This window comes from Vipera berus (genome assembly GCF_964194415.1).
Source record: "Vipera berus genome assembly, chromosome: 2".
Lineage (NCBI taxonomy): Eukaryota > Metazoa > Chordata > Lepidosauria > Squamata > Viperidae > Vipera > Vipera berus.
The window spans coordinates 35,859,845-36,071,372 of NC_138203.1; the positions used below are offsets into that span (position 1 = coordinate 35,859,845).

At 39.3% G+C, this 211,528-nt stretch overlaps 2 protein-coding genes across 2 annotated transcripts; both read left to right on the forward strand.

Annotated features, from left to right (window-relative positions):
• Positions 1 to 36,955: 36,955 nt before the first annotated feature.
• Positions 36,956 to 169,742, forward strand: RASGRF2 (Ras protein specific guanine nucleotide releasing factor 2; the record flags this gene model as incomplete). Its single annotated transcript, XM_081316573.1, has 27 exons — positions 36,956 to 37,240; positions 77,448 to 77,554; positions 80,245 to 80,392; positions 81,354 to 81,443; positions 82,641 to 82,894; positions 83,918 to 83,997; positions 84,580 to 84,773; positions 86,095 to 86,204; positions 90,256 to 90,374; positions 96,653 to 96,813; positions 98,698 to 98,764; positions 99,703 to 99,839; positions 105,839 to 105,921; positions 107,820 to 108,068; positions 110,640 to 111,022; positions 124,929 to 125,054; positions 126,774 to 126,863; positions 134,446 to 134,552; positions 157,417 to 157,529; positions 159,063 to 159,123; positions 162,473 to 162,576; positions 163,747 to 163,831; positions 164,410 to 164,607; positions 165,086 to 165,165; positions 166,942 to 167,059; positions 167,757 to 167,825; positions 169,608 to 169,742. The coding sequence occupies 27 exons, from the start codon at positions 36,956 to 36,958 to the stop codon at positions 169,698 to 169,700; spliced, it is 3,711 nt and encodes a 1,236-aa protein (XP_081172699.1). The 3' UTR covers positions 169,701 to 169,742.
• A 7,840-nt stretch (positions 169,743 to 177,582) lies between these two features.
• CKMT2 (creatine kinase, mitochondrial 2) lies at positions 177,583 to 211,300 on the forward strand. The gene is made up of 11 exons (XM_081319774.1): positions 177,583 to 177,620; positions 184,121 to 184,195; positions 185,797 to 185,981; positions 187,233 to 187,431; positions 194,481 to 194,576; positions 196,277 to 196,498; positions 197,733 to 197,818; positions 205,004 to 205,127; positions 207,451 to 207,585; positions 207,782 to 207,907; positions 210,062 to 211,300. The coding sequence occupies exons 3-11, from the start codon at positions 185,830 to 185,832 to the stop codon at positions 210,179 to 210,181; spliced, it is 1,260 nt and encodes a 419-aa protein (XP_081175900.1). The 5' UTR covers positions 177,583 to 177,620; positions 184,121 to 184,195; positions 185,797 to 185,829; the 3' UTR covers positions 210,182 to 211,300.
• Positions 211,301 to 211,528: the final 228 nt, after the last annotated feature.

Consider the following 211,528-nt stretch of genomic DNA (forward strand, 5'->3'; position numbering starts at 1 on the left):
CCTGTCCACCCTAGATGAGTTCAAATCACCAGGACCAGATGCATTACACCCCAAGGTTCTCAAGGAACTGGCAGATCTGATCTCAGAACCACTGAACTATATCTTTCAAAGATCCTGGAGCACTGGGGGATTGGAAAAGAACTGATGTAGTTTCCATCTTCAAAAAAGGGAAAAAAATGGATCCAGGAAACTACAGAACTATCAACCTGCCTTATCACCCAGCCTAGGGTTCATCCAGAGAGATAATACAAAGACAAAGCCAGGAAGTCCTGCCATAAACTATGAAGCTCCACCCACTTAAAAGCACCAAAACCTGGTTCAATGACCGTGGGATTACTGTGCCTGATTGGCCAGCGAACTCACCTGACCTGAACCCCATAGAGAATCTATGGGGCATTGCCAAGAGAAAGATGAGAGACATGAGACCGAACAATGCAGAAGAGCTGAAGGCTGCTATTGAAGCATCCTGGTCTTCCATAACACCTCAGCAGTGCCACAGGCTGATAGCTTCCATGCCTCATTGAGGCAGTAATTGCTGCAAAAGGGGCCCAAACCAAGTACTGAGTACATATGCATGCTTATACTTTTCAGAGGTATGATATTGTTCTATGTACACTCCTTGTTTTATTGATTGCATGTAATATTCTAATTTTCTGAGATTGTGGATTTGGGGTTTTCATGAGCTGTATGTCATAATCATCACAATTATGACAAATCATGGCTTGAACTATCTTGCTTTGCATGTAATGAGTCTATCTCATATATTAGTTTCCCCTTTTAAGTTGCATTACTGAAATAAATGAACTTTTGCATGATATTCTAATTTTTCGAGTTTCACCTGTATATGACGTGGGACTACAAGTCAGTTACAAAATGCCTTTCCTTCTGTGTAGGTTATATTTGTATCACAGGGGAAGCAATGAATGTTAGAAAGGGAGCCATATTTCTCCTGCCTTTGCTATGCCATTTTGCCATACTGATTCCTGCCTCGAGTCTCTCCCTCATTCTGTTTGTCATGCTTGTCATCCATTTCCCCTAGCTTTGGATGCACCCTTTATTGATTCCCTCCACTTTTACCTTGTAGCACTGGTTCCTCCTATGGTCTGTAATATTCTAGTAACCATAAGTCTGGAAACATCAATGACCAACTCAGCCATGCTTGACGAGACATTCATAATAAAGTCTGCATCTTTCAGTCATGACCCTCATAGGGAAAATAGACTGCCTGTCATGTGCATATATCCATGAGATCAAAATTATAATACAGATTACCATCTGAGGTTCGTTTCAACCCTTTCTTGCTAGCATTTCAGAAAGGTACAAAACCAATGTTGTTTTGACAGGATGTAGTCACTGAGAAGAATGACAAGCTGTTTTTTTTACTTCAGTTTGCATTTAATTCTGGCGATAATTTTTAATTCAAGAGATGCTCATTTTATGGAGGCAGTGGGATGCTTGGATTGTACTTTGTGATTTGTGTGTGTGTGTGTGTGTGTGTGTGTGTCAGCTACACTCATTGTGATCAAACAGTATATAAATCTATGTACTAAATAAGAATGGATCTTTTTGCACCTTGTATTCATCAGTGCTTAGGTTCATGCAGCAGGTAAAGACAGAATTCCAATTTTTAAGCTATGCGTTCCTATCTTTTTGGAATGGAGTCTACAATAATCCTTTTGATAGGAATCTTCTGAGACTCCATCAGGACAGTTGCATTCTCATCATAGAATGGCCTCGACAAAAATAATTTATTCCTCTAGTACATCTTGCTCTAGAATTTTGAATTGGCCTGACCTACTATACTGATTACTACTCTGAGTCTCTCCCTCATTCTGTTCATGTTGATGTCAAGTCTTTCAGACTTCTGGCTACTATTCCTAGTCATTTTATGTCCTGGCAGATGACAAATTTAATAGCAGTGATGTTGATTTGTCAAGTGGAAGATTTATACAAATTGAAATGTTCTATACGTTTCAAAGAGATAAAGTAGGTGTAATGTATTGGGCCTAGTTTGACTAAGTTGTACCACGTGGGTTTGGTTGCTGTGAGACTGCTTAAGCAGGGAGCTGGGTAATGGTCGCCAGCTCCTCAGACAGTCAGTCTCCAGGACTACCATTGGTTGGTTGCTTTAAACCTATTGGCCGCCACCTAGTGGCCAGAGTATAAATAGCTGCATTGCAGCCCTGGTTCTCAGTTCAGTTCCAGCCTTTCAATAAAAGCATGTTCCTGCCTGAACTCTCTCGCCTCATCTCCTGCTTTCCAGCAAGAACACAGTGCACAACAGTAGGCTTCTCAAGCATATCTTTTGTCTCCATTTTCCCAGTTTCTTGGTAAAGAAACCACTCCATTATTTTAAAACAGCGATTGTCTTCTGCTTGGAGATTACAATAAAACAATGGTTAATTTAAGTAGTTATCTGTAAATTCACACAATCCACCCTGCCACCTGTTTCAAGTGATCTCTGTTCCTTCTTTGTTCCATTGTATCAGCCTTAGAAACTGAAGGTGTGTGCTGTGGACAGCACCAAATTATGCATAGTATGCACACAGAGCAGGAGTCTGCGAAGAATTTTGTAAGCTTCCAAAGGTCAGAATGGGTTCTTTGGAGATGCATGACATCAGTGCAGTTGTGTAGAATTTTCATACTACTATTAAAAGTAGAGGAAGTCATAACCTTATATTACAATGACCATCTATATGTGATCAAATGTATGTTTCAGAGTCCTAATCTCTCATAACATTTTCTCTAGAGCAGGGGTGTCAAACTGCTGGCCCGTGGGCCGGATGCGTCATCTGGAAGCCACGCCCACTCCATTGCTGGCAATGGCAAAACTGTTCTGATACGTTGCATGACGTCACGTGATGTTGCGAGTTTGACATGTCTGCTAGAGTATCAGATTTGGTGGGAACGCCAAATTACCTGTGTCTCAAGCAATTAATTTTCTATCAATGCATTGCAACAACAAGCTATTAGTAGCAGAGCAGTTTAGCATAAGGGATTTGGGCCATTTCAGATCCAACTGCAGTCCTGCATGGACATATCTTGTTTCCAAGTTTTGAGATTGAATTAATTCCTTTCTCAAATTGGCTTTTGTTTTATCTGAGACTGGAAAAAATCTGGTTTTGCCTTTGAAGCCCACTGTTCTGTGGAGTATGTAGGCTGTCCATCCCCCTACACAGATTTTGGGCTTTCCACTATCCACCACCACTTTCATTACCTCTTTTTGGTCTCTGTCTGCAGAGACAGAGGACAGAGACAGAGGACTTCACACTCTACCACATCTGGCTGCAAAACTCAGATATGCTTATCATGTTATCTGCAGATGCTTTTGACCACAGCACACAATGTAGCAAGATGGCTTCAATATAGAATATAGGGATAGAATCAAGATCAAGTGAAGTACTAATACCACTTTACAATGCTTTGGTAAGGCCACACCTGGAATACTGCATCCAGTTTTGGTCACCACGATGTAAAAAAAGATGTCGAGACTCTGGAAAGGGTACAGAGAAGAGCAACAAAGATGATTAGGGGGCTGGAGGCTAAAACATATAGGGAACGGTTGCTGGAATTGGGTATGTGTAGTTTAATGAAGAGAAGGGTGAGGGGTGACATGATAGCAGTGTTCCAATATCTCAGGGGCTACCACAAAGAAGAGGGAGTCAAGCTATTCTCCAAAGCACCTGAAAGCAGGACAAGAAGCAACGGATGGAAACTAGTCAAGGAGAGAAGCAACCTAGAACTATGGAGAAACTTCCTGACAGTTAGAACAATTAACCAGTGGAACAACCTGCCTCCAGAGGTGGTGAATGCTCCAACACTGGAGGTTTTTAAGAAGAGACTGGACAGCCATTTGCCTGAAATGGCATAAGGTTTCCTGCCTGAGCAGGGGGTTGGACTAGATGACCTCCAAGGTCCCTTCCAACATTATTATTATTATTATTATTATTATTATTATTATTATTATTATTATTATTATTATTATTATTATTATTATTATTTGTTTTCTTGTTTACTGTTGTGGCATCTGTCCTGTGGAATGAGGTCCCCTCTGAGAACTAAACGGCTGTTCTCCCAGACCTTATAGCCATGCTGATAGAGCCCCCTTATTGGGTGTGTTTTGTACAGTACATGATTTTTGAGTCAAGTGGCCAGATGCCCATCACGTTTGGATGTTTTGTGTTTAGTTCTATTGACAGAAAGAAGACTCAAGAAAAAGTGCTCTGTTTATCCTCATAATTCAATTTATGGAAAGGAGTTGTCAGAATAACAGTATGCAGTCTTCCCTGTTTTATGCCCAGTTTGAAGACAGCAGTATCATATTTATGTAGGAAAAGCTATGACATTCATATGATTTAATTATGCAATTCCCAAATTAATTAGTGTTTGATACACAGTTGAATGAGTGTAAATGCTGAAAAAAATAATACTGGGGACAATTTAGCTATCTTTTCATTATACTTATTCACTGATAGGTAACCCTAATTCCCGTTTATAGAAATATTACCAGTAAAGACAAAACAATGTACATTGAATAGTAATACCCAATTAATAGTAATATCTAATAGGTAATAAAACCATATAATTCAAATGAATTCTGTAAATAATGTAATTAAAATTCAGCTATGTTCTATTTAATTCTGAATGTTCAATGCTTGCAAAAAACTTCACCCTTCTACAAAGATTTTTAGATATTTATATCTTCTGCACTTATGTAACATAGAATTTAGTATGGGGCTAGTAGAAAGGCTTTCATACAGCCTACACACTGAAGTTCATTTTTGTTCTCTTTGTAAGAAAATTGAGAATTCAGCTATTGTACAAGAGTTCTACAAAGTTCTTGCATCCTAAAAAGTGTTTATTTATAGCACTATACTATTACTTCACCAAATTCTAAAAATGAAGATTATTGGTAATGTCATATGCATATACTGTACTTTCAGCAGAGTCACATGTTAATTATTTTCTGAAGAAAATCCTTTTAATTTCAAAGTACATTCTTAGTAATTTTTAGTTACTCTGCATATAAATTAGGTTAATACCATAATGTCAGTTAAGCGAGTTGTTAACTTGTCAAAAAAATCAATCTTTTTGTCTCACTCAAATAGTCCTTTAATTCCAGGATAGAAGCCTTTCTGTTGAAACCTACGTAGTTGGTTAATCATGGAGCTGCCTCTTCTCAATGATTTTTGCCAGCCTCACCAGCTCAGGTAGGGTATCACTTTCTGGGACCGGTGTCATTTAGTGGGCTTGAGGAAGTGTGTCTTCTTTGTCATGACCCTGTCTTGGGGAACATCCTCCCCTCTGAAATATGGACAGCATCTAGCCATAGGCCTTCTGGAAGACTATGAATACCTGACTATTCCCCCAGACATTGGGGCCAGAATGATAATGGAGCTCTGGCATGGGTTTGGGTATGCCCAATAAATTGATTTTGTGATTTTTTTTATTTTTTTTTATTTTAAATTCCATTTATATCCCGCCCTTCTCCGAAGACTCAGGGCGGCTTACAAGCTTAGCAGTAGCCTTCATTCTATGTATATGCCTGCTTATTAGGGCTTTCACACACACACCCCCAAGCGGCATTATTACAAAGTCAGCTTATTTGCCCTCAACAATCTGGGTCCTCATTTTACCTACCTGGGAAGGATGGAAGGCTGAGTCAACCTTGAGCCTGGTGGGATGCGAACCTGCACTAATTGCAGGCAGCTGGTGTTACTTAAGGAGGCATTAGCCCACTGCTCCACCAAGGCTCTGAGACACATTGATTTATTTGTGAATTTAAGTATTTGTGAATTTGGGTTTTGTTTCTATCTTTGTTCACCACCCATAATAAACATCTGGAGTCATCTAAAAGTAATTTAAAAAGTGAAGGCCCTTTACCCCTGTACTACCCACCTTTTTAGAAGTCAAAATAGCTTCCAGTTCTTGACTTTTCCTTCCCCAAAGTAGTTACTATGTTGTATGGTTTCTTTTTTAACATCCATGAATAGGAAGACAGAGTTTGGGTAGAAGAATGGCAGACACAAAGTTTGCTTAGACAAGAAAGAGGGAGAGCAGCCTCATAAAATCTCATGATAGTTTATTTATTTATTTGTTTGTTTATATCCTGCCTTTCTTATTTTTATAAGCAACTCAAGGTGGCAAACATACCTAATACTCCTTTCTCCTCCTATTTTCCCAACAGCAACCCTTTGAAGTGAGTTGGGCCAAGAGCGAGTGACTGGCCCAAAGGCCCTTTCATGCCTAGGGCAGGACCAGAAGTCACAATCACAATCACTTGTAGATATGAAATCCGGAGGAAAAATACTGTTGTGTACTGGGTTCGTTGTGCAGGAATGAAGATGAGGCGAGTGAGTTCAGCAAAGAACATGGTTTATTTCTTGCAGGATCTGAACTAGAGAACAGGGCTGCAGCTGCAGCAATTTATACCTTGGCCCCTAGGCGGCAGCCAATAGGTTTGAAGCAACCTATTGCTGCCTAGGGGCAACCAATAGCAGCGCTGGAGACGGGTTGTCTGAGATGCTGGGAGCCGTTAGCTAGCTCCCTGCTCTAGCAACCTATCAGCTGTTATCACGTGGTGTTCACAAACAAGCCCAATACATAACACCCCTCCCCTCTTAGAATGAACAACACTATAGCAACAATAGAAAATAGCAGTACACTTACAAAGACTTAACACTGGTGTGAATAGGTTCCTCTTAGCAGCTCAATAAAGTACTTACAACATTATAGCTCCATTGTCCATTACAATCTTGTAGGTCAGCATTAAATACAAGGTACATACAACATTATAGCTTTATTATTACAGAACAAAATCTTTCAGATAAGCAGAAGGTTTGCGTGGCCTTGTGGAACGCCTGGGGGACCCAGGCACGTCCTGGCCTACCAGCTTGCCCGCTGGGCTGGGTAGACCAGTGTCTCTTAGTTCAAGTGATTCTGAGTGGCTTGGTGCTCTCTGGCTGGCCTTTCCAGGTTGGCCCACCCCAGAGTCAGTTTGTTCAGCAGAGTAAGCACAGTGGCTGTAGCCATCGGGTTGGCTTTCTCCGTCAGGGGACCCATGTTGCACTTCCGGGGGGCCCTCCTGTACGGCCAACTCCTTGTTGCTTGGGCTGTGTGAGCCTTCATAGTCTATGCATGGGCTGGCTTGGCTGCCAGTTTGTGGACCTGAGTAAGGACTTATGATGAAGTCCTCATTTTGTGGCTGTTCAGGAAAACACTTCCTAAGCTGATCTATGTGGTGCCAGACAACTCGCCCGCCTTCCAGCCCCACTTCATAAGAGAGGGGGCCTGATGTTTTAGTAATTTTTCCAGGCACCCACAAATTTCCATGCCCATAGTTCCTGGCCCACACCCCATCGCCCACTTGCAATCCCCTTGGGCACGGGTTGGCAACCCGCGGCTCCGGAGCCGCATGCGGCTCTTTGAGCCGTCTCCTGCAGCTCCCAGTTGCCCGGTGCGCGCGCACCTCTCCGAACGGTCGGAGGTGCACGTGCACCATTCCGAACGGGAGGAGGTGCGCACGCACCACTCCAAAGGTTTGGAGAGCTGCACGTGCACCTCTTGGAACAGGCGGAGGTGCGCGCGCACCACTCCAAATGGGAGGAGGTGCACGCGCACCACTCCAAAGGTTTGGAGAGCTGCGCGCGCACCTCTCGGAATGGGCAGTGGTGGTACCCGTTTGGAGACCTGCTGGTGCTGGTTTGGAAAGCTGCCATGGCCCGCAGCAGCTTTCTAAACCGGCACCAGCAGGTCTCCAAACGGGTGTTCGGGCAAAGGTGCGCGCGCACCTCCGCCCAAACACCCGTTTGGAGACCTGCTGGTGTTTGGGCGGAGGTGCGGTTTGGAGACCTGCTGGTGCCGGTTTAAAAAGCTGCTGCGGCCGCAGCAGCTTTCTAAACCGGCACCAGCAGGTCTCCACATGGGTGTTCGGGTGGAGGTGCGTGCGCACCTCTCCAAAGGTTTGGAGAGCTACACGCTCAGGAGAGGTGCGCGCGCACCTCCACCCAAACACCCGTTTGGAGACCTGCTGGTGTTCGGGCAGAGGTGCGGTTTGGAGACCTGCTGGTGGCGGTTTAGAAAGCTGACGCGGACGCAGCAGCTTTCTAAACTGGCACCAGCAGGTCTCCAAACGGGTGTTCGGGCGGCAGTTTGGAGGTCCCGGGGGTGGCTCCGGCAGCGCCCGGGCTGAAGGCGGTGCCACAACACAGCGCCCGTCACCACGGAGACCCGTCACCGCTGGCGTGCAGGTGTGTCCACATAAAAAAAGTGGAACCGTGAGCATGTATCCACGCACGCGCATGCACAAAAAACAAAACATTTTGCACATGCGCAAAACATTTTCTTTTATGTGCATGCGCATGCGTGGATGCACGCGCACGGCTCCCACTTTTTTTATGTGTGATGGAACCGGTTCCCAGTGGCTCTTTTGCTTTTTCAGGTTGCTGACCCCTGCCCTTGGGGGTTGTATGCATGAAGCTTCTGCTGCCACCCTATCTGGATGCAACCTGTCCAGCTTTGTGATCAGTCGCCTCCCCCAGCGCAGCTCTGCTGGGCTTTTCCCTGTAGCCGTGCATGGCGTGGAATGCTGGCAAAGTAAAAAATCTGCCAATCTGTGATGCCAGTCCCCAGTCACTATACGCTTCAGTGACTCCTTTGTGGTCCGGACCATTTGTTTGGCTTGACCATTAGAAGAAGGGTGAAATGGGGCCAACGTTGCATGCCTGATGAGGTTTGCTCTCAGGAATGCCTGAAATTCTGCTGCTGTAAATTGGGCTCCATTGTCAGATACTATGACGTCTGGCAGCCCATGTGTGGCAAAGAGTTTCCTAAGCACCTGGATGGTCCTAGCAGAAGTCATGTTAGCAACTGGAATTACTTCAAGCCATTTAGAGTGGCTGTTGACCACTCTAGGAAGAGCTGACCCTGAAAGGGCCCAGCGAAGTCTATATGAATTCTAGACCAGGTAGTGTGAGTCTCCTTCCACCTGTGAATTGGAGCATGCGGCATTTCAGACCTTTATTGCTGGCATGTGTAACATTCATGCACCTGGGCTTCAATGGCCTTGTCTAACCCTGGCCACCATAAGTAGCTTCTAGCTAAAGCTTTCATACGGACAATACCCGGATGACCTTCATGTAGTGATTGAAGACCTGTCTCTTAGTGTGGTGGGGACTATGACCCTGTTCCCCCATAGGATACAACCCTTGTGAGCTGATAGCTTGTGTCTTCTAGTAAAATAACTCTGGAATTCAGGGCCTGGGCTTTTATCCAGCCATCCTGTGTGTACCCAAGAAAGTACTCTACTTAATGTCTTACAGCTGCTGTTTTTGCAGCTGTGTCCCCTGCGTGGAGAGGAATTCTGGCAAGTCCTGGATGGACAATACGCAGGCTGCTGGGGCCAGGTCAGGTTCGATTTGTGGCAGTGGAAGCCTGCTCAGGTCATCTGCATGGCCCATTTCTTTGCCGGGTTTGCGAATCAGCTTAAACGTGTAAGCTGATAAAAAAATAGACCATCTCAGCATTCTGGGGGATAATATGTGGGGTGTCTGTTTGTCTGTGGTGAATAACCCCAATAATGGTTTGTGGTCTGTGAAGACCGTGAAATCCCTGCCATATAAGTAGTCATGGAATTTTTTAACTCCAGCTACTATAGCCAATGCCTCTTTGTCAATTTGAGCATAGTTACACTCAGCAGAGGACAGTGTCCTTGAATAAAATGCAATGGGAACTTGGGTTCCATCTTTCTCTAAGTGACTCAAGACTGCACCCACTTTGTATGGGGATGCATCACACACTAAACAGACTGGTTTAGACTCCCTGAAATGAGTGATAGTGGAACTGACCAACAGAAGTGCCTTCAGTCCTGAAAACTTTTTTCGTGAATGCTGGTCCACTTCCAAGAAGTTTTTTATCTAAGAGCCTGTGAAGCGGCTCTGCCACTGTGGCCTTGTTAGGAAGGAACGCGTGGTAGAGGTTGAGGAGGCCCAAGAATGCTTGTAGCTCTCCTTTTGTTTTAGGGCTAGGTGCCATCTTAATGGCCTTTACTTTGGACTCAGCTGGGTGGATGCCATTAGCATCAATGCAAAACCCCAAAAATTCAGTCAAGGAAACCCCAATACTGCATTTGCTCTTTTTTAGTTTGAGGCCTGCTTCACACAGCCTCTGCAGGATGGCTCTGAGCCTCCTTGCTAGCACTTCTGTGGATTTTCTGGCAATCAGCACATTGTCAAAATAGGGGCAAACCCCTGGGATGCCTTTGAGTGTGCATTCCATGATTCCCTGAAAAATGCCCGGGGCTACACTGACCCCAAATTGCAAGCGTTTTACCTTGAAAGCCCCCCTGTGGGTCACAATTGTCTGAGCTGTGGCTGTGGCCTCATCAACAGGTAGTTGCTGATAGGCCTGCACCAAATCTAATTTTGTAAATTTGGTACCACCCTGCAAAGATGCCAGGATGTGGCTCACCATTGGGACTGGGTATGCGTGCTGTTTAAGGGCCCTGTTAATTGTGCATTTATAGTCTACACATATTCTGACTTCCCTGTTGACTTTAAGCGGTGTTACAATAGGAGTTTCCCACTCCCCACTATCTACTGGTTGCAACACGCCCTGTTCCACAAGCTTGTCTAGTTCTGTGTCAATTTTGTGCTTGAGTGCAAAGGGGACCCTGCAAGGCTTAATTTTGATGGGAACCACGTTTGGGTCTAGTTTAAATGCTATTGGCGGCCCGGTGTAAGTTCCTAGAGCTGAATCAAATATGTCTGTGAAGTCCTCGCAAACTGATGCTAGACTCGTGACTTGTGTCCGGTTGATACCGGTTACTTGGATGCCTAGTGCATCAAACCAATTGAGCCCAATTAGGCTCATTCTCTGACCCCCTACTACAACAACATCTGGGTGCCCTGAAAACCCTTTAAATTTAACAGGTGGCTTCACCCTTGACTACAACCTTTGCGTTCTGGAAATCTGTTAAAAGTATGTCAGAGGGCCTCAGCTTGGCCCATTTCCTACTGCGACTGCACACGTAGTTAAATGTGTCCAGAGAAATAATGGAAACGGCTGAGGCTGTATCCAGCTCCATCTTACAGGGGACCCCTTGCAGCTCCATCTGGAGTCTATACTTGGGTTTAAGGGGTGTCAGGCCCCGGTACGACAGACACTTCTACGGCTTGAGCAAAACCCCACGCTGAATGGCCCCGGTGCCCTGGTACCTTTCCTGGTCAGATCTTCCGACTGGCGATTCGATGGCCGGTCCCTCTGGTGACCTCTGCAAACTGATGCAATGTGGCCGGTTTTTCTGCAGGCCAGGCATGTGGCTATCCATAACCTGCAGTCTGAGCATTGGTGGCGGCCGCCACAACCTGGACATCTAGGCAAGGGATCTGCTTTGTGAGTAGTCTCTTGTTGCTTGCTGCTGCGGTGCTGTTGGCTGGCCTGTCTGTGCAGTTTGTCAACTTTAGCATCTTCTTCTGTGTCCTCCGTGAGCTCTGCATCCTCATGGTGGACAGCTTCTTCTCGTTGCATCATTTTGGTGGGCCGGATAGCTCGGACGGCTCCTCCGGCAGCTTTATCTGCCATGACTTCTTGCTGGGCATCCGCAAATGATAGGAACTCTTTGGCAAATAGTTTCTGTTGCAGCTCTCGGTTGTGAAGGCCACAGACAAGCCGGTCTCACAGTCGCTCTTCGAGGTTTGAAAATTGGCAGGCGTGCGGCCTGCCTCAAGGCCGCAATGTACTCAGATACGGTCTCTCCCGGTCGCTGTATTCATTGTTTGAAGGTGTAGCACCATGCAATCACCGACATCTTTGGTTGGAAGTGTTATGTATTGAGCTTTTGGGAATACCTTACCATGTGTACGCTGGAAAGCTAACGGTTCTCCAGCAACGCAGATAGGACTTTCCAGTCCTGGCTGCAGTCAACTTGGTGGGAATGATGGGTTCAATCTGATTGGTTGTTTAGACTACAGGAGACTATATAAAGACTGCATGGTTACCCTTAATCCTCAGTACAGTTATAGTTATGGATAAAGCAACTATTCTGTACTCATCTGCCTGGCATCTTTTCTGCTCGTCCGAACCTAAAACATAACAGTGGCGACAAGGATGGGATTCTGCTTCGCATAGAGCTGAAGCCACGAGGGGTTGGCTTACATGCTGGTGGAAAGAGGCATCTCCCCCCCTCTCTTTTGGCCGGCTAGTATTAATACGCTAGACTGCTGCAGCTGTTCGAGCACCCTCCCAACCTGGCTGCTCCCCGGCTGTTCCTCTCGGCCTCCAGATGGAGACGGAGGCCTTGCCAGAGAGGAGGGCCCCGGATAGGGAGGCCTTGCCAGTTCCTCCCCATCATCCTCAGAGTCCTCTTCCTCAGTTAGGACAGGCGCGGGGGTTGGGGCCACAACACAGGATCTCACCCTTGTCGCCAGTGGTGTGTACTGGGTTCATTGCACAGGAATGAAGACGAGGTGAGTGAGTTCAGCAAAGAACATGGTTTATTTCTTGCAGCATCTGAACTAGAGAACAGGGCTGCAGCTGCAGCAATTTATACCTTGGCCCCTAGGCGGCGGCCAATAGGTTTTAAGCAACCTATTGCTGCCTAGGGGCAACCAATAGCAGCACTGGAGTCGGGTTGTCTGAGATGCTGGGAGCCGTTAGCTAGCTCCGTGCTCTAGCAACCTACCAGCTGTTACCACATGGTGTTCACAAGCAAGCCCAATACATAACAAATACCTTGAGTTTTCAAGAAGGAAATCAGTAATTTTTTTTAGCAGATGTTAAATTATTGGAACAAGAATTGATGAACTTTGGAACCACCTGACTTCTAATTGCATTATCTTAGAAAACAGTTCTGGTTCAAATTCTTTGTCATGTTTGATGGTTTCTTAAAATGCGTAATTATTCTGAATCTTATGGGTAGTCAATCCCTTAGATGCTAAAGAAACCAGTTCAGGAACAATTGGAGATGCACAGATTCCCTCTCAACACAGCAGATAAATTGGAGTGCTTGAGATGGGTGGGTCAAAACAGTCACAATACCAGCTGCATGCATTGTGATAATTAAAAAAGGCATAGGGCTTTAAAATCACATGGTTGCAGAGGACACTTTGACTTTTTTGACCCCCTACCTCCTCTCCCTATGGATGCCTCTGCATACACATATTGATTTCAAGTCTTTCTGATGCACCAAATCACAGCATAGCAGCAGTAGTGTGCTATTTCCTAGCCCCTTCATTGCAAATGAAAAATGCCAGTTCAATTGATCATACCATATTCAATAGATACCTTTGGAGTCCTTTCAGGTCTGTAATGCCAATTATAAAAGGCATTTTAGCATGCATATTCTGTAGTATTTAGTATGTAGATTTAGATTTAGTGTGCAGATTTAGATACTGTGGAATGTTAGATGCTGATTACTAAAGCAGGAGATATATTTAATCCATTCCTGCCTTTTTTATTCAGCCTCTTGCAGTAATAACTGTGATGCAAAAGATTCCTTGAGTACCATGCCTTGAGTAGGTCACCAAACTGTCAAAGTAACTTTGCTCCTGACTACTTATTCTTAAAAAAAAGCACATTTTTTTAAAAAAAAAAGAAACCCAAGGCTGCCAGTTTGAATTGCTGCGGTGGGCAAAATCTTCTCCTAAGCCAAGGTTTCTGCTGTGTTTTCTATGGAACTAATAATCATACCCACAAAGAGGTCGTTCATTTGTTTTGCTGCCAAGGCTGTATTTTTCTTCTTTCATTCATTCATCAGAAATCTCATCTGTGCTATATGCCAAATGTATTTCATTAATATTCTGTTCTAAACGGTTAGTAGTCTGTTGCTAAGCTCTCAAGAAAGTTATTTATGGGGGCATTGTGAAATGTAACCTTTGTCAAAATATAAAAGGAAATTCATTTGAAATGGAAGAGAAATGTTGCCTAAGTAGGATGTAGCTTTATGAAAGGAAGGCAGAATCTTTCACTTTGTTGGTATGTGACAAATCAGCCTCTATTAGTTATATTCTAAAACAGAAGTACATTGTGCTGCAATGGCAAACAGTGATAAGAATGAACGTTTATCAATATTCTTGCAATCTTTTCAGATACATGCATACTTTTTAGATCAGATTATCATGGATATTCAGACATATGACTGTTCTTGTATAGGCTCTTTTCTAGTTGCCCTTTTCTCTAAAATGGATTTATCAGGCTATGGTTAGAGAATAGGCAATCAAAGCTAAAATGGGGTCTATAACTTCCACAGATGGAGTTCCACTATCTTCATTCTTGAACCAACTGCATTGGCCTGGAGTAGTTTATAAATGCTGATTTTGATTTATAAAGCTGTAATTGCTCTGGGCTAGAATACTTGAAATATTAGCTTCTCCTGAATATCTCTAACTATAACCAGCTTCATCATTTTCTGTTATATGGTTCAGTACTGAAAAAAAAAATCTTAGCAATAGCATCCGAACAATATATTTTTGCAGAATTTTGATAAAATTTAGTATACTATCTTTGAATATTGTTTTGTTGTTACAGTATTATTGCTTTCTTTAAAGTTTATATTACTTTATATAGCCCCTTGGAGAGTTTTTTAAAATAAACATAAATATGATATAAATATGATATAAAATGAAAATATCTGAACCTTATTGCAAAGCATGTAATAATGTGGCTATTATTATTTGTAAATGTTTATATACAGCATAAACATGCTTCTATGAGTAAATTACAGTCATTTTATTAAATTATTAAAATATGAATAGTAGACTTGTTTTGGTTACCATAGCGATGATTTTATCTTTGATGGTATATTAGTGTACCATATATTTGTTGTGGTTCTATCATTACAGATTGATTATACTGTATACTAATATATACAATCAATCTGTAATGATAGAACCACAACAAATATTTTATTTGTTGTGGTTCTATTATATTATTTCAATACTAAAAAGCAGCAGCACCTACATTTTAGCTGTTAAGTTACTTGTTGACAAAGTGTTCAACATGAATCTTGGAAACCCAGATTCAGATCCCTTCTGACAAACAAAGCGAACTGGAAGGCTGAAGTAGGGCAATGTTGCCCAACCTAATCTGTTTCACAGAGGTCTGGCAAGGATAAAATGTGGGAATGCCATCTGTTGGTCTGTGTATTTTAGAAGAAACTTGAGATAAATATGTAATACATGTTTATTTAGTACTTACTGATGATGATTATAAAATTTATTATTAATAACAGTTACAAAACTTGCAGAGTTCACTGCAATTTTTTCACCTCTTTATTTAAACTGAACAAATTTTTTATTCTGAGAGAACCTCTAACAAGATAAGGACATACTAGTGTTATGGCTCTACCTGTCTCTGTTAGACTAAGGATATTTCTTTTATTTACCCTTGCTGGTAGTTTTGCTTTCACCTTAGCTGTGTTTTGGTTGTTGGCAGTCAATTGCTAATTAACCTTTTTATATCTGGCTCATTCAGGTTCAGGCTACATGACCAGCCTTGCCACATGTACAAATTTTCTCCTATTCAAATCCTCATCTTAGCTTTCTGCTGCCCCTTTTAAATTACCCTGCGTTCTTCTAAAATAGTTTCTTGTGTTCCTCAAACTCCTCTTCATTATGTGATTTTTTCTCTAGCCCTTTTTTAATAACTAACCAGCTTTTCTTAGCTTCTTCTGTTCTGCAGGCAAATAAATAAATAAATAAATAATCCTCAGCCAGTTCTACTGTACAATGGTCTCTCTCTGGGAGGTGCCTGTAATGTATTGGCCTTTTGTATATGTTGTAAGTGTTTGCTCTTGTTGCACTGCTTGCTAATTGCTTGCATTCAATTGCTAAGTGCTAGTTCACCTGTATGTTGTAACGGTTGCTAGGCTGCTAGGCGGCCCAGACTGGTTGTCTCCAGCCAGCTAAGTAGGTCTTTGGGTGGGAAACCTATGCTTCAAACCTATTGGTCACCGCCTATCGGCCAACCGTATAAATAGCTGCACAGCAGCTCCCTTGTTGCTTCTGTTCTGTTTGACTTTCAATAAAGTATGTTGCTGTTTTGAACCTTCCGTCTCACTCAATGCCTGCAAAGAACCGGCTACACAACAGTGACATTCTCTATAGAAGCACAGAAGTCCTAATGGAGCATGTAGAAACTATTGTAGTACAGGGGTCTTCAAACTTGGTCCTTTTATGACTTGAGAATTCCTGAGTCAGGCATGCTGGCTGAGGAATTCTGGGAGTTGAAGTCCACAAGTCATAAAAGGGCCAAGTTTGAAGATCCGTTCTAGTACTTCCTATTCAACAAAACCACTGGTTCCAGTGATCGACCCAGATTGGATTCTACAACATTATCCTGGGACACATATATTTGCCTTCATTCATGAGAATATCTGTAGCTCAGGATTGAATTGTGGAATCCTTGGTGTTCTCTAGCTTGGTTGTTTGCTTGCAGACATTTCATTATCCAACTAGGTAACATCAACAGTGCAACGTCTACAAGCAAGCAACAAGCTCAGAGAGCACCAAGGACTCCACTATTGCAACACTGCTTGTTTCACTAATTTTCTCTGAGTCCTCTTCTCTGGTTGTAGCTATTTGCTACCTAGGCATGCCAACTGAGTTTACAGTTCTCTGACTCCTTCCTCAGATACATACAGACATCCTTAAATTTCTGCTTCTATATTATTTTGTTTCATTTTAGTGCTTTAAGGTTGTCCCTTTCACTGTCATAATCTACATGATTTTTCCTGCAAGTGTGGATGCCCTTGTGATTATGCCATTCAATTGCCATCCTTCCAAACAGTATAGAAAAAGATTCTAATTCTACCCTTCTCCTGATCTGAGAATTTTAATATCCTTAGGGTTTTCTTTTTTATGGTATGGAAAGAAAATCTCAATCCCATACCTAAAGATGGTGCTCGCATGCCATTAAGTGCTGCTAATATCACCTTAAATTTCTCTGAACAAATTTCCCTTTCTAATCTCTCACATTTCTCATCTTTAGTCCAGGACCTATTTTGTGTCTGTTTTTGGTATAGGTATAGGCAATATCCATGTCAGCTCCTAATGTTCTACCAATTTCTTGAACAGATTTTTGAGTTCTGGATCCAAGTTCTTTTTTTCATCGCAGCAAATTAGTGCCCTTCCTCATGCACTAAGAACTTATTGTGTGTCTGGATTATTTCCAAATCCTACCTCCTACCTTCTTGGAGTTACTTGCTCCTGTGGGGTCTGTAGTAAATCATCCGCCTTGGTACAAAGTAAGGCCAGTCCATGCAGTACCAAAAGGATGGTAAGAATTCCTAAGTTTCTCCTTCTCTTTTACTTAATATTTTTGTTCTTTTGTAGATTTGCAGCTAGACGGCAGGTGTTTTAATTAAAACTTTTCAGTGTCTATTTGACATTTTCCCTGATTTTGACCCACCAAAAAAGTCTTTAACCTTGAGACCAGTGCATCATCAACTCTCTCTAGGCCAGTGTTTTTCAACCTTTTTTGGGCAAAGGCACACTTGTTTCATGAAAAAAATCACGAGGCACTCCACCGTTTTCCGCACCGTTGGACCTCCCCACAGTCGCTACACAAACGGTCGTAAGTCGAGGATGGCCTGTGTTCTCAAGGGGTTGGACTAGATGACCTCCAAGGTCCCTTCCAACTTCTTCTTCTTCTTCTTCTTCTTCTTCTTCTTCTTCTTCTTCTTCTTCTTCTTCTTCTTCTTCTTCTTATTATTATTATTATTATTATTATTAGCCTCTTTATTTTATTTTATTTTATTTTGGGGCTTTTGTTTGTTTGTTTTTGCTGTGAAGGAAAAGGAAAGCTTGCATTTCTTTTTAATTTATCTTTCTGTATTTTCTTTTTTCTCTTCTCTTCTTCCTTCCTTCCTTCCTTCCCTCTCTTCCCTCCCTCTCTTTTCTTTCTTTATCTTCCTTCCTTTCTCTCTCCCACTTTCTTTCCCTCCCTCTCTCAATTTCTTGCTTTCTACTTGTTGTGGAAATTGGAAGCTACTTGCATTTCTTTTTATTTTTTCTTTCTGCATTTTTATCCTTCATTTATTTTTATTTTTATTTCTTTCTTTCTTTTCTCTTTTTCTTTCTTTCTTTCTTTCTCTCTTTCTATCTTCCTTCCTTTCTTTCCTGCCTTTCTCTCTCCCACTTTCTTTCCCTCCCTCTCTCAATTTCTTGCTTTCTACTTGTTGTGGAAACTGGAAGCTACTTGCATTTCTTTTTAATTTTTCTTCCTGCTTTTTTTCCTTCCTTCCTTCCTCCCTTCCTCTCTCTCTCTCTTTTCTATTCTCCTTTTTTTCTTTCTCCCTCCCTTTTCCCCTTCCCCCTTTCTCCTTTTTTCCCTTCCTTTTTTCTTTCTTTCTCACCTTTACCATCAAAAGCACTTCACTCCAGAGGGGGGGGGAAACCCCAAAGGTTTTTAATTGCTTTGGTCCAAAGGACATTTTATTATGCAACGTATCAAAAGGACAGGTTAAAAAAAATATCAGCCATGTAATTTTTCAGACGCAAGCGAAGCCTCCAAGAGCGAAGCGGTCAGATCCCTCTATTTCGGGCTGGGGCGAGGGGTCGCGGCGAGCAAAGAAAGCGGAGCCAGGCAGCCGACCAGGCGGGAGTCTCGCATCCTCAGCCGCGCGGGGAGTAAGGAGTAAACGGCGCGTGCTGGGGAAGAAGAGCTTTTTCGAACGTTGCAGGCAACCAACCACGCGACAGCTCAGGCGAGCCGGGCTGGCCGCCCGTCCGTCCTCTTCCAATAAGCGAGCCAGTCGCCTCTCCCCAGCTTCTCTCTCTTCAGCAAGAGACCCTCCGAAGCCAGAGAAGGGGGCGGAGCTACGCTGCCGTGGAGCCCTGGTGCCTAGAGAGGTCGAGCCCACTTCTTTTCCCGGGCTTTTGCTTCCAGCGAAGTAGGGCCGTCAGCTTAGCCAAGGCTCTGGTGCCCAGCGCTCCCCGCCAGAGAGTCTTGCAGCGCCACTCTGCTCGTGGCTGTTGCTCCTCCTCCTCCTCCTCCTCCTCCTCTCACCGCTGTCTCCTAGGTCAGTGTTTTTTCAATTTTTCCCACGGCACACCAGGCAACATCTCGCGGCACACTAGTGTGCCACGGAACAGTGGTTGAAAAACACTGCTCTAGGCAATGCACATACCACTTTTAGCACAATTCTACAGTTGCATAGAAATCCAAGCAAAATTCTAGGCCTTCCATAAACTCTTAATTTTTTTTCACCTAAGCTTTTTTAGCTGTTTCTGTTAATAAAATTAAATTTAAATTAGTATGATTATAATGTTAAAGATTACAATTTTATAGAATCTATGCCAGGCTGGTAAGTTACACTAAGCATTATCAGAAATCTGGTGTTGATATTCCTGCCAAGATCTAGACAAAAATAAAGCAACATTTCCCTCCCTTATAATTAAGAAATGGATATGGCACTGTGCAGTATGGAGACACATTGTCCCTTTTGCTTATGTGAACAAAGGAATTCCACTCTGACTAAAATGGTAAATGTTATTTCTTCTCTCTTCCATTTATTGTTTAATATTTCTTTACTCTTGAATGATAATACTGTGCGTCACTCTGCATTAATAATAGCTCTTCAGCTTTGTAAGTGATGACATCACAAATGGCCATATATAATAATATCATGAAGGGTGTGTTATAAAATTTATGATGGGGGTCATGACTACACAGTTGGAGCCCTTTCCCATTTTTACTTATTTTGTATGTAAAAAGGGACAGGGTGTTAATCAGGTATCCACAGACACCATGTCGACTTTTCTTTTTACACCCCCTCCCTCCATGAAGACACTCCTGTCTACATGGCCAAACTAGCGATCCACTCAACTAGTACTGGTTCTTCAAAATTCAGGACATTTTTCTCTCTTTTAGCTGCAAATGTACTTGCAAAAGATGTTTTACCACTCTTTGATTATTACTGTTTTTGTTTAATTGGATATACTGTATCTATGACCTGAAAGGGTGTTGTCATTCAGATTATTGTCTCATCCATGACTGATAATGTTATTATTAGAATGTGTCATCTTAACTGAAGTTATTCTAGCATGCAGAAAATGCTGGCATTACAACACTTATTTACAGTACAAATTTATGTGAATTTGGGTGTGATTCAAACGCTCCACTATTTTTTGTAGTTCTTCTGCTTCATGGGATAGTGTGGTTCAAAAAGTATTCTATTTTGGCCCAGTTACCATTGTAAGCCAAGAACTACTGGCACTTTACAGTGAGAAACATGATTACAGAACTAATGGCTCTTGGTGCATATTACATAGCACATATTTTTTTCATAGTTATACAGACAAGCTCTCACAAAGGAAAAACATATAACACAGAAGATTAATACTGATCTGAATTATTTATTGTAATTGCAGATGCCTAACATAAAAAGAAAAACAAGTATTCCTTTAAAGCTCACATATTTGTGACATTACTAGCATATTATGCAATGTTATAATATACTGTATGTTTGTTTGGGTTTTCACTTAATTTAACCAGCTCTATGATAAGGCTTGGCCTCTCAACAATGCAGATTAGCACCTGAATATATAGTCAGTGTCTTGTCCTCTTTCCTTGTTATTCAAGTTATTTAATTTAGACAACACCTGATTCCAGATTGACTCTATATTGCTCAAAATAAAACAACATTAAACAATCTTAAAAATACAATAACTGGTGAACTCATTTTTTTCAATTAAATTGTTTTGATTTTGCCTTTCAAATATTTTTATCTCATCTAAATAGGGAGCTGAAGGGGGGCAGAATTTCTACAACAAGAGTTGTATGCAACATCTTTCAACTGAGATGTTGTATACTTGAACACAATGTTTTTTGATATTTTGGTGAGATCTCACATATATTTTGACTCTTTTCACATGTGATTTTAAAATCTTTTGGAATGAAATGTTGATATTCTTGCACAAGTTTAATGAAGAAGAAGAAGAAATCCATTCAGTTTCCATTATAGGATCTTGAATATATACCCACCATATTTCCATTGAACATCAGGAATTGCTTTGAAGACCTGAATCTCATTGATAGAGAACCAGAGAAATGATGGAATGAATGTAAAAGAAATTGTTAATGATAAACATAAAAACAGACTGCAGAAAGAAACAGAAAAAAAGCAAAGTGAATGTCAGAACAAATTATAAATTGCCAGATAGAGAAGGCAAAGTCAAGAAAGACAAAAATCTCAGAAAATTTCAGAAACTTCTTAGAAAAGACAAGTATTACAATAACATCTGTAAAGACACTGAAACAGGCATGGAAAACAAGAAAAATCTTTCAAAACAGGTAATGAGTGAGAAATGTACTGTTAAAGAGTTGCAAGATTCTGTTAATGTAACCTTATAATAAAGATAGAGCTAGTACTCCTGGCTGTGCTGCTTATTTGTATTATTTTGTAATACTTAACAAAAAAATAGAAGGAAAGAGAAGAGGATGACCAAGAGCAATATGGACTCGGTTGCATTGGTGATGAGTATACCTTTGGAAGATGTGCAAGACCAGATTATCATGGAGAAAATCTATATGGTTGCTAAGAGTTGACAAGGATTTGATAGCACATATTCAATTTCTATGAATAAAGTTGAATTCTGAATACAATTTTAGCTTTCCTTGGAAAAGAAGCCTAAAGTATCATCAAAATGCTAAAAAGATTGGAGTTCTTAGCAAAATATTTCATAAACTTATATATGGTGTGGGAATTATTTTTCCATTTTTAAAAGATTATAAGTTATCCTGGCCAGCTTTGTATAACACACTAATCTTAAACCAAACCACATTGTAATTCAAAGAATGAACCAAACCTTTTCCTTTCAGCACAGATATATTTGAAATTATAGATAATGCTAAATACCACAGTTTGTGGCAGACTCAACACAAATACACACACACACACACACACACACACACACAATTCTATACATAGATATTGGAACTGCATATTTTTTCATTGTTTTTTACAACTTTTCTTTTTAATTATAATTAAATGCACAAACATAACATTCACGATTTTAAACACCTTTTCATTTTTAAATTTTTATGCCATCAAATTGTTGCTGTAGTAACATAAATGTGATCCTCTTGATTTTTAAATGTTTTAATCTAATTTCTCCATTTGTTTGCTCCATATGAAGTTATGCTAACTCACACAATGTATGATTAAATACCATTAATATAGTTCTACTTTAAAAAGTTAGTTATTAGCCATTTTCAATATGAAATACATGTCAATTTACATATTACATTAGTCATCAAAGTTTAAAGTGCAACAAAGTAAAGAAAACATGTGACTGGAATTTTTTCAAATAACTTTATTACTTTATGAATTAATTTATGTGAATCATATGTCCAATTTGTAAACAGCCCATTTTTTATTACTATGTTTCTCTCCCAAAAAGATTTCTACTGACCTTTCTTTTCTTGTAAAACTTCGCTCTGCATAATACAGTACATTCTCTAATCCAGATCACTTATTTTTCTTCTTCTCAGTTATAGTGCTTGTCTTTGAATGATGTTAACTTGCTCAGGTTCTGGCAATGCACTGAATAGGTCAATCAACATTTCCTCTGGCACATCCTCAGCAGTTCCTGCAGCTGTGGGTAACACAGTTCGTATATTGCTTCTTTGCTTTCTCAGGGTCAGTTCAGTTGCAGCAGCCTCAGGCTTAGTAGTGTGAGGGCTGTTGCAGCCTAGATTTAAAGCGACAGTTCCCTCTTGGTGATGCTGTTTCAGGAGTGAGCACACTTTTTCTGAGCAAAAGACTTATTGCCCATCCTTATTGGAAATATTGAGAAAAAGCTCAGAAAGGGCTTCATTCTGAAGAGCATGGAGGGAATTGTGGGCTGCTTGAATGATAGGAGAATTCTCATACATTGTGTTCTTGCATAGTGCTTGTCAACTTGCATTACAGCTGAATAAGAGAGAAATACAAAGGCATACCCTTGGGTGGAAAAGTGGTGCAACTTTGCAGGATGGGCAAGCTTAATCATATAAAATAATTACAATAGGGACTAATAATAAATATAACCATAAAGGTTATGACCTTGACTGAGTATCACTGAGATTGATTTTAATAAACAAAACTGAACAAAAGGGAACATGATTAGATTAGTTTAGATTAGACATGGACATTTTTTATCTTTTCAAGTAAAGGCCACCTACTGTCATTCTAAAAATACCTTACTGTACATATAAGATCAACATATCTATTTAATCTTCAAATCCAGTTGTTCCTGAGGAAGTGGTTTTCTAGCACTTCTTGATTGGTGAAAACCTCCAAGGAGATAACAAAAGGTTTAGTCAAAATGGTGGTGAATTATCTTTAACATACAACATAATGCTGTTGGCCTGGAAAAAAATGCACCTCTTCAAAAAAGGATATCCCAGATTTTGACCAGGAATTTTGGAGAACTATTGCCAGTCTTCAACTTCCCTTTTGGCCTTAGATTGGTCAAGAAAGTGATGGACTTGCAATTGTGGACATACCTGGATGAGATGTATGATTTTAACTCTTTTTTAGTTGAATTTCAAGGTGATAAGAACTGAGATAACATCGATTATACTTGTGATGGGACCAGGACAGGAGAGCACAGACCTTTTGATTCTGCTTGATGTTTCAAGTTCCTCTGATACCTTTTATTACAGTATCCTTCTGATGGCTGGGAACAGGGGCACTGCTCTCCACTCTTAAGGTGTTAAATTGAGCCCCACATTATGAATTAGGATTCATCTCTCTTATTCCTGCAATCATCAGATCAGGCAGGCAGAATCTATAGAGGATAGTGGTCTCAAAGACACCAATTCCTAACCCATATAAGTTATCATTGTATAGATAACCAGTACCTTGCACTTAGAAATATACTAGTAACAAGTGAAGCTTCTGCAGCAATGGTATTACATGGTAGTAACTTGATTGTCCAGTAACCATAAATATAAAACTAGTAACGGAAATCTCTTGAGCAGATGTCAAGGCTGTGATAACACCTTGATGCAAACAAAGTCATCACTAAAAGTCAACATGGGTTTGTCAAAAACAGATCATGCCAGACAAATCTTATTACATTCTTTGACCAAGTGACAAAATTAGTGGACCAGAGGAACGCTGTAGATATAATTTACTTGGACTTCAGTAAGGCATTTGATAAAGTAGATCACAACCTACTACTTGATAAGATAGAAAAATATGGGTTAGCTAGCATTACCACCAGATGGATTCGTAGCTGGCTGACAGGCCGTACTCAGTGTGTGGTCCTCAATGGAACAGCATCTACATGGAAGGAAGTGTGTAGTGGGGTGCCCCAGGGCTCTGTTCTGGGCCCAGTGCTCTTCAATATCTTCATTAATGATTTGGATGAGGGGATAGATGGGGAACTCATCAAATTTGCAGACGACACCAAGCTGGCAGGAATAGCCAATACTCCAGAAGATAGGCTTAAGATACAGAAGGATCTGGACAGACTTGAACACTGGGCACTATCTAACAAAATGAAATTCAATGGTGAAAAAAGTAAGGTTCTACACTTAGGCAGGAAAAATCAAATGCATAGGTATAGTATAGGTTGTACCTTGCTCAATAGTAGTAACTGTGAGAGGGATCTCGGAGTCTTAGTAGACAATCACTTCAATATGAGCCAGCAGTGTGCTGCAGCTGCCAAAAAAGCCAACACAGTGCTAGGCTGCATTAACAGAGGGATAGAATCAAGATCAAGTGAAGTACTAATACCACTTTACAATGCTTTGGTAAGGCCACACCTGGAATACTGCATCCAGTTTTGGTCACCACGATGTAAAAAAGATGTCGAGACTCTAGAAAGGGTACAGAGAAGAGCAACCAAGATGATTAGGGGGCTGGAGGCTAAAACATATAGGGAACGGTTGCTGGAATTGGGTATGTGTAGTTTAATGAAGAGAAGGGTGAGGGGTGACATGATAGCAGTGTTCCAATATCTCAGGGGCTACCACAAAGAAGAGGGAGTCAAGCTATTCTCCAAAGCACCTGAAAGCAGGACAAGAAGCAACGGATGGAAACTAGTCAAGGAGAGAAGCAACCTAGAACTATGGAGAAACTTCCTGACAGTTAGAACAATTAACCAGTGGAACAACCTGCCTCCAGAGGTGGTGAATGCTCCAACACTGGAGGTTTTTAAGAAGAGACTGGACAGCCATTTGCCTGAAATGGCATAAGGTTTCCTGCCTGAGCAGGGGGTTGGACTAGATGACCTCCAAGGTCCCTTCCAACTTTATATTATTATTATTATTATTATTATTATTATTATTATTATTATTATTATTATTATTATTATTATTATTATTATTATTATTAAAGACTGCAGTTGTAACATAGTATAACCTGGGCAAAGGCTCTATTTTCATTCTGCCTCCAACATATAGACACTATAGCAATAATAAGTTTTGAAATTAATATCATTATGGAGAAATTTGAAATTGCCATCCCTTAATTTATTTTAAAATTGCTTTTTGAATGACATAACTGATCTAAATTAAAAATGTGATATAGTTTTCCAGAGCTTCATTTTCAAGGAACATAACTGAAAATCAGAAACGTAAAATTTATACGTTCATATTTCAGTCTATACTGTATATCAAAGCTTTACAATGTCCTTGGCATTCTCCTTAATGTGATGATTAACTGAAGAAATTATTTACTGCTAGTGTCATAATTTTAGTTTGTTTAAAGATCATTTAGGATATAAAGTATAATACATGAAGTACATTTTTGATTTATAATGACTATCTGAAGATAACTACTTGTTGAACCACCTATTCTTCAGAGGTAACCTAATTATGCTGGAATCTCGAATACTACTTAAAGTTCAATATTGCTATCTGAAAGATGCTTCAGATTTTCACTTATTCAATAGTGACCCACAATTCTTGCTTGGCAAATGGAAAGGGAGAGCAATTCAAATATTATTGCTATCATTTAAAAAAAAATAACTGCATGATGAAATGGAGTATTAATGGTTCCTGTCTTGTGGGATGAACCATTCATATATATCCATCAGTGACAAAATTGTGGAGTAATTTACCTGCAAACTAAAATTTTGCTTAGCTTTTCCAATTAGACTTTTCTGAACTAATATAGAAACTAATACCTAGGTCTTATTTCAAAACATACTTTTTTTTTAATCCCATTTATATCCCGCCCTTCTCCGAAGACTCAGGGCGGCTTACAATTTTAAGCACAAACTTAATGTGTTGTTGTTGTTGTTAGCTGCGAAGTCGTGTCCGACCCATAGCGACCCTATGGACAACGTTCCTCCAGGCCTTCCTGTCCTCTACCATCTTCTGGAGTCCATTTAAGCACACACCTACTGCTTCAGTGACTCCATCCAGCCACCTCATTCTCTGTCGACCCCTTCTTCTCTTGCCCTCAATCTTTCCCAGCATTAGGCTCTTCTCCAGTGAGTCCTTCCTTCTCATTAGGTGGCCAAAGTATTTGAGTTTTAGCTTTAGGATCTGGCCTTCTAAAGAGCAGTCAGGGTTGATCTCCTCTAGGACTGACCGGTTTGATCACCTTGCAGTCCAAGGGACTCGCAGGAGTCTTCTCCAGCACCATAGTTCAAAGGCCTCAATTCTTTGGCGCTCAGCCTTTTTTATGGTCCAACTTTCACTGCCAAACATTGCAACTGGGAAGACCATAGCCTTGACTATACGCACTTTTGTTGACAGGGTGATGTCTCTGCTTTTTAGTGTGCTGTCTAGATTTGCCATGGCTTTCCTCCCGAAGAGCAAGCGTCTTTTAATTTCTTGGCTACAGTCCCCATCTGCAGTGATCTTGGAGCCCAGGAAAATAAAATCTGTCACTACCTCCATTTCTTCCCCATCTATTTGCCAGGAATTGAGAGGGCCGGATGCCATGATCTTGGTTTTTTTAATGTTAAGTTTCAACCCAAGTTTTGCACTCTCCTTCTTCACCCACAAAAAGAGGCTTAGTTCCTCTTCACTTTCTGCCATTAGAGTGGTATCATCTGCATATCTTAGGTTGTTGATATTTCTTCCGGCAATCTTAATTCCAACTTTTGATTCATCTAGCCCTGTCTTTCTCATGATGTGCTCTGCATATAAGTTTAATAGGCAGGGCGACAGTATACAGCCTTGCCGGACTCCTTTCCCAATTTTGAACCAATCAGTGGTTCCATGTCCAGTTCTCACTGTTGCTTCTTGGCCCACATATAGGTTTCTGAAGAGACAAATAAGATGGTCTGGTACGCCCATCTCTTTATGCACTTGCCACAGTTTGTTGTGATCCACACAATCAAAAGCTTTAGCATAGTCAATGAAGCAGAAGTAGATGTTTTTCTGGAACTCCCTAGCTTTCTCCATGATCCAGCGTATGTTGGCAATTTGATCTCTAGTTCCTCTGCCTCTTCGAAATCCTGCCTGTACTTCTGGTAGTTCTCGATCCACATACTGCTGGAGTCTAGCTTGTAGGATTTTAAGCATAACTTTACTAGCATGAGAAATGAATGCAATGGTGCGATAATAATAATCATCATCATCATCATCATCATCATCATCATCATCATCATCATCAAGTTGGAAGGGACCTTGGAGGTCTAGTCCATCTAGTCCAACCCCCTGCTCAGGCAGGAAACCTTATACCATTTCAGGCAAATGGCTGTCCAGTCTCTTCTTAAAAACCTCCAGTGTTGGAGCATTCACCACCTCTGGAGGCAGGTTGTTCCACTGGTTAATTGTTCTAACTGTCAGGAAGTTTCTCCTTAGTTCTAGGTTGCTTCTCTCCTTGAATAGTTTCCATCCGTTGCATCTTGTCCTGCTTTCAGGTGCTTTGGAGAATAGCTTGACTCCCTCTTCTTTGTGGTAGCCCCTGAGATATTGGAACACTGCTATCATGTCATCCCTCACCCTTCTCTTCATTAAACTACACATACCCAATTCCAGCAACCGTTCCCTATATGTTTTAGCCTCCAGCCCCCTAATCATCTTTGTTGCTCTTCTCTGTACCGTTTCCAGAGTCTCGACATCTTTTTTACATCGTGGTGACCAAAACTGGATGCAGTATTCCAGGTGTGGCCTTACCAAGGCATTGTAAAGTGGTATTAGTACTTCACTTGATCTTGATTCTATCCCTCTGTTAATGCAGCCTAGCACTGTGTTGGCTTTTTTGGCAGCTGCAGCACACTGCTGGCTCATATCGAAGTGATTGTCTACTAAGACTCCGAGATCCCTCTCACAGTTACTATTATTGAGCAAGGTACCACCTATACTATACCTATGCATTTGATTTTTCCTGCCTAAATGTAGAACCTTACTTTTTTCACCATTGAATTTCATTTTGTTAGATAGTGCCCAGTGTTCGAGTCTGTCCAGATCCTCCTGTATTTTAAGCCTATCTTCTGGAGTATTGGCTATTCCTGCCAGCTTGGTGTCGTCTGCAAATTTGATGAGTTCCCCATCTATCCCCTCATCCAAATCATTAATGAAGATATTGAAGAGCACTGGGCCCAGAACAGAGCCCTGGGGCACCCCACTACAAACTTCCTTCCATGTAGATGCGGTTCCATTGAGGACCACACGCTGAGTACGGCCTGTCAGCCAGCTACGAATCCATCTGGTGGTAATGCTATCTAACCCACATTTTTCTATCTTATCAAGTAGTAGGTTGTGATCTACTTTATCAAATGCCTTACTGAAGTCCAAGTAAATTATATCTACAGCATTTCTCTGGTCCACTAGTTTTGTCACTTGGTCAAAGAATGTAATAAGATTTGTCTGGCATGATCTGTTTTTGACAAACCCATGTTGACTTTTAGTGATGACTTTGTTTGCATCAAGGTGTTCGCTGATTTGTTGTTTGATTATCTTTTCCAGAATCTTCCCAGGTATTGAGGTCAGGCTGATAGGTCTGTAGTTTCCTGGATCTATTTTTCCCCTCTTTTGAAGATGGGAACTACATCAGCTCTCTTCCAGTCCTCTGGTAATTCCCCAGTGCTCCAGGATCTTTGAAAAATATAGTTCAGTGGTTCTGAGATCACGTCTGCCAGTTCCTTGAGAACCTTGGGGTGTAATCCATCTGGTCCTGGTGATTTGAACTCGTCTAGGCTGGACAGGTACTCACTTACCATTTTCTTGCCTATCTTAACTTGCGTTTCTATTCTGTTTTTTATGGCACTGGTTTGGGTAGGTTGGACTGTTTTTTCCCTTTGTATAAAGACAGATGCAAAAAATGAATTAAATAGTTCTGCTTTCTCCCTATTGCTTGTCACCTTCTTGCCACTTTCACCCACTAATGGACCAATCATTTCCTTAACTTTTTTCTTGTTTTTTATATGTTGAAAGAAGCATTTTTTTGTTATTTTTGACTTTGGTCGCAAGCCTTAGTTCATTTTGAGCCTTAGCTTTCCTCACTTCATCTTTGCAGGCACGGGCTATTTGCTGATATTCTGACTTAGTTATGTGCCCCTCTTTCCAATTCTTATACTTGTCCTTTTTATCTTTCAATTTATCAGAGAGTTCTTTATGCAGCCATGCTGGTTTCTTTTGAGAGCTGTTATTTTTCTTCTTTGTTGGTATTGTACTAGACTGGGCCTTTGTTATCTCACTTTTCAAAATTTCCCAAGCTTCTTGAGTTGTTTTCCCCTTTAGGATTCTCATCCATGGAATTCTTCCCATGGTCTCTCTAAGTTTATTGAAATTAGCTCTTTTAAAGTCCAAGACTCTAGTTTGGCTGTGTTCTATTGCTTGTGCCTCCAGAATGTTGAATTCCAATATTGCATGATCACTTCCCCCCAAGGTTCCTGTGGCTTTGACACCTTCTATCATTTCATCTCTGTTTGTGAGAATTAAATCCAATATGGCTAATCCCCTAGTTCCCTTCTCTACTTTTTGGGAGAGAAAGTTGTCTGCTAGGTTTGACAGGAATCTGTTTGATCTTCCACTTGGTGCAGAGTTTGTCTCCCAGTTGATATCAGGGTAATTAAAGTCCCCCATTACTATTGTGATGTGCTTCTTACATACCTTAGTTAGCTGACTAGAAAAAAGTTCATTCTTTCTGGCGCTACTAGTACTAGCCCTCTGCTCTTCCCCAGTAGCATATTGGACGCCTTCCGACCTGAGGGGCTCATCTTCCAGCGTCATATCGTTTTGCCTTTTGGTACTGTCCATAGGGTTTTCATGGCAAAGATACTGGAGTAGGTTGCCATTTCCTTCTCCAGTGGATCACGTTTTGTCAGAACTCTCTGCTATGACCTTTCCGTCTTGGGTGTCCCTGCACGGCATAGCTCATAACTTCATTGAATTACGCAAGCCCCTTCGCCACGACAAGGCAGTAATCCATGAAGGGGATATTATACCTAGCAGCATCTTAGGGAGGCAAGGGAATTGAAAATGATATAAGCAGGGTCATATTGACATTACACAAGCTGTCATGTCACTTGCACATACAAAAGAGACGGTATTTGTGGAGTGGCAGTGATACACATTCATCATTTTGACAAAAGCAATGGATCCTCTGGATATGTTCAGTTATATTACATTACACATTATCTTTTTTAAATGCAGAGAACAGGATTTGCAAGAATCAAAGTTTCCCTTTCCCATCAGTGTTTGTTATCTCCAGAAAAAGGGGTTTCTGAGTAATTAATAATTAGAAGTGAACAGCTTAGCTATCAGAAATTCACCTTCCGTATCTGAGTACTATAGCATTTGTTCCTTCTTTAGGTTACAGTATAGCCATGGTACAAGAAATGGCAGCAATATGTAGAGATCTTACTCAGCCAATCACATTTGCTGTAAGAGCTGATTTGGTTTGTCGGTCAATATCTGAACTTCTGTGGTTACTGCAGCAATCAGACAGGTATGATTTGCACTAACTGAATATTGTAATAATACATAAAAGATTTTAGAAATGATTGGAAATTGACAAATACATATTTCCAATTAATGTCCAAAAAGCAGATGTAAGGTAACAATAGCACTTAGACTTATATACCACTTCATAGTCTTTATAGCCCTCTCTAAGCGGCTTACAGAGTCAGCCTATTGTCCCCAACAATCTGGGTCCTCATTTTACCAATCTTGGAAGGATGGAAGGCTGAGTCAACCTTGAGCCATTCAGAATCGAACTCCTGGAGTGAGCAGTGAGTTAGCCTGCAATACTGCATTCTAATCACTGCGCCACCACCAGATGATCCATTGGTCAACGTTTGCTTCAACAAAGCTAACGCAGGAGTATTCAATTTTCGTTTAGTGTTCTCTGCTATGACCTTTCAGTCTTGGGTGTCCCTGCACGGCATAGCTCATAGCTTCACTGAATTACGCAAACCGCTTCGCCACGACAAGGCAGTAATCCATGTAATGTAGCTTTGCAGTATTAATGTAGCTTTGCAGTATTGTTTATCAATAAAAAATGAATATTAGTCTTTACAGAAATACACAATTGAGAGGGAAGTGGAGTTATAAAGATAGAGGAAGATTAATTTGATAGGTCCAAAACAAACTGAAAATAGTAAAGTGCATCCAGTGGCTTGCTCAGGAATTCTGGGAGTTGAAGTCCACAAGTCATAAAAGAGCCAAGGTTGCCTACCCCTGCACTAGTGCAACTCCCACACGGTTATTTCCTTGCTGGTGAATTTGCACAGGTAGAGATGTGGTAACTTATCCTTCTTTTTGTGACTGATTAGAAAAGCAGAGATGTTTACCTTCACCTCTGCAATAACAGCAAGGTCAGTTGGCAGTTATTCTTTCTAAAAGGGAGGAAGTTCCATGCAGTCACTTAATAAATGCATCTCAGCTGCATTTGTTCTAGGAAGGGCCTTTAATTCCTCACTAGTAGCAGAAGGCAGAGTGTATTCCACTCTTGCTTGATACCCTCGGATGCTCTATTGTTATTTCTGAAGATAAACATTCCCTCATATACAGGCCAACCTCCATAGGACTTGAATTTTAATGCATCAACATTTTTTAACATAATTGATAAGAAAATAGCAAGCAATTATGATTGCTGATCAATGAGGAAAAGAAATCCAACACTGGATATTTTTATTAGAATGAACTAAATATCAAACGCATCCTCAAATTCTGGATTCCTGTAGATATCTTCATAAAGCAAAATGCTACGAAACACTAGGAATGAAAAAGAAGAAACTGTCAAGAATAGAATAATAGAATAGAATAATAACTTGTCACTTTGAATGTACACTAATTGGCATACATTAAAATGAAATTTCATTGCATACAGCTCTCAAACGGTCACCACTTCCGATATATTGTACACTACATAAATATGACAAAAATAAATACAAAATTATGCATATAATATGTGACACAGAGAAAAAACAGTCTAGTTCGGGTTATGTATACATGTGCAGGGCGAGAAAAACAAGTCTTTTGAGTATACCAGATGGATGGCATAGGGAATAAAGCTATTACAGAATCGGATAGTCCTGCTAGAAACGCTCCTCTCCCAGACGGGAGCAACAGAAACAGACCATAAAGTGGGTGCGTGGGGTATCTAACAATGCTTTGAGCTCTAAGTATATAGTGCTTATAAGCGAGCTTCCTATGATCTTCTCGGCTGTCCTTACCATTCTCTGTATGGACTTTCTATCTGAGGCACTGCTATAAGATATCTGCAGATTAGTCTTATGGTAATAGTTGTAAATTCCTCCATGTGAATTCTGTGCCAGTTTTGGACCTCCGTGTTCCCATTACATTGACTATGTATGAGAAATATATATTGGGCTCAGCTGTTGTATGACTGATGCCACAAAAAATATTTTCTTTAAGATGCTATGCTGGAACTATTGCCTCAGCCTATTTGCTACTGGTGGGTTCAACTACCCTGGCTAACCTTACAGGAAGAAAATTGCTTGAGGGCTTCACCTTTTCTTCTTATAGGAACCACTGATTTTTATCTATCTAGATCAGACATGTCAAACTCAAGACGTCACATGATGTTGCGAGACGTATCGGGACTATTTTGCCATTGCCGGCAATGGGGTGGGCATGGCTTCCGGATGATGCGTCTGGCCCATGGGCCAGCAGTTTCACACCCCTGATCTAGATGGAATCTATGCACAGAAGAATTTATACAAGTATTGTCTGTTTCCATTCAACTTAAACATTATGTAGCACCATAGAATTTGGCATTGACAAATTAATTTTATCTATATGCATTATCTATGTCTATAAAACTCCATCCGCCCTAATTGCCAAAAATGGCATTTCCCAAGAAACATAAAATGGAATATTTTTCATGACAAAAGTTCCCAATTTCAGAGTTAGGTAATATTTTTATAAGGACCAACTAAAATGACATTAAAAAGTTTGTACATCCCCACATTCTCCAGAACATAATAAAAAATTGAAAATATATTTTTAGGATTTTGAATTAAAGCCAAGAATTGTTCTAATATTAAACACCGATTGAGAATAAATACTTATCAATCAAGCATCAATTTAACAGTGGCCTAAAGGTAAAGATGCTCACCTCCCATTCAGAAGGTTGAGGGTTCAATCCTAGACAGTGGCAAATATTTCTCTAACAGGGCACAAAGAGAAAATATCTGCTGTGAACGCCGCATAGGTGTCAGTAATGCTCAGCTCCATTCAGCTGCCCCAACTCCATCCTGAATAAAGAGATTAAAGAGTCGTAAAAAATAAAAAAAATAAAACTTCAATTATTTTGATTGATTCTTACCAGAACCTAATCTAAAACTATATGGTATGACTTACTTAAGGTAACACTCAATGTATACACTTTCACATGCCATTTGAACTCAAGAGTTTCTAAATATTACTGATGCTTTCAGTTAAATAATAAATAATTTACTTGAGATGTCTATAGGGAATGATAGTTATGAACTTTGTTCCAATGAAATGAATTAAAAACCTTTATACAGATTAATAAGGTTTGTATTTGCATAATCAATTATTTAACATTAGCAGTATATATTCGTGCTTGCTATTTTTGTCGACAAATGTTGAACCTTGGTGGAGCAGTGGGCTAATGCCTCCTTAAGTAACACCAGCTGCCTGCAATTAGTGCAGGTTCGCGTCCCACCAGGCTCAAGGTTGACTCAGCCTTCCATCCTTCCGAGGTAGGTAAAATGAGGACCCAGATTGTTGGGGGCAATTAAGCTGACTTTGTAATAATGCCGCTTGGGGTGTGTGTGAAAGCCCTAATAAGCAGGCATATACATAGAATGAAGGCTACTGCTAAGTTTGTAAAGCCGCCCTGAGTCTTCGGAGAAGGGCGGGATATAAATGGAATTAAAATAAAAAAAAATAAATAAAAAAAGACCTATGGGGCTTTTTCCCCATATGTTGAAAGTACCTTTTGATTCATATTTTAAAAAGGAAGTTCTTCTAAATTTTTAAATTGTTTTTTAGAGGTAGAGTTGCTGGAATACCTGCTCTAGGGCAACATTCAAGCCGAATATAGGCTATTAGTAGTGAAATTTACCCTGTTATAACACGTTGCCTTAGTGTTAATTTTGTTGCCATAGTTACCATGTTCTTTTTGATACATTTAGCATTACCAAACATTTCCCTTTTCGAATTCTGTTGTCAGACCATCTCTTTTTATTCATACTGGAGAATGCTGATGTTTGAAGAATTATGCAAGCTTTTCATGAAGAAAAAGAAATCTGGCTTTGACGTATGCATTGATTGAGAATCAGGGGAATATGGCAATGGTCTAATACATTAATGATCAGTTTTCCTACTCCTGGTTACTTTCAGTAATATTAAACTCAATTTCTAACATGTATCTGGAAATTATGAGACCAGTGATCCAAAAGATCTAGAGAACAACAGGTTAGGGAAAATTGATTTTACAGTACACTAATTAGTAGCAGCACTCCATGGCTTTTCCTACAATAATCATTCTCACTGACATTTTAACCAAATGCTATTTATAAAGCAAATGCTTTACCTTTGAATTTTCAGCCACTACACATTGGCTGCAGTCACATATCATGTCAACCATAATGTGGAATATTTGGTCTTTTATTAATTACATGTGAACTACAGTATGGCTTGTTCAATAAAATAAAATTTAAACAAAGTATAGTTAAGAATATTTGACATCTGATTTTGGATTTCCTAGATGCATCCCATTATTGTTGCAACAGAGCTTTTTTAGGATAAGGGAAGATTTTTATTTTTTAAATATAGTGGAAGAATAAATACTCCACACATGTTGACACATATGTGTCCTTCTTTCCAAATAACAATTCCATTTTCTGTACAATACCAAAGGAATGTATTAATATGAAATCAGTAGATGATTTTGATTTTTCCAAAATGTGGGGGCCTATCTAAGAATGTTTGGAAGTAAATGAGCACCATTCATACATCTCTACTGATATATTCACCACCCCATATCCCCATTGATTTGCATGTTATCTTGAACTGTAGCATTCAAGACATAAGTCACAGTTGATTATCTAAATTAATGTTAATTGAAAACTGTTTATGTCTGGCATTATATAAATCAGGAAGCAAATAAAAGAAGCCTTAGAAATGAATCTTAACCAATACTTCAGCATGTATGCAAAATAACTTATCCTTGTTTTATTACATTGACAATATTAATGAATAAAATCTGGCAAAAATTCAATGTGTTTATCAGGATCAACTAGCAGTTCATTTGATGTAGATATAAAATAGGAATTACTCAACTGTTTACTCAACAAATAACTTACACTATGCTGCAAGCTACAAAATAGCCCCTTGAACTTGGGCATGTTTGCAGACATAAAAGAAAACCCTAAATGATGTTAAGAATATCCCCAAAGTACAGAAGAAGGCTGTGTCCTTTCAGATTTTGCGACTAGCACCTGTTCTTTGAACTCAGTAAACATCCAACCTGTAGAGCAGATTCTGTGTCTTCAACAGCCTTGCAGACGACATGAGGGAAGAGGTGTTGGTGAAGGAAAATGCTCTCTCCGTCTATGGGAGTTATAAACACTCAGGAATGAACGCTTGCGCTAGAACAACTCCTCCACTAAACTGGCGTGTCGTGAGAGAATCTGAAGATACTTTATTCTCCTTCCCTCCAACTAATCCCGCAGCCGCGAAAGCACACCCAGGAGTGGATTAAGCGCTCTGCTTAACTTTGCAGGTCTTCATTCTAAAGCTTCGTGGGCCCTCCCGCATCGACGTTTCCCCGCAGAAAAAGCAGGCGCTGCAACGCGCCTCGAGCATTTTGTCGGATGAATCCTCGCCTCTCCCCCTCCCCCCCTCCCTTCCCTTGGCTCGACCGGCTGGAGATAACGCCCCCGATCCCGGAGGCGGGCGGCAAAAAAAAAAAAAAAAAGGAGGAGGGAGGTTTAAGCTCTCTAGAGGCGGGAACGCGCGCCCACTCCGAGGGAGGGTTGTTATTCCGCGCTCTCGCACCGGCGGCGACTTTGTGCTTTAAATTGGTCTCAAAGCCGATTACGGCTCATCTCTCAAGTGATTATTTTCCTTTCTGGCTCCCGGTGGAAGAGAAGGCTGGGGTCGGGGTAGAGAGGTGAATGGGCATCAGCTGCTAGGAGGAGGAGGAGGAGGACCGGTCTGGAAGCCCCACGAGCGCGGCGAGGCTGCACTCGGGGAAAGCGCGGCTCGCAGAACTTTCCTGGGCGAAAAGAAGCATGAGGCAACCAGAACGAAGATACCACCGGCGCCCCTGGGCGGGCTGAAGCCCTCGGAGCAGCCGCCGGCCGAAGCCCAGAAGCTCACTTACAGCCCCGGACTCCAATAGCGCCCAAGGTGGCGACCCCCCCCTCCTTTTCCCCCCCAACCAGGACGGAGGAGCGCGCCGGCGCGAGGCTTTGCAGTGGTGCGCCACAGCGGAAGGCGGATGGCTCTGGGTTCCGTCTGGCTTCGCCTCGCCTGTCCGGAGAAGCCGAGCTGTCCTTCGACGACGGGCTAGTGACGGCGGGGCTTGCCGTGCTCTGAGCGGTTCGCCGTCGGCGCTGGAGGCACCATGCAGAAAAGCGTGCGCTACAACGAGGGTCACGCCTTGTACCTCGCCGTGCTGGCTCGCAAGGAGGGCACCAGGCGCGGCTACCTGAGCAAGAAGACGGCTGAGACGAGCCGCTGGCACGACAAATGGTTCGCCTTGTACCAGAACATGCTCTTCTATTTCGAAAGCGAGCAGAGCACCCGGCCCGCCGGCGTGTACATGTTGGAAGGCTGCAGCTGCGAGAGGGCGCTCGCTCCAAAGGGCGCATCCGCCGTCAGTGTTAAGGAGTCGGCGCTGGACAAGCAGGTAGCGGCCCTGCCCTCGCTAGGGCTCCCCCTTCCAAAGCGCAGCTCTCCGCCTCCTCCTTTGCGTAGGCTCCCTGCCCGCTATGGGACGGTGTCAAAGAAGGGGCTCAACTTTAACACGGGGCGCCTTGGCGCTAGGTCGACCGCCAGGTCTTCTCTGCTGAAGTTCTTGGCGTAGCCGCGTCGCGCTTTGTGTAAGGAGGAGGAGGGGAACGTAAGGCAGGTGGAGATCTGTGCTGTTCTGCTCGCGGAGGTTTGGCTCTCCCTGAGCTTACAAGTTTGAACTCTCGTCTAAGCTTTTCTCAATTTTCTAGATAAGTTAACAATACAAACCCCTCCGACTTCCCCATCTGGCATCGGAAAGGCTGTCGAATTAGTTAGGGTCTGCTTGAAGCAGAAAACGCCTTTTAATTTTTGAGAAAATCGCAAACGGCTCAACTTGAAACATTCGATCCAAAAGTTTAGAGCTCTCTTTACCTTCAGCCCCACCGAATTTTGAAATGGCTTGACTCATCTCAGAGAAGTAAGAGTAACTAGAATGTTAGCATATGTTAAACCTTACTCCTCACCCAGTGAGGATGAGGTTTATCAAGTGCATGATTTTCAACACCTTTTGGAAAAAGTCCCCAAGAGAATAAATAATAGGAATATTTCTCTTACTTGACAAATGTAGTTAGATTAACATGTCTTTAAAAAGCTGTCAGCAGAATTGAAGGTATTTTTAGTTTCTTGAAATAAATCCTCTATATTTTTCAGCCCATAGAATACAGGATGAAGACAGCAGCTAAACTCTTTAACGTTCCCTTGAACAGGGATCAATGTTAATGTTTGGTTTTTAAATTTTTTGTAGACGCTGTTGTTTTTTTCAGGCTGCCTGCCAGGTGCAAATTACGTTTTGTTTCCTGATGTCTTTGCTGGCATATAGCAGTTACTGCTGGCTGAAAAAAAATGGTCTCCTGATTCTTCTTAACTGTTTAATAACATTAACTTTACAAAGAGACATGAGAGAATGCATACAGTGTATTTGCCCATCAAAATTCAAGGCAATACAGGTAATCCTTGTCATAGAACCACAATTAAGCCCAAAAGTTATGTTGCTAAGTGAGAAATTTGTTACATTTTGCTCCAATTTAAAACTTATCTTGCTACATTTGTTAAGTGAATCTGGCTTCCCCATTGACTTTACATGTCAGAAAGCTGCAAAAGATGATCACATGTCCCCGGGAGACTGCAACCATCATAAATATGAATCAGTTGTCTAACATCCTAATGTAAATCACTTGAGTGTGGAGATGCTGCATTGGTCATAAATGTGAAAAATGATCATGAGTCACTTTTTTCAGTGTTGTAACTTTGAATGGTCACTAAATGAATTGTTGTAAGTCAAGGACTACGTGTATAGTTCAGTACTACAGTTCTAGTCTTTATATTTATGTAACCTTAGAATATTATGAAGGAGATTAGGGAACAAACCAGTGTATGCATACTTTTGACTAGCACTGATGATTTTACCTAGTTTGTGTAATGAAACATCTGTAAGAAAACAAGCAAGCTCAGAGAACACCAGGGGTTCATCATACATTTGTATGGCCTTTCTGCAAATGAAATACAGCACAATAATCGGAACACTCACTTTAACTCCAGCTTCCATTTAGAAAGTTTTTGTTGTTATTTTGAAACAGCAATCATTTAGCAGACATACAGCTTTGACCAACTTTCTTCTTGCGTCTAACTCTGTGTTTAAGACAATTCTAGCTGCTGTATTGACTAAACAGGAAAACATTTTGGAAAAAAAAGCCCTGTTGTTCTTGGAAAGCCCAGACATTCAAAAATAAAGCTTCTTGAAACAATCAGGTATTATTTCAATCTTGGAAAAAAATGTGCTCTGCAAATCAGTTTGATACAAAACATATGAGTTTTAATTCAAGATTGGAACACTCAGGTATTTTGAGGTGAGAATATTTTTGAAGTTGTTTTGAGGTTATAGTCCAACTCATCAGAAGGCAAGATTGGTCTAAAGCATGCTGACTGGAAATTTGTGAGATGTAATCCAATTTATCTGAAATACACCAGACTGGGTCTAGAATAAGGCTTTTAAATATTGAGGTCTCTTTTTGAACTATATCCCCTGGGGATACTGAGGAGTTCTCAGTGTGGAACAAGGAATTAGATGGTTTTCCATGGAAAAAATGGTGTGATAACCTGATGGTACGCTGCCGCTTTTGAAGAGTGATCAGTTTTCCATGAGCTATCATGAAATATAATGGTAAAGATGTTGGCCAGAGATAAAGGAGATCCTCAGCCATAGAAACTGATGTGGTGGCTTTGAGGTAGTCTATCTTAATTTAATCTGCCTGGTAGGATTGTTTTTGTGAGAAAAAGTGGAGGAGGAGGCAGAGTTGTTTTGCCATCCTAAGGAAAAGATATGATATAAATTTGATTAATAAATGGATTTAATCTATTTAGAAACTAGTTGTGGAGCTTTTAATGTGAAATGCTTCAAGTATTTGAAATGTGTAAACCTTCAAGTGTTTAAATACATATATTTCTGAACTTTTTCTTATAAAAGCAGATTGTAAACTGATTTGTATAATTTATTAAACTTTACTGAATTAATTTTAATTTTGTGATCATATATTTTTTGTTTCTTGAAACATAATTCTGGCATTTCTTTAAATATAATAGGTCCAATTATCCTGATGGTGAATCAAAAGAGCTTAGTGGTGTTTATAAGATGAATATATTTGAATTTGAATACCACTACAGTTGTTCACTACAGTTGTGTAGATCCACAAGTAGGAAGCAATTAGCAATAATAGTTTTTAAAAATTGGAAATATTATTGGAAAATTGAAAGTTTAGTAAAGGATGCATTTTTAACTGCTATTTTGATTCAATACAGGACTATTCTAAACTACTAAAAACTACTAATACAATAAGTGGTTGTTGGATCAAATTGTTTATACATGTAGTTTGCTTAAAATGAGGAAAAAATATTTTACGCATTCAGAAGTGGTAAATGATGCAAAGTAACAGAATACTCAGTGAATGATAATACAATGTAAATTCTTATAGTCTAATCATTTAAAAGTCTACTCGAAAAAAAATTTCATCATATTCAATAGGTATTTCTAGAATAAGGGCTACTTTTAGTCATATGCTACATCAGACTTCAGCACTGGCATTTTTATTGCCAGTGCATTGTTCCTATGTGAATACAAATTTGCATTTAATTTAATTTAATTTTAATTTAATAATATTTATATACCGCCCTTCTCCCTGAGGACTCAGGGCGGTTCACAGGGCAAAAGTCAAATACAAAATACAAACATTAAAAAGAGATTAAATAATTGCCCAAGTTAAAAACAATTAATACAATTATAAAACCCCAAAAATAAAATTAAGAATACAAAAAAAATAAAAACCCTACCAATCCCCATCAGGCTAGGCCGGCTTGTACAAACAAAAACGTCTTAAGATCGCGACGAAAGGAGCGAAGATCGGGCGCCATCCGGAGCTCTACCGGCAACTGATTCCACAGCTCCGGAGCGCCCACAGAGAAGGATCTCCCCCTGGGCGCCACCAATCGACATTCTCTGATCGGTGGCACCCTGAGGAGGCCCTCTCTGTGGGAACGCACAGGGCGCAGGGAGCTTGATGCCGGCAGCAGATGTTCCCTAAGGTACTCCGGCCCCATGCCATGAAGGGCTTTGAACACCATTACCAGTACCTTGAATCTCACCCGGAAGGCAACTGGCAACCAATGCAGCTCACGGAGCAAAGGTGTAACGTGGGAGTATCGGGAGACTCCCAACACAACTCTCGCGGCTGCATTCTGTACCAGTTGGAGCTTCCGGGTGGTCCTCAAGGGCAGCCCCATGTAGAGAGCGTTGCAGTAGTCCAGACGAGAGGCCACGAGCGCATGAGTGACCGTGCATAAATCATCCCGGCTAAGATAGGGCCGCAACTGGCGCACCAGGCGAACCTGGGCGAAAGCCCCCCTAGTCACAGCTCCTATATGGTCTTCCAGGGTGAGCCGTGAATCTAGGAGGACTCCCAAGTTGCGAGCCCTATCTACGGGGGGTAATAGTTCACCCCCCATAGCAAGAGGTGGAATGTCCGAATAGACCCGGGATGAAGATATGCAAAGCCACTCAGTCTTGTCGGGGTTGAGTTGAAGTCTGTTCCTCCCCATCCAGACCCGAACCGCCTCCAGGCAACGGGACATCACGTTGAGGGCATCACTGGGGTGGTTTGGGGTCGAAAGGAAAAGTTGGGTATCATCCGCGTACTGATGATACCCAACTCCAAAACCACGAATGATCTCACCCAGCGGTTTCATGTAGATGTTGAACAGGAGAGGCGAGAGGACCGACCCCTGAGGAACTCCACAAACGAGAGACCTCGCGGTCGACCTCTGCCCTCCTGCCAACACCGACTGCGAACGTCCCTGGAGATAGGAGGAGAACCACTGTAAGACTGTGCCTCCCACTCCCAGTCCCCTGAGATGCCGCAGCAAGATACCATGGTCGATGGTATCGAAAGCCGCCGAGAGGTCTAATAGGACTAGAACAGAGGAATATCCCCTGTCCCGAGCCCTCCAGAGATCATTTGATGATAGTCATTCATTTCTCTTGATTTATAGAATCAAACAGGTGTCAGTTTCTTTGGAAGCTCTGGAATTTTATCTTTAAAGGAATGCATTTTTGACATTTAAAAAAATAGGAAATAAATTCTTCATAGCTTCAAAAAAAATCCATCAATTTAACTATATAAAAAAGCCTAACCATGCCAGAAAACAAATGTTCATCTGTTCCAGTGACAGACAGTTAACATTTTTAGATATATTTAGAGAAATCAAGAGGATTTTAAAAAATATTTTTAAAATAGGACTATTTGTTTTTCTACTTTTGTGACAGGTTTAAGCATAAATGGTTTCATGCTTGATTGGCATGAACTACACACACACGCACACTTGGCCAGTTCATTTTCCCTCTAGCCTTGACCCCAGCCCCCAAAATATTAACTTTATTAAATTATATCAATTGCTAAATTGAATGCTAATTTTGGCTAAGGAGATACAAATGCTTAAAATTGTGATAAAATAAACATAACATATTTAATAGCAAATAAGTTTTATTGATTAAGCCTGAATTTATTTCACATGTATTTACTGTATTTCACTGCAATGCAATCTTTGGTGATCTGGGGTGGTGATATGGTGATATAGGTGGCACGGATCAAATTATGAGTTCATTAGAGTATGCAGAGTGGAGGATGATTGACTTCTTTGGTCAAAGTAACAAGCAAGCCTTCTGTTATTCTACATGTAACTACAGGGATTTTTTAAAATTCTGTGCTGCCATTCTCTAACATGAATTACCCTATTCATGTTGTTAGCTATAACCATTAATTCACTGCCATATAGACCCTAAAAATTCTGTTGTTTGGCTAAACCTGAGTGCAACCTAAGTAAAAGAAAACTCAGAGTTTCCAACAAGGAGTAAATGCTGCAAATCTACCATTGAATGATGTGATTGTCAGGCATTAGCTGGCTTTTGAGTAGCTAACAATCACAATTCTTTTTATCCCATGATTTCATCATTCTGTGCAATAAATATCTATCCTGAAATGAAAAAGGTTTTCATTTACCGTATATACTTGAGTATAAGCCGACTCGAGTATAAGCCGAGACCCCCATTTTCACCCCCAAAAACTGGAAAAAGTTCGTGACTCGAGTATAAGCCGATCCGCCGTTCTGCAAGCCTCCGCCGCCAGCAGAGGCTCGATCCGCCATTTTGCAAGCCTGAATACACAGGAATACCCTGTGTGGCCGCGGCTCTCGGGGAAGCCCTGGCTGTCCGCTTCCTTGCTCCACGCTGCCATTCAGGGCCCGCGCGTTCCCCGGGCAAATCGCGGCGCCCAGCAGGCGAGGAAACACGCCCGCTCCAGTCGCCCCCCCTTCCCTCAGGAGACGCGAAGCAAGTGACCGCCCGGAGCTTACCGAGGACTTGCGCGCGGCCGAGGCTTCGGTGCTTCCAGGATCGCGCGCACCTCTCCCAAGCCGCCGCCGTCCGGAGACCTGCCGAAGTTTGGGGAGATTTGGGGAGGTGCGCGCGCACCTCCCCAAACCTCCCCAAACGTCAGCAGGTCTCCGGATCTCCGTGCCTTGCCTGCCTGCTTCTTTCCGCTGCGGAAAGAAGCAGGCAGGCAGGTCACGGAGATCCGGAGACCTGCTGACGTTTGGGGAGGTTTGGGCACCTCCCCAAACCTCCCCAAACGTCGGCAGGTCTCCGGATCTCCGTGCCTTGCCTGCCTGCTTCTTTCTGCTGCGGAAAGAAGCAGGCAGGCAAGGCACGGAGATCCGAAGACCTGCTGATGATTGGGGAGGTTTGGGCACCTCCCCAAACGTCGGCAGGTCTCCGGATCTCCGTGACCTGCCTGCCTGCTTCTTTCCGCAGCGGAAAGAAGCAGGCAGGCAAGGCACGGAGATCCGGAGACCTGCCGACGTTTGGGGAGGTTTGGGGAGGAGATCCGGAGACCTGCTGACGTTTGGGGAGGTTTGGGCACCTCCCCAAACCTCCCCAAACGTCGGCAGGTCTCCGGATCTCCGTGCCTTGCCTGCCTGCTTCTTTCCGCTGCGGAAAGAAGCAGGCAGGCAAGGCACGGAGATCCGGAGACCTGCTGATGATTGGGGAGGTTTGGGCACCTCCCCTAACCTCCCCAAACATCGGCAGGTCTCCGGATCTCCGTGCCTTGCCTGCCTGCTTCTTTTGGGGAGGTTTGGGGAGGCAGGCTGCTTCGTTCCGCTGCGGAAAGAAGCAGGCAGGCTGCTTCGTTCCGCGGCGGAAAGAAGCAGGCAGGCTGCTTCGTTCCGCGGCGGAAAGAAGCAGGCAGGCCTCTGTCACCGGCGGCTGGATCCGCGCCCTGCCGCCGGCAGAGGCTTGCGGAGCGCGGATCCAGTGGGGGGGGGGGAAAGCCCTTTAGCAGGATTTGCCTGCATGCCGGCGGAGGCTGGATCCGTGCTCCGCAAGCCTCTGCCGCCGGCTGGATCCGCGCCCTGCCGCCGGCAGAGGCTTGCGGAGCGCGGATCCAGTGTGGGGGGGGGAAAGCCCTTTAGCAGGATTTGCCTGCATGCCGGCGGAGGCTGGATACGTGCTCCACAAGCCTCTGCCGCCGGCTGGATCCACGCCCTGCCGCTGCGGAGCGCGGATCCAGCCTCCGGCGGCGGCGGAGGTCTAGGGGTAGTGGGGGGGGGGGCTCGCGGACATAGATGGGCTCAAGTGGAAGCCAAGCAGCCCTCCCGAATCTGGGCTTCTGGACGGAGCAGCCGGTGGTGCGTTTCAAAAAGCCAGATAAGGCAGACAGGGAGATGAAGAGTTCAACCGAGTTTCCTCTTTTGTTCAGGCTCCCCGATCAGACAAAGAACTAGCCAGCGGCAGGTTTCTCCCCTTTTCCCTCCCATCTCTCTTCCCCCAACCCTTGGGTCCCACAGCAACTCACGAACTCCAGCCGCCCCTTCTCCTTCGAAAGGTCTAGATCCCGAGATAAGATATATACAGAAATATACATAAAGAGAGACGGACGCAGGCTGTTGGTTTCTCGCCTCATCCCACGCACGCACAAGGGGGAGAAACAACGCTCTGGGCGGCAGAGGCCTGGAGAAGGAAAAATCGGCCGCAGCCTCGGGGTAGGCTTCTCCGGGGGCGCCGCCGCGATTCTGCAGGGGCCAGGTAGGGGAAACTCGCCGGGGAAAACGGGTGCCGTTGCAGCGCCCGGCGAGTTTAAAAGCAGCGGGTGCAGATGCCTGAACAAAAGAGGAAACTCGGTTGAACTCTTCATCTCCCTGTCTGCCTTATCTGGTCTTTCAAGAGGAGGGTATTCCTTTCACTTCTTGAACTTTCCCAAAGACTTGCAAACTTTTCCAACCATTACTTCCAAGGATCTTTGATTTTTATTTTTCCCCTTGCGACCTAGAGGAAATGAAGGTGAGCTGTTGATCTAAGTTTCTCTCTTCTTCCTTTGTAATTAAACTGGAAGTTTTACGTGTGGAAGGGGTAATCTGATTTTTCCTTCTCCAGGCCTCTGCCGCCCAGAGCGTTGTTTCTCCCCCTCGTGCGTGCGTGTGTGTGTGTGTGTGTGTGTGTGTGTCAGACAGAAACGGGCGGCAGAGGCCTGGAGAAGGAAAAATCGGCCGCAGCCTCGGGGTAGGCTTCTCCGGGGGCGCCGCCGCTGCCGTTCTTTCTTTCTCGTTCGCGGGAGCGCGAGGCGGCGTGCGCATACAGAGGGAGCCGCCGAGCCTTCCCCCACCCGGAGAGAGAAGCGTTTCTGTGTCGGCGCAGGCACAGATACCCCTCGCTCGCGAGCAGCCTTGCCCTAGCCCGCCGGTCGCGCCCCCCCAGATGTTGCGAGCCTCGCCAGCTGCGGCGTTCCTCGGTGTGGGCGTGCCTGCGTCTTTGGGTGTGAGGCTTTCGGAGAGGCTGCCTTTGGCTCCTGGTACTTGCAGCCGGTGTAAAAGAACAAGTCTGTGAAAGCGGGCGAGAATTCATTTCTTTTAAACCGGCTGCAAGTACCAGGAGCCAAAGGCAGCCTCTCCGAAAGCCTCACACCCAAAGACGCAGGCACGCCCACACCGAGGAACGCCGCCGCTGGCGAGGCTCACAGACGCTGCCGTTCTTTCTTTCTCGTTCGCGGGAGCGCGAGGCGGCGTGCGCATACAGAGGCGTATATAGACCCAGGGAGCCGCCGAGCCTTCCCCCACCCGGAGAGAGAAGCGTTTCTGTGTCGGTGCAGGCACAGATACCCCTCGCTCGCAAGCAGCCTTGCCCTAGCCCGCTGGTCGCGCCCCCCCAGATGTTGCGCCCGGTGCGGCCGGCCCCCCCCTGCACCCCCCACGCTACGCCACTGCACTACAGTCCTCGTGTTTCCCAGGGTTGCCCGTCATGCCAGACATTCCCTATAGCCCGATTCTTTAGCTCCCCACGTTCCTTAATTCGAGCGAATTTTGTCGGTGCTCCGTGGAGAAACAATATGCAAATGCTGTTTATTTAACCGCGCAAAACTTTTTTAAGACTTTTCATTTCTGTTTTATGCATGGGCTGGGTGGGTCACGAAGTTTACCTCTGGGGACAGCCCGGCCACGCCCGCGCCCATCAGCTGTTCGGCGGATGGACGCCGAATGCCGGTGGAAGGCGCCCGGCTCTGGGGACAGCCCGGCCACGCCCGCGCCCGTCAGCTGTTCGGCGGGCGAACGCTGAACGCCGGTGGAAGGCGCCCGGCTCCGGGGACAGCCCGGCCACGTCCGCGCCCGTCAGCTGTTCGGCGGGCGAACACCCAATGCCGGTGGATCCCGCCCGGCTCCGGGGACAGCCCGGCCACGCCCGCGCCCGTCAGCTGTTCGGCGGGCGAACGCTGAACGCCGGTGGAAGGCGCCCGGCTCCGGGGACAGCCCGGCCACACCCGCGCCCGTCAGCTGTTCGGCGGGTGAACACCCAATGCCGGTGGATCCCGCCCAGCTCTGGGGACAGCCCGGCCACGCCCGCCGGACCCGCGGCCGCGCCAACTGCTGAGGCAGCCGTGGGGAGCCCAGCCGGTGGAACCCGCCCGGCTCCGGAGACAGCCCGGCCACGCCCGCGCCCATCAGCTGTTTGGCGGGCGAACGCTGAACGCCGGTGGAACCCGGCTCTGGAGACAGCCCGGCCACGCCCGCGCCCATCAGCTGTTCGGCGGGCGAACGCCGGACCCACGGCCCGTGCGGAGCCCAGCCCTCCCTTCTCTCAGCAGCCTGTTCCGAACGAAGGGACAGTTCTTTTTTTTTTGTTGACTGGAGTATAAGCCGAAGTGGAGTTTTCAGCCCAAAAAAGTGGACTGAAAAATTCGGCTTATACTCAAGTATATACGGTACCTTTGCACTGCACTTCAGTTTATTCTATGTATAAAGCAATAAACATATATTGGGCTAGAGAAGAAATTCTAGAATGATATATTAAATAGGATTCAAATTTCTGGAGGGAACAGTGTAACCAATCTAGCATTCTTCAGACATGTTAAGACTGAATCTTCCATTTTTTCCAAACATTGGAATTATCAAGCTAAATACCTAATATCAAAGTTATCCATGTCAGCTGTCATAGCTTCTATATATTAGGATTCTGGGGTTCGTGATCATTCATGAAGCTTATTTCATTTCAGTAAAGTATTGAAACATCTGATTGATTTTAAATATAGGAAGAAATGTTGCATCAACAGGTATAAAACAGCCATTGCAAGTATGTCTAAGATTTCATATCTCAGTCTTATATCTCAAGTATCATTAAAACATTTAAAGGTTAAAAAAGGTAAAGGTAAAGGTTCCCCCGCACATGCGTGCTAGTCGTTTCCGACTCTAGGGGCCGGTGCTCATCTCCGTTTCAAAGCTGAAGAGCCAGCGCTTGTCCGAGGACGTCTCCGTGGTCATGTGGCCGGCATGACTAGACGCCAAAGGCGCACGGAACGCTGTTACCTTCCCACCGGAGTGGTCCCTATTTTTCTACTTGCATTTTTACGTGCTTTCGAACTGCTAGGTTGGCAGAAGCTGGGACGAGTAACAGGCGCTCACTCTGCTACGCGGCACTCGGGATTCAACCCGCCAAACTGCCGACCTTCTGATCGACAAGCTCAGCGTCCTAACCCACTGAGAAAAATATTTGATAGGCAGAAACAACACCAAATTGACTGCAAATACAGTCAGTCAAAAAAAACCAAATCCTTGTAATTTCCAAAAGTGGTATAATTTCATATAACTACAGAGAGCAAATTTTACAGCAATTCTTTTGAGCACAATATATTATGTAATGCATTCTGTGCTTTATACGCCAATCCTAAATGCTATTAATTAGAAGTAAAATCATTTACTATAGCCTAATTTTAAGTCAAATTTCAGGCAAAACTGAATACAGAAGGTTTTGCTTTGTATTCTAGTAAAACATAGTGAAATGTCAGAACTTAACAAAAGTGCAGTATATATTATTTACTTCAATTAAATCAGTGAAAACAGATTTCCTTAGAAGTAGGTTTGGAAGCATATATGCACGAACACACACATGCATCCCATTTTAATCTTGTAAGAGTTTAAGATAAAAAATGCAAAATTGTTTGCTGAGCTACAGGTAGTCCTCAACTTACAACAGTTCATTTAGGGACTGTTAAAAGTTATAACGGCACTGAAAAAAGTGATTGTAGGGTCATGCAACCTGACAAGCAAAGTCAATGGGGAAGAAGCCAGATACAGTTAACAACCAGGTTACTAACTTATCAACTGCCTGATTCACTTAACAACTGTGGCAAGAAATATCATAAAATGGGGCAAAACTCAACAAATGTCTCATTTAGCAACAGAAATGTTGGGCTCAGTTGTGGTCGTAAGTCAAGGACTACCTGTATAAGGTTTCATTTTCAAAGAATTCGATGAATCTGAATGTGGAATTCAATGTCCAGTATATAAATGTCAAAAACACCACAAAATTTGTGTTATCGGTTACTAGACTACCCTAACAATTTACACCAGCGCTTTCCTGATTGATGTTATTAAATATCCTAAATAGATAATGAAGAGTTAATTGCTTTCTTCTTTGAAGTACATTTTACTCATTTAATTAAATCATTTATATACTGGCAGCTGTCAAATCTAAAAATCAAACTCTGGTTATCTTATAACCCAGCAGTTGAAACAATGTATACAGCTATACTTAAAAATAAATAAAACCAAACCCAGAAAAACTTAGTACCACAATCACACTTCTTTGATTTAACCCACCAGATTTTTATCATATTCTGACTTCATCCTCATGCTCAAGCCGAAAGAGTGAGGGCCCATCAGATCAAGGGGAAGAATATCCCACAGGGCAAGGGCTGCAATGGAAAAGCATGCTTCCAAGGACTACAAGAGGCAATATTCAAGAGAAAGGATCTGGAGCATGGCTGCCCTATCAGCTTTTGTAAGATGGGAAGATATCTTCAGGGATGGGAAATCCCACAGACAACCTGGTCCTATGCCAGGTAGGGCTTTAAAGGTGATACCCATCACTTTGAATTGCACCCAGAAGAAACTAGGAACCAGTGCAGCTCATGCCTCAGGGATGTAATAGGGGTAAATCCAGGAGTGCCCAACATAGCATGCGCTCCTGCAGTGTGGACCAGGTAGTCTTCAAGAGCAGCCCTGTGTACAGAACATTGCAGCAATCAAATAGGAGTGATGAAGGCATGACTGCTGGAGAGCAAGGCTTCCCAGTCTAGGATAGGATGCAATTAATACACAAGACAATCTATACAAAGGCCCCTCTAGCCACAGCTGCCAGCTGCTCATTGAGCAGTAGCTGCTAGTCTATAGTCACGCCCCCCCGACCCAAATTGCTTATTAGCTCCATGCAAGGGAATGAAACCCTGTCCAGGGTCAGAGATGGCATATCATCAGACCAGGTAATATTGAGGGGGGGGGGGAGAGGAGGAAAAGCTACTCCATCTTGCCAGGATTGAATCAAATTTGGTTCTTCCTGATCCTGACCCTCTTAGCTTCCAGGCATTTGGTGAGTGTTGTGATAGCATTACTTGCTTGGGTTGGAGATCTGTAATATAATTGGGTATCATCAGCACAGTGATGATAACTACACGTTGCCAGCAAATGACTTCACCCAGTGGTTTCATTTAAATGTTAACGGGACAGGACACAGACCTGAGCCCTGAGCAGTCCTGCATTTCAGGGTCATAGGGCTCGACTTCTCCCCTCTTACCAACATTGAGTAGCTGCAGAGAAAGGAGGAAAATAACTGCAAACTGTACCTCCCCCCCCAAAAAAAAATTGTGAAAGCTGACTCAGAAGGATATCAAAGATCCAAGAGAACAAGGACAGTTGCATCCTCCACCACCACCCTTGTGTCAAGTCTTCTAGAGGTTATCTGCAGACTAATGCAATCTTGGCAGTGGCCTGGCCTGAAAAGGGTCCAACTGCAGGGCTCTCTGTAGCTAAATTCCAGCAACCTCTCAGCAACTTCCCTAAAATGGGGAAGTCTGGGAGACTGTTGGGTCCAAGGATAGCCTCTTAAGAAGGGGGCATAATAGCTTATGACCTTCCATTTTATTACTTCTATGGCCCATAGAAGCAATTTGTGCTAAGAGACAGGAGAAGACCTAGCTAAAACCAGGGAGCAGAGTCAAAAGAAGAATCAGCTTAGAGTCTCCACATAGCCACAAACAGACGAAGTCCAACTCCTCTTGAATTCTCTTAACCCCTATTCAGAGCCAAAATGGTTTTAATGGTTAACTGAGTAGATTTCTGTGCATAGGCATGAATAGTAATAAAGCATTTTAAGTAGAACTTCATGTGTAGTTCTGATTTTTATGCCTTTTTAAGTTCTACTTAAAATTAACTTAAAGGAAATGGGAAGTCAGTAAATGTACGTTTATGATTTTTATAATATATTTATATTTATTTTGAAAACAACATAAAAGTCAAGTTTGATACAGGAAATAAGATCTACTATATATTGTCTTCTTCCTTTAAAGGAGTTACGTAACACATTCCATTGCCAGACTGCTTTATGCTGATCTCAGAAGGCAGTCAGGTTTTGGGTCCTGGATTTTTGGCCATTAAAAAACCCATAATTTGTGGACTTGTGGCAACAAGTCATATATTAAGATAAAACTTGATATATAAAATAAATGTCAAGCACCTGGCTGCATCCCATTTACTCGTTTCCCTCTTTGCTCCATATAATTGCAATAACTGCAATTTATCAGCATTTTCTGGTCTAGGTAGAATGGAAAGTTATGATTAATGCTTTCTAAAAAAGGATATGAAGCTATGGTTTAACTTCTGTTTCTGAATCCTAATTAATCTGGAAACAATTGCCCATATTTCACTGGTTTTGAGTTCTTGGGATTTTAATTTAAGGCACTGCAGATCAGTACCACTTTTGTATTTTTTTCCCCTTTTCATTTAGCAAATTCTATCCTGATTACTACTTAAAGGCAAGTAAGAAATAGTTACTCTAGCTGGCATTCTTTCTCTCTCTTGAACTGCATTTGTTCTTCCATTTCTGGCAGAATGTGACCTGTTTTTCTTCAGCTTAGATAGAAACATTTTCCAAAAGATTCTTTCCTTTAATATTCTTCTCCAGATTTTACCCTGCCTCTACCCAAGAACAAATCTTTAACAACAAAATTCTGTGTTTGGTTTGCTAACATTGTACCGCCATCTTTCTTCCCTTTTTTTAAGGCTCCTTCTTCAGCAATGGTCTTTTCCCAATGAAGAATATGCTGTCTAATAAGCATATTAGACAGTTACAGAGAAGGATATGTCTATTTGTGTATATGTGACAGAATGTTGGAGAGCTATGGGTGACTGGAGATTGTCACATCGTAGTGCCTTGTCGGCTACAATTTATAGTCTGTATAGTTTGTTCAGCCTGATCATAGAAAGAGTGTGTTAAAGGCCTGCATATTACTGCATGAAACACACATATCCTGGTTTATTAAACCAGGCTAAGGCATTAAAACTGGAGGTTAATGCTTATACACGTAGTCCTTGGCTTATGACAATCCATTCAGTTACTGTTCAAAGTTCCAACAGCAGTAAACGAATGATACTTTGTAGTTCTGACCATCACAATATTCCTGGGGTCTCATGATCAAAATTTCTGATGTTCCTTGCTGGCTTCTTATAAACAAAGTCAATGGGGAAAGCAGGAGTTTGAAGTCATGATCACATACAAGATCCTCTCTTAACATCCTCTATGGTCCTTGTTTAAAAACTGAGATTGCCACAATTGCCATTGCCAGGTGACTTGGTCACATAATGTCATGTCTTATGACCATGTCAGTTAGCAATAACAATTCTGAGTCCAATTACCATCGTTAAGACAAAGACTAGGACTACATGTAGCTAGATATGTAACACTGTATATAAAGTGTATATACAGTATATACTTATACTGTATACTTATACTATATATATAAAGATGAGTACAGTGTAAGAAAGAGGAAAAATAAAAACATGAAATGAAAAGTAATAAAAGATACCATATTTCCTTGGAATACAGTAAATGGAATGAGAGGATGGTTTAATGTAGGTTTGCCAACATTCAATCAATCTTTATTCGGTCATAGACCATCAGAGATTTGCAGACAAATCCTGTAATGTTTCGCAACATCCTTGATTGGATTTAATGTTACATGGAGCAAAATGTTAGAAACTGGAATATTTGTTCTTAAAGGTGGAATGATGAGATGGTCCTTGCTCATCATTTTCTCCTTGCTCATCATTTTCTTGGGTGTCCCCTATGTTCTTGAAGTCTGCCTTGGAAAAATTGAGACAGCTTTTTAAGAGTTGCAGAGGAAAAGATTCGTAAGAAAAGAATAATCCTCTTCTTCCTCAAAGATACACCGTAATTTAAAGAGGAACAGAAATTTAGACAACAGTGCCTTTTCTCTAATACTAAAAAAAAGAAATGAAATGCACAGTTTGGAATTAAAAAGTAAAATATAATTGTTCTAAATACTCTCAGAATTATTTTAAAATATTCTTACATATAGCAAGAGAAGAAATTATACAAATGTTTGTTATTTAAAGGTAATGAACAGTTTAAGAATATGCTACTAGAGAAACCATTTTTATTGTTTATTTCTGTTTAACTATAGTATCAAAATCAGTTGGGGCCTAATGTAGGTGTACCATAAATGGGTTGCAAAGATATGGATGATCACAAGAGGTTATCAAAAAGTTAATGCTTTTTATATCACTTTGCTACTATCTAATGACATACTGGATTTTTGAAGCCGAAATATATGCCTATCTTAATATATATTGTAGACATATTATATTTGAGAAAAAATTGTTCGTGCTGCTGGAGCATTACAAATGGAAATTGGAGATCATGAAAGAAGGAAAGCATTTCTCAAACTGGTTTCAGTATTATGGTCCAATATGTACAGGCAGACTAGCAGAGGTTTCTTTGATAAATGCTCTTAGAATTGTTACTAAACACAGAGAATGTAAGACCCAAAGGTGCTTTTTCATGAGGCAATTGGACTTTATGCTCTTTGAAGATGTTTCACTTCTCATCCAAGAAGCTTCTTCAGCTCTGACTGGATGGTGGGGATTGGAAGGATTTATACTACTTGAGGACAGCTGATTTTTTGCATTCTTTCAGAGAGTTGTTGAGGCCACCTGGAGGCTTATTTGTGTCATCAGGGTCACCTGAATAGTGCAAATGAATGTGGAGTCTTCTTGAAACTGCTGAAAGGTCTGTGTTGTAGACTGGAGATAGATGATGTTTCATCCATTTCCCTTTGTTGAGAGAGGGGTGTGCAATTTTGACATAGATGGCCTCTTTGACCCCTCTTTCAAACCAGCGGTCCTTTCTGTCCAAAATGTGCACTTTGCTGTCTTCAAAAGAGTGGCCTTTGTCTTTTAAATGCAGATGGACTGCTGAATCTTGTCCTGAATCTTGTCAGTGACTCTCTAAAAGAATGCAAATGACCAGCTGTCTGCAAGGAGTACATTCCCCACCATCCAGTCAGAGCTGAAGAAGCTTCTTGGATGAAAAGCGAAATGTCTTTCAAAGAGAAAAAAGAAAGTCTAGTTACCTTGTGAAAAAGCACCTTCAGGACAACCATGACCTGGGTGACTGACAATCTCCATAGACAGAGAATGTAAGAGTTAATTAATAATAATAATAATATAAAGTTGGAAGGGACCTTGGAGGTCATCTAGTCCAACCCCCTGCTCAGGCAGGAAACCCTATACCAATTACACTTACCGGTAGTAATATTAAAACATTTGCAGTGAAACATTCTTTTGCTAATGCTCTTGACTTTAGAATTGGCTTTAGATTTTAGAATTGGCTATAGGCTGAAAAAATTAATAGGGAAAAATTATATTTTTAAAATAATTTAAAGGAAGAGTAGCTGAATTAAAATGTTAAGAAAAACAGAACAGAACACTTTAGTAATACTGTAGTTTGTAATATAATTTGAAATTTTAATCAGACTCAGTTATAATAGCTACTATGAAGAATTTTTTTTTCTTAAACAGAACAATAATGATATTTCCTTGGTGGCTATAGTCATCTCTGTAATTTTTTTGTTATTGTTTTTGTTATTGTTAGTAATGGTCTTTTGTCATATTGATTTTCCTATTTTAATATTATTATTTTAAGTAGGGAATATAAGCTGGTCAAAGTCCTGATGCATTGAAGTGTCATGTAAACTCCAGGAAATAATAAATATTAGTGTTGTCATGTTTAGATGTAAAAGATACATTGGAGTTCATTCAAGGATGTGTAGGACTTGTGATATAGGTGAAGAATAGATAGACTTGGAATTTGTGTGGGTACTCTAAAGATACGTTACTATTGGAGATTGTAGAGACGCAGAAAGATGAGTGAATCTCTATAGAATTGTTCTTGGGCACATTGGTTGATTAATTATTGACTGATGGTTTACTGATTATATGCCATCGTCAATGTTGATTTGATTACATACAGATTTTGTGGAGACTCTGTCCCCAACTACTGGCCCTTCAGGTATTCTAACAGTGTATTCAATGACAACACATTGAGACTACTGTACCTGTGTCCAAGCATATCAGCTTAAGGTGTTAAAAGACACTTTAAAGCACTGGAAAAAAAATTGTGTCTATGATAAATACTGTATGATAGATCTAAGCCAATATTTTTCAACCCTTGCAACTTTTAGACATGTAGACCTCAAGTCCCAAAATTTGTCAGCTAGCATGCAAATTTGAAAAACATTTATCTAAATCTACCTTTCAACAGTACAATGGAATGCTTAGATATCAAAGCCCCTCCTGAACAGAGAAAACATTATTTAATTGTGGTGAACTAGGGAACAATTTATAAACAGTAGCTGTTTTGTTTATTATCTGTCATCCAGTCTATTAACTGCTCATACATCAGTTTGGAGTGTCAACTGTTTCACTTGTGTTAGTTGAAAAAGGAAGACAGGACTAACTGTAATCTTGATATTGATGGCAACAGTGCATATTCTCAGATAGCCTCTTCAAGTAGTTTCATAGAAATATTTAAAAGTATTAGGGATAAAATAGAATCCTGATGAACCTGATAAGATAACTAGCTGCCAAGGAGCAGTGAAGTAATTCCCCAATATCAACTTCTGAATCCATTATTTATTTGGAATGGCACCATTGTAATACATTGCCTTAATATTTCACTTCTAATAACTAGTCTAGAAGGACATTATAGTTAATGGTACTGAATATTGCTGAGAACTAAGAAAACAGACTGGATCAATTTCCCCTAAGAGAGTAAGCAAACAGTTTTTTGTTCTATCATCATCATCATCATCATCATCATCATCATCATCATCATCATCATCATCAATATATAATATTATAAATAATATTCCTGGAGGTTCAAAAAATAATAAAATCACAGGGTTGGAAGGAACCTCTTCTAGCCCAGACAGGAGCTCTCAGATCATTCCAGACAAATGGTTCTCCAACCTTTGTTTGAAAATCTCCAGTGATGGAGCACCTACAACTTTAGCATGAAGACTGTTCCACTACTTAATAACTTTCACAATATGTTTGGATTCCTTTCTATAAAGCTATCATATTCATTCATTTGCATTGGCTTGCAAGCTATCCAAGGTGGCTTACTTTATCTGTATGCCACCCATTCCTGAAGGCTTTAAATTAAAGAAATCAAGATGATAAAATAGCAGTTCCAGAACTAGACAGAATAACATCCTGTCAGGGTCACAGTAATCCCATTCTAGTGCCTAAATGAAGAACCAGGTTTTCAAAGGATTCCTAAAGGATGGCAGAGTTGAGACCATACAGATCTTGGAAGTGATGCTGTACCAAAGGCAAGTGCAATGATAGAAAAGATACTTCTCTGATCCCATAAGATGACATTGTTTTATTGATAGAACTTGGATAAATGGGAATTTATCATCTGCTTATCATATTGTTGTGTGTTTCTTGTTTGAACATACTATTAAGTTGATCTTACTGGAATAGTGTGGCACTGACTATAAGATGCAGGGAAATGTCTGCAGATATTATCCTGTTTTGAAATTTTATTTTTCCTGTGTTGTTTTGGCAAAGTGTAACCTTCATTTGTGTCTTTTTCTGAAGTTTTATTGGCAATTAAGATAAATTGTGTGCTGAGATTGCTAGATTACTTGACAAAGGACACAGCTCATTTGTAAACTAATTCATATATAAATTTATTATGTCTTAGCTGTAGGACCTTAGTTTTGAACTACCTAGTTATTCAAATATTGCTCTTTTTTATAACTGGCTCCTAATTGCTTATCTGCTCAGGAAGCTGAGGACAAAGTGGAATTGTGTTATAATTGGAATTTTGGGTGGGGTTTTTATTTTATTTTTCATAAGGAAAGCTTGATTAAATAATCTTCAGAGTGATTCCACTTTCTGCATATTTTCAGCTAATCACTCCTTTTCCTGGGGCTAACTACATTGTGACATTTTTGTGCCTGGGGAATAAATGCCATCCTGATGGCATGTTGAAGGGGCTTTATTCTTACAGAGTTTTAAAACACTTTTGTCTGTTCTCCACCCTTTCTTTTGGGGAAGGATTTGTTGAGAAGGTGGTCAGTCTGGAATTTCAGAATTCTGTGGAGGAAACAGATGAGTTTCAGGTACAGCAGTACTTGTTGATGACCCCAGTGGAGTTCTCCCAACAGTTTGGATACCATCAATTGTGATATTCTTCTGGATCGACTATATGCTATGTGGGGTGGTGGTAATGATTCTCCTTTTTTGTGTGTGTATGGTTACAGTTAGTGATGGTGGGAAGGGGGTAATCAAGTCCACAGCCATTAATCTACCAGGGGCCACAGAATCTAATGCTGTCATCTCTTGTGGTAATATCTATAAGCAGCTGCTAAGTGAAGTTATGCATTGGCATAAGGTCAGGTGTCATCAGGACGCTGGTAGTGTATGCTACCAGGATTCTGTCCTTGAAAGTTAGAGGGAACTGAATGGGAGGCATAGACTTAAGTTCAACCCTATCAAGACTAAGTAGCTATCAGGATTTGGACTTTTAAAAACCAGAGACTTTCCATCTGTAGTTCTGAATGGGGTTGCACTTCCCCAGATGGTACTGGTACCCAGTTTGGGAGTTTTGCTGGACTGTCGGTTCCTGTTCAAAAAAGCAAGTGGCTATCTTATGTGCCAGTTCCATTTACCGTATTTTCCGGTGTATAAGACGACTGGGCGTATAAGATGACCCCCAACTTTTGAGATGATTTTCATGGGTTAAAGTCTTATACGCCGGAAAATACGGGTAAGTAGGAAGTCAGGGCTGCTTCTCAATTAGGTGAAGGTTTATCAAGAGCTTTTGGCCTTGAGATCAGCTTTGCTCTGCCTCGCCTAAACCTCGTCTCCTCTCGCCTTGGCACCCCCTTCTACTTCAGCCACATGTGCTGGCTGTTTCAGCCAGGAGCGACGAGCATTGTGGCCCAACACTTCAGGAAGGCACCAGGTCTGAAAGAAGGTGGTTCTTTCCATAGGTTAGTTAATGAACAGGGCGGCGGAGGAGTGTGTGTGGGGGAAGAAACAGGCTCAGCCCTGCGTCGCAAGTTTAAGATTCACACACACCCCCTCCCCAAGGCCGCCTTCTACTTCAGGGCGGAGGGGCGACCCCGGGCTGCTGAAGCCCCAGCGCCAGCTTTCCGCTGCGGTCTGCCTGTCACAATTCCTGAGCTGCGCCTTCCCGGGCGGGTGTGCTGTAGGTTTGCCACAGCACCACACCCTGAAGTCAAACTCCCAGGGTCAGGTGAAGCTTAGCTCTGCACGAACATGTCAGGTCGGCCTCCGCCTGGCTTCCCGCGCTCCCTTGAGCTGTCGTGCCCGCGGAGCGCCAGCAGCTCGGCACACGCTTAACTCCCGCTCCCTTCCAAAAAAAAAGGGCTGCTGCCGTAGGATGCCGGTAAGCTGGAGCCTCAGCCTCGGTTGGGCTGGTCGGTTTATTTATGAGGAGGCCGTCTTTCGCCATTCTCGAGCGCTGGATTTGTCCATTTCCACTAATGTCTCTGCTCCCGAGGATTTACTGTTTTCCGGCGTATAAGGCGACTGGGCGTATAAGACGACCCCCGACTTTTGAGAAGATTTTCATGCATTAAAAAGTCATCTTATATGCCGGAAAATACGGTATTATAGTGTCAGGCACAATCAACCAAAGCAACTCATGAATGGTGTCAAGCAGAAGCTTTACTGTTACTTACATTACAAGAATTTCACCACACTGATTGAATTTCCTTGGAAACAATCAAGTTCAAATTCAGGGATTCTGGGGGAAGTCAAGCCTGTGCTGCTTTTTGCACTGCAAGGAGTTTAAGTTTGCCCCCTTCTTAACACTTCCCTCCATTCTATCTGGAGATTCCACCACATCTAGTCTCTCATTTCTGAGGGGGTTTATGTCTGTTTTACCAGGATGACCATCTTCCTTTTTTATTGCCCTAGTCATTTTAGAATTGAAAAACAAATAATACTTGAAGGAATGTAAAACATTAAAATGTATGCCCTTATTTATTTGATACTCTTTACATGGAAATGATTTAAAATTTGGGTGATGTGTCTGGAAGGCAAAATGTAATAAGCTTTGTCAATAAGAGAATTTTAAATTGATACGCAGCTTGAATTTTCTTTTCTACTTTTAAAATACCAAATTGAATAAAATACAATATTCTTTTATTTTGTTTCTTATGATTCTAGTAAGATTGCTAACTATCCCTAGTCTGCAATACTTATTTTATCAACTGCTTCTGACAAAAACTTAATGTGCAAATAAAAGGTAATGAAAGCATAGGATACATGGCACTTAGACTGCAATCAGAAATTATTTTCTGGGAAATAAATGCCTCTGAACCTAGTTGTATTTTTCTTTCTATTCATGTACTTAGACTGCAGAAATAGGGTTTTCTGTCATTTTTGTATTCATATACTAAAACCTTAATTCATTGTAAGATTACTTTTAAATGGTCCAGAGCAGGAAGGATATAGATAGGGTGGGGTATGGTGGGAAACTTTGCATTTAAATGGAAAAATGGTTGTGATATCATTAACACAGTCCAAAAACAACTTTCTGAGAGTAACATTTTGGAAGCCTTCCCAAAAAATTTCAGTTGACTTAACTGTACATTTTAAAGCAATAGATGATAAGATGAAGTACATAATTTCAACAGGAAAATACCCTTCTTAAACAAAATAAAACTTTTATGTGTGCCTTCTGAACCTGATGCCATCTCAGAACCATCAGAAGGATGCCCGGTTAGGGAAAATTTATATACAATAAAGTCCCCCCCCCCTATCAAGAGTCATTGACTCAGAGGGATAGAAAAACAAAGAATGTAAACTCAGACAGCACGTTAGTTGAAAAATTATTACTGAATGTGGCGGTAGTTATAAGGGAGACCTTATGTCCGTGGGAGTCCACTGTTTTACAGATAGGCGGGAGTGAGTCCTTCCTCCTGAGGTGCGGCCCTAGGGCTCAGTTGGGCTTGTTGCTCACATACCTGGTGCCCAGCTGTGTGGCAACGGCCCTGCCTGAGCTTCTTGACGCCCTCTCAGGGTTGTCGGTTGAGTTTCCCAGACTTATAGTTCTGGGCGACTTTAACCTGCCTTTTCTGGAAGGGTCGTCTGAGTTAGCCTGGGAGTTCTTGGCCTCCATGATGGCCATGGACCTGACCCAAGTAATTCAGGGTCCGACCCATGAGGGGGGACACACTCTCAACCTAGTTTTCTTATCTGGGCAGTGGCTTGATGATCTGGGAGGGGGCTCGCCAACTATTGTCCCCCTGTCATGGTCCGATCATCATCTCCTGTGGTTGGTCTTCCGTTATGCCACCCCCCGCTGCTGGGCTGCGGAACCGACCAGGTGGTTCCACCCCAGGCGCCTAATGGACCCGGAACGGTTCCAGATGGTGCTATCCCCCTCACTCACAGCCCGGTCGATGCCTTGGTGGATGCCTGGGAAAGGGCTGCCACCGAGGCGCTTGACCGTGTTGTACCCTTGCAACCCCTGACCTGGCGCAGATCCTGGTGGGCTCCATGATTTTCTATGGAGCTCCGGGAGATGAAGCATAGGAGACAGGGTCTAGAGAGCTGTTGGAGATCCAGCCAATCCGAATCTGACCGATTGCAGTTAAGAATCTTTATAAGGTCTTACCTTGCAGCGATGAGGACAGCAAAGGCTAATTACTTTGCTGACCTCATCGCGTCCGCAGATAATCACCCAGCTGCCCTGTTTAGGGTGACTCACTCCCTTCTCAACCGGGAGGTGAGGGAGGATCCCTTACAGGGGCGGGCCGAGGAGTTTAGTCATCATCTGACAGACAAAATCGCTCAGATCCGGACTGGTTTGGACTCTGACTGGGCAGAGTCTGATGTGGAGGAATCGGACGGTCTTGAGCATGTTATCTGGACTGAGTTCGATCCTGTTTCCCCTGATGATTGGACAGGATGATGAGGAGGCTGAGCTCCACCACCTGTTTGTTGGACCTGTGCCCCTCCTGGCTGCTTTATGCGGCTCGGGAGGAGACACGAGGCTGGTTCCAGGCAGTAATAACTGCTTTCTTGAAGGAGGGTATCTTCCCCGCCGCCTTGAAGGAGGCGGTGGTGAGACCCCTCCTCAAGAAGCCTGCCCTCGACCCGGCTGTTTTAAATAACTATCGTCCGGTCTCCAACCTTCGCTTTTTGGCGAAGGTTGTTGAGAATGTGGTGGCGCATCAGCTTCCTCTGTTCCTGGATGAAGCTGATTATCTGGACCAGTACCAATCGGGTTTCAGGCCCGGGCACAGTATGGAGACGGCATTGGTCACGCTGGTGAATGATCTCTGGCGGGCTCGGGACGGGTTGTTCCTCTGTCCTAGTCCTATTAGATCTCTCAGCGGCTTTCGATACCATCGACCATGGTATCCTACTGCGGCGTCTCGGGGTTGGGAGTGGGAGGCACTGTTTTGTAGTGGTTCTCCTCCTATCTCCTGGGCCGTTCACAGTCGGTGTTGACGGGAGGGCAGAGGTCCGCCCCAAGGCCTCTCGCTTGTGGAGTTCCTCAGGGGTCGGTTCTCTCTCCCCTCCTGTTCAACATCTATATGAAGCCGCTGGGCGAGATCATTCATGGTTTCGGGGTGGGGTATCATCAGTATGCTGATGATACCCAACTTTTTTTCTCCACCCGAACCAACCCAGTGATGCCCTCGCCGTGATGTCCCGTTGCCTGGAGGCGGTCCGGGTCTGGATGGGGAGAAACAGGCTTCGTCTCAATCCTGCCAAGACTGAGTGGCTGTGCATACTGGCATCTCGGGTCACCCAGACTATTCCATCTTTAACGATGGGGGGTGAGGGGGGTTACCCACCATTGATAGGGCTCGCAACTTGGGCATCCTCCTGGATTCACAGCTCAATTTGACCAGGGGGTCTTTTGCCCAGGTTCACCTGGTGTGCCAGTTGCGACCCTATCTGGACCGAGATGCCCTACGCACAGTCACTCATGCGCTCGTGACCTCCTGTTTAGACTACTGCAACGCTCTCTACATGGGGCTGCCCTTGAGGACCACTTGGAGGCTTCAACTGGTGCAGAATGCGGCCGCGCGAGTTGTGATGGGGGCTTCCCGATACTCCCATGTAACACCTCTACTCCACGAGCTGCATTGGCTTCCGGTTGCCCTTCGGGTGAGATTCAAGGTGCTGGTGATGACCTATAAAGCCCTAAATGGTTTGGGTCCGGGTTATCTGAGGGAACACCTGCTGCCGGCATCAAGCTCCCTTTGTCCGGTGCGCTCCCACAGGGAGGGCCTTCTCAGGATACCGCCGGTTAAGGAGTGCCGGCGGGTTATTCCCAGGGGAAGAGCGTTCTCTGTGGGCACGCCGGCCCTATGGAACCAACTCCCCATGGAACTTAGGACTGCCCCCGACCTTCACTCATTCCGCAGGGACCTGAAAACTTGGCTCTTTGAGCTATCTGGCCCAGGCTGAGGGGTTATAATTTTTATTGGGTTTTAGTTTTAAATTTCGGGGACCTCATTTAATTAATTGTTTTAATCTGATTTTAATTTTTGTATGTTTGTTTTAATCCTCCCTGTACACCGCCCTGAGTCCTCCGGGAATAGGGCGGTATATAAATTTAATAAAATAAATAAAATAAATAAAAATAATAAAAACTTGAAAAAAAGAAAAGAAAAACAGAGCATTGATTAAAAGGGTAGAAAAACATTGTATACATTGAATAAAATAGAGCTAGAAGGGACCTTGGAGGTCTTCTAGTCCAGCCCCCTGCTCAAGCAGGAGAACCTATACATCTCAGACAAGTAACTAGCCTCTTTTTAAAAATCTCCGGTGATGGAGCACTCATGATTTCTGGGGGCAAGCTATTCCACTGGTTAATTGTCCTCACTGTCAGGAAGTTTCTCCTTAATTCCAGGTTGCTTCTCTCTTTGATCAGTTTCCAACCATTGTTTCTTCTCCTGCCCTCTGGTGCTTTGGTAAATAATGTGACCCCCTCTTGTGACAGCCCCTCAAATACTGGAATACCGCTATCATGTCTCCCCTGTTTCTTCTTTTCTTTAGACTTGCCAAACCCAAGTCCTGCAGCCGTTTTTTGTATGTTTTAGTCTCCAGGCGTTTGATCATCTTAGTTGCTCTTCTCTGAATTTTTTCCAAACTCTCAACATCTTTTTTGTGATATGGTGACCAAAATTGGCTGCAGTATTCTAGGTGTGGTCTTACTAGGGTTTTATAAAGCAGTACTAATACCTCGCGTGAACTTGATTCTATGCCTCTGTTTATACAACCCAGGACTGTATTAACTTTTTTGGCTGCTGCTGCACGCTGCTGGCTCATGGCGTCCACTAGGACGCCAAGGTCCCTCTCACAGTTACTGTTTATAAGCCATGTCTTGCCTAATCTGTACTTATACCTTTGATTTTTCCTGCCTAAATGTAAAACTTTGCTTTTCTCCACATTGAAACTTATTTTGTTGGATAGGGCCCATTGTTCAAGTTTGTCAAGATCTTTTTGGATCCTTAGTTGGTCTTCTGGGGTGTTGGCTACTCCTGCCAGTTCAGTGTCATCTGCAAATTTGATGAGTTCCACTTCAATTCCCTCATCTAAGTCATTGATGAAGATATTGAAGAGTACTGGGCCTAGGATGGAACCTTGTGGTACTGCTTACTTCTATCCATGTGGATGCAGTGCCATTGAGGACTACTCGTTGAGTACGGTTTGCTAGCCATATCTGGTGGTGATGTTGTCTATTCCACCTTTTTCTAGTTTACCAAGGAGTAGCTTGTGGTCTACATTATCAAATGGCTTACTGCGGTCTAAGTATACTACATCCACAGTATTTCGCTGGTCTATTAGTTTAGTCACTTTGTCAAAGAATGAAATAAGTTTGGTTTGGCATGATTTGTTTTTAAGAAACCTGTGCTGGCTACTAGCTATAACTTTGCTGCTAGTTGTTCGCAGACCTGTACTTAATAGTAATATTAATTAATTACACAATACATATAATTATTTCATTGTATTAATTTTAACAATATTGCAAGATCTAGGAAGTTAATCTTGAGTGAAGATTTGTCTGTTCAGATGGGAATACATTGACTAAAGCCTTCAAAATTAAGCTTTTATTTCTCAGTAGCTGTTTCTTTCAAGAGGATATCCTTTCTTACAAAGGATATAGATACAACCTTTATTTTACAGTCATCTGTATTACCTCAAGAATCTTCTGTATTTTTGTCGTACCAAAAATAATTTCTTTTAAAGAGGGATCATGGAATAGTTAGTGACTGAAGTGAAACCCTCTCTGGAAGCAATTTGAAAGATACAGTAGCGTGCAAACATTTAACTCCTCCTACCTGGAATATTTTTACCCTAGAGTAGAATGGAAGAATGGGAGAAATTTAGATGCAGCTATTAATGAGGGGTTTGAGTTGTCTTTCTATAGTAATATGCAACTACCTAGTGTGTGTCAGTTTTTCCTTTGTCCCTGGGGCTCGATGAGTATAAGGCCAGGGTAGCATTCAGTCCTTGCACAGAAATGTTCTATCTTTTCCTTAGACTGATATGTTGAGGAAATAGAAACTCATTTTTTAAAAATATTGTTTCAAATTGGCTCCATTAAAGGGAATTGGACATGTAAACAGTTTTCTCCAGTTGAATGCTGATTAATATATTACAACATTAGTTTCCCATCACTTGTGAAACAGGCCCAAAGAATTTTAAACTACTAAACTACTAATTCTATTTGCAACTTGTTAACCTGTCATTTACTGTATATACTATATTAATGATAAAATAGTTAACAGAAATTATAACAGTAACAACAACAACAACATGCAAACCAGTTCTATGAAAGCAAAAATTCAATATGTCAGCAACAACAGCAAATATTGCTTATGCAATGAGAAAGATGAAACAGTGGATCACCTATCACTGGCTGCAGCAAAAACTCACAGACTGATTATCTAGAGCAGGGTTGTTTTAACTTGGCAACTTTAAGACTGTGGACTTCAATTCCTGGCTGAGGAATTCTGGGAGTTGAAGTCCACAAGTCTTAAAGTTGCCAAGTTTGAAGAGTCCTGATCTATGGTGTTGTGAGCGAGTTGCCAAAATGATGCATTGGAAGCTTTGCCAGAAGTTTGGGTTCGAATACAACAAAAATTACTGGGAACACCAAATGGACAAAGTTCTTGCAAATGAGCAAGTCAAGATCCTGTGGGACTTTCAGATCCAAACAAACAGACATCTGGCGCACAACATGCCTGACTTCACTATTGTGGAAAAAAAAAGTCTGGTTCATTGATATTGCAATACCAGGTGATGCACAAATTGAAGAGAAACAGCTAGAAAAAATAATGAATTATGATTTGCTAATTAAAGTTGAGTGACTTTGGAGAAAGAAATCAATATTGTACCAATAGTAAATAGGAGCCTTTGGAGCAATACCCAAAAGGCTGCCTAGAAAATGAAAAATTTGAACTTATTAGTCCTGAATACACTGACTTTGCAAAAAACCACCCTACTCAGAACTGCCTATACTGTATACTCAGCTATCTTAACCGCTCTTAGATCAATGGTTAGGACTTGACAGTCCCAGACTGTGAATCAAATTGAGGATTAACCATAATAATCATAATAAACAAGATTAAAATTCTGAAACTCTCTGTTAACAAACTGTTATTGTAATTAACTCGTAGAAAATCTACCACGGCTTCTTAATTATCTCAATTCATCCCAACAATTAACACTGATTGGTCCTGGATCAAATATCCATATTTGTTTCTAAATATTATCTCTTATCAATTGTTGTCTCATTAAATACAACAACTCCAATCTCCAAAGCCAATCTATCTTCCCCAAAAAATCCAGATGAAATTGTTCCCCAGTTAAATGTGATAAATCCTTTCCCTAATCTTCAATCCATTTTTAAAAAAACAACTTATCACTTAGTCACTCAACAGTTTTTTGCTATGAAAAAATAACGTTGTGACCTGTCCTTGCATTTACAGCCTTTGCAGATGTGTATAGCAAAGGAAAGCACATTCATAGAATCATAGAATTAACAGAGTTGGAAGGGACCTTGGAGGTCTTTTAGTCCAAACCCTCCACCCCACTCAAGCGGGAGACTCTTATCCATTCCAGACAAATGGTTGCCCAATTTCTTCTTGAAAACCTCCACTGATGGAGCACCCACAACATCTGAAGGCAAGTTATTCCACTGTTTGTTCTGTCAGGAAATTTCTCCTTAATTCTAGGTTGGATCTCTCTTTAATAATCTTCCACCCATTACTTCTTGTCCTGCTCGCAGATACTTTGGAGAATAGGTTTTCTGTGACGGTTCAGGTATTAGATGATTACTATCATGTCACCCCTTTCCTTGTCTTCGCTAAACTACACATACCTGGTTTTGACAACTATTCATCATTGTCTAGATCTCTAATCACCTTTATTGCTTTTCTCTACACTTTCTAGAGCCTCAACATCTTTGTATCATGGTGACCAGAAATGGATTCCAAATATTCTCTTGGTAGTATAGTATCAAGTAGAACTATCACTTTGTGTGATTGTGATACTATTCCTCTGTTGATGCAGTCTACAACTATGTTGGCTTTTTTGGCAACTGCAACCCACTGTTAGTTAAAAATCAAATGGTTGTCCACTAAGATATCTAGATCCCTCTCAGAGTTACTGCTTTTGAGCCAGGTACCATCTATTCTGTACCTGTGCATTTGGTTTTTCTTGCTTAGGTGTAAGACTTTAGTTTTCTCAGCATTGAATTGAATTTTGTTAGATAGGGCTTAGTGTTCAAGTCTCCAAAGTGTTAGCTATTCCCTTCAACTTGGTGTCACCTGCAAAATTCATGAGTTCCTCTTCTATCCCCTCATCTAAATTGTTTATGAAGATGTTGAAGAGTATTAGGCCTAAGGCAGAACCTTGAGGTACTTTACTACAGAGGTCATCAAACTTTTCATTCTGGTGGCCCGGAGGGAAAGGAAGCAACTGGGAAATTTGTGCGCATGTGCACCGGCACACGTGGATAGGGCCGGGCTCACCCGCACAGTGCTACTGGCCCATTTGCTCAGGCATGCAGGCGCTAGCTGCCGCCACTGCTAGCACCCATGCGCATGCGCAAAGAGCCACGTGCACCCACACGGCACTAGCGGCCCCCTTTGTACAGGCGCACAGGCATTAGCTGCCACCGCTAGACCCCCCACGCATGCACACATGGGCTGTGTAACGCACACATGTGTTAGCGGTCCTGCATAGGTGCTAGCCACTGCTGCTAGCCTTGCATGCATGTGCAAATGGGTCTGCAGGTGCTAATGTGAATGGGGGTGAGTACATGTGCATGCACTGGCCCACCTTTCCCGTGGCCAGCAGGCCATGGTCCGGTAGTGGGCCACAGCCCATAGGTTGGAGACCCCTGCTCTACTTCATGCTTCTCTTCATATCCAGTAGATGTAGTTTCATTAAAGACTACTTTAGTGCAGTTCGTTAGCTAATTATGAATGCATCTGATGTTTTTGCTGTTTATCCATATTTTTCAATTTTATCCAGAAGTAGGGTATGGTCTTTGTCACATGCCTTTACTGAAGTTAAACCTGTGACAGCTTCACTTAACAAATGAGTTGCTGTCCCACTGTGATAGCTAAATGAGGATTACTTATAGCCATTTTTCAGAATTAGTGTATATCTAACCTGTGGTAACTAATTTGTAATATGGGGTAAAATAAAATCCATTAAATGTTAGCTGATTTCTTCCTTTGCTTTTTTATAGGGCCTTTGGCCAGGACCTGAGATTTCATATAGCCGTGCTTGCATACGTACCAAGTATATGACTTCACCATAAAACTAGGAATCCTTGCTCTTCTGCACAGCTTGCCTGGAGTAGGAACAGGAGAGCAGTGTCAGCAGGGTGCTGGGTCACGCAGAAGCTCCTAGGCAACAGATTGGCACTTAGAGCACAGAAGGTCTTTTTAGATACTAGGAAAACTATGTTCTTGTGCAGAACTATTATTATTGGTAGGCAGATAATTAACTAGATAACATGTATATGAAATATGATTTGACATTTTTGGATTCTCAGTTTTCAAATTTATTTGATTTTTTTTTAAAAAATAGGTTACTTACTAATCTTGAGATGTGTAACAAGGTTTTCCTAGCTGTAGATGTTCCTAAGTAAGCTAATGATCAAAAACAGCAGCAGTACATTCAGGGCAAGTGCGTCTGAGATTCCTTTTATCTCAGAATGTCTGGCTTAGTTAAGTGCAACACTTGTTTTGCAGCTGTCTTTCGCAGTACTCTTTTCAAACTTGGAAACTGTCCTATCTGTAAACAAATCACTAGTCTACAAGGACAGATTATTTATCTAGGGTCTGTAATCTGTGCTCTTCAGGCAGAAATTAGGTGTCCAGTTCAGCCCTTCTACTCTATTAAGCCTCCACACTATCAGCTCCCTCTACCACAAAGATCCTGCAGGAGAAGGGCAGTGTGGACAACCATGGGATCTGGCAGGGTGAGAGCTGTGAACCATAAACACAAAGCTTTCTCTGTATCTCTGCATAACAGATACAGTGCCCTTGCTGACCTTAATAGGGACATTAAGGAGACAGGTCAAAGTAGTTGTGATGATAACTCAAATAAGCAGGGATCGTAATCCGAGATGAAGAACTTGTTTTTGATAGGGAGAAGTGCAAATCAGGTATTACACATCAGTCATGCAAGAAGAGAAAGGTATCCAAAAAGAGAAGCCACCTTCTGGTTAGTGATTCAATTATAAGGGATGTAAATTTAGGAAAGGACACAGAGGTTTCAAAAGAGGTCAGGTGTCTTCCAGGTGCTATTGCCAGTAGGGACAAGAAATGTATTTTTAAAATAGTCAAGAATGCCAGCAAGGACTGTGATGTGGAGGCTATTGTACATCTTGGCAATAACCCAATCTGTCCTCAAAAGATGTACTCTCTCTGCAGAATGATTTCCAGAGCTTAGGGCAGGAACCTAGCAGGATAGGCTGTAGGCTTACTTTTTCAAAAGTTTTACCAGTGTGTAAGGAGCAAAATGGAAAGGCCAGTGTATAGCAGAATTCAATATGTGGCTAAAGGAGTGGTGTAAAAGGGAAGGTTTTGGTTATATTAGTCACAATGTCTGTAGCTGGTCCAATGAAAAAATGTACAAAAGAGATGGTTTGCATCCATCAAAGAAAGGGACTGAGTTACTTGGCAATAAATTCACAAATTTTCTGGAGGAATATTTAAATTAAACAATGGGGACAGTGAGAACATCCCTGTCCCTGGCAATCTAAAAATTATAGGGCTATCAGTGCATGTAACATAGATGTGTGTGTGGACAAGAATATCAACCTTGCTGTCAAGCAAAATCAAGCTTTTAATAGCGAGTGCCACACAAAGTGCACTAACCAAACAGGTGGTAAGAAAATAGGGGAACTCAGGCCCCACACAGGTTATGTAGAAAGTAAACACGGTCAGTCATAGAGGACTCAAATATCTATACACCAATGCACAGAGTATGAACAGTAAACAGGGTGAACTAGAAATTCAGGTTAATGAGGGCAGATATGATATTATTGCCATTACGGAAACATGGTGGGATGAAACCAACAAATGGAACACACAGCTTGACGGATTTAAATTATTTAAAAGAAACAGACCAAATAAAAGAGGAGGTGGAGTTGCTCTCTATATAGGAAATAACTACAGTACATCTCTATAAAAATAGTGCACAACAATGATGAAAACTGTTTTGAATGCATTTGGGTCAATATAAAAGGGGGGAAAATGACATTACCATAGGGGGATACTATAGGCCACCCAACCAAACAGAAGAAATAGGTGAACCTTTTGCTAGTTAGCTAACTAAGGTATGTAGGAAGCACATCACAATAGTAATGGGGGACTTTAATTACCCTGACCTCAACTGGGAGACAAACTCTGCACCAAGTGGAAGATCAAACAGGTTCCTGACAAACCTAGCAGACAACTTTGTCTCCCAAATGTAGAGAAGGGAACTAGGGGATTAGCCATATTGGATCTAATTCTCACTAACAGAGATGAAATGATAGAAGGTGTTGAAGCCACAGGAACCTTGGGGGGCTCATACGATATTGTAATTCAACATTATGGAAGCACAAGCAATAGAACACAGTCAAACTAGAGTCTTGGACTATAAGAGAGCTAATTTCAATAAACTTGGAGAGGGCTTGGGAAGGATTCCATGGATGAGAATCCTCAAGGGGAAAACAACTCAAGAAGCTTGGGAAATTTTGAAAAGTGAGATAATAAAAGCTCAGTCTAGCACAATACCAACAAAGAAGAAAAATAACAGCTTTCAAAAGAAGCCAGCATGGCTGCATAAAGAACTCTCTGATAAATTGAAAGATAAAAAGGACAAGTATAAGAAGTAGAAAGAGGGGCACATAACTAAGGCAGAACATCAGCAAATAGCCCGTGCCTGCAAAGATGAAGTGAGGGAAGCTAAGGTTCAAAATGAACTAAGGCTTGCATCCGAAGTAAAAAATAACAAAAAAAGCTTCTTTCAACATGTAAAAAACAAGAAAAAAGTGAAGGAAATGATTGGTCCATTAGTGGGTGAAAGTGGCAAGAAGGTGACAAGCAACAGGGAGAAAGCAGAACTCGTTTTTTGCATCTGTCTTTATACAAAGGGAAAAAACATGCCAACCTACCAAAACCAGTGCCATAAAAAACAGAATAGAAACACAAGTTAATATAGGCAAGAAAATGGTAAGTGAGCACCTTTCCAGTCTAGATGAGTTCAAATCACCAGGACCAGATGGATTACACCCGAAGATTCTCAAGGAACTGGCAGATGTGATCTCAGAACCACTGAACTATATTTTTCAAATATCCTGGAGCACTGGGGAACTACCAGAGGACTGGAAGAGAGCTGATGTAGTTCCCATCTTCAAAAAGGCAAAAAACAGATCCAGGAAACTATAGACCTATCAGCCTGACCACAATACCTGGGAAGATTCTGGAAAAGATAAACAACAAATCAGCAAACACCTTGATGCAAACAATGTCATCACTAAAAGTCAACATGGGTTTGTCAAAAACAGATCATGCCAGACAAATCTTATTGGATTCTTTGACCAAGTGACAAAACTAGTGGACCAGAGGAATGCTGTAGATATAATTTACTTGGACTTCAGTAAGGCATTCGATAAAGTAGATCACAACCTACTACTTGATAAGATAGAAAAATGTGGGTTAGATAGCATCACCACCAGATGGACTTGTAGCTGGCTGACAGGCCGTACTCAGCGTGTGGTCCTCAATGGAACTGCATCTACATGGAAGGAAGTGTGTAGTGGGGTGCAGGGCTCTGTTCTGGGCCCAGTGCTCTTCAACATCTTCATCAACGATTTGGATGAGGGGATAGATGGGGAACTCATCAAATTTGCAGATGACACCAAGCTGGCAGGAATAGCCAATACTCCAGAAGATAGGCTTAAAATACAGGAGGATCTGGACAGACTCGAATACTGGGTGGTATCTAACAAAATGAAATTCAATGGTGAAAAAAGTAAGGTTCTACACTTAGGCAGGAAAAATCAAATGCACAGGTATAGTATAGGTGTTACCTTGCTCAATAGTAGTAACTGTGAGAGGGATCTCAGAGTCCTAGTAGACAATCACTTCAATATGAGCCAGCAGTGTGCTGCAGCTGCCAAAAAAGCCAACACAGTGCTAGGCTGCATTAACAGGGATAGAATCAAGATCATGTGAAGTACTAATACCATTTTACAATGCCTTGGTAAGGCCACACCTGGAATACTGCATCCAGTTTTGGTCACCACGATGTAAAAAAGACGTCGAGACTCTAGAAAGAGTACAGAGAAGAGCAACAAAGATGATTGGGGGACTGGAGGCTAAAACATACAGGGAATGGTTGCTGGAATTGGGTATGTGTAGTTTAACGAAGAGAAGGGTGAGGGGTGACATGATAGCAGTGTTCCAATATCTCAGGGGCTGCCACAAAGAAGAGGGAGTCAAGCTATTCTCCAAAGCACCTGAAAGCAGGACAAGAAGCAACAGATGGAAACTAGTCAAGGAGAGAAGCAACCTAGAACTAAGGAAAAACTTCCTGACAGTTAGAACAACTAACCAGTGGAACAACCTGCCTCCAGAAGTGGTGAATGCTCCAACACTGGACGTTTTTAAGAGGAGACTTGACGCCATTTGTCTGAAATGGTATAGGGTTTCCTGCCTGAGGAGGGGGTTGGACTAGATGACCTCCAAGGTCCCTTCCAACTACTACTTCTTCTTCTTCTTCTTCTTCTTCTTCTTCTTCTTCTTCTTCTTCTTCTTCTTCTTCTTCTTCTTCTTATTATTATTATTATTATTATTATTATTATTATTATTATTATTATTATTATTATTATTATTATTATAGTTTAATCCACTTGCACTGTTTTATGTTTACATGTTTGATGACAAACAGCCTTATGTTTATAAGTGACAGTTTTCCTACTAAGCACCTCCTCCTCCTCCTTCTTCTTCTTCTTCTTCTTCTTCTTCTTCTTCTTCTTCTTCTTCTTCTTCTTCTTCTTCTTCATCATCATCATCATCATCATCATCATCATTATTATTATTATTATTATTATTATTATTATTATTATTATTATTATTATCTCTGCTACATATAAATGTTTCCAATATAGGGTTTATTTCACATTAAAAAAAACACTTGAGAAGGCATTTTGCAGCATTTGCTTTATTTTAAGATATACAGGTGAAATACTTTAGGACTGTCAGAAAGAGATTGGCCAAGCTGGGGGGAGGAGTCAAGGTGGAATTAGTCTGGAATCATTACATAGGCCCAAGAAGGCAAAGTCTCTCTCTCTCTCTCTCTCACACACACACACACACACCTACACCTGAATGCCATTGAACCTTATCAGGTCTGGCCCAGGAGCAAACTGCCAGTCTGGGAAGATTCCTGTGAAAAAGGCATTAGCAATGAAGTAACTAATTGAACTGTTCATGTGTGGATCTGGTGGTTCATTCCTGTGAAAAGGGAACAGATTTATAGAGCAAGTTATACAACTGCTAATACCGTAGGTTCCGGCGTATAAGACTAATTATTATTATTATTATTATTATTATTATTATTATTATTATTATTATTATTATTATTATTATTATTATTATTATTATTATTATTATTATTATATTATAGTTTAATCCACTTGCACTGTTTTATGTTTACATGTTTGATGACAAACAGCCTTATGTTTATAAGTGACAGTTTTCCTACTAAGCACCTGCATGTCATAAGCATTTGAATTAAAATTACCATATTAAAATCAAATCTGATGTTTTTTAATTTTTATTTGGTGTGCGTTGGAAGAGGGGTAGTCTTATATGGCGAGTATAGCCCAAACCTTATAATTTAACAGGAAATGTAGGGGGTCATCTTATACGCCCAGTCGTCTTATACGCCCAGTCGTCTTATACGTCCAGTCGTCTTATACGCCGGAAAATACGGTAATACAATAAGTCAAATAATATATCAAATTTTCCAAAGAAAGCCATTATATGACAAAATATATTATTTCTAACTGAGTTTTTTTATGGTGTGAACAAAGTTGCACAACGCCTTATTTCTGAATTTTTGATTATATATAGCTTTTGAAAGTTCTAATAATTAATTCTCACTGAAGGAGATCAACTAATGATTGCTGTTGTCATAAAGGAGATTAGATCAACAGAATGTGTATTTTAGCAGTATTTGGGTCATTCTGGGTCAAATCTGGTAGCCAGAGGTTGGACTCAGTATTTGTTTTTCATCTTTTCTTAATCATTCCTTAACTCACTCCAAGCATCTTTTAGCCCAATTTAGGAGACAATAATTTCACATACATGCTGAAAGATTCATTGTAATTCAGTACAATGAAGGTATAACTGATAACGTCAAGTAATGTGTTGTTGTTAGCTGCGAAGTCATGTCCGACCCAATGCGACCCTATGGACAACGTTCCTCCAGGCCTTCCTGTCCTTTACCATTTTCTGGAGTCCATTTAAACTCATGCCTACTGCTTCAGTGACTCCATCCAGCCACCTCATTCTCTGTCGTCCCCTTCTTCTATTGCCCTCAATCTTTCTCAGCATTAGGCTCTTCTCCAGTGAGTCCTTCCTTCTCATTAGGTGGCCAAAGTATTTGAGTTTTAGCTTCAGGATCTGGCCTTCTAAAGAGCAGTCTGGGTTGATCTCCTCTAGGACTGACCGGTTTGATCGCCTTGCAGTCCAAGGGACTCGCAGGAGTCTTCTCCAGCACCACAGTTCAAAGACCTCAATTCTTTGGCGCTCAGCCTTTTTTATGGTCCAACTTTCACTGCCATACATTGCAACTGGGAAGACCATAGCCTTGACTATATGCAAGGCAGGGTGATGTCTCTGCTTTTTAGTGTGCTGTCTAGATTTGCCATGGCTTTCCTCCCGAGGAGCAAGCATCTTTTAATTTCTTGGCTACAGTCCCCATCTGCAGTGATCTTGGAGCCCAGGAAAATAAAATCTGTCACTACCTCCATTTCTTCCCCATCTATTTGCCAGGATTTGAGAGGGCCAGATGCCATGATCTTGGTTTTCTTAATGTTAAGTTTCAACCCAACTTTTGCACTCTCCTTCTTCACCCGCAACAAGAGGCTCTTTAGTTCTTCTTCACTTTCTGCCATTAGAGTGGTATCATCTGCATATTTTAGGTTGTTGATATTTCTTCTGGCAATCTTAATTCTAACTTTTGATTTATCTAGCCCTGCCTTTCTCATGATGTGCTCTGCATATAAGTTAAATAGGCAGGGTGACAGTATACAGCCTTGCCGGACTCCTTTTCCAATTTTGAACCAATCAGTGGTTCCGTGTCCAGTTCTCACTGTTGCTTCTTGGCCCACATATAGGTTTCTCAAGAGACAAATAAGATGGTCTGGTACTCCCATCTCTTTAAGAACTTGCCACAGTTTGTTATGATCCACACAATCAAAGGCTTTAGCATAGTCAATGAAGCAGAAGTAGATGTTTTTCTGGAACTCTCTAGCTTTCTCCATGATCCAGCATATGTTGGCAATTTAATCTCTAGTTCTCTGCCTCTTCAAAATCCTGCCTGTACTTCTGGTAGTTCTCGATCCACATACTGCTGGAGTCTAGCTTGTAAGATTTTAAGCATAACTTTACTAGCATGAGAAATGAGTGCAATGGTGTGATAGTTTGAACATTTTTTGGCACTGCCTTTCTTTGGAATTGGAATGTAAACTAAACTTTTCCAGTCCTGTGGCCACTGTTGAGTTTTCCAAATTTGCTGGCAAATTGAGTGTAGCACTTTTACTGCATCGTCTTTTAAGATTTTGAATAGCTCAGCTGGAATACTGTCACCTCCACTAGCTTTGTTGTTGCTCAGCTTTTCTAAGGCCCACTTCACTTCACATTCTAGGAGGTCTGGCTCGAGTTCAGTGACCACCTCACTGTGATTATCAGGGACGTTAAGCTCATTCTTGTATAGTTCTGCTGTGTAATTTTGCCACCTCTTCTTAATCTCTTCTGCCTCTGTTAGGTCCCTGCCATTTTGGTCCTTTATCATGCCCATTTTTGCATTAAACATTCCCTTCCTCTCTCCAATTTTCTTGAAAAGATCTCTGGTCCTCCCTATTCTATTGTTTTCTTTTATTTCTTTGCACTGTTCATTTAAGAAGGCATTCTTATCTCTTCTAGCTATTCTCTGGAATCCTGCATTCAATTGGGCATATCTTTCTTTTTCTCCCTTGCCTTTCGCTTCCCTCCTTTCCTCAACTATTTGCAAAGCTTCCTCAGACAACCATTTTGCTTTCTTGCATTTCTTTTTCTTTGGGATGGTTTTGGTTGCTACCTGTTCTACAATGTTGCGAACCTCTGTCCATAGTTCTTTAGGCACTCTGTCTATCAGATCTAATTCCTTAAATCTGTTTGTCACCTCTACTGTATATTCAACAGGGATATGATTTAATTCATACCTGACTGGCCTAGCGCTTTCCCCTACTTTCTTTAATTTAAGCCTAAACTTTGCAACAAGAAGCTCATGGTCTGAGCCACAGTCAGCTCCTGGTCTTGTTTTTACTGACTGTATAGAGCTTCTCCATCTTTGACTGCAGAGCATATAGTCAATCTGATTTCTGTGTTGACCGTCTGGTAATGTCCATGTGTAAAGCCGTCTCTTGGGTTGTTGGAAAAGAGTGTTTGCTATGACCATCGTATTCTCTTGACAAAATTCTATCAGCCTGTGTCCTGCTTCATTTTGTACTCCAAGGCCAAACTTGCCTGTTATTCCCGTTATCTTTTGGCTTCCTACTTTAGCATTCCAATCCCCCATGATGATAAGGTCATCATTTTTTGGTGTTAGTTCTATAAGGTGCTGTAGGGCTTCATAGAACAGGTCAATTTCATCCTCTTCAGCACTGGTGGTTGGGGCATAGACTTGGACTACTGTGATATTGCATGGTTTGCCTTCAGGGGCTCATCTTCCAGCGTCATATCATTTTGCCTTTTGGTACTGTCCATAAGGTTTTCATGGCAAAGATACTGGAGTGGGTTGCCATTTCCTTCTCCAGTGGATCACGTTTTGTCAGAACTCTCTGCTTTGACCTGTCCATCTTGGGTGGCCCTGCACAGCATAGCTCATAGCTTTGTTGAATCATGCAAGCCCCTTCGCCACAACAAGGCAGTAATCCATGAAGGGGGAAATTTGGGTAGACCAGAAATAATTTTCCTTGCTGTCTATAATTAAATCATGCTATTTGTATAGCCAGTGTTGCAAGAGTAATAGACAGAATTATGAGACGTAAGAAGCTTGTGTAAGTTTTTGTTTGTTCTTACATTGTTTTTAGTTGCTGTAATACACACAGAGTTACGTGTTTGAAATGGATGGCCATATAAATAAGGGTAGGTAAGTAAGTAGGTAGATAGACAGACAAGCTACCAGTCATGATACCTGTATGATTCATTCACCATTAGAAACAGTAATGGTGGCAGCCATTGCTAGAATATCTTCAGACAGCTTTAAGCTGTGCATCAGTTGTGCCTGTTCCTTGATTAGGAAGGTCTGCTCAGTCACTCATGCCTTAGTCCCTTCCCTATTGAATTATTGCCATGTGCTCTACATGGGATACAAATCCACCAGAAAACTATTATTTCTCTCTCTCATTTATTCAGGTGATATAAGAAGCTTGAGGAGTGGCTCAAAAGCTATGTTTAGTTATAAAAGGAGTCAGGAGGTACAAGCTAGCTAAGCCATAATGCTAGGCTGCTGAGATATCAAAGATGGTTTGGCTTAAAACACCTTTTCTGATGATGACATACAGGTGACTGCAGCATTGTGGTAATTTTAGTGCTGAAGCCTAAGAATGGCAATGCAATGTGTTTAGAATAGATGTGAAGAGAGTGTTCTACAAACTTGAGGTGTGTTTCTGAAGCCAAATTCTTTTCCTGAATAGAGGATCTGATTTCAGAAATCTGTTTCACCAAGAAAAAACTCTATAAATTGTGACAAAGCAGGGGTTCATTGTATGTCCTGATTGTACTATTTAGTCAATATTTACATTTTATTTTATTGAATTTATTATATGACATTACATTACTACATTTAAACCTTTTAAAAACTATTTGCAGTATTATTTCACAGTCCTCTTTGGCCATGAAGGGCAGAAGCCTCTTGAGCTCCGTTGTGAGGAAGAAGTAGATGGAGAAGAGTGGGTGGAGGCTATTCAGCAAGCCAGGTATGAAATTCCAATGCTAGCTACTAATAATTTGGTTTTTGCTAAGAGGCAATGTCTTCCTTCCTTCCTTCCTTTTCTTTCTCCCTCCCTCCTGGAGATTTCTTTACCATTACCAGCTCCTGCTTTGCCTGCTTCTCTTATAATGCAGAACATGAAAAGTTTAGGCCATTATGTTCATTTCTACATCATTCATAACTCTCCAAAATCCCCCTTTACCTTGTTTTGTCACATTTGTCCACTATACCTGATACGCAGGTCTGTAGGACTAACCTAGCATGAGTCATCTATTTTGTCTGTATGGATAGTCATATCTTCTGAGATAGGAGCAGCAGCTTGAGTCACTTCTATATTATGTATTCATGTTACAGTAAAGCAGGGGTGTCAAACTGCCGGCCTGTAGGCCGGACGCATCACTGGGAAACCATGCCCACCCCATTGCCGGCAATGGTGAAAAAGCTCCGATATGTTGTGCGATGTCACGTGACATTGCGAGTTTGACATGTCTGCAGTAAAGTAACATGAAGAATTATTGCTGAATGCACATATGTAGACCATTTTTTAATGGTATCAAGTAACCTCGAACTGTGATATTGGTGGAAAATACAATAAACAAACAAACAAGAAAAAATAACTTCTGGGCCGAATGTGGCCTTGCAGCATTCATTTTGTAGTTCCCCCTAGTACCCCTGGAATTTTCCACCCTTTAAAATATACATATAATTCCCCCCCCACCCCTTTATGGCTGGATTTTCTTATTGAGAAAAGGACAAAATGGATGCCTTAAGGCATTTTTTTAATCCACTAAAGCTCTAGATATTTTGAAAAACAGTCTGAAATAAGTTACCAACCCACTCTGATAACACCATGACATTAAAATACATTCTCTAAAAGAAGATGTTTACTTATAGTTTTATCTCTGCCTCAGTGGCATCATGATAGAAATCTGATGTAACTGGAAGAAGTTGCTTTGGTTCCCTTTCTAAGGAGTTAAGAGGAGGACCTTACATTGGATATCAGAGAAGCAGCTAGAAACAGCCCTTCTGGGGGGCATTTGGTAGGGTTTATAAATTGGCTTTGCTATATATTTTGCATTCTGTGTTTTACTTTTATTCTGTGGTAGATATTTTGTGTATTTTATCACAAAAGCCCTTTAGGATTGCACCTGTCTATAAATTTGGTAAATTATTAGCTAATGCTGAATTTAGAATTTATGGTTTTTCAGATAATATGAGAAGATTGAGAGGGAATTTCTTCAACATTACATTTTTAATGAAGGAGTTGACTAGAAAAGACACATTTGTACTTTCTCCTGTGAAACTTTCAGTAATCACCCAGTTGAAAATCTTGTTAAGTTCTAGTACTGGCTCTTCATGGTTGTAAATATTTCTCTGAATTCTCAGACATATGTCTGGCTAGAGTCCTTTATTATCCTCATTTTTTATTGTAACTTTTTGCTTTTATTTGTGGGGTTTTACAAAAGGTATTTCTTTCTTGGAACAAAATAAGACATATGGTATAAATTTAAAAAAAAACATTACCGTATTCTGTTTGTGATTGTAATCAGAGACAGCTAAAGGAATTTAGGTGTATCTAATTCATGACAAAATGCAAAATACATAGTTTTTTTTTATTTTTATTTTAATTCCATTTATATCCCGCCCTTCTCCGAAGACTCAGGGCGGCTTACAAGCTTAGCAGTAGCCTTCATTCTATGTATATGCCTGCTTATTAGGGCTTTCACACACACCCCAAGCGGCATTATTACAAAGTCAGCTTAATTGCCCCCAACAATCTGGGTCCTCATTTTACCTACCTCGGAAGGATAGAAGGCTGAGTCAACCTTGAGCCTGGTGGGATGCGAACCTGCACTAATTGCAGGTTCGCATCCCACCAGTTATTAATTGAGAGTTATTAATTAATTAATTAATTAATTAATTAATTATATATTAATTGAGAGTTATTCCTTTCCTGATGCAACCCTATAGAATATGGTTTCTGTCTTGCTTTCCCATATAAAATAGAGAGCCTTCCTGGTTGCTTAGGCTGAAGACTGTTAGAGTTGTAGCCTTCTCCTTGTTCCATTGCCTGTCTTTCTGCTTGTGACTAGACAGGATAAATAGGCTTCACAGAAGGGGCATCTGGAATTAAAAATAGCTGCTTTCCTATAAAAATGAAGGTGCCTCATCCCAGCGTAGTTTTAGAAAAAGCATTAATTGAAGAGGGAACTGGCTGTACATGTAAGTTATAGCTTACATGAATTGACAAATCTTATCCTTCAGAGATCATTGCTATTCAGTAGCAGTGGAGTAGAAGGAGACTTTATGTGTCCCTAAATTAAATAATGATTTTATACTAGAGAAACCAATGTAGAATCCCTGTGAGTAGCTACAATTTATATAAAATAATAGGAAGTTTACTGGTTGAAAACCACCTAATGAAATAATTTGTTTTGATAAACATAAAGAGTATCTTAACATCAATATTACCAATAAAGCTCTTTTTCTCAGCCTTGCACATTTAAATATTCCTGAAAAGATTTATGTCTAAGTTGTAAAACATAAAAATATGTGGGAATATACTTACTAATTTATTTACTAAGAATAATGGAAGCTAGTATTTTAAACCTTGTTTAAATATGTTGCCTATATAATTTCTAACATAAACATTTTCATTATTTTTTCAACTTGTAGCTATTCAGATATCCTAATTGAGAGGGAAGTATTAATGCAAAAATATATCCATATAGTTCAAATTGTAGAGACAGAAAAGATTTCAGCAAATCAGCTACGTCATCAGCTTGAAGATCAAGAAACAGAAATTGAAAGGCTTAAATCAGAGGTATAGTTCAAAATTCATTCTTATTGTGCTGCTAAAAAAGGTAAAGGTTCCCCCGCACATGCGTGCTAGTCGTTTCCAACTCTAGGGGCTGGTGCTCATTCTGTTTCAAAGCCGAAGAGCCAGCGCTTGTCCGAGGATGTCTCCGTGGTCATGTGGCCAGCATGACTAGACACCAAAGGCGCACGGAATGCTGTTACCTTCCCACCGTAGTGGTCCCTATTTTTCTACTTGCATTTTTACGTGCTTTTGAACTGCTAGGTTGGCAGAAGTTGGGACGAGTAACAGGTGCTCACTCTGTTACATGGCACTCGACCTGATCGACAAGCTCAGCGTCTGCTGTCTAATTCATAGTCTGGCTTCCTTTTCAATCATTGGCAAAAGTCTCATTAATTATAATTATAATGAAACTCTGGCAAGGAGTAATATCTGAATATGAAATGTATTACCTTTCCATTTTGTTGTTTTAAGTTTATTAATCATTTTATTAGTTTTGCAAGGTTGGTTGTGAATGTTATTTGGAATGGTTGTCTTTTTTTCTACAATGGATTATTTTGCTTGTTATTCTAACCTGGGCAATCTAAAACCAAACTCTGACAATCTGCTTTAATAAAAATCCTGCTTTTTTAGGTTCAAATACGAGAACATTTATGACTTTAAGATCAAACAGTTGTTGGACCTTATATGTTTTATATAATGCATGTTACATGGCCTTAACCTGAAATAATTCTCATGGGAGTAATGTAATTGAAAGATTCTGCTATGGGTCATTATATCTTTCAGCTAATGGAACATAAAAGAGTGAGTGTTAATTTATATAGTCCTTTTTCAGACATTGAAAGTTTATAAAACCAGTGAGATGTTACTATTCAAAGTACCAGGGGCTTGAAATTACATCTTCAAAATGTGATGTGATATTCTGAAATCTATCAAAAACTACATTTTTGTTTGTTGGTTTTACCAGATTGTAGCTCTCAATAAAACAAAAGAACGAATGAGACCATATCAAGGCAATCAAGAAGAAGAAGATCCAGATATTAAAAAGATTAAAAAGGTACTTTTCCACTTTTCCACTCTATTTAGATTGTGAAGTGATAACATTTCCTATTTTTTTCTTTCAATTAAGGAGAATATATATTCATTTGAACTGAGCAGCATAACATTTAGTAAGTGTTCCAGAACAGCTAATTATCTTGCTGAACTGTTTGGTGACAGAGACAGTGATGTTAATAAGGTCCACATGACAAAAAGTCATGTATCAAAGTACTCTGTGAAAACAATTATAAAGAAAAAAATTCTGACTATTGCATTTTTAAGCTTTTGAACGTAAGCTATTACTGAAAAAAATAAGTTTGAGATGGGGTAGGACAGTGATGGCGAATCTTTTAGAGACCGAGTGCCCAAACTGCAACCCAAAACCCACTTATGTATCATTGGGTGCTGGGTGGCTGTGGCCCATTGGGTGGGTGTGGCCCATTGGGTGGGCATGGCCCATTGAGTGGGCATGGCTGCAGTGGTAACGGCAGACTGGGTGGGACTAAAAAGTTCAATCAATCAATTCCAACTTCGCAAGATCTTTTTTCCCCCGCGAGAAATTGAAATTGATTGATTGAACCTTTTTTCCCCACACAGCAGCAAAGGCCTAAAGCGAAAAGGTTTTATAAAACCCAGCTGAAGGCCTAGGACTGGGGCAACGGCACGCGTGCCTGCAGAGAAGGCTCTGTGTGCCACCTGTAGCACGCATGCTATAGGTTCGCCACCACAGCCCTATACCATTTCAGACAAATGGTTGTCCAGTCTCTTCTTAAAAACTTCCAGTGTTGGAGCATTCACCGCTTCTGGAGGCATGTTTCCACTGGTTAATTGTTCTAACTGTCAGGGAGTTTCTCATTAGTTCTAGGTTGCTTCTCTCCTTGATTAGTTTCCATCCATTGCTTATTGTCGTGCCTTCAGGCGCTTTGGAGAATAGCTTGACTCTCTCTTCCTTGTGGCATTTCAAATACCATTAAAAAGGTGTTTTTTTAATCAGATCAGTATGAAGTAGTTTCTCTGAAGGTGGCCAAATTCTGTTATGCTGCATGTAAAATTAGGCAAACTTGTAACTGCCCACTGTTAATCCACTACCCATCACAATATATTATTCTGTCTTTATTTTTATTTTTTACTATTACTGTTGTTTTTAATGCTTTTATTTGTAATGATGGTCTGTGACCATAGTAAATTTTGATTTTCTTTTAAATTCACTCTTTAGGTACAGAGCTTTATGCGTGGTTGGTTGTGTAGAAGAAAATGGAAGACAATTGTCCAAGATTATATTTGTTCTCCACATGCAGAAAGTATGCGAAAAAGAAACCAGATAGCTTTCAGCATGGTTGAGGCAGAATCTGAATATGTGCATCAACTTTATATCCTTGTGAATTGTTTTCTAAGGCCCTTAAGAATGGCTGCAAGTTCAAAGAAACCACCTATTAGTCATGATGATGTTAGCAGCATCTTCCTTAACAGGTATTATTGGATACATTTTTAAAAACTCATTCCAATATGATTGCATGAAATTGTTTTCTATCTGTCTGCCTGACTTTGATTTATAGTACTAAAAATCTGTACAATGTGTAGCACATGATTGCATTTAATTTTTAGAATTTTGACATTGAAAACTCTTACTTCCTTTCTCTTTTGGGTTGCAGGGGAAGACTAGATGAATTCCAGTTTTTCACCCCTAATTGCAGTAGCTTCATTGGAACAAAATGGAAAACTGATTTATGTTGATATTTTCAAGATTAAATTGAATAACATATGGCCTTGAATATTATAAAACTAGTGGACAGATAATCCAAATGGCTGAATCAAAGTCAAATGGTGCATCTGTGGACTCTTTGATATCCTTGCCAATCATACCAATTAGGATAGAAGCTGCAAGAAGATAAACTTCTGCTGGGCTTCTCAGCCTAGCAAATTTAGGTGTTTTAGTTTCACTTTCAGCTCTTTAAATAACAAGTTTGGGAGTTTTGTGTAGCTGATGTGCATGTATTTGCAACATTTAACTGATCAGATTGGCTTAGAATTTAGTGGTTCCAAAATTGTCACTCCCCATTCACAGAATGCCCAATCTGGGGATATTCTGCCTACCGCTATTAAAAGAGGTACAGATGCTACTTGATAATCATCCTCATTTTGTGCCTAAATTAGAACTCTGTACAGGTTTCTTCTTGTTGATTCTGTTTATTATGTATTTAATCTTTTTTCTTTTGTAAACCGTCCAGAGATAATGTCCAAGTTGGGCAGCTGTATAAATTCTTTAAGTAAATATAGTTAAATAAAAATATTGTTTATTATTTCAAAACTATGGACAAATACTCGGTAATTTTATATATTTTTAAAGTTCTAACTCACTGCATCCCAAAGGTTTTGGGGTGGCAATAGCCTGTTTGATAGTCATTTCATGATATGTGCTGATAATTTCAAATAATATATTTTACACAGATTTTTAATTTTTGTTTTATTTTGTCAACTCTTATTTCTCTCCAGTGAAACTATAATGTTCCTTCATGAAATATTTCATCAAGGATTAAAAGCAAGAATAGCAAACTGGCCTACCTTAATTTTAGGTAACATTGTGTGTTGGTTTCTGTGTTTAAAGAGTAGTGTTATATTGTTTTATTTGAAAGTTAAGCTTTTTTTTAAGTTTTCTTTCAGTAAGTTTTTTTTATTTGCCCTGTGAGATAAATTTAGAAACTTGCAGTGTCCACCTGTGTATTCTTTGTTCCAAAAGGTGTAACAATGTTAGGAAGATGCACTGTATTTCATTACTTTGATATAAAGTTTACAGCTTTTTTTCTTCAGTCAGAAATTTGGTTTTTTTAAAAAATAATAATTATATTACAGGCAGAAATAAGACAAATGTGATTTTCCTGTCAATTTAAGTTCTGTCCTAGCATGAGATATACTTATAAAGAGGCTTCATGTTAAATTTATTAATATAGATAAAACTGTATCAAATCACTTAAAGTTCTCAGAAGAACTCCTGAGCTGTCAAATTGTGACAGTATTGGAGGCAAGTTTAATAAAGTTTTTGCCTTCCTTTTTAACACCTGTAATTATACAATGCTACAAATAGAATTAATTTGGTTTAAACTTTTTATTTCTGTGAAGGAAAAGGAATGACTGCAAAAATCTTTTTGTCTTTGTAGCTGATTTATTTGATATTCTTTTACCAATGCTGAATATATATCAAGAATTTGTTAGAAACCACCAGTATAGCCTACAGGTGCTGGCAAACTGCAAGCAGAACAGAGATTTTGACAAACTCTTAAAGCAATATGAATCCAACACTGCATGTGAAGGCAGAATGCTTGAAACATTCCTCACCTACCCTATGTTTCAGGTAATTTTACTGCTTGCATTATTTTTATTATCATCCTAATGACTTTTGCTGTCAAATAATCTTTCCCAAATGATGTTGTTAGAAAGAGTAGCTAACCTGGACTCACTAAACTGAAGAAAATTGCTATAGTATAAATTTTTGTATTTTATTCAATCACGAGAGATACTGTATTACAGTCTTTTGTAAGATTGGTCAGATATTTCATAGGCATTAGTATTTTGTTGTTTATTATTTTTCAATCATAAATTTGCAGTGATGTATTTTTACATTATAGTTAATTTTTATCTATGAAAATTAAAATATTTGGGAGGATACCCAAATGGCACTGTAAAACTGCAGGAATGCACATCTAAGCCCATCTAAGTATGCATAGAAGTCACAATCCACTTAGGAAATGAAGACTGCATCAGCCATGTATGCTGTTGATGCCATGGTACTCTGGTTAAAAAGGATTGTTAAGCCCAAATAAGAGAAATATGTAAACTGGTCCTGGAAAGCACCCTGGCTGGAAGAAAAGCTTTCAAAATACTTCTGCTGATATGCTGTGCCCATTGCAGCATGCTTTCAGAACTTGCTGTGGCTTTCTGCAGCTACAGATTATTCCACTTCAAATAATTATATGGCAGCTACTGTTATTAGCTCATGAAAAATCTGCTACCAAAGTCCTAGCTCGGACATTAAGACTAACAGTGACAGCTGTCAAATAATCACTTAGGAGGAGAAAAATAAAGGTTCATTTTGGTGAAAACAGCTGGGATGGAGGGAGTTCATCCCTATCAAGAAAACCTGTCACTATAATTTCATTGGAAAATAGCCTTCCCTCCCCCTCCAGCAATTTAAGTGAAGCAACTTTTATTTTTCTATGTGACAGCTGCCCTCAGCATAGTTAATGAAAGCAGCAACTCCCCTAAAGCAGCTTATTAGAGCTTTAATAGCTGCCCTGATACTCCACACATATCTGAAGCCAGGTCAAAGATTAAAGATTAATCTGTTTCACTTTGGATGACTTTGGGGGAAAAACTGATTCAATTTAAGATTTAGAAACAAATGCATGCTATGTTCATATTACTCTCACTGAATTAGAATTGCTATTTTAAAGTAATTTTTTGGACTCTGAAGACTCCTGTGCTGAGCCAAGGATTCAGTGGCCTCAACGACCTCTTCCTACTCTATAATTCTATTTTCTGATTTCTGAAATAGTAAATGCTATTTTTTTAGATTGTATTGTATTGTACTGTAAGAAAATCCAAGATAGAAAACATATGTTATAATTAATTATACATTTAAAAAGCATTACTGATCAATATTTTCAATCCTTTAGATTCCTAGATATATTATCACCCTTCATGAACTTCTAGCTCATACACCACATGAACATGTGGAAAGGAAGAGCCTTGAGTTTGCTAAATCGAAACTGGAAGAACTTTCAAGGTTTGACTGCTTTTTGTTCTCAATATATACATCTAGAACAGAAGTTATAATATGTAAAATCAGATATATATTTTTTAAATTGGACTTGTATATTTTATTTATTATGTTTTTATAAGGCCAGGCTCCAAAAGACTAGTAGCTCAAAGTAACGTCTATAAAGACACAACAATCAAAACAAATTCAACAATATATCTAAACAATTTCCACTGGTGCTGAATCCCATTAGAGACTATTCCAGGTCAAAGATTCTACAAAACAGCACTCTTAATAGCTCTCCATTGGAGAAATATACCAACTGACTTTCTGGGAGGAGAATATTTGAAATTGAAAGAACTGCAGTAGAGAAACCCTGTTCCCATTCCCTTTAAAACGTCAAGTAGGAGGAACTTTAAATATTAGCTTATGGCATGAACTTATAGGGCAGGTTGGTTTTTCTTCAAAGAGGCAGTTCTGGAGAGACCTGGGAGCCAAGTCATGAAAGCTTTATAGATTAAATTAGCATTTGAAATGTACCCAAATCCTATCAGAAGCCAATGCAGGCCTACAGACTTAGTGAAGTATAGTTATATGATTGTTACCCATTGAGAAGTGGACTGTCACATCTTTCACTAATTATAGTTTCCAAGTAGTCCTTAAAAGCTCATGTCACATGTAAAGAACATTGTAGTAATCCAGTTTACAGCCTTCAGTAATTAAAATCAGATAGTTTTTGAAAAAAAGAACTTAGTCTTCCCAGTGTTCAATTTAAATTAATTTTATCACATCCATATTCACACAGGTCAATATCTCCATCTCAGCTTGGAACAGTGTAATTGAATGTCTTCAATATACTTAAGATATATTGGTTCATCCTAACCAATGGATAATCTTTCCTAGCAATTTCAGATAAACAATGAAAAGCAGGGGGATATCATAACAGAAAATTCACTGATTTGACCTCTCTTTCATCCCTGTCTGGAATGGCCCACTTAGGAAGGGGTAGAAACATGGCAAATCAGAGTCTGTCCAGTTTCTTCTTAAAAACTTCCAGTGTTGGAGCATTCACCGTTGGAGGCAGGTTGTTCCACTGGTTAATTGTTCTAATTGTCAGGAAGTTTCTCCTTAGTTCTAGGTTGCTTCTCTCCTTGACTTGTTTCCATCCATTGCTTCTTGTCCTGCTTTCAGGTGCTTTGGAGAATAGCATGGCTCCCTCTTCTTTGTGGCAGCCCCTGAGATATTGGAACACTAGTCCTGTCATGTCACCCCCTAGTCCTTCTTTTCATTAAACTAGACATACCCAATGTCAGCAACCGTTCTCTATACGTTTTAGCCTCCAGTCCCCTAATCATCTTTGTTGCTCTTCTCTGTACACTTTCTAGAGTCTCAACATCTTTTTTACATCATGGTGACCAAAACTGGATGTAATATTCTAAGTGTGGCCTTACCAAGGCATTGTAAAGTGGTATTAATACTTCACGTGATCTTGATTCTATCCCTCTGTTAATGCAGCCTAGCACTGTGTTGGCTTTTTGGCAGCTGCAGCACACTGCTGGCTCATTTTTAAGTGATTGTCCACTAGAACTCCAAGATCCCTCTCACAGTTACTACTATTGAGCAAGGAACCACATATACTATACCTGCACATTTGGTTTTTCTTGCCTAAATGTAGAACCTGATGGAGGGTATTGCATACCACCAAGAAAAAGTAACAAGAGAGGGCTGCATTCCTATCTAGGCCATGACAAAAAGCTCTATAAGATGGATAAGTTCAAGTTTCATCCTGTGCCCACATCTGAACCAAACTGAAAGGGATTCAAACAATTTGCTTCTTTGGGGATACATTGCAGCTTACATGCCACTTCCTTGCCAATTACTTTACCCCAAAATAGAAAGATGGGCACAAGATGAAGGTTGAACAACAGCTTGGGGGCCAAATCATTTTGTCTGCTTTTCCCCAACTAGAAGCAGGTAACTTTAAAGTAGATCATGATGGTGTATCCCATCAATGCAGTAAGAGCAGAGGTTACTAAAGCTTTGAAGCTTTTACTGCCAATGTGTAGAGTTGAATGTGAGCTCTTACAGGTATTCATTCAGATTTATTGGGATCTTCTTCCACTGGCATGCTAGGCATTTATCCTGCCATTTCATCTCCTGGACCTTTTCAGTAAAATGAAGAGCTCCACAGGAGTGGCAGATAGTAAGAGGCTGCTGAGGACAAATACATGTATGACCCTGGTTGTCTCTGAATTCCAGATTTAAAAGTAGCATTTCATGGAACTATCTGTCAGATTGCTGGGAAAATCGATACGTTCCTATTGGAATCCATCTGGATCCAAAAGGTATCTGGATGTGCTGCCTCAATCAGGCCTCTGACTTGTGGAGGTCACAGGATATGATTGGGAGGAGCTATACAGAAAGTGATCTGACTATGACAAAATTAGAATGTCATCTTTTTTTCAAATAAGCCAAGTGCTTTGAGTTGGATAGAAAATGTAATGTTTGATTTAAGCTTAACATTGCCTGGTATGTGCCCATAGTTGCAAAAGAGGTCATGAACTAAACTTTCCCAGACTGTCCTGCCCCTAGATGTGGACACTGAAATCCACTAGAATCAGAATTTCCAATTAATTATTGTATATCAGCCCTACAAGGTAGACCAGATCAAGAAACAGATGCCATGTAAAATTACTTTTATTAAAAGGGACGCGGTGGCTCAGTGGGTTAGGACGCTGAGCTTGTCGATCAGAAGGTCGGCAGTTTGGCGGGTCGAATCCCGAGTGCCGCGTAGCAGAGTGAGCGCCTGTTACTCGTCCCAGCTTCTGCCAACCTAGCAGTTTGAAAGCACGTAAAAATGCAAGTAGAAAAATAGGGACCACTACGGTGGGAAGGTAACAGCGCTCCGTGCGCCTTTGGCGTCTAGTCATGCCGGCCACATGACCACGGAGACGTCCTCGGACAAGCGCTGGCTCTTCGGCTTTGAAACGGAGATGAGCACCGGCCCCTAGAGTCGGAAACGACTAGCACGCATGTGCGGGGGAACCTTTACCTTTACCTTTAGCAACAGAAACTAGCAAGTTTCTGAATGTGCATTCTCTTCTCCCTCTTTTATCTTCATGTGAATTGCTGGGGGGGGCACCTTCTTTAGGCATTTTCATAAATCTTTTATCTTTGTATGGGCTTAAGCCATATGTATCTGTTTGTTGCCATGGTAACAGATCTTCCCTGCCTCTGTCAAAGCCATTCTGTATGGTCTTTATATTATCATTCTTGTACTGCTTTTTAAAATTTATTGGTTACTTGTTTGTTGATTGTATGCTATCCAGGGTTGCAATTTTTAGTCTAGGTGGTGAAATGCAAAAGGGGGGGTGTGCTTTTACCAGAGTTTGCCTTACACCAAGATTATTAGCAGTTTGCCCAGGGTCAAGGCTGAAGATTCTGAAGAAATTATTGGTTATCCCTACTTCCCTATGATTCCTGTCATATATTTTTTGATCTCTCACACTTGGGACCTGTCTATCCATCTTTCCAAAAGAACTCTTGCCCTCAAATTCCCCATGGCTTAAAGCATGATCTGGAGAGCATAAGAATCTAAAAAAACATGCATTTCCAACTACCCAAGTGAATTGCAATCTTAGCCAGCAATGGGATAGATATCTGACCAAAACTATTCTTATAAGACTAGTGAACAATTTAGTGGGGCTGTTGTGAGAGACAGTCCTCTCCCCATGTTGGTATAATAAATGAAAAATATGTTTTAAATTGTTCCCCAGTTGGGGAAATTTGTTAAGGGAAGTTCCAAAGTAAAATAGCTTGAAAAACAGGAACAGCAATTGCTAACGAAAGAGGCAATTAACTGTTCAGTGTGCTGGTATGGAGGAGATCTTGATGTGATTGATTGTCAGGGGAGATAATAGACAAACTTTGTCAAGGATAGCAGTCCACTTCGACCAAACAAATTTCAGTTATGATACACATAGACAGTCTTATGCTGGCCATATAGTTCATCCAAGCTGTTCTTTCTTTACAAATTTATAACTAGATAACTGATTTTTTGCCCTCTCATTTACAATAGAATAATGCACGATGAAGTGAGTGATACAGAAAATATACGGAAAAATCTTGCAATAGAAAGAATGATAGTAGAAGGTTGTGACATATTATTGGACACCAGCCAGACTTTTATACGACAAGGTAAGACCAATGAATTTAACATGCATGTATTGATTATGCAGTTATAGAATATGAAGGGAAAATGAAATTGAAAACAATAGAGTTTATGTTGGCATCACTGGGAAGTATAAGATGCAAAATACCTGTTTTTGACATCTGCACATCTATATATTTGTAATTTCCGGGCTGCTGTTGAGCCCTACCTCTGTGCTGTTTTTTTTCCAGGAGACATGAAAAACAGCACTATAATAATAAAGCACCCATGGGAAAGTCACATACACAGTGACCGGACTATCATCTTCAATGGACCAGAAATTATCTCCAGCACCATGGAAAATAGTTCTGTCTGGCCGATAGATGTTGCAATCCCAAATGATGCCAACATTCGGGCAAAAGCACAGGAGAAACTTGAAGTACTTGAAGCTTTGTCAAATGGCGGAGCGATTGTGAGGAATGAAAAAAGTTGTTTGTTATTCCCATTTTTCATTTGTACTTCTAGAACAGCTCAGACAGATATAATTTGATTTCTTTTTAAATTAAAATCATTTACAGTGTCAGAGTTTTAAAACCATAGTGTGAAATATCTTCTGATTTGCCTCAGTTCTGCCAATTGGAAGATCTCTCTGTAGTCCTTGTGGAAGCTTACCAAATGTTCTAAAACATTATTTATATAACTGTGGTGGGAACTGCTATCATATATGCTAATTGTGTACTTAATTCTCTGAATTCTCCTTATTATGAGATTCTAATACTGTTCGTATAAAGAAGTGGTAGCAGAAGTATAAAGAATGGGTAGAACCCTTCAAGGAATTAAGAGACAACTTTAAGCAGATAATAACAGAAATACTAGAGGAAGACATATCTGGCTGGCTGAAATCATGGAGAGGAGCAATCACTGTAACCTATTTATTGCACATTTGTGCTACAGAAAATGCTGAAGCAATGTATGGTTGCTTTGTGTTTGTACTTTATAGAATGAAATGACGGCCACAATCTAATGGTTTGCCTTAAGAGACCCCAAAGCCATTTGCCCATCTCTAATGGAATGTTTTCTTTGAAAAACAGATTCCAACATCGGATATAAGCTGTTGATTTAATGTCTCTATGTTCCTAAGGAGTTCATTGTTTGTAACGTTGGCAGTGGAGATGGAGAAAATGTTTAAATTACCCAGTGGGAAATGCATTGCAGAATTTCCTCAAACAGGAAATTTTATAGATATATTTGATTGGATTCTTTTTTTTCCAAAGAGAATTTCTACAGAAAGCTAACGCAGATTTCCAAATTTATATAAAAATTCCAGATTATTGTAGTAGAAAACAATTCTCCAAATAATATAGAAAATAGATTTAGATTAATGCGGTATGTTCTGCTAGGGAATGTAGGAAAGGAGAAAAATAAATACAAGAAAAGAACAGATTTTTTTATGGATACTATGAATGACTGGAAGAATTTTAGATGTCTATAATTTGATGTTAAGGTGCCGGTGTTTTAAATAATCTTGTTTCCATCCACACAACTTCTAAATGTTGGTATTAAAGCAAATCCTTCAAATCAGTGTTTTCCTTGTATTTTCTGTCCATGATTTGAAAATGAAATAGCTATAAAACAGAAAAGTTTGAGTCATGGCAGTGGTATAAAAGAGTATATTTTAGTATTAGGATTCATTCACTTATACTTAATATTTTTATGATGAGTACTTTCTTTTATGAAGTGTGGAAAAGGACTTATTCTACAAGATGAACAAATAATATAAATAAAACAATTCTAATTAAATGCCAATACTGCAGGTTTTATCTGGTCATATTATCAAGATTTCCCTGTGGTTCTTGGCAGAGTTTTTTAGTGTTTGTCAGTAAATCTATATGAATTACTTAAAAAAAACCTTCCAAGGTTTTATTACAAAGCATCTGTATCATATGTGTGCCTACTCAGTTTTGGATAACTGTATTCTTGGGAAATGATTCTGACAGCGTGGAATTAAATAAATTTATTAATGATGTCTTGATCTTTTTTATGTTTGTGAGGGGATTATGCTTGAAATATTGAAAACTAAAAATGGTTTTGTTGTATGTAGACTTCAAAAAGGCAAGTGAATTTTATTAATGTTAAACCACTACATGGGTAAACCTTATAGAAGTATGCTAATATATATGACTCTAAATGCTGTGTATTATATTATATTTTGGTGTATTAATATGTATTCACTGCCTGTTTACATTTGTGCCTACACACACACACACACCCTATAAACTTCATCACACAGACAGCTAAATCTTCAGATTAGATTTGGTATTTTTGTCCGCCTATTGGGTCCTTCCAGAGGATCTGGGATAGGCAGATATGGAGGGAATGGGACAACTTGCCACAGCCAACTTGCCGTGGGATAACTCACTGCGGGACAATTTAACAATTCTATTTAATTATTTAAAATAAATTAAAAATTATTTTAATTTTTACCATTCACATTTCATTCTGTCCTTCCTTTTGCATCCTTTCTTTAATGATTCTTTTTCATCATTTCTTTGATATTAGTGTAACTTTTGTCTTGCAATGAGTTGTCCCACTGCGAGTTGGCCATGGCAAATAGTCTGGCAGCGAGTTGGCCATGGTGAGTTGGCTATGGCGAGTTGGCTGTGGTGAGTTGGCCATGGCGAGTTGGCTGCAATGAGTTGGCTGTGGCAACTTGTCATAGACCCAATATGGATGTTTGATGGTGTTACAGATATCATCACAGAATGTAAGCTGTTCCAAATAAAGCTGCCTTTTGCAATTGACTAATGGTGAATGATGTTTAAGTGGTGCTGATGGTATTTAAGTGGTGCTCCATTTGTTTTGGGATTGCACCCATGGCGCCTAATACTACTATTTCTACCTTTTTTGCCATAGTCATTCTATTTCTACTTACACATGTTTGTATGTTGTTATTTTCTCCAATTCTTTCTCTTCAATTCTGTTGTTTCCAGGTATTGCCACATCCACTAGCCAGACTTTTTTGTCTTTCTCATCAACAATTGTTAAGTCTGTGGTGTTATATAGCTGGTGCCTGTCTGTCTGAATTATAAAGTCTCAGAGCACTTTAGCTTATTCATTTTCTATTACTTTCTCTATTTTATAGACCCACCAGTTCTTTGTTGTAGGCAGATAGTATTTCTTGCAAATCTTCCAATGCACCATTGTTACTACTTTGTCGTGCCATTGTTTGTAGTCAGTCTGGGCAATCTAGTTACAGCAGCTAGCCAGGTGATCCACTGTTTCTTCAGCTTCTTTGTAAAGGTGGCACTTGCTGTCTGTTGCTGTCTTCTCACTTCTGGCTTTATATGCATTTGTTCTTAAGGCTTGGTCTTGTGCAACCAGAATTAACTCCTGTGTCTCTTTATTCAACTTTCCTGCTCTTAGCCATTGCCAGTTCTTGCTATTATCTGTTTCCCCTGCTATTTTTTTTAAATGTACTGGCCATATAATGCTTTGTCTTCCCACAAAGCATTATATGGCCAGTTCTTGTAGGCCAGTTTAGTCTCTCCTGTACTCAGTAGGCCTTCCTGGTATACTAGCTTCAGTGCATCTTCTTCATTATCCTTCAGTTATTCTTCTAATGCCCCTTTTTCTTCTTCAACCATCTGATGTATTTGCAACATTCCATACCCACCTATTTTCCTTGGTAAGTAGAGTCTATCAACATTGTTGCATGGATGAAGTACATGATTCATTGTCATTATTTTAAAAACTTTTCCAGGGTTTTATTACAAAGCATCCTTATCAGATGCTTTGGATAACTGGGTTCTTGGGAAATATTTCTGACAGCATGGAATTAAATAAGTTTATTGATGATGTCTTGATCTTTTTTATGTTTGTGAGGGGATTATGCTTGAAATATTTAAAGCTAAAAAAGCTCTGTTGTACATAGACTACAAAAAGGCAAGTGAATTTTATTAATATCTTTATTATCTAATATTATTTAATATCTTTATTAAATCACTAATCATGGGTAATCTTTATAGAACTATGCTAATATGTATGACTCTTAATGTTGTGTGTTAATTGTATTATATTTTGGTATATTAATATGTATTCACTGCATGTTTACTTTTGTGCCTATGCATATACACACAATATGTTATAATTATTATCGCTGTAATCCCGAATCAATCATTAAAGGTTATGGAGTAGAATCTACTACATTCATCCAGTGTGGGTTGGTAAATAGATTTGTTTGACTTCCTAGTCTGGGGCTGAGAGACTGACTGACACTAAGTCACCCAGGTGGTTTCTGTGACTAAAGGAAAACTGGAATCTGGGTCTCCCAACTGCTAGTCCAGCACCTTAAGTATTAAATCACACTGGTAACCTCTGTTATTTTCCCTTTCTCTCTCTTTTTCTCTCACGCATACACACAATAACTTTAAAAGTATCAAAATATGTTTATTTGGAATCAAGTTTCATTAGGGACCTCATTTAAATGGGGTTCATGAAAAAGATTTACCTCTGAATTTTACTATTACAGTGAGTCTTCTTTAAAAGGTCAGTTTGTATCTTGCAAATTGTGACCTATTGTATAGAAAGAACGTATTTTTACATTATATGGTTGGTGTCCACATTAAAATACTTTCATAATTGGCTTCATATGAATGTATTTGTTGGGATCCAGTATCTTGTGTAAATAGATCCCACAAAGATGTGTATTGTCTTGGGTCAGTTTTATTTATTTGTCTAAAAATTTGAAATTCAATAAATTATAGTATAGCAAAATTACATTTAGTGTATTATATTGCTCATATTGACTCATATTTTTAGAATTCTGTGTTGTTACCAAAAAGAAAATCACCAATATTGTTTTCTCACAGCCACTTTAAAAAAGTAAATCCTAGAATACTTGTAATTCAAGTTTGTGTTTGCTTTCTGTATTTAAAAGAATGTCTCAGTGCTGTATACTTAAAAGATTGCTATTTCCAATTCTAAGTAAACCTGATTAATTTGGATGAAAGGGCTACAAACTTCAGAGGAATTTACATTACAATAAATGAATATGTTAAGTATGTAATTCAACTTTATCTCAGGTATATTTTAATATCAGTGATTTCATTTAGATTTAACCTCACATAAGTATTATGTCATTGCATCTATTTAATATTTTAGAGATAGATTTGTAGCCTCATAAGCTACATTTTTTATTCTTGGTTTGTTGAACACACATTATTTGCCTTGTTTATCTGTTAGAATAATCCATGAATGGGTATATCTCTAAACCCAAGCAAACCACATTTGAAGACCCTTGATTCAGCATGTGAACACAGTGATATAGTGGATATCGTCTTAGATTGGAGAGACTTGGTTTTAATCTTCAGTTAACCTTAAGTTTACATAATGCCTGGAATAAATCTGTGTTTGCACATAACCAAATTACTCTTTTTATAACATTGTGACAATAAATTGGGATTAATATTTATATTTCTTTAACCATCCATCTTCTTTATTTTATTTAAGTTTGTTTCATATTTAAATATAAAATGTTGCATCTGTTTACAAAATAAATATACGGTAATAATACAAATTATATAGCACAATTATAAAACCAAAATACAACTATTTCTAGCATGTAGCAAAATATCAATAAATTCTGAAAATAGAAAAATGCAGTTTAATAAAGAATTATATGCATAATTTTGTATCCTAACCTTATAATATGTACTTAAATATTGAAGAATGAAATCAGATCATATCTATGGACTTCTGTTTGCAAATCCAGACTTTTTCCTCTTCTGTTCTGTTTTTGCTTCTACTGCTGGTTAAATCTGAGACTTAAAACCCTTTTAGAAATATATAAAAGAAATATGTATTAATTAGTCACAGTGTGTTAGCACTCTTTTAATACGCTGTTCTCCAAATATATTGGCATTACAACTTCCAGAATACTCAGCCACTATTAGTTGGTTGAGGATGCTTAGAGGAGCGTGTATTATATCTTATTCCTTCCATTGGTTGGTAAATGAGCTTTAGATATTATAAGAGAAAATTGTCCTCAGCAAAGGACAAGGTAAGTTTTGTTACTGGACATTGGGTTTCAAGTTATAGTTCTACATAAGGAATATATTACACTCTTGTGCATTATTATATTTGATAACTTGAATTGATTTCACGATTGCAGCCAAATATTTTATGGAAAGATTTATATGGTCATCTAAATTTGTCATTTAGTTGGCTACAGATGTATGACACTGAATTTATTGTAAACCATAAAAAATAAGAATTATTTATGTGTATTATATGTTTACAGAGTATTATTTGCTTTTCTGCTTACCAGGAACTCTTATTCAAGTACCATCAGTTGAGAGGGGAAAACTTAGTAAAGTTCGCCTGGGATCATTGTCTTTGAAAAAAGAAGGAGAAAGGCAATGTTTTCTATTTACAAAGCACTTTTTAATTTGTACAAGGAGCTCTGGAGGAAAGTTGCATCTACTTAAGGTACATACTTTTGTAACAAAAATTATGACTAGTATATTGAATTGTAGAACATATAATAAAATAAAATATATAATTGTTCTGATTAATTGCAGTAAAATAATATAAATCTTTGCAAAAAGAAGACTACACCCAAGCAATCAGAGCTTTCAGTTATAATTTTAACATGTTTAAGGGGACTTTTTGTATTTATATATGATGGTTTATTTTATCTGAATAATTCTAGACCAAAATTCCTTTATTTTGATTGTTTTTAAAATAAATATTATAAAGTGAATGTATAGTTCAGAAAATAATTAAAATATTTTCTAAAGAATCAGGTGGATTATCATGCATTTCCACATCTCTGCCTTCCTAAGTTAAATATCTTCCAGCAGGTAATTCAAAATTACCACCTGGCATTGAAATTCTGCTTCTTCCTTCAATGTTTTTCTCTAATCACCTTTCTCCTTTTAATATGTCATTTTGTATTTTCATTATTTGTGATGGAATGTGCATGTGGGAAAGCAGTGGAGGCGAGGGTTGGCAGCACAGAGCTTTCCCAGGAAGGAGGCAATATATTCCATCAGAGAGAAGCCCACATTAAGAGGCTGCCATACCCTAGTTCAGTGCTGGCAAACCTATGGCATGCATACCAGAGGCGGCACTTGGAGACCTCTCTGTAGGCAAACATGCCATCGCCCCAGCCCCACGGCTCTCTCCTCACCAGCAGCCCCCCCCGGAGGAGAGTTGCCCCTGGGTGCGGCCCGCACGGAACAGTGCAGCTGGGCAGCAGGGACAGGACTCCACCCTCATGCCCCATCGTGTGTAGATGATGCTGCAGGGCGTGGGCAGAGGGTGTGGCTGCCATGGCACTGCAGGGCCACCTGGGCAATCTGCAGCAGGCCGCGGAGGTGGTGGGTGGAGCAGACAGGGGGTGGAGTAGACAGGGTGGAGCGGGGACAGGATGGGGGTGGTGGGGTGGGTTTTGGGTACTCGGTCTCTAAAAGGTTCGCCATCACTGCCCTAGTTCCTCTCAGGATATATTTATTCAGGTAGAGAGTTATAGCTTTTATACATTGGCAAATTCTGTCCATTTGGTGTAAGCAAATAAAGGATTGGACTCCATTGGATTTTGCTGTGTCAGGGCTGGATCTGACATCCTTTTGGTTTTGACAAGTTTTTTTCAATTATTTTATAGAACATTTAAATATAATATAGAATTTCTAGTATAGCTTTATATTACAGAATATTTCTGGAATTGCAATATTAATACATTTAGATAAAGATATGTTGTAATTTCTATTTAAATATATTTCTTATTTTGTCAAAACATTGCTTCTGCTGTATTGAAATACTGTAGTTTTTATTAATCTTATAAGTAAAATTATTTTTGGTGGAAGTGGGATAACACAGAATTGTTTTAATTGAAAAAAGGAGGTCCATGCATTTCCACATTCTTTGCTGGAAATAATAATGTTCTCTGTACTTAATTTAAGAAACTCATCTAGTTATTGGAATAATGCCTTATACCATGTACAGTATAGAAACTAGTCCTCCTGTATGCATGAAGCCAGTTAGGTGATTTTGAGCCATTTCATCTCTCTGAGACCTAGGAAGAAAGCAGTGGCAAACTGTTTCTGAAAACGTTGCCAGGAAAAATGCAGGGACTTGTCCAGTCAGTTGTCAGGAGTTGAAACTGACTTGAAAGTTCTCAATCCCTTTTCCCCACCACCACCACACACAATGTCCTCACACCACACACCGTGTCCACTTAGAAGTATATTGAATGAGGTTTACTCTAGGTTTGTGTTCATGGATTGTACTTTACATTATATAATTTTATATACTTTTAAACTGAAGAATGGTGAAATAGGTTTCTGAAAAAAATGCAATTTATGTCTCTAGGCAGGAGGTGTCCTTTCATTAATAGAATGCACACTGATTGAGGAAACTGATATGAATGATGATGAATGTAAGTTCTGTCAAATTGTTTTATGGAGTTGTAAAATTTTCTTTAAAAAATAGCATTATTTTTTTTTCACTTAATGAAATTAGTATAAACAGAGAGAGTGTTTCTAATAAAAATTTTGATTCAAGAAATAGAAGCTGTATGTATATATGTGTTAATTTATTTATCACTATACCAGACTGGAAACTGAGAGGCTCTGAATTTTAGTCCTACCTTAAGGACAAAGCCAGCCAGTTGACTTTGGCCAGTCACTATGTCTCAGTTTTAGGCAGAAGGCAATGGCAATCCAAAATCCCAAAGGTGTTTTTTCAGGAGGCAACTGGACTTTCCTGCTTTGCTTTGAAGAACTTTCACTTCTCATCCAAGAAGCTTCTTCAAATCTGACTGGATGGCAGGGAATGGAAGGATTTATATTCCTTGTAGACAGCTGATCATTTGTATTTTTTAGAGAGTCGTTAAGGCCACCTGGAGATTTGTCTGTGTCCTCAGGGTCACCTGAGTACTGAGTGTGTAGAGCCTTCCGTTCCCCACCAATAAAAATTAGGAGTCAGTTTATACCTCTATTTTGCTTGCTCTGCTATGATGATTAGCACAGAGTAGGCTCTGAATTAGGTGTCTTGTCAATTAAAAGTCAATGCTGTATTGTCATAATAGAGTCAGATGTATATATTTTTGCCTCAGGTGAATAGGTTTTAACTGGAACACATAATTTAATTTTTCATTTGCTTAATTATAAATTCTATGAGCCAAAAATATTTTACATTTGCATGAGTCTGCAGTGTTTAAAAATATCACTGGTCAAAGATACTAAATTTGAAATTTGAATTTTGGCCATATCTATACATCACTATGAAAAGTACTTGTCTCTGCACTGTGATATAATCTAGGCTCTGCATTTCAACCTCTAATTGCCAAATTCTGTTTCTCTTTCAACCATGAAGCGAAAGGTTCTGGGCAAGTATTTGGGCACCTTGATTTCAAAATTGTGGTAGATCCTGCAGGTGCACCTCCATTTACAGTGGTCCTTTTAGCCCCTTCGCGGCAGGAAAAAGCAGCATGGACCAGTGACATTAGTCAGGTAATCGGTTGTGGGGGGGGAATACTGCCTAATTCATTCAGCACATTAATGCTGTCTTGGAGCTCATTATAAAATGTATGAATTATTAACAGAATATAACTGTTTAATTGCTTTGAATGTGGTGTTGGTGAATGAGTGGCATGCTGACATAGCAAGTAAAAGTAAAGATTTCCCCTGTCCAGTCATGTCTGACTCTAGGAGGTGGTACTCATCTCTGTTTCCTAGCCAAGGGAGTCAGCATTGTCCAAAGACTCTTCTGTGGTCATGTGGCCAGCATGACTGTACATCGAGACACATAGAACACTGTTACCTTTCCACCAAAGTGATACCTAGTTATCTACTTGCATTTGCATGCTTTAGAACTGCTAAGTTGGCAGCAGCTGGGAGAAGTATGTGAGCTCATCCTATCACATGGGATGCCAACCTTCCAGTCTACAAGCTAAGTTTCTTACCCACTAGGCCACTGCGCCCCCCCACTAGGCCACCACACCCCCATTGTCATAGCAACTAGTGTCCTGCATTTGGAGTGGAAAATTCTTAATTTAAATCGTTATTCATCTGTGAAGCCAGTTAAGTGACTTTGGGCTGCTACTGTTTCCCAGCATTAAATATTAGCAATTTGAATAATTTCCACAAATAATGAGCTGTCATAAGTTGTGACTATATCCTGTGGATAGCCTTGTTACGCCAAAACAGGAAAGAAAGAGATAATTAGCAAGGCATATTCAAATGACTTGACAAATATTTCACACACACACACACACACACACACACATATATAAAGAGCAAGTGATAGAAGAGGAATGTAGCATAAAATAAGACTTTCTTAAGTTTCAGTAGTTGGTTTCTAAATACCATGAAAAAAACAACCCCCAATTTTCCTATGAATTGTTTTCACACAGAGATCATTTTCATTTTATTTAACAGCTTAGCTTAGAACTGTGAATCGCTATGCTGACTGACGATTCAGTTGGAAGAGTATCAGATTGGAAAAAGCTTGTCTTTAGTTTTTATGCACAAAGTCATTGCGTGCAGATGTCATTAGTTTCCTTTTCCAGAATTCTTTAAAAATCTATTGTATCTGCACATTTTCACGTGCATGGAACTGTTCCTACACACAGAAAAAGTTTCCAAAGAAAATTGAATTGAAGATTGAAGAGAATTGAAAGTGGCCAAATCTGGATATTCTGGAACGGCCTTTATTTTTTATTTTATGTTACAACTGTACCAAGTCTATGTCCTTGATTGCATGGATTCATTGTGTTAATTGTAAAATAGTTAAAAGTAAATAGGTTCTGGCAATGAAAATAAGAAAATGGAACAGTAGCTTGGAAGGGTCACTATGCAAGATTATACTGCACTTAGATGCTATATATGTTTATATATTTTAAATAGTATAGAAGATTTTGTATAGAACTGCCAAGAACTGAGTACAAAAATAGTTCATAGATGGAATACAGATTATATTCACATAACTGCCAATACATATTTCATGGTGTTGCTACAAAAACAATATTTTTTTTCAGTTAAAGTTGCAAAACTTACATTAGTTGCTGAGATCAGCTCAGCTGATCTGAATTTATCTGATAGTAAAGGAAAAACCAACAAACCAGCATTCATTTTTCTCTCTCCATGCACTGGTAACTGGATTATAATTACAGCTAATTGGTATATTATGCAATTAAACTTTTAATTGCAGATTAAATTTGTCTGTCATTATTTAATGGGACTTAAATTAAAGGGCAAAGCTCTGAGGCCACATGGTTATATATTCTTGTTTATCTTCTGTGTGCTAAATTTGAAAAAAACAAACTAGAGTTGACTGTTTCTTGCCAACTATTTTATTGTATTAGGAACAATAGCAGAAAAATATTATTTATTTTATAGATTTAAAAATGTATGACTCTATTTGGTTGTGTGTGTTTTATGCAATAAAAAAGTTAAAACAATAAAATATGTATATCCAGAAAAGCCATGTGAAACAACATAATAGAATCTTACAAAGGCTCTCCCACCACCCTATCCCAGGGCTTAGGACAGGGGTGTCAAACTGCCGGCCCGTGGGCTGGATGCCTCATGCCGAAACTGTGCTCACCCCATTGCCGGCAATGGAAAAAAAGTCACGATACATTGCGACACATCACGTGACGTTGCGAGTTTGACACCCTTGGCTTAGGAGAACAGCAAGGTTTTCAGTGCCTTTTGGAACATTATCAGCGTGATAGCCCAGGGAGCGCTAAGGCAATGCTACTGCAGAAAGTAGGAGTCACATCTTCTAGGCCCCAAAAGGTGACATTGTTTAATTGACAGGTCCCAAAGCACAGCCACTTTGATGTAGTTTACTGGATGAGAAGTCACTATTAAAAACAGGCAATCCCTCAAATAACCAGACCCTATGCCATCAAGGACTTTAAAAATAATAATCAACCACCAGCCTTTCAAGGTAAACTAGTATAGGAAACCAAAGTCATGTATATTTATAATTATAATAAAGTATATAAAATTTATAATTATTTATAATTTATAATTATAATAAAGTTACAATAACAGAATCTTACAAGTCTCAATGGGCTTCCCCCTTCCTTTATAAGAACTAGGGAGGATCTTGTCTGAGATGCTTATTTGGATTACAGTTCTTCCTCAGACTCAGATTTCATTTATCTGATGATTGGTTGCACTCTTTCTTCTTTTCTGCAAGGTTATTCATTTTGCGCATTTCACCAACATCTTGAATTGCACCTAGAAGCCAACTGGTGGTTAGTACAGCTCACAATGACACACTCATTACTACTTGTGCCACCACATTCTGAATCAGCTGCTACTTTCAGTAATTTTAAAGGGCAGCCTCATTTAGAGCACTTTGCAGTAATCCAATCATGAGGTGACCAGGGCATGAAGTATCCTGTTTCAGATTTCAAACCCATAGTTGTTAGGTGAGAATAGCAATTTACTCAAGCTTGAGTAGATAATGGCAGACAAGGAAAGAAATGTAAATTAAAATGGAGTCTCTGGAAAAGAAAGTTTGTGTGAGTAGTTTCACTTTCAACAGGAACATACAGAAAAGAAATCAAAATCCAGTAGGAAGATCAGAGAGTTAAGTTACATTTGTCAGCTAGTCTAAAGGCCAGAGTTTTAGGGGTTTTACACAGGCAGGATTCACAGAGCAGGAGTTCAGATGGTTGTTTCCAACAGAGAAACATGGGTCTTGGCTTAAATCAGGCTTCAGACAGCTATCTTTAATCAGACTAGTTAGTTCTTTGTTTGGCAAAGAGTCTGAGTAAATGCCTTTGCTATTGTCTCCAGTCTTCTCACTGAGTCCAAGGGCTTAGAGGCCATACTTCATCATTACTTCATCATCTGACTTCTCCAGCTGTTCTTATGGTGCTGTTCTTGATCAATCTCAAGTGATCAATCTCAAATGATTCCTGACTTGATGTCCCCTGAGATTAACAGTCCATTGATTCAGCTGGAGCAGCTTCTTCAGAGTCAATGTCTTGAGTCCTGGCCCACAGTCACTTGATCTGGTTACAATTAAACTCCATCCAGGCCCATGTAGCCTCCAGAGACTCGGGAAGTATACCATCAGCAACACTTGGATGGCCTAGATGTACAATAGGTATCATCTGCATATTGATAACACAGAATATATGACCAAGTGAGGCTGATCTCACCTGTGGTGGCCAGCTCAGATTCAAAGATGTCTGATGTGGAAAAAAACTGCTCAGGATACCCCAGAGCAGAGGTGTCAAAACTGCCAGCCTGCGGGCTAGACACTTCATCAGGAAACCGCACCCACCCCATTGCCGGCAATGGGGAAAAAGCTCTGATACGTCGTGCGACGTCACATGACATTGTGAGTTTGACATGTTTGCCCCAGAGGAATACAAGCCTCCAGGGCAGGGTAGGGGGAGACTGTTAAAATTAGGCACCTGAAACTGACTTGTACAAGGAACATTCAAGTCTTCTGGAGGCAGCAGAAAATAAGCAGAAGATCCAAAGTGTGATAAGTTGCTAGAGAGATCATGAACTCCTGAGCTATTCTTGATTCAATGTCACCTGGTAGGAAATTTAAGTCCCCAAGATCCAACAAACTCGGGGTCTCTATGATCAGCCTGGTGATGGAATCTGGTTAAGACAACGATGATATTGTGAAGCAGGGAGGCCAGTACAACAACAATCCCAATTGTCCCCTAAACCTGAACCTCAACCAGAAGGACTCAGATCCAGTTATCTGTATCACAGAACCTCTGGGAGTTCTCATTGGCTCATCGTTAAGTCTTCTCATCCTCTCAATTCAACATTCTTTCATGACTCCCTTCATGTTTCACTCCCAAAAAGTAACCCAAAGTTCCATGTCACTCTCACAACCTGTCCATACAAAGCATACAAAGCTGGTTCCAGAGATGCAGAAACTCAGTTCTGATGGAGACTCAGTTAAAGCTGAACCTTGCCCAGCCACCAGCCAAGTTAAATTCAAAAGGGTTAACCAGACACCAACCTCTGTGTTTTGAGCCAACTAACAAACAACACAATGCCATGCTGCATGCTTCTTCTCCAGCGACATTTCTCTGGCAATCTAACATCCCATCAATCCAAGCTTCCCAGAAAACTCCCTCCCACTCCATCATTGATTCTCCAGCCCAGCCTGGGCCTCTGCTGGCAGCTGTCATACCTTTGGGTTTGATGCCTTAATGAATAGTCTTTGAAATGGTTCTGTATAGACTCCAGTGGATTCATAACATTGTATCAAGGCAGTCTGTACAACTGCTTCCACAAGCATAGCATGTTTGAATGGATCAGAAAGAGTTTCTTTGCAAGACTCTATTTAAAAAGAGACTGAGCACACTTTCATATTTTAAACACACTTCAAATGTATTAACACATTTATTTCCAACCCATCTGTTGGAAAATATTACAAATATTTAAAGTTAAAAAATAGTGAAATTAACATTTGTAACTAGTACATGATTGGCCAATTATGTATGTATGTATGAAAGACAGTACCAGCTCAGTTGTTGTGGCCAGGCCTATTTCCTGACCCCCTATGACTTGACACACCATGGATGATTATTAGGATGGAGGAATCTGGGCCAGGCTCAAGTCTAGTGGCCTCATTTTGAATTTGATCTTAATCCACCCTAGAAATAAAGTCCTGAAAGATTAATATTGAAATAAAGTTGGATTAGCTTGGCTCAGTACCTCACACGACTTTCTCACACTCTGAAGCAGTTCCACTAGTTGCCTTCATATTCTTATCTGGAAATTATATTGCCTCAGAGCAGTAAATGGAACTAGTGGTGGATAAAGTCCAGAAACTGTGAGAGATAGCAGAGTGAACAGATTAATTCCCCAATCCGTTTTGAGCCTGCCCAATTGCTAACAGCTCCTGGAAAGATCCGTAGCAGCAGACTGTCATTTTTTGAAACGTAATCTTATGACTATGGAAGATTGCTATTTCAGAGGCCTCAAGGCATCAATTGTTTCCAGTAATCAGGAGCTGCTGTTTTCAGAGCCTTTGGATTGAATGACCTGTTGCAAAAGGAATTTAAAACTGGTGGTTTTGCAATGTTTCCAGGAGTGATACATTTTGAGATGGGAAATATATTTAGAATAAACCAAATATTATTTATTCATTTGCTTATTTACTGCAATGATATTCTAGGCTTTTATCCGAGTAGGCCAAGAGATGAAGCTCACTTCAAAGCCAGCCAATGAACTTCCGGGGTTGAAGATAGACATGAATCTTGGTTTTCCTTATCCTGCTCCAACATTTTAATTTCTGCAGCACACCGAGTCATTTGCAACTTCAGGGACTTTAAATAGTAAAAAGTTTAGTTTTAATTCTGAAAATGTTAAAAATGTGACAGTTCAATCCCTTCTATCTTTCCTACTAACTAAATATTTTTCCAGATAAAATTTTATCTTCTGTAATTGTAGGATCTGAGATATATAGTATTGAGCAAAAATGAATCTATAATTTTTTTTATCAACTTGTGTAGTGTGTTGACAACATACGGTGCAATGGTTTAATGACAATAGTATTTGAAGAAAATTCCAAAGTCTCTGTGCCACATGTGATCAAGTAAGTGTAACTGTATTCTAATGTTATATATGGTTGTCCAGTTTTGTTTAAATTCAAATACAGATTAAATAAAAATTAGCAGTTTTATTTAATTGTATTGTTAATTCTGCATTTCATTGGAAAATGTTACATTGTATTGTCTGTCAATCATTCTATTCATTATCTATCTATCTATCTATCTATCTATCTATCTATCTATCTATCTATCTATCTATCTATCTATCTATCTATCATCTATCATCTATCATCTATCTATCTCAGGGGTGTCAAACTGCTGGCCTGCAGGCCGGATGTGTCATGTGGAAGCCGCGTCCACCCCAAGGCAAGGGGAAAAAAAGTCACGATATGTCACAACGTCATGTGACGCGGCGAGTTTGACAACCCTGATCTATCTTTTAAAGTCATTTTTCTGGGGCCAAGATTTACAATGTACTGGTCTCTGGGATGCTAAAATTTCATGTACGTCTCATAAATAACCCTGCAAAATAGCTACTATTTTAGATGTGACCAATAATAGAATGTTCATGTATTAACTCTCCTTCCAGGATTTTGGCTTTCAATTAGATTTACTTTTGTTTTTATTTGGCCAATTGGATATATTTGCAGAAAGCAGAAGTAAAAATGATGTTAAAGGCTAGGATATTTTTTCCTTTTTGTATATTTTTTCAAAGGACTTCAAATAAAGAATTTAAAGTCAACAAAGCTAGAAGGCTTCAGGCAAAACAAGAGATAGGCATTTGACAAAGTAGACCACAACCTACTTCTTGGAAAGCTAGAAAAATGTGGAATAGACAACATCACCACCAGTTGGATTTGTAATTGGCTGACAAACCACACTCAACTAGTAGTCCTTTATAGTACTACATCCACATAGAGAGAAGTAAGCAGTGGGGTACCACAAGGCTCCCTCTTAGGTCTAGTACTCTTCAATATACAGTATTCATAAATGACTTAGATGAGGGAATAGAAGGGGAACTCATCAAATTTGCAGATGATACTAAACTCGTAGGAGTAGCCAACACACCAGAAGACAAGATCAGGATCCAAAAAGATCTCGACAAACTTGAATAATGGGCCCTATCCAACAAAATAAAATTTAATGTGGAGAAGAGCAAAGTTTTACATTTAGGCAGGAAAAACCAAAGGTATAAGTACAGATTAGGCAAGACCTGGCTCAAAAACAGTAACTGTGAGAGAGAGCTGAAATACTGCAACCAATTTTGGTCACCATACTACAAAAAAAATGTTGAGACCTTGGAAAAAGTTCAGAGAAGAGCAACTAAGACCTCCAAGGCCTGGAGACTTAACACATATGAAGAACGGCTGCAGGACTTGGGTTTGGCTAGTCTAAAGAAAAGAAGAAATAGGGGTGTCATGATAGCAGTATTCCAGTATTTGAGAGGCTGCCACAAAGAACGGGGTCAAATTCTTCAAAGCACCAGAGCGCAGGACAAGAAACAATGGTTGCAAACTAATCAAAGAAAGCAGCACCTGGAATTAAGGAGAAACTTCCTAACAGTGAGGACAATTAACCAGTGGAACAACTTGCCTTCAGAAATCATGGGCCTGGAGGTTTATAAGAAGAGACTAGAAAGTCACTTATCTGAAATGGTATAGGTTCTCCTACTTGAGCAGGGTCCTAGACTAGAAGACCTCCAATGTCCCTTCCAGCTCTATTCTATTCTATATTGGTGCTCATGTCTTCATATTGAAATTTGGCCCACAGAGAATCCATGAGACTATTCCATTGGCCAGAAATATGATTTCAATTTTATAAATAGTGTCTACTTAAGATAATAAGCAGAATTTGGTTCTTCATATCAAAGACAATCTGCAATAAAATGATACTTGACTTTCAATGCAATAATTCTTAATGTTTTTCAAATAATGTAATGTAGGTCTGATGCCCGTCTTCATAAAGATGACATTGACATCTGCTTCAGCAAAACTCTGAACTCCTGCAAAGTACCACAGATTCGTTATGCAAGTGTTGAACGCCTTTTGGAAAGATTAACAGACTTGAGATTTCTCAGTATTGATTTTCTTAATACTTTCCTACATACTTACCGCATATTTACTAATGCAACAGTTGTACTGGAAAAACTGTCTGATATTTACAAACGGCCTTTCACCTCAATCCCTGTCAGGTCAGTTGTTTCCTACTTTTACAAACCTTTATTATTTTTATGGAAATTTTGGTAATAATAGTCATCCTGCAAAGTGCATTATATATTAATGGTTTGATAGAACAAAGGATTGTTTGTTTAATCAAAGGATTAAAAGATTCCTTAATCCCTCAATAGCAGGTGATTGAATTACTGTGGTGAATTTTCTTGCAAAATAAATTTCGGAATGTGCATGTTAGCTTCTTCAGTGCATGTTAATTTAAATCTCTAATTCAGTTGTCAGTTTCCAAGTGGACAGGGTGTTACTTTATTTATCTCAGATTTTGAAGGTTATAACCTACATTTTCAAATGCACTCAACACACACTGAGTCAGCTTTGATCAACCAGAAACCATTATATTTGATTGGACACACAGTCCTATTTGGACAACCACTCCTGAGGAAGTTATGTGGTATCTTTAACTCAATAGTGAGTTCTCCAGAATATAAAAATGACTATTGAGCACATAGATATAATAAAGTGAATTTGGCCTCACCTAAAATACACAATGTTCTGTCCAAATGGAAAATGATAGGGAAACAATAAGCCACTAATAGTAGTGCATAACAGCAGAGTACAGCAAAAGCTATAAGGAAAGGTAAAGGGCAGAGTAGGAAAGTATGAACTGGGTTTGGTATGCCATGCTTGATTCAAGGGTAATGATCAAAGGAAAGGAAGGCATTAGAAAGACTGGTGAATAGGCTGACACAAAAATAATGCAAAGAGAGTAGTATACCAATCTTGTCTAACTCACTTCACAAGACCCCTCCCAAATTTATCTTAGCCAAACCTGTCAATTTAGCCAAAATTCCTGAGCCATAATGAGCTTCTTCCATGTGCAGAAAGAAGCATGCACAGCAATATATGTGAACTGCTACCTATATATTGAGACAGAAAGAGATTCTGTCTTGGATTTTATTTTGTAGAAAATTGCATCCACAAATACTGTAGTCCTCAACTTTGGAGCTCCAAATTTCCTTTGCTAATTAAGCAAGTTTTTAAGTGAGGTTTCCCCCCCCCCCATAGTTGTTAAGTGAAGCACTTAAGTTGTGAATCATGCATAGCAGTGACTTTGCTTGTTGGAAGCCAGCTGGGAAAGTTACAAATGGTGGTCACATGGCCCCGGGACAGAGCAGTTGCAATAAATACATACCAGTTATTAAGCAACTGAATTTTGATCACATGACCATGGGGATGCTGCAAGGATCATAAGTGTGAAAACTTGTTATAAGTCACTTTTTTCAGTGCCATTGTAACTTCAAACAGTCATTAAATGAAAGGTTGTACATTGAAGACTGTAGTTTTGGAAATTTTCTACATGTTATTCAGAACTTCTATGATGCAGTATTTTTAAAAAAAGAAAAGCCAGGTAGTAGATAGTTTGGATGTTCTGTTCTCACATTCTCTAGATAGGCATCTTGGACTAGGTCTCTGGCAAAGAATGGTCCTGCCTGTAAATAAAGATCTAGACAAACTTGAACAATGGGCCCTGTCCAACAAAATGAGTGGCAATGTGGAGAAAAGCAAAGTTTTACATTTAGACAGGAAAAATCAAAGGTACAAGTACAGATTGGGCGAGACCTGGCTTAAAAACAGTAACTGAGATAGGGACCTTGGAGTCCTAGTGGACGATCACTTGATTATGAGCCAGCAGTGTGCAGCAGCAACCAGAAAAGCTAATACAATCCTGGGTTGTATAAACAGAGGCATAGCATCAAGATCATACGAGGTATTAGTACCGCTTTATAAAAACCTAGTAAGACCACACTTGGAATACTGCAGCCAGTTTTGGTCACCATATCACACAAAAAATGTTGAGAGTTTGGAAAAAATTCAGAGGAGAGCTACTAAGATGATCCAAGGCTTGGAGACTAAAACATAGATGGAAACTTGACAGAATGGCTGCGTGACTTGGATTTGGCTAGTATAAAGAAAAGAAATAGGGGAGACATGATAGCAGTATTCCAGTAACTGAGGGGCTGCCACAAAGAAGAGGGGGTCACGTTATTCACCAAAGCACCAGAGGGCAGGACAAGAAATATTGGTTGGAAACTGATCAAAGAGAGAAGCGACCTGGAATTAAGGAGAAATTTCCTTGACAGTGATGACAACCAGTGGAACAGCTTGCCTCCAGAAATTATGGGTGCTCCATCACTGGAGATTTTTAAGAAGAGACTAGATAATCACCTACCTGAGATGGTATAGGTTCTCTTGCTTGAGCAGGGGGCTGGACTAGAAGACCTCCAAGGTGCCTTCCAGCTCTGTTCTATTCTAAATGTGGTAGTCTAATCTCTCTGACCTGTGTTGTTGCTGATTTGAATACTTGGCAAGCACCAACTAGATCCTAACCAGGTAGGTTGATCTTCCTAATACATAGGGATTTCTTACCTAATAAAATCACAGATTATAGAAGTTAGTTTTTTTATCTTGGTTGTTTCATTTTCTAGGATTTTTCAAATTGTAGGTTGGTTATATGTATTTTCTTCTAAAATATTTTTAAAGGCAGTTCTGATATGGTATAATTACTTCTGCATTTTTTATTTGTTTTCTAGGTCTTTGGAACTGTTTTTTGCTACTAATCAAAACAATAGAGAACATATGGCTGATGCAAAGTCGCCACACCTCTGCCGCAAGTTTTCTTCCCCTCCACCTTTATCTCTCTCTAGGACATCTTCACCTGTTAGAACAAGAAAATTATCATTAAATTCTCCACTAAATTCAAGAATAGGAGCATTAGATCTATCTGCTTCTTCTGTTAGCAGTCCTACCTCAACATACAGCCCTGGAACATCATCACCCCCCATGTCAACTAAAGTGCCACTGGATCTAAGCAAAAGCCCTTCATCTCCAGAGCAAAGCCCTGGTTTCTCAGAAGACAATTCCGAAAATCCACGCAATGAGCTTTGCAATAAGCTACGAAGAAGTATTCGAAGAGGTATTTGTCTGTCTGTCTGTCTATCATTTATCTATTTCATTATATTATGTAACAACTTTATAATATAGTCTTCTTCAGTGTGATTTCCTCCAAGTGTGGGGGTTAGAAATCTTACAGTATCCAGATATCCAGGCAGCAGCTAATGCTTACGCTCTCTGAAAGTTTGGGAGTCTCTAGAAACTAAGTTAGGGAAGGTGCGGTATATTGCAGTTAATGAGTGCTTACTATGATTAATGTGGCAACTGGATGACTGTAGAATAGTGGAAGTGGCTTTGCTGACATTTTGTATGAATACTATCCACCAGATTTCTGACACCACTATTTCACTTAAATTTATCTGTGAAAAGAAATAGAAAGCAATATTAGAAAAATAAGCTTTTCTCCCTTCACCAATGTAAGGATCTACAGCTAGGCTAGAAAAAGAGTTGTTGAGGGTGAAGGTTCATTCTCCAAGCTCGTGGGTTGATTTCTGAACATTTAGTTACCAGGCTATGTAACATCTTCAGCATTGTTTAGGGGATGTCAGTGTCATTGTTCTGTTTGAAAGGGCTTGGTTGAGGGGTTCGTTGAGGGTTGGTGCTGTCTCTGATTGGCTGGGTGGTTGATTTGGATCCTGAGAGGTAGATAGGCTGGTTGTAGATCAGTGTGTCTGTTGATGGAACTGCTTGTGGAGACAGTATTGACCCTCAACCGACCCACACAAGCCCCCCCCCACCTCCAGCAGTTCACTTCCCAATGACCCTGACCTGAGGTAACTTCCCCATTACAAGACCCATCACAAGACTCACTAATGGCTCACATCTGCCCCATCACAAGACCCACCACAGACCCTCACTTGACACACCCATACCTGAAGCCCTTTTAAACAGAACAATGACACTGACATCTCCTAAACTCTGCTGAAGATATTATCTAGCCTGGTAATGAAACTGAAGTAGCCGAAGGACCACTCGGGACGACAGGCTAGCACTAACAGGTTTTATTTAGAGCAAGACAAACATAGAATAACATTGCCGGCTTTTATAGCCGGCAGCTGTCAGCGAGGGCCAATCAGGAGTGATCATTTTGGCGCCGCGTCAATCCGGACCAATCCGCGTCGTCTTCTCTTTGACAGCTTAGGCTTCCGCATGGTCCGGTGTTTTGACAGCCGCGAGCTGTCAGCGGCTGCGCCTGCGCTGTGCGGGGGAACTTTGACAGCTGTCAAAGTTCCCGCGTGTTCTTCTGTCAGATTTGCTTTTCCTCACGTATACAGTTTAATCACATCTAACTTAACTGTTTACATATATAATACACCCCTTACCCCTCCCCTGGAGCGTTCTCTCCCCCTCTGTCATCGGAACCTGCCCACTGGTAGTCCTTTAGGTAGGTGGGGGCCCTTCGGTTTCTGGTGGAACGACGTGGAAGTGGGGCGTTGTCAGGGTCTGCCGGTGGTGCGTCTCTTTGCTCCTCTTCCTCTTGGTTTGGTAGTATTTGTGGAAGGGGTTGCAGGTCGAGTTCCGCCGTTTGTGGGTCTGGTGTGTATGGCGGTTGTCTGGGTCTGAGTTGGTCGATATGGCGGCGTAGGTTGCCCTGAGTCTGTGTGGAAATTAGGTAAGAAATGGGTCCTGTTTGTTGTAGCACTGTTCCTTGGACCCATTTGTTTTTATCAGAGTAAGATCGTGCCCATATCATTTGCCCTGGCTTGAATGTGCGGATGGGGGGGGGTTTGTTCGTTTTCTTCCGGATATGTGTCAGGATGCAGTCTGTCAAGCCGTGTTATCAGCCTCCTCCCCCATCTTAGTTCCGCTGGTGATTTGCCAGTTGTTGTGCATGGAGTTGCGTGTTGTGACATTAGGAATTAGCTGAGTCGCCTTTGCCAATTCCCCTTGACGAACTTTTTTAAAGCTTCTTTTGTGGAGCGTACCATAATTTCAGCCATCCCGTTACTTGATGGGTGGAAGGGCGCAGACGTGACCAGCCTAATACAATTCTTCATAGCGAATATCTGAAATTCACGAGAAGTGAATTGAGGGCCATTGTCTGAAACTATGGTATCTGGGAGGCCGTGTGTGGCGAATAATCTTTTTTAATGATTGGAAACTATTCTCATGTATTTTGGTCCAGGACCAAACAGTTCCCTTGTCCAGGAGCCTATGCAGAGGCTCCGCGATAGTGGCTTTATGGGGAAGGAAGGCATGGTAAAAGTTTAATAATCCTAAAAAAGCTTGGAGCTCTTGTTTATTCTTTGGGCTTGGTGCTGTTTGAATAGCCTTTAGTTTTTCTGTGGTGGGGTGGATGCCTTGGCCGTCTATTTTGTACCCTAGGAATTCTGTGGATGTGACTCCAATAGAGCACTTTTCCCGTTTCAGCTTGAGGCCGGCTTCTCTGAGCCGGCTTAGCACAGCTGACAGCCTGTCAGCTAAGTTTGCTTCGTTTTCTCCGGCGATGAGAACATCGTCGAAATAGGGGCAGACCCCGGGTATTCCTTTCAGGGTTTTCTCCATGATACCCTGAAAAATACCCGGGGCCGCCGATATGCCGAATTGGAGCCTTTTTACTTTAAAGGCACCGCGGTGGGTGACAATTGTCTGGGCTTCCGCCGTGTCATTAGTGACAGGCAGTTGCAAATACGCCTGCGTGAGATCAAGTTTGGCAAAAATGGCGCCAGAGCGGATAGAAGCAAATACGTCCCTTACTGCTGGCACCGGGTAAGCGTGGGGACTGAGGGCTAGGTTGAGGGTCGCTTTATAGTCCGCACATAATCTCACTTCCCCGTTAGGTTTAATAGGGGTGACTATAGGGGTCTCCCAGCTTCCCCCTTCCGTTGGTTCGAGCACCCCAAGACCTATGAGGCGATCGAGTTCGTTTTCAATTTTTTCTTTAAGGGCAAAGGGTACTCTCCTAGCTCTTATCTTAATTGGTTGGATTGCTGGGTTTAACTGTAAGGAGATGGGGGGACCGGTGTATTTCCCTAACGTGCCATCGAAGACGTCTGCATACTTGTTGCAAACGGCTTCTAGGCTGGGTGATTGAATTGTATTTACCCCCGTTATGGCGATTCCTAGCGGCTCGAACCAGTTTAACCCTATCAAGTTGGTGCGGTTCCCTGGCGTAACTAGGACTTCTAAGGGACCCTTGAACTCTTTGTACTGCACCGTAACCTTAGCCCTCCCTTCCAGAGGAATGGGGGTTTTCTGGAAGTCAGCTAGGTGGACCTGGGTTTGCCTCAGAGGAATTTTTTCCTTTCCCTGTTGACAGATCTCCTGATAAGTTTTAAGCGAAATTAAGGAGACTGCTGACCCTGAATCCACTTCCATGAGGCAGGGCACCCCCTGAATTCTTACCCTGATCTTAACCTTTGAGCTTAGGCTGTTTACCCTGTCAATTGTTTCTACCAGGGGCCCTGGCGGTTTTTCTCTGCTGGCCTGGGTAGCTGGCCTACCTGGGGAGTTTGCCTCCAAATCATTGATGTTGTCACGGCCCTTGCTGCGGCACACCGGTTTGATGTGGCCGGTCTTCCCGCAATTGTGGCACTTAGCGTTCCTAAACCGGCAGCTTCCTCGGGCATGGTTGCCCCCGCAGCTGGCACAGGCGGCCCGTTGCTCGTAACGCGGCGGTGGCGGAGGGGGGTTCCTGGACCTTCGGCGATCTGAAGTGTCGCCTCTCCTCGGTTGCCTGCGTTCCATTCTGCGTTGCAGGGCTTCTCCGTCGGTGAAATCCACCGACTCTTCGCTGTCGCTGAGGGTGGCGCTTTCTTGGAAGACGGTCGCTGGGCTCTCTGGGGTCGTGGTAGTCGGCTTCTTCTTGTGGCTGTGCTCGTAGGCCATGATTTCTCTGGTCAGCTCTGCCAGGCTCATGTCGGGTTTAGATGTCAGCTTCTTCTGCAGCCTCTCGTCCCTCAACCCGATCACCACCTGGTCTCTGATGCGGTCCTCCAAGTCGGGAAAACAGCAGTTCCGCGCGGCGTGTCTGACCCCAGCGATGAACTCGTTGGCGGGCTCGTCTGGCCGCTGTTTCTTCTGGGCAAATTGGACCCGCCAGTACAGTTCTGAGCGAGCCGGCATATAGTACTTGTTCAGCTGGTCCACCAGGTCCGCGTAGGAGACCTCGGTGATGGGCACCGGGCTGAACAGGCCCACGGCTGCATCATACACTGGAGGTCCGCTGATGTATAGTAGCGCGGCGGCCTTTGCTCTGTCGTCAGTGATTTTACTGACGAGGAGGAATCCCTCGACCTGGCCTAGGTGTGATTGCCATCTCTCGGGATGGCGGTCGAATTCCCTCACACGCCCGAAGTTTGCCATGTCGTCCGGTCCTGGGTCGCTCCTATGGAAGTTAAAACTTCCAGTGACAGCTCTTGCCGGGAACTCTCTTCCTCGGCCGTGACTTCAGCTCAGGGACTCAATTCCTTGGCTGTGACTTCAGCTCCGGAGCGATCCCACCTTCGTCGCCAGTGAAGTAGCCGAAGGACCACTCGGGACGACAGGCTAGCACTAACAGGTTTTATTTAGAGCAAGACAAACATAGAATAACATTGCCGGCTTTTATAGCCGGCAGCTGTCAGCGAGGGCCAATCAGGAGTGATCATTTTGGCGCCGCGTCAATCCGGACCAATCCGCGTCGTCTTCTCTTTGACAGCTTAGGCTTCCGCATGGTCCGGTGTTTTGACAGCCGCAAGCTGTCAGCGGCTGCGCCTGCGCTGTGCGGGGGAACTTTGACAGCTGTCAAAGTTCCCGCGTGTTCTTCTGTCAGATTTGCTTTTCCTCACGTATACAGTTTAATCACATCTAACTTAACTGTTTACATATATAATACAGAAACGTTCAGAAACCAACCCACAAGCTCAGAGAACGAACCTTCAGCCTCATCCTACAGCTGAGCTACAGATATTTATCACTACTGTATTGCAAAAGAATTGTTATCAGGCATAGCCAGATGCATGTTTTCCTCGAGACAATTTAAAAATGTTCTGCCTAAATGCATTACTGTCAGTCACATGTTTTAATGTTTACTTATTAGGTGCGTATGCTGTATGGATTTTTAACCTGCATTTGTTATTTTTATAAATAACTCAAGAACACGAACATGACTAATATTCCCTTTTCCTATTTTCCGCACAACAACAATCCTGTAAATTGGATTGAGCTGAATGAGTGTGATTGGCCTGAAGTCACCCAGATGGCTTTCATGCCAAAGGTGGGAGTAGAATTCACAGTTTCCTGATTTCCTCCTTGGGGCTTTAATCACTAAGTCAAACTGACTCTCTGCTATTGCTATAAAGAGGGGAGGGGAAGATTGTACAGGCATCACTCTTTATGCATTGTAATTGTAGTACAATAGTCCATTACTATGAAGCTAATAAAACATTTCAAAGGCATCTCTTCCACTTTACATTCATTCTTTTGGGACTCTCTTCATATTTTTTCTTCCTTTGATTATTTTATTTTAATTTATTTCCTTTCCTTTCCTTTCCTTTCCTTTCCTTTCCTTTCCTTTCCTTTCCTTTCCTTTCCTTTCCTTTCCTTTCCTTTCCTTTCCTTTCCTTTCCTTTCCTTTCCTTTCCTTTCCTTTCCTTTCCTTTCCTTTCCTTTCCTTTCCTTTCCTTTCCTTTCCTTTCCTTTCCTTTTTTATTTTATGTTATGTTCATTCCCCCCAGATGTCTTTCTTGACACTATCAGATATATATTTATCAGATAAAAAAGGTATAACCTCTCCTCAGCCTTGTGTATATTACTGATTCTCTTGTTCTTTCAATATAAACAATCATATCAATCATGCTTTTAGTTTTGTATTAATTCCTTTAAAATATATAAATATGACTACATAATGTATTTGAAACCGGTTTTTTTCTAAGCAGATCCCCAATTAGCATACTGATTCAGCCATGTGACTATTTCTGTATTTTTTGTCTCATTTCCCATTTATGAATTCATATCACCTAATAGAACTTTTTCCCCATGGATCATTCATTGGGAATATTGCACAGTTCCCCCCCCCAACTTTTCACTAGTTCTTCTATTACAGGGGTGTCAAACTCAATTTCATGGAGGGCTGCATCAGCATTGTGGTTGCCCTCAGGGGGCTGGGTGGGCATGGCCTACTGGGTGGGCATGGCTAAAGTGCGTATGGCTTACTGGGTGGGCGTGGCCAGCTCTACATCATTTGCATCAAGGGTGCCTATGGGGGCCTGGGCAGGAGTGGGACAGATCTGGGGGTCTCTGGCAGGAGGAGGGTCTCTGGGCCAGGTCCAAGGCAGTGGGGGCCGTTCCCTCACTGTTTCCAGGATGGCTTCACGGGCCGCATGAAACCACTTCGCGGGCCGGATCTGGCCCCCGGGCCTTGTGTTTGACATGTCTGTTCTATTATGAATGTGTATGAGTGTGACAGATGAGCAGGGCCTTGCCCGCCAAAGGGGACTTACTGGGCCTAGTTGGGAAGGAGGCAGAGGGACCGAGCTGCCCTTTACACAAAGCAAGAGAAGCATGTTGGTTTCACCTAACAATGGTGTGGTTCTCACCTAATGACTACAATTGGGATTACTGGAGTTGCCATTGCTAAAAAGCATAATCACATGATGTTTCAACTAACAACTGTTTTGCTTGACAATGGAAATTCTGATCCAGTTAGGACTGTTATATGACTGCTACCTGTAAATAATGTTCCTGAGATTATTTTCAGCAAAAGTTAGTATATCATAAGGCACATAGTATATATATTACCTTTTTCTTATAGATTCTACTTAGTAATATCCAGGCTAGAGTCTGCATTTTTCAACTGTATTACAGAATAACTGTACTAACCTACCTTGTGAAAAATATAGTTCAAAACTTGGATAAAAATATTTTCCAGTTTTCTGAATTCCCAAACTCCTATTTATCACGTTACAATAATTTAGAGAATAGGCTTCACTTTAACATCTTGTCTCTGTTCTTATATTTAAAAACATTCTATAGTTAAGGAGTCACTGGCAAACTGTGGACATAATTAGAAATTTTCTGTTACTATTTTTTTTAAAAAATATTCCTTTTTATGAAAAAAGCTCATCCCATTTATTAGGAAAGGGAAAACAAGAGCTATTTCAGTTATATAGTCATAATTTATTTACTGCTAAGTTTGTAAAGCCGCCCTGAGTCTTCGGAGAAGGGCGGGATATAAATGGAATTAAAATAAAATAAAATAAAATAAAATAATAAAAAGTTTCAAAATGTGAAATTGTCCATGGTGAGAGTAAATGGGATTGCAAATAGAATTTAACCCCAATAAACAGAATAGCCTGCAGTGGAGAAATGTTCATTACTTTTGTGCAAAGAATATGTGTTAAATCCACATGTCTCTGGACTGGGAGGACTTAGAGTAATTCATGCCTTATTCACCTCTCATCTACTGCCGATGATCCAAAAGACACTAGTATAGACAATATTTGGTGTCTCTCATTGCATTCATGAAACACAAAGCTTGTTTCTGCTTCATGGGCTGCACTGGCTCCCAATGGGCTTCTAAGTATGATGCAGGATGCTAGTTGCTGCTTATAATGCCCTATATAACATAGGACTAGGTAACTCTCAGGACCTCCTGTTTCCAATGTTTTTGTTTGTCCCACCAGATCTGGTAGGGGAACATGCTCCAGGTCCCTTCTGTCCAGCAATGTCATCTTGCTGGACAAGGAGCCATGCATTCTTTTGCAATGCCTGATCAGTTGAACAGCATCTTTGGACAGTCCCCATCATTTTAACTTTTTGTAAGTAACTTAAAATACAACTGTTCCTACAGGCATTTGGACTGGGACATTAACAAGCTCTGTTAATTGTTTGTTGACCAGTTTATTGGTGAATTGGTAATTTGAAATGCTTTTCTTGATTTTGGACTGTGATTAGGTGGATCATTGATTGTAGTTTGGTTTTAAACTTTCTGTGTACTATCCAAATTCATTTAGATGGGTGCCATATAAATGGTTTAAACCAATCAATCTTAGTTACTAAGGTGCACTCTTTCAATATGTTTCTGCTATATATCTTCATAACACAAAAATATGGAGTTAATAATATTTATTCTGAGAGTACAACAAAACACCAATAAAATACAGAAAATACATAAATAATTTTTTCAATAGTCTGTTTCGTAGAGGTTTTGTACAGTTTTGAAGCTCACAAAGTTCTATAGTAAATCTCATTTTTTAAAAAAGAAGCAAAAAAAGCTGTTATGCCATTTGTCAATGTTGCTCTGTGGCAGCAATATATACATTAGAAGAGAAGAAGAGGAGAAGAAGAGAGAATACTTTATTTGGCCAAGTGTGATTAGACATACAAGGAATTTGCTTCCAGTGCAGAAGCTCTCGGTGTACATGCAAAGCAACAGAATCATCATCATCATCATTGTCGTCGTCATCATCATCATCATCATCCCAATAAGAGGGGGGAATAAAGAAAATAATAGGAAGGATACACAGTAATACTACAGCCATACTACATGGGTAAATATATAGAGACATTAGACAGCACTGTGAGAATTAGGTGTTCAGCAGAGGGATGGTGTGAGGGAAAACACTATACCTGTGTCTAATAGTTTTGGCATGCAGTGACCTGTAGTGGCATTCCAAGGGGTGGAATTGAAACAGTTTATGTTCAGGATTTGAGGGGTCTGTAGATACCTTCTCAGCTGTCCTTCTGACCTATGCAGTATAAAGGTAAAGGTAAAGGTTCCCCCGCACATGTGTGCTAGTCGTTTCCGACTCTAAGGGCTGGTGTTCATCTCTGTTTCAAAGCTGAAGAGCCAGTGCTTGTCCGAGGACGCAATATACAAGTCCTCAATAGAAGGTAGGCTGATTGCAATTGTTCTTTTTGCAGTCTTAACTATCCGTTGGAGTTTGTCCCTCTCCTGTTTGATTGCTGTACCAAACCAGACATTTATAGAAGTACAACTGACAGAGTTAATAATTCCTCTGTAAAAACTGTATCAACAGCTCCTGGGGCAGTCTGAACTTCCTGAGTTGATGCAGAGAGAACATTCTTTCTTGTGCCTTTTTAATGTTGTAATATTAAGTGGGAAATTATAGAACCCCAAAACTTGAAGGACTCTACTGCTGATTCTGTGCTGTTGAATATAAGATGAAGTGGTAGAATAGAATTGCTTCTCCTAAATTCCACTTTCATGTCTACATTTTTAAGTTTGTTCAGCTCCAGATTGTTCTGGCTGCACCATAGGCAACCTCTTCAACCTCCTGTTTGTATGCAGACTCATCACCCCTCTTGAACATGTTGTATCATCTTCAATCTTCAGTACTTTTAGCAGAGCGTTCCCTTGAGTTGCAGTCATTGGTATAGAAAAAGAAGACCAATTGAAAGAGCACACAGCCCTGACGGTACCTGTACTAATTATCTGGGTACTAGATGTAATTTTCTCTAGTTTCACCTGTTGCTTCCTATCTGTCAAATAGCTGATCATCCACCTACAAGTATGAACATGCACAGTGAGCTGAATCAGTTTAGAGTGAAGAATTTCTGGAATGATGGTATTGAATGCCAAGCTAAAGTATACAACAAGGACCCATGCATGAGTCCCAAGGGATTCAAGATGTTGCAAGATGTAGTGCCGTATCATGTTGACAGCATCATCTGCTGACCTATTTGCTCAGTAGGCAAACTGTAAGGGGTCAAGCAGCAGATCTGTGATGATTTTTAGATGGGCCAGCCCTAATTTATTTATTTATTTATTTATTTTATTACATTTATATACCGCCCTTTCCCTGAGGACTCAGGGCGGTTTACAGGGAATTAAAAACCAACAATACAAAAGTTAAAACCAATTTAAAAAAGATTAAACTTAACCCTGTGCAATTAAAACCCCAATTAAAATAAATTACTCCTCAGCCTGGGCCAGAGAGCTCGAAGAGCCAGGTCTTCAGGCCCCAGCGGAATGAACGGAGGTCGGGGGCAGTCCTCAGCTCCACTGGCAGCTGGTTCCAGAGGGCAGGCGCCCCCACTGAGAAGGCCCTATCCCTGGGTGTTACACGCCGGCAATCTCTTACCGGTGGGACCCTGAGCAGACCCTCCCTGTGGGAGCGCACTGGACGAAGGGCATTTGATGCTGGCAGCAGGTGTTCCCTCAAATACCCCAGACCCAAGCCATGTAGGGCTTTATAGGTAATGACCAGCACCTTGAATTTCACCCGGAGGGCAACCGGAAGCCAATGCAGCTCGCAGAGTAGAGGTGTTACATGGGAGTATCGGGAGACCCCCATTACAACTCGCGCGGCCGCATTCTGCACCAGTTGAAGCCTCCGAGTGGTCCTCAAGGGTTTCTCAAAGGTCTTCATAACTACAGATGTCAGACCAACCGGCTTGTAGTCATTCAGCTCCTGAAGGAGGATCTCTTAGGAATCAGGATGATGGTAGAGTTCTTGAAGCAAGAAGGGACATATGTAACACATCTCCAGTGATTTATTAAAAAATAAGTATCAGTAATATTTAAAAAGTATAAGGTTAACCATATCAATGATTGTCATAAAAGAGTTATTCAAAATAAGCTAATTGATACAGATATTAATTTGCATTTTTTAACTTTTAATATGAGATACCTGGATTTTCTGACAGCCTAAAGAATTGTTCAGGAGCATTTACTGAACAATTGCCTAATCTTGTGAGAAAGCTAATAATGAATGAGAGAATTAGAGGATTGAGGGAGACATGCAAAACACCATGTCCAACGCTTTGCTCTGTGCAGAAAGTCAAATGCTTAAAATACCCAGGATAGATGGCCCTCTAGCTATTTTTGTATCCAGCCAATGAATGGAAGTCCACTATTTCTATGAGTAACTGGTCCCATTGTTGAGCAATCACTGTTAGGAAATTGTTTTTACCTTACAAAAGTTATAATGTTCTACTATAAAAGTACCGCATAAACTTGAGTATAAGCCGAATTTTTCAGCCCACTTTTTGGGCTGAAAAAATCCACTTCGGCTTATACTCCAGTGAACAAAAAAAAAAAAAAAAAGAACTTCCACCCCCCAGTTTGGAGAGCTGCTGCTTTCATCAAACATGGACGAAGGCAGCAGCTCTCCAAACGGGCGGCGGCGGTTTGGAGAGCTGCGCGCGCAGCTCCGCCGCCACCTCTGCAAGCCTCCGCTGAGAGAATGGGGCGGTGGAAGCTTGCCACCCATTTTCTCGGCGAAGACTTCTTTCGGGGGATCCAGCCTCTGTCACCCCCTTCTCTCAGCTGGGCAGCTGAGAGAAAGGGGCGGCAGAGGCTGGATCCCCCGAAAGAAGTCTTCGCCGAGAAAATGGGCGCTGAGACGAGAGAATTCAGTGGAGACTTCTTTCGGGGGATGCAGCCTCTGTCACCCCCTTCTCTCAGCTGGGCAGCTGAGAGAAAGGGGCGGCAGAAGCTGGATCCCCCGAAAGAAGTCTTCGCTGAGAAAATGGGCGCTGAGACGAGAGAATTCAGCGGAGACTTCTTTCGGGGGATGCAGCCTCTGTCACCCCCTTCTCTCAGCTACCCAGCTGAGAGAAGGGGGCAGCAGAGGCTGCATCCCCCGAAAGAAGTCTCCGCTGAGCGAGAGAATGAGGCGGTGGAGCGCTCCAACGCCCCATTCTCTCGTTTCAGCGGAGACTTCTTTCGGGGGATGCAGCCTCTGTCACCCCCTTCTCTCAGCTGGGCAGCTGAGAGAAAGGGGCGGCAGAGGCTGGATCCCCCGAAAGAAGTCTTCGCCGAGAAAATGGGTGCTGAGACGAGAGAATTCAGCGGAGACTTCTTTCGGGGGATGCAGCCTCTGTCACCCCCTTCTCTCAGCTGCCCAGCTGAGAGAAGGGGGCGGCAGAGGCTGCATCCCCCGAAAGAAGTCTCCGCTGAGCGAGAGAATGAGGCGTTGGAGCGCTCCACCGCCTCATTCTCTCGCTCAGCGGAGACTTCTTTCGGGGGATGCAGCCTCTGCCGCCCCCTTCTCTCAGCTGGGCAGCTGAGAGAAAGGGGCGGCAGAGGCTGGATCCCCCGAAAAAAGTCTTTGCCGAGAAAATGGGCGCTGAGACGAGAGAATTCAGCGAAGACTTCTTTCGGGGGATGCAGCCTCTGTCACCCCCTTCTCTCAGCTGCCCAGCTGAGAGAAGTGGGCGGCAGAGGCTGCATCCCCCGAAAGAAGTCTCCGCTGAGCGAGAGAATGAGGCGGTGGAGCGCTCCAACGCCTCATTCTCTCGTCTCAGCGCCCATTTTCTCGGTGAAGACTTCTTTCGGGGGATCCAGCCTCTGCCGCCCCTTTCTCTCAGCTGCCCAGCTGAGAGAAGGGGGTGACAGAGGCTGGATCCCCCGAAAGAAGTCTCCGCTGAGACGAGAGAATGAGGCGGTGGAGCGCTCCGCCAAGTATGGGGCAGTGGAGGCTTGCCGCCCATTCTCTCGGCAGAGACTTCTTTCGCGAGATCCAGCCTCTGCCGTGCTGCACCGAGAGAACAGCAAGCCACCCCATTCTCTCGGCGGAGCACTCCACCGCCCCATTCTCTCGGCGGCTTGCCACCCCGTTCTCTCATCTCAGCAGAGACGTCTTTCGGGGGATCCAGCCTCCAGCTGCTGCATTTCCCAGCCTCGGCTTATACTCGAGTCAATAACTTTTTCCAGTTTTTTGGGGTAAAATTAGGGGTCTCGGCTTATACTCGAGTCGGCTTATACTCAAGTATATACGGTAATTATCAGTGCCAAATAAAGTGTTAAATTTAGAAGTCAAATCTGTTCTTCATTATTAAGTGCTTTCCCAAGCAACAAATGGAGCACAGTAAACTCACATCTAGAAACAATTCAAGGTCATGATTTTATTCTGAATTTTAGTCTTCTGGATCAAGAAATTGGAATTTTGGTTCAGAACCATCATTATTTTTAGGGAGCATCCTTTGAGGTTCCCTAAATAGTACAGCAGAGTCTAATAACAGTGTGAAAGATATACTAGATTGTGATACCATAGGGAATATTTGACATCTCCTGTGATGGATATAACCTTAGGAATTAAGCTGGTAATATCTGAGCTTGTCTATTCTTCCAAGCTTATATTAGAATAACATTGTAAAGGGAATAATCTTATAGAAAAAAATCCTCTTAACTAAATCAAATCAGTGGTGATTTATTTTAAATATTAGTGTGTAGTATTTGATAGATGAAGGAATTTTTTTCATAACTCAAATCTCAACACTGAAAAGAAGAGCTTTTCTCAGTTAACATTTAATACTAAAGTGGTTTTGCAAACAATAAATTCTAGTGAGCTACATGTTTTCTCTTTTCATTAAACTGTCTTATAATTCAAATACCTTCCTTGTTTCTTTAACCTGGATTCTGAGGTTTTGTATGCACATTAGACTGTCTAAATAGAACTGGTGCAAAAAACCCCAACATTGCTGTTTCCAGCTGTGCAGTATCACATTCCCCTAACTTATTGTTGAATTGTTGAATTAAGTTAAGGAGATGCTGACATTGTACCTTTGTCCACTTCAAAGTAACTTGTGGTGGCACCTGTTTAATCCAAAAATGTATTTTCCCTAGGTTGCATGGGTGCTGTGCAAACCCAAGAAATGATGCAACTTCTTTAGGTACGCACGGCCACATGGATAATATAGGTGCCAAAATTATACCAATATAGTGATTAATTATCGAACAATAGTGTTCAAATAGTAACCTCTGCAATTTTATCACAATTTGTATCTATCGAATACCTCACGCACACCATACAGCCAGTTGATCCATGAATTATTTGATATTGTGCTCACCAATTTAAAAACCTGTTGAAATATATTTTTCTTTCAATGTGGAATTATAAATGCTATATACTGCCCAGGGACAAAATACATTTTCAAAGTGTGTTTCAGTCATTTGTTTCTACACGCTGAAAATTAAGTTTTTAGAATAAGAATTTAGTATGTTTCCTGTATTTCTAGAGTTCTTATTTTTTTAATTGCAGGAGTTTTGGAATCTGTACCGGTTGATCATCCTATCCCAGAAAGTGCCTCAACAGTAGATCCTCCTGAGCTGTCTCCCTGTAGATCCCCTTCAACTCCACGACATCTACGTTACCGGCAGACAGGAGGTAATATGAAAATATTGACTTCATTACAGGACACTGCTGCATGGAATTAAGCTACTTCAATAGGATTTGAACTCTTGTGTAAATCTGAGTTGTAGTGAATCTGAGTTGAGTAACTCTGCAACTACGATTGCAGTCTTAGTCCTTAATTTGTTTCCCTTTTTAATTCCCCCCCCAGGATATTAATTACTGTTTTTTAAATGTTTATTACACAGTATATAGAAAAGAAAATGGAAATAATACTATTCAATATTATTGACATTGGCAGTAAAAGAAATTTTGCATTCAGCTGTGATGATATATTCTGCAACATTTTGAACAAAATGTACATTTGTTTGAGAAAAACATTACCTTCGGTCTTCTGACAGATTTGTGTGATACAAGCTGAGGGCACATTTTGACTACCAGGTGTGAGAAAGATACCTAATATTGTTAGGGAGAAAAAAATTATCCTGTACCTAATAATAAGTGTATTCTGTATATAGGGCAAAGATAGATGTCCTAATCCAGTGGAAACGCTAGGAACTAGTTGTTAAGGAAACTGCAGAGAAAATAAATAGGATAGCTTTACTAGTTAACAATAACCCTAACTTTGGCATTATTTCTTTCTTTCTCTCTCTCTCTTTCTTTCTTTCTTTCTTTCTTTCTTTCTTTCTTTCTTTCTTTCTTTCTTTCTTTCTTTCTTTCTTTCTTCCTCCCTCCCTCCCTCCCTCCCTCCCTCCTATACATATACATACATGTGTGTGTATGTATATATGTATGTATACACACACACACACATACACATATACATATACCTACATATTGGATTATAATTATTAGAGTTTTGATAGTAGCTATTACAGTAATACAGAAAAATTGAACAGGTAACAGGCATTAACAAACAGGAAAATAAAAGACCAGGTTACTGTTAAACAGAAGGAAACCTGGGAAGAGACTACTATGGTTTAGAGCTTAAAGAACATAAAAGTTGTGGAATCCTGTTAAGTCATTAGGTGTAGGCCTCCTTTGGTTACTATCTCGATGTGAAGTGGAATGATCTGAAGACAACCCCAATTGAACAGGTATGGGTGAACCAAGGAAAGAGAGAGCCACAACACACATACACACCAACACACAAAGAACATCCAATTACAGCAAGATCAACTAAATCAGATAGCAGAAATCACGGAAGGAAGTCAAGAGGGAAACCCAGGCATAGCACAGAATGGCCAATCACAAGCAAGGAGGGTAGAGAAGGAGGACACAGAGAACAAGGAAATACAAATACCAACAGCTATGACATTGGATGAGGAACAACAAAAGAGAAGAAGATCAGTTAAGGTTGTCAAACCAAAACTAATAGGGAGGAAAAAGTTTAAAAAGGGTCAGTATGACCGGATATATGTTAAGTGTTTGTTAAGTATTTACAATACCTTGCTAGGCCCCAAACATGGGGAAAATCTTATTTCCTGTTTCAGCCTATCCCAAGGCCATCAACAGGCTGTAGTCACACAGTGACAGCTCATATTTGTGTAAATTTTTTGGATTGCTAACAAAGAATTAAAGGGAGACTGATATAGCTATTTCAAACTTATTTGTTCTCATCAGTCAGCCACACCCTTCTGAGATTTGAACCTGGGCAGAGATGTTCAAATGGATTCTTATTTATAAACAATGAGGTGTTTTTAATTTATAAAACAATGTCAGCTGATGTTGTATTTATTTTTATTTTCCTTGCAGTACAGGTGACTGACAATGGTCATTGTTCTGTTTCTCCTGCTTCTGCTTTTGCTATTGCTACAGCTGCAGCTGGTCATGGAAGTCCACCAGGTAAGATTACTAATTGATCTATATCAGGCATGTCAAACTCGCGACGTCACGTGACGTCGTGCGACGTATCGGAGCTTTTTCCCCATTTCCGGCAATGGGGTGGGTGCGGTTTTGTCGTGATGCGTCCGGCCCACGGGCCAGCAGTTTGACACCCCTGATCTATATAAATCAGCCCTGGTTTGAATTGAACTGGACAAATGAGCATGATAAGTTTCTAATTCAAGATTTAAGGACAAACCAATTTATTCTACCTGACAGGAGATTTGATTTTAAAGAAGAATTTGTTAGACTATAATGAGAATAATCAGAACGTCTAAAGTTTCTTCAGTTTTTGGACTGAATAGGATGGAAATAATAGGGATTACAGGCCCAAGTTTAAATTGATATCTTCACAGATGCTGCTACAATAAATCTTGAATTGCATTTCCAACTTAAAAATAAACTTTTGGAAAAATTATAAAATACAATGCTTTTATGGGAAACCACTGAAAAACAATGACAACTGATTTTCCTTGTGGAGTTGCCATGAATATTGGCATCACTGGGAAACTTGGCTCCTCTAGGGATGTATCCCCCTAATAAATGACCCAGACACTGATGTATCAGATTTGTAACTTAATAGTAATATTTTATGTTAATTGTTGGTTAGCAAAGGCAGAAGCAGCAGGCTGGTAAGAGAGATTACAGTAATGTATGCATTCATTTGTTTGCTTATTTTCTTACTTAAATACATAACTTCTTCTGACAGTATTAATTTGTAAATGCTGTTTTGTTTCATGCCCCTTTGGGCAAATATTTAACATGGATAAAGAAAAGGATGTTACTATTACACAACTGGAAGGAACTATGTTTGGTGAAATTTTCCATGCCCTAGCTATGGAAAGTGCAAACACCACCTACCTAACATTTCAATATCTTACTTTTGCAAGAATCAAGCTGAACAATGTTTCTGTCATTAAGACTGCAGTTTTTGCTAAGTATGAACCTGTACTTGGCATGTTCTTCCTATTACTTTTTATCAAAAGTAATTAGTACCTGCTGCCTTAAAACTTTTTGAGGCCAAAACATTGGTGCAAATTCTATATGGGGCACAAACAGGAATCCTTGCAAAGAAAAACTTGCTAGAAACCATACAAACCAAATTCCTGCAAGCCATCTTAGCTGCACCCAAAGGAACTCCAAATGCTCAGTTAAGAATTGAGACAGGCATGCCTCAAATTCAGGTAAGAGCCTGGAAGTTGATGATCATTCATTGGCTTAAAATGCATTTCTTTCCAGAGGGACTGCCCCCACTAGTGTTGACTGACAACTTCCCCTCCCCCTGGAAACAGGCGATAGATCACAAGCTGGGCTCTTATGGGCTCTCATCGGTATTCTTAATGTCCCTAGGCTTTGACCGAGCAAAGCAAGTAGTAATCAATAGAATGAAAGACATGGAGTTCCAAGAAGAACTAAATAGGTTGCCTCTCCATAGTAGGGATAGAATCAAACATGGTGTGTGGGAATCGGTAAGATATCTAAATGATCTGACCTTCCCAAAACAAAGAATAGCTTTCTTCAGAGCCAGATTTAACATTCTCCCCTCAGCACTCCTCCAGGGCAAGTATAAGAGAACACCAATAGCAGAACAGGTATGTATATGTAGTAAAGGAGAAGTTGAAGATATCTCACATGTTTTATTCTACTGTGAGTTATACCAAGGCTATAGGTCAGAATACCGTAGTTTCCGGCGTATAAGACTACTTTTTAACCCATGAAAATCTTCTCAAAAGTCAGGGGTCGTCTTATACGCTGGGTGCTGAAAATTTAGGGACAGGGCTGGCTGGAAAACCTGGAGTGGATCTCCCATTTAGTCTGCGCAGGGAAAGCGGGACCAATTGGAGAAGAAGCTGAAGTCTGTGATTTTTTACAGGCTGAGGTCTGGGCGTCTTTTCTTCTAAAGTTGAAGAGCAGCTGTAGTATAACCCAACTTGAAAGGCAGGTGGGGAAGGCAGCAGCCAGAGCAGCGGCTTAGCTCTAAGGACACATTTGACTCAGGAACTGGGCGGGCTGGCTGGAAAACCTGGAGCGGATCTCCCATTTGGTCTTTTTTTTAAAATCCCATTTATATCCTGCCCTTCTCCGAAGACTCAGGGTGGCTTACAATTTAAAGCACAAATCAATGTGCTTAGCAATAGCCTTCATTCTGTGTATATGCCTGTTTATTAGGGCTTTCACCCCCCACCCCCCCCCAAGCAGCATTATTACAAAGTCAGCTTATTGCCCCCAACAATCTGGGTCCTCATTTTACCTACCTTGGAAGGATGGAAAGCTGAGTCAACCTTGAGCCTGGTGGGATGCGAACCTGCACTAATTGCAGGCAGCTTGTGTTACTTAAGGCTCTGCGCAGGGAAAGCTTTAGAGTCAATTAGGAAAAGTGAAAAAGTGAATTAGGAAAATAGGGAATGGTTGCTGGAATCAGGGGCTGCCACAAAGAAGAGGGAGTCAAGCTATTCTCCAAAGCACCTGAAAGCAGGACAAGAAGTAATGGATGGAAACTAATCAAGGAGAGAAGCAACCTAGAACTAAGGAGAAACTTCCTGACAGTTAGAACAATTAACCAGTGTAACAACCTGCCTCCAGAAGTGGTGAATGCTCCAACACTGGACGTTTTTAAGAAGAGACTGGACAGCCATTTGTCTGAAATGGTATAGGGTTTCCTGCCTTAGCAGGGGGTTGGACTAGATGACCTCCAAGGTCCCCTCCAACTACTTCTTCTTCTTCTTCTTCTTCTTCTTCTTCTTATTATTATTATTATTATTATTATTATTATTATTATTATTATTATTATTATTATTATTATTATTATTATAGTTTAATCCACTTGCACTGTTTTATGTTTACATGTTTGATGACAAACAGCCTTATGTTTATAAGTGACAGTTTTCCTACTAAGCACCTGCATGTCATAAGCATTTGAATTAAAATTACCATATTAAAATCAAATCTGATGTTTTTTAATTTTTATTTGGTGTGTGTTGGAAGAGGGGTAGTCTTATACGGCGAGTATAGCCAAAACCCTATAATTTAACAGGAAATGTAGGGGGTCGTCTTATACGCCCAGTCGTCTTATACGCCGGAAAATACGGTACATTCTCCCCTTATTAGAGAGATTGCCAGGGAGGGCAGACAATTTTTATGTAGGCTTTCTCCTCCAGGACTCAAACCCTTCTACCACACATGCAGTGGCAAAATTCTGTGTTGCTGCAATGTCCATGAGGAAAAAATTGGTTACAGAATTATAGTTGTCAAGTTATGCCAATTTTGGGGGGATATCTCTAACAATTTTTGGAACATTATATTTACTCACAAATTTATCGGCTTCCCACTCACGTAAACTAGGGAGTGACCCTAACATTTTGAGAACAGGTTATTTTCTTAACAGGGATGTTATTATTTATTATTAATGTAAGTGCTATTTTTTAACATATTGTAAAGGGTGACATCTATTGCTGGTCTATGACCGTAATAAATATTCATTCAGGCCTATCAAAAATCTGTGTATTGTTTTATCTCCATAGATTCATCTCTCTGAGATGTAAAGCCTGAATCTGTCTGTAAATTATATAGCCATCTACATATATTTTCCTTGTAACTTTCACAAACTGTGATGAATTTGAATAGAATTCTATTTTTGTTTCAGAAGTAAGAGCTGTTTTGAATCTGGAGAACTGTTGCTTAGCAATTCTGTCAAATGGTTGGGTAAATGCTTTCTTTCAGACTGGCAAATCACACTATGAAGCTTTTATTAAGCAATTATTAAGCAATAACTTTGAATTAAAGTTACAGTTATCTGAAAAAGATAAAGAGGACTTCTTGTTGATAAATACATGTTAATAAATATATCTCCTTTTATAAGGAAAGGTGATGTAGTTTAGTGATAGTGCATATAAGGAAAGTTCCAGATTTAGTCCTCCAGTCTTCAGTTAAAAGCATCAGCAGGTGATGGGACCAAATTGTCCTGGATGTCCTTGAGATATCCTAGGAGACCAATAATACTTTACATTAGACATGATGCCTGTTAATAATGCCTCTGAATTCTAATTTATACTGGAAATATGCACAGCTTTCTTTACATTACTATATTAGAAATCTGAGTTGTGGTCTGTTCTTGCCCCATAATGAAGTCTGGACTCTGAAGAGTTGTGGTAGAGCAAATCTGATTTCATTTACTGTTCATGTTAATTAAAATTAAATGTACTTATGCTTTATATGTATGTAAATCTGTACAGTTTTTTTTTATAAAGAGAAGCATTTTTAAAATAAGTAAATTCTAATGCAGAAGATGCAGGAGACAAAGAGTAATCAAATCACTCAAATGTGTATATTTTCTACTATGTAGACCAGGGGTAACCTTGGCTCTTTTATGACTCATGGATTTCAACTCCCAGAATTCCTGAGTCAGCTATGCTGCCTCAGGAATTCTGGGAGTTGAAGTTCATGAGTCATAAAAGAGCCGAGGTTGCCTACCACTGGTGTAGACTTTTGAGAATGTATCTGTACCCTTCAACAACAGTGCAGGGAGAATGCCTTTTTGTAAAATTTCAATTGCCCATCTTCATATGAATAGTGCTGAAAAACTGTTATGGAAACCCAGGATTAGTCAAAATTCATTAAAATTGTAAAACTGTCTTGCTATATCTAATTAAGAATATAGTTGAACAGGAGTCTGAATAATGATCACCTGGATGGAACCGGACAACAAATAAATACAGTAAACCAATAACACAGATTGTCATCTCTATTCCTGACATGTTTTGACAATAAAAAATATATTGCTCTATACTATATGTAAAAGCTACATTTATAATTGCCTTATCTAGTACTAACTGACAGTTCTGGGCATCCTAACTATAAGTTCTTGTTATAACCACAGCTAAACTATCAAACTTTGTAGGAATTAAGTATGCAAGTTATGTGCAGTTGAAAGAAGAAATATTTGTTTTGTTTGTGTCCTGTGTCTGTACTACTGAGCTTATTTTATTGAAACATTTTGAATGTAACTGTCTTCTGTTCACTTGCTTTAAGTATTGTTGTCACAGAGTTGCACTGACACCCCTAGTTTATAGACTGGAAATTAACATTTTCTTAACATTTCTTCCAAGCCCTTGATAACTGTAGTGGTTATTTTTATCTTTTTATGTTTTTATAACTAATATGTTTAAGTAAAATATTTAAAGTGCTGGTAGCTTTCTATAAATTTGTGTAGCTGCATGACATTGACTTAAGGCTCTTTCATGAATTAGTTCACACATAGAGCATACGATTGACATTTTCAGGATTCCCTTTATTTCCTTTTGCATACTAAGACTATCGACTCCAGTAAAAATTAAGTACAAAGATGGCACATCTTCAAAGTAAACCATTAAGATTGCATTCAACTTGCACAGCTTTGATTTTATCATGTTGAATAATACACAGAAAGTTAGATGGAGGTTCATCATAAGAGCCTTGGTGGAGCAGTGGGCTAATGCCTCCTTAAGTAACACCAGCTGCCTGCAATTAGTGCAGGTTCGCATCCCACCAGGCTCAAGGTTGACTCAGCCTTCCATCCTTCCGAGGTAGGTAAAATGAGGACCCAGATTGTTGGGGGCAATAAGCTGACTTTGTAATAATGCCGCTTGGGGGTGTGTGTGAAAGCCCTAACAAGCAGGCATATACATAGAATGAAGGCTACTGCTAAGCTTGTAAGCCGCCCTGAGTCTTCGGAGAAGGGCGGGATATAAATGTAATAAAAATAAATAATAAATAAAAAAAATAAAACTAGAAAATGTTGAAAGTTGGCTTGTTTAGTCCCCAGCTATATGATAGAGCTATACACACAGAAAATCCCACCTCTAATTCTGTGTAATATGACCACAATATGTATGTTGCAAGCTGTGCAATAAGTAGCAGAACGATTCCTACATTTCAAGTGGCTGTCTGTCTTAAAATCAGTCATAGTAGGTGCTGAAAAGAAGCTAAACTTTCTCCCCCAGAGGTAGAATAAGTCCATCCAATCCCAACTGTAGAAAATCTGAGAAAAGGAGAAAAGAGTGTTCTTTTTCTAAATATAGAAACAATTTTGAAGTTTCCCTGCATATGAAACTGTTTTCATATGTCTATTCAGCTTTAAGAGAATCAGTTTGGTATAGTGGTTAAGGCATCAGGCTATAAACAGAAGAACATGAGTTTTAGTCCTTCTTTCAGCATGAAGCCAGTTACTCTCTCTCAGCGCTAGGAAGGAGGCAATAGTAAACTAATTCTGAAATCTTGCTAAGAAAACTATAGACTCAGGCAATATACACATTCAGCTTTAAATGCTATAAATAGAATGAAGCCTAGTAGCTATAGCATCTACCTATCAAACGTTTGGGGATATTTAATTTGTCTGAACAGATGGACAGACTAAGTGCTCACACTCAGCTCTAATGTTTCTGGTTATTAAAAGATGTAAGGAATGTAATGGTTGTATGTGAATGACAATCAGCATATTATTTCCCTTGCTTCTTGGCACATATCTTGAACATTGGTTTGGGGAAAATGGACCAGTTGTGGGAAATAGATATAATCTATACATTTATAGAATTGTTGCAATTAAATCTGCTAGATTCTGTAATGCACTTTTGCTTTGAAAACACAAGTTTATCATCTGATGGCTGTCTTGGAACCAGCCTTAATCTGGGTTGGATTTTGTGGCTAGATAATGCCTTTATTCAATTTATATTAGATATGTGCTATCTGGAATACTGTTAACACACTCTGCATGGCTCTGCCTTTGAAAAATGATCAGAGACTTCAGTGATCCATAAAGAAAATGGTCATGTTACTAACAGAAGCAACATATTGAGAGCAAGCAATTACATTAATGTATTAAGGAAATTGTTACCCTTAATTATTTGATCCTTAACTACCAATGTTTGAAACCACAAAGAACTGGCATATTAAAGACTATTTACCAGTAGGAGTTCATGCTTGGATACGGTCAGAAAAAACTTCCTTGACGGCATTAGGTATGCTCCTGAGCCTGCCTCTTTCTTAGTAGTTTTGGAGAAAATCATACAATGAGAATTTAAGATTATTTGGTATAGGGAATATTAGCTATATTCCCTACACTGATACAGTAGCTGCATGTATGTCTATCAAGATAGTTAAAAATCTGAGTGGGTAGCAGGGAATAGGTTATGAGCATTGAACTTAGCCCCCCCTTTTTTTTCCTTGAAAAATTGCATTTGTGCTTGTTTTAAACTGACCCACGTGTTACTGTGTAATATTATAATAGAAGATTGAATTCAGTTTATAATATTCAGGATTATAGAGAAAAATGAAGCAAATTCAAGCAAACATTTTGTTCATAAATTCTGTTTCAGCAGTTGCAAATATGTTGTATCATTTAATGTATATGTGTAACCAAAATTTTCAAAATTCTTTGTGTGTCAACCATGAAAATAATTTTTAAAACATTGTTTTATCCAACAAAGCTATACTGTGAATAATTTTACTTTGATAATTTTCTTCATCTAATTAATTTTATTTTATTGTATATCTCCTTTAAAATGTGTAGGATTTAATAATTCTGAACGAACATGTGATAAGGAATTCATAATACGTCGAGCAGCCACTAATCGTGTCCTGAATGTCCTTCGCCACTGGGTGTCAAAACATTCTCAGGTACTTTTTATAATATGATTTTTAATGTGAAGCAGTGACACGTTCTTTTCACAGTTTATGTATTGTACAAATTCTCCTCCTGCTTTCCAGTTTTTCAGAAAAGTAAAAAATTGATTAGACTGGCCTCCTCTTTTATCTCATTGAGATGTTAGCCATGCTGAATAGGAAATCTGGAAATTTTAATTCCAACACCTATAGAGAGAAAACTATGCTGGCATTAAACTTTGTAACAGTTTGCATATAATTTTTGGCAGCTCTGTCTTACTAAGTAGCTTTCTGGATATTGCTATTACACAGTCTCTATAAAACAAGGTTTGTACCATAAACTGATATGAACACTTCCCCCATCATTTCTAAAGTGTATGCAAGGCTGTCAAGAATCCAACACTGAATCAGCAAAATAGGTTTTCTGTATGCTTAGTTAACTCCTTCTACCGTAGGATCAGGGCTCTCTTAAATGTAATTGGATTTTTGGCATGATTTTAGGGCAGATAAAAGAATCATTATAGTCTCTAAATTTGATCCATGGTCCATCTTAAAATTAAGTATATTATCCTAGAGCCAATTGTCTGGGTAATATCATTTCCTATAAATTGTGCTTGGCATTTATAGCCTCAAGAATTCAGTTTTGTCAATAGTAGTGCCAATCTCATATAGAAGATGTATTTTGTTATTGGCGTCAGCTATGGAAGGGAAGAATTATGTGTTTTTTCTTTTGAGGACAGTTTTGATAGTCTAGGTTGTTGTTATTAGCTGCGAAGTCGTGTCCGACTCATCGCGACCCTATGGACAACATTCCTCCAGGCCTTCCTGTCCTCTACCATCTTCTGGAGTCCATTTAAGCTCACGCCTACTGCTTAGTCTAGGTTATTTATCCATTATTATTGTGCTTCTGGAAAATGGTGCTGTGAAATAGCAGCTTTACACACAACAAATAATGTTTGAATGTTATGTATCATGTGCTTTGGCCCACTAATGCAGTTATCTAAGCAGGCATGAAATTGATCCACATCGCCTGTCCACAATCTGTTCCCTTCCAGATTGTTCTGGAATACTTTCCCATCATCTGGATAGCTTTGCTGACTGGCAACAGGATAGTATCATCTGAAGAACACAAAGTTAGAGAAGGTTCTCCTTCTAACTAGATTCCCTAGAGAAGATCATTATCACATGTAAATGTATTAACATCAGAATAATAGAGCAAACTGAAGTTTCATGCTATCCAATAGTCTGTTGCCCCATTGAAGAGATGAAAGCAAAAGATGTACAATATGGGTGTCAAACTCGCCATGTCACGTGATGTGTCACAACGTATTGCAACTCTTTTTGCATTACCGGCAATGGGGTGGACACGGCTTCGGTATAATGCATCCGGCTCGTGGGCCGGCAGTTTGACACCCCTGATGTACAGTGTGCTGCTGTTATTTTCTTGAAGCTTGCAGTAGTAGTAAGTGTGTACATAAGAAAAAAATAACTTCAAAATTCCATTGATGCGATTAATTAATAATTAATTAAAATTATGTAGCCTAACTAATCAAAGAGAGAAGCAACCTAGAACTAAGGAGAAATTTCCTGACAATTTATGAGTGGAACAACCTGCCTCCAGAAGTTGTGAATGCTCCAACATTGAAAGTTTTTAAGAAGAGACTGGACAGCCATTTGTCTGAAATGGTATAGGGCACTGATGGCGAACCTTTTAGAGACCGAGTGCCCAAACTGCAACCCCAAACCCACTTATTTATTGCCAGGTGCTGGGTGAGCGTGGCCCACTGGGTGGGCATGGCTGTGGTGGTCATGGCAGATTGGGTGGGTGTGGCCAAGGTGGGCATGGTCACCTCAATGTTGCTTGTGGGGATGGATGCCTGTGAGGGGTGGGCAGGCATGGAGGAGATCTCTGGCAGGCCGGACGGTAGGCAGGAGGCTCGTCCTGTGGGGTGAGGCGAGGCAGGGTGGGGATGCCATTGCCATGGGGCAAGGCAAGGGCTGGGGTGGCTGCTGCCTGACACCATCGGCCCCCCCACACAGAGGCCAGCAAGCGTATGGGGGCCGACGGTGTCCGTCAGCAGCCACAGCTTGCTGGCCCCTTGACCAGTGCACTCTGGGGCTCTGCAGCCCACCACCTGCAGTTCAAAGAAGCCGCCTCTGACCTGGATGGCTGGCCGACAGCTGAGGAGGCGATGCAGTGGGTCGTGCCCAGGAAAAGGAGAGCATGCAAGGCTGGGGGATGGGATGAGGGGGAGGGAAACCTGCCGTGCTGGGATGCATCCGGCCATGTGGGACCTTGGCGAGTTAACGGGCGGTTGCTTGAAGAGGGACGGTTGCCATCTCTGGGGCATGATGAGTGTGCCCACTGAGAGGGCTCTGAGTGTCGCCTCTGGCACGTGTGCCATAGGTTCGCCACCACTGGTATAGGATTTCCTGCCTGAGCAGAGGGTTGGACTAGATGACCTCCAAATTCCCTTCCAACATTACTACTACTACTACTACTACTACTACTAATAATAATAATAATAATAATAATAATAATAATAATAATAATAATAATAGCCTAAATAAGCATATTTAGTCAGGGAGGCCATTTCCAAGTAAACCTACCTAGAATTAAATCATTCACTACTTTCCAAATTAATTTGACTAACTAAAATATCTTAAATACAATTGTTCTTTTGGCTTTGTGAATTTATGTAATTTCTTTATTTACATGCACAAGACTTATGATTGTAAGCTGTGTGAATTAATCAACCATGTGATTTTCAAATTCTTAATTCAATTATAAGGCTTACACTACAACATTCCAATTAAATACTTGGATTTCTCTGAGACAATGCAATCATATTAAGTTACAGGCTGCCAAAATAATAAAGGGGTTTAAAAATTATACAGTCATTTTATTAACATACCTTGTGTATTCAAACAAATGATATAACCGGATTTTATAGACTGTTGTTTAAGAAATAATTGGTAATTTCTTCTAAGGCCTAGCTTTTCCTGAGATATGTTTTCAACCTAGTCAAGAGGGCATGTTAAAATTGGTCATGTATGTTTTTTTAATCTCGTTTATATTATATTAGCAATTCTGCTTCATTTAAAATTAACATAGCTGAGACAAACTGATTAGGATTTATTTATATATTAACCATTCTTAGAATTATAAATTGTGGATTTATGTGCATTATGTGATTTATGACATTTTGTCTAATTGTTTAGACTCTTCCTGTCCTTAAACAAAATCAGAATGATCATGAAACTAGTGTTTTAACCCTCTTCATGGATTACTGCCTTGTCGTGGTGAAGGGGCTTGCATAAATGAGGACCCAGATTGTTGGGGGCAATAAGCTGACTTTGTAATAATGCCGCTGGGGGGGGCGAAAGCCCTAATAAGCAGGCATATACATAGAATGAAGGCTATCGCTAAGCACATTGGTTTGTGCTTAAATTGTAAGCCGCCCTGAGTCTTCGGAGAAGGGCGGGATATAAATGGGATCAAAAATAAAAAAATAATTCAATGAAGCTATGAGCTATGCCGTGCAGGGCCACCCAAGACGGACAGGTCATAGCAGAGAGTTCTGACAAAATGTGATCCACTGGAGAAGGAAATGGCAACCCACTCCAGTATCTTTGCCATGAAAGCCCTATGGACAGTACCAAAAGGCAAAACAATATGACGCTGGAAGATGAGCCCCTCAGGTCGGGAGGTGTCCAATATGCTACTGGGGAAGAGCAGAGGGCTAGTACTAGTAGCGCCAGAAAGAATGATGCGACTGGGCCAAAGCTGAAAGGATGTTCAGCTGTGGATGTATCTGGTGGTGAAAGGAAAGTCCGATGCTGTAAAGATTTTTTCTCCATAGGAACCTGGAATGTAAGATCCATGAATCAAGGAAAGCTGGACGTGGTCAAACAAGAGATGACAAGACTGAACATCGACATCTTAGGAATCAGCGAACTAAAATGGACAGGAATGGGTGAAGTTAATTCAGATGACCATCAGGTATACTACTGCGGGCAAGAATCCCTCAGAAGAAATGGAGTAGCCTTCATAGTCAATAAAAGAGTAGGAAAAGCAATACTGGGATACAATCCCCAAAATGACAGAATGATCTCAGTTCGAATCCAAGGCAAACCATTCAATATCACAGTAGTCCAAGTCTGTGCCCCAACCACCGGTGCTGAAAAGGATGAAATTGACCGGTTCTATGAAGCCCTACAGCACCTTATAGAACTAACACCCAAAATTGATCTCCTTATCATCATGGGGGATTGGAATGCTAAAGTAGGAAGCCAAAAGATAACCGGAATAACAGGCAAGTTTGGCGTTGCAGTACAAAATGAAGCAGGTCATAAGTTGATAGAATTTTGTCAAGAGAATACGATGGTCATAGCAAACACTCTTTTCCAACAACCCAAGAGACGGCTCTACACATGGACATCACCAGACAGTCACCACAGAAATCAGATTGACTATGTGCTCTGCAGCCAAAGATGGAGAAGCTCTATACAGTCAGTAAAAACAAGACCAGGAGCTGACTGTGGCTCAGACCATGAGCTTCTCGTTGCAAAGTTTAGGCTTAAACTAAAGAAAGTAGGGAAAAGCGCTAGGCCAGTCAGGTATGAATTAAATCATATCCCTGTTAAATATACAGTAGAGGTGACAAATAGATTTAAGGAATTAGATCTGATAGACAGAGTGTCTGAAGAACTATGGACAGAAGTTCGCAACATTGTACAAGAGGTAGCAACTAAAACCATCCCAAAGAAAAAGAAATGCAAGAAAGCAAAATGGCTGTCTGAGGAAGCTTTGCAAATAGCTGAGGAAAGGAGGGAAGTGAAAGGCAAGGGAGAAAAAGAAAGATACACCAAACTGAATGCAGAATTCCAGAGAATAGCTAGAAGAGATAGGAATGCCTTCTTAAATGAACAGTGCAAAGAAATAGAAGAAAACAATAGAATAGGGAGGACTAGAGATCTCTTCAAGAAAATTGGAGAGATGAAGGGAACATTTCATGCAAAAATGGGCATGATAAAGGACCAAAATGGCAGGGACCTAACAGAGGCAGAAGAGATTAAGAAGAGGTGGCAAAATTGCACAGAAGAACTATACAAGAATGAGCTTAACGTCCCTGATAACCACGATGAGGTGGTCACTGACCTTAAGCCAGACATCCTAGAATGTGAAATGAAGTGGGCCTTAGAAAAACTGAGCAACAACAAAGCTAGTGGAGGTGACAGTATTCCAGCTGAGCTATTCAAAATCTTAAAAGACGATGCAGTAAAAGTGCTGCACTCAATTTACCAGCAAATTTGGAAAACTCAACAGTGGCCACAGAATTGGAAAAGGTCAGTTTACATTCTAATTCCAAAGAAAGGCAATGCCAAAGAATGTTCAAACTATCGCACCATTGCACTCATTTCACATGCTAGTAAAGTTATGCTTAAAATCCTACAAGCTAGACTCCAGCAGTATGTGGATCGAAAACTACCAGAAGTACAGGCAGGATTTCGAAGAGGCAGAGGAACTAGAGATCAAATTGCCACAATACGCTGGATCATGGAGAAAGCTAGGGAGTTCCAGAAAAACATCTGCTTCATTGACTATGCTAAAGCCTTTGATTGTGTGGATCACAACAAACTGTGGCAAGTTCTTAAAGAGATGGGAGTACCAAACCATCTTATTTGTCTCTTGAGAAACCTATATGCGGGTCAAGAAGCAACAGTGAGAACTGGACACGGAACCACTGATTGGTTCAAAATTGGGAAAGGAGTCCGGCAAGGCTGTATACTGTCGCCCTGCCTATTTAACTTATATGCAGAGCACATCATGAGAAAGGCAGGGCTAGATGAATCAAAAGTTGGAATTAAGATTGCCGGAAGAAATATCAACAACCTAAGATATGCAGATAATACCATTCTAATGGCAGAAAGTGAAGAAGAACTAAAGAGCCTCTTGTTGCGGGTGAAGAAGGAGAGTGCAAAAGTTGGCTTGAAACTTAACATTAAGAAAACCAAGATCATGGCATCCAGCCCTCTCAATTTGTGGCAAATAGATGGGGAAGAAATGGAGGTAGTGACAGATTTTATTTTCCTGGGCTCGAAGATCACTGCAGATGGGGACTATAGCCAAGAAATTAAAAGACACTTGCTCCTAGGGAGGAAAGCAATGGCAAATCTAGACAGCACACTAAAAAGCAGAGACATCACCCTGTCAACAAAAGTGCATATAGTCAAGGCTATGGTCTTCCCAGTTGCAATGTATGGCAGTGAAAGCTGGACCATAAGAAAGGCTGAGCGCCAAAGAATTGAGGCCTTTGAACTATGGTGCTGGAGAAGACTCCTGCGAGTCCCTTGGACTGCCAGGTGATCAAACCAGTCAGTCATAGAGGAGATGACTGCTCTTTAGAAGGCCAGATCCTGAAGTTGAAACTCAAACACTTTGGCCACCTAATGAGAAGGAAGGACTCACTGGAGAAGAGCCTAATGCTGGGAAAGATTGAGGGCAATAGAAGAAGGGGACGACAGAGAATGAGGTGGCTGGATGGAGTCACTGAAGCAGTAGGCGTGAGCTTAAATGGACTCCAGAAGATGGTAGAAGACAGGAAGGCCTGGAGGAACATTGTCCATGGGGTTGTGATGGGTCGGACACGACTTCGCAGCTAACAACAACAACAACAGTGTTTTAACTTTAACGGAGCCTATTCCGAACAGCATTCCTGTTCAGAATAAACTTCAAGTAGTAAAACCATTTATTTATTGACTGTTTGATGTTACAATGGCACTGGAAAAAGCAACTTACGAGCATTTTTCACACTTTTGGCCACTGCAACATCTCCATGGTCACATAATCAACACTGTGGCACTTGGAAGATGACATGTAATTATGACAGTTGCCTGTCCCGGTTCACATGATCACCATTTGTAATTTTCTCAGTAGCTTCTGACAAGCATAGTCAATGGGGAAAAGCTAGATTCACTTAATGACTCACTTAGCAACTGCAGTGATTTGCTTAACAACTATGGAAAAAAAGGATTTTAAAATGGGACAAAACTCACTTAATAACCGCCTTTCTTAGCAACAGGAATTTTGGGCTCAATTGTAATTGTAAGTTGAAGACTACCTGTAGTTGATAATTATGTGTTTAAAAATAATCATCAACTGAACTGGAGTCCAATCATGGACTAATGGGATTGACCTCTACCCCTTAGGGGTTGTGCTCCATAAGGAAGGCACAATTGCATTGCTGTTGCCAGGACAGATTCTGTTAACAAGAAACAAGGGGTTGATTTTGTTGTTGTTTTTTGCAGTCCAAATAGCGGAATGAGGGAATGGACAGCAAATTATTTAGTTTTTCCCATCCCTACTTAGGCTTCTGATCCAGAGGTTCTGAGAAGTTTCTTTTCTGTACAAGAAAGCTACCCAATTCTATATCTGGAGATGAATGCTATACAGTGGTACAGCCCTATTTGGAATTATGGTTAATGTATATCTCTTATTACATGTTCACTGTATGTACATTTTGAATTCATAGGAACTTCATATTAAAGATAGACTAGGATGCCCTTGAGAACAATGTTCTCTAAACCTGAAATGTTCTTCTTTTCTAACATTTTTAGAATCAATCTATGTAACATTTTTATTAACTGGGAATATAAAATATAAATTCAATGCAAATCTTAGACATAATGTATTGAAGATATGATAAACACAACATAGATATAAAAATAAAATACGGTAATAAAATACATAGGACATTAGGAAAAGGGGTCAAAACCCACAGGTATCTCTCAGAAAAGAGAACAAGGTGGGACAACATGTGTATCATGATTTATGTACTTGCATCTGACTTTATTACATCCTTAGATGTACCATTTGAACAAAGCATGACATACATGCCATCATTTTGACTCCCAATCCCAGATTGATGATTTCGCGTTGTATGGAGTTTCATATTAGAGAAAGAAATGGAGAAAGATAGGGTGGCCAGATCTCCATCTGGGGCTCTATGCAAAACTTTTACTAAGCTTTTGTTAGTGTTTCTGTTGTTAATTGTTTAATTCTGATTGTTTAATTCTTGGTAGATTTCTTTCCTCTAAAAAGACATCAGAGATATCTGTGTTTTATCAGAATCTCAACACCTACACTTTGATATATTGGCTCTTCAGTAAAAAAATAATCCATTATTTGAGTCCTGGGTATTTAGCTCCTAGAATGCAAGACTCCCACAGCTTTCCTGTCACCACATCTCATAGGTATTTGCATTTCTTGCCTCAGTAAAGCACAGTGTTAGATAACACATGATAGCAAATGTACTTTCTTATTTGAGATGCAGAATTCTAAGGTTCATGGTGGCAAGCTATACTGCTTTTTTGTTTTCCAGCATGTTACATGCATTTATCTTCTGCAAACACAACCCTAGTTCCTTGGAAGCTAGCTAGATGGATGAGCAAATAGTTGCCTAGGTAGCTGTATTTCATGCAGGGCAGAAATGACATGACAGAGGACTTGAGCTACTTGAATAGCTGAAAATGGTAAGGTAACAACTCGTGGAGCAACCTATAAATATATAAAAATGCTTCCTTAGTGCAATGTAACAGATCATCCTAAAGAAAAGTATTGTGAAATGTCCTAATTTTGGAATAATTAGAAGAATGATGTAAGTTACTAGAGAAAGAAAAAACAGACTTCTTGAGTTAGAGGAAGAAACAAAACTGGGATGCAGAAATTTAAGAGAAGATTTTTTTTCCCCTCCTTGATTACGGAGTCACAAAAGCAGAAAGATGAGCTATGTCACTGTCAGGATAAAGAGGTCATCTGGAATGCTCAGGGCTTTTTTCCTCATAGAATGCTCAGAACGGAGTTCCGGCACCTTTTTTGGATGGAACCTTGATAGGCAAGGTGGGTTGTATGACATGTGTGAGTTCTGGCACCTTTTTCTTATACAAAAAAAGCATTGGGAATGCTGTATGTCTTACTGGATTTTTTGAGTAAAGTACTCAATCAGGCCCTTACTCCAGTTTGATTGGCTTTGGATTTTCAGGAGATAATACAAGAAGAGGCGAGGATAATAAAGCCACAAAGAGTGGCAGAAGAAAAGAAAGGGAAGTTTATTCAGCAAGGCAGAATTTGTTCTTATAGGCAAACTATTCGGTCTTGAAAAATAGTCCCCCCCCAGCAACCTTCCTGCTATAGACAGACTTCACCACAAAACTTTACTTACTGGCTCTCAACTAGGACTTTCAGAATTCTCTTGTCAGCATAGCCTTTGAAAACATATAAAGAATATGCCTGGCTTTCCAATGTTAAAAAAGTTTAAATCAAAATTTAAAAAGATGAATGAAATTATTATCAATAACTGTCAAAATAAAGCTGCTATGTAGAAGTTATACTCAATTAAAATGATACTACTAGGAAATGAAAAACTTTGGCTATATGACAGCTTATTTGCTTGAGAGATTTGAATGTTCCTCTTAACATTTACTTAGTCTGAGTGTCAGATCTTTCCGTAGTTTAGTTAAAGTATAAATAATAAAAGTAAGGAGGTTGCCAGAAATTCGAAGTAGTAATATATTTACATTACATTTTATTTATTATTTAATCATGAGCAATATGGTAAAAGAGACAGATAGATGAAGGGTGAACTTTTGTTGAATTTTATCTTAATGACTTCCCACTGTGAGCTGAATTATTTTGATACTCATGTTTTGTACAGTCAAAATAACAGACTTTGATGTCAGTGGTGAAATCTTTAGTACAGACATTGGCTGGTCTTAATAGTCTTAATACTAATACTAAAATATGGCTGCATTTTCATGACTCAGCATACTGAGTTTATTGCAGTTCTTGGGGAAAATAATTGCCCAGTGATCCAGAGGAACATTATTGATGAAAACAATTAACTGTCCTAATGAAATATGAAAAACCATGTTGGGGTGGCCTGCTCTCAGCTAACAGCTCCTGGGGACTGTTTTTTCACCCAGATTTTAAAGTGTCTGTGGTATGATGAAAACCATGAACAATTTGTCAAGAAGAGGGTTAGCCACCATCTTCATTCTCTTTTTATCCCCTTATTTCAGGCCTACTACTTCATAAGGAGGGATGAAAATTAAAAGAAAAATGAAGATGGAAATATTGCTTTTTGCAGGATTGTTTTAGATTCTTGTCTTTATACTCCAAAGACAGAAGGATGTGTTACAGTGGTCTTGATTTTGTACAATATGCTCTGATTAAGTAAACTGCAATTGATCTTAGAATATTTTAGAACTATTTATGATCTGATACTTATGAAACTATTGTATAAAATTTGATTTTCACAAGATGCTGGGCTTTTAAACAACCCAATTAGGTGTGCCATATAAGTGCAACCTCTGCGAATTAAGTTCACATTCATGTACTTCTCCCCTTTTTCTTATGCAGCTGCAAAATATGGAGTGTATTTTTCTCCTCCTCTAACTATCTGTATCTAACCACTGTATCTGATCTGTGAGTGATGGTCACTTTCAACTTGGTGTACAATCTATTTTTCAGTTATTTTTTAATTTCTTTAATCAAAGTATAAGCTACCCTCATCGCTGAGGCAACTCTTAAGTGACATACTACAATAATAAACATAATTTAGAATTCAAGAGAAAAAACTCTTTGCTTGTTTATAATTAAAGCTATCTACATTTCTATTTATTTATTTATTTATTTATTTTATTGCATTTATATACCGCCCTATTCCCGAAGGACTCAGGGCGGTTTACAGGGTAATTAAAAACCAAGATACAAAAGTTAAAAACAATTTTTTAAAAAAATTATATATGTCCCTGCATAAATAAAACCCCAATTAAAATAAAATTAATCCTCAGCCTGGGCCAGAGAGCTCGAAGAGCCAGGTCTTCAGGCCCCGGCGGAATGAACGGAGGTCGGGGGCAGTCCTCAGCTCCACTGGCAGCTGGTTCCAAAGGGCAGGTGCCCCCACTGAGAAGGCCCTATCCCTGGGTGTTACCCGCCGGCAATCTCTTACCGGTGGCACCCTGAGAAGACCCTCCCTGTGGGAGCGCACTGGACGAAGGGAACTTGATGCCGGCAGCAGGTGTTCCCTCAGATATCCCGGACCCAAGCCATTTAGGGCTTTATAGGTCATCACCAGCACCTTGAATCTCACTCGGAGGGCAACTGGAAGCCAATGCAGCTCGTGGAGTAGAGGTGTTACATGGGAGTATCGGGAAACTCCCATCACAACTCGCGCGGCTGCATTCTGCACCAGCTGAAGCCTCCGAGTGGTCCTCAAGGGCAGCCCCATGTAGATAGCGTTGCAGTAGTCTAAACGGGAGGTCACGAGCGCATGAGTGACTGTGCGTAGAGCATCTCGGTCCAGATAGGGTCGCAACTGGCGCACCAGGCGAACCTGGGCAAAAGCCCCCCTGGTCATGGCTCCTATATGGTCTTCAAAATTGAGTTGTGAATCCAGGAGGACGCCCAAGTTGCGAGCCCTATCAACGGGGGGTAACACCTCACCCCCCATCGTTAGAGATGGAATAGTCTGGTTGACCCGAGATGCCGATATGCACAGCCACTCAGTCTTGGCAGGATTGAGACGGAGCCTGTTTCTCCCCATCCAGACCTGGACCGCCTCCAGGCACCAGGACATCACGGCGAGGGCATCGCTGGGTTGGTTTGGGGTGGAAAGAAAAAGTTGGGTATCATCAGCGTACTGATGATACCCCACCCCGAAGCCACGAATGATCTCACCCAGCGGCTTCATATAGATGTTGAACAGGAGGGGCGAGAGAACCGACCCCTGAGGAACTCCACAAATGAGAGGCCTCGGGGCAGATCTGTGCCCTCTCGTCAACACCGACTGCGAACGGCCCAGGAGATAGGAGGAGAACCACCGTAAAACGGTGCCTCCCACTCCCAACCCCCTGAGACGCTGCAGTAGGATACCATGGTCGATGGTATCAAAAGCCGCTGAGAGATCTAATAGGACCAGGACAGAGGAACAACCCCTGTCCCGAGCCCTCCAGAGATCATTCACCAGCGCGACCAATGCCGTCTCTGTGCTGTATCCGGGCCTGAAACCCGATTGGTACGGGTCCAGATAATCAGTTTCCTCCAGGAACAGAGGAAGCTGATGCGCCACCACGCTCTCAACAACCTTCGCCAAAAAGCGAAGGTTGGAGACTGGACGATAGTTATTTAAAACAGCTGGGTCCAGGGCAGGCTTCTTGAGGAGGGGTCTCACCACCGCCTCCTTCAAGGCGGCAGGGAAGACACCCTCCTTCAAAGAAGCAGTTATTACTGCGTGGAACCAGCCTCGTGTCCCCTCCCGAGCCGCATAAGCTAGCCAGGAGGGGCACGGATCCAACAAACAGGTGGTGGTGCTCAGTCTCCCCATGATCCTGTCCACATCATCAGGGGAAACAGTATCGAACTCAGTCCAGATAACATGCTCAAGACCGTCTGATTCCTCCACATCAGACTCTGCCCAGTCAGAGTCCAGACCGGTCCGGATCTGAGCGATTTTGTCCGCCAGATGATGACTAAACTCCTCGGCTCGTCCCTGTAAGGGATCCTCCCTCACCTCCTGATTAAGGAGGGAGCGAGTTACCCTAAATAGGGCGGCCGGGTGATTATCTGCGGACGCGATAAGGGCAGCAAAGTAGTTAGACTTCGCCGTCCTTATCGCCGCAAGATAAGACCTTATAAAGGTTCTTAGCTGCAATCGGTCAGATTCGGATTGGCTGGACCTCCAACCGCTCTCTAGACCCCGTCTCCGATGCTTCATCTCCCGGAGCTCCGCAGAGAACCATGGAGCCCAACGGGATCTGCGCCAGGTCAGAAGTCGCAAGGGTACAACACAGTCAAGTGCCCTGGTGGCCGCCCTTTCCCAGGCATCAACCAGGACATCGACTGGGCTGTGGGTAAGGGTGATGGGTAAAGGCCCAAGCGCCCTCTGGAACCGTTCCGGGTCCATTAGGCGCCTGGGGCGGAACCACCTGGTCGGTTCCGCAGCCCAGCAGCGGGAGGTGGCATAACGGAAGACTAGCCGCAGGAGGTAATGATCTGACCATGACAGGGGAGTAATAGTTGGTGAACCCCCTCCCAGATCATCCAGCCACTGTCCAGATAGGAACACCAGGTCGAGAGTATGATCCCCCACATGAGTCGGGCCCTCAATAACTTGGGTCAGGCCCATGGCCGTCATGGAGGCCATGAACTCCCGAGCTAACTCAGACGACCCTCCCAGTGAAGGCAGGTTGAAATCACCCAGAACCATAAGCCTGGGGAACTCCACCGCCAACCCTGAGAGAGTGTCGAGCAGCTCGGGCAGGGCTGTTGCCACACAGCTGGGCGCCAGGTATGTGAGCAACAAGCCCAACTGAGCCCGAGGACCGCATCTCAGGAGGAGGGATTCACTCCCAGCTATCTGGACAATGGTGGCCTCCCGCGGACATAAAGTCTCCCGAACAACCACCGCCACCCCACCACCCCTACGCTGAGCCCGTGGCTGGTGTAGCACCCGGAAACCTGGAGGGCATAACTCAGTCAGAGGCACCCGTCCCTCCGAGCCCAACCAGGTCTCCGTAATGCATGCCAGATCCGCGCGATCCTCCTCGATCAGATCACGAACGAGGGGAGCCTTGTTAACGACGGATCTGGCATTAAAATAAACCAGCCTAAGCTCAGGGACCTGATCACCCTCATCCCTGGGTAAGAGGGTGCTAACCAGAGGGTCAGAGCGTGCCACCGCTTGAAGATAGCGAGGGCGCGATCCCGGGTATTGATGTGGCCCTCCGTGCAACCACCTGCTGCCATTCCCTATCGTCGTGGGGATTTGACACCCCACCCCAGCACACACGGAGCCAGCAGCCTCCACCCCCAACCCCATCCCGCCAGAGGCCATAACCAGCCCAGACTGAGTGCCGGTTAGTAATTCCCTCCCCTCCCCACTATTCCTCCCCCTGCCTAACCCTTTAAAATAACCGGCTAGAAAACGTATCAGGGGCCTCTCGATGCATCTTCCCCAGAGGCCCCTAGATAAACCCAACCACCTCTCGGGATCCCAACAATTGGGTCCGTCATCAAGGGAGATGGTAAGCGAACGGGCTGGTCGTGACCAGGAGGGAGGAGCCCCCCTGAGGGCGTACAAGTCCGGCCCAGAGTATTGTAATCGGGCCATACAAAATAAAAATCCGTGTGAGCCATTATTCACAATGGAAGTCAGATGTTGTCAGATGTTATAGGATATTATAGATGTTCAGATGTTAAAACTGGAACATGTCCTTGTCCACCAATCCGGCTCTGCTCTCACCTGAGCCGGTCTAGATGATGAACTCACAGCTAACCTCTCACCAAAGCTGTGAGATTCAGTCTGAATTAGGTAAACATGGTTGCCGGGTGGAACCTCCCCCACTGGCTTCTCACACCAGCGGGGAGGTTGATGACCAGTTCGGGGCCGCCCTCTCACCGTGGCCCAATCCCGGGTTTGTTCCGGACCATCAAGGGAGACACAAGAGAAGAAAGTCTCAATCCATCCAAACCCTGCATCGGTCTTAAGCCATCATCCGATGTAGTCCTAATGCTGTCATAATCACAAGCAGGGTTGATCTTCAGGCTACCAACCCCATAAGCAGCAGCAGCAATTAAATAGGATAGAAAGCTACAACCATGTTGCCAGAGACTAACCCAGTTAATCCATAGATATTCCGCGGCCGGTTTCCAGGCCGCCAGGTCTCTGCCATGTTCAGAGTAAGAAGCCTCCGCAAAGCCAGCATGTTGGAAATGGCGCCCACCAGATGATTCCGGCGCCAGATGTTCTGTGGCCATTTTACAGGCCAAAACGGCAACGGCATGCAGGAAACAGTTCAAGCAGCTGGGAAAGGCGCCCACCAGATGAAAACGGGCGCCAGACGGTCCGCAGCCGGCTTGGGGGATGCCCAAGCCTCCGCCCCCCCGAAAAACTGTCTTGCCGCTGCCCCGCAGAGCAGCCAGAAACGGCGCCCGGCAGCTGATCCCGAGCGCTGGGGAAATCGGCCGCCAGGCTGCTGCCGCCGCTGCCGCATTCTCAAGGAAGGAAATCGCCACCGCCGCTACCATCCTCTGAGGGGTAGAGGCCCCAGGGGGAAAGGCTCCACGCCGCCGAAGCGACGCTCGCCCGATGCTCACCCCCGACCAGATGCAGCCTCGGTGGGTCTCAAGTGAGCTCCTGGCCTTCCATTGTGAAAGTTTGTCACGGAGCTCACAAAATGCCGCCCGTCGCCGCCGCCATCTTGCAAAAAACACCCCAAAAAAACCCTGCTGTTAGTTGAAAATATAAGCCAATCTTTCTAAGTGGCTTTCAGTGAAGCTAAAGGAGGGAAACAGTAGGTGAAAGAAACTCACTCACATAGTGTTGAGAGTTCCAGAGATTAAAACTACTAAATAAGCAGGTAACTAATAAATGTTGAGTAAAGTGGTAGTTAAAATGGATTAGAAACCTTTGGTTCAAGTTATCCTTAAGCACAGAAGCTGATTGGATGTCCTTAGGTTGGTCACTCTCTTTCAGCCCAGCCCAGCCTAACTCACAGAGTTATTGAGGCTCTGTGATGCTACCTTGAGCTATACAAATAAAAAAGGTAGGACATAAATACAATAAATAAAAATAAAGATAACTTATTTCCACTGTAAATCAGAATGTGTAGTGTATGCTGAAGTAAGATAACATCACAGTTAGAATAGTACTGTAGATAAATTTTGGTTTCCTTTTAAGCATTTTTCTTTTCTTTTTCTTAATGTTTTATTGATTTTTAAAAATTACAGTCTTTAGTGCTTAGTAAACAGCATGTTGTCTGGGTTCACATATTTAACATTAACTTCTTCAATATAAATCTGTTCAGTACTGCACAATCCAGTATTTTTTCCTTGATTCTTCTTTCTTCCCCATATTTTTTCCATTTTCCCCTCATTACACAGTTACAATTCTTGTTACTATTGATGTATACAAAGTTAAATATAAATATCCTCATCATGTTTTACAACTAACAATAATATCAATTCATAAATCAATATCCTGATTTTCATGTTCTTATTAAGGTTTAATTTCCCATCAATGCTTGAAATATCTTTGTCAGTTATGATTTTCTCAATATTAATTACATTTATATAGCTAAAAGTTTTATCCATACCAGCCATCCTCTTATTTTCATATTTCCCATATCAAAAAAAGAAAAAGAAAAAAGAATGCTAAATCATATCTTTCATTATAAAAGTTTAATTATATCTAAGGGTCATCCGTTCTTTTAATCATATTCAAACAAATTAAACATGTTTAATTACATATTAAACATGTAATGCCCCCTCTAATAGGTCAAGTCTTCTGTTTTTTAAATCTAACTCTCACTTTCTTTCTTTGCCAAGTCCAAACTAAGGCAATTAAATTGCCCAGGAATTTTCTTTCTATTTTTGTAAAAATTGCTTAGCATGAGGAAGATAATTTAGGTAGGGTATTTTTGGGGGGAATTCTGCCCATTTATATTCCTTAAGCAACTGCCACTTTTCTTCTCCCTCAATTTCTCTTTTCATTTTTTGTCTCTCAAGTTGTGACATTTCACCCGAGGGCTCTATATTCCATTTTTAAAAACCATTTTCCTTATCATCAGGTATGTTTTGCAGACCTAAGGGATAAAGCATCTTTTCTATTTTTGTTGTTATGGTTAAGTCTTGCAGTATTTTATATGTATATGGTAGTTTATATTTCCCTTCTTTTATCTCTTCCGTCTCTTGTCCATTTCCTCTGCTTCATCTTCTGATTTCTGGTTTATTTGTTCATACTTTGTAGTCATTGTCTAGAAATTTTTTAGTTGCAGATTTAGTTTGTACATTTGTTCATTTATATTATCTAAATTATTTTTAGTCTCATTATGATTTCTTTTTGTGTCCTCATTGTGTGCGACAATTGTTTAGTGAATTAGTTGTAGCATAGAGTATATTTCCTTCTGAAAGGTGTTTTTTTTTCTTGAGGCATCATTCCCGGAGATCCTCTGGTATCACCAATCTTAATAAGAGTAGAGCAAAGTTTCATCTAGTTTTCTGGTCTTTATGTGTAGTCTTTATAATCCAATAGGTTCCAGAATATGGGTCCAGTCTTAAAAGCAATATTTTGTAGTAATTTTTTTGTCTCAGGTGTCCAACAATTATTGGTCAGGCAAGGTTGTAATCCACAATGTTCAAAATGTTCAACCACCCTGAAAACAGCTCAAAGGTCTCTCCCAGCCAGACATAGTCAAAAGTCAATTTTTTCTTTCTCTCCTAGTAGTTCTTGAGATTAAAAGTCCAAGTTCAGTGTTTATAGTCCAAGAAGGTCAGGATGATAAGTATGCCAAAATATTTTCCTTTATTGCCAGCTGTTCTCCATTAAGCTAGGAGTCACCAAGCAGCCAGGAAGCTAGTTGTAGTGGTATACTCAAATCCACCACTAGATGTCATTCAAAATCCATTTTCCACTCTTAATTCAAAGGATAGATTTCTTATATTTTACCTAAATGTTTTTTCTCCCAAAAGAAAATCTTAACAATTATCTCAGTTCTCAAATTTATCAAAGCTGTAGCTTTATGTTACTTCCACTTCAGTATTATTTCTGTCCCCCATAAAAAAAATTAAAACGCTGCTTCTGTTCACGTTTGGAGGTTTTATCTTCATGGGAGCCTTTCCCAGGAAATTCAATTGTAAAATAGTAAAGAAAGGATCAATGTTCTCACCTAGTTCCAAACATGCTGTTTACGATACTAATTAGTGCTTTTCTTCTTCAGTTGTCAGCAGCTAATGGCTAGCCACAGGAATGTAGCCAGTCTTTCCCTTGCTGGTTTGGAGGGCTTTCCTCAGATTGAATGAAAATAACAATCTCTGTGATCGATGCATCCCTCCTCCTTCATCACCTCTTTGATGTGACTTCAGGCCCTTTTAGGGCCTGCAGCAGGGTGAAATTGGGCACGGAAGGCAGAGCCCTGCCTTCTTGTATCTGTCTCACCACAACACAAAACCAGAAGTCTCTCCTTTTAAGCATTTTTCTAAATGTATCTAGTTATCTCTCTCAATGCTAAAGTTACATTCCTCCAAAACCTTACATAAAATGTATTTGCATAACAAGAGATATTGAACTTGTGGGAAAAAGGTAGTTGTGGAGTATGGTGCCAAAACTTTATAACTACAGTGCATTGAGAAATGTACTCATATATTTTTAGAGCCTTATTCTTAAGTATTATGTTACTCAAAAATGTTTTCTTCCTTGTCTCATATTCCATGTAACAGGAATACATTTTCTTCTTCTTTTCTCCCATTGGATTGCTAACACTCATGGTTATCATGGCAGACAAAGAGTAAGAATACATAATGGAACTTCAAATGCTATTAGCATTCTTCTTTATCATGTGCAGTAAATTAGCTTTTAATTCTGTGTGTGACCAGCCATACGCTAAATAAATAAAAGTAAATTAACTCACAGTAAAAAGTCATCCTAGGGCCAAGGATCATTACATGTACAGTAATACATCCCAATTCATTTCTAGTGTTAGAGAGGTCATTTTTCTTTTCATTTTAGACATATTGTTGATGTGATTTTGATCCCATAATAAAAATAGTAAATACAGCAGATATGAAAAAAGTTGGAAACAAGGACCCACAACTGAAACAACCACACAACACAATTGTAAATGTGTAAGAAAGAGCAGAAAAGGATTTTGGTAGGAAAATGTTCTATTCTGGCACATTTCAGGTGGGAATATATTTTAAAGACCACAGTAACTGCATCTGCGTTTAAGACAATGGAATATGATGCTTTTGCATGCAATATAAGTTTTGCATTGAAGACTGAAAGGGCTATTAAAGATTAACTTTTGCTTCTTCTTCAAAGATACTTGATATGGAACATTTTGTTGAGAATTTAACTCAATCTCAACTTTAACTTTGACCTCTGAAAATGACAATGGATTACATAGTAGCTGTAACATGCTACCTCTTGGTACAAGCTCACAAGAGAGGAAATATTCCACCAGAGAATACCAAACTGTAATTCATGTCTCTCTCATTCTGTTTGCTGAGTAGGGAGTAGGAACTTAGAACATTGTCTGGATAATGAAATGCATTTACTCTGAAATTTGTTCTTGCAGTATCAAACAACTTTTTTTAAAAAATAATAAAAATATAATTTCATACTTCAACCTTACATAAGTAACCATTTCTTACTAGGAATATACTAAAAAAACTCCTGACTTCATTAGTATATTCTAGAATTGCTAAGGGATGGGTGGATAGGTTCATGAGTGTCTACAGGAAGATTTGTCAAAATGTGCAAGAGGACAAGTGTGTCATGAGTGAAACCTCAGGCTTTTGTCTGTGCATGTGAATAAACTTGGAAAATCCATGGTCTCTGGTTATAAAAGATCTTGATTTTTAATTTAATTTAATTTAATTTAATTTATTAATATTTCTATACCGCCCTTCTCCCGAAGGACTCAGGGCGGTGTACAGGGCAAGAATAAAACACAGAGTTACAAAAATTAAAAGATAATTAAATACATGCCCATAAAAACAGTTGGTACATTAATAAAAACCCCAATAAAATGATAGTAAAAAACCCCACCAATCCCCCCTCAGGCCAGGCCAGCTTGTTCGAACAGGTATGTTTTCAGATCGCGGCGAAAGGAGCGAAGATCGGGCGCCGTCCGGAGCTCAACCGGTAACTGGTTCCATAGCTCCGGGGCGCCCACAGAGAAAGATCTCCCCCTGGGGGCCACCAATCTACATTCTCTGACCGGTGGCACCCTGAGGAGTCCCTCTCTGTGGGAACGCACAGGGCGGAGGGAAGTTGACGCCGGCAGCAGGTGTTCCCTAAGGTACTCCGGACCCCTGCCATGTAGGGCTTTAAACACCATTACTAGTACCTTGAATCTCACCAGGAAGACAACTGGCAACCAATGCAGCTCACGGAGCAGAGGTGTGACATGGGAGTATTGGGAAACTCCCAACACAACTCTCGCGGCTGCATTCTGTGCCAGTTGGAGCTTCCGGGTGGTCCTCAAGGGCAGCTCCATGTCCTTTGTGGACAACACTAACTCAAATTTCCACAAGCATACTTTAAAAGGTTCAGTTAGTTTACAAATCAATTTTTTTTAATTTTTTTAAAAATCAGGAAAAAAATCTGATAACTATTACATGTTTGTTTTAACATTTCAGTGTATTCAAGAGCCCAAATAAATACTTTTATTTATTGTTTGTCAAAATCTTTATTGCAAGAGCTTTTCAAGCATACAGTATATTTCATTTTTCTTCTATTCTTCTATACTACTCCTTAGAAACATGAAGCATGACATTCCCAATCTAATATAACATTACTCTCATGGCCTTTTAACATGTCTTGTTAAAAATGATTGAGGATGAGGTCTTTTTATAAAAGTAATAACAGGCAGATAAATTGATATCAGGGCAATCTGTTACATAATTTTTCAAACAAAAGCACATCAAAACTCAAAACATGAAACAGAACTGTAATCTCAGGAAAATGCATAGTTGGTTAACTATTTGAAAAGACATGCACAAAATTCAGACATAGATCTCTCCTGTTCCTACGTGGAAAGTTAAATGTGCAGGAGTTTCAGGAACTTTGCTGGTGATAATTGTTTCTGTTTCTATGGAAACATATTCTGAATTGCTCCTCATGTGATGGTATTCATTATAAAAGAGACTTCTCCAAAATGCTGGAGAGTTGAAGCTTTTGGATTAAATCCTTTATTGAAACATCTGCAGTAACCTGAAATATAAATGACTAGAGTTAGTGCTGTTCAATTAATTCAAGCATAAACATTGACAGAAGGTATTTCAACACATGAATTCACTGATGGCTATCTTCTACCATATCCCTTTTGAAATAGTCTTGTTTATGAAATGGAGGAAGGAACATCTATTAAATAGGAGAGAAAGAGAAAATTGGTCTGTTCTATTTTGTAGGATTGAGATAAATAACACATATTTTTAAGGATAAATGAGATTCCATAATTACATAGCAGATCAGCTACCTGCCTATTGATTTTATATGGTGTAGGCATTTCTTTCCCATTCTAAAGTACTATGCAGTGAAAATACTTATAAAATATTACTTTTAATAACCTAAAATTATCTTGAGTTCCAATTATGTGCAGATAATGTCTCCTTCCATAAACTCTCCTATTAATTAATTACTAGTGTATCTTTGATTCAGATTCCATATTGGGAGAAGTCTGAATTGCCTTAACAAGAAACAAATCTATTTCATTACAAACTGAACTTCATGGGATGTCCAGCATTATTTCTATAAATTGCTTTGGTTCCACAGTAATCTTATGAATGTGCTGTTTTCTTAGAAATGTTTCTTCTGCTTTTAACTTGTAAATCAAATCTTTCTTTAATAATTTTTCTGGATATTGTCTAGAATCCATGGGCTCTGGTTATAAAAGATCCTGATTTTCTTGCCTAAAGTTGTCCATGATTTCACTTGAATGCGGTAGTTACAGATTATAACCATTGTTAATTGCCCTAAAAGAATGTGAAGCTTGGCTCACCTAGATTCTCTTCTCCTAAAAATGAGTTAATTAAAATGGAATGAAAAAAATGCTTGGGTGAATTAAAATTTCAGATGTACTTGGATGTGGGAAAATTTGGTCAGAACTCTGGAGGCACTTTTCTTGTGTAAGACCCCTGAAGAACCTATTAATGAAATAGTATTTTGGAAAGAAACATTCATATGTGCAAAATTTATGTATTGTATATGTAAATAAAAGCAAATATTACAAAATACTGTAAGTGTCATAGTTCCAATAGATGAAAACCAATTAAAAAAACTTCAAGGCAAAGATTTCTTCTTTAAAGAATATTTTATTTAGGAAACAGAGTATCGGCACTTACATAGGTGAACCCAAGACTAAAGTTCCCTTCCCCCTGTTACAAAGTAACAAGTTGCAATTCCCACCCCAGAACGGCTGTCATAAATCACATTCACCAATTATTCTAAAATGCGGGCTCTCTTCCCAACTTTTCAACCCGCCAAAACTTTTTCTGACATTGACCTGGATTCTCACACAGTTGCAATTGTTATGGCTAATTGAAACAGCTCAAGCATTTCCCCCTCCCTCCTTCTCCATCTGAAAATACCAAACAACAAAAAAACCCACAATGAAAACAAAAGGTAAAATGGCTACAGTTTCTCAGTTGTCTCAATGCTGACGGTAAGACTAGTAAAATAGTTAAGGACTCTTAAACCCCTGTAATTTTTGATATCCAGAGCGTGGGGGTGAAAAAATGTTTGGATACTAATTTACAAGCATTCAGAATAAATTTAAATGAAGTCAATTTTGTAGCACTTCTAGTTTCAAGACGATGCAGTTTTTAAAACTGTGAAACTTTGGTGCAGTTTTAAATGGTGGCAAACTTTAAGCTTCCATTTTCATGCATTTTACCTAACAGTATCCTAGTGTTTTAAAGAGTAGATCACATAAAAATAATAGATTATAGAACTATTTTTCACAGGTGTGTCACTTTATTACCAATTTGTCAAGTAATGAATGTAATTGTTCTAAATTTAATGAAGCAACATGCAATTAAGTTATAGGATAATGGTTAAACAATGCCACTATCATAAAAGAACTAATTGTAAAAGTTGTTCAAAAATGGCTTGCATGGAACTTGATATACATAAGATAATTATAATTGCCAGAAGGGTGTGCAAAAAACTGTAAACAAATTAACCAGAAAATTATAATATGCAAAAACAAATGTATGTATTTATGTAGTAATAAATATTTATTTAAAAATATTTATCATGCTCACAGACTAAATCTCTAACATGATTCTTCCGTCATCCAGAAATACTTTGTTTTGCAGGATTTTGAATTAAATAATGAATTGAAGATGAGTGTTCTTAATCTACTAGAAGAGGTTTTGAGAGACCCTGACCTTTTGCCACAAGAAAGGAAAGCTACAGCGAATATCCTCAGGTAAAGAGGATCTATGAGTTTCATAACAGAAGTATTATGAAAGAAACACGAATATGATCGATTCAGATGTTTAGTTTCAGTATATCACTTTAAAAAGGGGGGAAATAAAAATTTGTTACAAAAATGTGTTGCTGAGCAACTGTTTTATAAAGAGTTAAAGCCATTTTAATCTTTCTCTAAGGAACATATACTGGAAAATTGTACCCATGAAGAATTGGTATCTTTTTGTTCTTCTTTTCACCAAAAGTTTGACTGTAAATTAAAAATATATGAACATTCTAAATATATTACATACAAGCAATCTGAGAAGCTCAGTCCCTCCAATAACTCATCCAACCCACTTGTTTACATGATACAAGCAATAATTTCCAGTTCCACTTTGGTGCTACAATTGAAAAACCAAAAAATACCTTAAACATTTCCAAAGAAGTAGCACCAAAATATTATTCTGCAAGAAAAGCTACAAAAAACCTCTATAGCATCTTATATAGCATAATAAACATGTTAGTCTGGACAGTTTCATAAAACTCTTGTTTCTGGTATTATTTGCCCTACGCCCTGTCCTCAGATCAGGGCAAATAGGCAGAACTGCTCTACGAAAAGATCATGCTTATATTGGTGCCTATATAATTGACTTTTGTATTACACAATTACCTCAGATCATTTGATAGCCTTACTGACAGATGGTAGATGTGAGAATCAGTATCAGTGGATCTGCAAGGGATTGAACATCGGTATTCAATGAATGATTTTTCATAATTGCATGTCATCTTGAAGATAGGTTTTACATTAAATGCATCAGGTGTCTCTCTCAGTCCCTATGCTGTTTTATAAATGTATGGAAATAGCATGGAATATACTGTATCTAGCATGTATTTATAGAGTACTAGAGGCATTACAATTGAATATCATTCTGAAAATGCAATACTTACATGCCATAGTGGAACTTGGTTCTGAAGAGACATTAAAAATTATGGCTATCATTTATTAGGCATTATTTCAAGACAGCAGTCATGAAGATACATCCTGTAAGTTCTTCTTAGGGAAGCTTTTGATCATATCCCACTTTCTTGAAGAAAGGAGAAGAGACACAGAGACTTAATTGCTGCTCCTGCTTTGCAGAATACTTCCCCTTACAGTTAAGACTTCCTCCATTCCCTATAATGTTCCAGAAGCAGCTACTAATTTTTCTGTGAATATTTGGTTAGTTTGTTTTTGCTGTCTTCAATTTATTTAACTTTGAATGACTTATTCATTTATTTGTATTTTTTATTATTATTTTTCCTGTGGCTATAATTTATAACTATAATTTATTTTTAATTGCTGTAACTTTGATTACATATTGGTTTAAAGTATTTATATTATTGATTGTTTTGTAAAGCACCATGAGTCTACATTTATTTGACAGCATACTAGTAGAATGAATAAGCATATACTGTATACTTGGAATACCTATAAGGTAACCACTAAAAGTAGTGCAAAAGACTGCAGAAATTTCATTGTGAAATAAAATACATCGCTAATTATTTTTAGGACACTTTCTCAGGAGGATCAAGATGACACACACTTAAAAATAGAAGATATAATGCAGATGGTGAGTTTATTTAAATAAATATATGTTTGGTTTATTTTTTATTTATATAAATTGAGCTTAATCTCTGGAAATTATGCTTGACTATTCCTTTATTACTGCCTTTTTTGCACATAATTCTCTGTTATATTTTCCTTTGATCACTAGATGTTTCAACTGTTCAGTAGTTAAAATGAAACAAAATAGCTATGGATATAAACTTTGGTTTATTGAGATATTATGCAAAATGTGGAACTTTCACTTCAATATACCAATATAAAATGAGTCATACCTTCAGAAACTATTTATAAATCATTATTTTATATATTTTATTACACAAATTGTTTATTTATATAGCCATCCATCTCACAGAGAAGTGATTCTAAATATTACAAAATAAAAAGCAATAGCAGAATCAAAATACTAAAACAGGTACAATTAAAAAGACATCAAGCAATATTAATTGTCACTGCATTTTTTCTAGTTTTGCCAGCTTTGTTCATTTCTGTCTGTACATTTTCCCCTGCTCTCTGCACCTGTGTTACTATCTTATCATGTAACCATAGTGAATGTCACATGTTCAGCCATGTTATGGTTTTACTCTGTTTTGTCCTACTAAGTGCGCCTGTCTAGAAAAAGTTTTCTCACTTTTACTTTGTATTCTGCCTGATGAGAGATGTAGTCAGTTAGGTCTTTTGTTTTCTCATTAAAAGTTTTACACTAGAATATGCCTTGGATTTCTTTCTTTGATGTTCACCATGCTTCAAATGAACCACGGTTCATCGCCCTCTGATAGGGGAGTAATAATCCTCCCATGACATTTGGTAGCAGAGAATGGTTAGTATGTATTTTCAAGATTTATTGCAAGATGGTAGAGAAGAAAAATTGATATTAAAAACAATGCTGCCATCTCATTAAGTCACCATTTCTTTGAGAGCCCAAAACCTGCTGACACAGCCATGTTTTGAGGATTTCCAGAAGAATATCAAGGATGGGACTAATGGCAGAAAATGGCAGAAAAGGCCCATCTTCTGGGCCCCACCAGAGGAAACTCTTTCACCAGGAACAACAATATATCTCTTCTGTTAGACCTGATGGACAAGTACATGTAAATCAGGTGGAGGCAGTTCCTCAAATAAACCCTGCAATGGCTGTTTAAAATTGCAGTGGCAATTTGCAAGTCAAACATAAACAGGAACTTATTTTTAAAAAGTGAAAATCTTTTAACCTTGTAAGGTGCTTGATGTAACAGTGACAGCAAACTCCTTTTTCAAGATCTAGGCATTATTCACCGCATTAAGCTTCTTTTTCCTATTCTGTTGTAGGAACATGATTACTCTAGGATTCTGCCCATACTATGCATTTTTATTTTAAGAATTGTGTGTTAGCAAGTCTTTAGAACTTCCCCTTATCTATAGTATTTTATCTCTTTAAGTCTGTCTGAATCCATGAGGAGACATATACAGAATCTGAGGATTTATAGGAGTATAAGAAATGTTAAAAGACAGAAAAGAACCCCAAATATAGCTATCCACTTCAACAATATTCAGGTTCTGATTAAGTAACCATAGTGCTGTTAGTTGAAATGGGGTGGTTTACTAGAAGAGGGAAAGATTGAGGGCAAGAGAAGAAGGGGACGACAGAGAATGAGGTGGCTGGATGGAGTCACTGAAGCAGTGGGTGTGAGCTTAAATGTACTCCAGAAGATGGTAGAGGACAGGAAGGCCTGGAGGAACATTGTCTATAGGGTCGCGATGGGTCGGACATGACTTAGCAGCTAACAACAACTATAAGAGGGTATGTCTGATTGCCTGGAATGCTGAATAACAACATTCTACAGGTAGTCTTCAAGCTATGACTGCAATTGGGGCTGGAGTTGCTGTCACTAAGCAATGTGGTGCCATGTTGACTACATCAGCAGTGACAGCAATCCAGGCCATCTTGATTGTTGCTTAACCCCAGACTCAATTAAGCAAAAAGTGAAAAGATCCCAGGTAAAGAGTGCAGAGATGCTTTTGGAGGGAGACAGAGGCCCCGGGGTACATGAGTTGGCAAACCACACATGAGTTGGGGGAAGGGACTGCTTAGTACAGTGCAAGCTGAGGAAGGCCAGGGAATAAGGGCAAGAGGTACCTGCATGTGAGCACAGGGAGGCTGGGGAAAGGGCATGGGGTATGTCCGTATGTGCAAGTACATGGAGATTTGGAAAACAGGAAATGGGGGTAGGGTGCATGGAGGCAGGGGGAAAAGGAGTGGGATGTTGGAAATATGTGAGTGTTGGGGAAAGAGGGCATGGGATAAATGCATGTGTGTGACTGCAGAGAGGCCATAGAAAAAGGGTTGAGGGGTATGTGTGCATATGCACAAGCACATGGAAGCCGAAGCAGGAGGACATGGGGTTTTTGCGAGTGAATGGAGAAAGGAATGTGTAGTGCATGCAAGTGATGAAAAGCCGGGGATGAGGAAGACTTATCTGAGTGATTCGCAGCCTTCCCTACTGGTTTCCCCATTGACTTTCTTGTGAAAAGGCTCAGAGAAGATAGCAAATGACCATCATGTGACTGTGGAGTGCTGCATCTGGTTATAAGTTCAAGCTGGTTGCCAAGTGCTTGTATTTTGTTCATATACCTACGAGATGATGCAATTATTATAAGTGTGACCTGGTTGCCAAGCCCTTGGATTTTGTTTGTATGACCATGGGGGGCTTCACAACAACACCGAATAACAGGGATTTAAACCTAGTCACAATGAACCATGGCCGCATGATTACCATTTGCAACCTTGCCTACTGAATTCCCACAAGCAAAGCCAGTGGGGAAGCCACCAGGAAAATGAAATGGTTTTATTAGTTTACAACATTAGGGAAACAGTTCTGGGTTTCAGAAATAAGAATTCATGAAATGCTGTTTCAATGATAGAGAAATGAGAATATAACCTGTCGGTGCTCTTTTGGAAGCACTCTTAACTTCTAAAATCTTAATGTATTAATTTTAGGAATAAAATAGAATATTAAAATTCATTAACATGTATAAAAATGATAAACATTTTTAAATCTGGGTAAATAATAATCTATCAGAAAAAGGGAAAATTCATTATGGAAGATGATTTTTCCCCAGTGTATTTTATGTTTTATTTCTGTTGAAATCAGTTCAGTGAGGACTTGGCTGGATTGTACTCTAAGTAACTCTCTTTCTTAAATAACAGAGAGCATATTTACATAAGTGCTGTTCCCTTTCAGGATTTTTCTTCCACAAATAAAAAAATCTGACTGATAAAATGGATAAAACAGCTATTAACCTAATATTGCAGAAAACAAATAAAAAAGGTTAAAATTGCCTTTTAAACAGTTTAAAATATATTTTTTTCCTTACAGCTAGAGTGTCCAAAACCAGAATGCTTTGAAACATTATCAGCGATGGAACTTGCTGAACAAATAACTCTCTTAGATCACATTGTCTTCAGAAGCATACCTTATGAGTAAGTGGTATTCCAGTCATTATTAGGGGAATGCAAATATTTCTAAGCAAAGATTTAGATAATACAAGAATTTGCACAAAATTGGAATGGATCATATAGACAGGAGAAATGGAATCAGTGCATAACTTTCAACATAATTGGATCATAAAAGTCTAGTATCAGAGCACAGTGCAGTAATAGCATAGTACTTCTAAGCTGTTCTTTGTGAGCAGGGTGCAGTTTATTTCCTGAAAAGGCTAAAATATCCATACATAATACAGCTCCAAAGAACCAACAATAAAAATTTTTTATGTGCTGCCAATTCAGGAAATCTGTAGGGCAGATAGCAAGTCCATTAAAGGCTGAGTATGTAGCATTCAGGGAAGGACCACTCAAAAGTAGAGAATTGCATTCTGAATATAAAGGAAACAAGTTCATCTCTAGGTAAAACTAGGAAAAATCATTTGTGAAATTTTGGTTTGAAAGCCTCAATACTACTTCCAGACAATATTGACATACAGTATATGGGTCAGATGGATGAGCACTTTGAGTCTGTAAAAGGTGGCTTTATGTTTCCTAATGTCTGTACTATATCAGCAAAGAGAAAGTACTACCATTTTCAAAGCATATTCCATGAATATTTTGTTTGGAGAGGGAAGAGAATAATGAGTGTAAAGAAGTTATCTGAAGTAAAATACATGATTCACATGCAGTGCTTTTTTTGTAAAAGAAAAAGGTGCCGGAACTCACACATGTCATATAACCCACCTTGCCTACCCTACAAGGTTCCATCCAAAAAAGGTGCCGGAACTCCATTCTGGGCATTCTATGAGTTAAAAAAAAGCCCTGTTCACATGTATGATCACATTAAATAGGAAAATAAGACTATAATGGATTCCAGTGGGATCTTACTGTAGTATAAAAGGTTTAGAACTTGTCTCCTAATTTTTCTTACTTTAAAGATCTGGGTAGAGAAAGTTTACAAAAGTAAACGTGGTTTTTTTTTAAACAAACATTGTTTCCTGATTTAATAAGGCTTTTAGTAAAGACGTTTACTTATGTAACCAATTCATTTTTAGTAGTTGAGAAGAATTCATTCCAGAATTGTAAAGCTGTCTCCAAATCAATGGAGCGAATAGAAATAAATATTCTCTCTTTGCTGCTGTTTCTTTTTTTATTTTTATTTTCCAGAGAATTTCTTGGGCAGGGTTGGATGAAATTGGATAAAAATGAAAGAACACCTTACATTATGAAAACCAGCCAACATTTTAACGATGTGAGTTGTCATAGAAATAGAGAATACTTCCTAAGAATACAAGAATGGTAGATTAAAAATATTTCTGTGACCCTAAAAGTTACCAAAGGATTCCAGTTTTCCTGAAGAGTAGCTAAGGAGTTTGATAGGAAGCATTTTAAAAAGTAGAATCTTAAGAAATCTGCTGAGATTGCCAAACAATGGCAAAAGAAACTAAATTACATTTTATTAAGAGTATATAAAATGAATTGTTCCTTATTATTTTGATTTCTTATTTCTGCCTAGATGTCATATTGATTTTTTGCTCCTAGTAGGCTATTGGACTCTATTGTAAAGAGTTTCCTTTGCTATCTCTTCAATAATTTCTGTGTTTTGTTTTATTTTATTAGAGGTTTTTGCAATTTAACACCTCTCAAATGTGTTATCAGTATTTCAAATATTCTTGATGGGTACCAGGTTGGAAAGGGTTGCCCGATAGCTTTTCATCATTTTTGTGATATATGTTTTGTTTGCTAATAGCCAGACATATTTATATCATTAATGGTGTTTAATTCAGTCTTGTAAATGCAAATATTTATGGCGCTAGTTCTTTCATTTAGATGAGCAACCTTGTAGCATCCCAAATTATGAATTACACTGATATCAGTTCCCGTGCTAATGCCATTGAGAAATGGGTTGCAGTGGCAGATATTTGCCGATGTATACACAACTACAATGGTGTCCTTGAAATCACATCAGCCTTGAACAGAAGTGCAATCTACAGACTAAAGAAAACCTGGGCAAAGGTTTCTAAACAAGTAAGTAATTAATACAGATTGAGACTTTTCATGAAAACTGATAACTGTTCAGCACCATATTACTTTCATCATGAGAAAATTGTGCAGTTTATTGAAACCTAATATTTTGGTATCCTTTTCATAAGGGTGCATTTCTGGATTCATTACCCTAACGGTTTAAATATTATTCTTGTAAAAATACATGTTTTTCATGTAAATGTCTCATGCAGCCATAGATTCAATTAAACAATTTTATGATGCACCTATTTCAGTACTGTTATATTTAGCATGTGGTAGGACAGAATTCTGACTTTATGTGTATGTGAACAAGTTGAACAAAGCAATGAATACACATATAAAGTTTTTCTATGCCAACCTCTTATTTTGGGGCTATGTTTAATGATGATTACTTGAAGAACTACACATTTCTTTGAAGCTAAATTCTTGTTTAGGAAGCATTTTCTGTGTTGTATTACATTTTTATCATTTTTGTTTGTAGACTAAAGCTCTTATGGATAAACTTCAAAAGATTGTGTCATCTGAGGGAAGATTTAAAAATCTGAGAGAAACACTCAAGAAGTACGTCTCTTATTTTGTTCTAATTATTGTATGATTTAAAATTTGCATCTGTAGGACTATTTTTTTTTTATTTTATTAAATTTATATACCGCCCTTTCCCGAAGGACTCAGGGCGGTTTACAGGGCATTTAAAACAACCAATACAAAAGTTAAAAACAAATTAAAAAAAGATTAAATCATCCCTAGAATTAAAAACCCCAGTTAAAAATTCTCAGCCTGGGCCGGAAAGCTCGAAGAGCCAGGTTTTCAGGTCCCAGCGAAATGTGCGGAGGTCGGGGGCAGTCCTAAGCTCCACGGGCAGCTGGTTCCAGAGGGCAGGCGCACCCACAGAGAAGGCCCTTCCCCTGGGTGTTATCCGCCGACAATCTTTTATCGGCGGCACCCTGAGAAGACCCTCCCTGTGGGAACGCACTGGACGAAGGGAGCTTGATGCCGGCAGCAGGTGTTCCCTCAGATATCCCGGACCCAAGCCTTTATAGGTCATCACCAGCACCTTGAATCTCACCCGGAGGGCAACCGGAAGCCAATGCAGCTCGCGGAGTAGAGGTGTTACATGGGAGTATCGGGAAACCCCCATCACAACTCACGCGGCCGCATTCTGCACCAGTTGAAGCCTCCGAGTGGTTCTCAAGGGCAGCCCCATGTAGAGAGCGTTGCAGTAGTCTAAACAGGAGGTCACGAGCGCATGAGTGACTGTGCGTATGGCATCTCGGTCCAGATAGGGTCGCAACTGGCGCACCAGGTGAACCTGGGCAAAAGCCCCCCTGGTCACGGCTCCTATATGGTCTTCAAAATTGAGCCATGAATCCAGGAGGACGCCCAAGTTGCGAGCCCTATCAACGGGCTAAAAATATAAAAAGCATTATTCTTTTGATTCTTCAACCTAGCAGTCACAGAGACAATTTTTATTTAAACCTGAAATCAGAACTATGTCAGAGATAGCTAATTTGGCTTCACTTCCATATTCTTGGTCTCTCTTCAGGAAGGACTCCGTCTCTTTTTCTCCTGCTTCTTAACCTCAGCTGATTTTTCTCCCTAATATCTGTGTAATGAACAAATCAGAAGATATCAATGGTTTTGTGACCTTTTGATTTAGCCAGGAAAGATACAGAACTGAAATAGGAATGGCTCTTTTTACCATCACATCCCTGGCACATTGGACTACCGCCCTGATTTGTAGAATGGAAGCTTCTGTTACAAAGTTGTTCCCCTTGAGTCCAAAACTGTCCTTTTGCAGTTCTTCCATGCAGGAGGAATCAAGGAATGTTTGTTCTGTGCAGGATAAGTTAGAGAAAAATAACCCCAGCTTCATTGAGCATATAATGTATGCAAGAGACGATAAAGAAGAAACTTGACATCTCTTCTTTGAGGAAAATGACTCACTGAAGTAATGATATTTTGGGGTTTTTTGCACAAGAATATGTGAGAGGAAAAAGGGTACTTTTTGAATTGGTGCGTGTCCTACCTATAGTCTACAGGCTGGAGGTTGCCTTGTTATTCACACACTTAATTCCCTACAATTAATCAAATTAATTAAAATAGTACATTAACAATCAAATCTGAAAGTTAAAAACAACTCTGTTATGCCATGAATTCAGCCTAATAAATATAGTATTTTCTAAGGCTGTTGTCCTAAGTATCCATATTTGGAGTAGTTTCTGCTAGATATTATGCAAAGTATAAAACTATTTATTTACCATACATTTTGATAGCGAAAAGTGAGGAAAGATTATCTGTAACTCATAATCCTGACAGCTGTCATTTCTTATCCTGCAGTTGCAACCCTCCTTCGGTGCCATATCTTGGGATGTACCTCACAGATTTGGCTTTTATTGAAGAAGGAACACCAAACGTTACTGAAGAAGGCCTCGTCAATTTTTCTAAAATGCGAATGGTAATTTTTTTATACAGGTTTTTTAAAAAAATTATAAGGATTTATAGGTAACAGTATATAAGATTATATTTCATAGTGCGGATAGAAATTAAAAAGCAATTGTTGATACTTGTATTTACACTCAATGTTCTATCACCATCTACTGGCATATTTTGGAGAATCAGTATTATAGTCTTGATTAGCCAAATTCCCATTACATCCATAACATAGACATTGACCCAATCAAATCTCCTTTGTGTCTCTGGCAACACAAAATCACTCTTAAACTGGATTAAAAAGCACCATTTTGGCAATAGAGAATCCATGCCCATTTTTTGCATATTTTTTAAACCCACACTAGTTAAATGTAAGTCAGGACAAAATTAATCTACCCAATAAAACATTGAACACTCAAACCCACTCAAAAACCCATATTGCATACCCTCTCTTAAAAAGGATCTGGAGAGAAAGAACCACAGAAAAAATATTCTCTACTGCAGAATTTAGGCTGAAACCTAGTGGCATCAGATATACCTCCCTAACTCTCGTTGGCTGCAGTTGATAAGCCACACGCATTGTTGCCTGTTTGGATAATCAGGACATGCTGTTAGGAAAACAGTTGTATAAAATTGAAAATTCTATATAGAAAAGTTAGAACTCAATTTTAGAATTCTAAAATTCAACAAGGAATGATTATTGATGCTTGCTTATTTAACAGATATCGCATATTATCAGGGAAATACGTCAATTCCAACAGGCTTCCTATCGAATAGAGCATCAACAAAAGGTACAATATTTTCATATCTCTTTTTACTACAGTATAAAGTTTTTACCTTATTCTGGATATATTAATAAATGCTGCACCATATTTTTTTATCAGCAAGGTAGGTGAAGAGATTTGTGATTTAAAGTTTAATTCAGCATTATACTGGTGTAGGCTTTCATGGCCGGTATCTATTGGTCAGTGTTGGGTTTCAAAGCTTAGTGATCATGCTGAGATAACTGAATTCCTGATGTTAAACACCAGCAACTTAAAACCAGTCCTAAGTTACCACAGACCCAGAAGTACTTATGACCAGATTCAAAGTTCTGCCAACTGCCCCTCCTCATGGATCCATAATTGCATTTTGGCTGTTTATAGCATCTCATTGGTTACATGACTGTGATTTATGACTTTTTTTGCCGGAAACTGGCATTTGCAGCTGGTCCTCAACTTATGATCACAACTGAGCCTAAAATTGCCACTGCTAAGCAAAATAGGTGTTAAGTGAGTTTTGCCCCATTTTATGACTTTTCTTGCCACAGTTGTTAAGTGAATCACTTAAGTGAATCACTTAAGTTAGTAACAGGGTTATTAAGTGAATATGGCTTCCCCATTAACTTTGCTTGTCAGAAGGTCACAAAAGGTGTTCACGTGACCCTGGGACACTGCCACTGTTATAAATAAATGCCACTTGCCAAGCTTGATTGTGAATTTTGATCGGGATGCTGCAATGGTAGTAACTGTGAAAAATGGTCAAAAGTCACTTTTTAATGCCATTGTAATTTTGATTGGTCATTAAACAAATTGGTATAAGTTGAGGACTACCTGTACTTTTCTGGCAAAAAACACTCATTATGGGCAGTGGATTTGTTAAACGACCACAGCAGTCACTTAACAACTGCAGATTCGCTTAATGACCATGGTGATTCACTTAATGACCACCACAAATGCTGTAAAATGGAATTAGTTATGTGATGTCCTGTTTACTGACTGGCACAACTTACAACTGTAATTCTGGGCTCTGGAGTACCTATATTCAGAGGCAATGTGATCTACAATAGTAATTAAGCTGACTTTGTAATAATGCCGCTTGGGGGTGTGTGTGAAAGCCCTAATAAGCAGGCATATACATAGAATGAAGGCTACTGCTAAGCTTGTAAGCTGCCCTGAGTCTTCGGAGAAGGGCGGGATATAAATGGAATTAAAATAAAAATAAAAAATAAAATAAAATATAACAGCTGGTGGGGTGGGGGGCAAGGGGAGAACAGAGTGGCACAAGCTGTATCCCAATATTTGCTGAAGCTCTCCTTCTTTTGTGCATGTGTGTAATGTGACCACCTAGAAAAGGAGAAGGGTTTGCATTGTGACACCATGATCAGCTGATGCCACTTAAGATCCCTTGCTGCCATCTGGACACTGCTGGCTACTATTCACGATTTCTTTTTGCGTTACCATACAAGCCAAAGAGGAAACATAAAACAAAACATGGGTTCCTTCTCTAGATTGATCTGTATAAGTAGCAGTCACTTTGCATTGAGTGAGATGATGTGGAGAAGAAGGTGATTTTAGCCACATTGCTTAGATAGAGGTTACGGCAAGTTAAATTGTCTGACTGAGGCCCATGACCTCCTACCATCTGCATTAAAAAAAGTGTTTCTTTTCTTTTCTAAATTACGTATCTGCTTCCTCTCTTGTTTGTATGAAGATCGAAACATCTCATTTTGAGAAAAACTATAATTCTATTCAAGAAAGTGTATAATGATTCCAACATCACCAAACAATTGTTTCATATTATTGCTTTCCCAGGTCACTCAGTACTTGTTGGACAAAAGTCTCATCATAGATGAGGACACACTGTACGAACTATCTCTAACAATTGAGCCCAGACTGCCAGCCTGAGAAATTAATATTATTCTTCAGCTATCAAGAACTTAGTTTAATGGAAAAATTATGCATGGCACGCCTCTGAAGAATGCAAGGGGCAAAAGCTGGGAAAAATTGAAGTTCCCTTCTCAATTAAAGGGATGCAGAGTCTCACAGAGATACCTTTTCAGAGAGTTGGAGAAATGGAGCCACATAGCAAAAATGTGGGTCAAATGGTTGTAACTTGACAGAAGTAAAAAGATTTCAAAACAATTAAAGGACTAAAGAAAAGGTGGGCAATAACTGTACTGAGCCAGTCAAGGAGACAGCAGACCGAAATATGAGTACAATGTTTTGCTTGAGTTGAATAAATAATAGCATGCCACTAGAGGAAGAAATCTTGTCTAACTATCTTTGGATGCAATTCAAAAAGCATGCTTTATTTAGGTATTTTGACCAAATTTGCACTTTATCAAGTCTATTGTAAATGAAAGAGTATTTGTAGAAGCATCAATGTAATACATAACAGCATTATTTCCTGTATAATTCATTCAGTATAATCCATTCGACATGGTGAGAGATATCAAAGCAGGCAAGAGGCATCTCCCTGTTTTGATACCCTTTGTGGACACCACTAAAACTGTTCATTTTAACTGAAGATGTCTGTTCATAAATTAATTTTCCTATATTTACTTTTTCAAAACTGAAAGAAGACTGAAGAATATCAGTGTGCCATTATAAATACTAGCTTAATATTCTAAATATATTATTCATTCTCTAATCATAGCAATATGTGAAATCATCTGGTATGCAAATTAATGCACTGTCTTGCATGGTTGCTCAATATACAAGCTTAGAAGGGACCAGTTTGATATTGCAATGTTGTGGCAGCCCTGTCTCTAGATTAGTCTCTTTGGTAATTTGTACTTTGTTTTCCAATAGCACATTTCTCATATAACTTTTGTTAAAGTAGATATGTCTTAATGAGATTGTGATGTCTTCTCCTATGCACTAGTAGATGAAATGAGTGGGTGTGGGGGGGGGGGGTTCATAGTGGAAAGTAGTTCCAAGCAAATATCCTGTTATAAGGATTGACCTTTTGCCTTTTGACCTCCATTCCATTGAAGACAATAAGTAACCCTCATTTCTGTACTGGTGTCAGAGGCTAATGACTTATAGTCAGTAGGTTAACCTGAGAAATAATATGAATAAATCATATATAATTTTGTTGTTCTGATGGATTTTCATGCTCTTTAGAACAAGTTATGAAGGTGTAGACTTTCTGAATGTTACTTTTTCATGGATAACACTACACGCTATGATCACTGTTCTTGGCACTATAATATCATTTAACTACGATTGAGCTTCACATAACTAGGCTAGCAGCAACAAGCATATATTTCTGATTTTGCATGTGTCTGCATACAATCATGAGTCCAGGATCGCCTTAATTATAAAATTATAAAAGCCAGTTTCTATAAGTGTAGCTTGCATTCAAACAGTTGCTCTGTCACATACATTAATAAAAAAACCCATATTTTCTTCTAAAAAAAAGAAAATTTCCAATACTGAACAGTATATATACTCTACTGCTTACGGTATATAGAATTTTGTGCAAGCATATTTGGATTGCAGCCATGATCTTATAAGAATTACAAATTATTTTGTATATTCACTTGTATTTTTGCTATGTCAATCTGTGTATATTACATTCCCTCACCATAAATTCTAGATTACAAGATTGTTTGAACAGCAGTAATTTGTCAAATCCTTGGAAAGTAAAAACATATTTATCCTATTTTTTTAAACTTTGAAAGAGTAAATAATATTTTAATCTCACATTCTCCGTATAGACTTTAGAAGGAAGAATATGTTTAAATATTTGTTGCTGAAAGTACTTAGGAAGAAAAAATATTTTTGTTTAACTGACTTGAATAAGTTACTAACAGATTTTTTTTTAAGTCTATGGAGATTAGATTGAAAAAGTGTGCTTTTCCAAGGAGTCAAAGCCAGCAGATGAAATATCCCCTTAACCCTCCTCAGGAGTACTACTGTTTAAAAAAGGATGATCATTTGGTTATATTTGAGATTTTATTATTTAGTGCTAAACTCTGACAATGGAAAATTAATCTGTGTGGCTTTTTTTCATCTCCATTTCTAGTATATTGCCAGCCCAGAAAATCTAGTTTTGTCTAATTACAAATCCCATCCATTATCTGCTCAGTAGGAAATTTAATCTTTCTAAAGCGCTCTTTTTATATAACTACATGCGTGGCTGCACATTTAAAGGAATTATAAAATACTCTGTTAAGTTTTCAGAAGAACTTAAATAGGAATGCTATAGGCATGTTTAAGTATTTCTGGTTAACGAATATGGTAAATTGCAGTGTGAACAATGTTATTTATAAATATTTGTTTATTATCTTTTGTTGAGGATGATTGTTCCTTTCAGAAAAAGATAATAGCAGTCTGAGCATGATAAACAGAAAGCATGAATTATATGACCGCCAGATAATTTACTGATATTTTCGCTGTTTTAATATTTTTTAAAATTTCATGCACCAGTTATTTAACAGAAGTACACTAATTTCCAAGCCAATATTTTTTAGTTATTTTCTTTCTCCTAGAGTGAATCAGCTTTCCTTCTTCACAAATTCCATATAGAACCTATATATTATTTTGAGAGAATTGTTTGTGACATGTAGTGATTGGTAATTTATTTTGATTTCCTTGTATTTCATTTTATAATATTAGCTTTGTCCTTTCAGGGGGCACTTTGTCTATTTTGGATTCTAAGTGCAGCCGAAGGTGCTTATATCTGTTTTTATCCTATTTAATTTACGTATTCTATTAAATTATATGATAACTCTTATTCTGTGTGATCCTTGTTTTCTGATCTTTTTCTTCAAAATCTTTAGCAAGCTTAAATTGACCTATTTCTGCCATCATGAGTGGAGTAGACAGTATATTCCTACTGAATATTCAGTACCATCTAGCATTATCCTAAAATGTAGTTCCTAGAAGATTTAATTAAAGAAAACAAGTTCAAAGTATATTAAAATCATTAATGTATTATTTCATTTGGATAGATTCTGTATTGTGGACCTTCCATTCAAACAAAATCGAAAATCACAACTTCTCTTTTTCTAACTACAGTCTGTTGTGATATCCTTGACATTCTATTCATTTATTATTTCTGTTGCAGTTTCTTGAATAAATGCCAATAGATTTAAATTGTGTTGATGAAATAAAAAAGTAGTAGTAGTACTTTTCCAACCTAATCTGCTAAATACATCATTGTATCTCTAGCAGTTGTTTAGCTATATCTTAGTGACAAAGTTATCCCGTTTGCAAAATAACTATATAGTACAATATGGTATATCACTCAAATAGCCTTTTAAAATAGCAATTTTTTAATAAAAAAAATTAATGGCCCAGTAATGCTTCATTATAACTAAAAAGAATCCTATAAACTTTTTCAGATCAGCAATATTATCAGTATTGGTTAAGAAAAAACCAGTTCAAATTAAATGGCTTTTATCACTTCTTTAAAAGCTTATGTTAATGCGTTTTATGCAAATTAAGATATGATGTCAAGAGCCTATTTTTGCCTGCCTGATTTATCTTATAGACAGGAATATTCCTTATGTCACCATACATAATGACCAGTTGGGGGGTGGAGAGCTGTAATCTTGTCTTAAAGTGATTTCGATTACAGCCAAATCAGCCTCAACCATTTTGACATTTTGCCTGTTCTAATATTGCATTCATATTTTTAAATTTTTAGTTTAGGTCTCTTGCTTTCCACCTCTCTTATTGGGTAGTTTCTCTGAGAAAGATCTTCATGGTGGACACACAACAGACAAATCTTCAGATTATTTTTCACAATGGATTAATCTTGATGAGAACTAGTATGGGAGATAACATACATTTCAGTGTACTAGTGGACCTCCTGTGTGTTTCTACAAACCTCCTTACTTTTAGACATTTAAAAGTTTAATAAACTTGAAATATTAAATTATAATAAAATATGTAAATACTGAAAATTTAATATGGTTGCTTACATTCTGTGGAATGCCAGGAGAAGCAGGTAGGTCTATAATTCTTTTCTAAAATCCACAGGAGGATTGATTCAGGTCCATCTAGCTTATTCTAAAGATCCACTGCTGATATAGAGAATCACCGCCAAAAGACATACAGCTATTACTCTCCAACGTAGGCTAGGATACCACCAAACCTCTAGTCAATGTCAGTCTATATGTGGTCTATAATTGGTATGTTGATGAATCTCCCTTTGTTCTGCATTCCCAAGAAGACATTAAAAGATGTTCTCCATCTAACAGAACTCTACAATCCTGACCAATTTATAGGTTATTTTTCAGCCGTAAATTCTAGACCTCCTTTTAGAGGCAATGGTTATGTAGCTGCTCATTTCCCAAACTGAAAGATTAGATTAGATTTAGATTTATTGAATTTATATGCCGCCCTTCTCCCTAAGGACTCAGGGCGGCTCACAACAAAAAATTTAAGAAACATGGAATACAAAATTTAAAAAAGAATTAAACAGTAAATGTAATAGATACATGACAATTTAACTCAATAAAAGCCAAATTTAAAAAACATAGCCCAGACCCGCTTGTTGGAATAACCAAGTCTTCAGGTCACGGTGGAAAGACCGAAGGTCAGGGACCGTCCGCAGCTCCAGAGGCAGTTCATTCCAGAGGGTCGGCGCGCTCACAGAGAAGGTGTGTCTGCCATCTGTCACTTGTTTACACATTTATTTATTTGAAGGATTTACATGGCTGCCAATTCAAACAATGTATTGTGGACAATGTATGATAAGTGAATAAATAATCATGTCAAAAATAATACTGATTAAAAGTAGATAAACCAAAACAGACAACTAATTGGTGATGGGATGTATATTGAAATTCATTGCACTCTTCTAGATAGGAGCTCTAATCATTCACACCCAAATGTCCAACAAAAATATTTTTCCCTTACAAGAGAATACGGGATACCATCTCATCATCTTCAACCTTCACATTACCATCCTCTCTGTCTTCACCTCCTTCTTCCCTGATGACCTGGAGCTGTCAGGACATAGCATATTCCCTTCCAATTCCGTTGTATTTTCAACTGGATAGATGGATATGTTGTCAAGATACACAGATTTCTAACAAGCTGTGCCCACCCTGGACCTATTACCAATTAATCCATCCACCTTGCTGCTGGTCTTTCTTTTCTCTTTCTTTCCACCGGTCCCAGCACAACAGTCTTCTCCAGAGAGATAAGTTATTACATAATGTATCCAAAATATAATCACTTGAGCTTGGTCCTTTAAGCCTGATGATTTGTGCTCCAAACTCTGGATTGATTTGGTTGATGATTCATTTGTTTGTTTTATTGGTTGCCCATGGTATTTTCTATCTGTATGAGTTTTTTAATTTTAGTCCCACTTTTCAGTGTGCTCTATGACTGTTAGTATTAGGATTTGCAGATCCTTTGCATTTTTGGGTATCAGAATAATGTCAACAGCATAGCACAGGTCATTAATTTTTCTTACTCCAATTTGAAAACCACTTTAGACTTCTTCCAATTCAACTTCCCTTAGTATATATTCAGCATAAAAGGTGAATAAACAAAAAGATAATACACAACCTTATCTGATTCCTTGGAGCCAGTCTGTTTCGCCATATTATGCCCATAATGTGGTTTCCTAACCCAGGGCTTTTCAACCAGTGGTATGGGTACCACCTGTGGTACATTGGCACCTAGCAGGTGGTACATGACCATCCTAGAAAAGTAGTAGCGGGGGAGGGGGATGAGCTGAACCGGTGGCAACACTGCATAAGCCTGAGCAAGAGATGGCTGGAGCTGCAGGGCTGTCAGGGCTCAGTGGAAGCACCAGGATCAGCATTAGTCTCCAGCTGGACCTCGTTGCTGATCCTGGCACTTCTGCTGAGCCCAGTAGAAGCACTGATCAGCTGGAATGGTGCAGCATCTCCAGGGTCTTGTGATTTACATTCAGATGCTTGGCAACTGATTAATATTTATGATGGTCATAGTGTCCCAGGGTCATGTGAAGTGACCAAAACCTGCTGCAACCACCCAGCAGACAGGGGAATAAAATCAAACACCCCACCCCACCCCACCCCACCCCCGCTCCATTCCTCAACAGAAATGCTCACAACAATGAAAACCTTGGCAGGAGGAAGAGCGCCACCAGGTGGGCAGGCAGCTGTCTTGCTTGGTTGTGGCTTGGGGGGGCACTTTTTTCAGTGCCATTGTAACTTCGAACAGTTACTAAGCAAACTCTTGTAAGTTGAGGACTACCTGTACTTCATTACTTTTTTCCTTTTTTTTTTTTGGTCATCAAGTTTTTGACACCTTGCTAGACGACTGGTGGTACTCGGATGTTGCCATATCCTAAAAGTGGTACAATGGGTGAAAAGGTTGAAAAGCCCTGTCCTAACCTATATAAAGGTTTTGCATGAGATCAACGAGATGTTTTGGAATTCATTTTTAAGCACATTCATGGCTTAATATGATCAATAGAATCAAACTATTTTTATTATCAATGAAATATCTACTGAATTCTTTTTGTTATGGTTTGCTTTTTAAATTATCCAGTGTGCATCAGCAAGAATAACTTGTATTATTTGGTCTTTTGTATAATCTCCTTTTCCAGATAGGACTATCATTTGTGTTGATTGATCCTAAATATTATTTTGCTAGCATATGAAATTGAGAATATTGTATGATACTTTGCACACTCAGTTAAGTTTCCTTTTCCTTGGTATTAAAATGTAGATTGTCATCTTATTTATTCATTCATCACATTTCTACCCCACCTATTTCACCTAAATGATTCTGGGCAGTTTACAATACAACAAACATCCCACAATATAAAACATAAATAAGAACAGAGTTAAAACAGAATTAAAAATGTAAAGCTATTAAAAGTTAAAGAGAAAACACCCTCATGACACAAACCACCATCAGGTCACGTAGCACTTTCTTCCAATCTGTGGGCTACAGTGTTTATTTACTAGTATAGACTGGGTTGGAACCTTATACTTCTATTGCTCACTATATTTCTGTGGATATTTCACTAGTTCCTGTAGCCTTCCACCCTGATACTTACCATTTTATGATACCAGAGATTCTTATAAGTAGGGAAAATCTTCAAAGATATCTTGCAACAAAGCAGTAAAACGTATGCAAAATTTGTTCAGACAAATTGTTGTGATACTTGGTTACAAGATTCTAGAACAAAACAAAAACAAAACAAAACACTGCAGAGCTAGCCAACCTTGGAGATGCTGCACAAATATGCAGTCTGATTAATCTGAGCATGAGGAGCCTGTTAATTTGCTGTTATAATTCACATTATCATGCAAAATCTACTTGCTATGGGAATAAGAAGCAAGAGATATGAGGATGGAGATGAGCAGACAACAGAGCCTACCATATATATCTGGAAATCTTTTAGCCAATCATTTGGTATCTTTCCTGTTTCATATGTTCGATTGAAGAGCTGCAGTAAAAAATTCTTCCCATTGTCTTCCAGCAATTTTAAAATTACTACTGGGATATCATCAGGGCCTGTGGCTTTTCTTGTTTTTGCTATTTTTACTGTTCAACCTCTTCCATAGTGATGTTTTATTGCATATTCAACCTCCTCCATAGTGATGTTTGTGCTCTTATCTAATAATAAGGGCACAAAAAGATGCCCAACAAATCATTATGCTTTCCAGGACATAGTTCTGTGGTCAAATGTTTTTTCAAATACCTGAATGGTTAAAGATATCTTTCTCCTCAGTCCTCCCTCCCCATTCTTCAGCTTTCACTTTGCTTCTCATGTGATCAGTAATTTTGCTGCCACACAAACTTGAGGCTACTTTACACTTCCTGGCTGGGAGCATACAGGACTTGTGTCACTTCAGCTTCAAGGTCAGTTGTGTCTGCAACTTTTTATTTACCATTATTGTGACATTTCAAATATCAGGGTTATTTTAAAAATGAACTCAAAATGCTGCTAATTAAAGCCTTGGAAGAGATAATATTTAATCATTTGCATAACTGTGCAGAAAACTGTGATGGATATCTATCAAGTCATTCTGTTTCTATTCTAAATAATGATCCTGAAAGAAATAGGTTAAATACTTGAACATCAAATTTGTTGTATGCAAATAGCAATAACATTTCTATAGGCAATCTGTGGAGCAGGCAATTTAAAAATGTCAGAGCTATCCATAAATGTTTTCCATTAAAAAGAGAGATTGAAATGTTATTGTGGATGTTTCATTACTAGAGGAAAGTTGCTTGGTATTCATACTTATTTTTGGCTGGCGTGATCTGTATCTTTTCAAACTATAAGCCTTCTACAAGGACTATTGCTTTATGAATTTTATTTTATTCATTCATTTTTTTAAAAAACAACCCATAATGATATAATCAGATAGTGGAGATTAGAACAAGTTAGATTTTGCTTGGTTGCAGTTTTCAGCCCTAAATTCTTGACAGCTCAGTAGAAAACCTAGTTTCTCACACTTCTTAATATTAAAGGAAAGAAAAGCAAACATTTTCAACAAAAAATACCACCAATTATTTCTCTGGAGCATTCCTTTAAGTGACTTATCATTTGACATGCAGTTTATAAATGCAGTGTGCTTAATTTGACACCACAGAACACAGAATCTGAGCGAACAACTGTCCTGGAAAATATTCTCAATATAGGAGATGACAATTCAAGGTCACTTTAGAAATTCCTGGTGAAAGCCATAAGAGGATTTTGCATGTGTCTACTTAAATAGCAAATGGGGGATATTGCAATCAGCAGGATTGGGGGAGGGAACAAAGAATTTCACTGTGCTTGGTCCACAGTAAGAACGGTGCTGTCCAATTTATATGATATGTGAAGCTCAAATTACAAGACATGGTACCCTTCCTAAAACAGAAAATGAGATTTGACACTGATGACTTCTCAAGTGAAATACTAAGGTGGCCAAGTAGCTTTACCAAACTACAGTAACTTTGCTGGTCATGTGTTGGATTTTCCTTAGTATAAGAACGATATTTAGAATGTCCCTCTATATTTCTTTTCTCTTAGTTGCTCAACAGTTCTCTCTATAATGTAAAGTCCTATAAATATTTTTCAGCAACTTAATTTCTTTGAGAGACAGAGAATAATTTTACATGGTACACCTCTGATTTAAAAGTTATTTTTATGGCACATGGCAGATATTATTTCAATCCTTGTTTTCCAAACTTTTTAAAATAACCTCTATTAAATCTTTAGTGCAGACTGCTGCTGAACTTATTTTTTTTGTTCAAAATTAAGAAATAGGTACATGAAAACCTGGATAATAGATGAATAAATATGCTTTAAAAAGGCTAAAGATGAATGTTTTCTAATATGTCACTTGCTATGTTGCTTTCAATTTCTTTGACTTTTTCTCTCAGAGTCAGGTTAAAAATGTTGCTGGAGAAAAAGCAATTACATTTGCTCAAAGTTTTCATTTTTCTTTTGCGGCAGTCAGCATCAGCTTGAAAGGTCACAACAACAAATTAGTTCCAGGGGCAGCTTTTGAAATCAGTGTAGAAAATTAAAGCATTGTGCTTTGTTCCATCAGCTGCATTCTCTGCATTGACATGAAACCAGTTGTTTTGTCTTTAGAATAGGCATCCCATAAATCCTGTTGGAAAATATAGGTTATATTGATTTTTTTAAAACAAAACAAAACTATTTTAAAGTAGTAAAGGAACATGCTTAGTAACTACTATTGTCTTAGTTGGCCTGAATGTTCCAGCCACGTCCCTTTATGTTTTGTCATATGTGTTTCTGTGTACAAATTATAGTGAATAATATTTTGAGTGGGACTAAAACTCTGGGCACTCTCTTTGCATACCAACAGAAACTCTAATATTAACATAATTTGAAATAGAGCTAGTAAAGAATTCTGCTTGAAATTCTGAAAATGGGATGCCCAGCAAAGTAGGCAAGACATTCCCCTTCTGGGTGCCATCAATATGAGTTAAATTACAACATCTATTGTACTAATATGACCATCCAGAGGGCATCTTGTTGAGGAAGGCTAATAGACATTATTGAACTCTAAGGACCCATGGTCTAATTCAACGTAAGCAGCTTTCTGTACTTTAATCTTTAAGCTATTTTTGTGATGATTACAGTTACAAAAGATTTGCCAAACTATACTCATTTTTGAAACAGAGCTCAGCTTTGAAAAGGCTATTTTTTCTACTTGGGTTTGGCCTTGGACAGTACAGGAAGAGACATAGTGCTTCATTGAGAAGTGTACAGAATAAATGTACAGAATGCATTTGAAACCATTTTTATGTGGATTGTCTACATGTAATGCATACAGAAGAAAATACGACCTTGCTTACTTGATTTATATATGATTCTTTCTAAATTATGTGAAAGGGGCAAGGATATCAAACATTTCATACATTAGAAGTCATTTGAAAGATGAAACCATTAGAAGTCATTGAAAAGAAGGACTAGGGATGACGTGAAAGCAGTGTTCCAATATTAGAGGGGCTGCCACAAAGAAGGGGGGGGTGTCAACCTATTCTCCAAAGCACCTGAAGGCAGGACAAGAAGCAATGGATAGAAACTAACCAAGGAGAGAAGGAACCTAGAACTAAAGAGAAATTTCCTGACAGAACTATTAATCAGTGGAACAACTTGCCTCCAGAAGTTGTGGGTGCTCCAACACTAAAGGTTTTAAAGAAGAGATTGGAAAACAATTTGTCTGAAATTGTATAGGGCTTGCTGCTTGAATGGGAGTTGGACTAAAAGATCTCCAAGGTCCCTTCCAAATTTGTTAGTTCTGTTCTGTTCTGTTTAAAAACTTAGGATAATAGACATCATCAGTATTATGGAATTCAGGGCAATTATTCTTCTCCCATTTTCCTTCCTTCCTTAAGTTTAAATGATGAAGGAAATGTGTTGGCTGTTGAAAAATTGTACATGCAAAGAGTGGGCATCTTTTACTTATGCAGATTAACGCTATTATGGCTTTTACTTTAGAGCAGCAGGATACAGCACAATAAAAAACAAACCATTCTGTTCATCAATATTATCAAAAGAGCTTTCTGGGAATAATTTCATGTAATATTGTATACTTATTGTTATATCTTCGGGTCGTTAGGCATTGAACGAGACAGGAGTGTTGAAACAGCAAGCAAGTTTATTAAGTAAGAACAGAAGCAGCCCTAGTGGCTGTTGAACAGCTATTTATACGGTTAGCCTCTAGGCAGCAACCAATAATTTTAAAGAGTTTCCTGCCCCCACATCATTAACAGCTTGGAGACAGACAGTCTGGGTTGCTTAACAGAAACCATTAAGCAATCCTTTACTTTAAATACAGCAATTAAAGTCACAGATAACAATCGTTGGGGCCAATACATTATACTTATAGTAAAAAAATAATGTAGCCAACTGCAATATACATTAGTCTGTAAAGGATAGGAGAAACAGTACCCTGATCAATCAATGTCCATGATCCTGCTCCTGAATCTTGGAGCCAACTTCATTCCTGTCTTGGATTCTAAAAGTTAATTCCTTTAGTACTATTTCCAGCTATCTTATTTGGGCTATAGGCTTCTTCTAATTATGTATTTGCAGTACTGGATATCGCTATAAATCAGAATAGGTTAGGCCAGGGGTCCCCAACCTTGGCAACTTTAAGACTTGTGGACTTCAACTGCCAGAATTCCACAGGTCTTAAAGTTGCCAAGGTTGGGGAACCCTGGGTTAGGCCATTGCAAAGTAGTTTCCCAGTCAAGAAGCTTTGATTGATATGAAAAAAAGAAAAAATGTGTCTCTGTATGAACATACATATATAATATCTCTTTAGGTTAGGAAATTGTTCCCAATATAACCACATAAGTTAATACTTGTGAAGAAAACTGTCCATTATCAACTGCATTTTTTTTCTTCAGCTACCCCACTACTTTGCAAAGAAGCTAACCAAGTGCCTTATTGAAATTCCCAAGATGACTCTGTGCTCCAGTTTCCTCATTTTTAAAGTTCAGTTCTTCTCCTGAAAACAATATAAACATTTCTAACAGTTTCATACCCCTGAGCTGTCAGCTGAAAATATTTTTGAACTTCTTTTTAAGTCAATGAAAAGAATACTGCTCACTTCAGCAAGCATTTAGAGATGGATTGAGGGGCATTTATTTTAAGAAATCAATACAGATTACATCATATTTGAGATGTCTGTTACTGAAAATGTGAAGGACTATTTATATTGTCAGTTTTAAATCATTGTGCCTTAAAAGAATGGCTCTACATACCCAAAATACTATTCTATTTTGAGATAGCAACATTATGCAAAACAGAGAAAGAAGAGAAATAGTAAGCAGAAGAGATTAAAGTAAAAAAATAAAATAAAGGCAGACGATAAAAAGGGGAATTATCTAATTTAGTTTCACAAAATGGGCCTGTGGATATTAACCTCCACCATGTAACATTGTCTTTAGTGGATTGAGATTTTCACACAATTTTTTTTAATAAGGTAGAGAAAATATAGATTAGGATAGCAGCCTTAGTCATACTTGTTCCCAATTCACCCTGCCTGCCTGTCTAGACAAGTTCCTGCAATTTCTAGGCAAAATTTTGGATACGATTTGCCACTGCCTCCTGCTAGGGCTGAGAGTGACTGGCCCAAAGTGTCAGCCTTGTAAGTTATACAGACAAGAAGCAGACACAGAAGTACTAGCTCTATTGTAAGATTAACAATATCTCCCAACCCTGAAAGTACATCTCTTACCCACACCATACTTTTACAGGCCAAGAAATTAAGGAGAGTCCCTTCTGACACATACGCCATGCCCCCATTTCTTCTGTGGTCTCAGCTGCAACTTGTCTGACCATTGGTCATTGTCTCTTCCTCCTGTCTTCCAAGGTCGTTCCCACATACCATTATACAAGATTCCCAGCTGCCTTTATGCATAAAATGGGATTGGAACTCTCAAATTTCTAGCCCAGTGTCTTAGCTACCACATTAACCCCACCAACAGTAGAAATAATATTCGGCAGGTTTCATGCATTTTTCATGCAGTATGCCACAAATACAACCAAATCCCAGTTTTAACCCAAATGTGCTTCTGCTATTCTGTGCAAACTATTATGTTCTCTATTCTAGATACTATCATACTATCACCCATTTTCCACTGAATTGATGGTATATATAATGTATTGACACACAAAAGTTACTACTATTTTATCATTTTCCTTTCTTAATTTATGAAGGCTTGATGAAGGCTTTTTCCAGTCCTTATTTTTAGAATAATAATAATAATAATTATACCCATTGACTGCTATTTTTAAAGGTATGAGGGTGAGAAAACCTCTTGATAAAATTACCATATGTTCATATTTTATCCTTATGTCATCATGGAAAGACTTGAACTATGACTATATGTGTATGCATTTTTTTCTATGTAATAGGCTATAAACTTATACAACTTATACAACATATGCTTAGCTCGTGACCCAGCATTGCAACAGTCTTTGGAATAAACTATTAAAGTGGAATAATGCTCTTACTATATTTATTTAGTAATTATTATTATATAAAATAATAATTAGAGTAATTTATAAACTGAAAACATACAGGAATGAACTTAAAAATATTAAGCCGAATATTATAACATTGAATATTACTTTACTCTGGCACTGAACATTTTCAGCAATGTTTTACTGCTTCTAAATTTTCAAATGTCCAACATGGGCATTTAAAGCATAGCAATTTATTAATAGTTTCTTCATAATTATGAATTAGATTAATTTCCAGTAGCTCAGAGATATCAACAATTTCTTTCTCCAGTTTTGTTTAAGCCAAATTTTCTATTGAAGTACAAGAACCGCTGACCCGGAACTTTTTCTTATGTTCAATGGGTCAGTGCTTCTTCTTGGGGATGAAGTGTTGACATGTGATTGTGTGTGCACAAGACACAGAAATAGTTTGATTAGTTTTCAAATGTCCTTTGCCCTGAAAACTAATGGAAGTCAGATATCAAAAAGTTTAATATGGATAAAGCACAAGCTTCAATGCTGACCTATACCATAATAGGTAATAAGCAAAGAAGTATCAAAAGCATGGATTATATCTGAAATACAGCAGAATCTTAAAACTAAAAACTTTTCTAACCAAAGTAAAGTACCAAATGGTAGTTGCATCAGGGTATGAATTAAGCAAGAACTTGACAATATGATCAGGATCATCCTAGGCTAGAAAGATTGGTGTTTAAGAATGGGACTCTTGTCACAACACAATGAAATTTCACTAAAGCTTCAAGCAAACCTGTCTAAGAGATGACTAAATACAAGGGAGAAATTGGGACAAACTAAACAGTTAATTTGATGATTCTGATCAAGAAAATTTGTTCAAGGTGGCTTCCTTTTTTCTTTCTTCAAGCTACAGCATACTGTTATTGTGATGCTAGATTGCTGCCTCTGAATGTAAAGTAACACTGGAAGCTTTTCTCCAAGGGTAATGAACAGATTTATTTACTATCATGAAGAAAAATTTATAAGTGCAGTGGAGGTTTCAAACTGTATTCTCTATATTAGACTGGCAACATATAGAGATTAAGCTCTAAAGTATGCTTATCATAATTTGAAGCATTAAACAAGTAAACAAACCATCCCAAACCATTGTCAATTTAAAAAGATCCTTATGGAGAGAGAGAATTTATCTTTGCAGAATCCTTGTCAATTTTTCTTTAGCAAGGCTTGTTCTCTGAGTGCTTAGGGATTTTAAAATTATTATTACCATTTGTGCAATTTTCCAAGAGAAATAGCTTGTGCTACTATATTCTGGAATATTTGAATTTTCTGAGTGGCAACCAATGCCAGTTTCATACCTGGTTTTAAACAAAAAATTGTCTGGGTTACTTGGACAGATGATCTGCACAGGTGGAATGCACATGTCTTAATTGGACCTGAAAGCTGCTAATCTAGAGTATTTCCATCTTTTGAGCATTCAGATTCGCTCCCTGAACAATCCATGTAGAAATGGTCCATTAGTTGACTCTGATAAAGGCAGAGTAGAAGAAGCATGCTAAGTATATTATAGCATTCAGTACCAACTCCAGTGGATTTCACCCACTGACTTTAAACAATAATAGAATATATAGACCTTTATAAAACCCATAAAGGGGCGCAATGGTTTAGTGGTTAAAAGTGCAACTTGTCAGCTGACAGCCCAGGTTTGATACCTGAGCATTGTGTGAGGGATGAGTTCCCATTACTGTCCTCAGGTCCTGCTCATGTAGAAGTTTGAAAGCATGTAAATGCGAGTAAATAAATTGGTACCACTTTAGTGAGAAGATAACAGTGTTCCTTGCAGCTCAGCATATAGTCATGTGGTCACATAACCATGGAAATGTCTTTGGACAATGCTGGCTCTCTCAGCTAAGAAACAGAGATGAGCACTGCCCCCTTGAGTCGCACAACTGTACAGGGAAAATTTTACCATTACCTTTTATAAAACCCATGGAATCTTATAACCTTCTAGCTTTGAGACTGAGCAGAAATCTTCTAGCCACTCCATAAAGAAGATACTGATGGTGAGAGCAGACTAGCAGCTCCTAGTCCAGCTCCAGATAATAATTCAGTAGGAAAATTCAGGAAGTTAAATGGGCTATTATTTAGAGCCAGCCAAAAAGTTGTGCTATCTGTAGCGGAGCAGCAACTGACATTATTCTTCTGTTACATCATATCAATGTGTTTTGTATCAAAACCCACAAAACTATTTTGGTACATGAGGTAGAAAACTTCAGAAGTACTTCTCCTGATACTTGGAAGAAATATCTGATTTATAACAAATGATATAATTCACAACTTACACTTCTTTCATCACACTGAAAATCTGCTGCATAACTGTAAGACTGATGATTTCATTATATTCAAAGTAGATATAACATATTCCAGTTACTTTCAGATTTTCCATTGCCCTATTCTTCTGAATTATTGATTGCCATGAAAGGAGAATCCTGCAAAGGATGCAGTTTGACTGGATGAATATTGTGCTGTGTTTAGTCTACTGCGTATAGATGTGCTTCTGATCTCTGGTTTTCACTTTTTTGACAGTGGGCATCTTTCAAAAAGATTAGGTGAAAAACAATGGCTAGTACATTTGCACGTCTCCTGGTTGGTCGAAGAACCGCTATTTTAGTTGCAACAGTCAGTACTGGAGCTATGGCTACTGGATACTTTTTAAATCTGCAAAATGTGAAAGCTGAATCTTTTGGGCATAAGAAATTATTTCCTCCCAGGTAATAATTTGATTCATATACTTGAAAATATATTGGTTTGAAAAACTTAAAATCTCTGTTGAACATTCTTTAAGCAGGTAAGGGAGGGTTATCCGTAATAAAGGAGTCTCAAAAGTTTTTAAGTTTATTTTTTAAAAAAGCATATACCAATCACTGAAACATTTGGCAATTGGTGTAGAAATCCAGGAGGAAGAAAAAATATTTCCCAGGATACAAAGGAAATATTATTATTATTAATTATTAATAAATATTATTATTAATTTCACAGATATCCTATTTTTTCCAAGTGATAACTATTTATTTAATCTCTACAACTATATGAGATAGTTAAGATTGAGAGTGGCTAAATGGTCTATTTTCACTGAATTAATTCATAATTGGTTGGCTTATAGTAATTATGCAACCTATTCTGTTAAAATCTGACTTGCAATATTAGAATACAAAATATTCACATCTGAATATCTAATCTGGTTGGGTTAGATCTGGGGAGACCCAGGTCCTAATCTCATTCAGCCATAAGGTTCATTGGATCTTTCTGGGTCAGCTGCTATGATTTACAGTATATTCACATTGCTGTGAAGATAAAATTTGGCAGGGGAAAAGCCATGTAAAGCTGCCTTGTATCCCTGGAAGAAAGATAGGATGAAAATGTCATGAAGAAATAAAATGTAAACAGACATAATAAAACTACACTTGTTCATTTAAGTTATTTCTTCAGTTCATTCATGTTGTTCTGGAAGTGAAAGAGAAACACACAAATATGTATTTTGAAGGTATTTTTCCCTTTTCCATCTGCCCAGGTACTGCCATTCTTGACTGAAACTAACTGCAGTTTCAGCTGGAAACCAGCATATTCACACTGTTAGGTTTGTTTCTCCGACAAATCATAAATGCCAATCCGAGTTATAAGTCTTCTGTTTTTCTCAAACTACCAAATTCATTGGAAAATATTTATAAAGACTGCTTTTCATTCTTAAAGGCATCCAAGACTTGTAGAATAGTAAGGTGCTGATTGAATGGTTATGCCACAGTTTGTATTAATATAAGTCAGGGGTCTTCAAACTTGGCCCTTTGATGACTTGTGGACTTCAACTCCCAGAATTCCTCAGCCAGCCATGCTGATTCAGGAATTCTGGGAGTTGAAGTCCACAAGTCATCAAAGGGCCAAGTTTGAAGACTCCTGATATAAGTGATAAGCAGAAACAAGCATTTCCTGATCACTACAAAAGCTTTGCATTTCTTTTTATCCAGTGCAGACTACCCTGATCTTCGTAAACATAACAACTGCATGGCTGAGTGCCTCACTCCAACAATCTATGCCAAACTGAGGGACAAGATGACTCCAGGTGGCTACACACTGGATCAGTGCATTCAAACTGGTGTTGATAATCCTGGACACCCTTTTATTAAAACAGTGGGCATGGTCGCAGGAGATGAAGAATCCTATGAGGTGAAACTGTTTGCATCACATAACAGGGTCTCTTTCAATGTCTACATTTATTTCATTAAAAAAAATTAGAAAATGATCAATGCATTAAACACATAGGCAGGCTTTTAGGAAGACAAGAAGGTCAGCACAAAATTCAAGCCATGGAATTAATCTTGGTATTTGGTTTTTGTCTTTGGAGAAGTTTTCAGGTGTTTTTTTTTAAAAAAAATCTCTCTGGGTGAAATTTAGAGAATAGCATAAAAGACATATTTTGTATAACCATGTTGTGGATAATAAAATGCAGCACAGAAGGCTACGTGTATTGGCTTCCAGTAGCTGACTCATCTCCTCAGCTTAAAATGGAGCCACCTTGTCAATGAAATGAAGTGAAGTAAAAGTCTGTTGTAAAAGTATCCAGCTACCCCATGGAAGATCAGCTATATAAACAGTTACATATATATTATACATTTTCTATAAACAGTTAGAATATTAAATAATGAACAACCAATGCCCAAAACAAAAGCTGAGATTTCAACACCTGGGTAACACAAGCATGTATCAACATACTTAGTTTAACAAAAGACAGGAGGAGACATCACAAAACCTAGTTGGAAGCCTGTATGTAAAAAAATATGTATTTTTAATAAAGAATCCTCTTAAAATATTTATACATTACTTTTCTGGATCCAGAATAAGAACAGTAGATTCTTATTTTATTTATTATCTTCATATAATAACAGAATCCAACGTTTTTCTGTTTGGCAGAATAAAACAAGCAGAGGCAACCCAATGTCACTTGGGTTCGCCTGAGGTATATAATAGCGTGATCAGATATAACTTCTCTTTGCCAAAAGCTCCATAGCAGAGCTTGCATTGCTCCCCAGAAACAGGAAGAAATAAATAATTCCTGTAGATTTTCAAAGTAAATGTTTTTCCAAAGCTTTATAGAGACTAGGAAAGATAACAAACCTGCTGTGAGTGTTCCTCTATTTTTTCTCCTTATTAAATCAATGCAATTGAAGAAATAGGGGTCTCAAAGTGCCTGGGAAGTTTATTAAACAATAAACCTTTCTCTGGCACATTAAAGCCCATTGTGCCTGCCCTTTTTCATTTATTTCTTATTAAACTTGAATAAAGTAACAGTAGCGAACACTCTTAAAATGTGATGATGGGTCTTTTGGTTTTTGCTTTTGTTTAGCAGTTCTAAGAACAATTTTGGAATCCTGTTTAGCAAATATCTCTTTCAATTCAAATATCTTCTGTGATATTTTAGTTAAGGAATACCAAAAGCATTTCTTAAACTTTTTTTTGACCATATTTTTATTCTGGACCATATTTTTAGAAACATTGATCTAGAACAGGGGTCCTCAAATGTTGGTCTCTGGACTGGCATAGGCAGCATGTGAAACCATGCCCCCCCCCCCCGGTCTGTAGAAAAGCTTCTCTCCACAGAACCGGTCCCTGGTGCTTAAAAGGTTGGTGACCCCTGATCTAGAAGATAGTCATGATTCAATACAGCATTCAGTCTTCAAAGTAAAACCACCCAAGAATTTTACCTATCCCTAAGTCTAGGTCCTACCAGGGTGGTCAAAGCTTTCTTTTCCCAAAATGCTTGAAGCCAAATTTAAATGAGACTAGCTAATCAATATATTGTGGAATTCCTGGAGCTGAGATACCACAATATGCTTGAGGAACTTTTTTTGTAATATATTTTATTGATTTTTTTTTAAAAAAACATAAATCAATAATTGGTGAACAGTGTGTTGTCTGGGTTACGTTTGTAAAACAATCATTAACAATTGATTTCTATAATCCATAATCCACATAATGGTTTTAGTTTTCCTCATTTCCCAAAATATCCTCTTTTGCAAACATTGAGTTAATACAATTCTTATTGTTTTGATAGAGAACAAATATATATTTTCCCAATATTCCTAAAAATAATTATCACATCAATATTGTAATGTATTGGGCTTGCTTTGTTAAGGGAACACCACGTGGTAATTGCTGGAAGGCTGTTTGAGCAGGAAAGCTAGCTAACGGCTCCCAGCTCCTCAGACAACCAGTCTCCAGCACTGCTATTGGTTGCCCCTAGGGTGGCAATAGGTTGCTTCAAACCTATTGGCTTCCGCCTAGGGGCCAGGGTATAAATTGCTGCATCTGCAGCCCTGTTCTCCATTTCAGATCCTGCAAGCAATAAACCATGATCTTGCCTCGTCTTCATTCCTACGCAACAAACCCAGTACACAACAAATATAATATTTCTTTTTTATCCAATCATTCTGGTTGCCTTATCATAGATCCTGTTAAAGTCCTTATTTTAGTTTGTTTCCCCCACCAAATTCTAGGTGTTCTTACTGGTTAAGATTTTCTCAAAAATTAATTACATTTAAAAATTTAATTCTATTTTTCCATATGAACCATCTCACACTTTTACATTTCTTAAGGAATAGATAAAACAATGAAAAAAGGAAGGAGAGCAAGAGTAAAGAAACATAAAAAATAACATACTGCTTAACATATATATCCCTCCTAAGCTAATATATATTTACCGGTATTTCCTAAATTTCTTATTCTTTTTAACCATAATTAAAAATATGTTTAATCTTTAAACATTCCATTTAATACGTCTAGTCATCTAGTCCTTTAACTCTTATTCAAAATATATTTTATCCATTATAATTTTCTTGAATTCAATCACATTTAAGTATCTAAAACATTTCCTTTATCTAAGTCATTTCAAGTTTTTTATATTACTCATATCAAGAAAGAGAACAAAAAAGGAAAAAAGGATACTATATTATTTAGGGAATTCATTCCTCTTAGAATGACGTATATATTCCAAAACCTTTCTATTTCTTTAACCATATTCAAATAAATGTTTCTTTTTAAAAGTATTCTCTCTGGTAAGTACCATCATCTATTTTCTTGATTTCCACTTTAGTCTTTTTCCTTTGCCCAGTATCTTTCTTAATCAATGTGTTTTGCTGAATAAGTTTTTCCGTATGTTCGTAAATGTTGCTGTAGATATAAAAAGTAAATCAGGTGAAGTGTCTTTGTATGGGGCTTCTACCTCTCCATGTTTGTTGAAAATCTTTTTCTTTCTCTCCGCTTCTCTTATCATTTTTTTTCTCTCTTATGTTCCTGACATCTCTACAGTCCATTTTATCCAATCTGTTTTCTTGTCCTCAGATTTATTTTGTAGTCTTAAGGGGTATTTTTTCTAATTCTTGTGAATTTTTTTCCACTAGGATTAAATCACGTTTCCTTGTTTAGTTAAATTCCATCTTTAATTCTCTATTCTCAATTCTATATCCATTTATCTGTTTTATCTGCTTTTTCTCTGTTGTTGTTTTCTGGGAATTTTTTTGTTGTAGAGTTAACTTAGAAATAGATTGATTTATATTTTCAAAGTTATTTTGGATTTCTTTGTGGTTTAAAGTCATTGTTGTTTGAATTAGTTGCAGTATACTACATATCTCCTCCTGTGAAGTATTTATGTTTTCTTGATATGCTTTTTCTACATGTCTCTGATCCATGATGGCCAAGAATTTGAGTTTTTCTCTTCCTCTTTTTTCTCTGCAAATAGCTTTAGAGTCACAATTAAATAGATATTTGTAATCCAAATAGTTCAAAAAAGATTTTTTTCTGAAATTTATAATTCTCTCTTTGTCTACAGCCCAGATTATTGTCTTTTTTTTGTCACAGCTGTCCTTTGTTGTTAAAACTTTGAAGGTCACAAAGACAGATTAGCTTTTCTCAGGTTTTGTCAAGTCTTATATTAAAGTCATAGCTGTCACACTCTTCATCCACCACTAGGTGTCAGCAGCTATTTGTTTTTTTAATTTCCAAAATGAACAATTATCTTTAAAATGAGAGTCTAAACCATTCAAACAATTTTAGATTTATCCAGGGCTTTTTTTCTCATAGAACGCTCAGAACGGCGTTCCGAAACCTTTTTTTTGCAAAAAAACAAAACGAAAAAAACAACCCAGCTCCCTTATTGGTTTTCCTAAGCCTATTGCAGGGCCAGCAATCTTGGCTCTTTTTTATGACTCGTACACTTCAACTCCCAGAAATCCTGAGCCAGCCATGCTGAGGGGAAAGGGAGAGGTTTCCAAGCTGAGCCATGCTGGCTCAGGAATTCTGGGAGTTGAAGTCCTTAAGTCATAAAAGAGCCTGCAGTAGAGGAGGACATTAAAATTATTTACAGGATTACTTCTTTAGGAACTAAACTTTTAGAATCTAAAACAGCTAATTCAGAAAAGCCAACAGGAAAGAACCTCACATTTTTCATCTGCTTCTGTCTTTTGGAAGGTAAAATTAGATTACAAAATAATCTATTTCTTATGTTAACATCTCTGCAATGAAATCAAAGGTAACAGGAAAGAAATGAGAAACATTTTTCTCAATGTGTCTAATTTAGCTGATTCTAGAAAAAAAATAGTATCTTTTGTACACTCTTGAAAACTATTTTGAATCTAAACAATTCTTAAGAATGAAATATTCTTAATTTGGACTTTACTTTTACTGTTTGGACTGTTGTGTGTTGTGAAAAATAGATTATTTAGAATCTAGTTATGTTGCACTTCAGTCTTTAAATAATTAACCTAGTATATACATAACAATATATGATGTTTTCCCTGGTGAGCTTAACATCAATAACAACATTTATTAAAAAGGCTAAAGTAATTTCTGGGGGTATTATCTGTATAGTAAAATTTTGGACAAGCAGTGATCATGTTACATATGTCCATAAGCGTAGTCAGTAGCATATGCCTTTTTAAAAATATCAAACATGCAAAGAAACAAAAATAAGTCCAAAATATCTGTATTACATCCAGAAATGCCAACTTTGCAACCAATATTTCTCATCCATACCTGCATACATGCAAATGTTTCTCTGGGATCAGTAACGCAACAGGGATTGCTTTTTCCTTCCAGTAACATATACCTAAAACCAGTTTATTGCATTTGGCAATTGTACTAAAAAAATATCTCATTCATTTAATTTGAAATCAAGTGAAAAATTGATTTAAATTATTTTATTAAAACAAATTAATGGCAATTCTTTTATAAAAGGTTGCCTCAAACAAAATGAGTTTGACATGCTTGCTCTAGATAGTTGAATGCTCCAAAATAAATTCTAGACCAGGCCTGTACATGCAGCCTACCAAGCACCCTTGGACAGAGCATAGACTTTTTTTTAAAGTAATAAAATCACCACCACTGCCCTGAAAGTCATGTTGCCTAATGCCTCCATGGCTTACCATGACCACAAGCTTCAACACTGTAGATGCTCCTCTAGTCACCAAATCATTGATTAGCCCATCAGCATTCCTTTGCAGACCACAAAGATTTTTAATTTATCAGTGTGGGCCTTTCCTTTCTACAAGATAATAATAATAATAATAATAATAATAATAATAATAATAATAATAATAATAATAATAATAATAATAATAATAATAAGAAGAAGAAGAAGAAGAAGAAGAAGAAGAAGGAAGGGACCTTGGAGGTCATCTAGTCCAACCCCCTGCTCAGGCAGGAAACCCTATACCATTTCAGACAAATGGCTGGCCAGTCTCTTCTTAAAAACTTCCAGTGTTGGAGCATTCACCACTTCTGGCTCATATTTAAGTGATTGTCCACTAGGACTCCGAGATCTCTCTCACAGTTACTACTATTGAGCAAGGTACCGCCTATACTATACCTGTGCATTTGAGTTTTCCTGCCTAAATGTAGAACCTTACTTTTTTCACAATTGAATTTCATTCTGTTAGATAGTGCCCAGTGTTCGAGTCTGTCCAGATCCTCCCGTATCTTAAGCCTATCTTCTGGAGTATTGGCTATTCCTGCCAGCTTGGTGTTGTCTGCAAATTTGATGAGTTCCCCATCTATCCCCTCATCCAAATCGTTGATGAAGATGTTGAAGAGCTGCACAGACCTCTTCTAGATTTTCCTCTTGCCTTTCCGAGTTAACTCCTTGGTCTGTCATTGAGCAAGAATTGACTTTGTAGGGAAGCATATTATCATTTGATGTATATTTAACATATGTTCTACCTTTATTTACCAATTATATAATATTTGTATGCAATCCACATGGCGAGGTTTGGGGAAACTTACAATAGAAAAAATATATATTTAAAATCATAAGATTAAAATATCGCCTGGCCTGCACTGCCTCCACTGCCCGCATTGCGCAGCCCCACCATATAGAGTGGGCTCTGCTGTTCCCACAGCACCAGCTGCGCCGGCTCCAGCCCCAGGGAGGGGAGCCCACCACCAACACCCTTCGCACCTGTGACTGCAGCAGCACTGCCCCCCCCCCCGCCTCCTGCGCCCGCCAAGATGAGAGTTCCGGCACCTTTTTTAAAGGAAAAAAGCACTGGATTTATCCACATTTAAGTTTTTCAGGTTTTATATTTATTTCACTTCCATATATTTTGATCCTCCATAAAAAGATTAATTTGCCACTTCTGTTAGTATAAGGGTGGGGTGAAAATCTCCCTCCTTCCCTTTTGGAGTTATTCTGCTTCTTGGGGATCTTTTCCAGGAAATTAAATGTAGAATAGAAAAGAGAAGATCAAATTCCTCATCCAGTTTCAAGCATGCTGTTCACAGTTGTGCTGCTTAATGCTTATGGACTTTGGTTGCTAGTAGCTTGGGCTGGTCGATGCAATACAGCCAGCTGCCACCGTTCCAGAGTCGCTGGAGCACCTTTCTTTCTTCGTCGCCTCTCCGGGGCGACTTAGACCCATTTAGGGTCCCCAGGCAGGGCCTGCAACTGGTCGCTACTGTACAAAACCAGAAGTGAATGTGCTTGAGGATCTTGTTCAGGAAGGAAAACTGGCATTTGTTAAAAATTATTCAAAACAACTCGGATTCAAAGAGGTACCAAGAAGGTTAAGAATGTGCGTTGGTTGTTTTATATTATTGAGAATTTTGTGCAATTCTTCAGACTGATTTATGAGCATAGTTAGCCTGAACAAAACTAAACAGCCTGAAAAACAAATGATAAATAAAAAGAAAGCACATGGAGAAAATCATATATTTTATTGACTTGACAGGTATTTGCTGAGATTTTTGATCCTGTTATCAAAGTAAGACATAATGGATATGACCCCAAACTAATGAAGCATCATACTGACTTGGATTCTTCAAAGGTAGGTCCCAATTTAAGTCTTAAATATAAACAATCTGAAGACAAAATTGGTTTGATAACAGCAGTAAAAGAATATTATGGTTGATAATAGTATTTCAGTACTATCTTCTCAATAATTAGTTTATGACAGCTAGAAGAATACGACTAAGTGAAACATACCACAAGCCAAACCAGATAAAACTACCTCCCTTCACAAACTAACAAAAATGTATGCTACCTTAAAGCAACTATAGGATACTCAGTGTCTTCTTAGCTCTGCAAACGGTATAACCCACATGTATCTGCACTGTGTGTTTTTATCCCCCTATCTGCCCCAAAGCTGCTCTGGGATGGGAAGTAATTGATACGCAGTTATAAAACGTATATACAATACTTTTATTCTGGATGATTGCACACGTTTCCCTGGTTTGGTTTGATATGAAAAAAAAATCCGCTCCTAAATTTCTGACTGAAATTCTCCTAGATTATACCTGCATAATTTCCCAGATTTATTCCCTCATTTCCAAATCCAAAGCTAGGTTTCTCCATAGCCATGTCCAGCCATTTCAGGACTTTTGTCCTGAGTTACAAATAATATTGGTATTCCAGATTTTAATTGAGTAATATCTATTTTTACTCTGTGCTATCAGATTTCTCTTTAGCATACTAGTATTTTAGAATACTAGTACTGCATCACTTTAAATGCAGAAAGTGGATGGGTTTAGTATGAAAACTATACTTGTTTTAATTTAGCTTAATTTAATTTACATTAAATAAATTAAATAAATACACCCCATGGTGTTTAGTGGTGAGTATACTGTATATTTGTTTAATCATTTCTGAATTCTGTTACCTCATTGTTACAATTTAACAGGAAAATTACATCTAGATTGTGTGTGTAGGTGTGTGTGGCCATTAAAGAAGAGATTTTCCATTCCTGCTGCATTTATTTCATGTCAGGATGTGTGTTCTCCTGTAACCCTGTGTTTTGTGAAACAGAAAACAAGGTATCTGCAAAGAATACATGCCACAATGCCTGTAAAAGTGAGGGCAGGACTTCGATAATGATCATGGTTTCCATATTGAGTGTTTTAACTCCTGTAGATGCTCCTGATAGTTCCCTGCTGAAATAAAACAGTCAGCTATTTTGTGATGAATAACTAAATGAAGCATTCAAATTGCTAATTCAAATGGTTACATTTTCTCATTAAGAAAAGTTAACTAAGGATGGGTGTGTTTTTAAATTCAGAGTGAGGTGTTGCAGATCTCCTTCTAGACTTGAGGCATTGTAATAACATTGCTAATCTTGGTACCACACAACTGGCTGAGATAGGTGTTATGTATTGGGCTCAAATGTAATACCACGTGGGTAGCTGGAGCAGCTAAGGGCTCTCCAGCAACCCAGACTACAAGTCTCCAGTGCTGCTATTGGCTGTCCCTAGGCGGCAATGGTTGCTTCAAACCAATTGACTGCCGCCTAGGGGCTAGACTATAAATTGCAGCTAGTTACAGCTCAGTTCTCAGTTCACATTCTGCAATCAATAAACCATGAGTTTGCCTGAACTCACTTGTCTCGCCTTCTTTCCTGCGCCAAAGAACCTGCTACACAACAATAGGGATTAGGGTTCTTGCTCACCAAAATATCTATGGATGATCCTGAGTTTCCCTAGGTATAATTCCCAACTGTCTGAATATATTTGCAAACTATTTGATTTTGGACAGATTACCCAAGGACAGTTCGATGAGCGTTATGTTTTATCCTCCCGTGTACGCACGGGCCGAAGTGTTCGTGGCCTGAGCCTCCCTCCCGCCTGCTCCAGGGCAGAGAGAAGAGCTGTTGAGAACGTCGTTGTCACTGCCTTGTCTGGGCTGAAACAAGACCTGACTGGAAAATATTATAGCCTGACAACTATGTCTGAAAAGGAGCAACAACAGCTAATTGATGTAAGTTTAATGCCAAACCTGGGAGTTGAACATAAGTATAAGACAACAACTAATAATGTGGAAAGTCTCTCTAGAAGTGGATCTGGGAGATTATATGGACATGGTTATGTGGGCATGGAAGTAGTTGTCCCAGTCTTATTTATAATTCTGAGTTTTCTTGAGGTTCTCCAGTGATTCTTCTTGTTTTTTCTGAGATCAGACAAGGTTGGTTAGGCTGATTAGGTTAGAGAGTTATTCCAGGGCAGAGAGGGTTAATTTGGGTTTGATAGGATTAGACAAAGAGTAGAGCTGGTGTTCACCGTGGTCATATCTACATTACAATATCCAAATTTCTTCACTACACTAGAACATAACAAACTATTCCTTACCTGTTGAATATTAACTAATCAACATTTTACAGCTGGAATTTATTTCTCTTCCTCCTCATCACAATATAAGCAAATTATTCAATCTGACAAGAACCAAGCAACATTAAACATGCATAAACATATACACACTAGCAGAACTCTTTTATTTGTGGAATTCTGGAAATAATATCATACCCTCAAATAACTTTACAAAGTATGTCAGTATTCATAATCCATTGATTTAAAAAATGTGAATTGAAAAATTGTAATATATTTATGACAGGGCCTGAGAAGAATGAGGGTTAAAAATAAATTGCAAATACACTGCAATCCTAGGAATATTTAGGTAACGTGTTAATGAACGGACTTGTAAGTAAACATAAAACAATGAGTTGTGTCTGAGGATTAACCAGAAAGGAAGAACGGAATTAATCAGCAAAAGCAATATAAAAAGATTAGAATAAACTAGGTTTTTTTACTTCTATTATTATTTTAATAAGCCTCGTATCTCAAAAAAATCTTATTTGTGGGTATTGATTAACTAAATATTATGTAAAAGCAGTAGGTGTGACTCAAATCTTATTTTAAGATTCCTTAATGTTAATTAATTTAACTCTAAGTTGAATTTAAATGTACTAAGCATAATTTAATTTTAATTTAACTCTAATATTTTGGTTTTTTTTCTTTCTTAGCATGTTTACAATTCTTTACAAAACCTTAAAACTACATGAAATTAACAACATAGTCATTTATATTGGATACACAGTCTTTTAAAAAAAATAAGTATCATTTTTATGCACTTTGCACCTCTGTGAACTGATTCACCATTATAATTCAATTTTTTTCTTTTTTTCTTTCCCTCTGCCTTAAATTATGCTGGTCTCCAGGACCATTTCCTATTTGATAAGCCAGTTTCCCCTTTGTTAACGTGTGCTGGAATGGCCCGTGACTGGCCAGATGCCAGAGGAATATGGTACGAAATGTGAGATGTGCACGTTTTCAATGTGAACAAATAATTATACTAATTTCTAACTCAGTTACTACTGTTCCTAGTTCTGAGCACATGCTTGGCATACACAATCTCTCCGTCCATTACATAATCTTTAAGCTTGCAGTGGGCAATATTTTGGTGGCCATCAGTGATTTTTGGGTGGGTGGTGTAAGAAGGCAGAAATCAGGAATGTTGTTTTGTTTTGTTTTGAATGGATGATATCCCAGAGCTTACATTACAATCTCTCATTCTTTCTCATCTCAATATGGCAGGAAACTACTTTGAATTTTCATCAATCATGGTCAGAGAAAACACTAAGGAGCATCAGAAATGATGTTTTTAGGGTTGTCTATGGCCCTCGGCTTTTTTTTTAAAAAAATAAATACAAAAACATCTGTGATCAAAAATGCAACAATAACAAAAAAAAGTAGAAAAAGCCTAGGGATCTGGACTCTTTGTTTCTATCCTTAATTGAAAAAGAAATAGCTAATAAAGTCTGTAGATCTATTCTGAGGCATGATTTCAATACCTTGCTTGCACTAATGCATGTGTGTGAGAGACAATATATGCATATAGATGCCAAAGGAATGTAATTATCTTTCCTTTTTGTTTTATAAAGGTAAAATTGTTTTCTTTAATAAAATGGTGATAAACAATGTTTTGAAATTTTTTGAACAGGTGAACTATTTTATACTTTCTTATTTCTCAATGTAAAAAACTTTCTACCAATATCATTAGAAAGGATATTACCAGTCTTGTCTTTAAGGAAATTGCAAATGCATGTTGCTCAAGAACACTTATGGAGGTATGAGTTATTTAAATTAAAATGTTGGTGTCAAGCCCGTCCTCGACAAAATCACACTCGGCCAGCCGTGGAACGGGTAACAATGAAGAAATGTTGGTTTTATTTTAGAAATTCCGTACAAGAAAAACACTGTGATTTATTAATAAATAGAGGAAAGTCAAGGAAGAAAGACATTTAGATGATCAGAATTAAATATTATTAGCTAGTACAGTGTTTCTAAACCTCAGTATGCTGGCTGGGGAATTCTGAGAATTGAAGTCCACACATTTTAGTTGCTAAAGCTGAAAAACATTGAATTAGTGGACCACTTCCTTTTTTTAAAGACATACTAAGAATTTTTTTATCAGGATGTTATATGTTCTGAAGGAACTTTTGGTAAATGTGAATACCTGTAATACATTACTTCTATTATAGAATAAAAAATCAAAATTAAACATGTTTGGTATTTTAGAATGGATATTAATCTGAGAATATTAATTTCATTTCTTTTTATACTTGAATACTTTTGTTTACTGATTTCTCTTTGAGTCTCTTATCAATTAGATCTAAGTTTGAATCTAACAACACGTAAAGTATAGGGTATGTGTTGCAGTTCTTGAATTATCAATTCCTTTTTATGCTTATTTAGCACATTTTCATTATGTTTTAATGTAAAACTTTTGTAGTAAAAAACTACATGAGCTATGAAAGAGGGCTGACTGGTAAGTGAACTGAGAATATCCACCAAACTCTGTCATGCTTCCATCTAAGTTCAAATTGTAAAAAATATTGACCATTATGGCACATTAGGCCATAATGGAGTTTGTTATTTTTGGCTTAGTACAACGAACAAATCCATCTTATTAAAACATGGATTGTTTTACATTGAAAAACATTATTGGTTTTTCATTAGTTTATTAAATTGTTTTTCCCCAGTTGTGCTTTATATAAAATTTGAACCGAGATGTGTAATTTGTTTGCTGTTTCCTTACACATAAGTGCACACGTGTCTGCCAAGAAACACATGAGGAAGCTAAGTGTTTCTGGACAATGAAAGCATTCCTAAAAAGCACTTGCTGTCACTCGCAGCTTGCTCAAACTCATCCTGTGACTATCATATACAGTAGTTGGGAATAAGCCCTGCCCCTCAAAATCCTTCCTTCAGTCTCAGCATTGAACTCTTACTTTTGCAGAAGCTGCAGCCGATTTCATGCATGAAAAGAAAAACTGAGGCCTTTTGTAAGGCAGCACTGTTTTTAAAAATAAAACAAAGTCTTCTTTTGAGGGTGAAATTAAGGAGAACAGCAAAATATCATGCATAGAGCAGTTACTGTCTTATTATCTGAAGAGAGAGAGCACACAGGTTAATCATGGTCAAACGTCTTCCAGTACATCTAACCAGACTTTTCAAACTAGAATCATAACTTCTATCTGCGGTATTGTCTTACATATCTATGCATTTTCTCCCCACCCCCGTAGTTCAGTCATAGCTACAATCAAATAGCCCTTTCCCACATTCCAGTCATGTACTGCTGAGAATCTGCAACCCTTTTCAAACTGAGGTCAGCATTTGGTCTCTGTCTGTCTGTCTGAGTGCTCCACTCTCAAAGTTGGCAAATTCAAGCCTAAGAACACAAATGAAGCATGATGGTATATTATTTTGTATAGTAACTTAAATATAAGGAATATGAATGTTCTTCATATATAGAACAATTATCTTGTTCGGTCACATTCAAATTACAATTTGTTGGCAACTTTTGCACATAGCTGAAACACTATACCTAAGGTATTGGTCATCCAATATTTTCATCCATGTGGCCATGTATTCTAAATCTGAAGGATAAAATAGCTGTGTCAGCAGCACTGCATCCTGGTTTTTTTTTGCAATTGTATGAAGGTGCTGCACTATATAGCTTGTGATACAGCAGATTCAAACTACAGTAGTCAGTCAGTTCACCAGTTCTGAGTCATGTATTTGACACATTTAGCTAGCCAGGACATGATGAGGAGTTCTCATCTTATGCTACTGCACAAAAGGGAATCAGAAGTCAATGCCTTTTCTCTTTTTTTCCCTTTGCCCTATACTTTTCCCTTCCCTTCTCCCTTCCTTATTTTCCCATTTTCTTTTGTACTTTTATATTTTACATTATAAACTAATAAACAAAAATAAGAGGACGTCATTGAGTTCTGGACCGGTATCTTGTTCCACAAATGCAGCAAAATATATTAGACTGGATTTTCTATTTGGAAAGAACTGATGATTTGATGGTAGAAGAACCCTACTGGTTCAGCTTCATGCACCAATAACACCTGCTAAATTTTAAACCGACAACCAATATAAAGCTCTGCAAATTGGAGGACTAGTTATAATGCTGCTGTTCAGGGACCTAATGGAAACAGACAGTTTCCTCAATGTTCTTGAAGAATTTTCTACATTGTTTCTAATAAGAACATTTGATACCCTTGCGATAACTGGATAATTTCTATGATTGTTCTGAAACTTTCTTTTCTCTTAATGAGCTAAATTATCCCCGGTTTACTAAACAGCCACTTTTATTATATTATAATAGAGCAATCAAGATTGCTTATTTTTCTGGCCCTGTTGCTGGATGGCATAGTTGTTCAATATAGTTCAGTATCTCTGCTAAAATGTTATGAAAACAACCACGGCAGTGCTGCTCAGGGCTTTTTTTGTCATAGAATGCTCAGAACGGAGTTCCGGAATCTTTTTTGGATGGAACCTTGTAGGGTAGGCAAGGTGGGTTGTATGACATATGTGAGTTCCGGCACCTTTTTCTTTTACAAAAAAAGTACTGGTGCTGCTCATAAACAATTTCCATCAGGTAAAATCATTTGGCTGTATCCCAAATGTAAATTTAGCAATTAATGGTTTTGCTTATCCTTCCAGAGAAGGTAGACAGATATTTAGTGAGAAGATTCCTATCAATTCTTCATTTTCCTTTCACCCTTTTTGGAAATTAAATAGATCAGGATGGGACCGGTCCCATGGTTAAGATATGTGATCAGTATGTTCTTCTTTGAGGGATGTGTTTTCTCTGACTAAAAAGGCAGTAAGAAAACTTTTATTGGAGAAAAGCTTTATTAACTTGGGAGTAGATATAATGCTCCTTTTCTGGAAAAATGATTATAAGATGATGGCCTCATAGCTCCAGATGTGTCTGAGGAATACCAAATAATATTGACTTTCTGGATTCACTTTAGACAGGCTGCGCTCTTGTGTTGAAATTGTTTGGTATTTTTAGACTTCCCGTGTTAAAAACAGGATGAGGGAGTACAATTCTACTAATTTTCCCGGGCCTCTGGTTCTTTTTAGTACCATCAGCCATAGTATCTTCCTGGGTTGTCTGGTGAGATTGAGCCATTTTAACATAGTCTGGTCAACCTATCAGGCTGTGTCTAGAAGGTAGTGCTGGAAAAATGTTGTTCAACATTTTAATGAAACTGTAGAGGGAACCTCATGCTAATGTCTCTTAGCCCGATTGCTCATTATTTACTTCACATTGCCTAATCCTTATAGAGGGGTATATGATAAATCAGTCTGAAATTAAATCCAGAGAAGTATAAGTATTGTTGGTTGATAAAAACTGGACTAGGATATTGTTCCTGCAGTTTTGGATGGGGCTACTATTTTCTGTTAAGCAATGGGAGGTTTTGACATTTCCCTTATTTTTCCACTCTTACTACATTTGCCAGTGGCACCTATGAAGATAAGAACCACCTTTGCACAGTCACTTCTATTGCACTAGGGTGTTTTTTCTTAACCAGTAAGATCTAGTGACAGTGATCCATATCATAGTTTTGGCAGTGTGGTCCAATGAAGGTAACTTGCACTACACCATAGGTTATAGATTTGAAGTTAGTCTAATGTTTTACTTTTTCTACTTTACTGATCTCACTTTGAGCTGCCCATGGTTATTGTTTATAAGATGGACAAACATGTTTGTCTTTAAAATAAAAATAAATTATATAGATATACAAATATAGAATGTGAGGGACCTTCTGCTACACTACAACATGCAAGGTACAAGATTCATATGATGCTAGCACAAAACAATCTCATTAGTTGCCCAACTGTTTTTTCACTTCTTTTGTTCAATTGTGTCCAATTCTTAAAAACTGCTTGCGCAAGTCCCTGCAATTTTCTTGGCAAGGTTTTTCAGAAGTGGCTTGCCATTGCCACCTTCCTAGGGCTAAAGAGAAAGTGACTCCAGCTGGCTTTGTTCCTAGGCTGGGATGAGAACTCATGGTCTCCCAATTTCTAGCATAATGCCTTAATTCAGGGATGTCAAGCTGCTGCCCGCAGGCCGGACGCGTCATCCGGAAGCCACGCCCACCCCATTGCTGGCAATGGCAAAACTGTTCCGATACGTTGCATGACGTCACGTGACATCGCGAGTTTGACATGTCTGCTTTTTAAATTGCTATAACACGCTGGCTCTCACCAACTGTTGACTCGCCTTTGTTTAATGTATTTATATTGATTGACCTTTTAAGCCTTAAGCAACTTAGGATCTGACTATCCAAATTTCTACTTCATATGCTGCAAAACTGTCTTTGTTAAGACCTACCAAAGAGATTCTTTTGAAGATGCTGCTACTGTCAGAAGTTTCCTTTAATCCTGTTACTCCCAGGCTTGACATTTGCCCACTGCCCCAATGTTTAGAAAACCTGCCAAGACACATCATTTTCTTCAAATGATTGTTACATGGCTTAAGTACTTATTTACTGTTAGTTTCAATTTATATTTTAAACTTCTTATGTTCTGGTTTTGTTTCTAAAATTTTTAAGCTGCCCCAAATCCTCACTAGATCAAACAAGCTGGGTATAATTCAACAACATAATAAATTAATTAGTCCCAGCTGCACTGGGGAGAGAATTTAAGAGATTTTTTTTCCCTATACCAACCTTCTGTAACAAGACTAACAGCAAGAAGCAGATCATGTGTGAAGTCAACTGACACTAAAGTGCTGCTAAAGCAGGCGGGATATCAGAGTGTGTGGGCAGAAAAGGCAGGGAGAAAACAGTCCAAGTCTCAAAAGTGTCAGCTGATAAACCATCTTCAGCCATTGAGAATACAACCTTGGACTTTGAATTAGAAATCTTAACAGTATTGCAATTTACCTTGCTAGAATGAACTAGGAATATCTTCAAAGAAAAGAGTGGAAAAAATATCCAGCCTCTGTTTTATTATTTTCAGATGAATGTCTTCACATCAAATTTTAAAACATTTTCAAGATAAACATAATAAACAAATCAATTTTTCCTTGCATGGTTACATGATATTCTCCATTACTTTAATTCTTATTCTCTAATGTGTGCTACTCAGCCTATCACAAATAATATTAATACCTAGAAGGCTTGTGCTCATCTCTTTTCATATTACATAATTATTCTAGCACTCCTGCTATAAAAAAGTTTCTGTATTCGTCCAAGCTGATGGCACCTCAGTACTCTGACAATACTTCTTGCAATTTTCATTGAAGGATCTCTTAAAGGGTTTTTAGAAAGCAACAGTAATTTCCTTGTGCAAAATTAATATTATTCTCTAGTAAAGAAGGAACAACTTTTCAAAGAAGGTTTCAGGCATTATCTAGTTCAGGGTTTCTTAATTTTGGCAATTTTTAGATGTGTGGATATAAATTCCCAGGATTCCTGAGCCACATTCTGAGAGTTCTGGAATTTGAAGTCTGCACATTTAAGGTTGTCAACCCTGAGAAACACTGACCCAGTGGCTTAGGTTTGTGCTGCCCTGAATACTTTGATTACTTTAAAGAGAATGGGCAGAATGCAGACAACACTTCTCTCAGACAACATGCTATTTCTTTGACCCAGATGGTGATATACCTTGCAGTAGGGCCCTCACTTCTGATAAATCTGTATTTCACTGGAATTTCCTCCATTTCTGTACCAGTTCTTCCCTGTATTATTCAACAAAGAAGTCAGTTTAGAGAAAATTTAGATACAGATGATGTATCTCCCATCATTCCTATTTCATAATGTTTTAAACTGGAGGGATAGATTCCTCTTCTTCCAGTTAAAAAGTGCCTCCATGCTTTCCCAATTCCATTTCCCATAGCAGCATAAGCCTCACACTGCCTTTATTTCATAATGTTCTAGTACAGCAGCAGTTCACTACCAGTAGGATTTATAACTTTGGAAATTTGGGATTGTGTGGTTGCTAGTCAAGAGAGGAATGCACTGTGGGCATACTGAGTAACCCTTCTTTTTGATGCCACCATGAAAGTTCCAACATGATAAATAACAAAAGGGAAATGTAAAATGAAAGGACCAGCATCTTTGAAGATGGTTTTGAAATCTTCTATGACCAGAACACTAATGAATTGTGCATCTCTCTCAACCAGGCATAACAACGATAAAACATTCCTCATCTGGATTAATGAAGAAGATCACATTAGGGTGATTTCCATGGAAAAAGGTGGCAACATGAAGCAGGTTTTTGAAAGATTTTGTCGTGGATTGAAAGAGGTGGATGCTTTTCTATGACTGTTAAAAATGTATTTTTAGATTTTAATATAACATCCCATTTGTGCTTTTATGTTATTGCTGCTAGTTTTTCTTTTTATTGTATAGTATATGATACTATTTGAGACTCCTATACTAGCAGAGTTGGGGCCCCTTAAATTAGAATGAGGCAATTGCCACAAGCAGCAAATACTGCATGGAAATGTAGGAGCTTTTTTTTCAATTTATTGCCTTTTTTTTAGAGTAAGACACTCTGCAAATCAACTTGTTTCTCTCAAGCTGGGAAAGATCAGTGACTTTGCTATTGTTAAGGAAGATTTGAATCTCAGCCAAATCAAGTGGAATAGAACTCAGGCAAAAAAAGTCATATACCAGCCTCTGATCTAAAGAATCTTAGGATGATATATATTTAATTATATATATCATACTGCTCAGAGCTTTTTTTCTCATAGAACACTCAGAACGGAGTTCTGGCACCTTTTTTGGATGGAACCTTGTAGGGTAGGCAAGGCAGGTTGTATGACACGTGTGAGTTCCGGCACCTTTTTCTTTTACAAAAAAGCACCGATACTGCTTGTTAAAAATTAGCCCGAAATCTAACATTTTTGTTTTTTGCTTGGAGTTTTATTTTATCTCAAGATTCATTCAAACTGCCATTCCTCATTTACATTATGAAATAGTACCACATACTCAAATAGTTTTCTAAGTTTAAATCAATGTAGATTTTCTTATGATTTCAATGAAAATATCAGATTGGCTTAAGTACAAGCAAATTTCATTTGAAAGCCAATCAAGGTTGTTATCTCCAAAGCAATGAAAGCTATGAGAAAAAAACTAAAATATATTATAAATTTAATTATAAAGAATTAAATATAAATTTTATATACATGACATAAGACACACACACAAAACACTGTATTTAATTCTTTTCTCATAACTTTAATTGCTTTGTATGTTTAGAATACATAGAATATATTTTATGTTTCCATCTTTGAATGACGCATGAATGAACCTTTATTGTCAAAGTACATGTGTACAGTGAGATTGGCTGAGCCTCCCTTTGTTTCCCCCCCCCACAACTCACAGTGACAACAAACCCACCATCTTGTTACACCATGTGAGCTAATTGCACAACACACCGGCCTCCCAAGTCAATCATACATAGCCATATTTTTAATTACAATTAATTTAATATGTCTATAAGTTTAAACTGTGACTGAACTAGGTTTTAGTTTAATAGGAGGTAGGGCAATGGTGGGATTCAGCCTGTTTACACCAGTTTGGCAGAACCGGTAGCTAGCTTTTTGTTGCCCAGACCCAGAATGGACTTCCGGAAGCGGCATCCACACAGAGAACCGGTTGTTCACATGTTTGAATCCCACCACTGAGGTTGGGTTTGAAGTTTTAGAAAGTACAAGTGGCAACAATTGTGTTAAAATGGCCTCCACCTCTCTGCAATAAAAACAACTCTTCTAACATGTTGCTTGCCACAAAATATGTTATTTTTAGATATGTGCCATTTGTTTAAAATAAATTGTCATACACAAATTACACTGTTTATTGTATTAAATGATGAGCTAAAATTCATAAAAAGGCAACAGATTTTATTACCGGTAAGTAAGAATATGGCTAGAATAACTGATCAGATGAGCTGATCAATTTCTCAGCTGTGATAAAGCTTTAAACCACAGGTCTGCAACCCGCAGCTCCAGAGCCGCATGCGGCTCTTTAAGCCGTCTCCTGCGGCTCCCAGTCCTCTGCCATGTGCAGTCCAAAAAAAAAAAAGTGGGACTAAAAAAATTCAACCAATCAATTGAAATATGCAGGGTAGGTGCATATCTCGCCTTGGCTCCACTCTTCAGTCAAACCCTGTTCTGCGCATGCGCGCATGTACGCGCATGTGGACACATTTTTTGCGGCTCCCAGTTTTTCCTTTTGTGAGGGAACTGGTTCCGAGTGGCTCTTTCACTGTTTCAGGTTGCTGACCCCTGCTTTAAACAGTTGGGAAATCAAGACTATATAAATTTTAGCACCTTTATCTAAATGGAAGCCCTGACTAAAATCAGTAGTGTTCAGTCCTCTAAACTGAAACATGTTGTGTGAAGATATACTGTAATATAGATATAATATCCAGCCTCTGAAGCTTTAGCTCTATTTCTATACTTTATGGATTTATTTGATAGATAAAATTCCGTATTCTATTTGCAGCAGACTGTTGAAGCTTATGAACTTGACAAACAACAGTCTGGATATAGACAACTAGTACTGTGCACAGATGGCATGTTAATATGCTGTGGTGATTCATTGAATTTTATTTCCTTTCCAGGTTGAGAGGTTAATTAAAGAACAAGGCTGGGAATTTATGTGGAATGAAAACTTAGGATACATCCTCACCTGTCCATCTAACCTAGGAACTGGATTACGTGCAGGAGTTCATGTTAAACTTCCAAAACTTAGCAAAGTAAGTAAGCAATTTATATGACTCCTAAACATAAAACAGTCTTTTGAAATGCCTGTAAAACCAATCCAGAAAAAACTGTGGCGATGAACCTCCTTCTTAAACGATTTAATTAGATGAACAATTTGTTTACAAACATGCATGTTGTTAAAGAAAGGCTCAGTATTTTGTTTTCAAGTGATTGTCCCTTGTATGGTAGGACCCTAGATTTTCAAAGATCCTGGAAAACCTGAGACTTCAGAAGCGTGGCACAGGTGGAGTTGACACAGTTGCTGTAGCAGATGTGTATGATATTTCCAATCTAGATCGTATGGGACGATCAGAGGTAAGTTTCTGCCTTGTTTTTTTTCTAAATAGGAGGCAAAGCTGAAGAGAAACATCTATTTACCTAGGTGTCTGAAAGTATTTTCCGTATCAATAATATATTTGCTTATTTGAGGAACAATCCTCACCCAATTCAGTGATTTCTCACTGGAAGTTATGCTGGCACTGGGTGGGTGTGATGGAGCTTGTGTCCTAGCTGTGATTCTCTAGCAGGTGTGCATCTTATTTTTAGTTTATTTTTTTAGCAACTGTACAGTTGTATTCGTTTTAAAGTTGTGTGCCATTCAGAATCATGTATATCAGATAGGCAGCTATATAAATAAAATAAATAAATAAATACCTTTACATATGTGTGGATAATATTGGGGAAAATAAAATCACGAAAAGCTGTAATTTTTTGCATATCTGAAAAAGTATATAATGTGATTAATTAAATCTATTCATCACAAAAGTAAGGGAGTTCCAATGCCCACAATTCTACTATTCACTGGTTGTTCCCATCTTTCTATTCTGTATCTCTAGATAACAAGATCTTTAAAAAATATACTTTATACCCTTTCCTTTATTTTACACTTATGCCATTTTCCTCATAGGCTACAGTCACAAAAAACATATCAAAACCCTTCCTCCAAACAGAAGAAAGTGCCAAAATCACAGATTATGTGAAAACCCTTATTCAGCTAATGAAATTTGGTCTGTATTTACCCATTACAGACATGGAAAATGATGTATAATTAAACCATGGATAATTATGGCCACCTGTATAATTAAACATCCATATGCTGTATTCCTATATGGAATAATATTTATTCAGAGGAGGCCAACTGATTAGGAAAAACTAAGGGTAGAATTACAACCAGAATTGAATATTTCTGCTTGTAATTGTAAGGTTTTCAAATGCTGTTAATTCTTCACCCTTTTGATTTTTCATATTTTAAGGACCACTGCTCCAAATAAAGATGAACTTTAGTATTCCAGTGGTTTTTTTAAAATAACTATACCACCCCTCGCCCATGCCCTCAACTCAAATAAGCACATTTTGGGCAGGGGGACTCCCTTCATTCACCAGATCTCAGTGACACATGCCAGGCCCTCCCATTTCTCCAGTATGGAAGAGGAAGATCTTACTACTAATGAACTTGGCATTCAACAGAATCAGTAAGAATTGCTCTAGCACTCAGGACCTTGAGTTGGAACAGAGAAGCTGGAAGATGGGCAGGATCCAGATCTCCTCTCCTCCTTCCCCTGTAAGGCTCTCCCCTCCCCACTATATTCTCTTCAGAAAGATTGCTATATCTATATGCAACGTTTATATGGGCTTTCTTCTGCTGATGGCTTTTGATACCTAATCCAGTATTTTCACATATAACAACTGCGTTAATCTAGCATTTCCACAATTTAGGATTTTAAAAGACAAAAGAAAGGACTACTATTACCATTCTTTTGTCTTTTAAAATCCTAAATTGCGGAAATGCTAGATTAACGCAGTTGTTATATGTGAAAATACTGGATTAGATATCAAAAGCCATCAGCAGAAGAAAGCCTATATAAACATTGCATATAAATATGCAATCTTTCTGAAGAGAATATAGTGGGGACTACTATTACCATATAAGGGATGCGGTGGCTCAGTGGGTTAGGACGCCTTTGGTGTCTAGTTATGCCGGCCACATGACCACAGAGACGTCTTCGGACAAGCGCTGGCTCTTCGGCTTTGAAACGGAGATGAGTACCGGCCCCTAGAGTTGGAAACGACTAGCACGCATGTGCGGGAGAATCTTTACCTTTTTACTATTACCATGTAAATGTTTTATCTGAGAGGCAAGCTACAAACATTTTTTTAAAACTTGCAGATTAAATCTTTGTAGAGTTAACCAGTTTGTATTGAAGTGTATGGTTGCACTTTTCTTCCATGTTCTAGCTTAGTCTTCTTCCACGTGACCAATTTCAATGCACGTAGTATGGCAAAATGATAAGAGATGGATTTTTTCACAATACATTTTTCTTCTAGAATTTAGAAATGGCATAGTCTAGGAAGAATGATGAAGTATAATTTACTGAAGATATAATAAACTTTGTGGTAAATATCAATAGAACTACCTGATCTTCTTATAGCTTCATAATCTAATATCAGAAACCTTTACTTTTATTTCAGGTGGAACTTGTCCAGTTAGTCATTGATGGTGTGAACTATATGATTGATTGTGAAAAGAAGTTGGAGAGAGGTCAAGACATCAAGATACCACCACCGCTGCCTCAGTTTGGCAAGAAATGAAACTGCTTCCAGTGATTATCATCTGACTGGAAATATGTCTGTGGATTGACTGTGTATTCTGTGTTCCTTTGAAATGTTAAAGAGAAATATGTATAACATTTTTCCTCAAATAGGTACCTATTAATCAGGGGGTTGGCTAGGGTTGCTGAGAAGAAGACAAGAACGTAAGATATAGAAATGTGCAGAATACAAATGGTTGCAAACATCACTGCTGAAGAGTAGAGTTGCCCTTGAAGATTAGTAGTCTTAGAGCATTTCCCTGTGAAGTTTAATTTCTTTTAAAGTGTACAGAAAGGAATCTCATTTCCTTTCTTCAATTATTTCTTACAATGTCCTCATTCCATTCATTTAGTTCAGATTTTCCATCTTTCTTTAATCCTCTTACCCAGGTCCATTCCCTTTTCCTTTTTTTTTTTGCTGCTTCTGGACACCAATGTGCTTGAGAGTGTGTAATTTGTGCATACGAATTTGAATGGTTGCTATATACAGAGCTAAATGTTAAAAATAAAGTGCTGGTTATTACAAGTAACACATTTTACTTTACATTTTAGCTATTAATTCAATGTTTTTATTTATTCCTTAATTTTGCCCATTTTTGGAAGGTGGCTTCTGGCAGACACATAGACACACATACATACACGTATATAAATATGTGTCATATGCACACATTTATGTAACTGGTGTGTGGGGGCAATTCCAAAATTGGTTTCAGATGGTGATGGCAACCCTCGACTGACGGTATGAAGAATTTTTGTTATTTTTTTCTCTGTACATTTCCTTTGAGTAGTGAAAATAGTGTGTTAAATATTGGTTGTTTTCATTTTAGATACGGTAAGCACAAATTAATGTAATATATTATTATATGTAAAATTAGATCTTAGTGGCATATTAAATAAATACTTTCTGATGCCTCAGATGCTACATATCTTTTCAATCCATTTTTTAAAAGACATGAATTATTCACATAGACAATTCTATGGCTTTGGCATAAGGGTATTATGTCAGCCTCAGACTTGTGAAATCCCACAAGAGAGCAGAAACAGAGATGAGGCAGGCATGCCAGGATCTTTTCTCACAGTACCCATTGGCAACATCACTACTCATCAGTAACAGCAATTCCAATTACTGTATGTTCCTTTATGGAGTTAATGCATGGAGTTAAGGCTCTAAATGAGAATGCTGCAATGATGTCACATTGCCTGGAATATGCATTTATTTAGTGCACAAGCTATTGCTATTGTTCCGCTTAACCCCTGACAGGTACTTACAATTTCATCCTTCTCAGTTTATTCAAATGAGTTGATTTTTGTTGATTTCCTGGTGCCCTCTGAGCTTGGTTATTTTACT

Bases quoted from the DNA above. Each gene is read 5' to 3' on its own strand.
- CKMT2 (XM_081319774.1), top strand. From the start codon at position 185,830: ATGGCTAGTACATTTGCACGTCTCCTGGTTGGTCGAAGAACCGCTATT. The intron at 194,577-196,276 runs GTAGGTCCCAAT...GATTTTGGACAG, and splicing joins CTGACTTGGATTCTTCAAAG to ATTACCCAAGGACAGTTCGA. The intron at 197,819-205,003 runs GTACGAAATGTG...TCTCTCAACCAG, and splicing joins CCAGATGCCAGAGGAATATG to GCATAACAACGATAAAACAT.